General features: G+C 39.9%; 3 long non-coding RNA genes across 6 annotated transcripts; all 3 read right to left on the reverse strand.

The window, feature by feature from the left end:
• Positions 1 to 111,514: 111,514 nt before the first annotated feature.
• LOC114015158 (uncharacterized) lies at positions 111,515 to 158,336 on the reverse strand. Of its 2 annotated transcripts, XR_003558923.2 has the most exons (4): positions 158,277 to 158,336; positions 156,301 to 156,426; positions 132,125 to 132,223; positions 111,515 to 111,863 (listed from the first exon to the last, which is right to left on the reverse strand). It is a non-coding gene; the product is annotated as an uncharacterized LOC114015158 (long non-coding RNA). The 2 variants fall into 2 exon arrangements; XR_008732992.1 differs by lacking the exon at positions 132,125 to 132,223.
• A 1,764-nt stretch (positions 158,337 to 160,100) lies between these two features.
• On the reverse strand, positions 160,101 to 234,064 carry LOC114015150 (uncharacterized). Of its 3 annotated transcripts, XR_008732966.1 has the most exons (6): positions 233,796 to 234,064; positions 222,675 to 222,777; positions 220,818 to 220,868; positions 219,326 to 219,410; positions 213,799 to 214,372; positions 160,101 to 160,183 (listed from the first exon to the last, which is right to left on the reverse strand). It is a non-coding gene; the product is annotated as an uncharacterized LOC114015150 (long non-coding RNA). The 3 variants fall into 3 exon arrangements; XR_003558915.2 differs by lacking the exon at positions 160,101 to 160,183 and having other exon boundaries at positions 208,353 to 214,372; XR_008732967.1 differs by lacking the exon at positions 160,101 to 160,183 and having other exon boundaries at positions 208,353 to 214,372; positions 220,814 to 220,868.
• A 33,919-nt stretch (positions 234,065 to 267,983) lies between these two features.
• Positions 267,984 to 277,140, reverse strand: LOC129736377 (uncharacterized). Its single transcript, XR_008732877.1, has 3 exons — positions 276,985 to 277,140; positions 270,953 to 271,131; positions 267,984 to 269,489 (listed from the first exon to the last, which is right to left on the reverse strand). It is a non-coding gene; the product is annotated as an uncharacterized LOC129736377 (long non-coding RNA).
• Positions 277,141 to 288,358: the final 11,218 nt, after the last annotated feature.

Below are 288,358 nucleotides of genomic sequence, written 5' to 3' on the forward strand. Positions count from 1 at the left end.
AGCCCAAAGCCTATTTTTCAGACTGTAGTCACAAATCCCATCTTACAGCTGAAACAACGGATCTAGGTATAGAAACAACATGCCAAAGAGCAACAGTTTTCAATGCAACATGAGACAAATGTGACTATGCAGCCTATATGCCCATCTTTAATGTTGGATTTTCTTGATTGATTACAAGTTCAGAGAAGATGAATAGCACAATTCATTAAACTGCATGTTAAAAAAAAATATATCTAGCCATGCATAATACTGCTATTTGGCAGAATATATTCATTATAAAACACAAGCCTGCCTGTGGTTTCCTTATTTTCAGGTGTTCTGTTTTTCCTCCTTGCTGACCATTTTGACATTTCTCTCAGCTTTCTCCAGATTAAACATCACATGTAATCTCACAAGCAGTGTTTGATATCCTCTAAGTAAACTATCTTTTTTTTCATAGATACATCACTGACTAAAACAATTTGTTGTAAAAGTAGTTTCTTTCCTCTCTTCCTTTGCACTATTGTATTCAGTACAATCCATTTCCTAATCACTGTTGTCATTTATCTCTTCGTTTTACCTTGTCACCTACTTAATTCCACTAGAGGCATTTCTAACATCTCTGTCTAATAATCTCCACTAACAATGCAGAACACTATTAGCATAATAAGCATTTCCCATCTGCACAAATGAGACTCCTTCTCATCAGTCTGAAAACTAACTACTGTACATAAAAATAGCCAGGAATCATTAGAATTAAAGAGAGAACACATTCCCCTGCAAACAAGCTTCTTCCCTCTCTCCTCCTGGTGGTAACAACTTCAACTGTCCTTGTAATAGTGAAGTATGCAAGTCCAGGATTGAGCACAAGGTCCCAGGCATCCATACTGTTTAATGCTATTATGATCTCTCACACAGTTTTGAACTAGGACAAACTGCCAACATTGTCCAAAATCCTTTTAGGAGTTTAGCACAAACCACAGGCTCATCTTAGTGAGGAGTGTAAAAGACCACGCCGTTCTATGGGTGAACACAGTCTGGCCCCTGAATACAACCCAAACCCTACAGAGCTGAAAGGAGATTTGCCAGAGAACATACTTGGACTTTGGACCTAGCCTCCCTTATGCATGGATACCTGCAAAGATGAGTGATGTTTGAATAAAATGAAATGGCATATTTCTGTGCTTATCATCTTTAGAAGGTTCTCTATCAAGTGCAGAGGCATAGGTGTTGGCAGACCCTTATATTTGTGTCCTCTAAATTAATTCCTTCCTTCCAGTGTCAGACTCAGGTGACAGCCATCAACCATCATTGGTCCCATCTTGCCCCATATTTACCCACGCGTTTAATTGGGCTAAGTTCTTGATCTGCATAGTTATTTCTTCAGTCAGTATTGCAATGGATCGCTTTACTTGCATTGTTTGGGGAAGGCACAGCTTGTTCAAGGAGATGCCTGGCAACCTCAAAACATGGCCAAGGAAACCTACTCTGTTTGACCATAGGCCTCTACAGTTTCAACAGCATCACACAGAAATCAAGAGAAAGTTCTGGTGACTAAGTAACTAGAAACACGAACTGGCCCCTTATTAATGCCAATGAAGTCATGCCTGTGCAAAAGGGATGCTTGTGTAATACAGTCTCCATTTTTTCAATGCAAGACAGCTTTTGCTCCTGAAAACTTTTGCTCAGATTAAGCATAAAAACAGGTTTCTAGCCATAGCCAATAACTGAAGAAAATTTCAGAATGTCATTGGATTTGGTCAAACCATAGCTTTATCCTTGCCTGCATGACATATTCTACCACATTTGGAGGCCTACCACTTCACTCTAAGTCTCAAAGTATTCTGAGTCTTTCTTTGCTATCAGGTCTTTGGTGAGAAAGATGAAAGGATGGTGCATTTTTGAGTGTAACTGACATAACATCCAGTAAAAAAAAAATAAATAAATAGGTTAGGGGAAGGCTATTTTTCATCCTCTAGTTCCTTGATCTGTTTCACTGCATTTCTGCACAAACAGTTTTGCAATGCCTCATTGGAGATGGTGGGAGAGGAAGGTCAGGAATGAGGAGTCAGATTGAGGGGACAAACAGGGCTACTTCAGGCAACTTCCACTTTAGAAAGCTTTCAAAAACTAAATTTCTGGCCTTTAAGGTAGCTCCCAGTTCTAGTTTCTAGACCTTCTTCTAGTCTGGAGTTGTTATATAATCTTTCAAGTGTTTGCTATGAGGTGACGTGTATCAATTCTAATTATTTCATTTTACCTCTTGCCCATTACATTTTGCCAGAAAGCACCCACCAAACAAAAACCAGAATTAATCTTTACGGAATAGTGTTATTTTCAGCACATACTCTCTAGCATCCAGTTGCAGAAAGTAGAAAGGATTATTTTTTTTTTTTTTGCTCATCTTTGGTGATTGTGGTGATGCTCTCCATAAAGAAATAAGTTACTCTGAAGGAAAAGAAACTTTTGCCTCATACTACATCCTGTTTCACCCACACATACAGTTGTCCCTTACGTTTTTCCAGAAGACCTAATGGTTTTGCTAGCTTTGCCCAGCCTAAGAAGGAATTAGGAACACAGAAGGATTTCAGAAGTTCTGAAAAGGAAATGCAAAAAAATATATAGAATAATAGAAAGTCACTGAGTAAGCCATGAGCATTTAATTGTGTGTCATTACAGTCTGTCCTTTGTGGCTGCATGCTTGCCTCCCTTTAAGCGCATAGATAGGAGAAAACAGTTTCTTTAAAATTTTGCAGCTGTATTGGTAATTAAAAACATCACATATGTCTTCTGTTGAGGCTGAGGACCTTGCAGAGGAAATGAGACTGTGGCTTGTAGACTGTTGGAAAGGAATGGCAAGAACTCTTCAGCTTCACTGTCCCTGCAAAGGATCCCTCTGTACAGCTACCTCTTTGCACTGGCTCCTTTCAGACCACCACTGGCCAGACACTAGTGAGTTCTGTGGCACCCTTCAGTGAGAGGTGGAACAAGTGAGATCATTTTGAAGACCTTTAGAATATCTTGCTTGGCCATTTTGAAATGATTGTTTCTGATGGAGATTTTATTTTCTAATTTCAGTTGTATACAAAAGCAGGAAACTTCAGGAAATAAGTAACGTTGTTAGAAAAAGGCTTTGCCTACAGTGCTAGACTAGGACTGTATAATGCAGACAAGCCCTGATGTGTTCATCTGTACTGTTTTTGTCTACTCCCTGGCAAGGACCAGACATATCTGAGGCAAGAGTTTATGCAAAGGTCTACTGGCAGTCAGGGTGAGACCACCCTGCTATGAGGTAGACACCTCAGCCATAGGGATACCATGCCAGTTGACCACAGGACCAAAGAAGAGGCCCTGACCTGTTTTATTTGCTAGCGTTGATGTAGCTAAAAGCCTGCAGATCCCTGACCACATCTGAATTTGTGTCTGAGGCATGCTCTTAGTGCTTCTGGTGCCTGAGGTGCAGGTAACAGAGATAAACTTGGCTCTGCCAACCCTCTGGCCTGCTTTGCCCACAAGAATCAAATGTCACTCAGCTCAGGAGACATTGCAATTCATGTCATCATGAGAAGCGTCACTACATAAAATATTATGTATGCATATGTATGCAAGTTATGAAGACACTAGAAACCATGATTGTTGATAAATTAGAGGTGTGTCTTATGCCATATATTTTCATACTGAAAGAACAAATTTAAACTAGAAAGACTCTTTAAACATCAGGTGGAAAACACCAAGATTTAAATCAAGAATTGGATAATGCTAAGCAGCTTTCATCTGCTTTAATTAGAGATATTTTTTTCTTAATCATAAAATTGAATTTATGGAAATCAATTTAAAAGTGTGAATATTTTTTTTAATACTTAGAAAAAGGTAATTTTATTGAGAACATTTCTAGGCTATAAAACCTGAAAGAAAATGTATTCATTAGGATGTTCTGACCCACATGTCAGGTTGGAAATACCTGATTAATCTTAATCCTAACCAAAAAAAATGGGGTTAATTAACAAGGATTCATCATTTATTTATTAGTATCAAAATTTTCCAATTTCTAGATCTGTCACCATCAGATTTAAATATAAACACAAAATCTGTGTTAGATGTTCCACATCTAGTTACCTACAACATATGATGAAAAATATTTTTCTGGAAGATATAAAATAAAGACTACCACACAGCTTGTTGAAATTGTTCTTCAAATCCCATGTCCTTATCAGCTTGTTAATAGACAGATATAAGTGTTTCTTTATTTGAATTTATCTGAAGTCTAAGATACTGAAGAAAATGTTTTGGTTTCTACAGGAACAGTATGTAGAAATATTTCCAGCTTTTAGACACATTATCCTTATAGTGTGTCTGTTGTGTTTGTGCTCATGTACACAAACACACCAAGAGTATATCTGTTAGTCTTATATATGAGACTAGTGAGAGTCCTTGCTATGATAAAGAAACATATTGTGTGTCTGTGTGTGTATGCACGTTTCTGTTGAATTCAGACAATTGTTTTCTTTTTCACTTGTTTTGCTTTTCAAGTACTGAGTTATTTGGATGCTGGGTCAAAGCCCTGCTTGATGTAATAACATTTACTAGTACACAGGCTGGCTGGAAGAGAGACAACTGCTTGGGCAAGTAAAACCAACAGGATACTTTCAAATATTTTAAAGCATTTGTAAAAAACTCTTAATATGCTTTTTCTTTTGTGCCACCCTGATAGAGAGACATGATGAAATTATAAAAATATTCTGAGACTCAGTGGTATAATTCTTCTAAACATATTCTTATTAAATGGCTACTGATAGTGAATATTGTCCCCACCTCTTTCCCCTCTCAGATCCTGTACTGCCTGCCTAACAGAACAACACTGAACGTGGCTAATGTAAAAACACTGAATTTTACTAGAGTAGAATATGAAGCTTTGTGTCTTTCACATATAGTAACATATCTTACAGACATGTATCTATAGCTTACATATATAAAAATTGTTTGCATATAGGTATGTATAACTTTAGGTCATCTATTACCATATCATATGGCACGGAGTTAACTTTTCTTTTTTTTTTTTCACTTTGAAAGATCACCAGTCCCAGGATTCTGAATAGCTAGATACACACAACAAATAAATGTCCAAGGACTTCTAAAAAAGCTCTATAAACTAAACTGGGTGATGTGACAAATTTTCTGGATAAATGCAGGATTTAACATGTTGAGTGGTGCCTCACATTTCAACATTATCTCTATAGGTTGCTAATACTTGTTTACATATCAGGGATTTTTTTTTAGTTACATGTGCCTGAAAAGGGAGAATATTTTTATGGCTTTGCACAGTAGACCTCCACCCCCTCATTTACAATCACTGAGATGGAATGTGGAGATACTGACTTCAGTGATACTTGGATCAGGCCCTCAGACTGTAATTGGACACACTGAGATCTCTGCTAAAAAAAGTTCCTTAAGGCAAATGATGCACTTTAAAGGACATGACCTACATACGGCTTATAGGGCTTTTAGGAAAGCAGAATTTTGGATAAGAGAGCTTCTAAGACACATGCCTTTCTTCTTCCTGAACAATGTGAACATTTAATTTTGCCTACACATCTCCTCCTCTTCTACCGCCTGTCAGATAAAAAAAGGCTCACAGATGGTTTTGTGGGGGAGATAAAAGACCCTCTTTTAACCTCTACCCCACCCCCCAAATAACTGCATATCCAATGTGAATTTATCAGAAGACTTATGTGAGTTTCAAAACTTTTGCCAAGTCCACATTTTGTCTTTTACCAAAAATCTAATTTCAGATTTCATTCTTTTAATTAACAGATCACAGATACCACTTTAATTAATTATGCTCTGCCAAATTAAATCAGCTAGATGTGGGTGCTTGCTTTTCTGCTGAGCTCAGTTGGAATTACACTATCAGCACAAATGTTCACTGATGGAGAGGACCTGTCTGCTCTTATGACGAATGCGATCATTCTTTAGAGCATTGTGTTGGGTTTAGCTGATCAGATCTCTTCTAGGCTTACACAAGGGCAAGAAAACTTCCTTAATGAATTCTACAGCTAAGTGCCTAACCCAGCTCTAACTCAAACAACTTTTACCACTGATTTCAACCAAAAGTTAAAACTGATTTCAAGCTCCCCCAAAACCGTATTTCCCATCTACTGTGTGTATGTTGTCCTTCAAGCAAACAGAACAGATGTCAAGTACAAAATTCTGAAGGTGTTCCCTCAGATTTCAGCAATATACATTACAGTGTCTCACTACACAAGGTACAGAGCTCATCCTTCTCTCAGGACTTTCATCGGTGCATTTTTCTCATATTACCCCAGAGCCAGGCTGATGTGTTTAATTTAATACACAGTAAGTCAGAAGTGCCTTTTTTCATGACCTAATGAAAACATTAATATTTATTTTTGTTCTGTGCTCATTTATCTCACTCCCAACTGTGTGTCTTAGAGTAAGGCTCAAAAATCAGAGACAAAGGGAATCCCACTCTAAGCAAGAATGTCAACAGCTGAAGTAATTCTTGGCTCAGAACAAATTAATTTCAGTTCAGACGGAAATTCTGCAGTTGAGAACAAGAACAGAACCATAGTATAATAAAAGCAGTTCAGGTTAGAAGCGACCTCTTTAGGTCATCTAGTTCAACCTACTGCTCACAGCAGGACCAGCCAGACCAAAGTGACCAGGGCCTTGTCTAGTTCAGTTTTGAATCTGCAAGGAAAGAAATTTGACAGCCCTTGCATAGAAAGTGGGCTTTCTAGGACCATATGGCTTTTCATGGAACCACAGTGGAAGAATCTAGGACACTGGTGATACCCTTGATTCCACCTTCTCCTTTTCATATGGCTCATCACAGTCTTCTATGTCATTTGGTATTTTATCCTAAAGGTTACCAGTTTTGTGGCATGCAGAGTGCACCAGATAGATGCTTTATGAAGTCATCTAGACTGTATATCTATTGACTGCACTTACGGCAACTAGACCTGATGACCCAGATGGTCTCCTGCAGGTCTCTGTTCCTAGCTGGATCTGTAAATATTAACTGCACAAGTAAACCACTACTTGCATAACTGACAGCTTGTTTTTCATAGTCTACAACAGCATATTTTTGCATGTGAAATTACCTGGTTGTGACAGCATAGGCATGTTTTGCATGCATATTTTATGAGAGTTGCCTTTGAAAGATGGTCTTTGGATAACCTATACAGTCCTCCTGGAAATCCATATAAATGACTTCTGTTCCAAGGGTAAATATATGCAAATTAAATAAAGAGGTCCCACCCTTCCCAGAAAATTTCAGATTCACACATGTCTATCCAAAAGATGCATTTTGCATATCTTCTTATTAGAGGAACAACACAAAAAATGGAAGGAATGGTACACACCTCCTGTCAGCCTGTTCTTTCCGTAGGCATGCAAGAGAGAGAACAGAAAAGAATGTCCAGTCCTTCACCAGCAATTAAGAGTTGAGAGGATTAGGCCACACCTAATTTGCAGATTTGTTTCCATCCACAGTTCCATTCTCTACTATAAATTATTTAGGCTGCTAAAGAACTGAGAAACAGCGTAAAAGAGGAATGTGCAAGAAATTAGGAAAGATAAATTAAGGGGAAATTACAGAGTAAGCACAGTATTTAGCAAGACATATGCCCTGGGCTGCTTAACCTGCTCCCCAGGCCCCCATTTCTACATGACTTTGCAAGCACTGCTGACTGTTTTGTTTTATTGTGGACCATGTAGACAGGAAATGGGAATGGATGGGACACACTACCAGGTAATGGAGGAACTCAGTAGCAAGAGGAAAGCAATAAAAGACAACATACTGTTTCTTACATACCTTCAGCCCCACACTAAGATTCTTCGTAGTTTCTGAATTTTGTATAAAATATCATGTCAGATTTTCAAAGAACTCTTTCAGAATTTACTTGCAAGTGAATAAAGGAAATATGACATGACCAGGAACATCCATAAAGACTATTGCATTGCAGACATTCGCTATCTGACAAGGGTCATAGCGCTTCAGCAATACACAAAAAAAGTTGGCTTTGACTCCTTCATGAACAAGTAGGTAGCCAGGAACAAGTCACTCAGGCCTTCCACTCCTCAGTTCTGCACCTGCAAGATAAGAGTACCTCACTGAGAGCTGGGGGGGGGGGGGGGGGGGGGGGGAGTTGACTATAATGAAAGTTCTCTTTTACTTTTTTACAGGGAAAAAAAACAACATATGGTAGAAAAATGTCCTTGACCCTACATAAAAATTGAAAGAACAGGAAAACACCGTCCACATTAAAGATAAAAACTGTGAATAACATTTCTCCCCATCTTTCTACTGCCACACTGAGCATACCTTTCATACCTTTAACAGCCTTGTGGTGACAGGCAAGCCTTACCTTTGCCTGTCCAGGGGGTGGATTCTTGGGCCACTTCCTCAGTGACCTCCATAGGGGCCCTGCTATTCACTGCCTCTCTCAGTGGAAGTGAAAGGGAAAATGAAGTGCAAGGGTAAGACTCCGATAAACCTTTACTTTGGTGTTCAAATAAATTCCCTAGCATGCCTCAGCTGCAGGAAAGTGCTTTCTACAACCAGATACAGGAAAGGAAGGAGAAAGAAAGCACTCTCTTCACACAGATAGCAACCTGCACTTGCACAAGCAGATGAGTTGTGAGTACTCCCACTGAGACAGTGCAGATGACTGAGGTTTCCAAAAACCTCCTACCCTGTTTGCATGATGTGGAATCCAATACTGTTATGCTAACCATACTGTTTATGAGCATCCTTCTAATGGTCGTACTCCAGAAGCCTCGACTTGGCCTCCTTCATGGCCCAATCCAACACCCACCAAAGTAAATGAAATAAATATCTTTAGACGGGAATGCTAACAGCACGGAAGGTGCAGAGGAGACAAAAAGAGGCTGACTCCCACAACTCTGTGACACTTCTGTGACAATACTATATTTAGCATGCTTTGCTATTTCTGTAGTTCCAGGTACTAAGTGCAGTTCCATTTCTATAATTCAAGCTATTAAGTACAATCATAATTTCATGAGCTCTGACCAAGTGGCACTTGTTCAGATACTTTACAAATGTTCATGGTATACCTCAACAACAATGAGATGAAGCATAGGTTCACATTCAACATAGGAAATATTGCATATAGCACATAACTGTTTAAACATGATTGTGCTCTGCTACAGCTCCTTTAAATGCAGTTTTAACCTCAGATGAATACATGAGTACAGCAAAGCAACAGGGGAATCCTGCACTGACATTGTAATTCTGAAGATTTATAAGGAAAACCGTGGGGCAAAACTGTGTAGTTTGGAAGGAAAGCATTATTTAATGGGAAGGAAAAAAAAAACAGTGGTATCAAGCCCTGCATCACTGCAACAGTTTTCCTAACTATATGAATGCCCAGAAAGATATTTAGCATTCTCTCCTTGTTATAACAGGTTAGGCTAGTCTGTTGATTCATAATCTCTGAAATACCTGTTTCTCATTACTTTCTGATCCCTAGTCATTATTAAACTATGAAATCAAGCTGAATCATGAAAAGATGTAGAGACATAAAAATAATCAGTATTCTTTAACGAGGGCTGAAATATTTTTCTCCAATTGTGTCCAAAATGAACAAGAAACCTCTAAAAAAGCTATCCTGATTTCTATTTTAAAAAATAAGAAAAAGAAGGGATGTAAAAGACCTCATTTAGTCCAAGCTCTTTCTTCAAGGATTTTTGATAGATTTATTATTCCAAGAATAGAAATGCCAGTAGGATTTTCAGAAATCTTTTGTTTCTGACAGAGTTGCAGTATCTTTTATTGATATGTCTCCTGTCTTAAACTATCATCTGCAACTTAAAACACCCAGGATTTAGTTTGTAACATTATGATATTTTCTGAAGGAATTGTGCAATGTGAATTGTTTTATTCTGGGCCCTCAGTACAATGGAGACATGGACACACTTGTGAAATCCAGTGAAGGACAATGAAATGATGAAGGGACTAGACTGTCTGACTGTGCTGTTCAGCCTGGAGAAGAAAACACTCAAGGGAATCTTATCAATATGTGTAAGTACCTGATGGGTGGGGAGTAAGGAAGACAAAGGACTCGCATTGGTGCCCAGTGAAAGGTCAAGAGGGAACAGGCACAAACTGAAAGGCAAGAAATTCCATTTAAACTTAAGCAAAAAAAATAATTTATCTACAGTGACGCTCTTCAAGCACTGGAATAGGCTGACTAGCAAGACTGTGGAGTCTCCATCCTTGGAGATATTGAAAACTCAGCTGGGCGAAGCCCTGAGCAACCTGTCCTAGCTGACCTTGTGTTGAGCAGAGGTGTTATACTTGGCACTCTCCAGAGATCACTTCTAACCCTCTGTGAAAATCTAGAGTCTGTAGACTGAAAGGTCTGAAGATATTTCAGTCACATTTTTTACTTCCATAAGGCTGACGAGACAGAAATTTGACTACTGTGGAAATCACAAAATGGTTGAGGTTAGAAGAGGCCTCTGGAGGTCATCTGGTCCAACACCCTTTTTCAAGCAGGGCCACCTAGAGCTGCTTGCCCAGAACCATGTCCAGATGACTTGAATATCTCTAAGGAGGAAGACTCTACAACCTCTGTGGACAACCTGCACTAGTGCTCAGTCACCCTTACAGTAATTCCAATGTTCAGAAGGCACCTCCTGGTAGTTTCACTTTGTGACTGTTGCCTCTGGTCCTATCACTGAGCACCACTGAAAAGATCCTGGCTCCATCCTCTTTGCACCCTCCCTTCAGATATTTTCATGCATTGATGAGATCTCCCTGAGATCCTCTAGTCCCTTCATCATCTTTGTGGCACTTCATCAGACTCTCTCCAGCATGTCCATGTTTCCCTTGTACTGAGGAGCCCAGATCTGGATGTGGTGCTCCAGGTGTGGCCTCACCAGAACTGAATAAAGGGGATCACTCACCTCCCTCAACCTGCTGGCAACACTCCTCCTAAGGCAACATGCAGGCATGAAACTGCAAAAACCGTGTTCGATTCTGGTTCATGTTCAACTTGGTGCCCACCATAACTCCCAGGTCATTTTCTGCTATGCTGCTTTCCAGCAGGTTGGCCCCCAGCACATACAAGTACATGGGGTTACCTCTCCCCAGCTGCAGGACTTTACACTTCTTGCTGAACTTCATGAGGTTCCTGCTAGCCCTTTACTCCATGTGGTATTTTCTGCTGGAGGTACCTCCAAAAACAACTAAAAGAGATTGTGATTCATTATGATTAAGATTAATCAAACCCTTCATTTATATACAAAAGTTTTGTTTGGGAAATACAAACTTCTATAGAAAAAGTATATGTGAACAGGTAAATGGAGGGAAGAGATCCAATTTTTCTTTTTCAGACATAGACAAATAAAATTAGGAAACATTTATTGAACCTAAAATGCATCAGTTTCTTAATGACATCCCAGATGTCACTAAATAAATTTACATTAATATAAAGCAGAAATTATAAATAAATATTAAAGGCCACATCAGATAAGAATTCATATCCAGCCTCCAACACAACCATGGACAAGATAGTCCCAAAAGCAGTTATCCACAATTTATGAAGTCTGACTTCTGGTGTTCCTCTCCCGTATAGATTATCTACTTGTATTAGATAAGCTTTTTAGCTCTTCTTTCTTTGTCCTTTTTCAGATTGCCTATTTTCATGAGCCGTGCAAGAATATAATGTCCTTGAAACCACTATTTCTCAGTCAAACATGATGTAAAAGTGATAATACGTTCAAATGTTAATGTACAATATATAGACACAATTAAAACACATTAAGAACCACAGGGCAACAGTGTGTATAATACTTTCCCAGAAAGTACTACAGAGGTAAATAAAATACTCTTGCTTTCTAATTCAAGCTGACACTGCAAAAACTAGTTCTGTCTGTAATCTGTTGCAGCAATGATGTAAGCCAAGCGACACTAAACATGCTTTAGCTGTAAGTAGTTGTATTTCATACTACTACAGCTAACTTAGGGAAATCCACCACATTGATTTAATCATGCTAATAAAGCATCTGGGCGATGCTGACATAAATACAGTCCTTGTTCATGGTGAAGGTTTACTTAGAATGGTTGAAAATATAGCTTTCGCTGATTGCTGATTTTTAGAAAAAGCAAAAATATCTGTGGCAATGACTAATGTTCATTCCCCTTCTGCTTGGTCAGAATACAAATGAGCTGACCTACCAGGCAAGAAAGATATGCATGTTTATCCTGACTTCTGCCTGTAAAGTTATTAGATGAAAGACGTCCCATATTTAAACAATCACACACTGCAGGACTTCCAAATTATGACATTTGTTAGTAGCAATTAATACTGGGATCATCTGCTTCCTGACAATCTCTGGCAGTTTGTTAGGGATTTTTGGTATTAATATATATTTTAAAGGTTGAAAAGTCATGCAATAGATGCACATTTGATAGATGTGTGGATATATATCTTAAAAATGAGTGAAAAATCCTAGCAAAGTGAGAATGTACAAAAAAAGCAGAACAAAGGAAACAGCATCTCTTACTGTGTTCTCTACTTTTTCCATCTTTATTCATTCCTACTTGGTTTTCCAGATCTAGTTCATAATTCGCCAGAAAGAGATTGTATCACTAGTTTGTGTGCTTATAGAGGCTTAGAAAGGGTGAAGATTTAGACTGCAGGAAGACAAATCACAGACAATTATTCAGAAGGAACTATGACATGGTTGTAATGATATGTCTAAAACATAACCAGCTAGTAAAAATAGAATTCTTATTTAATTAAAAAGCATTTCTATGCTTAAATGTCTTAATCCATTTGTGTATGTTATTTGATTATTCTTAGTATCTGTTTCTTTAAATGTGGACAAAAATTGTGTGCCATTTCTAGTAATAAATTTTAAAAGAATAATTATTTAGTCAAAGGAAAACAGACTTCTTATGATATGCCTTCTTGTGATGCAGCTTTGGTAGAAAAAAAATCAGACCAAGTGTGAAGAAACAAGACAGCAAACTGGCCTAAGATTTCTCTTCATCTGTGTGTGGTTGAGGGAATTTATAAGGCAGGTAAGACTCTGCTTTGGTTTTATAGTGATCAGATTTGCAAGTTGCAAGGCTGTTTAATAGAGAAAGCTAAAAGCACCCCTGTATGGATTTAAATGGAAGTCTCATCTGTTCTACAGAAATACACCTTTCTTACTACTGTGAATTTGATCACCTGCTGTTCTCCAATTAAACTATGAACAAGTAAAAGGAATACAACATATTTGCATGTGAAATGCAGCATAGTAACAACCAGAGCTTTTTTAAGAAAAGACCAGTTTGGGAAGAGCAATGTGTGTCTGTATTGTACAGCAAAGATTCCTTTATTCTTCTGAATTTAGAAAACAAAGTGCTGGGAGCTCTATTTTCTTAATGAAATAATTCTAGGATGATTTGCCACCCACCTGGGACTCTGAGGGGCACAGCAAATGGAAGGTGGAGAAATACTACATGTGATAGAAGCAGCTTAAAAAACTGTTGATGAAAATGACTAGTCCAGAAGTCAGAAAATACGGGTTATATTTTTGGCTTTATTGCCTACTTAGTGTGGAACGAGAAATGGTATTCCATGTCTGTGTCTCAGTTTTATCAGTTAAATAAGGATTTTCTTTGTTTTGCAAGCTACTTCGGTCTACAAGTGCAGGAAGGTCTTAGTTACTGATCTGTTCCAGTGGTTTACAGAGGAGTTGCACTGTTCTTAATACACACCTGCTTTGTTTCACAAGTTTAACATTTTACATCCACAGAAAGGTAGAAAGAGCAGCATGGAAATAATATTCTTGTTGTTACAGGAGAGGGAACTAAGCTGCAAGGAAGTGAGGTGCCTGCCAGTAGCCATCTCATATAGCAGCTGGGCAGTCAAAAATGGCAGCTCGGATCCCCTGGTATCCAATAAATGCCCCGATCCATTAGATCATATCTCTGTCATGTAAAAATAACATAGCTCTAACACAGATTAATGCACAAAGGAGGATTCAGTCTCGTATCAGTCCTGTTTTCTGTTGGATAACAGCATTATCTGGGCTTTCAGTGCTGCAGTTCACAAAAAAAAAAAAAACCAACTTTAAAAAGCCAGGATATTTGCAACAGGAGTTTAAAGCAGCACAGGAAAGCAGCACATCATTTAAGGTTTTCAAAAAACTGTGGGACGAAGGGAAGCTGTCCGGGCAGCACGGCGGCTGGGGGCTCCCCACGGGGGTCTGTCAGAGCAGGGCCCGGCAGCCAGGGACCACCCACCACCCCAGCCAGGAGCAGGGCAGCCGGGGGGCACCGGGGCCACCCCAGCCATCAGGCACCACCCTGGGGATGGGGACAGGCCAAGGCTGGACGAGGCTGTGGGCCCGGCTCAGTGGGGCCCATGGCGCAGCAGGGCAGGGCTGTAGGGATCTGGACACTGGCCCTGCATGCCTGGGGCAGGGGCTGGGGGTTGACACGGCCAGGCGCTGTGGGCAGCAGGGGGACACTCAGGGGGACTGGTCAGGGGCAGTGGGGCTGGCACCTTTGGGCCCGGGCAGAAACACGGGTGCTGCTGTGAGCCCTGCCCCGGCAGCAAGCTGTGCTGAAATGCACAGGTAAGTTTTTCCGTATCAGCCCTGTTTATTAGATGCAACCCATTAGTCTCATTTGTATTTTAAACCACTCAGCTCTAGCATTCCGAGTGCAAAGTGCTGTTACACTTGTTCAGGAATGAGATAACACAAATCTGTGCTACCTTTTCCCATAGGCTTATGAGATTTTAGTATAACCTTATACTTGCCTCTCTAAAGATTAGAATAAGGAGATAAAAATGTGTAGTCCTTTCAAGCATCCCTTGAAATAATACAGCCTACAAAATCACAAATTTTTCAGGGTCAAGGCATTTTGTTTCCCAACTGGTCTGCACAACCAGCGCTGGATTCAGAAGTTTTATGCCAGCACTGTTGCAATGACTGCCGCTGAAAGAGAGGTAAAGCTGGAAAATTTCAGCCTTGAGAAACAATCCAGTAATGACCACTGATGTCTTGGGGCAGGGAGAAAAGAAGGAATCCCACGTGAATCACAGTACTTACTGGTTTTATGTCCATATGTCCTAGCACACAGGGTGTAGTACAGTTTTCCCTTACTGATGTAGACATAAGGTCTGATGGTCAGTGGCAGAGGCAGGAGCTGAAACTGTTTTCCCCAGCCAAGTCACACAACACAGCCACCACAGTTCATCTGACAAAGGCCAACCTCCAACAAGTGCTTTTAAACGGGTGTCCCGAATTTGGTGTATATAGCCCATAACTCAAAGACAAGCAGCAACCCTGTGCAGTAACAAGAGCAGAATCAACATTCAATTTGGGAATGAGAGACAGGCTGATGGATGTCTGATCCTATGGTCCCTCTACCCTTATTGCCTTCTTCCAGCAGATCTGGAAGATGTGGGTTTTTGTTTAAATACTACCTTAACTGGGGGAGTGGGGGTGGAAGAAACATGTGTAACTGCTGACCACATTCAAGCAGCACATCTTTTATAAGGAGACACTCGAACACTCAAGAACTAAGAAAATGTAGCTTTTTAACTATTCCAGTGATTTACATCCTCACCCACTAAAGTCAATGAGATTTTTTGCCATTGATTTCAAAAGAGTTTTATTAGGTACAAGTGCTTTTGGAGAGTACAGTAATATCATTGTATTTCTAATCACAGGGACAACATACTGCCCTGAAGTATTAGCTTCAGTTACATCTGGTTAAAAATCCTCCAAAAGTCTATTGCTCATCAACAAATTACAGATTTTTCATAAGTCACAGTTCAATGTGACATGCCAATTCTGACAAATACAATTCTGAAAGCAAAATTAGCATTTTTAATAGGATAATTCAATTTTTACTTCCAAATTATTTTTTAAGTGATTTGGCCAACTGTGAATGACAATTTGGCTTTTCTTTTCCAGATAAATTTCAAAGACTAATTCTGTCTAATTTTTCTTTATTTTCAGAACAGAAAAAATATTACAGATCCAAAGAATTTTGTAGCCTTACATAAGAAAGCCACATTTCAGGCAATTCAAACTATACTACCTTGTGCTTGTGCTGATATAGTACCTATGCTGGATTCTCTCTTGGTGCTTATTTACTACCTTCATAATATAGCTGGATTCCCAGAGTAGTCAGGATTGTGACATTTACAGTGAAATGCGGTTTAAACTGCATACCAGAGATGAAAAACTGACATCCACCATAAATATATTGCAAACCATCCCTGTCTGAATCTGCATTTCTGGGCTTGTTCTGTTGAAAAATGCATGATGTTTGCAGCATTTACCTGACAACTGCATCTATTTTGCTCAGGTGAAGTTAGTTGTGTTTCAAGATCCAAAACCTAGTTAAATATTTTTCCACTCATTATTATATTTGGAACATTTCACTTTTCAGTCAGCTAATAGGATCCTATTGCATAAAAACATAGAATAAAATGGTTTTAGCTTGTTACATTTTCAGGCCAAGAGGTCTTTCTTCTTTTTCAAGGTTTAAATTAATTCTTTGAGGAAAACAGTTACATATTTCTTCAAAGACAAAAAATTAGTTCATAGAACATATCTATCTGTAGGAAACATCCAGGACTGTTACTGTTGCTACTCTGTGGACATACGGAGTATATTCATAGATAAGAGATTAAGCAGTGAGTGAAGATCCTTCCAGGAATTATAGCTATCCTATTCAAAGATATAAGTAAAATAAATAAATAATTAGCAAACAGTATACTAAATATTAACCTAAATGTTGTCTGTATACTGATGCATAATTAAGCCCTCTGTAAAAACACATATTAGTAGGCAGCTTAGCAATTCCACCTTTAAGAGGCCTTCATCAGTCAAGTCATTCCATACAAACTGTAGCCTTGTTATTTGCAAGCATAACTCAGAGCCATAACCTGAATTATATATAGTTTCATCTTTGGAGAAGGGCTACATAGTATGTCCTCTCTCTGTGGAAAAAAAAAACAAACGGTTGTTCAGCTGCACACCCAAGCCATAAAGACTTCCAGAAGCAATCAAGAACTTCCCGTATGAGTGGCTATGCCACATACAGACCTTTCTGTTGCCATTGCAGAGTCCAGCTACTACAGTCCTTATCCTACAGTGCATCTTAAAATAAGAGGACTTTTTTTTTTTTCATCTTTGCCATTGACACCAGTCTCTGTGATATTGATCTGGTTTGTGCAATGTCAAGAGGTCTCTTAGCACCAGGCTAAGAGCCATTTTGTTTGGGGAAATACTATCTTCTCTTCTCTTCAGTCTTCTCATCCCTGCTCCACAGTCCCAGTGTTTCAGGCCCTCTCAGACTGAGCTGTGGGTTTAAATTCCTAGAGTTAGCCAGAGTTAGCAACATTAGACCCTTGCTCCACACCTGGGCCTGGGCCTCTGGTAAAAACTGGGCAGTACCACACCACTTTGCTGAGTGAAGCTGTTTGTATAACACAGAGGAATGTTGCCCCAAACTCTTCATTCTCTATGTCCTTTGATAGTTTTTCTAACTTTAAATAAGCTTTTCCTGCCAGAGAAACAATTCTATGTTTTCAAAAGCAAACGGAGAGGGTACACTTCTAATTATAAGACTGCTTGCTTGGTATGCATTTCACTTTTCCTTAAAAATAAATAAATAAATAGACAAACAACTAGCATAATGGCTCATCTGTTAAAGCAGTTCTTTGGCTGGCAGAGTTTTTGGGAAGTTTATCTGTAGGTGTCCACATCAAACAGCATCAAACAGCACCTGTTTTCTCTTTACTCTTTATTCAGACATCCATCCACTCTCTGTAACCTACCTCTTTCCATGCACACAAGCACTTTGCATGCAGAACGCTTTTATGAACATGAATGAACCATGTTCTGCCTGACACCTGCATGTTGCCAAGACTTTTTTTTTTATTTTTTTTTTAACTTGGGCTTTAAAAGTTTAAGTGGTGGAGGGAAATAAAGGAGGCAGGGGGGAAGCAGCTCTATTTTCATTCAATTTTCCAGCTATCTTTTGGACTACATTGCAGATTTGAAGAAGGATTTTTAGCTTTCAGTTATTTCATTCCTGTCCATGTTTTTTTCTGGATGTGACATCATTATTGTACACTGCTTCAACATAAATACACCACAAAAATTACTAGCAAACACCAAGATACGCTAACATAAGAAGATGTAAGAATGGCCATTTCAGTTCAGACTGCAGGTCCATCTAGCACAATGATTTGTCACCATCTGCAGCCAATGGAGCCTGGGAAAGAACTGAAGAGGGTAAATGTGGGCTGGTGTATTCTCAGCTTTGTTTTATACCTTCCAGTGGCAAGGCATTCAAAGACTTGAAGTAGGAGCTGACATCTTTGTGTTTAAACTGTTCTGATGAGCATTTCTCCCATGAATTTATCTAACTGCTATTTGAACCCAGGCACTTCATATTTACTTCAATTTATTATATATTTCAAAGGTATTCAGTGTAACAGAATTAATGCAACTTTTTAGCAAGTCTAGGAACTTTTCAGTTGACAAATTTTAGGCATGTGCATGCTGACAGAAGACCACTCATGAGAACTCAGTTCCCTGCTCTGGATCACATGCCCATATCATGGCTTAACTCCTGTTTCTGCATCATTCCTTATCCACAGCACTGTCTCACAGACAGTCATAAAGAAACAGGTCTCCCAAATCCCAGTCAAGCCCCCCCCCCCACACACTTTAGCACACATACGTCTCTAGCTCGTTGTAATTTCATGCTGGATCAAATCCCTGTGAAATATCATGAGCTGGGCTTGGATCATAGTCTTTCACCACCACAATACATAAAGATATTGCTTGTGCCACTGGATGAAACACAGCAGTAAGAATACAAGGAAACCTAAACAATATTAATACACACAAGTCAGGTATCTGCATACCCTAAGGAGAGCATTAATATACGGGTGCAGCGTTTATATGTGGCAGACCAGAAAAACAAACTACGATTCATATAAGCAATATTTATATTGGCTGACATAATTAGGATTTGCCTTTTTCAGAAAAATTAGTTTTCCTCTGAGCATCGCAAACATGCTGGATTTCCCTGATTTTCTTTTCCTTGAAATCCTAAATATGCCAAACCTGAAATATTTTGACTAGAAAAGGTCTCACGTCAGTATTGACACTTGCAAAATATTTGCCCCCTTTATCTCTTAGAATAAGCTTTGTTTGTTTTTGTGGATCCCAGTTTTTGTTTTGGTTTTTTTTTTGTTTGTTTTGTTTTTCTTTTTTTGGTTTTTTTTTTGGGGGGGTTGGTTTTTTTTTTCTTGTGTGTGTGTCATTTCCAATGACTTTCTGCTTATTGCTGAGGCATAACGTTTTCACACTTTTCAGGAAAATAGGAACTGAAGAGCTCTCACAAGCAGCCAGTTGCATTTATTCAGAGGGGTGGCAGGGCACAGGAAGTAGGAGGAAAGTGTGATTCCCAAAATATATTACAGAGAAGATAAAACTATCCTAAATTTTTATAAAAAAATAGGTATTGTGTATTTTTAGGGCATCCAATAATTTTACATCACTCAGCACTATGCACAATGACCTCAACAATACTGTTGGTTGTTACTGAATAACAATACAGTGCTTTTAAGAAAGATAATGGACATATGATAATTACCAACACAATTACACTCACAGCATGGCCAGCGTTCTCCTCCTTCTTTAACAAGCAGATCCTCATCTTCCTTTCAAACAGTACAACTCTTTACTGTAGGCTGCTAGACATGAGGGGCCATACACAAAGGATTTATGGAGAAGCTTTCCAAAGTATTGTAATGGGAGGTAGAAGCCTAATTGCCTCACAGGTGAATGCCTCCAGTATGGATCTAAGCTGCAACATCTTTAAAAGAACTCAATCACTTGTTTTGATGCCATTATGTTTCAAATTTTAAGTGCAGACACTTAAGGAAAAGAATTCCCCAGTTCAGGTCTATATAGTAGCTCTTTATGTTTGAATGACTGACACCTGTTAACTTAATTAGGTAATTAGTTTACTTTGAATTATTAAGGGAAGGATCTGCAATGATAAAAGCTATAACAGAGCTGGAGGGCTTTATTATTTTTTCTCTTTTTTTTCTGGTTTAGCTGAAAAGATAAAGAGCAAATGCACAGAAACATATGGTTCTAACCTTCTTGAAGGTAAGCCTATGGGGGATTTTTCCAGGTTTGTGAAGTCAGCTCCAGAGTGCTGTTATCCATTTTCAAACATTGTCTTTCCCTGCTTAGCATTTTGAGTTTTCACAGACTCCTTATTCTCCCTGGTTCTGATAAGAATCAGTCACTGATTTACTGAAGTATTTCAAGAAAAGATCATTCTATTCGTATTTTCTGTTTGGCCAAAACTGGGACAATAGTGCAGTCCTCATAAGGAGAAGACCTATTCTCATGAGATTTCCTAGCTGATTTTCATAACAAAGAAGTTACTGAAAAAATTTTGTGTTGCCTGAATCAAACCTTTTGAGATTCATCCTCTAGTAGAACCGTTTTGCTTTTAACAAGTTCCCACTGATATGTATGGTGAAGACAGTCTCTGTGCATTAAGAGCAGCTTGCAATACAATGGGTTTTGAGAGACAGTAGCTTCCCAAGCTTTGAAGCACCTGGCATAATAATGGCTGTGCTGATGGATGACCTGATGTGTTACACAGACAAGAGTATAGCCTATCAGCATTATACTGATGGATTCTTTCCAGTACCTAAAGGAGAAGGTTTTGAAAGGAAGACCTATTTCAACTTCAAGAGAAAAACAACAGGGCTGCAGAGCTGTGGGAGAGTGATGTATTGCCACGCTATAGCTTCTGCTTCTAGGTATAGCTGTCAGAGCCTGAATGCTTCCTCTGCTCAAGTAAGCATTTTCAAAGGTTAATGAGATGGAAGGCAAGACAACTGGTATTATTACTAGAAGCATGATTATGTTGAGCAGAATAATAAGTTTGGTGAGTTGCTCTGTTGCAGCTCATCAATGTTATATGTAAAGATGAAGGAATCATATGCTATAGGGGATACATCAACATCACTTTCACTTTGGAGAATCAAGAATACAAACCACAAAATTCCTTATGAAATATGACCAGCAGTAGCATACTGTAGATGGCAGAGAATTGATGCTATTTCAGTTATGTTTCTCAGTAAGCTACAATTATGATGTAAATTGGACAAAACTTCAGACAACATTTCTGAGGATACTGATACCAGTTCCTACTGGGCATCTTGAGAAAAAGCAAGTACAGAAACCTTTGCAGGTGGAGGATGTGATATCCACTAGCTGCAGCATAAACTCCAGGTATCACAGGGCATTTTTCTACACCATCACGTTCAGATGAGCTTACTCTGGCCAGAGCCCAGCTGACGACATTTCTGATCTTGTAATCACACAAAAATCTTAGCACTGCCTTGTGCCCAGGTGGTAAGCATTGGTAAAGGCACGTTATACTAGTTTGGACATTAACTATATGGGCAGAGTGTGTCTGTCTGCGTCCATCAATATAAACACATAAATGTCTGTGTTTTTTCTTTGCTGACTTTTTGTTGCACTATCTTAAATTAACCAAATTGCAAAGTGCTTTTATTTCTCTAACTGTAAAAAGGGAAATAATTGTATTTTTACATCTCACAGATACACTGAGAACCTTGATCAGTGCTAAGCTCATGCATGGGGTAATTCAAAAGGTGTAATGTGTTGTTTATTCTCAGAATGAGGCAGCACTGAAATTGTTCCATATCAGCTTTTACACAAAGCTTAAATGATTATGAAAATTTTGACCCTGTAAATACTAGTAAGGGAGAGAAGGTACAGACAACACAAGCTTTTTTGGAAGGGACACAGGAAGGTTTGGGAGATCCCTAAACACAGAATTTTTCAGAGGATCATGCAGTAGGTAGATAATTACGTTCCTGGGAACCACCTCACTCCTTCTGCTTTCTCAAGTAATTCACTGTTCTAATTAGAACCAACCACAGAGCACCGATAACAAAGAGAAGCCCATATGATGTATGACAGTTATTTAACTTGTCTTGAATCAGACAGGCAGCATTAAGTCTCTGGCTGCAGGTGACTGATACAAGAAAACCATGACTAGAGATTGCTGTGTAAGAAAAGTCTGTGTGTGGCAAGGGAAAGGATATGGTAGTACTGTTGTCACAGACCCAGGTGACACCTCTGTGTGTGGCAAGGGAAGGGATATTGTACTACTGTTGTCACAGACCCAGGTGACACCAAGTGCATCAATGTCTTAAAAATTCATTGTAAATTATATACACATCCCTCTAATTTGCACTTCAGAGACTTACTGAGGACAAAAGAAGCTGTGAGCATGACTTGCTGTGTGAAGTACTACATTTTCATATGGTAAGTTTGAAGGGGAAGGATGATCTTTTCTGCTTAGGCTCAAAATAGTACTCACCATGTATTTAACCTAGGAACCTGATAAAAACCAAAACGAGTGATCTGCCTTTTAAAGTCAATAAATAACAACACAGAGAGTGCTTTATTTGCACAGCTTGTAGTTCTATATGGACACATGGGATCATATACAACCAGCTTTCAGTGCAGCATTTTCCTACCGCACAGATTACTGGGATTGTGGGCCTAGTAGATTGCCCATCTGCCCTTTTACAGAGGTAGACTCTGGTACTGTTTAAGTGAAGGTCAGAAAGTGGCAAGTAAAGAAGCAGATGCAGTGTTAAAGCCTGGTGTACTAACAAGGGTACAGGCTTGCTTTCATTTATGCCAGATGCGTAATAGCCAGAGAACTGAAAATGTATCCAGAGGCTGACATGACAGAAGGACAACATGAACTGGACATACCAGCTATAACCTTGGAGGCAAGAGGCAGAACGGTATATAGGCATTATGCTGGCAATAGAATTTCTCACAAGGGATCCTCCATTAGATGGTATAGTGGCTTTACGCTCAGATTGCATTGCCAGTGTTAGATACTGCACTAACAGCAGGTGAAGAGCCTGAAACCTTTGTTGAGGGCAAAAGGAGATGTGAAAAAAAAAAAACCCAAAAAACAAACTTACCACATAAAATGGGATGTTTTTTCCATAGAATGTTTGAAGTCTGTTTCAGTATTTAGCACCATCACATTTCATACAGCATGTAAGAGCATGGCACACAGTCATGTTCAAGAGATAAATGTTTATCAGCCATGGTTAACTGCAGCATGTGAATCAGCATGAGGTTTTGTCTTGCTTGCTCGCAGTGCATAAGCTCTCCCATAGCTCCACTGAAATGAATAGGAGAATTTTGACAGTGAGTTACCACCCAGAACGGGTAAGCAAATCAGAATCTAGCTTTTAATAATCTAAAAACATAGATTTTGTGTTCTCTAGCAAATCAACAGATCAGCAGGTTTTACACTGGTTTCCTGCCCCATATGTTCTCAGTGAAAATTTTTCCCAACTCTTTCATTCCTTTTTGTTCTCTTTTATTTGGTAGATGTTTCTAAAACTGCAGCTGTCAAACCAGTTCATCAGAACTGGGCACGAAACAATAAAAAGCTTCACATCCCAGGGAGCTTAGTGACAAACAGTGCTTTGGTGAATGCCTTCCTCTTTTCCACAGCCTTCATGGCCAGAAAGTCTTTTGACCTCAGAAGCACTCTCAAAAGGAACATTTATCCAGAGAATGAATGCAGGGGAAAGTTGCTCTGAGCCACTCATCAAGTGATCCATCACCTGGGACCATTTCACTCACATTTGTCTGGAATTCACTGCAGACTTCCAGGAGAACTTTTCAGTAAAAGCCGTATGCTACCATTGATCAGAATCAATCATTTCATTAATGAATATTTGGATTTTAGGGGATGTTTTCTTTTTACACTCACCCAAGTATTTAATTTCTTTTGCTTTAAGCTTCACTTTGGGAAATTAAGGGATAGTTCTGAAAAGCAGCACAGAACTTGTCAAACCAAGAGCTGCAGGGAAGCTCTACTTGCATTCAAACACCAAAACAAGTGGTGACAATTTCAAAAAGTCTCCAACACAGCGGGCTTCATTTCCATGTCTAACATTTGCCACATTCTGCTTTTGAGTTCTTTTCTTGTCTGTTCTTGTTGGATATATCTATACTGGCACTGCAAAGTAAATGTGTACCAAGGACTGTTTTCTGGCCCTGAGGCCAAAGTGCACACACAGGTTGTCATTTTATATCACATCATGTTTAGTTCAAAGATTTATTGGGACTTCAGGTGTTTTAGGACAGAGTTGCTGTGTGTTGTACATTCCTCAGTTTAAGGGTCTGAAACAAAGTGAGGACCATGTTATAACCCATCACAGTGAGATGGTTTCATGGCATAAAATGAAGGAAATGTTACATCCCAAGACACATTGGAATAAATTTGAAAACGCACACACCCAGACTGCATAGGTATTGATGGAGGGATGTATAGAATAGAGGGAGACAAAACCAGTCCTTTCCATACTGCCTTTGGGACATAGTTCACAGTACATGCTATCCACCAAACTTAGGAGAACACTAAACCACTGCCCTGCCTACAAACATGCTAGCAAATACCCAGTATGGACAAGCAGTAGTCCAGTGCTTAAGTTCATGCTCTGCTCCTGCTTCATTTAGCAGCAGAGATATAGTCTGTTTTTCATGTGATGTTTACTGCATGTGATATGGTGTTTTCTGTCTTTATGCTTCCAATCACAGTATTGCAGTCTGTGCTACTTTCCTGTCCTTTAAAACATAAATATTTCCACAAGCATTCCAGCTATGCTGTTCACACCATTCAGTGCCTGTGCTATTTGAACAGCCTTGGGCCTTTTAGCTCTGGAGGCATAATCTGTGAGGCACAGCTTGACAATCATAGGTGTCTTACAGAATTAAAATGTTATATAAAATAAAGCATTGTGTCATGAAAAAGGTTGGTCAATACTAACACAGCATCTTTGGATCCCTGTCTCTTAACTTGCATTACATACACTAAGAAAAAGAAATATTAGGTTTTGGCCATTAGAATAGTCCCATCTTCTAACTTTGCATCTTACTGAATTCAAAGAAATAACACAAGCTGAATATTTGGTTAGTAGGTGTGTAGATATAGACCGAAACAGAAACACATGTACATAAAAAGAAACAACAGATTACATTGCTAGTGCCTGTGATACCAGTTTCAGGAACAAAGCTAGTGTATGTTTTACTGATATCAAAGATTACATTTTCTTTAGCTGGCTATTAGCGTATTGCTTAAAATATTCCCTTGGAAAGTTCATTTTCGAGGTTTTTTAGCCAAATGAATGTCAAGCGCCATTGGAGAAACATATTGCCTGACACTAATAGGGTTTTAAAAAGAAGCAGACAGTGTTACTAATATCCCTATTCTGGTCCCATAGATAAGGAACCTTTTTAATGCTTTGCTTTGTAGTAAGTGAAATTTCTCATCCTTATTTCAGATAAAATGTCAGTGGTTACTGAAAGCACATCTGAGCTTTCAGTTTAACAATTTTTTAATGGAGTGGGGTGCACTACACACTTGCCAGGATCCAATTTATTTTTAGTAAATCTTAGCCAGCAGCTATGATACCTGTTGTGCTCCTTGCTGACTCAATAGTCTATATACCAGATATGTTGCTTCACTGTAAAGCTGGAAACAAGTACTGAAATGCTACAGAACTTACTTCTTGCCACCACCAGTCTCTGCTTAAGGTAATTAAGGTCACAGTTCTCAGAACTAAAAACTTGAGTCTGACTTTACGAGTACATTCATTGTACCACATTGTGACATAACCTTGTCTGTTTTATCTGCCGTATCAGCTTTTGTCTGAAACAGTAAAAAAGGAAGAACACACAACACATGATCCAAGAAACAAGATCTGAGAGATCCAACAATGTCATCCTTTATGGTTCAATACCAATATTGATCATCAGAGGCTTTTTTGGTATTTTGGGCTTTTTTTGACATCGTGCTGTCCTCCAGACTTTCACTAATGAATTGATGAACTCTACTCATTTAGTTTGTAAATCGAGCCCTGACAGGACTCCTATTGACATGCAGAAATCTCTGTCTGTGTGGCATTGATTAGAAAACACAAGCTAAGACAGTACTGAACAAATTCCAAAGTCCTCTAATACTTTGACACAGCATGTAAGACCATTCCCCAGGAGACACCCCAAATTTTCCTTTATTGTCCACCTACAAATAGACTCACTATAGCCCTGCAATGCTAAAATAGATGGCCCATTCCCAGACTCCATACCTGCAGTATTCTTAAGCTGTTCTTTTCCAACATAGTCATGTTAGACAACATCCAGGACAACATTCAGGAACAAACACTGCTGGCAAAGCTACAGTGACTCTTGTGAAAAAAAACCATCAAAAAATCTGTAGAGCCAAGAGCAGATAACCGAAAAATTTGAAAGTTTTTCAGATCACACCTACTTGTCCAGTAATGCCACCAGTCTAACTATGAGAAGCTGGATAAAATATTCCTCAGCACACAAAACAAAGACTTGCTCATTGGAGAGCTCTGGAGGGAACAGCTTCAATGCCTTTTTGATTGTAATGAAAACTCTTTTTTGTCATTGAAAACACTGAAAAAAAATCTTAAGAGAGGATTCAGGAGGACAGATGGAATTCTGAGTTATCATGGCCATGGTCACCCTGAAAACCCACAGTAGTGAATCTATGGCCGTGGTCATCAATAACACTCCAATAAATTGTCCTTACACGAGTCCTTGCTTTAACTCTTCAAAACTTCTTGTAACAGTTTTTTGCTGCTTGGCTGCAGATTATTAAATGTAAATTGTGAACAGCCTTTGAATATTAACAGGCAGAAATATATTCATTCACTGAAGGATGAAGGCTTATTACTCAAGATTATTTTTTGGAAGGAAAGTGCTGAAATGTCACAGTTTCAGTTTAAATTCTGAAAACAGTTTAGTTCGATCACTGAGACTGTTTTTTGCTTCTTGTTTAGGCACTTTTGAAAAAAATGGAAATCAATAAGAGTTCTAAGAACTGACAGTTTTATTATGTTCAATGTCACTGTTGTAACACGTATTCCTTCCATTGCCTTCCATCAGATACTAGGAAGTTCTGTTCTCTAAAGTGGTTGATTTATGAAAAGTGTTTACTTATGAAATGACTTCTTAGTATGTACAATTCTGTACTTAGATAGGGATGATAAGTCAACAAGATGCCATGTAACTTTACGTTGAAAGACTTGAATTTTTATATAAAACAGATATGTTCTCTTCTGTACCTGCACAAGAAGAACTTGCTGAAAGCTGCTAATAAATGCCATATATATTATAATGGCTCATAGGTAATGAAATGTGAGAAAAATTACACAGGTATCAAAACAGTAGAAAGAAGTTTACAAAAAAATATTGTGCAGCATTTCACTGGCTAGCATTTCCCAGAATTAATCTGAGTACAATTTTATGTTGTATTTCAGATTCAGCTACTCCTAAATATATGCATCAATCCGTATTGCTGACACTGTGCTTCTTTTGGCCTGCCAGCAGATTACATCCTCACCATGGTTTCACCACTGGCAAGAAGCCTAGGAGAGACGTTTGCAGATGGAAAGGGATGGAGAAATTCCCAAATAATCTGTTCCATTCTGGTCAGGCTCTTATACCATGCCCACCACCATTGCATCAGGGACCTTGCTGAGCTGATACATTGAGGCCCTGCTTGCAAAGCACAAGCTCTCAGGTCTGAAATAATGATGGATGAACATTATGTTTTGGTTCAGTTACAGGTCTGGGAAAAATTAAGAACAGCTCTCATTTTATCAGAATGAATTCACCCATCCCTAATATAGAGCTGGCGAGGTATTTTTTGCAGCATTAGAATACTGTTGCATAAGCATAGTGACTAAATGATAAATGTCTCTAATGGGGATGGAGTAATGGGCTTGAACTACTGTAGACAACTCCACTGGAACTGCTGTTCATCACTCACAGAACTGCTAAATTCAACTTTGTAGTATACTAGCAAGATAGACAGTTTTCTCCACTCCACCTCTCCACTCCATGCTTGCTGAAGTGTTGTTAAAGGGAGTGTTGTCATTAAACAGGGAATCACAGGGACTGGGTCTATATATTAAAGCGCTGCATTAGACCGTACCCCATCACCCTGAACTCTCCGTGCTGACCTAGGCATCTCTTTCTTCAGAGTTTATTGATGTTCTACACTAAAAGTACTTGGGGGAAAAAAACCGCCTTGATTATTGATGATGCAAATATATTTCTTCATTATTAAGTGTATTACAATTAACATGGGTTTTAACATCTATTCATAATGATAGTTGAAGGCAACTTGCAGCAGAAAAAGTTTTGTAAACTTTCCACTTACCAATTAATTCTTCTATCAAATGTTAAGGAAAAAAAAAAGTGCCTGCCAGCTGTGGCTTTATTGTGTTCTCCCAGAACTAATAATGGGAAAGCTGTGAAAGTTTTTCTTTTTTCACTTTGTGGGGGTTTTTTTTCTTTTTTTTTTTTTGTGTTAGCCAACAGCAATAACAATAAAACCCACAATCTTTTCTTTCCTACAGATTTTTTTTTTCAGAAGGTGATCTAAGCAGAAAAGTAGTGTTAGTACTACTAAAACTAGGAGCTTCAGTTTTAAGCTGAAACTTCCTTCCTGCTAAGCACTTCTGAGATGTCATGAGCAGTTATTTCCCTGACATGTAGATGCAAAGATAAGGTGAACTGATTTGGACAAGTGACAGTACAGTCCAGAACAAACACATTTACTCACCTACAGATGCTGTTTTCTGCATCAAACATTGCACACTGAGTCTCACTGTACTCCAGCTATTTGTTGAATTAACCACAGACAAGTTTAAATGAAAGAAAAGCTTCCCCTTGCTTCTTCAGTGCCCAGCTGTGTGCTGAAAGAGGCATGTCAATGCCAACAATTTGTTTCTGACTGAGATATCAAAACCTTATTTGAAATCCTTCAGACATGAATCAAACTACATAAAACTCTAATAGTTTTACTCTACTTAGTGCTCGCTAAAGGTCACTATTAAATGGACTCAAACACTGGGCTCTCAGTCCTCTTTTTTTTAGCAACTTATGACTAAACAAAGATTTTTTACCAATTTCAGTTACATCATTTTCTTCACAGGGTGAATATTATTAAGCCTCTTAATCCTGAATTTTATTTCACCAAAACCTTGAAATGAATTTAGCTGGGGTCCTCCTGGTACAACAAACTGAAAAGGACTACTTTCTTCTCTAGGTAAGCACTTAGGCAAAGAAATAATTAAATTACTTTTTCAGCTTCTTTCACAACTGACAAAATTTCCTCAGTGAAAGCATAATTAGACTGTGCAACTCACTGAGGTGGGATGCCAGCTAGGCCAATTCAAATAAGGATTTATAGAATAACAATGTTCAAGGTTATAATGACTACCGCTAAGAAAAAATAAATGTAGTAACTAGAAAACTTTGTGCTTCACAGTTTGAAATGTACTTTATATCAGGGGATTGGAATGAAACCTTCTTGAGGAAATTATTATCATTCCATGGGGTTTCTAATATACTTTACTGAATTATCTGACACAGGCCACTCTGAGGACCAGGATAATAGGACAGATTTCTAGTCATTAGATGGAAATCTGGCCAAGTATACTAATTCTATGGAAGCAAGTTGTATCACATATGATGTAGATATTTTAGTGACCTATTGTGATGGGGTGGAATGGCAGGTGGTAGCCCATAGACCACGTTATTTTAATTTATTTTATTATATTTAATTTCTCAGTGTCATATTAAAAATATTAATGCTGAATTATTTTTTTTTATTTTTATTCAAAGCTGTTGAGGTTGTAAAGTTCTTTTTGATTAATATAGAAGAATATTGAGATGTGTCTTGCTTGTTGGCAACCCTGATACTTGAAAGACTCCTGAAGATTACCTATTAGTTACCTGCACCCTGTTTTTGAACTTCAAATAAAGGTCATTCCAGCTGATTGTGTTCCTGGTATCCCTTGAGAACTCAGCAGTCACAGATTTCACACTTTTTTGAGTATATTGAACACCACTCTCTAAGTTTTGCATTCATTTCACAGAACTTACGTGTGCTTTATAGTGCAGTGTTGAATAGCATGGGGTTGTCCCTAGAGAAATTAGTCAACAAACAAACCGGAGTCTGACCTCTCTGAATGCAAACTTTTAATGTACAAGTACCATAGAAATGTATTGATAGGTCAGGAGACAGTATTCAATTTGTAACTTTAGACATCAAAAAAAGGCATTTAGTTGGAATAATGTCTAATTATTCTAGACCACGTAGTAATTATCTTGGTTTCATGACAGTACAATTTCTTCAGCTACTCCCTTGAGAAGTTTGTTGTGCAATTTGCAGCTAAAGTGGCTCTGGTCTGGTCTGGTCTAATGAAGTAAGCTGCAGGGGTCATGAGTCTTTATGGTCATCAGTTTGGTTTTCAACAAGGTTTTTTTTGCCATTGTTTTCCATACAGATCTGGCTCAGAAATGGGACAAGGTTTTGATCAAGTCAATAACACACACACAAGACTGATGATATTTTTATAAGGCTCTTATTCCACAACATTTGCTTTAGGAAACACCACAGCCTCACTGCTGCAGGGATGGATTAGAGTTTCCAAACAAAAACGTACTTCTTATTTCCACCCTGTGACAGCTTGTGCAGCCAGGGAGCTGGTGCAGAGCTGGGCAGCTCACCTGGCCACAAGGCTACAGGCAGCCCCATAGCTGGGGCAGCCTGTACAGCCAAATAACCTGCCCACCAGAGAGGCATATGGCCAGAAGTGGTCTCCCAGGGAAGCCTCCCCTTGCTGTTGAGGCAACTGTGTGAATTGCACTTAATATTCTGTGTCCGAATCTACAAGACTTAAGCTAGAGTTAAGCTCTTATGATGCCCCAGAGAATTCCTGTTAAATATATGAAGCTGCTCACTTCAGTCAAGCTCCAATGTTTTCTTCACATGCTCAGAACAGATAGAATGTATTACAGGAATAATTTAAATTATAAACAAAACTATTATTCCTGTATAAAGCCCATGGTAAATTGTTTCTAAAGGATTTTGGTTATTCATTTGGTTGGGTATTTCTAAAACATGTTCTAGCATTTAACTTGAAAGAAACTTGCAGTGGTTTCTGTAGTGGAGTTCATCTTTCCTGTCCAGACAGGAGGAAATGGAGGGATATTTACAAAGAGAACATTCAACAGATGTCTATCCTCAAAAAGGCTTTTACAAAATTTTGTAGAGTGAGGTGAGATGGTGCAAGTTCTTCCCAGGGAATAATCAGTGGGGAATAAAATACAGTAAAAGGAAAAATTCAAGCAAAAAAAGAAAATAATTAAGGAAGAGACTCCCAGTTGATTTACTGTACCTAGAGAGAAACAAGGGGTATGAATGCAGTGATTTGATGTTAAAAATAAAAATTAAAAAAAAAAAAACCAAAATTAGCCTGCATTAGAATTGCTATCAAAGAGAATTTATTAAATAACGAGATAAAAGCTATTATAAAATGCCCTCAAAATGCCTTTCAAGCTGTCTTTTCCTACTCACTTCCCCAAAGGTTAAAAAGTGCCTAATGTTTTCTTTCTGGCCAAACACCTGTCTAATTCCTATTTTAGTTAGTTTTTAATTAGGAGCAGGAACTAATACCCTACTAATTAATTGAGCACACCTTCCTTTTCCAATTCTTCTGCTGTCTCTTCTTCTACAAAGATAACCCACCAAATAGAATTGCTATAGAGCCATGAAATTCCCTAAAATAAGACTATGAAGATAATAAACAGTTGAACACTCAAAAACCTAATATATTCAAATTTATTCACATACTCTTAATTAATCATTAAAATTTTGTTGGAACTGGATATCTTGGAAAAAATTCATTTAAACAGCACATTTTCATGTGTCTGATAACACAGTTGTTATCTATATCTGCAGATTGCGTATGAATTGCTCGAATGAAAGCAGAAATCGATCTCCTTGTCTTTTAATGTGAACTGTCTTTTGTTCATCTTAGATTGCTCTGTTGATATAAGGGTATGATTTCCATGTGCTTTGCTCTCAAACTATTTGTCTGCAACTCAGCAGACTATATGTTTTCTATCAACTTAATTCCAGTGACCACAAAAATTGTATGGTTCATTTCAGTTAGGGAACTACCCTGACCTATTCTCTGAAGCTTTTCTCCAGCAATCCAATCTCCTGCATCACATTTCTTGATCAGTATTAAATGAAAGGCTTGCTGCAAAGAGAGGTGAAAGAGAGCTACAGAAAAAGTATGCTTCATAAACTCTTCAAGAAACAGCTGATCCATGTTTACCATGAAAGTGGTCAGAGGCTGCAGAAGGGAAGAAATGCACTTGTTTTATCTAAACTAGCTTTCCCCTCCCAACGAGCCTCTTATTAGGAAAAAAAGGATGCACTTTCTTCTCGAAGCACTTAGGATCAAACCTGAAATAGTATTTCTGTATATTACAAACCAGATGTTCTGTAGCACCATCCCTGAAACACCTCCAAAGCACAATCAACTGTGTTATGTTGCCATGCCCTCAAAATGAATGTTCCAGTGCCATCATATCTCACAATACTGCTTTGAAGAAATAATATCATTTCTGGGAGTTGATGAACACCCAAATAAAATACTCCTGGATTCTGTCACCTTTTGTCATCATCTAGAAACTTTGTCATGCTGTCACAGATAAAATGAATGCACAAAAAATAGTATATGAGATGTTTGATAAAAATGGAGTATCTGTTATGCCTTTATTGGAATTTACAATTTATTTTTAAACTGAATGACAGAAGTTATCTGTCATTAACCTGTGATTACTCTGTTTTTACAACAGCTTTGGTTTTTATCAGCTACTTTATCCTACTTATTCACTCAGCTTCAACTGTAAATTGGTGAGAACCTGCAGAGGCTTCCAATGCCTTTCTCTGTTCTTCATTATTTGAGAAAATAAAGGAATGAGAGCCTTATGTAGCCACACTGATATCTTTTACTAAATGCTAGCTTTGGCATTAAGCTAATGTACATGGTAATGAGATCCTACATCTAAAAATAGTTTTCTCTTCTGACAGTCACCAAGGCACTGATAGGACTGAGAAATTTCTTCACCATTGATTTTGGATTTGGTCCTTTAATTGGCAGGTCTTCAAGATGAAGATCGGGCATCTACCAGAGCAGCAAATGGAAGAAGAGGATGACTTACCATGTGGGAAGGCTGAAGGCAAAAGAATTAAGACAGTGGTTAATATCCTGCTCTTCAATTCTAAACCAAGATCTGTCATGGGCCAGAGCTGGAGACAGGACATTGAGCCCAATCCAGATGCAGAACTGACCCAATTTAAAGTAGCCAAACTTATGCCATGCTCTTTGGTCTAGATAAGGATATGTTATCATACAGTACTTAATCAACACTTAATTTATTTTAGCCTGAGGGAAAATCTACATGATGGCCATTCATATTTAAATAAAGATAGCACTTTTTCTCCAGCTTTCAATGCAGCAAATGTTAGAATTTTATTAATATGCTGAGAAATGTATTTGCATTATATTCCATAAAGTGATCTCAATCTCTGCTAGTGTGAAAGCAATTTAAAAGCTACTGCTTTATAAAATAGTTTTACAGACTTATTAAAGTAATTAAGTATCTCCATAAGAGAGACAGAATTACTCTTACACTAAACTCTGAAGCACTTTATAGCTGTATTTCTTAACCAGAATAGTGCTTTAAATCAATTATATCCTGTTATAATGATCTTTTTGCTAAAATACACGATTTGTGGCATTTCTGTAAAAGCAATTAATAGTAGCTTTTTAAAACAGACTCCATACATTCTACATACTATATATGTGAATGTGTGAAACATGCCACACCTTTATGAAGCATTTTAAAATGGTTTAATTGCTGCCATAAATCATTTAAATGAATTTTGCTCTGTGTAATTACTTTTGATTGGTTCAGTGTGCTGTTTTACTTAATACATCGTGTTTTTCTAATTGGGCAAGGTTTTAATAACAAATTACAGGAGGATGGGTAGTGCAACTAGCAGTTTTAATATATGTGGTGTCCTGAACTCAGTTAATTAATCCAAATAGCAGCGTTTGAAATGGCATCTGGTGGATGCAACTGGAAGTGCTTTTATAATCCTAAAATGCTCTTTAACAAATCTGCTAAGCCTTCTTAAATATGTATTTTTAATTACTGTTATTATTTGAAATAAAACATATTTGGTTAAAGAATTCTATGGTGACTGATATCTTCAGGGTATATTCTCCTTACACTTTTTTTTTTTTATTTATTTAATTTGGAATTCCCCCTCCTTAAAGAATTTTGGGAAATACTGTGACTTAACTTTCTGTCTTGAGGGAAAAAGCAAGCTTGTGGCTACAGTGTCCTTAGAGCAGATCAGGGAACTTGCTGTGACACTGACAGCTGGGCTGGTCAGGGATGCTGTTCTACTAGAATTATGCCAGTTCTATTCCTTTTTCATATAGTCTGTTCTCAAATATTTTCTTCCACAATAATTACTCTCTGCTGAAAGTAGAGAATCAACCGGTGTATACAGAAGAGAAACCAACGGGGACTGTGATCCTGGAAATCAGTATATTTTAACCATTCTGGTTTAGCTGTTCCAGGTGGACACTTTTCTATGGAATGTCTTCTACTTTGTGGAAAGTGAATTTATCTCAGCACGAAAGATGGGACTTCCAGAATTGTGAAAGCTGACGATGTTAATACCATTTCCACTCAGGATCCTGAACTAAGACCACTCTGCAAGAAATAGACACCAATCCCATTAATTTTGGCTCCTTGATAAAATGGACCCCTGCACACTGGAGAATTAAGAACAGGTCTTTGACCTCCATAAAAGCACAGCTGATGGATAAAACAAGGGATTTATGTCCCCTGCAAGTTCCATTTGCATCTCTTTTAGATATGGTCAGATCTGCTTACTGTGGCAAGAGGATGACAACAACACCTTTTTGAAGATTACTCCCAGAGATCAAATGTCACTGCCCCATGGAGCAGGCTTTCTTGCTAGTCCTGGAGATTGTATTTTTCTCAGGAATTAGGATGGTGGGAAGACCTTGGCTTTTGTTGCTTCCTGAGTATTGAACAGGATCATCTGAAATAGGTAACATTTGTGGCTCTAAGACCTATATTCTCATTCTATGTTATTTCTGTTAAATACAGGTAAAACATTGCCTGTAGTTGAAACAAACTCAGTAAAGCTCTAAGCTGCATGTCTCGGGTCCTGCTGGCTGTCCAGCTGGAGCAGGACAGAGCTCAGCTCATATTGGCAAAGCTGTCCAAGAAACAGACACCATACTCAGGATGCAAGAATTAGCCCCAGCATAGCTATGCCCTTATGTGGTACAACATGGCTGGCAAAGTTCTTCAAATAATTTGTTTTTAAATCCTGCTTTTTTTTTTTCAAAAAAGGAAATAAAATTAATAAGAACAGTGTTCAAACTGCAGAAAATTAATTAAAAATAAAATTTAAGAGGTAAAATTGAAATTTGAAGCTCACAGTCCTCTTCCCTGGTCCCAGCTTTAAAATAAGTATGTAGTGCTATTTCAGTTTCAAATGAATTTATTTGAAAACTTGGTAAAACTCCACAGAATATTTCAGACAAAAATCTCTAATTTCAGCAAAAAGATTGCCCCTTTTCAACAGGGAGAAGTGTTGGCCAGAAATCAAGGCAAAAGTCTTTGTCTTATAGCTTTAGCCTTGTTTTCTGATTACTATTTTCTACCCAAGAGTAGACTTTAGATAAATCACTTAGGATTTTAGTAGTATATAAGATGCTGAGTGGAACTTCAAAAAGCATCTGGGGAAGCATGAATAGGTAGGTACTAAAATAGTTTTAAAATTAGTCCCTATTTTCCCATTGTCTTCAATTATACTTCAGCAGAGTGCTCTAAGGGTAGATGAAATCAAGATCATCACATGTTCACTCACTATCCCAGTGGGTATCACCATCACCATACAGGTGACGTGGTAGTAGGTACCATAAGCACCACGTGTGGTGAGGGATCTTGTTCTTAGGCAGACCTCTTCACACCTTGTGGGATTACAGGGTGCTCCTTTAATGCAGGAAGACAGACCCAGTTCCTGAAATTCCAGCTGTTTCTTCACATGCAGCAGCTGCTATCCCTACTTCTGCATAGCCTTAGGGCACAGAGTGAGAAGCCCTGGGTGGAGCTATATCCTTCCAGTCCGTGTCATGATGTTTATTTTTAGATACTAACGATTACCAGAGAGTTTCAGAGTAAGGACGTCTCACTCCACCCGCAACTCTCCCAGGGCCTGGCTATTTGTAACGTTCTCAGAAAAGGCTGTGATCTCATATAACAGGGCTATCCAGAACAGGGACTTCAGTCCAAGTGGAAGTCTTGGCTCAGGATTTTCTGTTTTTCTTAGTTTACAATCAGCTGCTTAGTGTTACTCAACAAAGTTTGTGTGTGTGAGTTGTTAAGACACTTGCTCCTATTTTGTTGCTCTGTATTGTACTTTGTTGTAATAATTACAGGCTAATGTTGTAATTATAGACTTCTTAATTTCTATTTTCATTGCAACAGCTCTGGTGAGTTTTTTTATTTAAAAAGTAGATACAAATTATAATGAAAATAATGTGTAATTCAGGGAAATCTGCAAACAGATCAGTAAAACATCAAGTTAATGGCACAGATGAAAAAGCAACTAGATACTCAATAACTTCTCCAGGAAAGCAGGTAAAAAAATTCATCTCTTCCCACCAAAGATTTCAATATTTGGACAGCAGCAGATCTCTGCATGTGTACAAACAGGCAACTCAGCACCCTCAGCTTTCACAAAACCGAAACACTGGGCAGCACCAGGTGGGATCGGGCCCGCAATCCCTTTTTCTCATCCTTCCAGGATCCCCTTCTTTGAGGAAATGCAACTCAGTGATGAACGCAGGAGTAGTGAGAAACAAATGAAAGAGCTTCCCTGAATATAAAAGAGATAACATGGGAAACCCAAAGAAAAGATTAACAGCCCCTGCATGTATGTTGCAACCTCCTTTCAGAAAGTATGTGTGTAAGTACTTGGGTTTCTATACTTTGCCACAAGTGCTTGCTCAGTCCACAAGACCTGACTTTATATCTGTCGTAGGCTGCCTGCAGCCATCTGTTTCTATTGATTGTATAGGGAGACAAAACGCATCAGTCCTGAATAGTGGGCCAAACCACTCACACGCCTGAACACAGATGGACTGTATGGGACAAAGTCACTGTGGCAGCCAACCACAGATACACCACCCCCATGCGCCAACCACCAGCCTTTGAGGAATGTGTCCGCACAAGGTGGATCACTAAGTCAACTTTAACTGTGAGTAACTACCTTCTGTGCAAGGCCATACCAAACAAACTGCTTTTTCAAATCCTATGAGACACGCATTTGAGAATGTATTTGAGAGTATACACTCGATTCAATAGGCTAACTTGAGTGCATTTCTAGTATGTTAAAAGTCTGGAACCTCCAAGCAGGATTTCACCTTCCATATTTGATTAATGTTCATTATTTTATTCTCTGTGCGTTCTTGTCTGATTGTCTTTACCACTACTGAGAATCTTCCATTAAGATTGTAAGTGATGAGACTAACATCTTCTGTATTTGATGGGCTCCTGTTCTATCTGTAGAATGGTTTTCTGTACAGATCACTTAAAGCACGCTATGTCAGTAATCTTCTGCCCTCTCCCATCTTCCATGTTCTGCCTCTTCACGCTCATAAAAAAATGAATACACAAATAGTTTCTCAGCTGAACAGGTCTTCCAATATTCTGTGGGTGTTGACATTCAATACACACTACATCATTTGATTAAAAAAGTATCAACTAAAATAAACAATGTAAATGGTACATTCAAACTATCCATCTGAAAAAGTATTTTCTTAGTAGAAATACTTTGTATGAAACTGATCCTTGCAAGACATGAAAGACTTAAATTACATTCTAAGATGATCTTGCATTAAATCATAAGACTGCAAGCACTTTGCAGACTTAACATATTATTAATGTTATATACAAATATCAGTTCTTCTACCTCAAATATGCAAACAAATCTAGGGTGCCAGAGGCAGCTGTCTCCCAACACGTGATAATACTACATATAGGTTTAGGGAAGAAATTAAAAATAACTGAATTGAAACAGCCCAGGGAATTTAGGTAGGCAGAACGTAATTACCCAAGCTGGAATTTGGCCAAGACGCTGGGGCTAACACTCTTTCTCTTTTGAAAAGTGCCAGGAGATCTTTAATGAGAACAAGTACCCAGGGATCTTTAATGAGAACAAGGTCAGGACCTTCATTTGATATCTCAGCTGAAACACAGCAATCTCAGCAGCATCACGCTACCTAACACAAGGCTGGGGTGTAAGTTCAGATCTGACTTAGAAAGAAGAGTGACACCAACAGCATCACTACCACCTTCTTCTTTTGTACCTTGCTCTCCATGGCTTTCTACCACTCCACAGTTTAGCAAAGCACTCTTTGTCAGGTAGAGCAAAATGTAGGAAGACTGGTATTTCTTTTAAAATGTATTTGGCTCAGCCATCATTGTTCTCATTTGGTATTTTCTGCTTGGTAAATCTGTCAATGGGTACTGGCTGACTATGAATGGTAAGCTAACCAAGGACAGTAAAGTGGAGTCTACTCTTGACATGAGAGAACATAATTATGACCAGAAACACAAAAGCAGAAAGTGTACCATTCCAGTAATTTTAATCACTTGCCTTTATCAGTAAAAAAACTTACAACAGTTTTGCAATGACAGTTTTATATTGTCAGAAGAGTCTTTTCTATTTAGTGAAACATTTAAACATGCATTTTGTCAGTCCAAACACCGTCTTTCTGACCTCTCCAGTTCCTTGGGGAGAATTTGGCTATTACTGTTGCCATTTCCATGGTTCAGGTATGATATATTATAGTCTGTTTGCATATTGTGATGTAATCATTTTTAAAAGAGCCACAAAAAAAAATCAAAGGAAAGGAAAAAAGCAAGCATAATTTTCAAATGCTGCTGAATTTAAACCCCACATGTTAATAAATAGTCCTGTTTTCAGAGGCACTAAGCATACTCAGACTCTGTTTATTTCAATTTATTCCTACTGATGGCACATGATCACATGCAAAAAATGTGTTTGGCAGGATTAGGCCCCAAGCCGAAACAAACTAATTTAAAGACACTTCAATAATATTCGCAAGGGCAGCAGATATAATCACAGGCAGTTGCTCTCTTCTTTTTCTTCCATTTATTCCTACTAGGTCAACAACGAGCACAGCTGGTCCCAGATGGTCCATGGCTTGCATAGCCAGAGAACACTGTCCTGGTTTGATTGATCGAGATACAAAAAATTCCAGTGTTACAGGTGGCAAAGCGTGTCCCTACCCTCCAAACACTACAGGTACCACCATTAAGAAAGGCTTAACAAATCTTATTAAACTATCCTTTTTCCTACTCTTTTCTGCTCACGATCTACAAGCCTGTGAGCTGGTCCTCAAAATAATACCAAAGAAATGTACCCCTAATGCTTCTGCACCAACAGAAAGTCAGTTTTTCCCAGCTGGACAAGCCACAGTGTCCATACATTCTGTGGAGCTCACAACTGCATTATTCTGTTGATGGACTTCATACATTGTAGTATAGTAGCATAACAGGTTGCTTCGGCTCGAACTTCTCTCCGTGCCTAGGCAGATCCTAAAGATCCTATTTCTGCCTTATTTAAATTACATGTCATCTTCCTTCAGACTGCTGTTTGTCTGTAAGATCTTGCCTTGTCAAAAAACTACAAAGAAATGAAGAGTTAGGAAATGCAAGTCAGCCACAGCTTGCTTGGCATAACAGGATGACTCTGAGTAACACGCAGCAGGAACACAATTCATGCAGTGTGTACGGTACTCATGCTATACACTTGGTTTGACAGAGGAATCTGGGAGACAATAATTTGTCTCATAGGTCTCATCTGCTATGATATTTGCAATTATTGCCTTTCATCTAACATCTTGATAACAATGACATACCTTCTCCTACCTGGTAAAGAGGAATTAAAAATTGTTTTGAAAATTCAGCACTTCAAAGGCTTCAGCATGGAGGGACTCAAGGGGGATCCACCAGACACAGAAAGTGCTTAGTATGGCAAGGAACCAGAACCTGACATGGGAACAATTGGTCATGGGAGACACCACACCGCCACATTGCCACCTCCTCTTCACCTGACTACAAAAGATGCCACCATATCATGCAAATAGTTGGAGTGGGAAGGAGTTCAGCCTCCCTTACCCATCTTTCGCCTTGTAAATCTGCCCCAGCATGAGCAAGGTCCTTTGTCCAAAGTCCAGGAGGTGGTTCACTGAACTAAGGTACCTGTCTTGAAATCTATGTGGCTTTATTTGTCTTACCTGGATTTTGAGTCATTAAACTGTGTTCTCTTTTCATCCACACTATATATACACGTGCATATTCCACTTTAACAGGGAGGATGTAAATGAACGTCTAAATACCTAGATGTTTCAATGTCTGTATATTCACATTATTCAACCTCTTTTTCATGCTGAGTGTGTACCTGAACAGACACTATGTATATTATATGCAGCTCATAACAGCATGAAGCTCTTGGCCAGGACAGCACCCAACTTTAACTGAGAACCTGTCAGTGACTGGACAAGTGCTCGCATACCTGAACTATTACAGCTGACTTCATTAATGTGTCAGACATTCTTATTTGCAAGACAACATCTCTCAGACAGGCATTTATATTCTCAGCTTGCCCCTGAGTAGGTTAGATAGGCAGATAACAGATTACATATATATCTGTACTTTACAAACACATGTGAAAGTTAAACCTGAAAATTTATTAAGAGTTCTAGTTTGAATAAGCAATGAAAAGCCCAAGGGAGTCAAGAGTAATAGCCAAAATGCCCACTGGAGTAAGGAGATGAAGAAATCTAAAGAGATTATCCTATACCTGTGCAAAAGAGGAAGAAAAAGCATAGTGTTACCTACATGAATCCATCCCTCTCCCCTGAGCTGAGTTACAGCAATTACAGGTAATTGCCTGACCAAGAATATTCAGAACACAGTAAGGCCCTGGGCTACACCAGACCCATGTCCTGCTCAGCAGGACAACGCCTCATCACTGACCAATCCCCCACCTGCTCTTTCAGCAGGGTGATCAGGACAGATCCTGCCTTTCATCTCACTGAGCTGCAATGGTCAAGTGTTTGCCACGATTCCTTTGCTTGTGCCTAGCATCTGTCTCACCTAGGTTTTGGATAGGATCAAGACAACTTAGTTTCCAAGACTAGAGATGGTAACCCAGCATGGTCAAGATCTCAGAAGGTACCAAAGATGTTTAGCCAAAACTAATAAAACTCTAACTTCAGCCTCACTTGCCTCTCTTGGCCACTAACCAGAAAAGCAACAAGAAACTTTCAATCTTCAGCAAACTGGGATGCTGTACAGACAGCAGCACATAGTGCATCCAGCCCTGGCCTTAGTTCAGAGAAGGGATTTACCTGAGTTCACATTCACCTCAATATTGACTTCACCTCATAGGAAGGTCTTATACAACTTTTGTACAAGCTGACTGACCACAGATAAGAATGAAATGTGTATGGTTTTACCTGCCCTTATATACACAAGATTAGTGATCAACAAACCCCAGAAGTGCTGAGTCTGTTTCAGATAACCCCTAACACATTGGCATAAGTATCTGAAGTTTGCTAATACCTTCTTGCTATAATTTATTGTACCTGCAAAATTAGGCTTGAAGTCCTGTAAGAACAAGGTGCAATAGCCTATTGCTGCGAAAAGATGAGGACAAAGCTAACATTTCAGAACCTTCTAAAAGGTTTAGTTGTGGCAATTGACAAAGGGTTAAAGGAAAAGAGAATTTGTATTTTATGAGCATTGCCTCACCCATCCTTTGTTAAAGATACTGACTAAGCCTCAGTATGATAGAAAAGAAACTGAAGAGGTCTTTGCTTGGCAGTGGGTCGAGAACAGCTGTGAAAATAAATGATGACTAGAGAGAGAGAGAAAATATATGAGGTACCAGTATGCCTTACTGTACTTTTAAATTTATGCTGCAGATGGTGGAGTGTTTTTGAATCTCAGCACTCTGAAATAACTAACCTGGCAGGTGCACACCTGGTGGACTTCTAAGGGGAGAGATCCAACCATTATTATCATAGACGATCCAGTTGTTAAAGCTGAAGAACTGCATGGCTATGCAGGTTTTGGGGTTTGTTTTGTTGGGTTTTTTTCAGCTGCATGCCAAATCTACATATCAAACCACAGGCAGAGATTAAGGTCTGTATAAGAATTCATACACACATATAGACATACTTCTGTCCATGTTCACATACACACTTCATGCAAATATATGTTTGTAAGTATCTGGAGTTAATGGGACATTAGAGCATTCCAAGCATTTTTAATTTTTTTTTTTAATTTTTATTTCAATTTTTTTGGTGTCATTATCAGAAGTACTGATAAGAGGAAGGAGGCTCTACCTCCAGTTACAAAAAAAAAAAAAAAATAAAAATATCCCTCAACCCATGTGATTCTTTTCAACATCTGCCTCTTCTTTTCTTTCATAGAAAGCATGCATGAATAATCAGACCATAGTGCTGCTGTTAATTGTAAAAATCATTAGTAAACTTCCAGGTGCTGTTTACTATATAACCATTGTAATTTTCTATCCTAAAATCAGCATCTCACCAACATCATTGTCTGCCCTGGGGCATGGGGATTGTGCAGCTTTTACATTGTCAAAGGCAGTTGCAACCCCATTTGCTAGCAATGAAAGAAATGGATCCACACCTGCAGCGTTTGAGGCAATAATTCCTAATATTAGGCAGACCTCATGAGGAGAGGGCTTTTTTGCCAATCCTTTATGATTCAACACTTTACAATCCATTTGAAATCATTTAAATATTCTTTTATTTTGTTACTTCTACCCCATGTTTATTCTTCCCCTCATTTCTCCTTCCTCCTGAAACAGACCTATGAATAAGAGAGAGGCACTATATCATACCATACCTATGCAGCTAAAGAAATCAAAGAATTTAAAACCACTTCGTGTTTCAGAGTGTGAATTATTAGACCTATCCAAGAAAAGAGCAGACAGATATTCTACAATACAGTATGACTAAGTACAGATGAAATCCAAATCCCTCTTGGAAATAACACCTGGTTTCTACCCAAAAAAAAGTTATTTCAAAATCAGAATTTAATCTCAGGGCCAGAACAAACTGTATCTCATAAGCCAAACTACAGATAGCAAGACCTCAGCTGGTTCAAATCAGAATATTTTCCTGGAGTTCTAGAGGGCTGCACCTGTTTACACCTACTTGGGTTCTGCCCTTCCATAGCATGCCAGCCTTCCACAAGTCTCTGACCCTCTCAGAACTTCAGAATTGATAGATTTATCTGTGTCTCTAAAATGCCTCCTGAATTATCATCTTCAGTTTCCCCAAGAGACCCTGCTCAGAACAATTCATTCAAAGAGAATTCAAACCATCTCAACCATAATGTGGTTTCTGAGAAACAAATGATGCTGGCTGCCAATTCAGAATTTGCTGGAGATTTAAGAGTGAATTTCATCTTCAGCACTATGTACATAGCACTACTAGGCTAAAATTAATACTAAAACAACAATCACGGTTATTTTTGACATAGCATACTCCTAGCAGGATCAGCTTTGAGTAGCTGTTCCTAAATACAAATTTATGACTTGTAGCATAGACAAAAGGAGAAGAGCAACCTGAACACTTTTAATTAGGTGCAGCATAAAAATAATGTGATTTAGAAAAGCCCTACTTGTGTGAACTGGCTTGGAAGCCAATGAAACTGCTGGGAAGGAATCAAGGTCACAGCACTGTAGCCCAAGGAAAACAGTGGCGACCATGACTTTTATAATGCTGAGTTCCCCCAAAACCTTTTGGGGCACCTGGGAACTGGTGAATGCAGCCAATCCGAAAGGAAGAGAGACAGAGAAAAGAAAACCAGAGGAGTTTTTCAGCAACAACAAGAGGGAGGAAGGCCAGTAAGAAAAAGATGTACTGTTGGGGCTTCATTCAGCATATTGTGCTTTAAAAACAGCACTGTTCAGCAAAGGATTTAAGTATTTATTTAACGACTAATGTTTCATTAAGATCAAGTCACTGGCACATAAATCATGGAATCATTGAATCATTTAGGTTGGAAACGACCTTTGAGATCATGAAGTCCAACCATTAACCCAGGACTGGCAAGGCCATCACTAAACCATGTCCCTAAGCACCACATGTACCTGTTTTTAAACACCTCCAGGGATGGTGACTCAACCACCTCCCTGGGCAGCCTGTTCCAATGTTTGACCACCCTTTCAGTGAAGAATTTTTTTCCCAATAGCCAATCTAAACCTCTCCTGGCATAACTTGAGGCTGTTTCCTCTTGTCTTTCCACTTGTTACCTCGGAGAAGAGACGGACACCCACCAGGTAGAAAGCAATAAGGTCCACCCTGACACACTCTGAAGTTCTTCACTGAACTGGAGCCTAAGCAATACTGACTCAACTAGGAAGTAATTTTAAAAACTCTAAAATATGTAAGTGTCTTTGTAACAGATTGTATTGTCTTCCATAATGAAGAAGGTTCTGCATTTTCATGAAACGAACTATGAATTGTCTGGCAACATTTTCATCACATGTAGACATTTTCTAAGACATTTGGTCTTGACTTTCAAGATTTCATCTACATAAACTTTCTTCTGATAACAAGAATTGATCATATAAGTATGTTCTTTGAAAGTACCTTTTGATTTCTTAGAAAGATTTTTTTATAATATAATATCTAAAGGATACTACTAAAATGCACAAGAGCTAGTGCTGGGGAACAGTCATCCACATCACTAAGAAAAGTATTTCCACACTTGTCAGTGTTAACCTATTTCTACTTTACAAATTTTACTTGTGACCTGAAACCTTCACAGGACACATCAGAAATTCTAACATAAAGTCAGAGGCAATTCAGTGTTTTTAAACAGATTTACATTCTGAATCATGTTAAGGCAAAGGCCAAGTATTTGTAAGTATTTTTTCCCTACTTTTATCTTTCACTTAATGGTAAAATGCCTTGAAACATAGGCTGAACACATTAGGGAAGCCCTAAGACCCCTGTGCCTCTGTGAAGGCTTTAACCTGACTTCTTAAACTGTTAGGCTGATTACAAGCACTTTGAAGTAAATGTAAAAAACTTTAATAAACATCAGTAGGTTTGATTCGTAAATGTAAAAAACTTTAATAAACATCAGTAGGTTTGATTCAGACCCATTGGGTCTTCAGAGAACTTTTTTTTTTGGAACAGACTGGCTATTGTGCTCTTCACCTTTTAATATTGACTGTCGTTTGCATCACTAGAAATGTATTTAAAATGTGCTTCGTAAATAATGTTATTTACAATAAGTAACATACAGTATCATTTCCCTCCTTGGCTTCCACATAGCATTGTTCCAGATACTCAACTGGAAGTTTTTAGCAGGTTTAATTTTCATAACTCTATGAAGTTTGTTCCAAGATTTCCAGGTGTGTCTGATCACTGAGTTATTTGTCTTTAAATCTTTCAGGGTGAATTCTTGGTAGGTGCCAACCTTGCATGTGTCTGTTAATTGATGCTCTGTTTTCACCCATGGCAATTGCACTTCATCAGCCTGCCAGACTCTGAAAGCTTGAGCCAAATTAAAAGCCCACTGCTAGAGCTTTACATTTGGTAATTTTAAACCTCTGAATTTAAGGTTGGCAAAATGTTTTCTACTTACCATCTTCAGCCTATATTTTGGAGCAAGAAAATAGATATGGCCTTAGTCACTTGCATATGAGCCATGCAAAAGCAATCTTGGAAATGTACAACTAATTTGTGGAGCTGAGGTGATCTGAAATGTGAACTTGAACAGATCCTGGTGTCAGACATCTTCTTTTATATTCTGATGTATGTTTACAAGTCTTATGGCTTTAAAAGTTTCTTTCCAAAAGTATGTTCCTATCTTTCATTAAAAGGAGCTGAAGGAGTGATATACTACACTTGAAAGAGTTTTGATTTCAGACTACTTCATGAGGTAGCTTGCTATCTGGGTGAAATCAAATACCACTTTCAGATAGCCCAAATATAAGCAAGTTTATGGCCACATCTGCACCACCCAGCAAAGCTAGCTGCCTTCCTGAGATCCTCTTTTGCTTTAGACCACTTTTGCTATTGCTATATTGTATTCTGTAGATTTCTGTAGAATTATGAAGTTGCCGTATCTGAAAGACAGCAATTAGTTTACCTTAATATGCATACGAAACCATCTCGATCCAAGCCAACACTAGTTGATTTTATTCCTGTGTGGATAAAAGCTCAGGGGAAATGCATACATTTGGTTGTGTCTTCTAGGCTTCATCATTCAGATATTACTTCCCCCGCTAATCTTGGGAAAGGTCATTGTCTGATAGTCTGTGAGGGTGGTACAGGGATATAAATATTACTACTAATAATAAGTTTATGACACGTCTTCATCACACATAATTTAAGCAATCATCCAATAAAATCTGTCAGGGCCCTGAGGACACCACCAGCACTGTCCCTGCCCAGCCACTCTGGGACCTTACCCCATCCCGCCCATGGTTCAGGACCCCATTGCAGCCCCCCTTGAGGCCATCAGTCCCTACCTCAGTGATGGCACAGCAGTGCTGGTCTCTAGCCCCATCCCTGTCCCCATCTCCTTTTGCTCCTGGCTGGAGCCCCTGGCTGTGCCCTGGCCCCAGTTCACCACTTGCTATGTTAGGGGTCTCTCACTGGACCCCATTACCAGCCCCATGGGACTGTGCCCTGTGGGTGAGGGCATGGCCAGTGCAGGGTCACCCTCACGTCTGACTCCACAGCCCCAAGGGAGCCTCCAGCCCATGCTGCTCCCTGAAATAGCTGTACAATATACAATGGAGATTTAATTTGTGCATTTCATTAGCTGATCCTACAAATACAAAAACACACCTAACTTGCCAAGCAGCTCCACCAAGGATTACACCATTCTGTGGAGAAGAGTTTCTTTGGAAATTAGGCTCTGGTCTCTACATCATTATTTTTTTTCAAGTTATATTTTCAATTCACTGAGAAACTGGTAATGACACACCCTGCAGGCTGAACATGTTTGAAAATGGTTTTGTATCAGTTCTAAGACTAAACTGTGTAAGGGACAGAAGAATATTCATTTGTGCACCTTAGAAAAACAGCAATGACCTGATTCATCCCACTTAATGAGACCTGAAGAACATCATTAGGTGTGTGGCAGCATTAGACTCCCCCACAGTTGTTTAAGATAGCTCAAAAAAATTTAATCTCTTTTCAAAGGGACTGGCTTTTGCAGGAGGAAGGCTATATCCCTCCATACCATAACCACTACTGTAACTTCAGCTCACTGCAAAAAGTAGGTGGTGACTCCCAAAGGGCTCTGTTTTGTGGTGATTCCTCCACACTCTGATATTTTTCTCTGAGCACTGCTGTTGTGGTTTAACCCCAGCCAGCAACCAAGCACCACGCAGCCGCTTGCTCACTCCCCCCCCACCCAGAAGGATGGGAAGGAGGATCAGAAAGGAATGTAAAACTCAAGGGTTGAGATAAGAACAATTTAATAGGTAAAGCAAGAGCCGAGCATGCAAGCAAAGCAAAACAAGGAATTCATTCACCACTCCCCACGGGCAGGCAGGTGTTCGGCCATCCCCAGGAAAGCCGGGCTCCATCACACGTAACGGTTACTCAGGAAGACAAACGCCATAATGCCAGATGTCCCCCCCCTTCCTTATTCTTCCCCCAGTTTATATACTCAGCATGACGTCATATGGTACGGAACATCCCTTTGGCTAGCTTGGGTCACCTGTCCTGGCTGTGTCCCCTCCCGACTCCCATTGCCCCTCCAGCCCTCTGGCTGGCAGAGACCAAGAAACTGAGAAGTCCTTGATTTAGTATAAACATCACCCAGCAACAACTAAAAAAATCAGTGTGCTATCGACATTGTTCTCACATCAGAGCCAAAGTACAGCACTGTACTAACTACTAAGAAGAAAATTAACTCTATCCCAGCTGAAACCAGGACAACTGCTTAGATGAACTTTCAGCAGAGGCACAGAGAGAGCAGAGAGTTGCCAACTTTCACTCCCTCTTTGGAGATGTGAACCAGAGACTGTCAAATAAGGTAGGAGGAGAGCACTTCAGAAAAAATAGCGGCCAGCAGTATGTGGCTGACCTGTGCAATACCTCTCAGCATGCATGTGTTCTGTTGTAGGCTATAGATTGCAGCTGTAGACTGTCAGGGGTAACCAAATGCAGTGGCTTTGGCACCCATGGGGATCTCTCCTGTCTCGCATAGGTGCAAGGCTGCTGCAGTGCCATGTCCCCAGGTCCAGCCAGTGGCGAGGCAGCTGGGCACGTATTCCCAGCAGACGCACAGTCGTATGGCCAGCCGCGTGGATCAGCACAGAGAACAGTGCCTTTAACAACACCCACGCAAGCATACCCTCTACTCAACATGGACAGCACAGAGGCTCAGTCCTATTCCTCCTCTCCAGCTATAAGGATTGAAATCCATTGGTGGAGCATCTACACACACAGTCTGGATCTCCCAGTAGCTGTTCTTAGACACTCACTGGCACTGGGACCTGTAAGCCCTTTAGGTCAACAGACTCTCGCTCCAGTGGCTGGCACTGAGACCTCTCCTACCCACCAACTACTCCAACTCAAAGATTGCTAGCTGTCGCATTCACAACCTCAGAATACAGTGTGCACCCACACAGAGCGTAGATATAAACAGGATTTAGTAAGGTTATAAGATAGATTGTAGAGAGCAGGGAACTCAGACAAGTATATTGACCAGACATCCTTTTACCCTTAACCAGCCTCTTTTATCCCTTTTATCTTCTATTTTCCCATGCTTGTTGGTCTCAAACCAACCTTGATCTTTCTCTTTCCCCATTTTTGGTTGTTCTTCTAACAATCCATAATAAGCCTTGTATTCCACTTGAAACATCCTGTTATGTTTTGAACATACGTTTTGAACATATCAAATTCTTTTCCCTCTACAACCCATAATAAGTCTATGCTCCTTTAAGTAATGACCCTCTTTAGTTTGCACTGGCTCAGCTCAGCATTTTCTGGTGGGTTTCACATCAGGGACACTGGTCTCACCATTCTCCTTGAATGGTCTCAGGAACAGCTGTCTACATACAGTCAGAGGAGGAATGGCCAAACTAATGGAGGATAAATGTTGGAGATAAGCAAGCCGCTGAGCTGCAAGTGATCGAAGGCCAGGAGAATATTAAAAGGAAGTATCATATATACTTGTTTTGTTCTTAAACTCTTCCTTCAACAGCTGCTTTTGGTTACTGTCCTAAACAAGGCACTGAGGAGATGAATCTTCAATCTTCTCTAGGATGGCTGTTCTTACAAGGCACTAGTCCAGCCTTAAGAGCAATGCAGATCTGTCCCCTTCCGACACAAAGGAAAGACTTGGCTGCCATTGTAATGAGCATTCATCTCTGTCATGTCTTTCTCTGCTTTAGTCCTGTTTCATGAGAAAATATCTCAAACGTCTAGCCCAAATAAAATTACGGAATGGCAGGAAGGAGAAAGGTCTCATTTATCACATGAAGATACTGGCAGAAGCAAGGAGGAACAGTGAGTCAGGGGCCAGGTAAGAGGCATAAACTGATGTGGGGAACACTTCCCACGTTGCAGATTTAAGATCAACCAGTACAAGCTATTCTTTTTTTGTGAGCTAAAATGTAAGATTGGACCTCTAGCACATTATTTGTCATATTTTTTGCAAAGCTTATTTTAGCCTTCTTTTATCTGAGGACAGATCAAGACAATATACAAAACAAGGTAGAGCAGAACAGGGAAGGTGAGTTACTCTGCAGCCCCCAGATCTGTTATCACAAGCTGTTTCTTTATTTAACATCTCCACTGTGCCTTTCTCTGTAAAGCACTATGGTTTTGCTCTGAATTAAAGCTGAACTATTTGCTGTTTAATGCGAGGGGGGTTTTAACAGATTATTTAAGGCACAATTTCTGTTTATGGTCCCAGGGTATATTCTAATCACCTTTGTTTACCTCATATTCCTTTCCTAATTAACTGACAACCTATTAGCATACATTTTTTTTATCCCAGGAGTATTAATTATACATAATTTATATCATAAGCATTTATTCCTTATCAGTCAGCTGAATAAAACATTTACCTGTTTATAGCTACTTGAGGTTAACACTTCTATACAAAAAACTCACCTGAGACTTCCAATCAAATTATCAAATTTTTAATTTTCTGTTACATAATGATACTGTATTAGTCATTGTAGTATTTTATTCCACTCTAGGCTAAACAATCATTTAGTGGAGCACAGTGTTGGCAGCATTAATTAACCAATGATACATGCTCAGTTGAACAATAAGCTGCAAATAATAAAAACACAAGATGAGATAATGTATAGACCTTCTGTGTTAATTGTATGCTGGAAAGCAGCACTAAACCCCGCCCTCAACTGTACACATGCAGCTCAGGGTGAGCTATGCATCTGAGGGCTCTGGCTGACAAGGAAGGACTGAACATTGTCACTCTCAGGCTGCAAAATTCATGGTGCGGATTTTATCTCTGCCCACTATCACTCAGCCATTTCTGAATGCAAACTGTAGAGGAACCAGGTGGAAAAGCGGGCTATTCTATCACCTCAGGAAAATAAGTTGATAAAGACACCATAGTAAGAAGGTTTGCATAAATGCCAAAAAAAAAAAAAAAAAAAAGAAAAAAAGAAAAAAAAAAAAGAAGAGAGAGAGAGAGAGAAAGACAGAAGAAAAAAGAAAATGCAGACAGTCCACAGGTGAAGTAAGCTCGATAGCCTTAACTTCAAAATTGTGTTCTTACAGGACTGGAGTCAATCAGTTTATCCATGCCTTGGTTGTCCTGTTTGCCTTTTTTTTTTTTTTTTTTTTTTTCCTCTCACCTTTCATCCTGTTATTTTCTTTGAACTGTTTGGGTTGAGGTTTTTTTAAACCTTCTGTGGCTTACTGAACTACTTCCATGTTATTCACCTTCCAGTGTTATTTTCATAAAGTATCTTTTTTTCCATTTGATGTTTTTTTCCATTTCCAGTCCCTCTCCTACTACTGTGGTACTGTGACTTTTCACTTTCAGTCTCCAATATCTTTCTCACTGCATCTCCTAATTCTTTCTCCCCTTCTCTTTGTTTCTGGTCTTCTCTCGTATTGCTGTCCATATACTCCCTTTTCCCTCACCGTAGTTCTCTATTTACTTAGCTCTTACTTCATTTACTATTCATTATTCCCCTGTTCTTTGTACAATCGTTGTGATTTAGAGCTCTAGCCATGGAGCAAGCTCTATTGTACCAGGCACTACAGAAACACAAAGCAAATCATGTGTCTCTGACCCAAGCAGCCAGATACAGGAGAAGAAACTAGAGGAGATGATTGCTAGATCAAAAGAAAACCTTCTCCTTTCACCCCTGCATATAGATGGTTTCATTTACTTTAGAAGGGGGAGAGAGAATAAGGACAGTGTTGTTAGACAAAAGTAGTCAGGGTTGGAAGCACATGAGCATTTGGGGTGAAAAAAAGTAAGAGAACAACACAGAAGAAAAGCTAAAAAAGAAAAGCTGAAAACTGTGGGCCAGAAATTTTCATGGTGGGAGATCTCTAAGGACAAGAAACACACAGGAGGACATTGAAAAGACCATACAACATGCGTGACACAGTTAAAATGGCAATTACAGCGACTCATAACAACCAGTTCTGTCTTGGGGTCAGGATTCATCTGACCAACTTCAACATCTAAAATCTGAGTCAACCAACAAAGGGAGTTTCTGGACAGCAAATTCTTCACTAAAGTAAATGTCTGAAATAGCCAAGGTTGACTGCATCTTAAAAATGTGTTCACCTTTCCCTTCTGACTGAAAATGAGCCTGACTACCTAAATATTGACACTGCATAAGCTTAAAGCTAGGCAAAAGGGACTCTGCAGGCATGTCTCCATCCTTGATAATAGACTGGCCTGAGTCCTAATTTTGTCCTTTGTGCTCCTGTGATCCCAGCAGCAGAAAACCTAGGCATTGCTGGGCCACAGTGCTGGAGGCCTGTGGGAGCCCTCTGACCATGTACATAATCAGGTTTCACAGAAACTCAAGTCTCTGTCATGATTTCCTCCCCTTCTGTCAGACAGGATGATGACTTTGGGCATCCAGAAGCCAGGACAGGTCAAGAGGACCATTCATCTTTCTCATCTTGTCTCTAATCTTTTTGTTGTCTTTTGCAACATGCATTTGTTAATTTGGAGTCTTCTATTCTGCTGTGGCTGGCCTCTAGATCAAGAATAGTTATTTCTAATTTGAATGAGAATTCACACAGTGCTCCAAATGTAACCCCTACAAACCCCTTGATTTGTCAGAAGCAGAGCTATCCTGATATTACGAGACATTGTCTGGCTTTTGTTAACAAGATCTCATATCATCAGTGCATGACACTTCTATGTGATGCCCTTAGCTGTTACAAGAAGGTGAAGACCTTGGAATGTCCTTTTCCTTACCACTTCTAATAAACTTATTTTGCTTCTTAACATCCGTTTGTTTCTTCCTCTTTTAGCACCAGTATTCTAAAGATAAAATTAAGCACTTGGGCTATCTCCCGGCCATTAGTGACTGGTAGTGGGAAACTCAAAGTGTTTGAAGCAAGAGAGTTTCTTTACTTCCACAGACTGGTTGAAGACTGATCTCCACAATGCCAAAGGTATCTGAGAGTAACCGAAGTGCTCTTTGTGGAAGGTATTTGGTTTATTGTTACAAGCAGTCTGGACTGAACTATAGGTTTTCCACTCCCAGTTCCTTGGAGAAGAGAAAGTAATTACTCTGATTGGAGATGCTGTCCATGCATAGGATTTGTTCAGACAATCTCCATTGTTGCCACCCCTCCCTTCAGGATGGTCTTCCTATTCCCTTTGATCATTTACTTTTTTTTTTTTTTTTTTTTTTTTTTTTTTACATTTGAAAAGGAGCCTTAAATTTTGCAGAGGTTAAAAAATTTGTCTGAATCAAATTCTCCTGTCTGTATTCAGTACCAAGACAGCATGTGAATGAGATATGAAAAGGGAGAGGGAAATGTGCCTTAATAAATGGATGCAAACAGCACTGTAATGACCTGCTTTGCTACTTGCTATATGTTACTGTGTGCTGCTGAAACGGACTGCTGAGGCCACCAGAAGATGAGAAGAATGTCTCTTGCCTCTCACAGCCTGTTAGAACAACAGCCTGGACGCAGATGCCTGCTCTACAAATTCCTCTCCCTCTTCCCCCATCAGACAATGGGTTCATTTCTGACCCTGTAGCTTCCAAGCTGCACTCAGTGTACCACCAGCAGGCCATGCAGTTGTGGTAATGATCAGCAGAAGTCTGGTGAAGTGTAACAGCCAGCCATACCACATTGCCTTTGAGTTCAGTAAAACCATAGACCAATAGGATACACGGTGACCCACAGGAATGCCCAATGGTTGGCAAAAATGTATCGTGATTCACCAGAAATGTTGAGGGTTGAACGGCAGCTTTGTGGTCCAAAAAGTAAGAAATACTGTTTCAAGCTGTACAGCTGTTTTAAATTGCAGCAGATATCACATAAAATCCTAATTTATCACTTAGCAGTTTTGCTGCCTGCATCTTTTTAGAATTTTTCATTTGTTGGTGACAATAAGGCTTCCAGGGCTTTTTCACTCCTCTTAGTTCTTCTGATGATGCAGCTGGGGTTTTATTTCTCCTGCTGTAGCAACGTAGCAACTATGCCTTTGAAGGTGCCACTTGACCTGCCCAGGCAAACCTACTGAAAACACTGAAGCTGTACCATTGCTACTGAGGACACAATGTGGTATTTGAATACCTTTGATCCAGCTGAAGAAGTCACAGGTGTCCTCGATCCCAGAGAGAGTTCACAATACGATAGTTACAAAAGTATGTTCTACTTGTGAATCCAGTACATTTAATGCGTAAAATTATTTCAAGACTACCAATGTGCAATGTTAGCAACTTATGCCCATATGCTTAATATTGCACTGTCACTCTTAAGAAAGCTTTTGAACCATGTTTTTACAAGTCTGATTCAACTGTCTTGCAGTAGTGAATGAAGAGAGTACTTCAACACACAGAGCACAACGTCTTCCTTTCAAAGGGAAGTCACAAGATCAACTTTTCCAATTTCTGCTGATCAAAATTAAGCATCTTGCTCTACAGAGAGGCATTTAGGTGACTTCACTTTTACTGAGGCGTATCACTTAAAGCAGCCAAGATTTTTTTAAAAAAATAAATCTTGGCTCAAGTCCTGAGGAGTGATAAAGCCTTGAGCAGTTTTATGTGGGATATGTAGTTATCAAGGCCATCAGCTACCCGAGTGCCAATCAAAAGATGAAGTTTTGTGCCCTCTGTGAGGACTGAGCCCACTATTTGGGATCCCCTCTGCCCTTTTGCGGGTGCAAAGCCTCCCTCTGAGAAGCGGAGTGATGCTGTCCCGGGTGTCCCCTGAGCACCATCGTTGCCCTGGGGCCAGGCGGGCTGGCAGGTGGCCTGGGGCTGAAAGGAGGGCCCGGGGATGGCAGGCAGGCATTGGACTGTCAGGAGAGCCCAGGGGCTGGCAGGGGGCCCCGGACTGGCAGGAGGGCCCCCAGGCTATCAGGAGGGCCCCGGGCCCGGGGCTGGCAGGCTGGCCCCGGGATGTCAGGAGGGCCCCGGGGTGTCAGGAGGGCCCCGGGGTGTCAGGTGGGCCCCGGGGTGTCAGGAGGGCCCCGGGATGTCAGGAGGGCCCCGGGGTGTCAGGCGGGCCCCGGGGTGTCAGGAGGGCCCCGGGATGTCAGGAGGGCCCCGGGGTGTCAGGAGGACCCCAGGGCGTCAGGCAGGCCCCGGGGTGTCAGGCGGGCCCCAGGGTGTCAGGAGGGCCCCGGGGTGTCAGGAGGACCCCAGGGTGTCAGGCGGGCCCCGGGGTGTCAGGCGGGCCCCAGGGTGTCAGGAGGGCCCCGGGCGCCTGGCCGCTCCCCCGCGCTGCCCGCCGCCTGCCCGGCCCGGCTGGCGAGGGAGGCCGCCCGCTGTGCAGCCGCGCTGGGCCCCGGCTCCGCGCCCCCCCGCCCCTCAGCTTCCCGCTCTGCCGCCCCTCGCTGTCGCCCTGAGACCGAGCCTGGGTGTCTCCTTTGGCAGGCTGCCTGTCTCCTTTCCTGCTGCACACCTCCTGCAGGAAAATCCACCCTTCACGTTCATCGCCACGATTATGAGCTCTGTTAGTGTTTTCTCCAGCTCAGTTAATGAATTAGCCAGAGGAAAACTGTCCTTTTGGGAAAATACACTATTTTCAGGACCTTTCGGACACAGAATATCTCAGAAGAAGTAACAGGCCGAGGCTGGGGCACGTACCTCCCTGGTACCCAGCTCTGTTCAAACACTCTTAGTGATTGTACTTCCTAGCAGACACCTCTTAAAAAAAAAAAAAAGGCAAAATAACATAAACCCTAAACTTTCACCCTTCAGAGCCCAGAAACGGAGGAATGCTAAAAGGTCATTTTTATCATTACCACCAGTTCTGCGGCAGCTTACAGCACTGGTGTCAGTTTGTGCTCAGCTGAGCTTAGACACGTTGCGGTGTCTTTTGCTGGAAGAGCCAGAAGTTCAACTTGTTTCAGGAAAATCTGAGCAAATAAGGATCTCCTGAAGGAAGAAAATTGACACCTTAAATAACAGGGCTTACTCCTTGAGAAGGCAATGCCTCTGGCCCGATTCATAGTCCATCAGAAACCTGCATTGGTGCAAATTAACTTGACCCCATTCAGAGAATACAGACTGAGATATAGGGATGATTTGCTTCCCGTTTTGACTGCTCCCTAATGTTCTGTGTAGTAAAGCAAATATTTATGCTCCAGAATCAAAGCCAAATTTCAAAAAACATCCTGCAAATTAAACAGTCTTTCAGAATTACAGCAAGATATTAATTAACTAAGACTGTATTTAATGCTGGGATATGCCATTATATGGAGTATTGAAATTGTATTATTATATTGGAGTTCTGATTGTATTTTATGACTGAAGTAAGTCTATAATTTTTAATATTAAAATTAGCTTCATTTAAAATGCCTGAAGGAAGCATGTAACTCCTTTTGACTTAAGAAACCAAACTGCCAAATCAGTATTTAGGGAACGAAGTATAGAGGGGAAACCTGTCTTACGTGACCAAGAAATAAAACCAGCAGTTGTCACAGGAAATGATCAGTTAATAAGGGGCTGTCCACAAAAAAGAGGCAGCAATATGAGACGTCTTCAAAAGTCAAGAGAGTTGTGCAATTCATGAATTTACTATGAATACTGAAATATTTGTCATTTCTCTTGAAAACTAATTCCCAAATTAGCACTGCTTAAGTGGAAATCTCAACTTCCAACATAAAACCAACAGATTTCTAGCCCTCAAAGCTGCGGCAAACAGGTTGAATCATACCACACAAACAGAAATCAGAAAATAATTTTTTCAAAAAAAGCATCTCACAGTTTTAAAGTTTCATGATTTATAAGGAGTTAAGGTTGATAATAGTACATAATCTCAGTCTCTCGTAACATTATTTCCCTGGAAAGTACTGTGGATGGTACACAAAAGCATTTTAAAAAATGTATCAGAGAGCCCAGTCTCTTTTTAAATAGCCTGTTGGGCACATTTATGAAAGAAGGATCACAGACGCAATGGACACAACACAGAGGAAGGTGATGCCGATCCATAGCACACTGATTTTTCAGTAGAAAACTTCCACTATGCTATATAGGCTACAGAGAAAATGAAGCCATTTGAGTACTTTGCCTCAGTTTATTCTTCATCTGTTCAATGCACTATGAAATCTGTATACTTCAGTAATGCCTGGAGATTTAAGGTACTGCATTCTCAGAACATCCAGTTCTGGCAAACTGTTTTCAATGAAATGTGGTAGCAGGAAATGTGGAGCCTTCCTCTACGTACACCTTAGGACCTAGAGGTCCTGTTCACCCACCTTTTATTATTTATCCTTAAATTTTTTGTCCATTCCTCCTTCCTCCCCCAGATTTTGTCCTCTTCTTCCTCTCTTGGTCTTTGCTTTCCATTCTTATGTTCACATAACTAGCAATTCTCAAGTCATTCGGTGAATTGCTTTAAAATTCCCCACCCCAACAGCAGTTCTCTTTCTGCTAGCTGCCTTTCGGAGCTGGCAAGCAAAGCAACCTACATGAAACAATTGCTTTCAGATAGGCCCTTTTGGATTCTGTTCATGCAGGAAGGGAATCCCAATGGCCACTCTGGAAACTCTGTGGACCTTTTCAATTCCCAGTGAAGAGACTCCAAAGCCTAATCCATTAGAAATTCATGTTAGCAGCTGCTGGACCACAAATGTTTGGCTGATCTACGGACCACATATGGTAGCTGATGCTTCAATAATGAGTGAGAGATCTCTTGTCCACATCAGCTGTACAAAGCTGAATTACATTTCACCTTGCCCATTTCCCAGAAATAGGTCAGCTACATGGAAAATAAACTAATATTTCTAGGCAAAGGATGATGAAAGAGCATTTAGTGATTGCATATATTACTAGAAACGAGAAAAAATCAGTTTCTAACCAACAGCTTTTTCTAATATTATCTCCTCTGTTCAGTAATGAGAGACAAAAGTGTATCTTTCCACCACTTTTTTCCCCCCAGCATTCTCTTGGTAATACATATTTTTGTGTTGTTCAAACAGAAAACATATTTTCCTGTTTCTTGAAAAGTCACACAATTTACACAAGGAATTTCTGCCTATCCTGATCTCTGTTCCAGAACCACTCAAATTAAGAGTGCTGAGTACATTCCTTTGTATGAATCTATGTGAAGCTAAACTGGGATATTATGAAAAACAGTTCACAAAGCCAGTGGAAAGCTATATATAAAATGATATTCTCATTTCAGATGAAGCCTGAGACAAAAGGGATATAGGTAAACACAGCTGCAACATTTTTAGGCATATAATCAAAGGCACAAAAAAATATTGGAAAACTATGTTAATTATTGTAATTAAATTGTGAACAGTATTGATAGAAAAATATCTTTAAAGCATATAAAATCAAAACAAATCTTTTAACATATGGGAATTTATTCTAGAGGAAAGGTCTGCCAGAACAAAAGTACCAGTTACTTACTTGCTGCTTACTGCTAGTAAAAGTTGAAACTTAAGAGAGAAGCAAAAAATGGAAGAAGTTCTTCAGCTCTGGTTCACTGAGTCCCCTAGTTTATGAAGAAATAGGAAACTAGCATCAAAGCGATAACGGTGGGGTTTTTAAAATGTTCTGTGTTAAGACACTTCACTCTCCATCTGCAGCTCCATTGGCATTCCCTTCTCATACCGTGTTTCCATACCTTTTTCTTCCTTATCAGTCTTTTGATTCTGATCTTTTCCTTATTCTTTGTAGATATTTTCTCTTTTTCTCACTGTGATTATCACAGAAAGTGAGTGAGAAATGCTCAGCTTTCAGCTGGACTGGCTTCCACTGGGCTTAAGCATGAATGTAAAATTGTACTTGTCAGTGGAAGACCATGAAGCTCCCTATGCAGTCTGTGGAGACAGGCAAGCTTTCCCCAGATGGATTCACATTCAGAATAAAAGCCAAACTAGACAGTTTGGTCTTCCAAAAGATGCCATGACTGTGCAGGCAGCCTGAGGCAACCACGCACCTGAAGGAGGTCTCCATCAGTTCTTGGTCATTCCATGGAAGGCAGCCGACGCCCCACAGCAGAACTTCCCACTGCTTTGTCTTTCTCAGGTTCATGCAAGTTTTTTTTTAGTAGGTGTTACCAACAGTTTGCTCTCCAGATGCCTTCTATTCAACATGGTCCTTTAAGTTATAACGAAGGAGGAATAATTTTGAATCCTAGTGTGTTAGGCAGCAAATACCCATCTAAAGACAATAGGGTAGTCTAAGCCTACGTTCTACTCTAATGTCTGCCGCTTGTCATGGCTCCAGCCATCCAGGAATAAAACAGCAACAGGCCTGATAAATCCCCTTTCAAAGTGGGGAGTGGATGCAGTGGCCTTGACTCCACTATTAGTGGCTGGATGCCATGGTGCAGAGCGTGCGCTGCTCTTCAGCACAGCACTGCTCCTGCTCCTCGCTGCTCAGAGGGAGCCGCTGTGCCTCTTACAGAGTGCCTTTCACTCCGTACAGGCTGTGAAGCCTCAGTAGTCCTGAGTGCAGCATGAGGAGTGGAGCAAGGTACGTGCTTTAGAAAGTCAATCAAGCCTTAAACAGGATGTGAGAAGGCACTGACAGCTCCACAGATCTGAACAGCTACCCTGGTACTTGTTTGGAGAGATGGACTTTTTCTGTTTTTCCATTCAGAAACTATTTTTCTCAATTTGTCTTTTGGAGGGAGAGCTGACATCTTCCATCCACAGAGAAACATTTAATTTTAAGATAATTTGCACATAATACTTTGCTTTTGCATTGCTTCAGACAGAACAATTTCCCATTAAGGTAAAGCAAGGATGAGCAGACTGTGACCACTGAACAGAGTCTGCTGTGCGCTGGCAGAGCAGAGCAGCAGTCTAATGACGTTAAGTCTTAGATTTTAAAAACATTCAAAAAATAAATCAAATTACAGAAGAAAAAAACAGTCCAAAATTATTTGAGCAGCACAGAGTCACTTGGAGGTCCTTCACAAATGTGGAACTATTGGCTTCACCTAGAGCCCTTAACTGCTACAGCTGGTCATTACCTGACCACTAAAGCCCTTTGGATGAGTCAGTAATGTTTAAATAATCCACATCCAGACACTGTCTTACACCTTCCTTAGTGGACTGCAGTGCAAATGCATGGTACAATTAATTAACACTGGGACCAAAACCAGAGTCTCCAGCTTCCAAAACAAATGCTCAGCCATGTAGCCAAAAGCACAGCTCCAATGGCATAAGCCAATTTACTGCCTGTTTTATTAAACTTCCACAGTGTTTAGAATTGCTAAATCACAGTGGGTTTGGCACTTCATGTGATGAACCTTGGTGAGCATTTCCTTACCCACCCAAACAAAATTGAAAGCCTGTATTGCTAATTCCTCTATCTGAGATGTTTCTGTTTTACTGCAAATTGTATGTAACGACGTGAAATTTGGCAACATGCATAGCTGCATGAATGCAATTAAGACACATGTCTGCCTCTGTATATGCATGTGTCTGCTTTTCTTCTACAAGTCTGAAATTTTTCTTTTTGGTCTATGTGTTTCTCATGGCACTGCCTGAGAGCACTCTTAATGTACAGGCCTCCAGCTGCAGACAGCTATAGTCAGCTTAGCTTTGCAGCCATGATTCACCCTCATTTACTGGCAGTCATCTGAAAGTTAAGTTTCAAACGTGAGCTGATGGTCTGGTTTTCCTGTATACTGAACAGGCTGATGCAGGCACCTCTAGTCCTGCCCTAAGCTTAACCATCAAAGAGGCTCATTTGGTCTGAGGTGGCCCGTCATCTCTCTCTGCTGGGCATTGCTGTAGTATTGACACCACCTTACAAATAAAAAGTTTTTTCAGATAGCATGAACCACCTGAGAGGCATCCCATTCTATGGGAAGCCATGCTATTTGCCTTCCAAATAATATCTCAGTTTTGTAATTTCATACTATTTCCCTTCTATACTACATTTCCCTTCTATAAATAGGGGGAGATCGAAGAAACTAAGGAAAGTACATTTCAGGGTATAATTTCAATTACGTTCAAACACTGTATACAATTTAAGGAGAACAACCACGGGTAAATTCTAGAGCTAGGCAAAAATTTACTTTTTTTAGTTTTCTGTTGATGTTCTTTACAGAAATAAATGTTATTGAAATACTGCTTGGATTCCATATATTACCAGAGGTAAGACCTGCTTGTTGACTTTTCTTAGCTCTTCTTGTTCTCTCAGGGGGAGGGGAAAATAACCATTCTGTTGAGATTTTTGTTCTGTGTTCTTCTACCTTCTTGTAAGAAACAATAGTAAAGAACATTTTTTTTTTAAGGAACTAAGGGCCATACAGGTATACATTGATAAAGAGAGTGTTTGTAGAAAGGTGAGAACTGAACATTATGACCAGAATTAATGAGATTTCAAGACCAGTATAGTCACCCTGAGCTCCCTTTGTATCCCTTTGAAGAGACAGAAATGGGCACTTTTATAGTGTTGATTGATCTGATGTCCTTTAGACTAGATGAAACCTTGGCCTTTGGAGAGGCCAGTTTCTCTTTCTTGATGACAAAAGAAGCTTATGATGGCTAAATCAGTTATAGAGTAACTTAACCATAAACAATGTTTCATTCAATAAGTCTGGGATTCATGGAGAAGGATCAATGTATTTTATATTTAACCACTTCCTAAATGGATTAAAGAAAATTAAAATAATAGTAGTGACACAAAGGGTTTTCTCAAACAGCACTATGATTTAAAGTTGCTGCTGTTCCTAAATAGCAATTCAGCTCACCAGACATGACTATCTGCTTCAGGGTGAGCTGAATTTTTTTTGCACTTCATTGACTAAATTGCTATTTAGGCTGCATTGCCCTTATAGTTCAGATCGCACGCACCCCATCCCCCATGGGAGCTCAGACACCTGCCTCACATGTGGCCAGTGCATTGAGGGGAACGGATCTGAAGCCAACCATGTATTATTGTTAAATGTTCAAATTCTGCAGCACGTAATCATGATCTCAACATGCCTAAAAGACCAAATCCTACCTGTTATCTGGGATTACCTAATAGCATTTCATATCAGTTCATCTATATCAAGAACATTGCAAGATGCAGTTTTCCGTTTATAATACACAGCTTAATACGAGAGTAGTTTTTTCACCCAGCACGAGCCGGGTTTCTGATCATTTTAAAATCATCCTACCCTCCTAAAGCACTACCCCTTTAAAGAACCCTTTCTAGAGTTGTAAAGTAAAAATGTGACCCTTAGTTCCCACATATTTAGAATTTTACAGGTTATTGAAATAGCATAAGCTGGAAATAATTGCGGTCAGCTGGCAGAGTGCAATAATTCTGGTTTAGTTCATATCTAGTCTATACTTGTTTTTAAAGCATCTTGTTGTTTTAACATCTGTCACTTTCTAGATATAATTATCTCTTCAGATCCTCTATTTTGTTTCAAAATAATCTTGAGCAAACAGAGGTTATTTGCTTGTCCTCCTTTTCCATTCATAGCTGCAAGCAATTGATAGTAAACCAAATGCTCTCTTATCTGTCCTCACCTAAGCCATATCCTGTGGTTGACCCATTCTGACAGAACAGCAAGGTCTGAGTCTTTGCTTCTGCTGTAAAACTTGCCAGGTGCACTGTCCTGACTTATTTAGAAGACTTGGCTTTCTCTTTTAAGTAGTTCTACCATACCATCATTGACGGTATTTACATGCGGTGTTTAATGTTTCTTCATAATGTTAACAGTCACAAGAAAGGATATTAAAATGTTCCTAGTAGAAGACATCATTGCTAATAGAGGTTGCCTGTTGCTCTACACTGGCAAACTTGTTTTATGGAAATAAAATCACTTTTCGTAGGAAATGTTTCAAAGTTTCACTGGCATCTATAATGCATATTTGATGCAAATGCTCCCTTCATTAAAACTGCTTTGATGGTATTAATGAAAGTTGTGTTAGGGTACCTGCAGAAAGCAAGGGAGAGAGGAGGAGGACAGAGGGAGAGAGCTGTCTGGATTTCTAGCCAGCACCTACCCTAGAGCCCTAAAACCATGTACTAGTGTCCAGATTTCTTGAGAACATGAGACATTCTTGGAGCGAGTAGAGGCCATTTGGCTCATCATGTCTCATTCCCTTTTCCATCTACACCATGATGTCTTCTAATTGTTTCTTTAATGACCTCCGTGTTTTTGCCTTAACTATCTTGCCTAGTAAGCCATTCCACACATTTATGATTCGCTGCTTGAAAAAAACGCTTCCTGACATCTGTTCTGAATTTGTTTTTCTTTAATTTTCATTTATGCCCTCTCGTTCTATCATCTGTGTTGGGCTGAAAATAGGAACCCATGTTGACATTTTCTGAACCGTTTAAATTTTATGTTCTTTAATTAAAAACTCCCTCTCAACTAGACGGAAGTCTAACCTGGTGGTAGGGAATATAGTACTGTATTTTAAACCAAATACTACTTTTTTAAACATAAAAATTCATTGATACGTATATTTAATATTCCATAGGTCAGCTTATTAATGTCTCCTAAAGAAATAATTCCAACATTTTCTAAAGTTCACTCATGAAAAGGGCAGGAAATGCACTAAGAAACACTAAAAAGTGCCAGGACCTAAGGTTTTTTCTGCTTTTGTATATGACATCCTTTTATTTTATGGTTTTATTCTTCTTTCAATGTCTTAATGTTATGAACACCATTGGAACTACATTTTCCCCTTATCAGAATTTCACATTAAAAATCCAGTTTTCAAAAAATACTACATCTTTTACCATTTCAGAATTAGATTTTTAAAAAGGTATCCCAGTTTGGACTCCCAGTCCCTTTTAAAAGAAGGAAATAATTAAATTTTACATATTTTGAGAGCTAACAGTAACTTTAATCACCAGTGCTTTGTTGACTTTAGTGGGCCATTCCAAGCTCAAGACCTTTACACTGTATGCTTCTCTAATTGGTGAATGTTGTGAATTTATTTGGGATATATTGTTCAGTGTGTGTTTACTTCCTTCTGTTAATCTCTCCTCTACTTTTTCACTCATTACTTTTTCTCCTTCTCTTTTGCAAAAAAATGCCCAAAGTGTCAAGATGGCCCTAATGCTCTAAAGTTTCACTCACCACAGCCAAAAAGTGATTTTAGTTTCAACCACTTGATGTAAATAAAACAAATTTCTTGTTAGTTCTTCTACTTGGTATTCTCAGGCAAATGTTTTATGCCAAAGGCCTTGAGGAGCATTGCCTATTCTAGCCTGGTGTGCAAGTAGCCTCCTTGGGAAAGACCAAAACAACAACGCAAGCTATAGTTGCAAAAAAGTGTAGATGATCATGGTGAAAGTCCTCTCCTGGGACTCAGTGACATGCTGATACCTCTGAATGCTATTAAGAGGCAACACACTACTAGATAGATTCTATAGAAAAAAATCTCACCTGTTAAAGGCACAGCTATTCTTATGTGTACATTGAATACAGAAAGAAGAAAAAAAAGTGAAGATTGTAAAGCTTCCAAAAACTTGAATGAGAAATTTGACCATTCTGAGTAATTCTTTCCTGTTGCAGATCACCCAAATGCCAATTTTAGATCCCATGCATGTAAATAATATTTCTAGACATTTCTGAGAAGGTCATTGATTTGTGAGAGAGGAACTAGGTCCTGACATTTCCCTGAGCCTGTATGCAGTGTGGAAAAGGATCCCTTGTTCTTTCTATGCAGATTAGAAGTAGCCCAAAAGGCAAAGGACTAAGCATGTGCCATTTGCTTTGACCTGAGGGCCGTAGGTGAGAAAAAGAGCAAACACTTACCCCTCCCAACCCATTTAAGTAGTAAACCTTTTTCTTATTCACTTTAGCACCTTTCTGCTCAGATCTTAGCATCCTTCTGCCAAATTCTTATTGCCTTCCTTTTTTATCTTCTTACCAATACTCTCTGATCTTTTCTGCCTATGTTCTAAATGTGTGTTCTGATGAGGTCATGTATTATTACCCAAGCAGATAATAGGACTCAGGAGTTTCAGTGTGCCATGTTTAAGTGCCATATATCCTCCGGAATTTTGCAGTTTCTGCTGCTTTTGGGGCCAAGTGCCTCGACTGAGCCTGTATCAGTGGAATTTAGAGCAGTTTCAGAAACTTACACAGAAACAAAGGAATGCAGAATCAGTTTAACAGAATGAGAAGCGATAGCCATCTCAACAATTTTCCAGGGTAATTTGGCTTGGTGCTTATGCCTAAAATTCATTTTGTTAGAGTGACTGATCTTCAGTAGAACTGGGTAATGAATGGACAGCTAGGTTAATGTCAATGTGCTGTTAGAGGCAGAAGCCAAAAATTCTCTTTAATGTCATCTCATTAGGAAGCCCCCGTGTAAGCATCTTTCCCGGAATACTGTGAGAATCTGTGCGCCAGAGCTGGTGGGAGGGATCCTCCACCAGCTGCCAAACATGACATTTCTGGACAGGCTGCTGAACCCTCAGCAGGTGACATCTGTGAAGCAGCCTTTCATCTTCCTGTCTCTCAATGGCTGGATACCTGCATGGGGCAGGGATCCCAGAGAGGCTCTATGAATGCAGCCTGTCTCTTTCTCCCAGCTGGGCTTCCACAGCCACAGGCTGAGGATCCCAGAATTTGAGCTTCCAGTGTCAACATCTGCTCTCAGAGCCTCTTTTGTCCATTTCTGTCTTTATGTGCTGACAGCTAAAGCCCAGTCCAGCCAATATAAACCGTCTGTAATCAACAGAACACAATCTACTGACTGTTTACAGCTTACAAGCAATAGGTATATTTTTTCACTTCTGCGGTGTATTTAACTGAATAGGAAAGTGATGAAGCAGCAGAAAGGATTGAGCAGTTTAGAAATTTTTCAATTGCTGTAAAAGAAGGGAAAGCTTCAAAGCATGACCTGAGTGAAAATTTACTTATATATGATAATAACATCAGAAGCATTTAAAATTTTATAGCATTGACGCACAACTTGTGGTTTTCTTGCATAGACTGGTGTTAAATGAACTATTTTCTGAGATGGGAAGAATAAAACAAAATGGAAAAAAATAGAAAAGTGGTTTATTTTTTTCCTTTTCACAAAGCCACCAAAAAGGCAAACATTCTTTTCAGAAAATTCCAAGTGATGCTAAATGTAATTTATTCATCACAATTAATGTTATCGCAATGAATACCAAATGAATTGCTAATCATTGGCCACCCTGTTTTAAAGTGTTACCTATCCATCTGTCTGTTTTGCTAAAGGTACTTTTCATAACATATGTTTCTTTTGGCTCTTTGAGTGCCACTAGCAAAGGCATAGTCACCCATCAGAAGGACATTCAAATAAATAATAAGCAGAAAATTGCTTAAGAGCTTTTCTATGTCTTTGCTAGATACTTATGGTTTATTTTTCTTTATGAAGGAAGCAAGGTTTTACCTCAGTGCTGGATAGGTGGGAAGATTATTTTTTGTGGCCAAGGGATAAGGATAGGAAACATGAGGTCTGGATACTTCTGCCACAGGCAACCTGGCCCACGTGATCTTGAGCCTTTCAGAACAGAAAGAGAACATAAGTAGAGTATTTAGGAGTTGACATGTTACTCAATTTCAAATTGAATTGGGGTCCTAAATCATCTTTTAATACACCTACTACAGCCTTTGGGCTTTTCTTGTTTGGTATTTGTAAAATGAACGTCCTAGCAACCCTTTAACTGTGATAACTAATTTATGGCTATTCATAATATACATTGGGAGCCTCAGCCTAAAGGAGCTCAGTAACGGAGGTATAAGCATCTTCATGAAGTTCATCCTCCTGACACTGGTGAAACAATTCGATGACATTTTCTGCTACCACTTCTTTTCAGCTGATCTGTGCCAGTATTTGCTAAAATACTTATAGTAGTTGATATTGGTTGTTATAGTTGATATAGTAGTTGATATAGTAGGATGTGGCAGTGCTTGATAGGGAGCATTGTCCTATGCACCAAATATCATCTGTGCATAGCTAAACACCTTGCCTGGCCTGACTCTTTAGCAGGGGCAATATACCTACACCTCATCACCTACAGCCTGTCTCAACAGCCGCTGAGAGCAGCAGTAATAGATCTGACGCGTAACATGAAGAAAGGATAGAAGCCTGAAAAGACTGTACTTTAAAAGGCCAGCTGTGAGCAGTCTGGGTACCAAGAGGTATGTTCATTACAGAAAAATAAATATAGAGTTTCTACCTCAATATAGTTGAGAAAACAAGACTAAACAACCGGGTGATGTACATAATATGAATAGAAATGAGGTGCTGTGACCAGACTTGCAATTCTGACAAATAATTTAGTTTTATGTTATAACTGGAAAAATCAGAAAGATATTTACTGTAAAAATATATACAAATATGTGAATACAGGTATTTAGAAATTAATTTAAAATGTTGAAGACCTCTGAGTACCTGCTTGTGTGTTCAGACCATGAGCATTTCAGAGTAAGCACTGAGTCTTTGTGTGTACAATGCATGGGTTAATATTGGGTAGTGTGTTGTGAATACTACAGCATATAAATACAAATAATAAAATAATAGTGATACACTTAGCTGCTTAGTTGTAACTCCAAACCACTACAATTATGAAGTAATCTCCCAGCTAGAATTTAGATGCACTGTTAATGTTACTAGATCCTGAGAACTCTACAGAGCACTAAAAATGAAGAGAAGAACTGAAATAACTCTGATTTTCACCACTCTAAAAGTCTCACTCTGCTTTACTTTTACTTTACTGCTCACAGTAAAGCAAGACCTAATAACTCAGAAGGAAATACAACCACTGTCTGGGTCATCATTCTGCAGTTTCTCAGGTGTGTTTGGAGTCAATTTGTGAAAAAAAAAAAAAAAAAAAAACCCAACACAAAAAAACCACAGAGAAGAAGAGCAGCAGATGTTCCTAACTCCAATACTAGTGAAGAACACAGGCATTAAAGCATAAATGTATAACGCTGTCTTCTTTAGAAATTACATCATGTAGGTAGCTAACAAAAGTGTCATAAGCTTTGCTATTTGGGAATCAGTGAATACAAATAAATGAATTATCATCCTCCGAAATGTACACACCTCAGTCCTCTCTTGTATCTCTACTTACATTCAACCGCATATAATAAGTCTCACATCTCTGTTAAATTTCCAGTTCACAAAATCCACATCCTGATAAAGCACCTTCCAAATGAACAAATTCTCTGGAGAGCACTGACATTCTCTTGCTCAGTGTTCACCAGCATGAAGGCAGGGGAACCACCTGTTTATGCCTTTTCTCTTATGCCTCTGCTTTTTGAAAACTCTTGTCTTAAAATTACATCATCTCCAATTATTAGAGATTCTTAGAACGAAAATACTCTAATTTCTTGCAGATTTATTTGCCTAATGCCAGGTATGCAATTATTTTGTCACTTTGAAGTGCAGAATATCAGCGCAGTACTTAAAAAAAAAAAAAAAAAAAAAAAAGCAACTAACCTGGAAAGGAGAAAAAAAATTAAGAACAAAATTATCATGTCCAAGATATTAATAAACTCCTTGTTAAAAGTGCTGGTTAGTGAAGAATGTCCTCTGGCCAAAGACAGGAATACAAACTGGGATACATCAGCCTTGAACAAAACTTCTCTATGTCAGAATTTGTTGGCCAAATCAAGACCTTTTTTTTAAAAGATTTTTTTTTAAGTTATTGTAAAGGAATTAATTTGCATTATAATCTTTGTGGAAATAATGATACATTCCATCTGATTCTAATTTACTGTCAGAAAAAAAGCCAAGGAAGGGCAGAATCTTTTAACGTTTATTTCTGCTGTTTGAAAATGCTCTAAAAAAGGCACTGTGACTCTGGTGGGGGCTCTTTGATGGAAGTTTTTATGAAGTTAATGTTGCAGAGAGATGGTCGGAAGCCCCCAACAAGTGGACTGTGGCGTGTCGAATGGTCAAACGATTCCATCTGTAGTTAACTCTGCTACTGGAAGCATTTATCAACCTCCCAGTTGTTTAATTTGGGATCCTGCTGCTCCCACACTCTATCTGGATTTTGTCATTTACTGGAGCAGCACCCTTGCTAAGCTTGGAAAGAAAAGCAAAACGATACAAGTGTTTCATCTGCTTCAGATACTCTGTTCAGAAAGCAGAAATACTGAAAGCCCCAGTTTTGTTATAACTTTCCTCACATACCCGTATAATCTATTTATTAGTTAAGTGAGGGGGGTTTGAGTGAGGGATTCTTTGGAAACTTTACTGACAGTGTTAAGTAAACTTCACTAACTTCATTCTAAGCCAAATTTTTTACTAGAGGGACTCAAAGCCGAACTGCAAGTGGGAGCCATCCTCCCTTGAACTCATAAAAATATAAATCTCGATTTTATAGCTTCATCCTTCTTCTCCAAAAAGCTCAATCCAGCAGTCCAAGTCAGCATATTTAACACTTTGTCCTCCTCTCCCTCACCTTCATCTGCACCTTCCTTCCAGTTCCACTGCAGGCCTGTGACAGCTCTCCAAACAAGGGGACCCAAGAGTTTTTTCTCTCAGACCATTTGCTCCCTGTGCCTATCAGCTTACCACAAGACTGCAGCTGAGACACAAAACCTGTAGACCCGAAAAGAGTTAACAAATGTTTCTTGCTCACAAAGGAGTCTGGACCCCCAGAGAGCAGTCGAGGCTCCCCACCCCACCAAAGTAGTCACTGTCCTTTATGATATTGTGAACCTTAAGCACCTTAGCTGGAAGTTGTCTCTTTATCTCAACATCCTACCAGTGCACCCCAGCCATGCTGCATGACCCCTTCCAAGGGGAGAAAGGGTTTCATCACCATTTCTATTTCATTCTTCTTCTAACAGGAAAGGGGGCACCACACAGAGTTTTTAACTGGGAGGACGGTCAACACAAATTAGGGGTATCTAGAGGTGGAAGGATCCAAATCCTGCTAGTAGTCAGGTCAGCTGAGAACTGGAGTTAAACATTATGAAGTTACTGGAATCAGTACTTCCTCTGGCGGTGCTGGATTGGCAATGCTGTAGAAGAGCTGCAGGGACCAGCAACAAAAGAAGGGTGATTCAATGCACATTTAATAAAAATGACCTTGTCACCCCAAAAATGGCAGACGAATATGAAAGAGGGAAACACAGTGAGAGAGGAAGTAAGGTAGCAAAAAACATACAACACAAGCCCGTTTACCTGACTTTTGGGTGGCAACCATACTGAGTATGTAGATCTACCAGCTCTTTGGAACAGAGTTACATTTTTCATGTAGAAAATGGTGGCAGACCGGTTAGAATATCCCACTGCACAGTGTGATCTGGATGCCAGTATCTTTCTGTTGGAGGCATCTGTAATAGGACCAATTTCTTTTATTGTGGAATTGATAGAATCAAGCATTAACTTCCAGAACAGTAACTTGCCTTCATGTCAACTGTATTTGTTACACTTCTCCCATTGAAACTATCATAAAGGGACAGAAAACAAGATGAAAGAGGGTGGTGGGGTGGTAGGGAGGTGGGGAGTGAGGGGAAGGAAGGAAGAAGAGGAAACATTGATAATAAAATTCCTTGCTGTGGTGAATTCACCCCAGTTTAGCACCCAAGCACCCACCCAGATGCTCAGTCACTCTCTCCCACACCCCAAACCAGCTGGACAGGGGAGAAAAAAGAAGAATGAGAGTGAGACATTTCATGTGTCAAGGTAAAGGCAGGGAAAATCACTTGCCAAGTACTGTCATGGGCAAAACAAACTTGACCTGAGGTATTTAATTTATTGCCAATACATATAAGCATTTAATTACTGATTAGAGCATTGGCAAATAATAAAAGGCAAGCACTAAAACACTTAGAGAAAACCCATCTTTTTTCCACTTTCCCAGACTTGGTTGCACTTTAGGCTCCTCTCCTCCTCCCTTCCTTGTTTCCACTCTACTTGTTCACTTCAGACTCCTCTCCACCTTCATTATTGACAGGTTACACTCAGTCCCATTGGTGAGGCAACAAGCAGCACCAGAGGTGGGGGGTCCATGTATAGTGGTCTCTCTCTGTTTATCACTCTTTTCCTGTGCTCTGCTGTGGGCTTTCCTCAGGCCACCATCCCTTCCTACACTTGAGTACCTGTTCTGCCATGGAGCAGTCCCTCCTCTGTCTTTGGTGGTCCCTCTTGTTTCTCATCGTTTTGTTCCCTCCTCCTCTGCCTTTTTCTTCCCTTTTTAACACATATGTTCACAAAGGCACTGCCAGCTTAGCTGGTGGGCTCAGCTGTGTCCTGCAGTAGATCTGTTTTGGAGATACTGGTTGTATCTGACACAAGGCAGCCCCTGGTCTCTTCCCCTGGACACCACCCCTGCAGCCCTCCCCACTGCCAAAACTCTGCCATTTATACCAAATACACTAAGGAAGAAAAAGAACTTTTGTAAGTTGACCATAAGAAAGTTAGACCTGTACTTCCACTGATACATTTGATGGGAGTGTTAATCAGTGCCACAGGTGAGAGAAGACCCAAACCACTCTATATTTTATCTGTGTGTGCAAGAATGCAATGAAGGTGCAGAACCTTCTAGCCCCCAGACATCTCTTGTCAATGGGTAGTTCCTTTCCTTCCAAATCAGTCCCCTTCCCCTAAGGTGCAAGAATTGCTGTAGACTAATACAAGACATGGTGGCACCTTGCCTTATTTGCAGTTATTCAGAGATGCCCATGTGTGGAAAAGAACTGCCTTACAGAGCCTGGTATTTCAGTCTCATAAACCCTGTGAAGTTCCACATGAAATTAAACTGACTCAAGTAATCAGTGCTAGAAGAATACTTCTGCTTACTTCAGTCCCCTGATCCTGTTATTTTCCTAAAACAACTGCCATGAAGCAACCTCTGTATTAGATGTGTTCCCTTAGGTCACATTTTCCTCCATATCTCTACTGCATCCTCTTTCAGCTCCTAGCCCACGTATCTGATGTGCATACTATAGGAACTGATTTGACTCCCTTTAAATCCAGAAGGTCTGCCAGTCTCAATGTACTTCAGACTAGGCTGTGAATTTGCTTGCTTAATTTTCAAACATGAGAGTGATTAGAAAGTCAGTTATCAATGAAAATTGAAGTTATTTGAATTTTCTAACATTTTATTCATAATACCCTTATTTAGCTAATGCAGAGCCTAATACTATGAGCCTGGTTTATGGTGCAATATCATCCTTAGCTCAAATTCTGGTTAAGTAAAGGAGTGGAATTGAAGATCCATTCCCAGCTCCTTTTCAAAATTAAAACATTAGCACTGTTGCAAATAGAGATTATTGCAGCTTTGTAGCTGTGGGAAGAGCAATATAGTGTAAAAGCTAGATAGCCCATATATTAGGTGCCCCAAGACAGAACCAATAAGTGGTATAAATGCATTCTATATGGCCTTTTGTAATTAGTAATGAAATGCCTGAAATAAATCCAAAGCCTTGCAAGAAGTCAGCTTTCCCTAGAAAACCTGTTTTCAAATGGTATCATACTTCAGCATTCTTCAACTTTGTGAGTTCACAGCATCTGCTGCTTAAATATAACAGCACATATGGCAGCATCATTTTGGAAAGCAATGTAAAAAAAGACTGAAGAAACTATTATGAGGACTGCTGTCATGCTCTTGGGGCACAATTGCAATCTTGTGTTCCCATACGGCACCGCTGGAGAAAGGATGTGAAGTTTTAGTAGGGTAGATATGGTCAAATACTGTATAATAAACTGACTCAAATGTTCCCTTTTTGTACTTACATTTTATTAGTTCCAAATGAAATACACAATGTAATTTAGGTCGTGACTTTTTACTTGGGACTAAAGGAGGTGCTTCAAGATTAGCACGAGCATAAGCACTGTTTTCTAGCCTAAATCAGCATTCATGCAAATCCCAGCAAATGCTGACATTCTATCTCTGGCAATCCAAGTGTATAATTAATTTGCAGATCATCATATACCGCTTTTGTGAACTGGTATCAACATCTAACTATTCTGCCACTGGGTAAACATGTGGCTTTTATCAATGAATCTTTTTTTTTTTTTTTTTTTTTTTTTTTTCCCTGTCTGACTGTATTATAGTAGAGCAGAGTTGTGTCTCTCAAGGGTTAGCACATTCAGCTGCAGTTCTACTGATGTTTCATCACTGAGGGAGTTTTATAACATGAAAACAATGACAGTGCAATTATGCCATTAGGGCACAGCCTCCACCCAAAGGGAGAAGTATGGCCAAGAGGTTTATGAACATACAATTCTTTCATGAATTCCTGGAAATACTATTTCCCTTTAGCAATATTAAAGCATGGTATTATCCCCTCTTCAGGGTATACATATCTTTGGGAGAACGTGGAGGAAGGTCGCCTATATCTCTTCTGCAAATATGAATATCTATGGCCACTACAGAGGGAAAATGCTTCCTTTCTGCCACTAATCCCCCACAGTAATTTTCAGGGGTTTCGGGGTGTAGTTTTGAAGAGGACAGCAAGTAGAGGTTCAGGGTCCTAAATGAAGATGAGCACTGTGAACCTTTACTGGGACCAAGCCGCAAGAATTTGTCCCTTCTCTGGGTGCATGGAATACCATTTGATTTGTCCTGTGGTGGCTGATACCCCATGTGTCCTGCCACAGCAAATGAGTGCACAAGGAACATAATTAGTAGCAAGCAAACAGCACAAGGGAAGTTACTAAGAGATGAATGTAGTCATGTCCCTTCTCTGATGCTATTCATCCCTTAGATGCAAATTCAATAGTGGCCAGTTGAGCTCCTTGTCAACAGGCATTAGTGAGCTTAGCAAGCTTTTAAAAAAGAACTGAGAACCAATGAGGTTTAGTGGCAACTGTTTCTCCTGGTTTCTACTTCTTGTCTTGCAAGCAACTTAAAACCACACTTTCCCACTCATGATTAGGTTAGTTTTAAGTTATTATTAAGTAATCTTATGATAGAAAAAATCCCAGAGCAGCAGAACAGCACCTCATGTAATGACTGGCATGTTCTTCTTCAAACCATGCTGTATTTCCTTGTCTTTCTGCAACAGAATTGCGTTAGAAAAAAATGATCTCCCCACTGCTGCCTAAAAGAGTCCCAATTTTTACCACTACAAATGCCATGCTTGAAGTATGTTTTCTTTAGGAACTAGTTCTCATTTACTGGTCATCCTCAGATCAGTGTGTTTTGTCTCAAACTGGCATTTTCAGCTCCATCTATAACATGTGGGCTCATTTAGAAACCACAGCTTTATCCCATAGTATGAGATCTTGAACTAACCTGGTAGTCATTGTTAGCCTGTAAACTAAGATCATTCAAACAATCCACTCTGAAGATTCAGATTGCACTGTAATTGGTCCAAAATTTGGTCTGCTGTGCAGGAGACATACAAATTACAGTTTTGTTTAAAAGAGGTATGTACCTAATGATTTCTTTCTTTAGGTACTATACTTAGATGAGATGCTCTAGACCTCAAAGGCGTAAGTTATCATGATAACATTATGATACCAAAAAAGATTTGTTTGCATACCATCATCCCTGCAGCTCTTACTAACATATGGGTACAGAAGGATGCATTCAGCGTCCTTGTCCTGCTTTGCTATACAAATTAGTACCCACTTGAGAACTTCATAAGAGCACAGGGCCTAGGACTGTTTTTTTATAGAAAAACATACAGGAAAACTGGAACTTTTTCACTCATTTTTCTTCACAACGTAAGTTTAGAGCAGTTATTAGCACAGAAGTGAACATTTTTGTTTCAATAACAAAATGTTAGAGGAAATCGTATCATGTCTTAAAAGATCTCAGTATGTTTGAGAAATATCAAGAGATGAGAATATTTTAGACTGCTTTTCTCTTTTTCTTCTTTTTTACTACTTCACACCTCCTTCCTTTGATATATGGAGTTTGTTTTTTATGAATACAAAAACAGGAATTTCATGCTGTGACCCAGATTTCTATCCCATCATATACATTCCCCTGTGCATCAAGTTTAAAAGCTAAAAAGACACAGAATTTTGCATGAAATTTGCAACTTAGATATTTTTTTTTCCAACTTTTGGATTTCTTGAAAATGAGTCATTTTGCAGCAAAGGAAAAACTTTCTGGGGGAAAACTAATCTTTTTACAAGTAAGGCCTCTATAAAGAAATGTTAAGAGAAATTCTGTGTTATAGACAAGGAAAACCAGCTATCTACATACCGAAAGCTTTATCTTTTGGTCTAGTGTCAAGCTCCTTTATTTCTCTGGGCTTTATTGTGATTAGGTTAAAAGCCCATTACACTCCATTGCACTGTTCTGGAATAGATAGAGATTTTGAGACTGAGTTCAACAAGGTAAAGAGATTTAAAGCAACTTCAAGCTGCGATAGCAAAGGAGGCAATAATTTAACACAAAAGAACAATATTTATCCAGGAAGTGGTTGTACAGAATGTCTTTTTTGACTGTCCTGCACCTATCATTTTCCCCTAGCAATTTCCTTTCTTCTAAGCTCTTGTTTTTGTTTCTTTCTACTTCATGAATGGCTGTACTTGTCATATATATTCTGAAACATGGGTTTCAGAAGATGCTAACTCATCTTGTTGGTAATCAGTTTTTCATGACATTTTCTGTGAGTTAAACAACTTCCCTTCTAAAGGATGAACTCTGCAAAGACTCTCAACCAATTTTTCAGAAATAGGTACATGAAGTAATAGTCTCAACACCATACATGAAGCTCTATGTGGTCTTTTCCTAAAAGGCACCAAATGCCTAAACATTGAATCAAATGAATCAAATTTTATTTGAGGGGTCTCACTGTAACAGTTTTATGTTTATCTCGGTTCAACTTTAGCTCAGAATGTGAATGGTGATAAATGACTGAATTAAAAAAATCTCAGGCATTCCTTCAAGAGCTAGAGTCTGGCCTGTACCTTCAACCATGAAAGACATCAGATTTTGTTTTGATCAAACCATAACAATACATCTTCTCCTTATTTTTAGGGATTGGTATTATTCCATGTATCAAACAAAAATTTCCTTCTTTTTAACACTTCTCTTTGCTTTTCTTTTAGAAAACAAGCATCTTGGCAGCTTTCTTTACAAAGCAATCTTTTAGAAAATAAAAGGTTAGACTCTCATGATATACCAGTTTTCCTAATTTCCCTTGGACTATTTAATACTTTTCAAATTTGCAGAAAAGAAAGATGGTTTGAATCTGTGAGTCAAATGAGAGTCACGTTGCCTCCAAGACAACTGCTAAAGATGCTCTGCAGTTTAGGAAGAACGTTAGAACTGGAATAGAAACTGGTCCCAATCTATACCTTTACTAATTATATGATTTTAGCTCTCCACACAAGTGAGATTCTCACACACTCACACAGTTCTGGCTTTAAGCTTAATCTTTGTTTACCACAAATGTCCAATGTCAGTAACACTGCTTCTTCTGCTACACCTATATAATAAGCTGATGAACACATTGTAAGAATTTATACAAATAAATTTGCTTCTAAACTAGTTAGATTTTTTTTCCTTAGGCAAAATAATAAGTATAAAATAAATCATTGTTTTTCAGAACTGGAAACCATACATTGCCAGAGTCCTGAATGCTGCAAGGCTATTAGCGTGATAATGCCATAGCAGCATTCTGCTAGGAAAGAAATCTACATCCTGCTTGTTTGGGTAATAGTTCTTCCATTAGAGGCAATATTAGAATTTCAGCTTTTGATCTCTCCTTGTGGACCTCTTAAAATCCAAGCTGTGAAACAGCAGCTGATGCTTTACATACTATCACAACAGCTAGCAATATACGAAACCTGGAAACGGCATGCAAGGGAAATTAATGATGGGCTGTTAAGGGATATACAGTAACTCACGTTTGCATTACACAACATACAGCAAATTAAAGCTGCCTTTCCTTTGTTGTGCTGGTGATAGAGCAAATAAACATCAAGCAGCAATGCAGAATGGCAATACCTGAGATCACTTTTAATTGCTAGACGTCCCAGAAAAAATAGGGATATTTTTCATCAATAGCGCAGAACAAGCTCAGGAAGTTACACTGATCAGTAGACAGAAAATGAGCTCTGCGTCACCATTGCTAGCCCGAATAATAGCATATGGTACAGCAGATCCATAATAGCAAAAGCCAGAGCTAGATCCTAAAACACTCATTTGTCAAATTAACAATTGCTAAAAGAACAACAGTAACATTAATGCATTTGTTCCTTTTGTGTGTGTGATTTTATTGCATTTTTACATATGATTACAAATAAGAAGGCATCAATGACTTTTTATTTCACAGGGGTTCTCTCGCATGTATTTTGTCTTCATGCAAATGAATCCATGTAGCTAAAGGACCAGGACATCATAAGTACAATGCAGAAAGGTTAAATTTGGGGACTTAGTATTTATTATAGTTAATATACCATGGGTTACGCAAACAATGTTTGTGCTAAGTGTGGTATTTCAGCTTATCTCTGACAGTAAGCATCTAGTGATTTCTGCTTAATATTTTGTTGTTAAGTGCTTTCAGGCTGAATACAAATTAAGGAAATTTTCTGTGGATTGTCTATAAACCATGAGAGCACTTAAATTAGTTTGTCTGAGTGTACTGTCAATTTCTATCACATGATCATATCTTTCATTAAATCAAGTATCAGACACATAAGCTTATTTAACAAGAATATACAAAAAATCAGATGCTTCTTCACCTAAATCACAAAGCAATAGAATCTGTAACCATTCTTTAAAGTAAAATTAGTAAATTACTGTTTCCTGGGTGAGGTCTTTTGAAGCCTTCCACACTGACTTACCTTAGCTTCCTTTCACCTCAGCAGATGAATAATTAGACACAGGTGAAGGCTCTTTCACAGCAATCCCATCCTCAGTGAGGGAGGCATATGAATCAAGGAGCCTCAGAACGCAAACAGAAGGGTGTTATTGGTATTCTTATTATTACTATTATTGCTACTATTTTTACAACTGCTCTGTAAAAAGTTGTGGGGTTTTGTTGAAGAAAAAAAAAAAAAAAAAAAAGGAGCAATGATAAGCAGGTAAGAGCTAATACTATTTATAAAGGTCATGCTGCAACAGCCATAAGACAAAATGCTGGTTTTTTCTGAACAATGGCACAGCATGACCATGAATGAAAAGTGGGTTAAGTCTGCCAAATGAGGTTTAGAAAATGTTACCATGCCACACCAGCATTTCTGTAAATCATTTTGAAGTCTAAATCAAGAGGAAGAGGAAGAGGATGGGATGCAGTCTTGCATACATGTGTGTAAGCAAAAATTCTGCCGCTGTCTATCTGAACTCCTGTGTTGCCACTCCATCTTGCCGGACAACAGTGGTAAATGCTAACACCGCACCATACAGCCATGTAAGCCAGGCATGTAGGTTTGTAGCACCAGGTAAAGACCACTACATGGCAGTCAGTGCACAGCTGGCTTTGCATGGTGATACAAACCTACATGGGTGGGCTCTGAGCATTAGGAGAGGAGCCTGGCTCAGCTTGTGCTGTCCCCTGCACTCGTCCCCTAATTCCTCCATTTTGCCTTTCATCAGACACTGGACACTAAGAGCACTCACACTCCTCATCCTGGTGGAGTTCCTGACAGAGCTACCTAAGGCAGCTGTAAACTAACCCAAAATGACACTTCTTTCAGGTCCAAGTAGGCATCTTCTCACTTGCATGTCTATCTCCTGTCCCACTGCTCCACAGACACATGCTCAGGTTAGGGTTATTTAAGGCAGCAGGCACTATCAACATCAGTCTTTCTGCAGCAGAAATTAAAGCACCCAAGAAATTTTACTGGCTGAAGCAGTTTGTCTCAAAAGATGGACAACAGCTGAAACAAAGGGAAGGAAGAAGGCAGGGCTTGACAATAAAAGGTTTTACCTCTGTGCCTGAATTGGCAAATAAATACCTATGTCTTTCTGTGGCTTTATTCCTTCATGTGTGATCTCCCTGGTCCCTGTTCTTAACCTCTGTCATAGTTGTGCTGGAAAAACTGCTGTGAGAGCCTTTGGCTGTCATTTATTTTATGTTGCGTTTATAATCTACCTATCATAGGGCATTTTCATAACTTAGATTTCATAGAAAATTGAATATATATTTAAGCTTTATCTAAAGCTGTATGTTTAATGTACAACCATCAGTTCAATAAACCTGTCAGAGTGAACGCTTGACACTACTGCTGCATCAAAAAAATAAAACTACCCTACTCTAAATGATATTCAAACAGACTAAATGATCCTTTTCCTGTTTCAGAGCAGGAATTCAAACCTTATTTGTTCAGGATGTCAAATTGCTGGCAAAGAGTACTTGGCTTGGCACGCTTTAAATCCTGTACTTAAATTGAATGTGATACCTTTTGAGTGAAAACACTCTGCCAATTTTTAAGGCACACACAACTGGGGTAAGAGACACTAATGGTGCATTACTTAAAGATGTTGCTAGTCACAGAAGAAAAGAAAATCAGTCAAATGATTTTAAAGCACTATAGACAGGTCTGAGACATTAGGACATTAGGACTGGTTTGGACTTGAGGATCCCCGAGTGTGGCCACTGGGCAATATCCAGGCACCTATCATGTAGTATAAATGATGCAGAGCCATACTTTAATCTTCCTCTTCATGCAGTTCAGCCTTGTTCAATGCCAGTCTTCTCCAGGAGCAGCAATAAACTCCCTACTCTTGCTACCTCCCAATGTAGACATTAACATAAGCAAAAATTATCCAAACACCCTGTGCATGTGCACATACACATATTGCTGCATTTACAGTCATATCCTGAATTGCTCAAAAAGATGTCAGCTAAGATTTTTCTTAAGCAAAACATGGAAAAATTACTTAACTTTAAACTTCTGCACTGCCAATAGTCTGCATAAGAACTAGTCCTCTTAAAATCCATCAACTTGAGTTTCCTACATAGCCAATAGAAATAAAAAGACATTTTTCTGGTGCAGTTTATCCAGTCTGTTCTAGATGCCTGTTTTAGGATGAGATTAATTGCTTCATATTAATTTGCTTTGGTTACGAAGGAACTAGCGCACATGTAGATGGTGGTTGAGGTGATTCCCACTTAAAATTTCTTGTGTTGTAAATATGTATAACTGACAAAATGAATCCCAGCTTTTATGTCTCAGTCCTACATGCAAAGCTTTATGTCCCACATATGACAGAAGTAAGAACAGAGAACTTGGAGGAATGTTTTTTCCCACCTACATCTTTGCTTGTTTACTCTTCCAGGTGCTGCTCCTACCTCCATCTCCAGCCATGCCTCCTACTCCATGAACATGTACTTGTCCTAAAATTGGATTCCTACCTTTAATTACACCAAATGGCTCATATGTTTCCATCCCCAGCTCTCTCCCCCTTGAAGGGCCTCCTCCATCCTCTTTCACAAGGGCTTTCAGTCCTATACCACTCTTTGTTGGACTTTGCTCCTAAATCCTTGATCGTGGGCAGTTTTATAAAGAATTTTTTCTTTCCTTGTGAACATTAAACTATCTCAGCTACAATAACTTCTGCAGCTTCTCTTAATGTAGCATGAAGTAAATTCATGTAAAGAGAGCCACAGCCAGGTCTATGCATCACTTCAGATGCTGAATAGGCCTTGTGCTGGCTCTGCGAAGTGAAGTTCACCCTTTGGGAGGAATTTCTCTCAAGTCAGAAAAGAACAGAAGGGAACTCTGTTCTCTCTCTCCACCAAACTATATTCCCCTTATAAACAAACTTTGAATGTGAGACGCTCTGTATTGCCAAGGCTTCCAATTTTATCACAAGCCCAAACACAGTGGATTCCCCACCCCTCCACACACCCCCCCACACCCCCCATTAAATCCCAGCTCCTGGAGTCATGTGAATACCCAAGGAATTTCAGTTGTCTTATAAAAAGATTGCATTTCTGGCCCACACAGATGCAGAGGAAACCCTGCAAATGTGACCCCATTGCACCCTAAACACTCAAAACCAGAAGGCAAATAAAAAGAAGCCAAGTACATTCAGTTGCATGATTTTCAGGCCAATCTCATGATTATTTCAAGCCCGATTCAAGATTTTTGGATGGTTTGGGTTGGCAGCGCTGAAGACTTCATTATAGTTTCAAAGACTATAAAAAGAAAAAAAGTTTCCAAGCTGTATAATTATCAAAATGATGGAGAGTCTGAAATACAGCAGAAATGACAGGCACACTTGGGCCAGCATTTTCAAATGGGGCCTGATACAGCATGCTTCAGCTATTTCATTGCCACATCCAGACACAGTGGACCTGATTAGCCTAAATATAGCTCTCACTGGAAATCAATTGGCTTAGGCAGGAGTTCAGTGACACAGGTCTTGTTCTTGACAACTGCCAGGGGTGAATTTCACCCTGAGAAAGTCAAACAAGAGGAGGGAAGGATTGCTGACCTTACTCAAACTGTGTCTTGAGAAAGCAATTTGTAAAATACAGGACACAGATTTATTCAAAAACATGTGGAAGTGATTTATGGATTCTATTGAAGGTTTCTGGTATTAAAGCCTGGAAATATGTGCTACTCCTGTATTTTGGTTGTAAGAAGGGCTACGTTGCTGATGTTTCATCTTTAAACAGGCATACTAGCTTCCTAAATTTCATTTTCCTTTTCCTCTTCTTTTCTGTTTTCCTGCATTTCCTCAATTTTTCTTCCTATTAGTCTAAGCTTTGGTTAATAGGCAAGCTTCAGAGAGTATAGAAGTGCGTGCTCTGTATATTCTTATTTTGTGAGAATTTTCTGTCCTTCCTTATATTCAGCAGTATATTGTTCCCCAAGCAGTCCCACTGATGTTAACAGGTACCTCCTGATGCCAGCATGGGCATAATATGGAAGAATAGGAGGGTAAAACAGGCAAAGACAGCCAGGAAGTAATTTAAAGGATGTAATGAGACAAGCAAAAGCTTGTAATCTTTCCGTAAGTTCTTGCATGGTGACTTACTCCTCCTTTCATTTAAGTCAGTGGGAAAATTCCTATTGATTTCAGTGGCAATAGGCAGTGTTTCCTTCAGCCTATAACCATAATTATGATATTACATTGCTATATTGAAGTTTCCTATCTATAATAACATTATTTTGCCTTTAAATGTAACTCTTACTTCAGTAGGACAAATTCTACGCTAAAGACCAAATTCACCACAGTGTTCATGCACAGCCTAAACTCTGAGCACACAAGCAGGCCCACTGATTTACAGTGAGGAAGCTCACCAACAAATCAGCCTTGGCCATCACCAAATTGGAACCTCTTATTTATTCAAAATAAAGGTACATGCAGAAACTGCTCCCTCAGCCCCATCAGCTCTGTTGCAGTGCGACACCAGAAAGTACAACCCACAGCAAAATCATTCTTGGTGGCAGCACCAAGTGAGTGGTTTGCACATCACCGATGAGGGAAAAAAAAATGGAAAGATGCAGGAGTGCTTGACTTTCCAGGGCCAAAGATTTAACGTCAGTTGCTTAATACCACATACAGAGGAAAGTCTCTTCACTTATTTATTTTGGGAGAAGGAGGAGGGGGCAAGGGGCTCCTTCAGAAAACCTGCTGGCAAGAGGCCTCACATGGTGTGGGGAGAGTGGGTTATTTCACTTACAGGCGTCCTGGTAGCTGTCCTACCTCCTTGAAACATTTTCCTGACAATCTTCAAAAGCAAAGTCCCAATTTGCATTTTTAATACTGAAATGTAATACGCTGTTACCGGGAGACACCCCTGAGTGTTATTACTTATCACTGGGCCATTATAAACAATCATGAAAGATTACAGTTGATCTGCCTGGCCAGATGCATTCTTGAAAACCCAGAAAGAGGGTTAAATGAGAACCAACATATGTAAAAGATTCACAATGCTATATTTCAAATAAGAAACATGTCAGGAGTGGAAAAAAAAAAAAAGCCAAAGAGCATAGTGGTTAAAGAAAAACTGAAAGAAAAACACATAATTGCTTTTAGTCTGTCATTTCCCCCCACAGAGTAGTAAATAAGAGCTTTGATACATAAAAGCCGTTATCAAACAGTAACAAATTAGTTCTTCACCATCTGTGATCCACGCGAGGGGGGTGACAGTTATAGGCAAGATTTTAAAATATGAAATCAACTATTTATGAACTGGTTTCAGAGTCTTGCTGTCTACTTTGCCTCTTAAAATGTGGCCACAAGAAAGAGATGGGGTTTTCAAAGTTAACAGAAAACAGCAGTTGTGGTTCCACTCTTTAAATGACGCTAATTGCTGGCTGACATTTGTAAACAAGATGTTTCCTTTCCTACCACTGCCTACTATAGCTCAGCGTCACTTTCAAGAACAGTATCTCATTTGAAAAAAATACAATAAAATCATGACTCTGACCTTACCAAATCTTATTACTTTGAGCTCCTTTATGTTACACATGATTGGTCCATTATTTCATGCTGGACCCACTGCTTCAGAAATATTGCAACTTAGGTCAAATTTCTTTCCTTTCTTTCTTTCCTCCTTTCTTTCTCTCATGCAGGTACACTTTCTCACTTTCTTGCTTTTTCACTGCCTTCTTTTCTCTCTTTTTGTTTCTCTCCCTTTTTCTTGCCATCTTTCTTTCTCTTTTTTCTCTTTCTTTCATTCTCCTGGGTTTTTTCCCCCCCTCAAAAGCACCTCCTTTTGGAACTCTGTAGGTGAACAGATATTTCAGCTTCTGATTTTCTACTGAGTTCTTCATGATGTGCAAATTACTATATATTAACTGACAACTAACCCCAAGTTAATTTAAGAGAAGGAAAAAACAACTCAAACCCACTCATTCTTTACTGATTCATCTAGCATTTCTTCTTTTGCTTCATCCCTCTGTGCAGAAGGGGTGTTTTTCTGGAGTGAAAGCAATTAAATCTCAGAGAGATGGTGGTAATTTGTTTCTGCTTGGGAAGTGAGCACATTTGAAAAATGAGTTTGAATTGATCTAGGGGTTTTTCCATCTCCTCAGTGGAAGAAACAAAACAGAATTAAAAGCCTGAAATGTTAGGAGACTCTATTACTTAGAAACTGCTGAGAATGATTATTATGATTTTTTGAAAACAATGTTTTTTCTTGCAGTTTAGGTCATTATGAAAAGAAAAAAAAAATTTCGTTAACATGCTGTGGATTGCTGTATTTCATGGGACAATCCAATGCCTTTGCAATGTGTCATTTTTACTTTCAGCGAAATACAATGGACATTTCAGCAGGAATACAAAAGTGCAAAAGGATTGACCATTTATTCCCACAATCCCACATCCATTGACTACAGCGCGAAGAGCTCTTTCATTTAGGTTAAGAGGCTTTGACTGACAACAGTATATTTCTCTGCTGTCATCAGTTTCTTCCAAGACAATAAAATACGTTCATGTGGTAAATAAAAAAGACTATACAAAGAGACAAATGTAGATGCATCTGCTTAGGTCCTTGAACAGTGGAAGAAGTACACACAGTCTTGGGTGCCCTAGGATAATCTGATAATTGAATTATGTGAATTATATGAAGTAAGCTGAATTTCTCAGCAAGTTTTCAGCATCTGTAGTGGCATTATTTAGCCAAATGTAAACATCTATAACGCATAATACGCATAAGAACTGATTATCTAAACCCAGTGGAAGCAGGTATATCACATGATGCAACAGTTCAACGCATATGTATCACCGTACCTGTGACTGAGAGAGAGAAGTAGACAAACAGCAAGTCAGTGGAAAGAGAAAGGTGCTTCTGCCATTATTCACCTCAAACAAAAATAGGTATTAAACAGAGTGGGTAAATTGTCATGTGTTCTCCTTTAGTTAGAAGGGGAGTCTGGTGCCAGTCCTCAAATGTAAAATGGGTGTCCAGCTTTCGGTGAAATGAATCCTATCCCTACAGTCTTAAAGCAGAGTTAGGCAGAATCTAACTGACCTCAGTCTATAGCAGTAATGGATAAGAATTTTCACTTCCACCACCATTTTTAAAAGTAAAAATGGAGGAATTCCTTTCATTAACTGCACAATCACTCTACTGGGTCCTGAAAAATGTTCAGCCCACATTGCTATGCTTGAGGTCTTGGTAGCACCAGTAGTATGGCAACATCAGTATTAAAATCTAATCCTTTCATTTCCATTCTGATAAATTATTTTAGATGGCATCATTTTGCTATCATGACATAATTCATCTAAGAGATCAATATATTTCTGAGTTGATAGTATTTTGCCAGCAAGGTGTAATTTAAATTCACTGCATACCTTGTTAGGATACTCATGACTCACAAATGAAAAAGCTGGGTAGGCTGCAATCTCCACTGGAAGCACATTTGTACTGGTCATTTCAGTGCTCCCAATATTTATAATGATGCTTCTGAAAAGGATATATAGTGTTCCTTATTCTTGCCTCATTTCAATAATTCAGGTTTTCAATTTTTCCTCCACTTTCAAGAGCTATCTGAGATTTCTCTAGTAATTCAAGTACATCTCTCATTCTTCCTGTACCATTTGTTCTCCATTTCTACAATACATGACTGTGGCTCTACTGAGGCAGTAACGATTTTTGCTGGCTTCCAGCTGTTCTTGTTTGGTCTCAGGTGGCCTGGCTACCAGCCTGGACAGCAGTCTTCTACGTCTGTCATAACATTTCTGTTTCTTTTGCCTTTCAGCTGGATTTGGAAATTTGGTATTTGCTCGTTTGACTCTTATGAAAAGAACAGCCAATTAACATCTGTTCAGGAGTAGGCAGTCTTAGTTCATTTCTTATATTTAGCAACATAGAGGAGAAATTTTCACCTCTGCTTTCAGTTTCCTTGAATATATAACTGAGTAATAGCGTTCAGCAAGAAAAAGCCAGCAAAAAGCTGAAACTGGTGCCTAACTTCAGCACAAGAACATCTGCAGTAACTTTCATTATTCAAAAATAACACTTTCAGTTATTTTACTGCTTTAAAATCCGTTTGCTTTTAAAAAAAGCTAATACCTGTGGCTTCCCATGCAGAGCAGTTTTCCTTGTTTCATTTTGCTAATAACTAAAGCTTGTTTAGAGAAAGGTATAGCAGTAGTTAGGCACTTTGCTCAATACTACTGGCTCTGGTGTCTCAATAGTTTTGAAAGAATTTGAGCAGTAAAACCAGACCACAGTTAGTCCATTAGGTATTGTGGCCCATTTTCAATACATTGATCTGTATTGTATGTCCTGTATATTGTAATTTCATATAAATGGTTACCATTCTAAATCTTGTACTAGTTTTGAAATTGTACACAGAAATTTTCAGAAGTTTCTGAATGAAAAACCCTTTTCAAAAATATTGATTCTGTCACTACTTTTTTGGAGTGTTTTTTTTTGGGGGGTGGTTTTGGTTTTGATTTTGGTTTGTTTGGTTTTGTTTGTTTGTTTGCTTCAAAAAAAATTTACATCTATATTTGATAACTCAGTTTTCACCGGAACAAAGTCTTCAGAAGTCCTTCGTCCTTAGCAGACTGTAAATTAAGCCGCTTCAGGTATTGAAAGTATTCACCTTTGATTCTCCTTTGTGAGCATGGGATCCTTAGAAGAAAACAGAAATATCGATCATTTTGTTCATAATCATTTCCTTGGAAAGGACTTAGGACAAGCCACAGCCTCTTTCTTTCAACAGATAACGTGTAGCTGAATATCTGGAGGGCTCTGGAAGCCCCTTCACTTACATAGGCTGTTCTATACAGAGGGACAGTACATAAAACCACTTTTCAGGAGCACAAATGGACTTCATTAAGCGCTTTAAGATTTAATCAGAGTGCCAAGCTGAAGCAGGATCATCACTGATGAGAACATATTGAAACTCCTTAATTAATCTGTTATCTGAACCACATGCAGATTGTTATCTGTGAATACGTGATCTGATACAATAACTAAATATATCTTCTAAACAGCAAAGAATGTCCTAAGAAGTTTTGAAGTAAGCAATCGCAGTAAGTAATAAGTAATCCCAATAAGTAATCACAGTATTCATACGTCAGTGCTAGTGATGGTTTACCAGGTTATTGTTGATATAGCCCAGGCTGTATTTTGCTTTCATCACTGCAAGGGCACACAACTGAACTGGTTTAATCTGGTGTCCACAAAGACTCCCAGGTACTTTTTTGTACATCTGCTGAACAGTCAGTCTCCAGTTTGTACTGTTGCACAGGATTAGGTTTTTTCCCAAACGCAGGACTTCATGCTTACTTGTGCTGAACTTCATGAGGTTCCTGTTCTTCGAGCTTGTTCAGGTCCCACTATATGTCAGTCCTGCCCTCCAGTTTACTGGTCTTGCTCCCCTAGCCTGGTGTTTCCCTCAGACATAGTATCTGTATGAAGATGTTGCCAGCCCTGGTATCAAATGCAAAGTAACATTAGCCACCCCCTCAGCACACTTAGATGCATTCTGTGAGGTCCTGTGGACTTGTATATATATGTGCATAATCAGCTCACCCGAGTAGACACTAGGGTGATCCTCTTTGAAGCTTCACTGGGTTCCTCCCCTCCACAAATGTTGTTACTTGGCGTGCAGACCCAAGAGGCCTGATTAAAGACCTTCTCTGTAAAGGCTGTGAGTGCCTTAGCCATTTCCCTGCCCTTTGCATGAGGTTGCCTGCACTTTTCAGCAGCAGCTCTACATTTGCCCTGGTGTTTGCTTCACTGTAGAAGTCATTCGTATTGACTTTTTCCTTCACCGGTTTCCACTGGTTTTCACCAGTTTCCACTTAGCCAAGGTCTGACTTTCCTATCTCTCCCAGAGTGCTTGGGTGATGCTGTATTCCTCCTTGGGTGCCTGTCCCTGCTTGCACTTTTCATCCCTTCATTTCTGCTTTTCAATTCAGTTTAAGTTCCCCATTCAGTCAAGCTGATCTATTCTATGTCAGGGTGGATTATTCTTGTGTTTTGAGGAAGTTATAACCAGCAAGCGAGTTATGGTCAGCAAGCTTGATACCATTCCTTCACCCTTCAAGGCAGCCTCACATAGGATCCCACTGATCTTCAGAGAAGTTGTTTCATTTTATAACTTAATCTCTTCGATATGTGAGGTTTAGCAGTTCAGTAGCCAAAATTTCTTGAGCCAGTTAACTCACAGCCTGTTCTCAGATATCTGGCATGTTTTCAGGGTAAATAAATGAGCTACATAAACATCCCAAAAGGGAATCACTTTTTTCCTTAGTCTTCTCCATCATCTAGAGTAAGTTCTCAGTGTCTCATTATTGCTTTAAAATTCTGGCAATATTGAAGCTTTGCTATGTAAATTTCATATTTATAATGCTTACATTAACAAAGTAGAGAACTCTTTTCTATGCTGCCAGCAGAATCTGTATGTGTTTATTAATTCCTTACCATTTAGCATTTCATGTGACAATTGCAGATTTTCTGTTTCGGCATTAGAAGTTGGATTCCATGTGAAGGTAAAAGCAAAATATTTTAAACAAACTTCAGCTGCATTGTGATCTGTTTGGACACATGAGTTTTTCTCCCTCCATACATACAGACAGAAATTAACCATATACGGTCATCAGGGTCCTCTTTCCAGCCTTTAACAGTCTTTCCAGCTAGTTAAATGCCATCTTTCTCTAAATGTCTCTAAAATCCCTTCCAAAGTCCTGACCCACTGAGTTGATGAACTCTGGATTCAGGTCTTATTACACAACCACCAAATACTCCCTTTCTCCTTCAGACACGCTTTTTCTGTTAAGGGAACTATCTTGGTTCAAACAATAATATTTTTGTGTGTGTTTGCCAAAACACCTGTTTAGCCAAGTTATGTCTTATTTCAGCTACTCCCTGAAAGACAAACAATAACCTTTCAAATCAAAACCTAAAACTATAGTAAGAGTTAAAGTGATTTGTTTTGAATGGGATCTGGAGCTGCATAAAAATGCTGAGCCGTGCAGGTCATTTTCAGGTAAATATTTAAAGAAGGTACTGATATTTATTGCACTGTACTTTTTGCAATGCTTACCATTCTTTGCTTAGGAAATGGTGCAAATGCTGCAAGGAAGACAAATACCATAGTGTGACAAACAGCCAATGTTTATGATCAATCACTTTCTTTGAAAAAGTTGTTTGTTTCCTTCTTAGAAAATATATACAGTAATGATCTGAAACCATATAATCATATTATACCACAAATGTTGAATACTGAAGTGTGTTTTAAGGGCACAGTCTGTATATAGATGTTTGTGTATACATAAGACAACTCTTTTTCCAGTATTCGTATAAATATGCTCCTTACAAGGTTTCAGTATGCAGTCTATAGTTTCTGTAAGTCAATACAAGATATGCTTCATACAAGCAATGCTTAGAAATTACGTAATTGAGCTAGTCTAATTCAGCATTTATTATAATGGAGTTTTATTGATTATATGATACCAATACAGCATTGTCCCATAAATAGACCTCTTTATTGTCTGTAGGGGGGTAAATTTGAAAGTCTTCATGTTCAGATTCAGTTCAGAAGAGCACCAGTCAGACTGAATGCTTACCTGAATGCTCTTGTGTTTGAAAATTTAACTGGAAATCTTAAAAGAATCTAAATACTTCCTGCTCTAAATCAAGCCTGAAGTATCTTGAACACTGTCTTTGTTGTGGTATTTTGGTGCTTAGGTTTCTAGTCTCAGACAGAAACCAGAAGCGCAGAAGCTTGTAAAAGCTAGAATGGAAAAAAGGTTAACCAAACATTTCAGAGTACTCAAAAATGTATGACTGTTTGGAGGTCTGAGGTACATGGTTTAGGGTATTAGCCATTTATCTCTAAAAGAAATATTCAAAGCTATTCTATTTCAGTGACTTACCATCCTCTGTGCAGTGTATATTATATTGATATTTTTGTATAGCTAGGTCTGTATATAATTGTAAGTTTTATGTAAGACTGGAGTCCCTTATATATACATCATATTTATTTATACTATGTTTTCAACCAATGTTATATGTCCTACATGAACTCATGTAGGTCACCAAAAGACAGTTCACCGACAACATTCACTGTTACTGTTAGAAAGGAGGAAGACAGAAGAAACATGGTGAGAGAACAACCTACCTCCAGAAAAGTTTCTAGCAGCCCAGATTTGAACTTGTACAATGGCAAATTACTATCGATTTTGAAGTCTCTTCCTTGCCTGTACTTGGTGGACAACTAGTCTGAGTTCCTGGTTCTACCAGACTAGCCAGGCAGCACTTGTCATAGATGTGAAGAAAGTGTTAAGCAAATAGCTGAAGGAAATAGCAAGTGTAAGACTTACTGAAACATTGCTCTCTGTTCATAATGAGTTTAGAATGAGGTTTACCCAGAAGCACATTTGTTATGGAATGTCGTGGCTCTAGACAGAAAAATGTCCCTGGTTTCCCAGTCACATATACCCATACATACATAAACACATGCTTAGACATTAACATTTCTAATATTAGGAAGAAAAGCCCAAGTCAGAAATTTTAAGGTAAAAAAGTATAAGTATTATGGAGAACTTTTACTGCAGAACAAAGGGAGCAACAGATAAACTGTAATTAAAGTGTATGTTAACCAACATGGCAAGCCCAGTTTGTATCCTTTGACATTTCATAAAGATTGACTGCTCTTTCTGCAGTTATGTTGTCATTTATTATACCTTATCATTGTAAAAATAGGACTTTTGACATACTAACAGATTTAAGAGTTTCTTTTAGAACTGGTTTAGTTAAAGGAAATATTCAAAATATCTATATTGAAATTAAATAAATTGTGAGAAATTATAAGTCATTCATGCCTATATTGCCAAATAACCCTGGGTAAAAGTCCAATAGTAAAAGCCCAGCAGTGTCCACTTTTTCAGCTTCCCCAATTCTCATTTTAAAAAAGATTTGTATATGTCTAATGTTTATCAGCTATTAGTAACTTCAATACTTAGTTCCTTGCAAAGACTTTCTGAGATTTTGTGACATTAAGGTCCCCCTGGACCAAATTCAGTTCTTTGTTTTAATTGCTTATGTCTCTTGCCCCTAACTGGCCTAGGATTATAGAGGCTCAGCAGGAGCTGAAAAGTCCCTGGAGAACATGGCCAAGGGGGGAGACATGAAGAAGAATAACGATTTACTTTAACACTTCAAAACTGAATGATGGAAGCAAAGGAACGAATAATGCCCTATAGATAACATCAGGGAACGAGGAATGGGAAGAGAAAAAAGGAAGTGTTTTTCTTCAAAAGTGCTCTTTTTCTGAGAAGTTACTGGCCAGCCAAGGCCACATTGGTGCCTCGCAGCCTATCACTCAGTTGAGGGATGCAGGACCATAGGGAGAGCAGTGCATTAGCAGTGCCATGATGGCACTGCTGTCCCGTGTGCATTCACAGGGGCTCCATCTGTGCACTAACAGAAGTTCAGGCTCCACTGTGATGCATCAGGAAGAGCAAGACTCCCACCACAAATACAGACGTGGCTCCCCAGGCTGTATGGCAATGCTCACCAAGGCTTGCTTTGCAGCCCTACCTGCCTGTTCTGCATGTGGGGGCTTTGGTCAGAGCTCTCTTCCCTGTTTTTCAGGTACACGCTGGACCCAATGATAAGAGGAAACAGGCGCAAACTGAAACACAGGAGGTGCAGTGTGAACACAAGGAAACACTTGTTTTTTATTGTGAGGGTGACTGAGCACTGGAACAGGTTGTCCAGAAAGGTTGTGGAATCTCCATCCCTGGAGATATTCAAAAGCTATACAGCCATGATCCTGGGCAACATGGTGTATGACCAAATGACCTCCAGAAGTCCCTTCCAACCTCAGCCAGTCTGTGATTTTGTGTGTGACGTGATCCTTCCCTGGGGCTCCTTCCAACACAGAGTGAGGGTACGGGCTTGACATACACCAGACCCAAGAGTTAGGAAGTCCTGTGAAGTCATTTCCATCCAGACCATTATCCATCTTTTCCCTGAGACAGCTGAAGCCCGTTTCTGTCACCAAAACCCTACTGATTAGGATTTCAACCTCTACCTTCTTTGAAGCAAGGTCAAGTTTTAGGGCGGTTGGTGTCATGAGACTTAGATAATAATTAAGAAGGTGTTCTTTAGCCTAGCAAGGATAAACTTTGATGTTAATATTGCATTCAACTTAATATCATTGCACTTAAGATTTTACATATCATTCTTACCATAAAAGTTATAAGAACAATTTTGAAAAAACAAATTCATTGTCCTCCAGACAGCTTGCAATCCAAAATCCTGTCATTAAAAGAGTTTTTATATATAAAAGAAAGAATCTACATAATATTGATTCTCACTTGCTGTTGCAAGAATACTTTCTAAACCAGGAAATTGTCCCTGCGTTCAGCATTTCCACCTTTTTCTCTTCTACATTTGTATGACCTTCTGTGATGTATGACATCTCCCTCTTTTAAAAGATAAAACAAAAGATCTCATCTCTTCTCATTTTGAGTTCTTCTCCTTCTTGCACATCTGCCGGTTTTTGAAAGTACCCCAGAAAATATTAAGCATAACTGCCATCTCTTTCTTTAAGAGTCTAAGAGACATTCATAACTAATTCGTTTCTGGACAATGTCTAGAAACCATGAGGAGCTTATTGTGTTCAATCAGTAGAAAATGAATAACTGATAGAATTTCAAATGTAAAATTCTATTAAGAGTTCAAGTGTCAACGTTGCTGTAACATATGTCCCATATTACTGGCTTGTGTTTTACGTCTGTTGCAGGCTTTAGATATTTTTTTAATTGTTGCAATTTTGTACAAACATAGCGAAATCCATGGATTATGTAAATTTGGATGTTTTCTATTTAGTCACTGAGGAAAGTCAAAACTGAACTAGATAATTATGTCCAGACCTTTTCTTTATTTTCATGATCATTCTTCATGCAGCATATATACTACCTTTCTCAACTCAGAACCTTGAGTGAGCATACGTTAGATGGTAATTCATTTCTAAAGTGAATATAACTTTGAAATAATTGACATACTATTTCAACAAAGAATTTCCACCACATGTTTCATTCTCCCATCAGAATATATACAGTTAAAATAGTCAATTATGAGAAAGAAATGCAAAGTAAATGTGGCTCTTCTGGTACTATTATCAGTGAAACTAAAAATGCTGTGGGTTCATTTTAGCCTTCCAGTTACAAAAGTACATTTTCAGTCCCTACAGCAGCATCCACATGCATGTAAAAGTAAATCAAGGCCTACCTCATGATCTGAATTCTCATTGAATTCCAAGACTCTTTTTTTTTTTTTTTTTTTTTTTTAATAATGTAGTGGTAGAAACACTTTATCCCTTTTTAGTTCATAATAAACTAATATTTTCCTCATCTGAATTAAATTACAGTAGGTGGATTATTTAGTTACAGAGCAAGGATGCTGGACCAGGACCTTTTACCAGTGTAAATGCTACCATTGCAAAGGGAATCCTAAGGGAAAACTACACAGTAAAGTGTCAGGTTGATTGAAAAGTAATGAAGTTCAAATGTTTTTGATGGAAAGTGGGACTTTTCAGTGGAAATTATGACCCCAAAAAATCCTGTTTTTCAAGAACTATCAGCTGTTCTGCAGGATAGAGCTGATCCAGCAGTATGTGCAGCATACTATGGATACTAAATCTTGGCGGCAGAAATCTTTGTGACAGGATTTATTGTTCTTGAGCAATACATCCCATGATGCTCTTTGACACTGGAGTTTATTTAATAGGATCAGTCCCAGACTCATTCTTTCAGACTCTCCTATTTCATTGCTCACAGTGGGTTCTTAGAAGTTCATTTTCTTACATGTGACTTCTTCATAAATATGAGACAGAAAGGTCTTATTTTATTCACCATCTGTTTATACTCCTTCAGTGTTCCTTTCCTACATTAACTTCACATCTGGTCCATACTTTCTATAGCGGGCCAAAATTATGGCCACATCCACTATCTTCACAACCTCCTCTCCATTTCATGAATTTATCCACAGTAAAAATTGCCAGAGTAACAAAGTAATCTGAAGTCTTGTGGGAAGCTCATTCCTTTTGGGTGCTTTGACTTCCAAGTTTCTTTCCACTTTTGCCAGACTGAGCAAAAACCCAGAATATATGACAACTTCTAGAAGTCACCATGCTAAGATCGTCCCTGTGTCCCGCTTAGAGTATGGGATGGGTGCCAAGTGCCATGTGCTGTCCTTTGTGGTGGTAGGCTTAAAGACACAGGGATTTACCCACAGAAATCGGACTGAGATCTCTGACTCATGTAATTTCTGAGCATAAGGAATTCGTACACAGCTATGATTCTCTGCCCTTGTTAGCTCAGCCAGATTCGCAGTGGTGGCCTAGAAATAAGCGTGCCTACCATGCCATGACCATCAAGTTAGAAAGTCATGATTTCCCTCTCCAACTATTCATTATAATTGTTTTGCACTCTTTTGCCTTTGATCAAATGAGACCATTAACTGATATGCAATTTGACTGCTCACGGCTATTCTTTTCAAAGCTTTCCGTTTTCTCAGCTTTTTATTCTAACCCTCTTTTCCTAAAAGTGAAATGGTAGCTCCCTCCCACTAACCTGTGCCCTTGTGTGGCTCACCCCGACGTTTCTCATACCACCTGTGAAAAAAATATGTGGGTATGTAGTTGAGGTTAGAACATCTAAAGTCTTTGCTGGAGTAACTTGGCTGAAGGCTGTCAGCTGCATCAGCAGAAGACCTGAAACTCAGAGCATATTCCCTGTCCATTCAATTTGTGTCTCCTGAGTGCTCTCCAAACATTTGAGACCTGCAGACATATCACCTGAGCTCACTCTCTGAAGACAGATCATGGAGGTACCCATCTCATAACTGTGCAGTTCCACCACCAAAGGATTATTCCTGATGAAATGTTACTTACTATTTTCTGGTTTAGGCTTTTGATTTTAGTAATATCAAGCCACCCCTACTTCTATGGGATAATTTTAACTGCATTTTTTTTTTAAAGCCACCCTTTTTCTAGGAAGTTGCAAGGCAAGCAAGGTAACTTTTCATTCCTGCTCAAAATATCCAGTATATACTTTCTAGCAGTTTCTCAGTGTCAGATTTCTAAACTTCTCAGTTTCCTTTTTAATGCCAAAACAGTTTGCCAGACTTTTTGGCATTAGTTGCACCCTAAGTGCCAACCTTTTTGAAAAAAACTGTTCACAGATGTTGCAGTGAGTACTGCAACGTTCCATGCATACTTCAGAAAATGTGGCCCCTTATCAAGCACAGAAAGTTGACCTTGAGACCTGTTGGAAAATTTACCTTCACACATTGCAAAGTATATTTTCCCCTCCCTGAGAAGATGTTGAAAGATGTGGTTCAAAAAGTACAGCAGGTTTCTTACTTGTCTGAGTTTCTCTATCATAGGATAAGGAGGAGGGAAGATTCAAACGTTAGTGTTTTCAAAAGAAAAGCAAATTTAATGTGATTTCTAACATTAGGGAAGCAGGAAGGAAGTATGTTCACCTTCATTCACTCAAAGACAGAAGAGCTGGTTTTGATCCTGAGAGCTTTTCATTCTTGCCACTAGCAAAAACAATAGACAGAAGAAGAAGATGAGCATGAGTAGGCTGATATATTTATATCCACAGAGCACTTCTAGTCAAATACCACTGTTATCCCATTTTACCTGTGATGCTATTAACATCATCTGCAGTGCCTGGATAACACAGATGACTGAGTTAAAAGATCAGTTCCAAATACATTCCTCTTTCTTTTCCAGTGGGATCCAATATTTTTCTACCCTCGCCTGGCAGTGTTCTCAGTGATACTAAAATTGTCTTAGGGAATAAGTATTTCTCAGTATTTCACAACAATTTGAGATCTTTATCACAAGTAAGTTTTGTGGACTGAATTATATTCCTTCAGCTAGCTCTACACAATATCATGTCAATTAAATGTATGTATGTATCAATTAAAAAAAAAACAAACCCACAACATTTTTTAGCTATTCTCCTTTTACTTTCTGCAATTTTTTGAGTACATCCTTCACACACCCAAGTGTCATTTTCATGGAAATATTGTGATGATACGATAAATGAAAAAAACACGCTCAAGTATTTTCTGGGTATTATATATTTGCAAATTAGTCTCTTGTATCCTAATAGGAGAAATTTTCACCCTTTTTATACAGGAAAATATTACATCCAAGAGCCATAACATATGATCTGATTTAAATTTTCTCCTATATGAGGGATCAAACTAGCTTTGTTTTGTTGGTGTCTACAAACTAATGTGTTCGAAAGGAAAAGGCAAACCTGATACACAGGTCTTTTGTAGATATAATAATTTATGGCCTTCAACTTTGAAAACATCATCATTTTATTGGGGAAAAAATGTTTTGAAAAGTGGTACTTTTAAAGTGATGTTGAGACATTGTCAAAAATATTTAGCATTAGGTATGCTCTGCCCAATTAAAGTAAAAAGATGCATTAACACCATCTCCAGCATACGCTGAATTGAGCTAACAAGCCTCACTTTTCAAAATTTTATTCAGAGTATATGAGAAAAAAAAATATCTTTGCAAAAATACAAATATTGCCTGCCCTGCCAACTGTTCTGCAGACTGAGAATCAAGTCAAGGATTATTTCTGATTTTTGCCACATCACCGATACCAAAATACTTTGCAAGCCCTTTTTTAACTCATTAACTCTACACAGCTCCTTTGCACTGAAGAAGATTGCACAAGTCTCAGTGATGACAGAATTTAGCCCAGCAGCTAGAGCTTAGTTTCCCATTATGTTGATGATCTGAAAAACAGTAGACTAGAACACTCCTCCCCTTTAACAAAACTGTGTTTGTTCTCATTCAAGCAGATTATCTCCAAGTATACACAGAAGACATGATGTTTTCTGATAGAATTGTGATGGTATAAATTGGTCTATTATTTTTCTCTGTGAACTGAATTCTTAGCTCGCACACTGTGGAATGAAACAGGGACACTACTGTTTTGTGCTTATAAATATTTGCTCATCGCTTTAAGAGCAACAGTACTATACCATAACTCATCATTAAGCGTGTGTTATAAGTGCCATACTGTGCCGATCCACAGTAGATACAATGTGTTACCTCCCTCTCACCAGCAGTCTGAGTGATTAGCTCAAGTTATATATCACTATATATATATCACTAATACCTCCCTGTGACAAAGCCCCAGAGGTGAGCTGTGCAACTTCTCCACCGGACTCTATAGAGGTGGGCATCACATTAATATGCAGTTATCTTTGTACTGGGTTTGCATGGCAAGGTTTTGGTAGGCAGGCGGCTACAGGGCCATCTTCTGTAGAAAGCTGCCAGAAGTTTCCCCTGTGTCCAATACAGCCAATACCAGATGGCTTCAAGATGGACTCACCACTGGCCCAGACTGAGCCCACCAGCAACAGAGGTAGCACTTCTGGGATAGCACAGTTAAAAAGGGGGAAAAAAACACTACAGCAGAAGAGACGAGTGAGACTGTGTGAGAGCTGCGACTCTGCAGACACTCAGGTCAGTGCGGAAGGAGGGGCAGGAGATGGTCCAGGCATCAGAGCAGAGATTTGGTTGCAGCCCATGGTGAAGCCCATGGTGAGGCAGGCTGTGCCCTCAGTCCATGGAAGTCCATGCTGGAACAAATATCCACCTGCAACAGTGGAGGATCCCACGCTGGAGCCGGTGGGTGTCTGAAGGAGGCTGTGACCCATGGGAATCCCACCCTGGAGCAGCTCCTGGCAGGACCTGTGGACCCATGAAGAGAGGAGCCCAGGCTGGAGCAGATTTGCTGGCAGGGCTTGTGACCCCATAAGGGACCCACGCTGGAGCAGGCTGTGCCTAAGGGACTGCAGCCAATGGAAAGGACCCACGCTGGGGCAGTTTGTGAAGAACTGCACCCTGTCAGAAGGATTCATGTTGGAGAACTGCATGGAGAACTGCCTCCCATGGGAGAGAACCCACTCTGGCTCAGGAGAAGAGTGTAGGGAGCAATCCCCAATGAGAAGAGAGGAGCAGCAGAGACAGCGTGTGATGAGCTGCCTGCACACCTTGTGCTGTGGGGAGGGGAGGAGGTAGAGAAAATCAGGAGTGCAGTTAAGCCTGGGAAGAAGGGGGGGTGGGGTGGAGGGGGGGGGGGGCGGGTGGTCATTCGTTATTATGACATTTGTCTTCTGGAGCAACCACTACATGTACTGAAGCCCTGCTTCCTGGGAAGTGGCTGGACATCGCCTGCTGATGGGAAGTAGAGAATAAATCTTTTGTTTTCCTTTGCTTCCGTACGTGGCCTTTGCTTTCACTTTGTTAAAAAAGTTTTTTCCATCCTTTTTTCTCCCCCCACCTCCCCGCTGGCGCCATCCTGCTGAGGAGGGGAGCAGCTTGGTGGGCACCTGGCACCTAGCCAGGGTCAACCCACCAAAATGTAATGTTGTTTGGATGAGAGAGTTGCTACTCTTTTGGACTGGTTTATTTTGCAAAGAGAGATTAGAAGAAAATTCCACCATGCAGTTTTAAAGAAGCGGTAATGAAGTATTCTGTATAATTCTTCTTATCCCCAAACATCCTGACTCACATACAAACACACACACAAAAACTGCTGCACACATTACAGAAATTCAAGTACTTCAGAGTTGTTACGAGACAAAATTCTTGTTGTAGCAACCTCTTTTGACTATGTATTGGATCATGATCCAGTTTCTAAGCTTGTTTTAGTCCCTGCCTTGAGGTAAACAGCCGTATTCAGAAAAACATTAGTACACTTTCTAGTTTTGAAGTCCATGGGGTTTAAGCATACAAAATTAGAAGGAAAAAAAATATCAAGAAAAGTTTTTTTAAAGAATTTAGAGCACACTTCCTTGTGTTCAAAGAGATTATTCTGTCCTTGTGATGCAGCCTCCTCCTGTATCAGAGACAGGTACCCCCCTCAACTGAATCCCATGGAGCTGAAGTACAGCTCCAATACACCGATAAGGCCAGGTTGTATAAGTTCCAGGGATTTTCTTCCCCCTCCTCTCCCATTGTGTGTGCCAGAGGTCCCCTGCTTCCTGTCTCCAGCTGATAGTGGTGGGATGGCGGAGGGTCAGGGAGAAGGGGAGGGGGACGGTCCCTTGGCGGCTCGGGGGAGCGGGGGGTGGGGGCCTGGCGGTGTCTGACAGCTGAAACAGATGATGCCGCACACCACCTATGTAAACAGAAATAGGCACTGGGGCTGATGTAGCACAGAGATATGACCCTGCCCATAGAGCCGCTGAGTCTAGACTCCAGATGTGTTCTCACTGTTACCAGGCCAATTCAGATCCAACTGGTAAATATTTCTACCAGATGACAGTGGGCTCGGTTACAGAAATGAGGACAAAGGACAAAAATAGGCAGAAAATGAGTACTGGGCATTATTGCTGCTTAGAAAAATATTCTGCATAGTTTTAGAGATGTTAAGGGGCAATTATTTAAATAGATCATATACATTCTTTTATTTTCTTACCATGTTCAGCTGAAAAAGTTCCAAAGCAAACTGAAGGCTATTTAGGCAAATTAGTCACTTAAAATGAACTGAAACAGAGGTCTGTAAAGGATAAAATAAAATTTATACTAGGACTTTACCATATGGACGTAAAGAAATCAGGAAAAACCATAGTGTTGATAACCTCAGGCTGGTAAATACCAGTTTATTAGGAAGTGAGTGTTACTTGATTTATTTCCAGAAATGAGCGCTTATAGAACAAGGACACTCTACAGAAATAAAATTCAGGACAGAAAGCCCTGTCCACTGGTGTTTCATCTCCCCAGATGTAAGATTGTGACTCCTAGTCCATGTGGCATTCAGAATGTCATAAAGTATGTCAATTAAGCAGCAGCCAAGCACCACTGATGCAATCAAGGCTCTGACAAGTTTTAAGAGGTTACTGGTTTGTATCTGCCTCAGACAACTAGAATGAAGCAACAGAGACCTGCAGTGATCTGGGCTCTTTCCTTATGTCTTTTTCTTCATATATGGTGTCACGCCACATAACCACAGCCAAAAAAATTGTCTTTGCAGAGAGCTGCAATCCTAGACAGTGTATGCTAAGGGACAGTAAGCACAGGAGAATGTTACCTATATCCTTTATGAAGACATTTGTAATTTGCACAAGTATTCTATGATCCTCTGTTTGAGTCCCGTGTTTGCAAGATGACTGCCAGTAAGTGATGCCAGCAGCACATACATGAGCCAAAGATACATGGCTTTAAATGGTCATCTTTGATTATTGGGAAATGCAGTTGTCCTGCTTTTCACATTTTGTGTTGAACCTTCCTGAGATTAATTGTCTGGCTGATGAGTAGGACAAAAATCACAGTACATAAACTTAGGTAAGGTATGGAGTGCCAGCTATAAAAGGAAATTAATGAACAAATGTGATTTTTTTAATTTCCTTTCACATAACCTGAAGTTTGTATGAATGTTGTCACATTGTTTTGAAAACGATTTATTAGAATAAAAATGTTTCCTAGCATGTCTAATACTGAATGCATTGGTGCAAAATGTATAACCTCAGCCTTGCAACAGAGTGTTTTGGGGGTATTTTATCCTCACCCCAGTAACTGGTAGCCAAAAAGTTACTTTTATGACACACAGATACGGGTAAGCAAAAGAGCATCCAGATCAGTGGAAAGTGGAGCCGTACCATCTATAAAAGCAAAGTTAGAAATGGCTTAGCTATTAAAATAATCACATTAAACAAGGAATAGCTTGGTTCCTCACTTTGGCCTCATAAACCAGCAGCAGGAGCTTTGAACTGAAGAAGAAAGGCTACCCTACTCTAAACGTTCCTTGAGGTGACCTTTTAAATAGTTAACCTTCTAGTTACGCTATAACTGCAACTTCTGTGCACACCTGCGAAGCTATTACTTTGTGTTCAAAAGACAGAGTGGATTTACTTACTAATTGGCTCTCGTTGCACTATGTTCCTTTGCTTTTTCTCCTCCCTCTCATCTTCCCTTTGTGTTTGAGAAGCTCTAGCCAAATGTTAAATATTCCTGAGGAGAAGTTTGCAAGCACTGGTACAAAATGGTTTGGCTGACTACTCGGAGAATATCAGTATATACTCTCTGGTGAGCAGTAGTATACTGTGAAATTGCTGCATTTAATTGGGTTACAGCTGCTGATCATTTTGTGCAGCTATACTGGGGGTTTACTAACAGATTCTCTGACAACACAGTTTCTTTTCTCAGACCTTTTCACCCACACACAGAGGAAAAGAAGGTACAAGTCTGAGAATACATGAGCCTAGACAGGTGAGAGAGTGAAGTTCTGTCTTTGTACAAAACCACAGTGCTTCATTCTTCCAGAGGGAGTACACTTTTAGCATTTATTCGTAATGGGTTGACACCAAGCTTCCTGGTACCAAGAGAAACTGTTTTAAAAATGTAAATAATATAGACATGTAAGGCCTGAAGACACTGAAGACACAAAAGAAGTTTTTATTTTGGTGGAGAATAAAGAAGAGCACTGAGCAGACCCTATAAGAAAAAAAAAATAGAAAAAAAGAAAAAAAAAGATTAAAAAAAAAACCCACCAAAAACCAAAACACTTTTGGTTTCCTCACCAGAGGATCCCTTCTCTTCCATCACTGTCTGTTCACAACAGGATCGGCATCTCAGAACTGACCCCATTCTCTACTTCCTTCTCTCCTGAGAAGAGCTTTTTAAACATCAGATATCTCTTTGATCTGCTGGCTTCCTGTAGTTATTCACACCATGGTTATTCAGCAACTTCACCTCACCTACCAGGTCAGTGAACATACTTGAGGCAGTACCACACTGTACTTTCTACAGAATATTAAACTATAATAGATTCTCAACTCCAACAGCCCGCATCTCAGAAAATCTGTTGACTTCCCAGCCTTTATCCCCATGAATCATACAAGAATCACCTACTTTCAGCATACTGGGAGTAGGGGAAGGCCTTCATGTCCCAAGAGTATCCAACTTTAAGAATGGAATGCCACATCCCATGTTTTCTGTACTAAGGGAAATTCTAAATGTTTTCAGCCTCAAGCTTAGTTATCCCAAAGGTGTACACAAACCTTTTCTCTAGATAAAAACCCTGGAGATTAAAGGATGGGAGAAACAGAGATAGAGACCTGTGAGCTAGCTTAAAGCTAAGAGGAACAAATGGGAACCAACTGACATTTTTAGATACCATAAATAACAAGATACCAAGAACACCCAAACTGCCACAAAGACTACAAATATGGTTACATCAAAAAGTGGTTATAACACAAGCAAATACTCACAAACAAAATTTTTTTCAAGAAAATTTTGACCTAGAATCTGGAAGGAGTAGACTTTGTACCAAGCTACTATTGATAACCACGATGAATGAGTTATTTTTAAAAACAGCCTGAAATGCACTCTGAATTTTTCAGTTCTGCATGTAAATATTTGTTTGCCCATACAAATGCAATTTGTGTAGACATGCACACATACTTAGAAAAGATGCCATCTAGACTGTATAGAAGAACTATTGCTTCTTATAATCTCTCCCATCTTTTCACTTTACCTTTCCTTTTCTCTTTTCCTTTCCCTTTCCCTTTCCCTTTGCTTTTCCCTCTTCCTAGTCTCTTTCTTGTTCCCTTTCTCTTTACCTTTACCTTTAATTTTTCCTGGTTTACTTCTTTTTAAACAGTTCTTTATTTTTAAACATAGGTCTTTATTTGGACTTTCAGACTTCAGAACATCTTTAAACATCCAGTTCTGTGCCTGTGTACAACATTTAGTTGAATACTCCAAGCACATGTGTACTTCTTCATTTTTGTTCCAACTATTCTAAAAAAATTTCTTCCAATCTTTGGTAACTGACTGTCCATCAGAAAGGACATCAGAAAGTATTTCACAAAATAATAATGCATTTGAGTTTGAGGAAGGAAAATATATATATATATATATATGTTTCCATCCAGACAAATAAATTGAAGGGAATAAAAGCTATGAATGTTTGTTTATTTTAGCTTAATGTTTTTATTTGCAAATAAGAGCTGTTATGGTAGTACTGCATAAGGTGAACCATGTATATTTTTGAAAGGGTTAATACATCTTTTGATTCCTTTTAAAACAGTTTTTTATGGATTAAAAAAGGTTGAGAACCACTGCTCCAGAAAATCCGCACCAGGCTGATGGGTACAATAGAAGGTAATTAATGGCTATATTCATTAGATAGTTAGTATGCAAAGGAGAAAGCCTAAATCAGGAAGCCAGTTAATTTGCAAGAAAAAAACCCTCTGAGAGTGGAGAATTTTCAGAAGCAAAACAAAGAATCCATGGCACCAACAGGGACATATAAAATGGGCCCACACAGGAAGTTTCTGGGCAGAAGACAGGAAGAGATGGGAATTCAGTCATTCCTGGTGGGAGCCAGGAGGCAGTTTGAGCTCATTGAGGAACAAGCCAAATTCAAGAGAAGCTGTCCTGGTGGAGAGAGAAAAACCTCTGTGATTCTTGAGAAAACTCGTGTAGGGAAAAGATTCTGATCTACAAAAAAGCCTCCAAGAAGACTCCAGCACAAGCCTGAAGAATGATCCAGACCATGAAACTGTTGGTGTACAGCAGGGAAATGAGGATAGGGATTGCATTTTTTGCCTTAATTTTGGGGGATTTTTTACTGAATCAATACAATTTTATCTTCTATTTTTCTATTACATACAACAATGTTTAAAAAAACACAACATAGGCCTGTATGGCTAACTCTACACTTACAAATTATGCAGTGCCAGGAAATGTTCCCAAGGGTTGGCAACTGATCACTTACACTGTTAAATTGTCAAAATGGTCCCAGTACATTTCTAGCCTAGGCCAACAAGCCCCATCCCAGACAATTCCTGGACATGGTGCAGGAGCGAGCATTGGCCAAGGACCACTCCAGTAGGCAGTTGGGATGGAGCCATCCTGTTTGGAAGGTAGAAGAGTTGAACAGTGTGAACACCGATCATTCCATTCCAGTTTGCCTCAGTGCCAAAGAAACACACAATTAATTTGCTAGCATAGATACAGACTCTGTATGTGCATGTGCTGTGTTTATCATGGAGTCCTAAAAAGGCAAATTATGAACTGGCAATATCAGGCTATTCAGCAGCATTATGGAAACTATATATGGAAACTGCAAGAGGCATGGTATTTTGTTTCAAGGCTAAAACATCAATATCACAAGAAGGAAGAGATTCCATCCTTGACTGTTGGGATTCTCAATTAAAACAGACTTACAGAGTCACAGAATAGTTGAGGTTGGAAGACAACTTTGGAGATTGTCTAGTCCAAACCCCATGCTCAAAGTATAATCGAGTAGGCTGCCCAGGACTGTGTCCTGTTCGTTATAAATAACTTCAAGGATGAAGACTCTGGAACTTCTTTGGGTGACCTGTTCCACTGCTCAGCCACATTAACAGTAAAAAAGTTTTTCTTATATTTAAATTTCCTTTATTTCAGTTTGTACCCATTGCTTCTCATCCTTTAACTGGACATCACGGAGAAGTATCTGGCACCAGGCTAATAAGTTGCAGATCTCTCAGCCTCTCTTCATATATCAGATGTTCCAATCCCTTCATCCTGTTCATAGCCCTGCACTGGACTCTAGTATGCCCATGTGTCCCTTGTACTGGGGAGCTCAGCAACAGACCCAGAACTCCAGATGCGTCTCACAAGGGCTGAGCAGATGCAAAGGATCACCTCCCTCTACCTTCCAGCAAAACATCAAAAGAGGAAAAAAAAAGATTTCAGAAGACTTATGTAGTGATTTCTAGATCCTTCCACAGAACGATATAAAAGTGGAAAAATCATAGAATCATAGAATGGTTTGAGTTGGAAAGGACCTTAAAGATCACCTCCTTCCAACCCCCTGCCATGGGCAAGGACACTTTCCACTAGACCAGGTTGCTCAGAGCCCCATCCAGCCTGGCCTTGGACACTTCCAGGGATGGAGCATCCACAGCTTCTCTGGGCAACCTGTGCCAGCATCTCATCACCCTCACAGTAAAGAATTTCTTCCTAATCGCTGGTGTAAATCTATCCTCTTTCAGCTTAAAGCCATTCCCCCTTGTTTTATCACCACACACTCTTGTAAAAAGCCCCTCTCCAGCTCTCTTGCAGGCCCCTTTAGGCACTGACAGGCTGCTATAAGGTCTCCCCGGAGCCTTCTCTTCACCAGGCTGAATAACCCCAGCTCTCTCAGCCTGTCCTCACAGGAGAGGTGCCCCAGCCCTCTGATCATCTTCATGGCCCTCCTCTGAACTCTGCTCTGACAGGCCCATGTCCCCTCCTTGGGGGCCCCAAAGCTGAACACAGTACTCCAGGTGGGGTCTCATGAGAGTGGAGTAGAGGGGGAGAATCATCTCCCTCCATGTGGTGGCCACGCTTCTTTTGATGCAGCCCAGGGTACGGTTGGCTTTCTGGGCTGCAAGTGTAAGCTGCAGGGCCATGTTGAGCTTCTCATCCACCAACACGCCCAAGTCTTTCTCCTCAGCACTGCTTATAATCTATTCTATAATCTAAAAATTCTTTCTATTTAATCTATTAAAGAATAGATTAAAGCTTATATTTGTGCTTAGGATTGCCCCAAGGCACATGCAGGACCTTGCACTTGGCCTTGTTGAACTTCCTGAGCTTTGCACAAGCCCACCTCTCAAGCCTGTCAAGGTTATCCCTTCAATCCAGCTTGTTGATCATGCTACCAGCTTGGTGTTGTCAGCAAATTCTCTGAGGGTGCACTCAATCCCAGTGTCCACATTGCTGACAAAGATATTCATGCTGGTTCAAATAGTGACCCCCAAGGAACAGCACTCATCACCGGTCTCTACTTTTACATCAAGCTATTGACTGCAACTCTTTTGAGTGCAACTATCCTGCCAATTCCTTATGCACCAAGTGCTCCATCCATCAAATCCATGTTTCTCCAGTTTAGAGACAAGGGTGTCGTGCAGGACACCATGAAATGCTTTGCACAAGTTCAGGTAGATGACATTCATTGTTTTTCTCTCACCCAGCAAATCTGTAACTCCATTGTAGAAGGCCACCATATTTGTCAGGCACAATTTGCCCTTAGTGAAGCCTTGCTGGCTGTCACCAGCTACCTCCTTATTTTTCATGTATCTTAGCATAGATTCCAGGAGGTTCTGCTTCAAGATCTTAGTTCACAGTGTGCTTCTAAATCAACTTTATGGCCTCTTGTGATTTTTTGCAGTGGGAGTATTTCTGGTTTTGCACCGAAGATGCCTCATTAGATATCCTACCTTCTCACAATAAGAAAAAAAATATATTAAGAGAATTATACATAACAAGGAATACCTTGGCAGTATTGATTAAATTATGTTAGTAAAGTAGGAGGATGGAAAGTGATTAATATTAAGAGCAGTTCCAAGGGAGAATTCAAGTAACTTGAAACCACAGTCCCATTTTTCTGTCATAATAATCTACACAAACCATTGAAATCTAATGCACTACTCGTAACTGTCTGGAGCTATGTTAAGCTTAATTAGGGTTTGCATATTTAAAAATTGGTTAAAATTGAACAGAGTGCACATTTTTGGTTCATCTTTTCAGTTACTGTTGACAAAGGCACTGCAGGATGTTCAGTATTTTAAAAGTATAAATATTTTTAAGCAAGTACATAGATTGCCTCTAGCAATGTTCAGAATCATTTAGAAATAATCTGAAGGCTGAAAATTTGGTTCACTGACAACATCCGCTTCCTCTCAACTTTTAATTTGGCACATTTTATTAATAATGTCAGACTAACACATTACCACTGGCACATGGTAACTGGAGGATAATTATCTCTGGATGCCATGCTTGTAAGGCTCTGTCTTTACTACAGGGATCCCACAGTGTGCCCTGCAGCCCTCATATCATGATAGACCAGATTGTAAAATCTGCTTAGAGATCACCATGACTCCTTTCCATCAGATTTCATCTTTCCTAGAGCCCCAAGTGTGGATAGCAGGGGAATACGGTGTGCACACGGGTCTTGCCTGGTAGGAATTACAATGCAGAAGGAACACTGGGAACTACAAATGTAATTCAACATGTGTGACACAAGCAATACCAGATTGTTAAAACCTTGTGTCCATTTGTCTACAAATTCTTCTTCAGCAGTGCTAAAATACTCAGGGTTTCACTGGCAGAGATGTAACTCCTTCCTGAACCTACCATCGGTACTTTTCCATAGTAGACTTCCTGAAGTGAGGACAGGGAAGAAGGTAAGATGTCTAGGACTGAAAACACCACAAGGAGTGTCTCATGCTCCCACCCACATGGCACAGGAGCACACTCAGAGCAGGACAGTGCCTCAGACACTTTTCTACATCTCCAGCAGTAAATGAAATGGAGCCAAAGACATCATGCCTCATTTTAAAGTGCTGGCGCATCCCTGGAAAAGTTTTGATCCATGCCTAGCTGGCATCTCCTATAGACCATCCCCAGCCATGGTTTAGTGCCAGGGACCATTGTCAGGAGTCAGTCCCGCCAAGGCTGCAGCTTTCAGCAACACAAACAACATCCCTGGTCCTGCTTTATGCCCTAGTATAGACACAGAAAGTGTAGCAACATCCAGCCTTGTTCCATAATATTAGGTATTTAGATAAAAGAAAGTTTAAATGAAATAGCCCTCCCAAAAGCTACTGTTGGTAAGATAGAAAATGGTGGGGAAGAATTTAATAATTTAATAATTGCTATTAACCTTTTTTTCCTAAGTAAGTGCCCTGCTTTTCTCTGGGTTTGTACAGCATTTAGCACAACTGGGGCATGGTTCTAATTTGGGGATATTGTAGGCTACAGTAAAAGTAGTGCACATAGGTCAAGCCAAACTCTTTACTTGGTCCTCTGTTTTAATTGCAATGTATTTCAGATGGTTAAGAGTTTGCAGCTGAAGTTTTTTTCATTGTGACAGCCAAACTGACATACAGGTAACTATAGGCATTGTAGTACCTTACTGTTACTGATTTTTCTGAAGCAACGTTCCCTAATTTCTTGCAAATTAAGACAAGTATGAAGTTTTTTATTTATTTTGTGCTACTTTTTGATTAACTGACATCTCCTAGGGTAAAATAAGAAACCTTTACAGGTTTCACCCCTAAAGTCCTGCAGAATATAACAGCTATACTCTTTAGTAATAAGTCATACTGATAGATTTGTGTCTTTCAACTGAGCATTTGTTCACAGGACAGTTCTACAAAATAGCTGAAATCATTCCAGGTAATACTTTTCTTTCTCTCATTTCCCCATTAACTTTTCTTTTATATTGCTCAAAGTCTTCATGTCATATGCCCTCAGGAACAACCTCATTAAATTGCAACTGCAACTCCATATTAGCAGTAATCTTTGTACAAAGAAAAACAGAGTTCTTTTGCATAAGGAAGAATTCCACAAAAATAGAATTTTGCTTAAAGTTTAACAGAGAACGTGACATGGAAATCGCAAGCCTAGCCATTTGGTAACTGGGCAGCCAGAACAGGCTTGACATCCAATAGTAATCTGACTATAACCTGTGAATATTTTATGTCTCACAGAATGCTTCTCCTGCCTTTGGTAATTGTTGCCGTATTGTGATCAAGAAACTTTAACGGAAGCTGGACGATGTTGTTCTGGGTCCCCTGCTAAACAGATAAATAGATGCAGAAAGGAGAAGAAAAAAATTAGAGCAGCAGAAGTATCCATTCCAAAGGGATGTATTCCAAAGTGTGGTAGTTTGTCAAGCTGAGCAGAGGTCTCCTGATTGCCTTTTTTTACAACAGTGCTACATCCAGTGTAGAGCCTGCTTTCTGAATGCAATTTGAAAATGGTTTGTACAGATTTCAATGACATGAGGATGGCTCTAGCTCATTGTGTTATCACTTCATTATATTATTGTATTGCAGTAGTATGTGGAGGATTAAATTGCATACATAGGCACTGAAAAAAATGCAGATAATTTCGTGCCCCACAAGTTTACTGTTAGCAGTGAATAACTGATATGAATTATTTTACATTCAAAATCATAGTTAAAAGAAGTGGAACTTCCTTTTTTTGAAAAAAAAAAAAAAGAAAAAAGAAATGAACCACATGTTCAGGACTGTTTCAAAAAGAATGGGCTAATTTCCAACCAAACATGATTAAAAGCCCTAAAATGTTATATCTGTTTTATAAAGACAGGTTTGTTCAGTCACATAAAAATTTGGTGATAAAAGTAACTTCTGTTTCAGACTAATAAAAAATTGAATCTGCAAAAGAATTCCTCAGCATAAGAAGGAGAATTGACCTGTCACTCTTTTCCCATTAAACCATCCATAATAGAGGTCAGATAAACAAAGTGTAGTTTAATGGGTAGTGACGCTTTATCCTCTTTTACTGAAAATAACAGATTTTTTCAACAGAAGCACTAAAACATTATCTTCCACATGATGTGCATTCATTGGAATCAGTTTATACAGACTTATCTATTAAAAACACATGTAAACCCAGGTCACACCCAGTATGCTGTTGCATACAACCCACCAACAGACTTAAGATCTGCTTTTGCAACCTGCATTTTGGTCGAGTTGTGTCTGCATGTGTCTTTAGCAAATCCACAATATCAGTTTCCTGATCTGTGTACTGTTAAATGCTCCAGAAGATGTTTTGTTTTGAAACTTAGAATTGCAAAAACTATCATTTTCAGAAGCCCATAGGCAAAAACTCTGCTTCTCTATGGCTTTACAGACTGAACATTTCCTGTTACATTCAAGAAACACTGAGTCCAATAGGGTGTGGTACACAATTAGGCACACTGTTTTGTTAAAATAATTGTCTAATGTCCACCAAATAAAGAAGAAAACCTAAATCATTCCCTGAGACACGCTGGAACCAGTGGCTCTTATATTAATAAATATGTTTACCAAAAATACTCAGAAACTGACTTTCTGGGCTTTTTTTTCTTTCTTTCTTTTCTTTTTTTGTTTTTTTTTGTTTGGTTTGGGTCGGGGTTTTTGGCAATCCTTCCTTTTCCATTCTCTTGTAGAGAATGGAAGCATTGATTACTACATAATAGTATCTGTTAACAATCTGAGCTCTCAAAAAGCATAAGCAATCTCTAAATCCTTAAGGACTGTCTCAGGGCTTTCTTCAAGCCTTTCCTCCTTTTATTTCATTTAACTGAGGCTTGGAAAAGAACATCTTTGGAGTGGAGAACAAATTAATTCATGTAGGACTGTGTAGGACCTCCTACATTCCTGTGCTGACTACTAGCAGAGAGCAAAATCCATATGTATTACTTTTTTCTCCTGTAAGAAGAGTTGTCATAGCCTTGCAACCACAGTAAATCAACTCCAATACTTACATTGGCACCATGAGAAAATTCAGTTGCACCACTCAGGGCACCACTACACACACACACACTTTTCCCATAATGCAAAGTTATAACTAATCAAATGATACCATAAATTTTGAAGTCACAGGAATTAAAGAAAGGCCGGGTTAACCCCAGCTGGCAACTAAGCCCCACGCAGCCGCTAGCTCGCTCCCTCCCGGTGGAACAGGGGAGAGAATCGGAAGAGTAAAACTGGGAAAATTCCTGTGTTGAGATAAAGACAATTTAATAGGTAAAGAAAAAGTTGCACATGCAAGCAAAGCAAAACAAGGAATTCATTCACCACTTCCCATCAGCAGGCAGGTGTCCAGGCATCCCCAAGAAAACTGGACTCCATCATGCTTAATAGTTACTTGAGAAGACACACGTCATCACTTCAAACTTCCCCTGCCACCTTCTTCCCCCAGCTTTACATGCTGACCATGATGCCATATGGTATGGAATATTCCTTTGGTCAGTTGGGATCAGCTGTCCCAGCTGTGTCCTCTTCCAACTCCTTGTGTACCCCCAGCCTGCAAAGGCTTTGGCGCTGTGCAAGTGCTGCTCAGCAGTAACAAAAACATCCCTGTGTTATCAACACTGTTTTCAGCACAAATCTAAAACATAGTCCTGTATTAGCTACAATGAAAAGAATTAACTCTGCCCCAGCCAAAACCAGCACAATATCAAAGGCATCTGAAAGACAAAAAGTCAGCATCATGGTCTTTAGCCTCGTGTCAAAAAAGGGTCAGTAAGAGACATCAGTTGACGCTTTCTCTGAGCTATCAAGTTGTGTCTGGTACATTGCTTTTCATGATGCAGGTAGTTACTACAGTATAAATAGACATTGAAATACTATAAAAAACATGGTATTGCCACTGACATGAGCAGAGCTAGGATTTGACGCTGCCTACAGTAAATAGTCTTCCAGGTTATCTGGTCGGTGAAAGAGCACTGCAAGGCACCCCACTTCTACAGCACCATTTTAGCTGTGTTGGGAAGTGGTTCTCCTACATGAGTGACTGAATTTCTTTTATAGCTCATTAAATGCTATAATTTTCCTTGAAAGCCACTAAATGGTGGGCATGTGGGTGGTTTAGATCTATTACTCCTTTTATTAACTAAGGAGGATACTTGGACACTTACTAAGGAAACTGCCAATGTTTCAGGTACACAGATAGGTGCATTGGTCAAACCTTAAGCTAGTTTCCTCCTTATCGCCATTCCATTCACCATTGCATTTTCAGCATTAACTTTAATGGCATTTCATTAGAGTTCACAGGAGCCTTAATGTATTTTCCCTAAGTTTTCACTGTAATCTTCTGCAATAATAATATTTTTGTAATAAGATTAAAAGAAGGAGAGCCAGGACGCAATGCCAGTGCAAACCAAGAAATTATATTCCACTAGACCTTCAAAGGAACTGATAGGTCCTTGTTTTTCTGAGGCATGCTTTCAGTGCAATGGGAAGATGGACAATGGAAGGTAAATGGATAAAGGTAATTATTGCAGGAAAATAAAATATGAAAAGTAACTAAAAAAAGAAAGACATATGTCACCCTCCTTACAAAGCTGATGGAGAAAAACAGAAGAATAGAGAAAGAATTGTCAAATGGATGAAAATTTTTGTAGAAATATTTAATCCTCTATGTACATCTGTGTAAGCTTCTACATGATGTAATGTCAGTCTAAGGTCTAAACATTCTTGTCCCCTTCAGTGAATATACAGTACTCCAAGGAAAGCCATGAAACTTTTAGAACACCTTAAAGCAAAGCTCATCATATCCCTATTACTTTTATTAACCTTTTCTTCCTCATCATCTTCAAGTGGGGAATGCTTTAAAAACTATCCTCTGGATGGATGATGTCCCTGCAAGGCACCTTTGGACCTCTCCATGCAGTGAAGTTGTGATTCTTCAGCACTTTCTCAGCAGTCTACATCTTCCAAATGTGCCTGGAGCAGAGAAGGGAGAAAGAATATTTGATTGAACACTACTTGAAGAGAGAAAGCTAAAGGTCAAAGTAGAAAGATGAAAGTATTTTTCTGGGGAAAATACCCATTTTTTCCTTGAGGAACTAATTCCCAAATTAGTATGATTAGCAATGCCAACGATGTTGCTACAGATCCTACTAAGACAAATCATTACAAAAGGTCTCCAGCCCTAATATTTTTATTTTTTAACATTAGATGTGACAGTCACTGTATGACTAGGTTTTTATCCCAGGTGCACTTCTGTCTATAGCAAGAAAGCTGCAATTCAGCTTGTAATAAATATAACCCACTATAGGCAGTGAATTTTGAAATTTTTACTTCAGATGTGATTTATAAAGATTAGATGCTTTACATCATAGTTCATAGAAACAATATAGAAAGGGCAATTATTAGAGCTAATTAAAAATTCACACATCTGGGAGTATGGAAAAACACTTCAAGATAACTATTTATCTACCCAAATTGATATCAGACACAGTGAGATTACAAGAAAGACAGATGGATGGTATGTTTCTGGGACGTATATGCTGCTAGCTGGTAAAATGGTAGATGTGTTTTGCTCATCTCTCCGTTTCTAGTTGGGAAAAAACAGCCCTCAGTTTCCAATATAGAATGACACAAAATGCAACTTGTGTAAATGTAATATGTTGGTGCAATTGAGAAGACCTCACATATGTTGAATTGACTACAACATGTCATCAGCCACTCGGGGCATTTGGTTAATGCATTTAATTTAGCACAGTAATTGCTGTATCAGACCAAACAAATTGCCATGCTATTTCTTATTCTGTGTGTAAGAGTGGTTATTTTCCTTTCTTTTACCATGCACAATTTACTATTTTTATTTCCTTCTTTGCTCTCTTATCTCTTCTTTATTTTAAGGAAGTTGTCTGTGACTCTAGTAAAAAAGCAGACTCTGACACGTTCGGACATAGGAAAGCACTTATTTCTGAATGTAATGTTTCTTAGGCTGATGAGATTGACTATTGTGGTCTGAGTAATCTGGGGTTTTCCCGCATAATTTGCTTCTTCACTTAACTTGCTTATTTATTAGGATCAAATCAGCAGATACATTTTCCTACCATTTTAGTCAAGCCAAAAGAAATGCTCCAAAGTAACAACAATTTGCTTCATTAATATTTTTCCCATGAAAACGTGTCTGACATATTCATGAACAGCTGAAAGTACTGAGCAGTTCTGTAAGTGCTTCATAGGAAGGATGAACATGTCGAGTCACCTATTTGAGCTCCCTGGCTCATTTGTATATTATCCCTGGGAAGAACTATGAAAGTAAGCCATAGTATATTATGGGCTGAGCAAAGATGGAAAACAAGGAAGTTGCTATTCCAGAGCTGACAACTCAAGGGAAAAACAATACAAGTACCTGAATGGAAATAACAGAAAACAGCAGAATAAAATAGCATCGGAAGCTAATCCTAGGTATACTTAATGCGTTTCATATACATATGATATCTGCACAGGAACTATCTGCTTGCTTCTCTTTACCAGCAATGTAGGGAGATGCATGTAAACTTAAGCATGATATAAATCCATGACTCCTGTCTGACTTGACTACTGAGGGAGTCAGGACTAGTTCAGATGTACCTTCTATATAAGAAGCACTAACATTTGAGGAGGTGTATCCCACTCTAGCTGCCAAACTATTCCTATGTTTTCCATACAATTTTCAGCAGGGGAAAATTTTACAGAGAAGTTTTGGAGGAGGAGAAGGAAATAGTACTGTCGTTCATTATGGGTTTTTTCCTCCGTGTACCTTAGGAGAAAACACAAAAAAAATTGAACAAGGACATGACAGAAATTTACATCAAGTGTTAACTAATGCCGGAAATCAACATCTCACCAGCAAATACCAATGGAGTCAGGAGAACTTGTGAAGTGCTTTGAAGATCAAGAGAGTCATTGATTCAAAAGAAAAAGGGAAACCACTGAAATGATACATAGTCTCCTTGACACAGTCAAAGCAAGAATCTGTGGAAACTATCTTTACAGCATGAGAGGATAGATACAGAAGGGCAAATATGTACCTCTGAAGTGATTTATTATTAAGTGACATTAAAGATGCTGGAATTAATTTGGAATGAGGGTGTAATGAAATGTGTCTGGACAAAAGTTTTCACAGTGTGGAAGAATGAGAAAGAACACACCTTACATACCTTAAAGGAGCATCCACAAGCCCTAGCCATACCCCAGATGGCAGAACACAGAGAGAGGCCCAAGTGAAAAACAACACTGAATTATAGACTTTTTAGTAGGGCCTGTAGCAATAGGACAAGGGGGAATGGCTTTAAGCTGAAAGAGAATAGATTTACACCAGTGATTAGGAAGAAATTCTTTACTGTGAGGGGAGCAAGACACTGGCACAGGTTGCCCAGAGAAGCTGTGGGTGCCCCATCCCTGGACGTGTCCAAGGCCAGGCTGGATGGGGCTCTGAGCAACCCGGTCTAGTGGAAGGTCCCTGCCTGTGGCAGGATGGTTGGAAGGAGGTGATCTTTAAGGTCCCTTCCAACTCAAACCGTTCTGTGATTCTATGGTTCTGTGATATCAGTGACAAGCAGGACGATGTCACAGTGATGAAGAAAGAAAAAATGTGAATTGTTAAAGAGTTAGAACTTGGTTTCTACTCAGGCTGACCTTTAAATAGACTTGCTGGCATCCACAAAGATGTAGTGTAATAGTTGAGATTTTTCTGTTGGTAGAAAAGGAGAGAAATCTGAAGGAGGGCTCTGTCTGTGAGTCATCTGCAAAGAAACAGTAGTTGGTTTTGCATGTGTTAGTCAGAGATGCAATATATAAGGAATGGAGAATGAGAAAAAGATTTAGTTTTCTAGGGATAATCAATGAAAAGAAACTATCAAAGGAAAGACTACAGGAACTATCAGAAATGTCAGAGGAAAATCCAGCAAGTGTTGACACCTTGCAAGCCAGGGGATGATGGGAATTTAAGAAGAGCATAGTTAGTTGATCATGTCGAAGACATCTGACTAGGTTGAGAGAACAGAGTACTGAGTATGAGATTTGGCTAAGAAGGGTGCATTTGAAATTTGACAAGAGTAATTTTGACTGAATGAAATTGGTCCATGCTGGGCTTGGGCAAGAAAAATTGAATGACAGGACACAGCATACATAGGAGTGAAATGCAAAGTGGAGCAGTAACTGGGAAAGGAAATGGGGACAAGGCTGATTTGTTTTGAATAGGAGACATTAACACAAGGTTCACAGGAAGAATAACAGAGAAGCTATCATTACCTTTGTTTCTCAAAGAGAAGACAGAAGGTTCTGTCCCTCTACTCCCATCTGGTCCCTTACTATCAAATTTCTTTAGTAATAAACCTCATTTTTTTAGCCATGCTACTTTATCACACTAACAACATAACAAAGGGACATGCCACTATTCCACTGTCAGCTTTCCAGACCCCTCCTCCCGGAGATCTAGGCAGGGCAGTAGGGTACTGTTGCCCACAGATTGCCAGCTAGCATTCGCTGATAGTTAAATATGTCCCTCTTTTGGTGGTTATATGAATATAACCTGTCTGTCCCTCTCCTCCTCCAAGCCAGCAGTGCCTATCCCGGTCAGCAAGCTTCTGGCTCTCTAGCCACAGATGGTCTCTCTGGTAGCATAGTTACTGAGTCTGATTTTTATTGATCAGCAGCAGTCAAACCTCGCTGTGCACACAAGCTCAACAGCTGCTATTTCTTGAGCAGTTCATAATTCATGCTTTCTAACTTACTTTACCTATAGCACACTAACAGGTCTGCACTTAACTTCTGCTGAAGAGAGGGCAACGATATTGATGGCACTGGAAACCATGAAAGGCAGCCTTACATTGTGTGGGTGGAAAGGTGGAAGAGTCGTGCTGAGGTAAGACCAAGAGATGGTCAAAGCTGATTAATTCTGAAATAGCCTCTTGTATGTGATGAGAGGCCAGAAAGGAAACAACATGTGAAGACTGAGGTGAGAGCAGTGCTGAGGAGAAAGACTTGGGCGTGTTGGTGGATGAGAAGCTCAACATGGCCCTGCAGCTTACACTTGCAGCCCAGAAAGCCAACCGTACCCTGGGCTGCATCAAAAGAAGCGTGGCCACCACATGGAGGGAGATGATTCTCCCCCTCTACTCCACTCTCATGAGACCCCACCTGGAGTACTGTGTTCAGCTTTGGGGCCCCCAAGGAGGGGACATGGGCCTGTCAGAGCAGAGTTCAGAGGAGGGCCATGAAGATGATCAGAGGGCTGGGGCACCTCTCCTGTGAGGACAGGCTGAGAGAGCTGGGGTTATTCAGCCTGGAGAAGAGAAGGCTCCAGGGAGACCTTATAGCAGCCTGTCAGTGCCTAAAGGGGCCTGCAAGAGAGCTGGAGAGGGGCTTTTTACAAGAGTGTGTGGTGATAAAACAAGGGGGAATGGCTTTAAGCTGAAAGAGGATAGATTTACACCAGCGATTAGGAAGAAATTCTTTACTGTGAGGGTGATGAGATGCTGGCACAGGTTGCCCAGAGAAGCTGTGGATGCTCCATCCCTGGAAGTGTCCAAGGCCAGGCTGGATGGGGCTCTGAGCAACCTGGTCTAGTGGAAAGTGTCCTTGCCCATGGCAGGGGGTTGGAAGGAGGTGATCTTTATGGTCCCTTCCAACCCAAACCATTCTGTGATTCTGTGACTGAGTCACGTGAATGGCCCTTTGGCAAGATGCAGAGTTGTACCAAAGCTGAACGTTGAATGAAGAGCTGAATCAAGCAACACACAGCTAAGGCATGAGATGGGTCATCAGTATGAAAGTTAATGTTAGTGATGGTGCAGAGTAAAAGATTATGAAGGAAGGAAGAACAAGCTGTTCATGAAAATTAAGCAGGGATGTAGATGGGTATAACAAGGTAGAGAGCAAAAGACACCAAGTTACACAAGTGGAAACTAGGATCAGACATGGAGAAGGGTATAGGGGAGGAAACTTGGTGGCATAGATCTACTAATAATCTACATGCTTCAGCACTGCATTTGAGATTTGGGGTTTGGATCCTATAAGTGCTAAAAGATCGTACTTTATATGATGACATTTTTTCTATTTATATGATTTCTGTTCTCCCTCCAGGATATCAAGAATTAACATAGTTTATTGTTTTCTGCCCTTCCACCATACACCAGCATGACTGTAAACCCACTCCCTCTTTTTTGTTAGGCTCTTTGTCTAGCTTTTCTTTTTTTTCCCCACCCCCACCCCCCACCCCCACCCCTTTTTGCTTAAAGACAATATGTTTATTAAGTTTCTCTGTTGCTGTATTTGTTTCCATTTTATCTCTGAGATCATTCTCTGCCTAGGGTTAACCCTCAGTACCCTTAGTAGTGTCTGTTCTACCAAATTAAGTCTAAGTCTGTCGTAATTCAAGTGTGGCTGAAAATTGTTACCTTTCTGATGGCTGCTCAGACTCATTTTTGAAATGAACTGTAGTCCTGGTCCAACTCCTGGTGGATGGTTCACATCCCCCAAGCATGGTTACAGCTGGCACTAATTGGCACCCTCGTTCTCAATCTTAGTAGGCAGGTTAAGCACCAGATCGTGCAATGAATTATTTTCCCACTCCTGGGTGTGATCTACCTAGGTCAAAGTTGAAGCAGAATACAGAGGCAGGCAAGGAAAGCCCAAGTAATTGCTGCTTTTGCTGAACATTCTCTGTGACTCAGGTCACCAGGGCTTTTCAGATTTCATGATCTCCGAGGTTAATGTAAAACAAAGTCACTTATGAGATGTCCTTGAAAACTATTTCTAGGCCATTTTTATACCTCTGCAGTGACTGATAGTGATCTGAATGCTAACACAATAACAGTTTGGCAGAAACATTTTATTACCTTAATTGTGGATGAGAAGTAATTCTGCAAAAAGAAAGAGGGAACTTGTCATCCCACGCTTCAGTGGGATTCTCAAACATATTCAGATAGAAGCTGAGTGCTATGAATGTCAGATGGTGGGTCCCCCAGGCTCCCTGGCAACCTGCATGTGACTAAGAAAGAGGCAACAGCTTGCTTCAAGTATCCTTCATAGAGATGACATAGTTAGATAAACCCAACAGGGAGTATAGCACGTGGAGGGAGCAGTCTGGTAAGAGGAAACCATTCCCTGTGGGACTGGCTCCATATTGCCACATGAAATGTTCAAAACACTGCTAGCCAGGAAAGTTGAATTTATTGCTTAATGAGCAGAGGACCCGGAAAAGATCATTGACAACTGCAGTGTAAACACAGCCACTTAATAGGGTGTTACTAAATGCCAAGGGGAAATTAAAAAAATCTGTCCTACAAGCAGCACTTTCTACCATATAGAATATGACTGGAATAAATACAGAACACAGAAAGCAGCTGTAGAGAACAGATGAGATATTAGATATGGTGGAAAGAAGAGAAGAACCTAAATCCAGAGGGCATTTTTTTAAACTGCCCTGAGTATGAGAGTCGTGAAACAGAAGTGATGAAGGAAGGCAAGTTAGCGTAACAGCAGTAGAGTGACAGAGGTAACACAAAATGACACTGTGACATTATTAAGAAGCTTAGCAACACACTCAACCTCCATCACAATGTCATCAGGACAGATGGGAACAATTGGCAAAGACAAGGCACAGCATGTCTGGAAAGCAGTAAGATCTTATAGAAGAAAAAAATAATATGAGCAGCTATGGAAAACACAAGAGAGTACTACAGATTTTTCTAGAGGTAGAAAAATAATTTACCCTCCCACCCTAAGTGTGTTTGTCACAACTGCCTGATGGATATGACATCATTTCCCACTTTGTCAAAGCTCTGCAAAGAATCAGGGCTTTCACAGAACTCGTTGCTAGCATTTATTATTCTTGTTAGTACCTGTGAGACCTATTGTGAAGGACTGCATCATGCTAGGCACTTACCTAAATCAGAATTAAAAAATGGTCCCTGAAAAATGAGCTTACAATGAAAATGTAGCATGAAACAAAACACTTGTTTGCAGATACAAGGCAGCACAATGAAAGAGACTTGTCTTCTAGGAATGTCAGCAAAGGTCATAAAGAAATGACAAAAAGAGGAAGCTAAAGCTATAGAGAGTAAGGAGATATGGCTATTTATTCATGAAGATCTCACTTTTAAAATTAATGGACAAAAAGACAGGACCTGGACAGCCATGGCATGGGTGAAGGACGTGACTGTAAGAAATAATAAACCTCAGATAGGAAGTGGACTCTCTAGGAAAAAAATGCAAAATGTACAATTACATCTGTGGTATCTGATAGCACAATAGACAAGAGAAACATCTGAGACAGGGAAAGCACTAAGTAAAATAATTGTTGAGTAACAGAAAAAACACCAGTTCAACCAGAGCTGGTGTAAGCCAAGCAGGACACATGAATGCTGTTCTTCCTACACCAGCAGTGTCTGTCAGGAAATCACTGAGCAATATCAACAAAACCTGAACCCTTGCATGCTGAGCTCCCACTGGAGGAGAAAGTTAATGTCCTCTAACCAACTGAGTTTCTGGAAAAAACTTCATAAAAATCTTCAGTTAGTAGGGCAGTGGGTGCAATAGGGTTGAAGAAGGAAATCTTTCGCTAGCCAATAATTAGAATTACATGGACTTTGGGAAGCCACCTTGTGGTTGGGAAGGGCTATCCACATATTTTTTTTCTTAGAAATTCATATTGTTTATTTCTGCCTCCGTGTTTTCGCACAAAGACACATTTTGAACATGAGTTAAGGGATATTTACAGAAAGGTAGAGAGCGGCAATACATAAAAAAGCAATGTGAGAAGCCGTATGTGGCACCAGGCCCTGCTGTTCAATTCCACGTGTGTTGGGTATTTGCTTGACCCTTCCCAGCTGTTGTGTACTTCCTGATCCCCCAGATGATATGAGCCCCTTGCCTGATCAGCTTCCAGATGCTATACTGTTCCCAATTCCTCCTGATCATGTCTCAACGCCAACTCAGTTCCAGCTGCCATAACTCTCATCCTTCCTCACTGAAGAGCTCCCTACCCAACAGTTCCCCCAAATGTCATAACCTGCCTGACCCTCCCCAGCTGTTGCAATCCTCCTGATCCCATACTGCAAAACCTCTTTGATTTGTCCCCTTCCCAGCTGCTCTGCCCATTACCAGTGAAGGCTGTGGTCCAGATCCTATCTCCTTGAAGTGTCCTACAAGTGCAAAAATTTACAATTGTAGCTCACGGATTCCTTGGTGAAACAGTTTTCTTTACAGGACATAATGTTTCAGCCAGATTTCAGACAAACCTTCCTGCTGTAGTAGGTTTACAGTGGTAAAAATCTGACTTAATGTTGTTTTGTCGGGCGTCTGGGATATTAAATAATTATATGCTGTGATACATGCTATATTGTATAACACAATATCAATATTTTATTGTAACAATTGCATATTATATAACTAATATTGAAAGTTAGTATTAGACAATTATATAGAATAAATACATAAATAAACAAGATATAATAATAAAATGCACAATATAACACAATATCTTTAGGGTTTTCTTTTATATATGGCAAGTGGAAGGATGCTGTACAGGAAACTGAAGCTCCCTTAATTGAGAGTTGACCCCAAAATACTGGCTTAATTTAATTACCCTCAGGCTTCTTTATCCCATTCTAACAGCACATTCCAAATCCTTCTTACCTTGCGTCCACTTCACATTGTAAAACCAATGCAAAGAAGCACTGGCATAAAAAGAATCCAGCAGTCCACAGAATTTAACATTTAGGTTCCGATTATATTCTTTTTTTTTGCATACAAATTATTACAAGTCAAGAGAAAAACATCACTGATTTTTCAAACAAAATTACTAAATACATTAGTATTTAAAATCATTATTTACATGATTTAGGTATCTGCGGAACATACGTAAAAACTTCACAAATCACAGTTTGATACTTTTTCACTTGAATTGTTTTCTCCAGAATTGCTAAAAGGCTCATTGTACATCATTTGTTATAGTCTTCTCTTAAAATGTTCAGTTATCTATTTAGACGGAGATGGGGAAAAGCCAAAACAAGATTAAATGTATGGCTCACCACTCCTCTAACTCTAATAATTCTATACTGAGTATATGGAGAAAGTATCTGCTCTTCAATATTGATCTGTCAGCCATACCCAAAGTCAAAATGCACAGTCAAGATAATAAGGTCTTCAGGTTTTCAGTACTGGGACTACTCCATCTCCACCCACAATTTCCCTGTTACTGTTATACACTGTTAAATAGACTGTTAAAGGTGCTTCAATAGTTTTATTAGCTGTCCTACCATATATCCTCTCATTCCACATCCATCTTGACCACATGCATTGGCTAAGTAAGCCCTAGCACCACCTATGGCTGATCCCCAGCTGGGTATGTGACAATTCACTGGAATGTATGAGCCACAAGTAGCAGCTATAGGTATCAGGAACACCTGTTTAGACAAAGAAATAGTGAATCAGTCCAGTCTTACAAGACTGCCTATGCCATCATCTAGACTTTATATAGATCAGAGATTTGGCTACATGGAGTCAACTAAGAAACATGTCTGAAATCATCATCACTTTAGGCAGCTCTAGATATGAGGAACTTCTAGATCTGAAAAACTGATTTTCTGTGATACAGGGAAAATACAGCAACATATATTTTAGTGTTTTGAACAGATTTTTGTTTGTTTTATTTTTGAAAGGCACAGATAGCAATCCCTATAAGTGGCAAAGGACCATTATGTCTTCTTTTAAAGAAGACAATGTAATCCGGAAACCATGTAGTTCTTCCTGCCTAAATGCCCCTCTGTGCATCCTGGCAACAAATAATAAACTTACCTTGGAAGGACCCCCTTTTATTTCAAAAATTTCTCCTAATTTCACATATTAGCAAAACTGTGTTGTTAATCTCATAGAGGACATTTCTGAAGTTGTTCCATTTCTGTTCAGTCATCAGAACAATAAAGGTAAGAAAAGAAAACAAGAAACTGGAAAATAAAAAATGACAGCAAAACATTTTAAGTGAGACAGACTTAGGGTTTCTTACAAATTGAAAAATTACATTGTTGCCCTATACATCTGAATTTGCAGCAAACTACAAAATAACTTGATCAAGCTTTTTGTGTTTTTGGTTTTTTTACTAACATGCTCTAACATTGTTACTAACATATTACTAACATGAAATAAATTACATTCATGATCTAACAGAGTGAGAGAGATAATGAAGGCAGCAATGCCTCAGTGTCAATTCAGAGAGGCAACTGTGGGGAAATGTGGAAAACAGCTAATATTTCCCTTTCGTTCAAAACTACTCAGACACTTGTCATCTATGTCCAAATTCAAATACAATGTTTTCTACCTTGTTCCCCAATAAGAACAAGGGCTAGCCATTAAACTGTTTCATTTAGTCTGTAGGTAGGGTAGCCTTTGAGACCACTGCATAAAGATACAATTTCCAGTAGAAGTTCTTCTCAGAGGAAAAAGGCTGACAAGGACAATGAAGAGCAGGCAAAAAGGTGAGGGTGGAGATGCTATAGGTGCTCCTCACAGCTGGTAGGTTAAATGACTGATACCGACTTGGCAGATTCTATTAGCAGCCGTCCTGTGGATGGCATTTTTATAGATATGGGAATCTGAGAAGTCCAGTTCAAAAATTTAGAGTGTGTGTAGAAAAATTACACAGGAGTCAAAAATTAAGAAACCTCCCATTCTCCTTTAGCATTTCTGTCTGTATCTGTGTGTGTGCAAGAGAGAAAAAGAGAGATCTCAAGTAAATCATATCTCCATGACTCAGTTTCCCATTCATAAAAAAAAGAAACAATTGGGTAGTTTGTCTTCCTTTCACAACATGTATGATTCCTGATGTACAAATATTTGTCAATGCCCTCCTTAGTGCATTTGTTCTGCATAAAACTGAAAACAATTTTTCATTTCATTAACAGTGGTTTTTCTGTGGCATTAAGCACTCCATCAATTTTAATCTCAGTTCCTATGTTTGAGTTACTGCTGAATACTTCTTTTCTGGCAAAGCACAAGACCTTTCATTCCTGTCTTTTCCCATTCCCTACGTGTAGACAAGTTACATTAAGTCCCCTGGGATCAGAAGAGACCAGAAAGCCAGGCTGATTTGTCAGGCCCCAAGGCTTGGCCTCAGGCACAAGCATGTACAGTCTGAGAGCTTCATTCTCATCTTCAGCACATATGTAACCTCTGTTCTCGTTAATGGAAGTGATGCGCATACACCGAAAGACCAGATATTTTGTTGTTCCTTCATTAAAGAATACCATAAATATAGACCAAAATTATCCAACCAGACTAGAAAATCTCTGTCCAGTGCGTGTTTTGCAGAGGAGCAACCTGGGAGCTGACTTTTGAAATGAGAACTATGATGTGTCCTTTAACTGAAATATGCTAGATATACACTAGTAATGAAAACTTCTTCCGAATCCCTGAGCAGTGGACTATTCAAAGATAACCACAAGAGACAGGCATGGTAGGTGTAGCTGATGTTGACACAGTGAAGTTGTTCAGTGCAAGAGAGAGAAGGAAGTACAATTGTTTACATCTCAAGAGGAATCACTCTGAACTGGATTCAGCTCCCTTATGCTCGAGGATACATTGTCTGCAAAGGAGATGCGGTCTGCAATTTTGTACACCCAGGAGAGGCTACCTTAAGACAGCTAGTTTGCCATCAAAGGGGAAGAGTAAAACAAATTAATATAAGCTACCCAAAGTCACGTTCAAAACCTGATCCACAATCTTTAAAATCACTGCAATTCCTTTTAAATCAAATCCCTGATGTCTCATTGAACAACTACCTATATGCCATTTCTGTAAACTTTAATGAAAGGCCTAAATTTATGTTCAAAAAATATTCACAACCAGGACATCGGGAGTGTTACAGGCTCCATTCAACTCGTCCTTAACACTTTGTTTTGTTTCACATTCTTCTTTCCCCGTTTTAAAGCAGCCTAGCTCCATACTTCCTCGTTTAGTTGTGCAGACCAAGGTGAGGAAGACGGGCAGACCAGCAGAAACGACCCCCGTGCACAGGCTGTCAGTGAAATGAGACTGAGCTGGGCTGGAGAGTGCTATTCCACAGCGTAACTTAGGTTGTAGTAGTTCATCATGAACAAAACTGGCCGTTTCCAATTCACGAGCCTGCCTGATGGCTGTACCTGCCTGGGCTGCCATCCTAAGATGACTGGAACGGTGACTGGCTGTGCTGGTGAGTCATTAAAGATGGGATAAATGGGAGCTGATCAGGAAGGCAGCTCCACTGAAATGAGGACTGTTGGCTTGGATCACGCATTTACTGCTAGTGATGAAAGGGAGGGAGGGGTACAGAAGCCTGTGATTTGACTGAAAGATGAGATGAGATTTTCTAAAGAGTATAATTCCATTTGAAACAGGATTCCGTGGTTTTATAAGTTCTTGGATATCAAAATAAAAAAAAAAAATAATCGCCTTATTATTTAACTGACACCGTTTAAATAATTTAAAGCACATACAGAGACAATGAGGCAGACAGAAGTGCTATATTTATATACAGAAGACCCTAAACTCCATGAGAGTTTCATCAGTATCTAACAAAGTGTTGCAGAAGAAAAATCCAGCATTTTCTGGCAACCAGTCCATAGAGATAAGCTACAAAAGCTATTTCATTGCCCCTTCAAGGTTCAGGAAGAAAGTAGTATGCCAAAGGAAAGGGTAGTTATATATGGGTTTAGAAATATTATTGTTGTTGTTTTTGTTGTCGTCATCATTGTCACTGCTGTTGTTATTATAATTTAGATTTTTCCTGCATAGTGAACCCCCCACCACATTTGGATGATTAGACCACGTTTGGCCTGCACTCCACCGGTTAGAAAAGCCTTCCTCCTTTGTATATTCAGAACAAGTTTCATGAGAAGTATCTCAGAAACATCTGCCTTCATTATAATTATATTTCTATTTCAGCTGCACCAAGCTATTTACAGATGAGCCTGTTCATAAAGAGCTTTATAATTAAGCAAACAGAAATATCTTTTTATAGGATGCAGATCTAGGGGTGATAATCACACACAAAATACACAGACACAGTTGCAAATAGAGTGTTTAATGCTAGTTATATAGTTAGTGATGTGCTCAATAAAGCCTGACATGTCTTTGTTCCTAAATGTAAGAAAATATGGTCTTTCCTACACAATTGTGTAAACTGCCTTTTTCATATACAAAAGGCCATATATTTTGCGGGGGCTATTGCTTGAAAGCCATCATGAAAACAAGCCCTCATGTCTCCAGTGCAACATGATTTCCAAGCTCTTGGGTGAAAAATGGAGCTGACAGCACTATATATGAGTTTCGGAAGTGTAACATCTTCCTTATGTATGAGGTGTGACCTGACACTTCCACTGATGGACACCAAAAGACAGAGAATTGAAATGAGAAAGTATTGGCAGAAGGAAAAACAGACAATCTATTATTTAGTGAAATTACTGTCTAAGGTCTTTTCACAGTGTATGTGCTCCAGAAATCCAACCTTACCCCTTCTGAAGAACATCTTTGTCACTTACTTCTCTCCAGATTGCAAACTTGATCTTTTGCAGCACTTTCTTAGAATTTTTATAACCAATTGTAGCCCAAGTGGGTTTGTAAACTGAACTGCTGTGATACACTATATGAAGCCCAAGTGTGAGCAACATGCCAAAGAAAACCACACAAAGATTAAATTAAACTGTACATGACACCTCATTTTTCAAAAACAAGGTTTTGTTTGTAGGAATGTCTATGGTGGGTTGCTTTTTTTTTTCCTTCATATTTAAAGCAGCCAAAATAGATGTCTGAAAGAAGACAGCAGAGAGCAGGCCCCTAGATATAATGTTAAAAAAAAAAAAAAACAACCAAAAACTATGAACAGAAGTGACGTAGAGTAGTAACATCTTTGCTAAAATGTTTGCTAAAATCATGTGGAAACACTTTCATACATTACTTGTAAACTAAATAGGTCCAATTTGGTTTAGAAGTTTCTATTAATTTATGTTATTTTTATATCCTTGAACAGTTTATAAATATTCTGGTGAGATATTCCTGGAAGGATTTGAAAGGGAACTATGTGGAAGATTTCAGTATTTGTCAAGATCCTTTAATATGAGCTCTTACAAGGTTTATTCATGCTTTCTACTTCAGGTTGGTTTTACACATTCAACGTGGGTGCTTTGCCTCCCTGCAGGACCTTTCCTTTGTGCGTTGACTATACAGAGTGCCTCCGGAGGCAGAGCTACAAGTGGGCAATGTAAACACTCTCATTCAACTGCACCACCTCCAAAGCAGTTTCTTCATTGCTAAACCACTGATTTCAGAAAGTGTTAAGTAGTTCTTATGATCATGTTAGATAAACAGTCCTAAACTCAATTATGGGATTACAAACACGTTCTGATGCCTGATTTGTACTGCTGTTTAACTTGAAAAGGTCTTGCGGTAAACATCCAAAAATGACTTCATTCCATTCCTTGAAACCAAAGATTTGACAGCAGTTAAGCACTGGGTAAGGTGTGATCTTCCCTTCTTTTCCCCATCATGCCAGTCAGTATTTTATTCTCATTTCTCCAGGCTTCTCCATCTGTATCCACCCATTGCCTCTTGCCTTGTATTTCAATTGCAAGCTCTTGGGGACAGATATATCCCTATTCTCTCAGTGCAGTGAAGCATAATGGAGTCAAGAACTGTCAGTGTTAGGTGTCACAACAATACAAATAACAAACAGGGCAATATTTCTTCATCCACAGAACTGCACAGAGCAAGAGACTCAAATAGAGAAAAGTATTATGTAAAACAAGAATATTGTTTCTCTATTATGTTTTCATGCATTAAAAGCAAGCATGTCCTTTCAGTATCAAATCAAATAGTTTCTGGTTTAAATTAGGGGGGTGGGGGTGGGCAGGGGAAGTAAGTATGTCTCAATGAGGATACAAGACGTAGATTGTCTACAATGTGGACAGTAGAATCTCAGAGAAAATAATACTTGAATGGATCGGTGCTATTAAAAATGTGATAGAGACCATATCTCAGATAAGACCCGTCAAGAACCATACAATCTCCTGATGACCAACACGAACAATCCCCACAGCCTGGCTGAGTGTGTGACACTTAGTTAAGATGTGGGAATGCGTGAAATCTGGCAGCCCTGGAATCTCAAGTCTCACACACAGAAAACAAAAAGCATCACTGCTGTCTGTTCCAGGTTCATTCCAGTTGTAGCTTCCTAGCACCATTGTCCCTGCCAGACAGACCCCAAATGAACTGATACTTCTAAAATTAGAGCTGCATTTCATTAACTATTTAGTCTGCAGCTTGTGAGGCTAAGAACATGGTCCTATGTTTTGTGTGAAATTCCCAACTGGATAAAGTGTGAAAAAAGAAATGTTAAAGAAGAAATTAAAATTGAACTTATTGACGGTTTCCATCATCCCTCTCCCTCCCCCAGTATGAAGTTGGAAGCAATGTAAATGCAGAACATCTGATTCTTGAAGTCTTCACTCCCAGAGGTGCTGGTTCTGGGTTAAGCACTCACTTTCTGGCGCACTCCAAGCTTGCTATCAACTGACATTATTGCACTGTTCCAGACCAAAATCCAACTCCACAGAAGAATTTTAAATGCTAGAAATGGGGGAATTGTAACAGAGGAGCCTTCTATCTGTTCTTTTAGATTGTGGCTGACAGCTGAATTTACATAACTGCTGGTGAGCATCACTTAATGCTGACTACTGGATAGCCTTTCCAGCTGAACAAGTAATATACATAGCTGTGTCCACATCAGGTAGGCTAAAGATTTCAACATAACCACAAAGTTGCAAATGAAGACCTGTCGCTATTAACCCTGAAATGCTGGTAGAGTGTGTGGGAGACCCAAGTGTTGATATGCTAAGTCAGTCAGTGCTGTCCCAGGGCCAGCAACAGGGCAGAAGGTTTTACGTGTTGTCATATTCTCACGTGTCAAATCATCCACTCTATGTTGTCCTTATGATGTGGTCAGAGCCTTATTATAGAACTCTTTGATGCAGTTCAGTGCAGTCTGGATGAAAGAATAACTCGTAGTAGACAAATATAAAGCCTCTTAACTAGGGTTGTGATGTGTTCTGTGTGGGATATGTTTCATCAGCATATTCACAGCATGCGTCTCTAACAGATCCAAGTTTGATTCTCAAGGTGTGAAAGTGTCAAGCTATCATCAAGTCCAATTTTCCCATGCATCAAGTTTCTCATGCTTATCAGCAGAGGAGAACCATAAAGCTCCTCCGAATGGGTATCTCCAACTCTGACCGCAAAAACAAAAAGGATGAGAGTTGTAACTGCCTGTATGAGCCTTCTTCTCAGCCAAACAAAAGGTTTTTACTTCCTTCTTCATGCAAGAAGAACCTGGCAATGCAGCATCGCTCCTGATTTCTTGTCAGTATCAAAAGGAAAGGGATACAGTCTTCTCATCTCTCTTGAAATGAAGGAAATCCTTATGACAGAGAAAAAAGAATGGAAGGAATTAGCTTGGAAATGCACGCTGTTAACAGTCTGTCATCCACATTATTAGTGTGTCGCGTGTGGTCTCCAATATCTGGAGCTGTGGGACTAACAGCAATATTGCAAAAATAATAATGTTTATCATATCTAACCCATGGAATGTTGTGAAGACAGTTTTTAAACTATCCTCACCAGAGAAAAATGAGCTAATTAAGGCTTCAGCAGCAGACTTGGAGAAGGTGAGAAGTAGGGAGAGTCAGAATCTGAGAATGAAAGATAGCCAAGTCAAAATAACTCTTAAAACCAAATTTGGCTTATGAGCTGTCAAAACTGTGTTGCCATTGGCTAAGATAAAATATGAGTTATCAAAATACATTGCTCTCTATCGAAGGAAACTTAATTTAAAAGGCAGGAGAGAGGAAGGAAAAAAAGGGCAGAAAGATTGCCATCTTGAAAGTGAAGGGTGAACTCTGAAGGGAAGCCCGTCAGGATTCTGTACTACTTTTAAATCTAGGCCCTGCAAAGGTCCAGCATTCAGACCATGAGGTAAACAATGGTCTCTTGAGACACAGCTTAAGGTGAGGGAGATTAAACAAATAAGAACAGGTCTTATTATGCACGTATACTACAACTGAACTGACATTTTCTTTACTTTTTGTTAATGTCTTCCTAACTTTTACTGAAGAGCTTAACCCATTGCCTGGCTAGAATAAACTTATACTGCTTTCATTCTTAAGTGTGTTTGATTTAACAGGCCAGCCCACGTAAAACTGAAAAATAGGGTACATAATAATAAATGAATCACTGCAGGCGATATTCAGTTAAGCTGAGATGGCCACAGAATAGGTGAGTACAGCAGGAGGCAAGGGAGTGATGCTTTGTTGGTTAAAATGCCGCTTCCTCTCTGACATTTGGAGCTCCAGGTTTGGGGAGCGACTATGCAGGGATCAGACTGCAGGGAGGCAATACGCCTGCTCCTATACAGCCCAGCTCCCTCGCACCACCGCCCCAGCTCCCTTTCCTGGCAGCACCACAGCATGACCCCAGTCAGTCCCCCACAACATTTGCTCTATACCATGGTCAGAAATCTGGAGAGACAGTTCACTTCCCCCCATGGCCAGACAGACTCAGCCCCTAGTGAACCCCACACGTGCTCATGAGTCAGGGGCAGCCAGAACCCCAGTGACATCAAGACAGAGCAAGCTGTAAGCTTAGAGGACAAGGAAGAAATTGCTGCAAGCTGGACAAAAAAGCTTTCCTGGACTGCATTAGCCAGTATCCTTTGTGAAACAATTGATTAATAACAGCTGCATCTGTACTGTAGAAAATAAAATCCTATTTTATCTATATGTATTTGTTTTAAAAGAGCAGAAGGCTATTCAAAGCCGAGTCAATAGTGGCATTACTGGAACTCATTTGGAATGGACAATGTTTGGCCTATTGTGTTAAATTCCTGAGGGTTTGCCTATTTTTGTATCAGATTACAGCTTTATTAGGTACAACTGTTTTTACATTGCATTTTTGTGATTAATGATGCTAAAAGGATTTTGGCATTTCAAATGTTGTACACAAACCTAATGGGCAAAATCTTCTGTAAACTTCTTCTAAGCTTTTGGCAAACTTTCCTCAGGAGCAAATATTAACTCCAGATAGTGTTTATTAGCTTTTATAAAATAATCACTGTAATAGTGGCATGTAATTGCTGGAGGTAAGAGAACATCCAGGCCAAGAATTAATCAAGTTTGAGCTCCTTAATAGAAACAGGTCAGGAGCAATTTATTTCTTGCCCAGTTTGTGTTTAAAATAATATAATTTTCCTCTGATTTTGTGTCATATTCCAAGAGTGATTTCATATACAACATTCCCTGAATAAACTGTATTCTTAACTAGAGACAGGTCTGAACAGCAAAGTTCAGGACTCACTTTATACTCTGACAAAGTATGGAAGCGTTTGGACTTTAAGCTTTAATTTGCACATTACATGGGGTAGAACAAGCAAAACATTCAGATCTTAATGCAGCCCCACAGCCTTTTTAACCCACTGCCCAAAGTCTGAATGTTTCTGTAGATAGGTTTTTATTTGAGGGTGTCCTGTCAGCATCAGACAAATGGGAACCAAATACTGTTCTTCAAAGAGATCAGAGTCAGTAATGCCAGACTCATTAAGCTCTTTTAAATGGTACCTTTCATGTAATAGTCATAACAGCCTCTTGCAATTGCCCTCTAGAAAGTCAGTGGAGCCTTCCTATTGAACCTCTGTGTGCCAGGTAACTCCTTGAGCAGAAACAATGCAGAAACAGTCTTTTGACAAAAGACGTGAGGAATGGCTAAAGCACCAATATAAACTTATCTGTATGTCATGAATACAGACATATCTAAAAAAACACCAGATTAAAAAAAAATCTGGAAGTGACACCAAAAAGAGGACTTAACCCAAGTTAAGTCCAGTCTAAGGACCACTATATAGCCTCACAGCTTGGGATACTAAGTAAGGTAGATTTATCTCTTAGGGTTGATGTTACATCAGGCACCTTTGATTCCCACTCTGTGTACAGTGAAGCTGTTGGTCACACATTTTCTTTGAAGTTAAAGCCATAGTATAGGATGCACATCAGAGGAAGTGATCTTTCAGGCATATCAAGCTGCATCAAGGCATCCAAGTACAGTTTCAACACAGGAGGTGAGTTATACACATTAGCTCACCTGGTATCTCTGCAAAATCAAACATGCCCAGGACCTTTAGCACTGAGGACAGAAAACTTGGAATGGTCTGTGTCCATATTCAGCTCTTACCCTCCAAAGCAAGGTGGTTGCATCTAAAATGCTCTCTGGATAAAGTCAGCTCCCCATTCCTGTCTGGAAATTGTCTGGGAGAGTGCCAGTTAACTCCGGCAAATACCATGACTGTGACCAGCCTAAGAATTTGGCAGCATGGATAACTGAATTTTCTGGTACCTGGTTTTGTATTCTGAAACTGTTTAATTTTCTAGGAAACAGAGACTAAGAGGCTTCATGTACACTAGGTTACAGAAGCTTTCTTTGGTCAGTCTGTTTTGGGGAACAAAGACATCCTTAGTCACAGGCCAGTCCTAGAATCTGACACTTTTTGGTTTGGGAGAGAGACTTGCCATGGGACTTTTAAGGCAAGGGTCTGATCACCAACAGTTTGAAGTGGTCTGACCGGATAAGCAGGAATCAAAAGCACAATATCCACACTGCAGAAATCCATCCACTTTCTAGTGCTAGAATTCATATTTCTATGCAAAAAAGCTCGTCCACTCTCCTTTTATAATCTGTTGAACATCAGCCATCAATCATATTTAATGTATATAAACACCTCTGCACAAAATCTTAGGGGACTCTAATTCAAATAAAACCATTAACTATAAGCTTTGAAACTCCTTTATTTTTAATCATAAAATTTGTCTTTAGATTTGTCCTGATCAAATCAACGTTATTTCAATGTTATTGTTTTCCTAACCCTAACCTTCTAGCGTATACTGTGAAATCATAATACTGTACAGAGGAACACTGTAAATGGATAATGACTCACAGTTGTGATGCATTACATCATGGAAAGCAGCATTTCCCACTTCTCACTACTGGAGCTTCACTTAGAAAACCTGCCATTTCTGTGCCTCACGGGGCTCCCCAGCTCCATGGGTGTCAGAGCCTTCTATTTATCTAAATCACTTCTGCTATCAGCTGTGGAAAAGGTAGTATTAAAACTAAATATGTAAGCCTGTCCATACCTGGACCTCATCCAGCTCCATGCAGACCCATGCAGGTGTCTCTGAATGCTGATCTCCAGGGCTCCAAGGGAACACAGAGCAGAAAATCCCATGTTGACCCTGTCCAAAGCCAGCACAGGCTGCAGATTAGTTGATTTGCATGGGCTGTATATCTAATGATTGCCCTGCAAGATACACCTCACTGGATAAATTATAATGATAATTTTAATAATCTTTTAGATTGGATGGTCACTTTGGAGGACTAAACGTGGACACCTAACTGCTATTCAAAAGCATATTTGAGAACCTACTGCTTACATAGAAAAGGGAAAAGAGTGGAATAAGTCCCAGGAGATATTTTTCAGTCTGATTCATGACAATATACACCTCTGTCTTTTTAACTTGATTCAATATCCTAATATAAAACACAGTACAGTGTCCACAGATTGATTCAGAGTCTGTTGTTTCGTATTTACAGCTCAGTTTCCCCCCAGCCAGAAGAACTGTGGAGTTACCAAACCAAGCTGACTCCTGTGCTGGAAACAAAAAACCAATGGATATGAGATGAACCTAGTTTTGGTTGAGTGTTCTGGTGCAACCAATTTTTTTTTACAGAGACCCTAGAACTAGAATGAGGAAAGACAGCAAAACTCCCGAAGCTGTTGAGTGGCATTTACAAAAGTCCACAATAACTCAATTGTTTTCAGAGTTCCACAGAAAAATCTTTAACAGGCCTGTGAAGAAACAAAAGGAGTTTTCTTACTCCTCTTCACAAATTGGCTAACCACAGTTACAGCTTAAGTAAAGAATTTACCTTCAGGTAAGGATCTCTGCAAGAGAAATGAAAAATGCAAGAGAGAAAGGACCCTTCCCTCTGCAGCTGGCCATGTCGGGTACCAGGACCGCAGCAAATGGCAGAGATCCCGAGTCCTCGCTTTGCCACATATATCATCGTTCAAAGCAAAAAAATCATATTCATACCAAATTATGGTCCTAGCAAGAATGAATGCTGTAGATTTTCATTGCCATGCATTTTTATATTACGTATATAAAAATACAGTGCTCACTAAAGCTAAAATTTGTCTCTAGAAAATCCACGTAATCCTGTGTTTGACAGGATATAACAAATATCATTCACAAATAAAAAAGAGCTGAGACATGCATAGAAAGTGCAAAGGAGACAATGATAAAGTGAGGTATTAACTTGAACAGGCATTCATCGAAAATTACAGGTTTCATCCATTTCTGGTCACTTATTGTAGGCTTGTGAGAAAAAATACCTTTCAGAATGAAAATACATGTCTCAGAAGTAAACATGGCTTTCTGGCTGGGACAGGCTGCACAGAAGGCACAGAGAAGTAACTCAGAAATACACATAGGATAATACAAAGTTTGTTTCACATCTACAGGCATGATCCATGGGGAATGAGAAGGCATCCGTTCAACCTGGGACCATCCCTGAGACCATTTTTGGGGGATCCTAGAAAAGAGGATATACCTGCTGGCATATGTACCTCTGCACCTTCACCACGGGCAGTAAATTATGGGAAGAAAAAAAAATAATAATCTAATTTGATTTCCAGGACCTAAGGATTCTGATCTGGACCTGCAGAGGCACAGTAAGAGTCTTGAGTGTGATCTCCGTAGTATCACGCCGAGCAGGCTTGCACACCAAGGTACACGCACATCAAAGCCACACTTCTGGGATTGTGCCAGTTCATTTTTACCAGTCGGGCAGCACTTTCACGTGCTGCCTTTGCAGCGATGGTGTCAGATACATATGTTTCAGATGTACAGTGAAGCACGGGATGAAAGTCTGGCTATAATTTCATACCCACTCATCCAGAAGCATATCGTTATGCCAGTGTGACGCTTACTCCAGCAAACAAATGGTGTTTACAAAATCTTTCTCTAAATGTGTATTATCTACATGGCACTGAAAGTTTTACTGATGTCTAAGAATCAAAGTCCTTGCCACAAAAGGTTCATAATCTGAATGAAAAACATGGGCTCAAGATAGGTTACGTGATGTAAGAAGTAAGACAGTAAGCAAAAAAATTTAGCACACAGCCTTTCAGGCTTGGCACTTTTTAGAGAATGATAAAAATCAAGATTTCCTGAAGAAAAAGAGGCACAAATCCTACCTATTAAAGCCACAATAGGAAAGCAGTTTGAAATCTTCCCTGTTTCTCAGTTATGGTTTTTTGGGTCTATTTTCATCCACTTTTTGCAGAGCTTTCAGCCTGTGACTGAACTGAAACCAGCCAATCTCTCTTTCTGGTTCGTGTATATTAGCTCAGTGCTGTTAGGCTTGTTTCTCCAAAACAGCAGGGTGCTGGGATTTTTTAAAGGTTTCCACAGAAATTAAGAGGAGAGGGATATAATACCTTCAACTCAAATTTATTTCTTTTAATTCATTTTATATGCACTGGGGGCCTAAATAACTCAAGAGTAATTACTGAAAAGTAGCCTATTGTGTGACTTGCACCCCTTTGTGAGCAACTATTGCCTTAACTCCAGATGCAGAGTATTTTGTAACATGACTACGCTCCATATTCCCTTTGTGGGGCATACAGACAAGCAGTGGATCCATTTTTCACTTGCATGCCAGAATAGCTAACCATATGTGTACAGTTACCCATGTATATAAAGGCCAGCAATCAATTACTACTACTAGAAGTTAGTGCAAATCAGAGGACAGACATAACACCTCACAACTGTCTCTCTAAATAGCAGTGCCCCCTAAGCCTGCCTCTATAACAGATTAAAGTTACTGCTGATAAGACAATGTAGTCCTTAATATTTTGACTAGTAAGTGCCAACCTCTGGAAATGTGGTTTCGAGTAACAATAGCAATGACAAACAAGAAATTTTGAGCATTCATTCAAGTTGCTGGTCTCTGTCCAAATTGTTACCACTCATAGTGTGGCTTGAAAACTTTAATACGCACATTCGTTTGAACAGAGTTTGCTTTGTACAGGGCAAACAAGGCATCTCACACAAAAAAATTCTGTCAGCTGCACAATATACAGTCATATTGTTATTACAGGTCTCCAGGGCCTGTGTGAAATACAAATGAATGTGCAAGTGTTATCAGAATGAAAGGGCAGAAATGAGGAAAATCTGGAATAAACTAGCCACATTTCACTGAGCTAGATAACTACATCTTTCCTCTCCTCATTTTTCCTCTCCATTACAAGCATCTGGCAAAAAAATGAATAAGGTGTGTGGGGAGAGGAGTCATGTCTGAAACTTTTTTCTTTGCTTCAATAAGCTGGAAATCTTAGGATCACTAACAGCTGAGGTTTTTTCCTCCTCAGCCCAAAGAAAGGGGGCTGGGCTTTTTCCTCATTAGCATGAAGATTTTTATTTTTTTCATATAGAGACTGGCACTTCTTTCTCCTAGAAATTTCTTTGAACAGAAAACATTTGCAATGAAATTAGATTTTAGACAAAAGCATTAAACCAGTACTATTCCTGGGTTGGTTTATGTTTAGATTTTCCATGCACGCATTAGGAAAATGTAATTCTGAATCTACATTGCATTGTGAAATGTAGATGGACACACAGCTGGCTGAACACACTACACTGTAACATAGCTTTCAAATTATATTTTCTTAATGAATACATTCAACTATACACAAAAGACATCAGTATTACACAACCTATCACTCAAAAAATAGCAAACCACATAAAGTATTGTCCATGAAACCTTATCATCTTCCTTTGGGAATATACATCATGAGGTGGTACAAGACGGTATAACTGCACCACCTCCTATTTTTGCACAGCACCTTGACTCATTCTTCTCATTCTCTTTGACTTCTTCACTCACTATGTGATGGCACGAAGTCACGTGCTAAGTGTAGGATTATTTAATTTCCTTCTGGGCGTTTTGTCCAGCTAGTCACCACAATAACTGAGTTATTCCCAAACATGAGTGACTATATCTAGTCTGACACCTCTAGGGCATTAGATCTTGTTGTTGTTGGGTTTATTTTGTTGTTGTTGTTAATCCACAAGTTAGGAATAAATGAGATATTAAAGATAAAATTTTCTTTTTAGAAGAGTTTGCTAACTGAAGATCCTAGATTGAGACATTTAGAACCAGTTGTCTCAGAATAATTTATGTTTTAGAGATCTTTGTGCATTCAAACACAGCAACAATTAGTATTATTTGTGTCTGTTAGCAGTCGGCATTCTTGTAAACCTGTAACAGCATCATATATTAAGCTCCCTGTAAATTAGGAAGGCACAGTTAGTGGCCAAGAGTAAAACTGTAGCTTTAAATAATGTTTTCTTAGTCACAAAAGAACTCTGTGGGGAACTGTAGTCACAGAGTAAAATTGCATGACACTGCACCTCTTGAGCCAGAAAGGTGTTCGTCTTTCCTGCAGCTCCCATGCTCTTTGTCCATGCACACCTGTAGGACGAGGTTCTTCAGAGAATGTTCTTTAACACCCTTCAAGAAAGTTCATACCCTGTCTGGTGCACTAAATAAAACACTGATTCTGAAGCAAAAATGAAAGAAAAAAATTACATACTTGCTTAAATAAAGAGCAGAGGTGATGGTGTTTTTAAAATAAAAGATACAAATATTCTGTAATTAAACATGGTCTATCATACCTTTTCAATTTTGGGGAAAAAAATCCACTGGTATGGAGGCATGTTGCATCTGTAAACATTTCTTTTATAATATTCTGAAACTGTAATATTTTTGAAGACTAGAACCAAAATTTCTATTGGAAAATTTTAAGCTTTGTAAGAGACAGATCACTGGTTTCTAGTTAGCTGTGTTACAGGCTGTCATAATTTACAAATAGAAAGAGATTGAATTAAAGTTACGTAGAAAAAAACTTAAAAATGGTATTTTCTTCCTTTTTCAACCTTCTATTCATTATGCTAAAATTCTTCCTCTCTCTCCCATGCTCCACAGATAAAATTACAACCAATACTACTGTCATACAGAACTGAACTGGTTACCAGTGTGGTCTTTGGCGAATCCACAGTACCAACTTCATTCATTTAGGCCAAAGAGGCAACCGAGCATTACAGTTAAAAAAATATTTTCTATTTAAATGTTATACACATTGTACAAGGGCATTGCAGAGCAAAGAAATATGTATTTTCAGCAAAACTGAGCTAGGATCAAACTTTTGGAGGAAAATGTCTCATTTCTCTCATATAATCACAGAATCATTTAGGTCAGAAAAAACCTTAAAGTTCATAGAGTTCAACCATAAACCTAACACTGCCAAGTCCACCACTAAACCATGCTCCTAAGCACCATCACTCTTGTTCTGTCCAGCCACTGAACCCTGGGTCATTCTTGCAGTCTTCTTGTACCTGTGGTTCCTGCAACAGCACTGAGGTTTTTTTCTGGGGAAAAGAAAGGTAGCTGGACATGCCTGACATGTCCTATGTGCTGGATTTTATTTCCTTTTAGAGAAGGGACATATAGGTCTTGCTGATGTGTATAGTCCAGGTTCACTTGGAGCAAGTACGTCTACATTACATCATTCTGTTTAAGAACGGCTATTGGTGTCTCACTGTGATGCTGATGTTTCCCTTTTCTAAGCACTAATGTCTTAGGGCTTTATAGGTCATCTTCCTAGTGAATAAGAATTAAAAAGTCAGGGACAGTCTGGGAATATTCTAGTTTACATATTTACTTCCATACGTGCACAAACACTGAAAAAGTAAAGGCCGAATGGAATATAGGTACTGCATATCTCTTGCTTCAGAATTCTTTGTCCAATACAAAAGCCTGGCTGGCAGCAAGCAACTTTGTCCGAAACCTTTAGGGCATCAGAGCGGCATAAAGCAAATGCCTCTCTCCTGTAAGCCCCTCCAACAGAGTATCATGTGTTATGCATTTCTTCTCGAGACTGAACATTTGCTCGAACACAGAGAAAGACCTTGGCAGACCATATATAATAGCACCACCTAGTGATTTCCTGCAAGAACCACGTACTATTCCAGCCTCGGCATTTTAAAATTAAAATTATATGAGACAGAAGCATTTTAAAATACTGAGAAAGTGATGCTAATCTACATAATCTATTCTACACCTTAAATTATTTGCAAATTGTTTCAAAGAGAGTTATTCTTAGAATAATGTGTTCTTTCAATGATTCATGAGCAAGCTCACAGGAGATGAAGACTTTTTTGAAACAGGATTGAAAGTACTAGAAAGAAGGTTTTTGCATGACTAAGAAATTCACCAATACTTAACCTTTTAAAGGGAAGATATTTTTTAATTGCTTACTTGAAAACATACCATTATTGTTTAAATTAAAATCCCTTGCAGCAAAAAGACTCTGATTTAATTGAAAAAACATACATGTTTTAAGAGTAATTGGGCTTGCTTCTGATCAAAACGGTATTTTTAATGATGTGTATTCTTTGAATGTAAAAAACTGGTAGGATTGCACACAACACAAAGTCCCCACGTTGGCAAATATTGCCGGGAATAAATTCCCCCTCCAAAAAACCCACACATTTTTTTAATATGTCACAATCCCAAGCACTGAAATATCTTAGCTATTCCTTCAGTATTTTATTGCTGTCTGTACAAGAAGCTTTTGCTCAATACATGACTAAATTTGAATGTGGCGTTATGGACATAAATACTTCAGATGGACCAAAACTTGAGCGTATATAGAACACATAGAATTTAAATTTCAAAAGAAAGGTTAGCATCAATGAACACAAAGATTAGATAGGCTCTAAGTCCTTAACCTTTCCTGCTGAAGCCAATGGAAAACTTTCATTAACCAAACCAAGTTAAAAAAATGCACATATGTATGTGTGTGTGTGTATCCCTACATGTGCATATGTATTTTTATTTCCATGTGTATGTATATGTAAGTGTAGATTGACCTTAGAGTAAAATGGGTGCCCTAAGAATGCTGTGATGATGACTGTACAATGGGGTCCTTTGCTTCTCCAAAGTTATGCAGTTGTCACAATGTGCTAAAAAAGCATAAAAAATAATTACATTATCCTTTTTAAAAAACAGAAATGCCTAAACCCTGCTTCTCCTTACCAGCAGTTCTAACCCTCATCAGAGATAAATCAATCTGCAGCAGTGGCAGGAAGCTATTTAAGGCCAGCGGATGGGGCCAGAGCCATGGCAAGTGCAGGACTGTAGCTGTCACATCCTCAGTACTGCATTCCCATGCTCAGGGCTGAGTCGCGCACCCTATTTCTTGTGAGCAAGGCTGTCATCAGTTTGACTTTTTGTCTCTTTATTTCTGTCTGGCATCTTCCTGTACATAGATCTCAATTATTCCCCTGGCATTTGTCCATTTTTTTAAATGCTTGGGGTTTGTTTCTTTCAACTTAAAGTTTTGGATCCGAAGATTCACTGGAAATGTCTTGAGGTCGGTGGTAAGAGCCAGAACCTGAGCTGGATACATGGTGATCTGAAGTGCATATGATGGTGTTTCTTCCCTGGTTGGATAACCTCTCTTTAATAAGACCAAAGACATAGTTACACTATGCATCAAGGCAGGACAAAGTTGCCTGAACTAATACTGCTCTAAGATGAAATGTCCTTCAGTGCAGCACAGCACCATGAAGGGATCCGTGCTTCATGTGAAGGAAGCAAAACAGAATCAGTACCACACTGACTGGCATACCTGCTAATCCCAGACCAATTTATCACTGACTTTGCTGTACCACATGCAATCGTGAAGCTACCCCAGACCTTGCCGTTTCATGTGAAATCTTCTCCACTCAGGTATCACCCAGCTGTTTTCTTCGAGAAAATTAAAACTACCATCACCATTGCAATTTCCATCTCTTTCTGTGACAACTACAGGAGCAGATTCAGCCTGGCTGCTGGCCAGTGGTGGCTGTATGATGCCAGTGTTGCTCTTAACTCTACAGCTGAGCACCACAAGGACAGGATGCGGTCCCAGGGCGGCTACTGCTCATGTGGGCAGCAAGAGCAATAAAAGATCTACAGGTAGTTCATTTTCCTCTGCAGCCATGGGACTCAGCACTTGGACACTAAGACAATGTGTGAGCTGTACGGAAAGACATGTGGGCTCCTGCCATGTGTGGAACACAGGCTTTTTGATTGTTTTCCTTCAGGGTAACTCACCTCCCCTTACTTCCTTTGGGAACATTAATATACCTTAATCTATGGTATAGACTGTACCAATTGCATTTTAGTACTCTAGACTATATGGAAATCTTAAATGTGGATCTGCATTTTCCTACTATTTATCTGTGGCATCTCTCTCACTCACATTCTGTTGTCATATACGTTTTCTACGCTCTGTTTTCACAACTCATTTTCACCTTCCCACATGAAGGATATCTCTGGCAGAGGACATTTATATTGTAAGTAACCTAAACATTTTGTTTTGTGCTTACTATACTGAAACTGCAGTAGTCTTGGAGTGATGGGGAAATGCATGCCCCTGTGTGGCCTTGAAAACACAATGTATTGTACACAGGACCTATGGTCCCTTAAACTCCCCACGTACACACTCCTGCCATTCTCTCCATTCCTGTTTGCCCATAAAACCTAAACTTCTATTTTGTTCCTCAGAACAAACTTGAAATGCAAATGAAGGGCCAGAAGAGGGCTGAGGTCTGTCTGCACGTGATTCAATGTTGGCTTCAAGGAAAAGAACTGTCTTATTTTAAGATAGGAGAGAAGCAAAGAAGTATCTGAGTCTTGCCACCTGTTTTGATCAGGGAACCCACTTTAATACCACTGTGGCACCACTTTTCATGTTTCCCTTCAAATTTAAAAAAAAAAAAAAAAAAAAAGCAGCAAGTAGGGAAAGACTTAAAAGACTTGGGTTTGGCAGTAAGAAGGGCTGCAACTTACAGTGCATGCTTAATAAAACGTTTTCTTCTTAAGAAAAAGAGAATTAGCTGTACTCTGGTTGGGTACTTCCCCTAAGGACCTTGAAAGAAACCCTGGCAGATGAAGTGTGAACTCACATGGGAGACTCAGTAGATGGCACTCCTGCCCCTGAGTCAACACAGGGGCTCAGCTTTGGTTTGGAAGCTGTTCTAAGGGGGATGGGTTGAAATCTCTTCTATAAGACATAGGATTCAAAATGTATATACATACACACAAACTTATATATTCACGTTGTAAATAAGTATAAATCTTAAACAACCTAGAACCCAACTTGCCTGGAGACTACCTTTCTCCATATACCCCAGTGCAACCCATTTCCTCCTAACTCCAGCCATGGTGTTCGAGTGACATTTGCTGTGGGTCACAGCAACAGGTTATTGCAATATGAAATTGCCTTGGAGTATGAGAGGAGCCTGTTAAATCTTCTTTCACAGGATGAGACAAACACTGTTCTTTAGTTGCTCTGCTTGCATAACTTTTCTGTTTGAAAATATAAAATCATCCTCTTATTCTATCCAGGAGATGATTGCAATGTTTGGATAAATAATTTCTGTATTTGTACAGAATTTGTAAATTCTTTTATAATCTTTACAACCAAAAAAACACGATAAGTGGTTACTATTAAGGTATGCAGAAAAAAGAACACATTTAAATCTAGCTAAGTCAGTCCTCATGTCAATAATGTTAACTTGCACTCCAGTTCCTTCATCATGGAGTTTCCATATATTTCACTCTGCTGAACAACATTTTCTTAATACTTACTGAAGCACTTTCCGATCCAAAAACATAGTTCACATACCTCTATGCTATCTTCCAAATCAGAGTTTGGAAGAAAATTGTGAAGTGAAATGACAAATAATCTGAACAGGGAAAAATAAGAAGATCTAGAAAATAAAGAATTGTTGGAATAGATATTAGAATTTTCCATTGCAAATTATCACCACTAACCGGCTGTCTGGGAAACACTCCAACCTAATGTTGGGTTCTCTTTGATAACGTGGTGTTTCTAAGCAACATTTCTAGTCAGCCCATGTGTATGAGTGGTCAGCCACCACTCTGCAACTTCAAAACATGAATTTCTTTTGTTAGATGCAGATCCAATTTGCTGTTTGGTTTTCATATGAAAAATACAGCAGGCTTTTTAAGATACAGGTTTTTTTTAAAAAAAAAAAAAGAAAGCAGTGCTAAATATTGTAACACATAAATTTCAACACATATAGCAGCGCGTCTAATTTATTCAATACTACATTAATGAACCCCTTTTTTGTTCTTAAGCTAAGCAGATGGGTATTCAGGTAGCATGTGTTAAAGTTGTCAAGAATTTATGTTCTAATTCCTTTCACATAGGCAGCCAAAGGCACTTCTTACATAAGAATGACAGCGATAACAATTAGCTGGTCTTCTCACTCAATATGTTTCCACTATAATCCCAGACAAAATATTTTTCAGGATTTGGACCTGCTGAACTAGAATTTCTGAAGTTCGTTCCTCCCAAACCTTGTATGTAAAAGAGATGTGAATTCCAGTCCCTCTGAGGCCATGGACTACCCATCAAGCTTGCACCTATGCTTTGCACACTTTCAAGTGTGAGGCATATATAATGATTAGGTAATTCATAATTTAATTTGGAAACTGTTCCTATCTCACCCAAAAATAATTTTTGTTTGATATGTATTCATATCACTGATAAATAAAGAACAGGCATGTTCCTGTGAAGCAAGCGATAATCAGTTCTACCACAGACAGGATCCCTCATACTGATGGTAGGAGTGAACTGGACCTGTTCTTGGCTGATGGACGTTGAGCTAAAGAGTCCTGCAGACTGCTGGCAGGGATGGGGATATGGTGGAGCCACAGGAGAGCACTGTGTTCAGTGAAGTTAGGCACCATTTTCTGCGGCTGTGCTTACATCTCAAAGAGACTGACTTCATATCACTGGCAAGGACAGTTGCATTCCACACTCAGGCAGAAAATATTTTAGATTTCTATAAAATCATCCTATCAAAATGAATATATTTTATCAACTCGGATCTTGAATATATGCATCCTACAGGTGCTAATTATAACAAGACATATGGTGAAACAGCACTTCAGATTGAGACAGTTTGGGGAATTTCTCTACCTATGATTTCTTCTTGACACTGGAATCTTTCTTATGGACATCTGTCAAGATGCAAATTCCAGCAGGAATGTGGCACACTCAGCTCCTTCTTCCAATCCTTTGCTTCCATATTGACATAAAACCCACCGTAGGTGGTAGAAAAGTTGCTTGCACCTGGCTCATGGCTAAAAACAGTGAGCTATTAAATTTTGATGATCCCCCATTTAAATGGTGCACACTTGGATAAAAGACGGCAACTATTCAGAGAAAACGGTTATTTCAAGTCTGATTCCCAGGAAAGATAGCAATTGAACTACAGATTAGTTACTGAGAAACAGATCATCTGATACACCTTATTTAAAGACCATCTGAGGTATAGGAAAGGGACAAGGAAGTCGTTTCCTCTGAGATCACTTCAGAGGAAAGAAAAATGGAGCAGACAGGACAGAGCGAAACTCAGTGTTCAGACCAGGAACCGGAGAAACGCCACGGACAACCCAGAAAACTGACCCAAGGACAGAAACAATCCAAGGTAAAGAGAACACTGAAGCAGAAGTCTGAATGTGGAAATGTTTTGTCCACAGACGTGTACTTCTAACTCTAGCTGAAGTAGGACATGATGGTTTTTGCTACCTGTCTGTTCACCTCAGCTATCCTATATCTTTGAGAGGAGAAACTGCAAGTTTATGTTGACCATAACGTGGAGTTCTGGGAAAAGATATGTGTGGAGAAGTAGTGGAGGAGGTAATGGGCTGTAGGAGTCTTGCTTTTCTAAAACAATAGTAGATAAAAACCATCCCAAAGTCGTCTGCAGAAAGAGAAGCTAAATCTTACTGAGACATAAGAAAGCTTAAAACATTTAGATTTCTTGTAATATTACCCAAACACAGCAGCTTGGATTGTACAAAGAGAACGAGTTTTATCAAGGCTGTGGCACACACGGTCCTAGAAAAATTAATTCATCTAGCCTGCAGCTATGTGTTCCTTTTCTTAGCACACTGGCTCCTCTTGTTATAGTCACGAGAGTAATTCTGTCACACGCTCTCCCTTTCACAACAGTCAGTCTTCACACAGCCCTGAATTTTGGCTGCTTATGTCGATCATGCCAAGGTACAATATATGGAGGGGCCTTTTTAACCTTCTCTAAGCATCCCTTAGGGACTCACGCAGCCTGTGGACTCCCTGAGTGCAGCAGGAAAACCATCTAGTGCACCTTTTCACATTTCATGACCACGTGGAAGCATGACCAGATGGATGAGGGGTGCAGACAATGTCCCTCTCTCAGACTGGCTGCAGGCACTGGGGACTCTTCTCACCATAGCATCAGTGGAACAGCATTTTGTGCCTTTCTTCACCAGTGCTGGCTGAGGTATTTTCCCTCAGTATCCCTGGGGGTTCCCTGTATCTTTGTGGAGAAAGACAGTTCCCTCTGGAGACTTAATGAAATCACTGAAGATCTGCACCACGCAGTCAACATGTCTATCTTTCAGCATTCAGCATGAGCAGAACTTAGGTGACATAGCTTGTAACACAGAAACCTTACTTAAATTCCTGAAATAATAAAAAAGGGATGTCAGTTTAATCATATCCAGTGGGAAAGACTACAAACACAGCCCCTGGAAAGTACAGGAGAGGCTTAAGCAATAAAAGCCATAAGAGAAATTCATTTGTAGAAAATTCATCACAAAGACACAGAATGAGTTTACAGTTAAACACAGAGCTGAAGAAAGTATTCCAAGCACACAATTAATCTACATAAACTAATCTTTAACTTTTTTTTTTTTTAAGCTAGTGCTGAGTTTCTTGAGTGGTGAGGATCACCTACCAATATGTTGGTCACCAAATGCTGTGAAGAGATCTGTGTGACACTGAGATCCCATAACTGACCTTGAGAACAGCAGCACAAAGGTCAAACCAAAGGTCCGTCTAGCACAGTGAAAAGTAGATGGTTAAAGAAAGTGTAAGTGCTAGGAAAACAATGTGATATTTTGTCTACTGTATCATTCCAGCTTCTAGTGCAATGTAGATAAGTGACTTCATAAGCCAGATGTTGTAACTTTGTGGTTAGTACTGTTTGACTGATTTTCTGCTCATGATTTTCACTGGTCACTACATCTGTGGTTCAGACCATGGGCTCATTTCATTTCCTTCTCTCATGAGCATTTCCATGCTTTCTACCATGCAGACCACCACACTTGAAGTAACTTTTACTTATTACTTCATTTGATTCTCCCCATCTTAAAACTCAGCATTGCTCCAGAAAACCCCTGGGAAAGTGGTAATGAAAAGATTAATTAATGTATCTTTCAAATTGTGCATGTGCTCTAAAGCTTGATCCAAACCCCCATTGCTGACTAAGCAAAAACCAACTGATACTCACTAGCTCAAATGTGATTTTGTTTTGAGAGATGCCAGAAAGTCTCAGGGCACCTGAAAACTCAAAAGTCATATAAATTGGGATTGAACATTAGATCCTATATTACTGAGGTTTGTTCCCTGATTTAATTAAAATAATTGTATTTTCATTGCAAATCCAAATAGTTGTGAATTTGATGACATTTGGAATGGTTATTACACAATGTGCATCAAAATACTTTTGCTGTTAACATGCTCGGTGAATATTCACAGAAATCCAGTACGTAGTCAGAACAGTTTTGTATTATCATACTGATAAACATTACACTCCCTTTTGACAACCTACATCATCCTCACCAGTGCATGATTATGCCACTGAATATCGTGCAAAAAGTAGCAGAATCACTGAAGGCCCAAAAAGTCATTCAAACCTCTTTTGATGTTTGATAAACTCATCTCTTGTCATTGAGTCTGCAAATATGAAATCGAGAGATCGGCATTTCATACCATGGGTGACACCCAAACTTGAAATTCACCAGACAGATCAGTCTCTTTCTCTTCTTTGAAGGTGGGGTGGAAAGGACAAACAATCCATGTCACAACTGATCAGTCTGGCAGGTCTGCCATTTGTCGTACCCCTTCTTCATTTTCTCCAAAATGTCTTTATCAGATACCATAGGATAAAGCCATCCTTACTGGGAGCCTTTTCATTTTCTCTAACAGATGGCTATTGAAGTCTCAACACAAAGCCATTTCCTATGTCTACAACCTTTGCGCATATATGCTCCAGCATATTCTTCAATACAATATCCCAAGTACCAGCTCTTTCTGTTGGTTCCCATAGTTCTTTTCAAGCTTTCATATTTTAAGATGGACTGCACCCCTTGATTACCTTTGCCTGCTCACCTCAGTCTCCACCATGACATTTTCCCTCCTTTCTCCAGGACCAGTTAAGATGCAAGTTCTTTGGTGGCTCTTCATAGCCTGCTATGGGGAGCTTCTTGGGGAGGCTAATACACCAACTAGTCTATCTTCTGCTTTTCCATTCCTCCAGTGAGAAGCCTGCAGGCAAACCCTCCTCTTACTCTTCTGCCCCAAGCCTTTTCCTGCACTCAGCTGTTCAGTTCTGCTGTTCTCTCTAGTTCAGCTTTAGAAGGTTCATATCTCCTCCCCTCTTTCCCATCCTGCTCTCCCAGAAGATAAAATATCTTCTCTTGTCCCCATAGGGTCCCCTCACCCCTCACCAGTTAACTGACTTCTCCAAAGAACCTCTGCAAGCCTGTGACCCCTCCTGCCCCTCTTTTTCCAGTTATTAGATTCAAACCTTCCTAATCAGTTCCAGTTGAGGTGCAAATGCTCAACCACAGGAAATTACACTTTGGTTTATTTGGCGTCCCTCTGACAAACACTCCTCTACTTCACAGGATTGTACAGGGTGAGTCCTCCCAGGATCAGAACACTTTCCAAAGTCTTGGTTTGATTACCCAAAATATTTCAGGGTACAGAATCAAATTTTATTCCTAAAAGGTTCCTATTCTTTTAGAAGTCAGGACATACTTTATTTGAACCTTCCACCTCAGTGATCAAGAGATGTGTCCTAAACACCTTGTGGGAGATACTTGGAGATCCTTACTTGCATGGAGTCAATTAGAGCATGAGCAAGTAGGGCTCGGCACCTTCAGGCTCTTTTTGCAGTGATGAGATGGTACGTGCCCTGACAGCACCTTTGCAAACTGCATCGGTTCTCCTGCACGGCATTTTTTAAAAAAATCATTCCACTGCAAGCTTGGCCCCTCAATGTGCTTAGCGTTAAGCACATAAATAGTTTAACTGATGTGAAAGAAATCGCCTACATGCCTGCACACGTGATTAAATGCTTTGGTGGATCAGGCCAGAATGCCGAACACATTGTTGAATCAAGCAATGAGTGTGTATATAAACAAGATCTTTACAAACTGACACAAACATAGCACTTGCGTTTCTTTACGCATCTTGTAACTGAATTCAGCCCTGGCCTAAATGCATTGGCTTTAGTAGGAAAAGGCTAGCAATTAATTTAGCCTTACTTCTTTTTTTGATGTAAAGACAAACTGCTTAGGTAAGAGTCCATGGCTCTACTTTTATTAGTTACAGGCGCAATTTCACCAGTTGCTATACAATCTTACGTGATGATTTACAGTATTGACAATACGCACAAACTTTAAAAATATTTGGATTTCTATTTTTACCAAGTCCTGATTGCTTTTATGAAGGATGGTATTTGTGTTATTGGCCACTGGAGCCCAGCTAAGAACATTGGAACATTATCCTGCCCTGCCCCTGCAAGTAATGAACTCTTTTCCAGTCTGTAAAAAGTTGGTGTTTTGTGGTTTCCTGGAAGGGAGATAGCAACTCGCTGTGCCTGCTCCCACCGAAAATGATGTCAGGGTTCTCAGTTTGTATCAGAGATTGCACTGCCAGCCCTGCTGCAGGCATTAGCGCAGAATTAGGGCAGCAACCATTCTTTTACTTCACCATCATGACCGCACCACTGTAAGTAATCTCCAACTGGTATAGCTCCATTAATAGTCAGCCTGTTAGCCACCACTCCATGTACCAGGACAAGTAGCAGTGATGCTTTTACAACGTTGAAAGTAAACATGGATTTACACATACTATTTTGATCTTGATCCTGTTCCATTTTTTTTAGCAGTTTATTTTTAAGCGCTGCCATTAATTTTCTAAAAACTTACTGCACTTCTTTCTTTGCCCCTACTTCTGTATTGAAATGTATCACACACCATCTTAAATGGGGTTAAACTAGTCCTCCCAAAAGTCTCCTGGTAGAACTGACAAAGGTTGAATTTCCTGCTTTAATCAGTCACTTATTCTGCACTTTCGGAAGACAGAGCTTCCACCGACTGCAATAAATTCACATAACTGGGATTATTTGGGTAGGTAGGCTAAGAAAACTGATAAGAAAAGTGACTCTTTCTGTAGATGGCTTCAGAAATATTCAAATTTCTCTAGTGTTCACCTCCTATCAACAAGTGGAGGATCTGTGCACCTCAGACCTGCTAGTGTTAATGAAAATGATCCCTGCAAACGTCCTGCTTGTAGCTGGGAAAGGAAGAGGTTCCGATGCTCTTGCTTGTTAACGTTCTCTTTTGTTTCTGCCCTCTCTGATTCAAACACTTTCTAGCTGTTTTGCTGGCAGCTTTAGCAGCATTAATGCATTCCAAACTAGAAAAGTTTCTACTTTAATATCTTACAACTAGCTCAATATGTACTGACCTCAAACCCAGGATAGTAGTAATTTGATATTGCAGCTCATTATTGTTACTCCCAGCAAGTTTCCCCTTGAAAGTGCCTGATGCTTCCCCCTCCCTCTCACACACACCCTCCCACCCTCCATTCAGAATTTGTTTTTAATTGTTCAGGAGAGAAAATTCAGACTGTGAGCCAACAATATATTTCCAGGGGGTACAAGATATTAATAGAGCTACATCGTGGCCCCATATATTGTAATAAACTGTGCTGTAATTTGTTTACCCACCGTAGACAGTAACTAACATTCAGATAAATGGAGTTGGCGCCTGCGAGATTTATGATATACTTCTGTGCTTAGCAATGTTTAATCAGGGAGTTAAAATATTACAGTGTAAAATCCTTTACAAGCATGCACAAACAGAGAACTACCATTAGAGGCTTGGCAGACATACTCGGTGTCAAATAGTACCTCCAGACACTCTCAAAACACAAAGAGGAATATTCAAAGCAGCTACTAACTGACTAGCATTATTTGAGAACCACGTCAGAGCTCATTTTTTTAGGGGGACTTGCTTTTGAAGTGACAGAATGATAGGCAGGGACAAGTGGGCTTGTCTGCAGAGCCCATCAAGCTGAAAGAAGTTGGGGTGGGTGGAAAGCGTGGAGGTGGGGGGGGAAGGGAGGTGAATTTTGGTCAAAAAGGTGGTAGATGCCTGTCACAGAGCTTAGTGTGTTTGGATAAGACAGGCTAGCATGTGGGGGGATCAGCATGAAGCATCACACCTGGAGGAAAAGACAACTAGCTCCAGCCTCAGTGCCATAAGCCTGGCTCCACAAAGTCTAGCCAACATCTGGAATGGATATCAAGAGACACAGTGCAGCCCTGACTGGCGCACTACTCTACCTTTGTACTTTTCACTGCAAATTGAAAAGCAAAACAGACATCAAGGATATATTTATATAACTGTCTTCAAGCTGCATTTTCTACTCCCATCTGCTGCACATGATAAGTTTCAAGTGTTTTCTAATAAAAAAAGGATTTTTTTTTATTTTATTTTTTTTTACTCCTTGTTCAGTATACAGACTGACCTTTTTTTTATTCACAGTTTTAAAGGAACAGTAAATATTTTACAGCCAGAGGAAGTGTCAGCGCTGTAAGACTTTCTGCTATTGACATTATTTAACCACACTGGCTATCGAGCCAAATGTGACAGGGCGCGAGCCTGCACGCGTGCAGGCGCCTGCATTTGCCCCAGTGTGTAAATGAGCTCACTCGTGTGCATTTGTACGTGCACATGTGCTTTGGAGAGGAACATTCCTGGGAGTTTCTCGCTTTATTTTCACATCGTGTTGTTGTTAGTCACTCGGAGGGGGAGGGCAGCCCTGTATGTACAAACAGGGGACCCTGTGGTAAACCTCTCTCCAGGAGATATATGCCAAAGGAATGTAGCCATGGTATCAGAAAGGCTCTGGTGTTTCTCTCTGCTTTCCAGCTATGTAGCTGATGAGACAGGATCAGCCTTCCAGTCAAGTTGATTAATTATAAATTAAATAAGCAAAATGAGAAATGGTTACATTTGACTATGAAACTTCACCCTCGGACCATGTGGCACCAAAATGGGCCTGGCCATATGTGGGTGTCTGCAGAGATGTGGGGAGCATGGCCTGATGCACTTCTCAGCAAAAGCCAGCTAGACTCAGATGTTCCAAAACACACTCTGGACCCCACAGGAAAAGGCATGTACAAGCAGCCACTAGAAAGTACAGTTATCAGGGAGATGACTTCAACCCATAAGAGACAGTAGGAACCAGAGATACTCATCCAGCTCTAAGAAATCTCTTCAGTATAGAGTAATGAGCCTGTTCCCTACCTACCTCATTTATTGCTATAAATTAGGGATACCTGCATTTGTTAGAGTTCCACACAAAATGTTCAGAAAAATGCCCATTGAGCCCACAAGTGAAAAGTTTCAACAATACTAATAACAGGAATAACAAACCTATAGAAACTGGCTGGAACATCAAAACTGTTATTTGCCATTACCTGTTGCTCTCATAGGGAGAAAGGAGAATCTTACTGGAGAAAGCTCCGGTTTCTCCTCTTCATATCGCAAAGTATTATTTTTGGCTGGTTTAGTACTGTGAACAGGAGATGGGGATGTAAAATGTATGGTTCTGTTGTGACTGCACCAATTCACCTTACAAACCCAAAGAATTAGCAACATCTCTGTCTACTCCTTTGCCAAATATGTGTAATTCTCCCATTACAGGGAGAACATGAGGCTTAAATAGTGGTCCTTATTAAGATAATCCTGAATTTGGTGTTGGAAATTTATTGCTGTGCTATAGGCATTCAGTGAAGCAGAAATGTTTTTCATTTTCTCCATGGGCAATGGTATCTTTTTTTCCCCATAAGACAGCCTTCAAGGAAAAAGATGTCTTTAAATAAAGTTTTATTCTTGTAATAAAAATATTTTCACCAACATTTCTTATATGAACCCCCCCATTATTCCTAATTCACTCTACTTGTAATATGCTTCAGCTGTTTCAATGAAAAAGCCCAGTATAAGAGCAAATGCTATATTTATACCGTAGGAAGAAGTTGTACACCCTATATAGTGAGACCCCCTGAATTTCAAAAAAGCTAAGAGATGTTCTTAGCTGAACTCTTCTAAAGTAATATTAAAATGAGTGCAATCTGAAAAATGGATCACTTTATAATTTCTGTTGAAAAGCATTGTGTTAGCTAATGAAACATATTTGTCCTCTTCCATAATATGCAAGCAAATTCAAATATCTGTTTTTCATTTGCTGCTGTGTTATCAGCAGCAACTATTTTGTTAGGTAGTTTTGGGTGTTTTGTGGCTTTGTTGTTTGGGTTTTTTTTTCAGTTAAAAGCCTGTAACTTCATTGAACCTCCTAAGTTTTATTTGGAAAAAAAGGGTGACATAGGATCTATGAAGTGAAACTCACAGTGTTGGTAAAGCTAGTGAGAAATCACAAAAAGGAGAAGCTTTTTCTTTGGCTGAAACCAGTCACTCTGCATGAATCAGGCAAATTTCACAGGCAAAAAAAATAAATAAAAAAAATTGCTTGCTCTACTAATTCAGAAAATATGTTTTTCCTTTAAAATCTCACTGGCAAACTTCAGGCATCTTCCCAATGTAATTTTAGAGTTTACTACTTCTGCAGCTATGGTCCCAAGTGAAGTTATCACAGCAGAAGTAGCATATGACAAAAAATTTGCACATGCTTTTAATATGGAAACTCTGTGGAAAGAAACTCTAGGCCAGTGTTTGGACATAAAGAAGGAAGTGCTTTCTCCTTTCCATATCTAGACCGGTTCACAGCAGTTCTTAAGACGTGTTTTGCCATGCATATCCATTCAAAATAAAAGCTCCACGAGTGAGTTTGCTTTCTGGAGAGTAGTCATTTCTGCTTGCCTTTTAGCAGAAGGGATCATAGATCAAAGGAAAAGCAGCCAGGTGGGTCAGAGGGAAACACCAGCATTTCCTGAGCCCCCTTACTTGTTTACAGATAAACACAAGATAGCTGTAAAAGTAACAGTGTAATATGTTTGCACGAGTGAGAAGGAAATAAAATTGAACAAATCTGAAGACATAGCATATTTCTAAAATTACAGTTCTTGAGAATATTTAATAATAAAAGTTTCTACAGTTATTTAGAACATGTTCAATAGTACGTATCCATCATATATGTGTATTTGTATTGCCTCACTTGTTAAATTTGGATGGAAGGAGTTGTTCTCTGCAGAAGGTCTGAAGGAACCAGAAAGTCATCTGTATGTAGTTTGTAGTGAGGAGGGCGGTTTGCAACAGACCATGCTGCTAGGTCACCTCATGCTACATAGAAAGAATGAAATTGGCACTCTGTGAAGTTAGCCATTGCATGCTGAAAGGAACTGTTTGCAAATTCAGTATCAAGATTACATTAAAGCACTAAAATATGCTGAGTGAGGTTCAGTTTCTGAGCTTGTTCCTCCCTCACATTTCATGTGGTATATTTCTCAAACAGGGAACCTGCTCATTCGCACTGTTTACCAGTATCTGTCTGATAAAGTAGAACTGAAAACACTGCTGTACTGGAACGTGAAGAAGTTCGGAGTTCAAAACAATTGCTTGCTACAAAAATAAAGGAAGGCCTTTCCTATGAAATCTATGAACTCAAAACAGGGATACAGAACTAGTCATTGCCAATAACTTTAACTTCATTTATCTATATTTGGCAAAAATTGTGCTGCAGCTGGAGATGAAATGCTGAGCTAAATAACTGCAGCGACGTGAGCTCCAAAACAGCAATTACTAAGCTGTGCTGCCTTGTGTAAGATTTTACTTTTATTTATTGTATTTAAAGCAACTCTGTAGCTATGTACAGTACAACAAGAACTGCCTGATCAAATAATGCCTGATTGCAAGGCATCTCAGCTCCACTGTCAATATAGTTAAGTGTTTCGCAAGGCAAACATCTCTTTCACAAAGCCATATTAAAGTGGTGTGCGTGGTACTTTTACCGTTCTACATACCTTTTTATTGTCTCTGATTGCAAGGAATACCTCATTTTAAACTTAAACTTGGCTTATCACAAACACTGAATGCATTAAATTTATTTTTTCTTCTTATTAGGAAAGCTATTGATAGTTTTAAAAGGCTGAAGGAAAGGGGCACACAATCCTTATTCACTGCTGTAGTGAAAACCTCCATCTCTAATGACTTGGTTGTTTAACCTTTCTTCATGGTTACAAGGACAAAAACCACTTATTAATAAAGCTGTTGAAGGAACTGCTTGCCAACATGATTTCTATCATCTACCCATTTTTTTTTTTAGAAAAGAGGACAAGAAAGTTGGAGAGGTTTTTTCTGCAGTGCCATCTCTTCCTTCCTGGTGGATGTCTCTGTTCTTAAGTGTGAAGCCCAGGTAGCTGTAATTGTGGGTGTTTTCCAGTACTATCTAACTCCACACATGTACCTACTATCACAGCAGAGCTTCACAGTGGTTTCTGTCTCAAGCACAAAGAGATAGAAGAATACTGAACAAGTTTCATCATGCATAAACAACTTTATCTAGGGAAATGTTGACATTTCTGAGAAAGAAAAGGAGAAAACGAAGTGACATATTGAGTATTCTGCTAGTTATTCGAGAAAATGGATGCAGACACCATAAATCTAGCTCATTCCCAAAATGTAATGAGACTGAAATAATATCGCAGTGCCAGAAAAGCTGACTAATTGCCTGGATTCCAAAGGTGACATCATTTTTCCAAGATGACACAGTACTATTAGTAGTAGTATTCAGTCCCTCAACCAGTGGATTTCATCCTTGTTTGCCACATTTCTAACTCTCTTTAGCTTTACTTCCACAACCAGAAATTCTGATACAGAGACTTCCCTTCTTCCAATTTCCTCATCATTCATAAGCTTTTTAACCCAAATCATCACAAACTCTTAACTACCTCAGTCATTTTCTACATGCGGACAGCCTTTCAGCAGCTGCTTCCCAAACATTTAAAGTCAATGGATCATTGTTGTCACTCAAATTAATCAAAATTACTCTGCACTCTTCTAATCTAACTTCTACTTGAAGGTAACACTCAAAATAATTCTTAATATAGTTCCAAATTTCATCTGCAGACCACCACCCATGACTTCATTGATTGACCACTAGTCATTGGCGACTACAAAACTAGTGAATTATTTATTATTATACTGGTGATGTTTGCTCATCATCATCTACATCCTGGAAACAGCTATGCCAGAGGAAGCAGCCATGTAGCTAATAGCACGTCATATTGCTTTATTTTTCACTAACTTAATCTAAGGAGAAGCAACATTAGATTTTTCTGTGTTTAGGGAGCACCAAGCTGGCTGCTTATATGTCCTGGGATGCTTCTCCATTTATTTCAAGACATTGAAATTTCCTAGGAGAGGTAGAAGTGAGAAGGTGCCTTCTTGTCATCTTCTCTCAACTTCTGAGCCTGCCTCATTTAATGAAATAAATTTTAGTCCAGCAGTATGCATACAGGTACATCTTTCACTCATTTTTTTTTTTTTCTGTGATTTGTCTAGATCTTGTGATTCCACCCTCTGCTAAATTACTTGATTTCTTGGTGGGAAGAAAAGCAAATCAAAGTGAATTGTATGAATCTGCAGAATTCTTAATGGAACTTATCCACCTTTCATTACTGGATACAGTTTGTCAAAGCTTGGCTTTTCTCTTTATTTATCCATACCATGTGTCACTTTTGCAGTTTCACAGGCACAATGCAGAAATATTTCAACCTGTTAACCTACAGCTGCATCACCACCAAAATTTACAAGCTATAGCTGTTCTCATAGTACTTGCTACTATAGAAGACCTTTCTGAATGGAAATGATAAATTGCAAATCGTGTGCACCTAGCAGCTATTTACATCCCTAGACCAGCTCTGTTGTACTGACTGAGAAGCTAATGCCAGTGTCCCCCTAACCTTCTGATATTCCAGTCTGAGTAGATCAGTGATCAGCTGCTCTTCACAGCAAGATCCTTGCACCCTGAAGGACATGAAAACCATATCATGGTTTACTCTTCCTTTGCAGAGTCACTAAGAGATGGCAGAGCTAAACATTTCAACAGTCATCGCTTTAAACTCAGTAAACCAAATGAGCTGAAGCATTCCAACATCATTGCTAGTGCTTTTAAAGTACAATCCCTGTTTTCACATCAGAAAGGTCATGCTTACATCAACTTCCTGCTAAAAGAGAGAGACTGCACACATACTTCCAGAGTAATCTGGCTTGTACCAGAAGCTCCTAGAGATTAACTGACTAGGTGTTACTGATGTTGACACTGATATATGACTCTCCTACTTCAATATCTTATGGCCATTGCACATGTTGAATGTTGTTTGGGCTGTGGTGCTTCAGCATAACATGAAGCAGGAACTAGACAGCAACATATAATTTACAGTGGAGAGTCTATGTTTTACTTTCACATATAGAACAGATACAGAGTTCTTCCTTTTAAAGCAAAGTTTCCTTTTCCATTCATCACACACCACTAATCAACACTACTTAGGCATCTTAAAAAAATTATGTAGCATGTATCGGAAAAACTGATAGGGCAAACGACTGAAACTGAACACATCTGTACAAATTGTGAAAAAAATGCAGGATTGTTATACAAACAATAATAATGGCAGCCACATTTCTAAAAATAGAATAATTCTCTTGCCATTTACAACAGCTTAGAATTTAGACACCTCCACAAGTCTTCAAACCACTCTTCCTGAGTGATTCTGAGGACTAGATCATGTTTCTGTTGTTTTGGAAAGATCAACAACTATTCAGGCACATAACAAAATAACAGCCTGAACTAACTCCTCATATTCAGCAGGATAATAGCACTGAGGAATCTTCTCATTGCTAACCAGGTTATAGTCTATTTGAGGAAGATCTATGTGCACACAAATCTCTGCATTTACTCTTTCTATTGGGATCTGCTCTCCACTATCCAATTCATCACCTTCTTTACCATTCCATATTCCAATCTTAGCTATTAAATAGGAAAGACTATGGTGTTGAAATTTGTGTTAATGTACACGATGATTACCATGGTAATGGAAGAATTTGGTATCTTCTTCTTTTTCAAATTCCTGATACGTCTTGGCCGCTCTTTGTCTTCTGTACTGTTTTCCTCCTCTTGGCTACAATGTCACCTCTTCTGTTCCCAGTTCCTCTGCAGTAGACTGGACATAAATCTATGTCACATCCGCAACTGGTCAGATAAAGACATGAGAAAACACTAAGCACGCTAAGGCGAGGGGCAAGGCATTTCAGCTGTGAAAGCCGAGGGATAAGGTAAAGGCAACCTGTAGTTTGCCCCACTCCTGTCTCAAATAGACCCTGCTTTGCCGTCTTAAATTTGTGCAGCTTCCCATGGGGCTCTGCCATCCTATTTTCCTAGGGTACCTACAACACAGGTAAATTACTGTCACAGCAGTAAGGTAATTCCCATTTCCACATTCTTCTAATCTGCCTCAAGTTCATTTCAGCTCTTCATGCTGGTTTCAAGACAATTTCTTTCCTTTTTATGCCAGCTGAGGGCAAGAGTCCACCAGCTTCTGAGCTTATGGTTTATAATCTCTGTGAAGTTCATGTTCTTTTTCGTTTGTACCACAGAATTCACTTTCACCTGTTGAAAGAATGACTTGGCTCCATACCCAGGACCATCTTGCGTATTTCCACCAAGCACAGCACATTGCTGCCATCCTAAGATGACTCTACTGTAAATGACTACTCAGACACAACACAGTGAGAAACCTCGTATCGACATGCAAAAAAAGCTGAAGTGGGTCTGTGCCTATTACAAGGGTGCGCATTATCGATAGCTCATAATCTGCAATCATTTAAAAGGCCCAGCAAAATCATATTGGACATCGTGAGTTGTGGTTTCAGACAAGGAAATAACTAAGTAGCTCATATTCTTTGATGGCAAACATTTTTGGAAGGGAAACTATTGTCTTAACCTTTCTAAATAAGAAAAAACCCATGCAGAATAATTTATGAGGCTTATACTAGACTCATGGCCCTCAATTTTTATTTGTTTGGTTGGCCTGTTGGGACTTTTTGTTTGTTACGGAGATATTTTCTTTCTTTATAGAGAGTTCAATATTGTTAAAAACAAAGGATATACTGTTATTAGTAGATCTGGCCCGAATATCATTCAACTAACGTTAGTTATTAGGTCAGAAATAAAACTTACCCTGTTATTAAATCCATATTCTACCACAAATACTTTGCAAGTAAAAGAGCACATTTCTTCATATGGCAGACAGGAGCTGAGGCATGGCAATGGTAAGGGATAATAACAGTGGAACCTCATTTATCCTAAAACGTTGCATAAAACTTAGGTTGTAATTTTCCTCTGCCTTATTGAACTGTTTTCCTTTAAATTACCAAGAGCAGCCAGGTGAATCAGGAAAGCATGAGAATGAAGATTAAACAGATTCCCTTTCCTACACTTCCACTCAGGTGAGGGGGAAGGATTCCAAAAAAAGTTATTTTAACTGCATTTCTTGGAGAGAAAGAAGAACAATTTGGAGATGGTGCCTTTTCATTTACAGATTATTAGCCACATTTACTGTAGAGAACAGTGCGATTATAGGCCTGCCAAAATGGCTGATACTATTTGATAAAGATTCATTAGAGAAGGAGAAAAGTAGAAAGTAAAGGAATTAACATCTTGGATAATCCAGCATGTTCCACTGAAGCCAACAGAGCCAAGGATGCAGTTTCAGGTGCATAGTTTCCAATTTTGTTTCCTGTATTTTCACACATTGCCTATGCAATCAGTCATTTATTTCAAGTCAATAGGTGCTGTGGGCTGATTACATGACAAATAAAGATCAGGTGAAACAACATGCAGCATTTGCCAGAATGTATAATTTCAGTAATCCCAGAATTATTTCTGGATTTGCACCAAACAAGCGGACTAAGGGTTTAAGAGCTGGATACTGATAATGCTGTTATCTGTCACAGCACCCTCCAAACTATCAAGCTGTAACAAGGTCTTTTACCATCTCATACCAGCATAATCTTCATACAGTCCCTCTGCTGCCTTCTCCTCATCTCACCTCATCCAGGGCCCACTCTCTCTTCTCTTCCTTTTTCCTCCCTCTCCTTCTTCCTCTGCTGCCTTCTCCTCATCTCACCTCATCCAGGGCCCACTCTCTCTTCTCTTCCTTTTTCCTCCCTCTCCTTCTTCCTCTGCTGCCCTCCCTTCATTGGCTCTCAACCCCTTACCAGAACCAACCACAGCTGCACCTTACCTACATCAGCCAACCCACCGCCCCTGAAGCCAGCCCACGGTTGTACATTATCAATGCTAATTAACCCAGGTTCATTCCTCTACAGTTATCTATCACTCTGTTTTCATACTCTCTTCCAGGAATTAGAACTCTGCCCAGTTACATGAGCCTGGTTCAGTTTTGCCCTTCACTAAACACAATTCAAACGCAAACCACTTTTCTCTAAAGAGAATGCCCTAGACATTGAACTAGGCATTCAGAGTATTCAGCCACTCTTTACCACTATTTTAACATTCCTTGAGTTGACAAGAAAATAGCCCAGTAGCCTAATGGCTGCTGAGCCTGTAGGTGACCTTGGCTTCAGGGACCGTTCTGAATCAGTCATAACATGACCTGAATGTGGTTCTTGCATTTTTTAAGCACATGTCTTAACAACAGACTGTCAATCAACCTAAGCACTAGCTTCCTCAACCTGTTTCTGGTGGTCTTTCACAATAATTGGTTATTCGTCAGTCCAGTGAGTAAATTACAGTTTAGCCCACTGGTTAGGGCATCGCTCTAAGAAACATGACACGTGGCTTCTCAACCTCCTCCACTGATTAAGTCACTTATGCAACTGAAACAGAAATGGCTTAAGAGCAGTCTTACCAGGGTATCTTAACCAGATGGCTCACATTTTCTACTATGAGTAAGACATCAGGATTCAGTCTTCATTAGGAGAAAAGGGGGACTGTCTCCCACACTGAATAAATGTTCCAATACTGAAGACAGACAAAGCATAGGAGGAGGAAGAGGGGTAAAAAGGAGGTAATGATGGAAAGTGACCCTGTCTCAGATCAAATAGACCATAGTGTTAAAAGTGCAACTAAAATTCAACCTCCTGGCAGCCAGGACACAGCCTCAGTTACTAGATGGCCTTGCCTGCCCTCACTTCATTTGTGGCTAGTTTTCCTAACTAGTCAGGACGTGTTCAAGTCAGTCCATGTACGCTGGCTTTAGGGTCCAAACATGTGTTGACAAAGTGTACCCAAGCTCCATTTCTGGGCAGTGGAGACCTTTCTTCCTCTCAGTCTGGGACAGGTTTTGAAATGGCTGAGGTGAAACATCCGCCCAGATTGCATGGTGTCTGACTATAAGAGGGCCCTAGGGTGAGAAGACTGGGATGACTACATTTCTGATGCCTGAACTATACAAGAGGAACCTCTATGATTCACCCGCCCTGTCTGAGCGCTACACCTGTTTGCCCTACAGAGACATCATGATAGTTACTGCACATCCCACAGTCCTCAGAAAGAGGTATTACATACAAATTATTTTCATCAGCTCTGCAGACACATTCAAATTAACTTACAGGCTGCTAGTACTCTTCAGTTATTAAGAAACCCATCCTATATTTTCACAGAAGTTTGAGTTAACGACAGAGCTAAGCTCCCACAACATAGTAACCATCCCTAACAGCTGGCTTTTTTAATGGCATCCAAGACAAAGAATAGGAAATATTTCAGTGATGCTGACCAAAAAGATGTGCCATCTCTTCATGAATAAGAGAAAGGGAAAAGCACTCCACAACTGAGCATACTCACCAGCTGGAAGAGGAGGAGAGGCAGCAGGCAGGTGCAAAATAGCCATTTTGGGGCTCTAGCTGGTTTTCTCTGTATTCCAAAGAACCGACATCAGAACAGCTTTCTGTGAAAAGAGACAAATCTAGATTTAGTCCAGAAGTGACTAGTCAATGAAAAGGGACAGTATCCAAACTCCCACATTTTTAAGGATTAGGCCCCTCACACACACACTGTTTTTTCAATATTGTTCTCTGGAATAAAAACTGAGATTGTTTTCTGAACAGGACGCCAGCTGCTTCCTGTTCATGCTGCTAATACATAACACTGCCATTGTATCAAATCAAGGGATCCTCACTCTGATCATCAGCCAGCAGAACAAATGCACTATATTAAGAAAATCCTCATAAAAGGCTACAGCTTCGACTGGTGTAATTCAGCCCACACTGACTTCAGCAACATTTTACTCCTGCTTAGGACCTAACCTGCACTGAAATGTATCTTTCGTGTCATTAACTAATACATTGTGCACTTATATGTAGGAAATACAGCTCCACAGGTTATGCACATAACATGGGCCCCGTAGTTAGTCGTGCTTACCAGTTACAACCTTTCAGGCACACTTGTAATGAAAACATTCACAAACGGTACAAAGTTCCCTGTAGCATGAGCAGAGCATTGCTCTCCTTTGCCACAAAGAAGCAGTCTCCAACCTTCTGCAGCTCTTGCTGTGAGCATCCCCTTCCCTCCCAAGAGGCGATCTTCCCCAAGAAGCCACTGCCTCATTCCACAAAACTCGAATCTGCTGTTACCATGGTTAATATTTCTGACTTGATTGGCACCACTAGTAATTGAACTGCAGTCTCTTGAGTGCAGCAAGCTCTATTCATTAGCCCCTATTGTGTTAGGACACTGCATCAACCCACACTATTTTTCTGTGTTAAGGGGGAAAAAATCAGCCATGAATACAAAGTCATGTTGCCATACAAGATCATGCAGTTTTGCTTTTGGATTAATTTTACAAAATTAAATAAAATATCGCAGATAAATTTTATTTATAACAAGAGACGCGCAATATGGGATGAGGCACCTTCATTTTGACTGCACAATGTTATGTATATCTAAACCCTGAAATAGCTCAGTGTAAGCTTTGCAAGAGGAGTTTCAGTTTCATCATCATATTAGCAAAATATTTGCAGTGTTCTTTCTCCTTTTTTCTACTTTATACAGTTATACTTCTTACAAGGTTGCTCATTTGAGTCTGTATGGGACAGAATGCTATATAGGCAATTAAAAGAATCATGTACCAGAAGGTTTCCTGTATAAGAAACAGGGCAGATAAGCTTCATACTGCAGCTTCCAACTGCCTATTTAGAACAAGATTTTATATATAATATACCTTTTAGTAGATTTTATAGATGACCCTATGGTATATGTAAGTGAATTAGACCAATTAGAAATCACTTCATAAACCCTGGTAAGTTTGAGCTGACAGGCTTAATAGAAGTAGCCAAAATATGAAAAATTTTCTCTATCCCAATTCCATACAATCTTCCACAAATGAATAACCTCTGACATCAAGGAGATGGCCATACTAGCAAGGTATGAACCACAGTGATCCTTTCGTCCATTCTATCACATTTTTACTGTAATAAAGGCCCTCCTGGTTTCATCTTTGCAAAAGTTTTCACGCTTTGTCTGGTTTATTCCTTTTTCCTTTCCCCTTTTGAAAGGCCCATTAGAGAGGCCTGATAAATATTTGCTGCAAAGAGTCCTTCCCATGGGGAAAAGGAAAAAGAAAGAGAAAAAAAAAAAAAAAAAGGAAAGAGAAAGAAAAAGAAAGGAAGATATAAGAAAAAAAGGTGCCAAAAGATAAAGTTCTGCTTTACTCCATCAGCCTGCCTTGACATTGTGAGGTGGATCTTGGAAGATGAGGAGTTTGCAGGGCTTCAGGAATGTGAGTTTCGGAAAGGTGAATGGAGGGAGAGCAAGAGACACTTCAAGATACTGACAGCAGACAAACTGCTTTTCATAATAGCTTGCTATTGAGTAAGCTGTTCTTCACGCTCTCAGTGCCAAGACTCTCACCTTTCCACAATTTTCACTCTGTGTTGAAAATGCAATAATATATTCCCTATTTCTTCAGTTTCTAGCCACAGCTGAGGCTGCATTATGTAGAGTCAGGTAGATTTACAAGGAGTGAGGCAAGTCACACCAAAGAGCATGTGGTTCTAGCAGAGATACAACACAGCAGTGCAAAAGCGCAGCACTGCAAGATGTGTATCCCTGAATCCACAGGATGGATGGTCCTGTCAGTGGTTCTAACTTGTCTCAGCTCTGTCTGAGAACAACCCCTGCTTGGCACATCAGAAAAATCTAGCTGTGTCCCATTTTACACAAATGTCCATTGAAGCACCCAAAACTGGTGGCACTGTTTTTTAGATACTCTTTTTTTAGATACTCTTCCATAGCATGCAGATAATAACATTTATCCTCCCCTTTACAGCTGTAAAGCTTACTTTGTGTTTGCAAGGTACTCAGCTGATAGAGTAGCAGTTGCCAGAAGAAAGTCCATGGCACTGTGAAAATTCCTTATCTGGGTATGCCTGCTGCTGGGACTGCATATGAGGAGTGCTATGAGTGACAAACCCAAACAGACTGTGAAATGCAGTATTAACTGAACCTGATTCACTCTGAGTGATTCTCTGATGTCTAATATGCTGAGGTTCTGAGGACACGCATTATCCCCCCTTCCCCATGTCAAGTTTAGATTAGGTTGTCCAATAGACTTAAAGTCATTGGAGAGAGGACTGGCCAGCAGAAAACAACAGAAGACTCAGTTCTTAGGAAAACAAGGCTAAAACTAAGTATTTATCATGTCTCATCCAGAAATCTCTGTCTATGCCTTTTGATAAACAAGGTAGGCATCTCATGGAAAACCATTACATGTGATCAAGTAATAGTTCTCACAGTACAGGTACCGGTGGGTATGTATGCCTGTAGGCATCAGATAAGGCATGTGGCTGTTGCAATACCAATGCATTCCCACTTCTGATTACCTCATTTCACAACCGTAATTTGTTTTAAATTTAGTCTTCCCTTAATTTAACTTTGGGTGTGCATATTCCAAACAGCTACATGTCTTTTTATACTTATGCTACACTTTTAGGTTAAACTGGCAACTTGATGCACCAAGGTACACTCAGTGTCAACAGCCCTATGTCCCCAGAGCACAGACACACACACACTCCTGTAGCATCCTGAGCTCTTTCTGTCCTTTCACAGCCTCACCACCATGTGGGATTTGTAGCGTTAAGTAGGCCCACAAATGGTCATCTCTGGCATGCGTTAACTATGCATTTGTTTCACAATTTACACAGTCTTCTTCAAGCTCCTGCTGGGACCACTGTAAGCAAGACTCATGTACGAGCAGACTGGTTATTTTCATGCCCGTCAGCTTTCATTCTTTTTGTTGGCCAACATGCCTGCTACATAAATAATCATGGTTTAAGAATAGAGCTAAATTCTATTCCTCTGTTTGACATACTGAACTGACTGCAAATATTCTCAGCTCAGCTTTTTAGAGCAGTTTGTAAACAGCACAAAACCCAGGTGTGACTCAGAAAGCACACTCTCATGTAAATATAAAAAGGCATAATTCAAAGTACAATGTTAAGTCTCAGTAATTCACGCCCATTTGAAATTTATGCTTTGATGGTAACAAACTCAACCTGAAAAATACTTCTTTGGTAAATTTGTATAAATTTGAGTACATTACAACATCTTAAAATCAGAGTCACATTATAATAATAGCAGTGGACTTTTCCCTTGAGCCCAGTACATACACACAGATTTTCTAAAGCGCCTAAGGAATGTAGGTGCATAAGCACTACTGAAGGTCAGTGGGATTTCCATGGCTAAATCCCTAAGGCATGTTGGAATCAGTCCCTTACAATTACTAATTCAGGTACAAAATACAGTTATTCATTTCTATATTTTAATGTTCACCTTAGATAGAACAACAGGCCACATTTGGACTGATCCTGAGTCACACCTGCCTGCATACTTTTCCAGTGAGGCAATGCATGTTGGTTCAGTCATCTCTAATGGCAGAGAGAGCATCTGAGTCTGGCTGTGGCTTTTTATTTTTATTATCTTGGGTTCTATTCTCTTGCTTTCCTCTCTTTATGTTCAGCATCTCCCATTCTCAAGCTAATTTTCTTCATGTGTGTTTTGATATACACAATATTTTTCTTCTTGGACACACACTCTCTCCTCTCTGCATCACCAGACTGAATTCAGAACGGATTAGTGACTTAGCTGCCTCACTCTCCAAGCTGTATTTATGATGATGACAGCACTTGGGTTAACTCCTTCTTGTTTTCTGACAGAAGCAAAATGAAAAGCCTTTGTTGGCCAGACAGCTACACTAGGAAATTTTTTAGAGTTAGAGGTATGTCTGTGGTAGCAGAACACTGTCAAGGGTAAAAAAGACACAGCCACACAACCCTACATCTCCTATAACCCTCCCCCACTATCCATCCAGACTTAACTTTCCCTCCTATTCCCAAGCGCAGAAGTGGAATGCTTCCCTGGACCATCTTGGTGAACCTACTGATGAGCAGTGTCTGCTATAATTGAACAGCTCTATACATTACAGCGCGATATCCATCAGGGAAGGAGCAAATAGTTCATTTGTCACCCACGGCAATACTGTGCCTGCATTACTACAAAAGAATGCTCCTGGGGCAAACATCAAGTGCTGGGGGAGAAACCCCAGCAGGAAACTGCACATGAGGTCTTTTCCATGTGAGCCCCCTAAGAGACAGCAGACACGGATACAGCACGGTCTGCAGATGGGCTCCACAGAGAGATAGGTGCTGGTCAGCAGCTGCTTGGACACACTGCTCAGTCGTAAGCTTCATATCCCAGAGGAAGAAAATGGTCACTGTTTCACTCCACAAATGTGATGAACAAATGCAGCAGAGTCCAGGTTTATGAGCGTTGTTCACTGCACTGACACTGAACAGGCTTTGATATTATTTTGTTTTAGTATTCAAACAAAAAAAAAATCAAAAGCCATTTTTGTAAAATATTATCCTAATATTTGGACCCAGATCCCCAAAGATATCAGACATGTGAGGATCAAAGCCTCTGTGTGTATTCAAGCTCCTTCACCACTGAAAAGCAGTGAGATTTAATTATTTTATGGCTGGAAGATATATACCAGTCCCTATAGGAAACTGCTAGTATTGCAAAAGATTAGCCTTATTTGGTTTTGTTTTCTTTTACACAGAGTAACATAGCTGCTGAATCATTATTAATAATTGTTTATGTTAGAGTAATGCCTTAAGCAACCCTCCAGGACAAATACTAAAAAGGATAAACCCTGAGCAACAGCTCCAGAAGAGCAAGGGGGATTTTGTTTTCCCTGGACTCTGAGCCCCTTGCACCTGCAGCTGGGCTGCACCCATTTTGCAGGTCCTGAATTGTGTTGCCGCATGGGGTGCTGCTAAGCAAGTGGTGCTACCATCCTCTAGTCTGCTTCTGAAACCAAATCACCCCTCAGCTCTGTAACTCCCCAAGAGATCTGACAAGGAAAATAAAACAAGCCTGGCATGCACTCAGCTATGTTAGTCAATCTGAATAATTCCCTAGCTTTGGTATCAGGCACCATGCGGCTCCCACTCACCTCAGTAGGAGGGAACTGGCCCTATGCATTGCCCAATTTATCAACATGATACATGAAGTCTGTCTGGAAGATAAACAAGGGGACATATTGCGGTGACATACGAACTCTTTTCAAGTTGTGCATCCTAGGAGATAGATTACATGATGAACATGTGCAGTATGCCTTTTCCAGCTCATGCTTCTAGGCTGAACTGTGATGTCCTTCCTAAGGACAAGCTGCATTTTGTCCCAGGTATAAAGCTGGCTTCCCTTTCTAGGGGGGGGGGGCACTCATAATTCAGTTGCTCAGGGTATGTCTTGGTTAAACAACGGCAAGGTACTTGGCAAGTGCCTAATGAAAAGAAATTTATAACCCTTTGCCTGATGAGATTTTGTGTTGTCTTTCTGTTTGGGGAGAGGTGAAGCACACTTCTATTCAGAGAAATGCAAAGGAAAAGGAGCAAGCCCTAAAACTGTCCCTGTCCCCGCCTACCTCCTACCAGAGCTGATTGCAAAGGTTGTTTGAATCCACCTCCTTCCATGCTTCCCTTCTAATGCACCATCACTTGAGGGATAAGCAAGAGCAGCCAACACACAGGAATTTTTAAAAGGCATTAGGAGTAATATTGTGACAAACAAGTCAGCAGCAATTCAACATCTCCAAACACAGAATGACAGAAGTGTGCCCATCAAAGCACAGCTACAGAACAATTTCTGGACTTGCCATCCCCAGTGTATGAAGGTGGGAAATCCCAGAAGGTGGGAAATCTCCAGGAGCCTAAAAGACACATAAAGACAGCCTCCCCTCTCCCAGCTAAGCTGTGGGGACCTTTGCACTCCTGCCTTAAACCCCCTCTTCTAATGTAGCTGATGTTAGAGTTATTATTAAATCTGCATATACCTGGACTGCAGCATTGCTGGAAACAGTTAATCTGATGATAGTAACCTTTTAATAATATCTTTTCAATTTATCTGTTCTGTTGTCACTGATATGTTGTCAGATGCTCAAAATTCTTTACGAATATTGATGTCCAGCTTGAGTCACCTGGCTGGAGAAAACAGGCTGTTATGGGAGTTTTTTAAGACATACATTCACAAAAAATGGCCCTTTTAATAAATATATTAGTGTATATATATCAATATATATAAACCAGATAGCTATACTAATAAAGGGGCTGGCATTCGCTATACACTTAGACTATGTCAAAGTATGAATTAAGTAGAATTAAAATGCTAGGTGCCATAATCCATAATTTCCTTCACATCACTTAATCCAAGGATACACTAAGCTTGTACCTGACCTGGTCAGTCCCAGAAACAGGCAGAAGCCCATGTCCTGAGACCCTAAACTCACACCAGGCTGCCTACAGCTCCCTTGCACCCTGGTGCTCCTCGACATTGGGGCCTCTCTAGGCAGAACATTTGGGCTGGTGGCTCAGCATTGCTCAGGCAATGGGTAGATGGATGCAATCATCAGGCAGAGGATCCAAGCCTGTCCAGGTGGAATACCCTTGTGCCCCAAAAGCATACAGTTGAGCTCCTTGACAGTTTAGCTCCTCAATGGTGGTAGCCACTGAGTTAGCCCAGGGCTACCAAGCTGATACTTGAGTTTGGACCTACAGGGCTTCAAGGAAAAAATAAGATGGATAGTGGTGACGTATCTCTGCTCCAGCCTCATGGCTGCTGTACCGCTGCATCTGTATCATGCTACAACTATACAAACATGAGCAGACTAGAGATCTTTTTTAGGCTTTGAAGTCAAGTGGCATGGCTTAGCCGGCATTCATACTCACTGAAGACCCCCCAGAACAGGATGGCCATATCCCAACTGCTTTTTGGGGATAGTTCCCATCCATCCACAGCTGCGATAACGTGCTGGTTAAATCCATTACAGGGACTCCGCTAGCAGTTTAAGTGTGGACAACCACATACCACTGCTTCTGCAAAAAATCCCAACCAGGTTAGCTTACCAGCACAGGTGCAGCTCCTGTGTCCACAATGGCCCAGGGAGAGCCAAACTCCAGATATCCGCTGTTGTCCTGGGCTGCCAACACCAGGTCTCACCTGGGCTTGCTGCACCCAGCATCCCAAGAGCAAGAATTTGGGTCCAACTTGTGGCCCTAAACATACCCCGACATGGTGTTTGGGCAAGCCTGGTTGGCATATAGCCATGCAGCTGGTGAGACAAGATTTGGAATGTGGTTTTGACTGGGACTGACTGTCGTATTTTAAAGTTTGTAACAAAAAGCCCCCAAAGAAGCAAAAATAACGTGCTCTCCGCACAATCGCAATTAACATCAGAGCGGCCTAAAGGATAAATTGAACAGAAGATGCAGTTTTATTACTTTGATTCTCGCTCAGCTTTCCATGCAGTCTTCTAAACCAGCCTCCTCAAAATCCAAACACACTCCCTTTTGCACAGATCCACAACACACACAAAAAGGAACACACCATGAAATTTGGAGAGACAATATTAGGTTGGAGAATTCTGGACTATTTCTCTTACAGGCACAGTCCATGCCAGTTTTGTATATCTTTCTACCTGCATGAACAAAATAATTACCAGACTACAGCATTCTGCAGCAATGATCATTAACTGCAGTAGCAATATTGCAGGCTCTAGGGCCTTATTGTAATCTTCCTCATTTCAGTGTTAAACTACTCTAACTTCATTAGCTTCACTGGAGATACTCCACTTTACACCTACCTAATTGAGAGCAGAATCAAGCCTACACTGCTGTGGAAAATACTGTGTAGTGCAGCACTTTTCAAATAAAATGTAATTAACATGAAATTCTAGATCCATATTGCAATTTGCAGAATGATCACTGTGGGTGCAACATGACTTCCAACTCCCTCTCTCGTCTTAATTTAGTTAGAAATAGGTCTGCCTGTGTAATATTTTCTCCATACAGCAAACAGAGGCATATTTCTTTTGCTTTTCCTATTGTTATTTTTTTCTCTTTATAAATCTTTGTCAACAAAGGATTACTGGCTCACCTGAGAGAGGCAGTTAAAGTTAGATACTCGCCCATAATTAGGGAAACTTGGAATCCTTGACAGTGAACACCTGGCTTCTCATTACTACCTGAATTTTATACTTCCAAGTGTTAATCTCTCCTCAGGGTTTGCCTTGGAGTTTCATTCTGGTATTCAATGAAACCGTCAGGTTTTCCAGGCACTGACACCTTTGAAATGTTTTCCACATGGGAACCAATATGAAACATGTGTGATTATTACCGATTTCTCTGTGTTGATTTCTATTATGGTAGCGCCCTGGAAAAATAGTACAGACAGCAGTAATAAAATCTTTCATTCAATGACTTTATGCAGCAGGAAGAGTTGTGTTTAAAGGGGCTGGTTTGGCGAGGGGCGGGGTGTGTGTGTGTTGTGCTGCTATGATGAATGGTGTTATCATGATTACAGCTTGGTTTAAAAGGATTCGAAGAACTCTTGTACATTTTTGAGCCTTCAGCCTACCAGCATTTTTTTTTCTTTTTAAAAGCCAGCACTGCTGCCATTCCTCATAGCTCTAGGTGAACTATGTGGGCTAGCTGGGAGCTGGGAGCTGAGCGTGAACTCCCAACTAACACTACAGGGCTACAGTTCAGGCAGATTATTATCATTTCCTTTACTGAGTGCAGAGTTTTCTTGACTTCCCAACCTTTTCCAGCCTTATGAGCAGGATAATTTTCTTATTCTTACAAGATCAAATGTGCTGAGAACTTTGTACTTTTACTCCAGACACCAGAAACTCGAGCAAAAGGATATCTTTGGGGTTTGTGTTCTGTAAACCAGAAGGACTTACTATCCTGTGCCTGAATAAAGTTTGTTTAAAGCCCTCCAGGCCCAATGCTCTTACTGACTACTGCAAGGCAACGGGGGTAATAAGAAATCAAAATAACTTGAAAGAAGACCAGCAAAGCTAAGATTTCCCACGGAGCTGAAACTCACTCAGAGGCATGAAAGCAAGTGGCTTTTAAACAATAGTTCATTTGGTTTCTGAAAGCACCAGGTGCCATTGAGGAGGAAACCAACCAGGTTAGCTTACCTCTATCAAGTCCAAGACCTGATGCACTTGACAATTTTTAAAAATTTTCAGTGAATTCAGGAAGAGCAGGCTATTACATTTACTTAAGGAGTAGGTAACATACTCAGTGAAAGAAAATATGTAAGTCTTGTTTGGGATCTGAAGGGAAAAGAAAAAGGAAGCAAAACAGAGATCTTGTGACTGATCTAAGCCCAAGTATCCGAATTAGCAGTGTTTTGCTCATAAAAGAGTAATTGTGATTGAATCCCAGAAGAAAAACACAGAAGAAAACTGAGAAACCCCAGATTAACCTATAGTTAGCTTTATATGTGAAACAATTAAATGAACAAAGATGCAAAATTTAATTAAAATCAAAGGTGTTGATCAAAGTGAACTTTGTCTTGCATTTCAGTGATAAATAGTGGAAAACTCAGTTGCCTTCTGCATTTCCCTGACATGGTTCAACTCAGACTCCGATGTCTAATGTGTCATAGATGCTAAAAAACCTGAGCATCAATATGTTCCAGCAGAAGAAGAGTTTATACTTCCTAGATGGATACAGGAAGTTTCATGTCCCCATTTACCAGAACTCAGTTTCATTTAAAACCAACCACAGTCCAGTTCTCACCACTGCCAATTTTTCCCTGGAGAATAAGATTTTCTTTCTTTAGTTGCATGATTATGATTTGAGCTGTGGGCAGAGCTCTGGAAGAGACTGATTGGAGAAGATATACTTTGAAGGAGGCTACATAATCTTGCTATCAGAACTGGAATGCAAGCACGTTTCCCCAGACCCTTAGTGAGGTCCTAGATGCATGACATTTCCCAAATTCCTTGGGGATATCCAGTAATCCTTACCAGTCTCCTGGTCACTTGGGGAGCAGTTGCAGAGCACTGCCTCCTACTCAGCAAAGCACAGGGGGGGAAAACCATATCTTAAAAAATATATGCTTCAGATTATTCATAATATTAAAAAAAAAAAAACTCACCCACAAAAAAACCTGTGCCATAGCGACAGTGCACATCATGTACATATATATGTAAGTCGTGCAAGGGAAATTTAACCTAGATGCTTCTCCCCTCAGCAGTTTTTCAGCCTCCATTGACTGTTTCAGTTCCTGCATTTAGACCCTTCCACTCGGTTCCCCACAGTCTGTTTTCTCTCCCTGTTTTAACACGCTTCCTGCCTCTGCCTCTGATTTCCTACAAATGTGGGTTATGTAGGGTGATGATTATGGAACTGAGAGTGATACAACAGCCCTGCACTACAGCACTGGACTTAAAGCCCAGTGGATCACTACCTACTCTGCTGGGAGCATTTCTGGGCACTTAGCTGTACCTTCTGCAATTCTTGTGTTCTTTCCTTTAGATCCTACTGTTTCTTTTCCACGTGTGACTGTCCAGAATGAACCGCCTCATAAGGCCATAGGACAGACTCATGCGATGGTCCAGCTCCCTGGGACCAGTGACTCGCATCACAGATCAGTGCCCTGTCTCAGGAACGACGTGATGCCAGCTTCCCAGCATGCAATATTCATATATTTAGTTGTATCTGCATATAGTTCATTGCATCTATCATCTGATACTTCTGCAGGTCCCCATTTCTTCCGACATCAGCTTGTCTCCTGATAGGCACTGTAGTTCTCAGTCTTCCATGAAGAAAAACTTGCACAGAGGAAGTGACCAGCAATGTTGCAGTGGTGCCTCCTGTGATGAGCTGGTGAACCTGCCCCAGTACACCTGACAAATTCTGGTCACTGATGGAGTTACAAGGAAAAGTGTTGGGCTGTGAAATGTTTCTGTGAATTCACCTCAGCTGTTCTTTCAAGATGAGGAACCCTGAGGAACTGCTAATCTTAACTACTATGATTTGACCAACTTTGGCTCAAGCAATTGACTGATGAACCTTGCCTGCCTGCCAAGAGGAATGAGGAATAGAAAAATCCCGAGGATTTGAGAGACACACACAAAAGCCGTGAGGGAGAAGGGTCACGAGAGACAGGACAACGAACCCTGTACTTTCATGCAGTGGGGAGGATCTGACTTAGCTCATGGATCAGCTCAAGATGTGGAAACACTGCCTTATTCACAAAGCAGCAAGAGAAATATCTTAAAGGATGCCAGAGGACCTGCTTCCAGCCTAAATGATGTACCAGAGGAATAAGGAAAAGGCAAAGAAATGTATATAGGATTTATCATGATTTTCTTGTGCTAGTAAGCAAGGAGCAAAAGAGTTCCAAAAACCTGAACAGAGCTCTCTGAGAAGGTATTAATAAATATATCCATGCCCTCCTGAATACTTACAACATAAAACAGCATGTTCACATACTTGCCAATAGTGATTTCTAGGAAAACATGTTTAAATTTGGGAAGTCTAAAGAGTTGGTGTTTTGTTTAGTGGAGGGAATGAAAACAAATGTTGTTTTGGATGAGTACAAATGTTTCATTTTGTCTTTTTTTTTTCAGTTCTGTCAACAGCAAAAAATACTTCATTGCTAGTTTTACTTGTGAGCCAGGCGTATACATAGGAAAACAATAAACATAGATTTATGTTGTCCTGTGTTGCACTGGAGAAACCCAAGGGGAAACTACGTTTGACAGGCAAAAAAAAAAAAAAAGAAAACAGTGAGGAAAGAATTCTTATTTTAAAACCTCTAATAGGATTAAAGTGACAGGGAACAAATGAGCACAAACCTCAGAAGCTGAGGACTTCCATGCTTAGGTGTGCTGGCACTTCTATTATGAGCCCCCACTTCAAATATAGCTACAGAGAAGAAATTGATTTTCTGTTTTTATGACTTCTTAAAGGCACATTAATGTCCTACATAACTGAGTATTCGCACCATTCTTTATTATGTGAAATACCATTAATTTCAATGGGAGTTTGTGTAGTATGGTAACGATGTCATTAAGCAAGGCTGTTAAACTCATTGGGCTATATACCATCCTGAATTCCGCCTGTACACTACACTCCCCCTGATCCGCCTGCCCTCTCCCGCACCCCTGTACCTAAGCCATCCAGCACGCACTGCCTCCCCTGGCTAGCAGGGGCCAAAGGCCAAAGCTCTGCACCTGGTGACCAACAGGTGACTAACAGTTTTGAGGCACAGCCCATGTTATATCCATCTGCACAAGAACAAGATTTGTCTGAAAGACACTCACAGACCTTTACGTTACTTGTGGCTGTGCCATGGGCCGGAATGGATTCATTTATCATTTTATCTTTGTCACAGGTCCATTCTCACACAACACCTTTGTGAAGAAGAAAAAGAGCTATTTAATTCCCTGGAGTGGAACTGATGCGCGCACAGAAGATAAGATCTGAACACAGCAAATTCCTCCAGTGGCCTGAGACCTGAGCAGCATCCCAGATAGAGGTTGCTTTCCCGACCCATTACAGCTGCAACCAATAGAAGCGTTCAGTATATGACATGCTTTATAGGTGATTATTTCCATTTTAGTCCATGGATAATAACTTGCATACTCAAGGTCTTGCAAGACTTTGTCCCTTTAATGTTCAGGGATTCAACTGCATTTTCAGGAAAAGCTTGAGATAATGGGTGGTGAGTAAGCTGCACCATCCCTGAAGTAGCTTCAGGAAGTATTGTGCTCAGCATCGCTCCTCTGAAGTATTGTCAAGCCTCTTTCCTGTGTGTGCCAAACCAAGGGAAGAAGGCACATTTTCCTTCCCTACCCTACCCGTGCTGGTTGCCTTAAAGAGAAGAGAGAAATCGACGTACATATAGATTGGGGAACAGGAGACTGGAGTGCAGCCCTGCAGAGGGGATTGGAGGGTTTTTGTTGATGATAAACTAATTCTGAGTCAACAATGTCAGCCAAAAGGGCCAGCTGTACATTTGGGGTGCATTAAGCGCCGTATAGCTAGCTGGCTGAAAGAAGTGATTGTCCCACTATACTCGGCATTGGTGCAGCCTCACCTCGAGTACTGTGTGCAGTTCTGGCTCCACGATATAAGAAGGATATAAACATTTTAGAATGTGCCCAAAGGAGGGCAACAAAGATGGTGAAAGGACAATAGGGCACGACTTGTAAGAGGTGGCTGAGGATACTCAGCTTAGAGAAGACCAGAGGAGTGACCTCTACACTGTCTACAACCTCCTCAAGAGTGGGAGCAGAGAGGGAGGTGCTGATCTCTTCTGCCTGATGTCCCGTGCTAGGACACAAGGGAATGGCTTAAAGCAGCCTCAGGGGAAGTTCAGATTGGATTTTAGGAAAAAGTTTTTCCCTGAAAGGGTGATCAAACACTGAAACAAGCTCCCCAGGGAACTGGTCATGGCTCCAAACCTGTTGGATGTTCAAGCAGCATTTGGACAATAATCTTACAAACCTGATCTAACTTCTAGGTTGCCCTGTGTGGCGTCAAGACTTGGACTCAACAATCCTTCTGGGTCCCTTCCAATTCAGGTTATTTTATAATTCTATGAAAATACAGCCCCATCCTAAGCTTTCCACTTGACCTGGCAGAATGGACCAGGAACCAGCAAGGGCCTAGTATGAAGAAAGCTCTCACTTTTCATCTTCACATCATGGCTTGCAGCCCAAATAACCTCTTTGACTTTAACCTCTGTTCTTTGCTCTCTTTTCCAATAATGGGCTTTTTTCTAGGATGGTTTCTTCCTGTCCCGTTGAGTCAATGGGAGTTTTGTTAATGACTTTAGCAGAAGCAAGATCAAGCTCTTTAGGGTTTTTCCCTTTTTTTTTTTTTTTTTTTTTTGTTGGTATCTAATTTGGATTGCAATTGTACTGATTGACAACTCCACTACAACTACATTGAATTGCTGCCCAAATCAGTAATCTACGTTGGTGTCTTAATTAACTGTAGTCAAATTTGAATTGAATTGCTTTTCTTGGAGATCTTTTAGGGTAGCTGTCAATCCAAAGGTAAAGACTTTTATAAAATTGCTGCTCCTTTTAATTTTGTACAATTGCTTCAGATAAAGATATTTTTCATCTCTTACCTCTCAGTACTTACATTTTTCTTATTTCATATTCCCTTCTATTTCCTTTTTTTTCATTTTTAATATATTCTTTTCTCCCTCTTATTTTTTAATTAGCCTTCTATTTGAATTTAATTATTTTCTTCTCTTTCAGCTAACTCCTGTCTTACACAGCACACTATCTCACCACCCCCTTCAATAAAGCTCTGTCTCTCAGCTTCACCTGCCTCTTTTAAGTCTCAACTCTTTAATTTATTTTTTGCATTTCTAATCCCCCCCCCAACAATAATTCTTTTTTAACTCATGAGTTTCCCTTCCAGCCACAGAGCCTAGGTTTCTCTCCTTTTGCTTCCTTTACGTCAATACAGTGCTGCAGGTCCAAATGAGCAGCACCAGGTCTGTACCCTTCTCATGTAGGGAAGAATTAGACCCAGAAAGAAACCCAGTAAAGAAAACGGGGATGTTTTCCTGGGCAAAACTGGGATGTTTCCTTTTGAACAGACTGGGAAACAACTGTTCAAAGTATGACAAATAATGGAAAAAAATTTCACATTCCTGATCCTAGGAGGGCGGAAGAGCATTGCCATAAGCTGCTAATAAATATTCCTGGTCTTCGTCTATTCCCTACCAATGTTTCTCTTCCCACTCCCCTTCTTCCTACAAAATTCACATATGCTTTCCCTCTTGGGCACAGACTCTGATCTTGTTTTTACTGCTTTTATACTGGCTTCACTGCACTAATTTCTGTTTCATTTCTCTTGAGTTATCCAAGCTTAAGCAAGAGCAGACTCGGGCTCTCTGTTGGGCTAGGATTTTCTAGTGAGGTTTTTTTATTATTTTACTTTTTTAATTTGATGTCCCAGCTGATCTTAAACAGCTGGCTTTTTTCATTTCAGGAGTAGCTTAAGTCTGCACTCTCCAACAGCAAACAGCAGTTATCAGTTAATGAGATGACTTGTACCCTTGTCCACACTTGCATCACTACAGCTGCTTAAATGAGCTGATGTGCTGCAACTGAGGATTAAACAGTCTCTTTCAATCCTGCATGCACTGCAGCACAAGCTACTCACTCCAGCAACCACAGAAGTGATTGCAGTCCTGGGAAAGTCAAGATGAGCAGAAACCCTTGTGCATTAAAGGTAAAGCAACTTCAGCAGTGGAAAAATGGAGAGAGGAACACATCATCTGCCTCCTATTCAGATGCTGCAAAATCCCCTACCTGTTTTTTTTCCAAATATACGTTGTTTTCTGTATTTTCACATCCTTTTTTAATCCACCCACCCAGGCTTCATTTTTGCCATGTGCACTGTGAACACACCAGGGTTAAAAAGGACACTCCAACATTCATGCCTGTAGACCAGCATTCCAAAGCCATGCACATACACTATAAGAAACATGTTCTAGAAAAACAAGAAAACTCCTGGTGTTAGAATGTGATCTTTGGGGCTTCATACTTGCAGGTGAGGTAACAAATTTGGTACCCTGAAGTTTGAAAAAGAGTTATTTTTATTATCATGCTATGTTTGCTCACTCCACAAGGAAATCACAAATGTTGGGATATGGTTCCAGAGGATTTAATCCAAGTGTTGGTCCCATGTTGAAAGATATTCAGCAATAAATGACTACCTGGTCATTTAAACTGGCGAGCTGGAGATAATTACATACATCTTTTGGTTGTTATTGATTACAGAAACACCACAACCTAACTGTTTCAGCCCTAGGGCTAATGGGGTTCAGATGTACCCTCTTCTTTCGACACAGACCTCAAGAACAAAGATGCCTTAAGGAAAGGTTGGAAACTGGGGTCTGTTTATCAGTGTAAAGGTATACTTTGTTCAGAGAACCTATATCAGTTGTTCCATTTCCATGTTACAGAGACAAAATTAGTAACATTTTTTTCATATGTGGAGGCAGTATTTGCACTGAGGTGATTATAGTTGCCAAAACAAACAAAAGCCTCAGTTGCTGAATATTTTTGCTGTCATCCGCTATTACTCCCTTGTCTGAAAAAAATTCTGGTTTAGGCTTCTTTGACGTACTACAGTAGACAGCTAAGACACTACTCTTATAAACAGCTTTATGTAGTACCAAGACTTCGCAAGATCCCAACACAGCTCTAGGCACTGTACAGACACCTATCAATAGACAAATCCACACATCCATTCGACCCTGAAAGATATTTATACCAATGCAAAATGAATGTATTATTCTGCCACTCTGGTTTGATGGCAACTGAGGTCCATCAGTTAATCAATTGTGTGCAGCGCCAAAATAGTACCAAAGGGACACAACAGTCCCTGCCCTGGCAACCTCATGTACTACTTTCCAATCCTTTCCATGTCATACTTGTGTGAACTCTACACACAGGCAGAAAGTCTTCAGGCTTAGAAAGGATTCAGAATAAAACCTACAGCAAAACAAAAACCCCATTGTGTACTTTCTGATTAATTTTTGAGTGCACCTGAAACAATTACAGGAGTAGTAATGATATTCTTCATAGAGCCTATCCCTTAATGTGCGCCATAATTAGAGGAAACTTGGATCCCAACAGACATGATCTCTAAAGACTCAAGGGGGGTGGCGGGTGGGGGTATGTGAAAAGGAAGGGGGTGAGGCATAGCCAAGGCACCTCTGCCTGTCCCTCTCAGCACAGACCAATGCAAATATGTGGTCTGAAAATTAACACAGCTAGGAAGAAACATCCCACAGGGAGAATCAATACCCAGCAAAGGATAATGGGAACCCTGTGCAAGCAGCTGTGATCTGCCCTCTGAACATTAGCACCTGTCCATGAGAGCAATCAATGCTGGTCAATGGGCAGCTCTCCTTACAGCTCAATTCACACAATGATCGTTAGCTGGAACCAACGCAGTGGCACCCCATGCTGCCAAATGGTGTCCCTTTCTTCCTAAATGCAGAGAAACAATGACTTCCCCAAATAACTGGCACTGCTCTTTTTAATCTTTCCTCCCTCCCTTCTGCTTTGGCCTTTCTGCAGTATACAAGGGGGATCCATAGAATCCACAGCTAGAAATTAAGTTATCCAGCTTAATTTCAGAATGTGTTCTGCCACAGAGTCAGGGCATGACAGGCACTTCAATTCAGCCATAGCAAGGAATTTGGACTTAACTATTTCCATTGATACCATGTTTATCTTGTACTTCACGATTATTATTAAAGAACTTCATTTACTACCCTTTCAAGGACAGCAACAAAGCAAAACTGGGGATCCTCAGAGCAGGTTGGAATTTGAATTATTCTCCACAGGACAGAGAAATTCTGCAAGCAGTGACCTTTATGCCTGTCTATAGCTAAGTTGCATCACTGAAGACCATTCTTGTCACAGCCTTCGTGCATGTCTCCATACAGTCACCCTGTAACACAGTAAAAAGAGAAAAAAAATAGATATAAGCAAAGAGTCATGATGCTATCATGGAGTCCACTGGGCAGAACAAGGATTTAGTCTGATGTAGTCAGTAGAGGGTCCTGGGAATGTTTCAGAAGGACCTTCTTGTTTCTGGTGCAAGTAGTAGCAAACAATATCAAAGTCTGCAGATTTGGTTTTGAAATTTGAAGCATGTCATTTTTGACTGTATGACTCCTCCCAATAGTCTCTAAACTGCTGTGCTTCAGTATCCTGAGATACTGTGAAATACATGCAGGAAGCTGAATTCTAAAGAGTTCAAAGCCTCAGTCCTCTAAATGCCATGTGACTGCTCACATGCTCAAAATTAAAAATGTGCTTCATTAGACTGGGGTCTGTGAAGTTGCTCTAAACGCTAAAAGGAAGAAGAATGGCTCCAGAAGTTTGCAGGAAATCACAGTAGCCACCAAAAAGTGACACGAGATCTTGCAGTTCCCAGTCCCCTGCTCTCAACGTAACACTACCCACTTTCCCACTAGAGAACCTAGTAGCATTAGCAAACACAGAAATGCAGATTGAGCTTACAGAGATGCCAGCTAGGGCTCTGAAAGGTAGACAGCTGAGCAGCGTACTGGAAAATGACCAGATATATTTAAACTGGCACGATCCAGTTCACTACATTCTGAACCGATGCCAAAAGTTCAGGGGCATTGTGAGCACAACTTATGTAAGGGACACACGTTTCTGCCATCTACCCCTGGTACTGAGCACAGCTGAGCGGAGAGCAGGGAGCAGAGGGCAGAGGATATCCTAGAGCGTTCTTTCAAACTTGACACAGATTTCCATTTTGTCACGTTCTTAGCATGTGTGTTTATTTTCCTTGAATATTCAAGCATTTGGAGCTTTACAGTTGCCAGAGCTTATGAAAAGTGCATATTTAGCTCAAAGAGTTCCCAGATGTGAATTTCAAAATGACACTGTGTTGATTAGCTATAGAAGGCAGCCAGTCAAAGAGCAGAAACAACATGTGACTTGGCATTCCCCAGCCAGCCAGAAAATAGTCACCCATTTAATTTTTCATGAATTTTCCAAAATCTGAGAATACAATAAAAGTTAAAGGCATGAACAAATGTTTCTGTTTCCTAGTCCACACCTAATCATCTGTACCATACCATCACTGCCGTTTCACCTCCTGTTGGGAAAGGTCTTGAGAAGACCTGTGGGGTCATTAGGAAGCAGTGGCCAGGACTTCAGGGTTCCTCCATCACTGAAGTTATCCTGCCATGGAGACACCTGGGGCTCTGCCCCATCTCTTGGGGGGGGGGGGGGGGGGGGGATGAAATTACAGTGAAATGAGTTTATTTTCTCTTAATGTTATGCATTGTTTGCCGCTGAACATTCATAATCACAGCTCACCCCTATGAATGATTCATGAGGGGACAGCTGTTCCCAGGGCCTAGGCTCCTGAGCTGCACATACCACAGAAGGCATCCCCAGGCTGGTTATGTGAGAAGCTGAGCACCTGAGAAGTGCTGAGGCCTCTTTAGCTTAAAGAACGTCACTTTTTTTCAAATGAAGGCAAGGCTACAATACACCCTAACAGTGCAAAGGGGGAAGTAGGTAAGTAGGTTACATGCCAAAATAAAAGGTGCTTCAACGTATACAATAAGCCAGGCTTTAAGGAGGGGTAGTATTAGTCTGATCAGCTGGAAACATTGGGATTCAATATCATATACAGTATTCTTCTAGCTTCCACAAAATGCATGCGTAAAACACAGAAAACTTCATTAAATGTTGACAAGTTTTGCAGATATTATTTGGTTTGTGTCCTATTTTTCAAGAAGAGGTCTATACTGAAGGCACTACAAAGGACACACTAAAGCCAGTTTTCATATCCATTTCTGATTCACTTCAGAGTCCTCTCCTTGCATAAGAAGCTCTATGTCTCATACTTTTGTGCACAGCATGTGTAGCAGTTTCCACTGCAGACAGGACTAAACTTCTTCTAATGAGGCTTCCCAAACTTAAATTAACAGTAATGTAAAATTAATATCCTCCCTCTTTCTTTACTATTACCTCAATTGAAGGAGAAAGACATTAGAAAGAATGTAAAAATCTACTCAAAAACCACAGCTGGTAATATTACAGTAATTACTATTACAAATCAGCTATTTCTTAAAATACAATGACAATTTTGCCTTAAGAAAATAGGAAACTGGCAGTAGAAATGAAGTGGCAAACAATTTCTGCACTGTACATTGAAGCTGCACAAATCAGGAACATATCTTATGCCTTTTTCTTCTCTCTTGTGTGCTTGTCCCTTTAAAAAAAAATAAATTACTTCCAGGGTGATATTCTACTAGCAGTTTTAGGAAATCCCTAGACTCCAGCAATTGTGCTGACGGAAGAGTGGTTCTATTCTTCCAAGCTCCACACATAAAATAAGATTGAATTGCCAAAATCTGATGCCATTCCTAATAAACAGCACAGATGTTTAGAATACAAGAGAAAATGCTCCTTAGAATTTGGGTTTCAAACTCTTTAAAACCATTTGGGTTGGAAAAAAGCATCACAGTCTGACGTTTCAAAAAATAGTTCTTAACTGGAAAGTCTCTAAAGCTACAGCCCAGGTTTGGGATTCACATACTGCTCCCTTCTTTAAGGAAGAGTAGTTTACACCAATGCAGAATGGGATTTATTTTTTTTTTTTAACCATACAGCTTTTGTGTTATATGTTCTTTACCCTATTTGGAAAGTGCTTTCTCTCAGCCTCATTCTGACCTTTCACTCATCCCACCACAGACTCAGTCTACAAAGTATTCAAGGTTATTTATACCACAATCATTGTTTATACAGAAGTGGGCAAGGGAAACTCAGTTGTTTGTAAATGCAGGCAATTTAAAATAGAATGAATTTCAGCTGCAGTGCTGGAATTCTTTACCGTGTCTCCATAAGAGATGTACAAACCACTACTCTGCAGAGAACAAGGTTACAAGTCACACATCACACATACACTGGAATTACATGGTTTGTGGTAGACCTCTCTGGTGCCAGAGCCAAACCCTGTTCTCAATCTCCAGAGACAATGGGCTTGTGTTGATATAAGGTTGCAGAATTCAACTTTAAATCAGTAAGCAGGCACACCAAACAAAAAACAACAGGCCTCTGCAGACATATGTCCTTGAACAGATATTACTTGCACATGGAAATCATTTTTAGTTACAGAAGAAAGCCTTTTGTTGTCTCCAGAAAGACCAACATCTAGGCAGCCAAACGTTAAGTAGGTCCCTGGAAGCAGCAGCAGTCACCTTCGCTGTAATGGAAGGGAACCACGCAAGGATCTCCCAGGGAGAGAGGCAATGTGTCTAGCCACCTTTTCTCCCATTAACAGTTAGTGCAGTTCAACCTCCTTATCATGTAGACAAGAGGCACCAACACCATCATACCTGCATGCAGCCCAGAGAATTAAATACAGATCCCTGCTTCAGGGAGTTGGAGTTGATGATCCTTATGGGTCCCTTCCAACTCAAGATATTCTCTGAGTCTATACATTTCAGCTTGCTCCAGATAACATTTTCCAATAACAAAAGCCCAAAAGGATGAACAACCAAACCATTATTCATTTGATAAACAAGCTGCTATAGGATTCTTTCCTTTGATATAAAAACGTCTATTAATTCTCAGGCTCATATTTATTTAATGAAGATCACTTTCAATGACATGGTGAAAGAAGACCAAATTTGTACAGAACAGTAGGATCCTTGAAAGTGAAACAAGGGCAATTCCTTCAACTACAGTGTGGCTATAATATAATGCCTCTCCTCAGTACCCTTCAGATTCCAGCTGTGCACAGAACACGATACTATTATCTGTAGGAAGGAAAACAAAGACAGAAAGAGTGGCTGGTTGTCTGGAACAAATTACTACTGTTAAAGGTGAGGCATAACAGAGCTCAGAAACCATTAACAGTAGGTATGTTTTGTATGCCGGTGCTGGTCAGTTCTTCTCTAGCAGTTGTTTCAGTCCTATGTCCTGTATCCTTAATACTGACTATCTGATTCAAGTTTGATTGAAATTCAAAATCAAACCAGATTGAAAAATACTAAATTTTAAGTACTTTGACTCATAATTAAAACTTTGCATTACTTATTATTATTTACTGTTGCAAGGCCTCTTAATGATGAAGATAAAATTTTACTCTTGGATAACATTTATCTGCAGATTTGCATGCACTCTATCCAAGAGATAGAACTGAGCATCAAAGAAGCAAAGACCATAGATGAGATCCTCAGCAGAGCTAAGGTTAGATCCCTCAGTTCACTACCTTGTCCCTGGAACACTTTGCCAGTAGAAGTCAAAATTATAGAATTCACAGAATCATGGAATCATTTAGGTTGGAAAAGGTCTTTAAGATCGTTGAGCCCAACCATAAACCTAACACTTCCAAGTCCACCACAAAACTATGTCCCTAAGCACCACATCTACACATCTTTTAAATACCTCCAGGGATGGTGACTCAACTGCTTCCCTGGGCAGCCTCTTCCAATGCTTGACAAGGCTGACAGGCCTGTAGATCCCCAGATCCTCCTTCCAGCTCTTCTTCGTAGACTGGCGTTACATTTGTCTCCTGTCAACATGGACCTCCCTGGTTAGCCAGGATTGACGATAAATGACTAAACATGTCTTGGTGAGCACTTCTTCCAGCTTCCTCAGCAGTGTATGTCTAAGTGGTGTAACAGGTCACTAACCATTTCTCCTTAGATTAAGGGGGATTCATTCCACTACCCATCTCTATCTTCCAGCTCAGAGAGCCAGTTACCCTGAGAACAATTGGTCTTACTATTGAAGACTGAGGCAAAAAAGGCATTAAGTACTTCACCTTTTTCCTCAACCTTTGCCACTATGTTTCCCCCCACATTCTATAAAGAATGGAGATTCTCTTTAACCCTCCTTTATTGCTAATGTATTTACAGGAGCCTTTTTTGTCATCTTTTATGGCAGTAGCCAGATTAATTTGTATTTGGGCTCTGGCCGTTCTAATTTTCTCCCTGTATAAGGTCATGACATCCTTGTAGTCCTCCAGAGTTGCCTGCCCCTTCTTCCAGGGGACATAAACTCCCTTTTTTTTTTCCTGACCTCTCTTTTCAGCCAGGCTGGTCTTCTTCCTCACCACTCATCTTTCAGCACATGGGTCGGCTTGTTCCTGCACCTTTAAAATTTCCTTCTTGAAGAATGTCCAGCTTTCCTGAACTCCTTGGCCCTTCAAGACTGCTTCCCAAGGGACTCTGTCAACCAGGATCCTAAACAGGCCAAAGTCTGCACTCTGGATGTCCAAGGTAGCATTTCTGCTAACCCCTCTCCTGATTTCTACAAGAATCAAGAACTTTATCGTTTCATGATTGCTATGCCCAAGACGGCCTCCAACCATCACATCACCCACAAGTCCTTCTCTGTTTGCAAACAGAGCTGGCACACTCACCAGCTGTGTCAGGAAATTTAAGCAACCAGCCTGGTTGCAGACCTCTGTGCCCAGGATTGACTTTTTTCCAGCGTTCTCAGGTGATCTAAGAGAGATCCTACAGCTGGTGCTGAAAACTGAAAACTGATGGAGAAGAAGAAAGAAAAAAAAAATGCTGTGCATGTCATGGACACAAATGGAAATTCTATGAACCAATTAGCACAGCAGTGTGTTCATATTGACATATGAAATATCTGTGGACTTACACTGTTTTTCTGTGATGCTTAATAAACCTTATATCTATGACAAACTGAAAAACTGAAAGGGCAATTTTTCTTACAGTAACGTTCACTCCCATTTTTTCTTCATAATGCTTAATATTTCTGTTCCCACAGCAAAGGATACTTTCTCACCCTTATTGAACACAGTAAATATTTGAGACAGGACTGAAATAATTCTTTCAGACAGATGTATATCTCAGAAGAAAATCCAGCTGCATGGAAGCAGGTTAGAAAGGGAATTATTTTGTAGTCTCTGTCATTCACTCCCTAAAATACCACTTATCTTTGTGAAGAACTTGTCCTAGAATAATTCCAGAATCTTTTTCCATATTATGGGTAGGCTTCTGTGCATACGTTTATACCAAAACTGTCCTCTGGATGTTCAGTCATCTGCGGAGATGCGTGCATGCTGTGGCTCTTTTAAAGACCACTAATTCCTGCAAGAGCACTAACCCACTGCCCACTAACCTGATGTCAAGCATCACTATGGGAAGCAAAACCTTACCACTGCAAACAATCCACTCTACCATTGTGAACGTGCTTGCTATAAAGTAAGCGGCAAAAAACATTGCAAAGTAGAGTTTGAACTAAATCACTTCCTAAGGTCACATCAAACCTGAATTTTTCTATGAACCTGTGACAGGTGGCAATGGGGTACATGAGAAAAACTGCTTCTACTACATAAACCTGAGGATTTACTATTATTACCAAGCTGTTGTTACAGTTCTTCCATCTGATATGAGGTACTGCATGATCTAACATCCTGATTGTGTGAATTGCCTCCCTCTAATATGCCTTTCCACATAAAATATGAATATATTTTTTATTTATAATTTATATATCTATACATTATTATGAATATAAGTCATTATATAGGCCCGCACCACAAAATCTAGTGAAGACAGTGTAAGCTAAAATAAAACCCAAGAAACTCTGACAATTTAGCAATGTCTGTGCTGTGTGCTACATCCTTTAAGCAGAAGCCCACACATGAAGATAGAGCGTGAAGTGCCTTTCCTGGGGCTTTATGGCATCCAGGGCTGTACTGCCAGGAACAGCACTGCGCTCAGCCATGTTCAACAGTTGTGCAACACTGATTTGGAGTAATATCAGCATGGGACCCCCCTCTATGACAAAAATAGGGCTGACAAAGTTGAGGAAGGAGCCAACACTTTACAACACGTGGTGAAAGAGAATGCTGCTTGGAGTGTAACATAAGATAAGATTACACTTATACAGCATTGCTCTTTGCAGGAAGAAAGATGTTACCCCCCTCCCCCCCCCCCAACACAGGCAACACAGGCACACTCACACACTGTAATGAATCACAGATAAACTATTACATTATAACTGCAAATTCAAAAGGCTGTTGTACAGTAAAGGGCTGTGGGTGTGGTTGCCCTACTGCTAACAGCATCAAAGAGTTGCCTCATTTCACCTGAGAGGAGGAATTCCAACATTAAACTAACAGAAGTGCTTGAAAAGGCCCTTTTCCCACCTATGCTGTGCTTACCATCATGAACACAATCCTCAGATTCTAGCTATTTCAGTTTATTTCAAAAACCAGTCCATTACCTGGTGCCAGTGGCTGGGCACTGAAAATCCAAAAAGTGATTCAAAGCATGCACACTTCAATGGAAAGACATGCTTTGCCTCCCATCCTGACTCACATGGGCTGAGGGTCAGGCTCTTAGAGTCCACACATGGCTGGTAATTTTTAAATGATTACAATGAAAGGAAAGACTGCCTTTTTAATGCCCAAGCACAACAGCTGCAATGTCATTGGGGTTGTGTTCTGAGATGCTCCTAGACTGCAGCCCAAATAAGCGTCTTAATGATACTTTGAAAATATGTAAAGCACTTCTTTTATATGCAATGACAATTCTGTCTGGGCACATCGTCTGTTTGTCCAGCCAGAACAGAATTAGAATTAATGAACCTGATTCTACTCCGATTTGCACAACGTGCAGCTACAGTCAAGGCCATGAGGATACACCATGTGTAAATAAGGGGAGACTTGGACTAAGTTATTTATTTATGACCACGAGCTTACAATTAAATAGCAACTTCCAACTCCAGTGGATCTCCAGGTTGTCTGACAAGTGGCACACTACACAAGGCTCTGCTTTATTATCTACTGTTTAATAATTCTTAACCAACAGCCTCAGAAAGCTATACAACAATAAGAGCTGTTATCAAAGCTACAAGAGTTTGGGGAAGCAGAATACAATTACTTGCACAGGAATTTGGACAGTATGCAGGCACTTCACCTCTACTTCTGTTAAGAAATGCTTTTGAAGGCTTTAATGATCATACTTGATGATGGCCTTGTCTTGTTACCATATAGACAAGACAGCTTCTCTGGCATAGTGTCCCAAGACTCAGCGGTGACACCTAATGATGGTCCAAAGGTGTATTGCTGATTCAAAGAATTATCATATCTTAGCTGCAGTAACTGTTACATATGGTAACTACATTGCTAATTATGTTTATATATAGCAATTGTTATATGTGGTAATTTATAAGGTATAAAATATATAGCTGGTGCTAAACAAGTAAGAAAATGTTCTTGTCCTTAAAAAAGGAGTAAAAAAAATGAGGTCATTGGGGTGCACAGCATGGTCCACAGAAGGAAACGGCTGAGGTCCCACAACTTACTGCTGTTGACATCTCAAAGGAAGCAAGTGATGACCTAAATGCAACATGAATGAAAACAGTGATGGTTATCTGTATCGGTGGGAGGTGAATTAAAAACGGGCGAATGAAGCGTTAATAGTTCCAGCAATTCTTTTGTATTCCTACTGCCCTTATTCTAGACCAGTGTAAGAGCAGCAGCATCCCAGACAACATCTGACGTATCTTGAGTTTATAATTGCTGTCCCTGCCAGACATTTGGCTTTTGTGGGTTCTTGAAGAATAGGCAAGGTGCTATGCAGGAAGATACAAGCCTATCCAGATCTCTTCCAGTCTGAAAGAGAACCCACCACTAATTTATAAATCCATGAGGGGAAAAAAAGAAAATGCTTTATTCTAAAACTCTAAGCTTTTTGTAGGCAATGTCTTGCTATATAAAGCAAGACAACCTAAGGAATGATACCTGCTTGACAGCACTCTGCGCACTGAGAGGTAGGCCTAATAAGCTCATTAAAATCTGGAGGCCAGAGAAGTTTGTAACTCTTCCCCATTCTGGCATTTCACTTGGTTTTACCTAGAAAAGTCAATTGTCCCTTTTCTTCTTTCTTTCAGAGACAGTTCCTGTAGTTAAGGTTTGGGGAACAGGGTGCAGGATAGAGGGGAAGGAGGTTAACATGAAAGTCCTGAGAAACTTTAAGAGGCCTCGGCTGCTCATTAGGCAACATCTACATAGCCACCAGTATGCAGGTGAATAAGGGAGCTACACCTTCTGGACAAGCAACAAATCAAGTATGACACTCGAGCTTATCGGATGGAGAAGAGGCCCCTGGGAACCAGCAGCATAGACCTTGAGAGCAAAGTGACTTCAGTGAAAACGTATGGAAGGTAGCATATGGTTATGCCATCTGACTCATTATTATACTTCAAAGGACAGAGGTCTGGTAATAGCATGGGGTTATAATGCTACGACAGCCCGCATGTACTTCTCTCCCAGTAAAAACTTCTGTCTCCTTCACACACCTATCAGGCTGTGTCTGTCTGATTGACTATAGCAAGTGACTTCGGCAGGGCAACATACAGCCCTGAGGAGGAAGGGCTATAACATATTAATATAAGAATGTAGTTGATTACAATATAAGCCGCTGAAAGTGAGCTGACTATAGAACAAGACTGGAAGAATGCAGCTGTCTGCAGGGTCCCGCCAGGAGAATGCATCTATCTATACCTACCAGTGTGCGGCTGACTGCGGGCAGCTGTCATGCAACCAGAGTGCTCTGCTGGCTTGTCACCTATCAAACAATCGCACCCATAATTACTGTGGGTTTGGACATGCTCCCCGTCTACCTCCCGGCAGCTAACCAGTGTTTGTCCTCAGCAGGCGAGGAGGAGGAAAGGGTCTCACTGGGTTTGTTTAGAAGTTTCTGAATCTCCACTTTGACAAAGTTTTGTCCTTCAACTGGCAAATGCCATTCGGCTCTTGTACTCAAGGGAATGATTCCATTATTAAGAATCTGATTTATTTTTAATAACCCTTCTGCTGTATATATAGGAACACCCTGGATATTATAATCTAAAAAAATCCCTAAGGGTAATTTGTTTTGGAACAAATATACTGTCTGGGATTTTTTGAATAGTGGACAGTGATCAAATGAGGTGCATTTTCTGTATCTCATGGGTTGTAAGAACACACTGAAGCATATGGGGGGTTTTGTTTTCTTCTTCCAATATGCACAAGAAACATTTAAATAATAAAGCATTCACAAAAAAAATAGATCTAAATAAATCCTTAGTAAAGGATAACCAGTCCTGCAATCAGACACGTCAGGCCCATCCCGCCTGAAAGCCAGAGTCCACCTGCTCTGAGCTGACTGCTATATTTATATGTATATCAGACTGGGATTTGCCACTTACTCTCTGCCTTTAGTTACTGGAGCTCAGCCCTGCACGGTCTCAGGGAGGATGCTTAGGATAACTCTGCACGGGCTGCAGCCGTCCTCTCCAGCTGGTGCAGCATGCCTTCCCGTGCCCAGCTCCCCTTCAGAGCGATGCATCCTTCCAGGCACCTGTCTTCTTGCCGGTGGAACAGCCCACTGCCTTTCAGCTCTCAGCTTCCCTTTCCAGATTTCCTGCCCTGAAGGCTTCACATGCAAGCGTTAGCTGGCCTCCCCTCTCTTTCTTCGGTACTGGTACACGGGAGTCCATTTAAACACCCCAGGCTGGGGCTTTCGATATCACTCTCCATTTACATGGATCAAGTAGGCTGAGTTTTTTCCTATTCTGTTGTATGAGCTATTAGTATCTGAATGTTTTGTCCCTTTCTTCCCCTAAAAAAAAAAGCTTAAAATGTTATTTGCTTTGGATTCTGAGAAGTACAAACTCTACCACATGGCGGACACATGTGAATCCATATGCTAGCATGTCTGTAAAGCCGAAAGAGATTAAAGCCTGAAGTTTCTATTAAATGCTCTCCTTTTTTTCTTGCATGCAACATTTTTAGATCGAGCTCTAAATGTTCACCGACTCATGAATATTTTTGAGCCAGCTCTGTTCACTGTGATAAATCATGCTGCTTGTGTGTTGGTTTAGTAGTCGATAGTTACCTGAAAACTTCTAATGTAAAATGGTTTATGGCCATCTGAGGAGGAAAAAATCTGTGATCTTTGCCTGACTGCTGGAACAGTATGACAAGAGGAAACATACTGTATTCAAGCCCCACAGCATGCCAACTTTCTTTCTTTCTTCTAGAAATGGACAGAACTGAAAGGAAAATGACTGCTGGCATATTGTGAAAGGACTTCCAAGTTTGTACAAGCTCCAGTGATAGATGCAAACACAGACAAAACCCTTCATAGGAAACTAAAAGTTTTGCAAAGAAAGCTGAAAAATATACTATGAAGGAAACAGAACTATCATCGTTAGCCCTTCCAACAAAAAGAAACAGATGCTCTCTAGGCTTATGTTCCAGAGTCAGATTTATTGTAGTTGCTAAACCAAATATAGATATTAAAGAATGTTATTCACACTGTAAAAAGCACATATCATATTTAAAGCAATGCAAAGAAACCTTTTCTTCTTTTAGAGATATCATATACAAAGATTACCTTGTCTCCTTGAAAGTTAGCTACCTTGATTCACTTTACATTACCATGGTGCACGAGCATATAAACAGGGAGTTGGGTGACAAGTTACCCTGCATGAACTGTTCTGTGATAGCAGCTTGAACGTTCACTTCGACACAACTGTAAATGTCTGATTTAGCTGATCTGTAATGGCCATCAAAATCAACCCTTGAATTAGAGATCCCTCTGGGATGGGGGAAAATTGTCTTCCATTCAGTTGAAGAATGAGAAGGAAACTGCCCACAGTGAGCAGAGAGCTGCTATCCCTCCCCATGGTGTTGACTGAGCAGCAGCAACCTTTACCGGAGTCATAATCAGGCATCTTGTATCATGTACCACACCAGCCCCGGGCTAATGAAAAGGAAGAGAGAGGGATTTTAGTTCTTCCCCTGCCGATCCTTTCATCTTACATCAGTCCTTAGAATGGATGAGTTCTTCATAGAATAGGGGTTCTCCCAGTTCTGCAGATATATGAAATTTCATTCCTTTGGAAGGGAAATAGAAGAGGTAATGCAAACAATTTCCTCCCACTGCTGGGTGGAAGTGCGTTAGCATAATACAGGACTCTGTAGTTAGGCTAATAAATTGTGTTTTCATAATTGGAAGTAAATCACATCATAGTTATGCTATCATCATTAGTATGACATCACTGTTCTTTGAATATTTCAGTGCTGGGCTCTGAGTAAGACCTGACAAAATTTCTTGCAGGGTGGAAATAAATTCCACCATCTATTGTATGATCAAAGTCATCAAATCGAGACTTTTTTTCCCAAAGGGATCCAAGGGAATAAACCACCAATATCCTACTGATTTTCGGTAAGATCTGGACATTAACTCCCTGTAGATGCTTTTGAAAATATTAGCCTGAAGTGCTCAGCCAAGAGTGAAATTTTGCTCAGTAAATCTGGAGAACACCACTAACATCAGTTGCATTGAGTGGGAAGGATGAAGCGTAATTATAGTCCCAGCTGCCAAATTCACCTCGGTTGCAAGTAATTGTGATTTGCACTGGAATTAGGAGGTAGGGGGACACAAACACTCTGAAAATCAAGCCACTTTTATTAAATAGTAAACACGGATATAAGCACTTTATCTGTGTCTGAAAATCTTCACCTCAATGACTAGGGAAGGTCACTGAGTAAATCTGTGCAGAGATGCTAATGACATCAAGATCATCTTGTTCCCCAACAAGCACACCATGCCTCCTCTTCGATTAAAAATATCAGAGTCCCTTGTTCTCTACCCAGATTAGTACTTTTGCATCTTTTATAATTAGATAATGCTAACAGTGAACTCTCCACAACTACCATAATTTTACTGATACAGACTGTTTACATAAAGTTACACGTGTTTGTAGGAAAAGTACTGTCGTTTATTCAACTATTGCTATACTATTACACCATTGTTCTTTATTAAACTATCCATTTGCTATTCTTTTATATGTATCTGATAAACTAGTGTATTAAGCCAGCCCCTCCATTAGAAAGTGGTTATTTACAGTGTGAGAGCAGACTAGCACAGTAATGTACCATCATCTGAAGTTCCTTGCAGGGAACCTCTGCAAGGATAAACGAAGGGACAGGTCGCTGCAGCTGCAGCACTTCACTCCTGACTCTCAGCCCTCTGTAATTCCCAGTCCTTTCCATGAAGGCACCCTCTGGAAGCACTGCTGCTCAGCACTCCAAGCAAGTTCTCAAGCCAGCTCTACAGTAGCTGCCGCATACACGTGCTGTTCTAATTTGGAGGAAACTCCATCCTGGAGTGTTCATTATGGGACATAAGGAGACAAGATACTTAAGGCAAAAAATAGAGCTCCATTAAGTCACCTACCATTCTTAGCATCAAAAGCCTGCTGGGGCCATTTTCATATTATGCCACTAAACATGACAATCAAATCAGATATGGCAAGTGGAATCAAAGAGAGTTCATAGGAAGAAAAAAAAACCAAATTTCATGATTTGCAAAGCTTTTGGCTCAGTGGCCCATTGACAATACCCAACATTTCTCTCACACCATTCTACACATTTATCAGAAAATCTTCAAGGGACAACTGTTACTTGCAGGGGCCTGAGGCCAGCCATGAAGCAGGCACATTGGCCTTACAAAGCAACCACTGTCTTATAGACAAATACTGAGAAAACTTCACTCCAGAGCATCTTATTTCTTTTGTTCTCATAACTGTGATATCTGACCACCTTTAAGAGTAGATTATTTGGAAAAAGTAAAGATGAATAAAATAAGGAACTAAGTAAACACAGATGGACTTTCACTGCAGCAGACACTGGTGATCAGTGCTCTGGATCTGATCTCTTGCCTTCAGTGAAGTGTACATTCAGCAGTGACTTGGATCTCAATCCAGATTTGAAAGTTAGATGTTTAATAGGCCAAACTAAGTCCATCACCTGCAGACATTTGGAATTCAAGCAAGAATATGACTCGGAAAGCCAACACTATTTCTTTTTTAAATTTGCCTCCTCTTTCTAATTTTCTCAGCTTGCCAGCTTTAACCTGCCTCAAAACCAATCACTATAGAGAGCAACACACTTACCTGTCACTGACAGTCTTTGCTTTGTATTCTTGCCGCTCCCTCTTGCTAGTCACAACACATCAATGTAAAAAGAAAAAAAGAGAGGAGAGGGAGAGGGAGAGGGAGAGGGAGAGGGAGAGGGAGAGGGAGAGGGAGAGGGAGAGGGAGGACGGGACAGGTACCAAGCTAAATTGCTTTTCCCTGAATCATCTAATTAAATTACCTCCCTGCAGTAGCTGAGATAATTGCTTTTATCCTGCATTTCTCTATTCCCATTTCACCTTTGCTGGCTATTTTCTAAACACATTTCCTATCAGTTTCCCAGAAGAAACACTCCACCACTTAAAGCCATATTCTCTTTCCTTGAAGGAGAGGAAATGTACCTTAAAGCTCCTCCAGGGTGAGTTTTAAGCACCTGAAATGCAAAGTTCAATGGCACTATTCCTTATTCTCATGTTTCCATACAGTCAATGGACCCCAGTGGAAACCATCCTACTCTTGTCCCCCTTCAGTAGCCAGGTGAATAATTCTGAAGAGTAGTTAGAAGACTCTAGTTTTGGACCAGCTGGGAGAGATCTCATTACGGCCACCCCTCAGCCTTCTCTGTCCATAGGAATTTATCTAATATCCCAACTCAGCCACAACTCTTAGATTTGAAGTAGGAACTAGTTAAGGTAAACTCAAGCTCAAGAGTCAGGAAAGGAGGGGAAATATACCAAAGGTCAAATTGGATTATGACAGCCCATTGTGGGTTTAAAATATATAAATACAGATCTGTTCTCCTGCAGTAGTCTTTACACAGTGCTGTCACACATTTCCTAACCACAGAGACTACCAGCATTCCTCAGCTGCCCCACAATTTTTGTTACCACATGGAAAATATCCAAGAAAAAAAAATCTTCTTTGTTAGCCGATCTGGAAAATTTTCCTCAAGTGCAATATTAAGCATGCTATGATAGGAAACGTCCTTCAGACAGGTTTCCACAACCCCACACACAGTCACAGTGAAATCAATACATGTGACATAGGGATATGTGCGGACCTTACAGTGTACCAGTCTTACTGCTCCTCTTTCAGAAAATGTTCCCCCCTCACCCAGCCAGGACAAAGCCTTTCATGAAGTACAAAGGACAGGTGTGCATGTGAGCTACATCGTCTCCATTGTTTTATAACAAGCCCTCTCGGTTTTTTGCACTTCAGCCCTGTGTCCATTAAATGCAATTTAGTGGGATCATCAGAGCTTGAAAGGGCAGATCAAACAGTACGGAGAATCCCAGCTGCGCAGACCCCAGTTCAGAGTGAACATTAACCTTGGCATTCAGCAATAATTTATTCTACTTCAGACAGGAAGATGCTTTATTTCTGCCTTGCATTTTGGTCCCATTGGTTTTTTTCCTGAAGCAGTCACACATGTATAGATATGTGATGAACTACAGCAATTTATATATGTGTTTGTGTGTATACACATACATATGTGGCACAGAGAATTTTCTATCTGTCTCACAATTAATTTTAGATGTGCTGAGGGCTGAACTAATATCTCAGAAGTCCTTCCACAGGAGCAGATTATTTCTATAATTATTATTATTTTACAGCAGATGATTTGAAAGAAGAGAAACCTCAGTAAATACAATGACTCTACAAGCTCGTATTCACATCTTCGTGGCACTGTGGCTGAAACCTGATGGCTGAGGCCAAGGATTATGCTGAAGGCACTTATTTTAGGCAGAAGATAGTGATCAATGATTGTACATTAAAGGTAAACAGTGAAACAGTGTTGTGTTGGGTTTTTTCTTTTCTTTTCAGTCCACTGTTAGCTAAAAGCTCTCAAGAAGTGCTTTTCCTAGCACCTGAAGATGAGAAATGTGCACAGAATGATCTGCCTTCCAGTCCGATAGCTGCACCTCAGCTGATATAACTGTATGCATGATATATCTCTCCATTTCACAGTATATTTCTTCCTGACATTTTTTTAACTGTATGAGATGTACAGTGGTACAAACCTCCAAAGCTGGTCAAGAACCAAAACCTGCAACTGTCCTTAAGGTAAAAGCAGGCAACTGTAAGGTGTTAGTGTCCACGATGCCCATTATGCAATTTGTTAAATTATGTACTAGAGACACAATTACTATTTTGACTACTAGTGACATGGCTAGTATTTAAAAAGTAGCATTACTTTTGCTACACCCAGCAATGGAGCCATCCAGGGAAAGGTCAGCTCCAAAAGATGAGTCATAGAAGAATTGCAATTAGTGCCCAAAGTACAGGAATAACCTGTTGAGGTTTCCTCTTTCTCTTTCTCTTTTCCTTTTCTTTGCTTCTGTACCAGATTGTGCTACATAAAACATTTTTCTTGTTTTGATTTTTCCTAAGCACTGAAGTTTATTTTGGATCAGTGAGGTGAGAAACCTTTGAAAGGCTCATGAGACTCCCTAAGCCTGAGAGTCCAGCGTTTGCACCTGTCAGGATCACGGTTTTCTTCAACAGATTGCTACATTGGAAATTTAGTAGACATATTTCTGCATTTATTTCCTTCTCTGCCTTAAGGAGAAAAAAAGCAGTATTGTGTAGGTAACATGTAATCAAAGGTTTCACTTGTCAGATTAAGTGGATTGTGATTTTTTAAAAAGTGAAAAAAAAGCTGCAGCAAATGCAGGCTGCGTTGTGCAATCCCCCAGATACACAGACAGTAGTTAGCTTGTCTTGGAGAATGTTAGAAGGATTAAAAGACTGTGTAAAAAAAGAATAAATAAATGGGGTTACTCTGATTAAGGAAAGCAATGGTTGCCTGTGCGTTTGTTTAAATATTCACAGTCACATTAAGGGCTTAATTACTTTTTAGTTAAGGATTCAGGTTCTACTAAGGAAGAGAACTATAAAGAGGCAAAACTAATTAATGTAAAATATTCAGAGTCAGAGAGCACAAAAAAATTCTTCAATACCCATTTCCCTTAGACACGTTTAAGTTAGTGAAAGGTACATCCAATAATATCAGACAGACTTCTTCTGCTGAAGTATTGCAATATTGCTTCTTTCCTCTATTCTTCCTTCCCTTTAGATCTAGTATTTCAATTCCTTCTATATATAACTATTCATAAAACAGAAAGTGAACAGATCCTGGGATCTGGACAGATCGCAGCTACAGAAAGATGCAAACAGACTTCAGTCTGGACATCAACAGTTTCAGAAGCTCCTAAGCTCGTTAGCAGTCTAAATCCCACAGATAAGCCCCACTTTGAAAAGCAAACAAGTAAGAATTCAAGGTTCACCAGAAAGGGAGAATTAAGCTCCTGTGTGTCTTCCAGAAATCAGTCATTCCATCATAGAAGTCTATTAGGTTGGTCAGGCATGATTTCCCCTTGGGGGATCCACGTTGACTACTCCTGATAACCTTCTTTTCCTCCACATGCTTGGAGATGATCTCCAGGATGAGATGTTCCATCACCTTTCCAGGGATGGAGGAAAGGCTGACTGGCCTGTTGTCTCCTGCATTGTCCTTCTTGCCCTTTTTGATGACTGGAGTGCCATTGACTTTCCTCCAGTCCTCAGGCACCTCTCCTGTCCTCCGTGACATTTCAGAGATGATGGACGGTGCCTCAGCAATAACATCTGCAGCTCCCTCAGTACTTGGGGGTGCATCCCACTGGGGCCCATGGATTTGTGGGTGTCAGGTTTGCATAAATGGTCTCTAACGTGATTCTCCTCAATCAAGAAAAGTCTTCCTTTTACTGGACTTTCTCTTTTGCCTTCAGGGTCTGAGATTCCTGAAGGGTGGCATTAGCAGTAAAGACTGAAGCAAAGAAGGCATTAACTAACTCCACCTCTGAAATTGGTGCTGCTTTGTGAAAGGGCCATTTGCTTTCCATTATGTCAGAAATGCTCAAAAGCTTTTCCAGTTAATGCTTAGCTGTAACACACTATGAGCCAAAATCACGATCAAGAGCCAACATGAATGAGCATGACTGAGACACTATGATCCCTTTCCCATTGCCTTCTCCCTTCAACCATGCACCCTTTTAATGCTATCCTAACACCGCTAACGAAGAGAAATATAGGTGCCCCACAGCAGCTCATCTTCCCAGAATTACATTTTTGCTGAGCCAGACCCTCCAGCTTTCACGTTAGTTTATGCTGACAGCGCAGAGAAAAGCAGCTGCACAGTAATGGACACTCCTGCCCTACATTTCTATTTCTATCTAGCCCAAAGGAATCATAAGAGGATGACCACATCAATCATAAACCATCCAAATGTATTTTGATGCATACTATGAAGTTGGATGAATGTTGCATTAAAGAAGGTTGTGCCTCTTTGTTCAAATAGAAACCATGAATGAATTTATTTTGAGCTTTGTGAATATTCAGTAGTTAGGTTATGCTGTTAAAACATTCAAAGGAAGTACGTGTGCTTTAAAACATTTACACGTGCATTTGTGCTAATGTTGATGGAGGTAACATTCTCACTGCCATCTTGACATCTCTTCGTCAAGATTCCATTTACCCAAATCAGGGGACACAGACAATGGTATGTGCCCTATTTAATCTAATACAATATGTAACACCTGTAGTAAAAAACATTACAAAAGCTAAAGAGATTGCATATATTGTTAAACAAAGGAAAGTAGTGAGGGGATTACCAATATCCAATACAATACATAGGAAATTCATAGGTGAAAGATTAAATATTCCCTGAAGCTAGTTGATACTTCCCCAACTCATCACAGTATTATAGAGGACACAAGGACCTTGGCAAATTATATTTATGTTTTATATTTACACTGGATACCAAAAGCAGTAACACATAGCAAGGGACAGTCTGAATCTCAAGGAGCCTTTTGTCCAAAATGAGCAAATGAGGTAAATAACAGGATGGTGCCAATGTAGATAAAGCCTGTAGATGCTCACACTAAATTATGTCTCAGAGACATGTCCCCAACACCGTGGAGATGCGCTGTAGAGGATGGCTCTCCCCTGCTCCGCACAGCACAGTAAGTGCTCCAGGGCTGGGATACAAGCCAGGAAGCAGAAAGACTTGTCGCACCCTGCACAGTGTGCTATGGGTAATTGTCAATCAGGGGCAGAGAGGACAGAAAACTCCTCTAACCTCTTTTCCCCTGCTAAATCCACACCTAGGTAAGTCACAGAGAAGTGAAACTATTTGTCCCAGTAGTCCAATGACACAGCTAGGAAACTCCAGTCTTCCCACCTCTCAACACAATGTGCTTTCCATTAAAGCATATTTCTTCAAGTGCTCTTTTAAGTTAATGCCACACTACGACCTGGCTCACAGCTTGTCATCTATTAACAGGTCACCCAGTTCTAGTAAGATCTTCCCAGCCCATACATCTTTCCATCCAGGAAAAAAATACCTTTTTAAAAAAAAATGTATTCCTCTGTACCTGGTGCCTTGAATACATCATCTCTAACAACTGTGATGATAGGAAAGCTCAGTGTGAAGGCTGCAGAACTCAGCAACAGGCTTGCATGTAGTGTGAGCCACACATTCATCACTGCTGGCCTGTGTTTCATCACTGATGTGATGTACAGAGCTGTACGTAAACTATACTCACTCCTGAGGAACTTGTCCAATTGGAATTGGAATCAGCAAGAAGTTTTGGAGGATTGGGCATGGGCAAGTCTTCTGAGAAGGTGTTTTTGCCTAAGAAAGAAAATTAACATGGCCAGCTGGCATCCAAGTAAAATATGAACCATGTAGCATTTTATTTTCTAAAAGTTGCACATTTCATGCTGCCTACCAGCTTTTAAAGGTCAAACATGTAAACTTAAGAAGTGTGTGTGAGTGTATACTAGTTGCAAAGCTCTTTTTTGTCAGTTCTATGAAGCAATAACCCATGAAATATAGTTGATATCTCATGGGCACAGTTCTCCATGCCTGCAAACATTTAAAATTGCACTTGTGGTACATAAAAGATTTATAATGATCTCACCCACAAATATAAATTTTATCCCACATAGGAGAAAAAGACCTAGAAGCAGAAGCAGTGAACAGCTGAATATGAGCACAGTGTCATAAATTCATAACACTTACAGCTTTTTAACAACCAGTCATAAATGTGACTGATTTCAATTTAATTTATGAGACTTTGTGATAGAACCAGGATTACCTCCTCAAAACTGAGTTTTAAACATAGCGGGTACAATTATGGCCTTACTAGGATGTCAGTTGGGGCAAATGGGATTGAGGTGGCCATCTGGAAGGTCCCTGAGTCATGCTGCATGTGCAGGGGCAGACAACTGGAGCTGAATGAGCTCCACCAAAATGTAGCGGAGATCCTACTATGGCTCCATGCCAAGCAGCACATCCCTTCGCAGCACAACCTGCCACTAAGGGACACGTTAATAGGGGCTGTGCAGCTTGCCATCACCAAACCCTGCATTCTTTGCGCTGATACAGCTGGGCAATAGATGGCCAAGGCATACATCACGGTACTGCTGTGATTGTTTATCATGCAGGTAAGTATCAGATTCACCTCATCTCCATCACTCCATCACCTCCCCCATACATTCAATGACTCAGTTCTTGTAATATTTTACACATATTTTGTCTGGACTGGAATTTTTAGTGGCAGTTATTTGAAAGGAAAGGAGAGCTGGGAAGGGACCGGAAGACCAGAAAAAGCACCAGCCAAGAGAAGCTGCTGAAATAAGAAGTCAGATACGCTTGCTCAAGCATGCTTCCTCGGGCATCGCTGGAACAGCTCATGTCAATCAGCTGCCATAACTTAAAAACCTTTGCTTTCCAAAATGCAAAGTCATGTTTCTCGCACAACTGTATTGTTTAAGTCCAGTATCTATGGTAAAAAAAAATAAATCTGAATTTCAGCTATGTGTATCTCACAAAAACTCCAAGACAAGCCCTGATATCTGGCAGTTCAACAGAACTGTTTATTTTCTTGGACATAGAGACTGAATTTTATTTTGGGTCTGGCAAGAGGAAAAATTTTTAAATACCCTGGGGAGTCAGAGTTTACCTCAGAGCTCTCTCTTTCTGCACCTGTCAGAAGTTTGACTTATTTATTTTTTCTCTACTGTACATATTGGCAGCTTGGAAACCTAACAAACAAACAACTTGTGTATTTTTCCTGTAACCTCATCAGGAAAAACCAGGAGGAATAAAATATGTTTTACTACCTAAGCTTTTTGCTTCCATTTTTATCTTACATTGTACTTGTTCTTACACATGGAAGATAACAAACATTTCCTTGTGTTGCCTACGTGTATGTATTTGAAGGCAAAATATTATGTCACAGTGTGAAGTTGTAATATTGTGCCTATTAAAACATCAAAACTAGCTCAATATAGAGGTGAGGTCAAGCTGCAGATGTATCCTCAAAGGTATTAACTAAGGAGAACATTTTAGTCCCAATTATTTTTAAATGTGTGTTGACAACTAAAATGTAATTCTTCTGGTTTTGAGGAATAATGTGCTTGCTAATAGTTGATGGCTACATCATCTGAAGAGGCAAAAGTTTTTATGGTTTATTCACATTTTTTTTAACTTTAAAGTGTTTACATTTTCTTAACAAGAAGATCACTGACCAATTAAGGAGAGAAAATGTCTAATGACTGACAGTTTCATGATATTCGTTACTGTTTGATACCTTAGTCAAACTAATTGCAAACTATTAGAAAGCAGCATGGTGGTCTACGTGAAATGTAACAGTGAAATGAGCTTCTTGCGCAAAATTGTAGACATAGCTGTAGTCAGCCCTGGGTCAAGAAATAATGCTGAATTAACACAGTGCGCATAGTAACTCTCAAAGCATGTTAGAAAACTACATAATTACTACATGTTCTATAATAAAGAATAAGAAAGTGATTACAGACACCAAAAAAAAGTTAGTGGTGTCAGCACTGGGGTCTCAGAAGGTGGTCTGTGCTTTTCAGAGATGCATAGAGGGGAGGAAAAATGGTAAAACCAGTTAGCAGGACAGCTTGCAGAACCCTTGACCTCAGAATAAAGTGGTTTATATCAAGAGCTCTTCAGTGTCTGAGGGGAGACCTCTCCATACCACACTGAAATCACTACAGTACCCAAATAATCTGGATGCATCCTGGACTCTGGGGCAAAGTTGCAGAAGCCAAAAGCTCCAGCCGTGGCCTAAGACACCACTGGTCTGGTTTGTTGCTGAAAGGCCGTGTCTTAGACAAGTCAGTTCTCCTAATAAGAGATACATACCTTTCTTCTAAATACCTATCTCAGTTTATATTCTCCAGACCATCATGGTTACCAGGAGTGTTGTTTCAGGTTCAGAGAACAAGAACATTTCTGTCTCTGAAAGAAGCAGGAGAATCAATATGCATTCAAGAGCTTCACTAGGACGCAAAGCTTTTAAGAGTACAGAATAGGATTTTTTACTTAAAAAAGAAATAACAGCATCACCAAAATGTTCCAGAAAGGTGAAGTGGGCTCAAGGTGCTGAAGAAACCCCAATGAAAACCTCACCTGTCACCTTCAGTGGGATCCTGCACACAAACAAAATCTGGGCTAGAATGATACTCTATTTATCTGGCCAAGGTATGCACATGGATTTGGAAGCTCTTCTGATTTTCTGCAAGTATTTTATGACTGCTATTTTGTCTCCAGCTAAGATGAAAAGAAGAGGCTGAAACAAGAAGAAATAGAGTTGTTTGTGTAGTCAGCACATGTCAGTAAGCCATGTCATGCTCTGAGTGAGGCTTCTGTGCCAACAGCAGAGGTGCAATTCTTTCCTTTTCGGTTCCTCATAAAACTCATAGAAAAGTAGCATTTGTTGAAATCATGACTGTAAGATTTTTCTACACCTGCATTTAGTCTTGCAGTCACGACACCTTGGATGTTAAATTTACTATTGCCTCTCCTAAAATAGAATGACCTGCAGGAGGGAGAAAAGGACAGGTATTTATATCCTAATAGATGCAGAAACACAACTTGCATTTGCCCGGATGCTTCAGCTATTAACTAAAAATTAATATGAATTTCTCAGAGGGCAAGGAAAAGGAAGAAAGATAATATTTTCTTCTTAAATCAGTGGTCTGGAGAAATGACTAGAGAAAACAGAATAAGAGGTTACTATGCTTTCAGTTCTTCATGACAAAATATAGTTAGTCATAGTTGTAGGGTCTTTTCCAAAAAGTCTTTCAAGTATGGCAGCCCCAAACACACAGTTCAGATGTAGGCTCATTTCCACTTCTATCAGGAGGCAACATGACCATATTCAGGTAGCTTGTATCATAGTAAATTCAAATGTCACAGCATCTAGAGCATCTAACTTTAAAGGTGTCAGGGAGGCTTCGTTACTTACTGCTGTCATATTCCGAGTCTCAGCTGACTCGAAGGGAAACAGCAGCTACGTGGCCAAACTGGCCAGCAGCTGTAGACACGCTGAGGAGCGTCTCTTATGCCTGCAGTCAAGATTTATTCAAGAAGTTTTGTATGTGCCAGTGTAAAAATAACAGATCCCAGAAAGGCTCTGAAACTGTAAATATTAGGGTTATCAGAGCTAAACAGTTAGCAACTGAGTCACACCAAAAAAGCAGTTACTCATGTGCACAGTACATTTTCAGTGGCAGGTCCTAAATTTGCCCTGCTATAGTGACTAAAACGTTCTCTCTGCTTTTTCAGAATATTATACAGTTGTCATCAACATTTATCAACCCAGATAAAAACAAGTATTCAACTTAGCGCTCTGATTACTGGTAGTAAAACAGCTATGGAGTTGCAGGAAGCAAACAGCCAAACATGCTTTTGCAATGCTGAAGTAGCATTGCAAGTAGCGTGAAGTTACTCTTTGCTCCTTTTTCTTCTCAGATTCAATATTCCTGTTCATGTGATACAAAGTTTAAGCTGAACTAGCCACCACTTTGGCATCAGAAGAACAATGTATGATTTTAAATGATTGCTGCTTGACAGCCTAGGTACAAAACTTGCCAGATAAGGACTGAGGAAATTTTTTAATATCCATTTAACTGTTCCACAGCTCTGCACATTTCAGACAGAAAATCATACAAGCCCCGGGTTCTGTCAGGCATTGTCTATTTACAGGAGAAGTCACAAGAGAAGAGGGAGATTTAAATAAATAAATAAATAAAATCTATTTGGTAATTCATTCTCACTGTTTCCTGTACTATTCCAGCACCTATATGCCTTTTACATGCATATTTATTGTGGGATCTTTGCATTTAGGTGTACCCCAAACACTAAGCACATCTGTTGATGATCAGTAAACCATATTCTGAACTTGCTTGATCTCCCTGAGCTTTCTCCAGCCTTTTTCCATTGTATCTGGAAATAAATTGGGTGTTTACATGATGGCGCACAAAACTATGTTTTTTCCATGAGACATGAGACACCAGATAACTGGAAGCACTAAAGGCTTCAGGGTGGCAGACCCCTGTTGATCTAAAACATGACCTAAAACATATCTAAAAAATAAGTGTGGACCAGCACCACAGCCAACAACTGGGAAGCAATGAGAAACACTGGAGGTGGTAGTGATGAAATTCATGGGATATTGGTTCTGGTCCTGGCCCTGCTACTGGTTTTCCTTGCCTTCAAAAAAACTGAAAAAGGAAGCTAAAAGTACTGCAAAGTACAAGTTGGTCTGTGAGCAAGAAGTAAACAGATACTAGATCATTATTTCAGCACAATAACTGCATAGCCACTAGGGCATGTTGAGTCACACGCTCTTTCACGTATCACTTGAACAGCTATCAAATTCACATAGTAGCTATCCCCCAGAGAAACAGCCTTAGTCATCACATTGCTCCTGGACACCACAGGGGTTTGCACAAGACAATTGGTGCATGGTGGGTCACCAGCCTCCTCACAGCCTGACCAAAGACAAGGGGCACACGTGACTCTGAAGGTGTACATATGTAACACTGCTCTTGACCACACTACCATTTTTTCTGCTTCTGATATTTTTCATTCTCCAGAAACTTCAGTCCTTCCTTCCTTCCTTCCTTTTTAACCTGTCACAGTATGAAAAGGTCTCGAACTGCCAGGAGAACACTGTCAGGGTGGGAATAAACCATGGCTGAAAAAGTTTTCCATTTTTCTTGTCTAATCATACAATCACAAATAGGAAAGAAAGGGTGTTAGACATACCTGAGAATTTGCTTTTACACAAATGCTTTTCTTCACCTCCACACACACACAGAAGGCAGACATCCAACTACGCTTTCCTCATCTACCTTTCAGCTCATGAGGAACAGTAAACCAGTCTTTCTGTTCTGCAAATGAATGGGTAGACCCACTAGCATTAGTCAGACCTTAGCTAATGTAGACAAGGAGATGATAAAAGTCCATGCAATTTACTGCTGGTTTAATGAAACATATTCACACTGAAGAAGCGCTACTTCTTTTCTTTTACCAGCTTCACTCACTTTATTATACAATCCTTCGTGCCCGTGCCATTAAATCCACCAACTTTCTGGACCATAGCCTCTACAGACATCTTCCACTCAGCTAATGAATATCGCCCAGACAACATTCGTTTTATCGGCATCCATAAAAGTCCTAGCTTATTTGCCTTGCAAAAGTTAGATCTTTATTGGCTGTGTATGCTTCATTTAGTTAATTAAGAAGTAACCAGCAACAGCCTTGGCTTACCCTGATTTTGAGAACTTAGTCTCATTAGTCCATTTCCAGTGCTTTAACATGTCAGTTTTGCATGATTTTTTTTTCCTGTACATTTTCACGTAGCCTAAAACAATGACTAATAATCATTTACTATAATTTGTTTCTATTCTAGTCATGTCTGAAGATTCATACTTGATTGTGTATCTGGTATGTGTTCCAAAACCACAACAAGAGAAAGTCCATGCTTCCCAGAAGCTCACAATACAAACAAGAAACAAAAACCAAAAATACAAACAAAAAAAAGTGGAAGCAAAAATTATATTATTAATGAAATATTGACTGATAAGATGACCTACCTATGGTAACATTTGAAGCCTGTGAAAAAGCCATGAAAGTCGGTAGTTATTTAATTATTTTTTCCCCTGGCTTCTTTGTAAAAAGATATCAAATGCAGTTAAACTGATTTTAAATTCTGTGAAGAAATTCCATAGTGCTGTATCTGAAAACCAATGAGCATGTTTTAGGCATTCATTCGCTTGGTGGGCTTTTTTTTCCTTCCATACAGGGTTTATTCATACCTCTGGGCATTCATATATTGGTGGTCAAACAAGCCTAGTAACGAAGTTCAGCCTTACTGAGCCTTCACAGTGTTCATTCAGTCATCAAGAGAAATCAAAGAGCCATTTTGAACCAAAGAGCCATTCCGGCTTGTGATTAGTATGCTATGTCGTTGCAGGATCTGACCTGCACGAAATTCACTCCTCTCTTTCAGGTGCAGCATGAGGTGCTTTGGCAGGGCTGTGATTTGTTCAGCACACCGGGGCTAACGCCAGAGGCTGCAGGCAGAGTACCTGCTTGCAGCAGGGATGCTTGCTAGCAAACCTGTTGTGAGACACAGCCGAGACCCATGCAAGATGAGGGTTGATCTACCTCTTCATCAGGTGTTTCCACAGGGCACTGGTGAACAGGAAAATATTTGAGATTGAAAAATGTTTCCTGAGAGTGTAGGAGAAAATACTTTGTGGACACCTCTGTATATTTTTTAGCGGCTTTTCCTTTTTGTAACTCATTTATGTGCAATGAAGGGCCATTTTCTATATATTATTAGGACATTTGCCTGTTAGGTAGATGACTGTTTTGCAGATACTTCTGAAACAAGGGCAATATATGCTATATAAAGTGCTTTCTACTTTTCACAGGCTGACCATTTCATGGGCACAGATTTTGTGCCAAGGCCCATGTGGTAGAAGCAGAGGACATGGGGCACATTCAAAGCTCTCCCCTAAAACACACAGTCCGCAGCCTGCTGTGCTGTCCCTACAGCACTCCTTGCCAGCTGGTTTTAACCTGATGAGTTTTGTAATGTAAAAAGAATCCAGACTTTCAATACATTGATCTTTTTATTATTACCTCCTTACATGAAAAAACACATACACTGACTACAGTCAAGGATCTCCATTCCTCAATTTTTCCTTGACTTGCTTTTGGAAGGAAGGAACAAAACCCAGCAATAGCTTTTCTTGCCCGCTTTACATTCATTTAGAATATTTTGTTGAAATACTGCACTGAACAGGAAGCCTCTCCCCATCCCCGAGGGTATTTCTAATGCATTGATACACATGCTAAAGAAAGATTTGTGTTCCGCATGGACCATGGCTTCAAAAATAGTAGCAGCTCTGCAGTACAAAAGGTGCATTGCTCTGAGGGAATGTTCCGCAGTCAATCTGATGACTTCTGTGACCTTTTCCAATGAAATGAGGACGATCATAAGACCTACGCATTGCCCCCTCAGTCCCCAGCCTCAGAGCTGTCGATGCCTTGGTGAAAGCTGTAGCTGTACATACTGCCCTTGCAGCAATTGCCATCCGACACAAAAGATGGCTTTGAGGACAGAGCCAGGCTAGCCACACAGTGCCAAACCAGAACAGTGCTGGATACAAGTTTTAGACTGATAGCCACGTTCTGATAATTGCACTCTATTATAATATTTCCTGAATTTATCATTAGAAAAAATAAGTCTAAAAATAGGGATTCCTGCATGCAGTGGTCCATAATTTTGAAGGGTAACATAAAAAATCCCAGCAATCAATGATTGTGCATTGGGAGTGAAAGCTGTTTAATGTCTAAGTCTGGGGAAGAACAGCTAAGACATCTGGGTTGTTTTCTAAGCTCTGACACAGATTTCTTTTATCTCCTGGGGCTTAAACAATAGGAAACTGTTCAGTACCTGCAGCCTGCAGCATGCTTTGGAGCCCTGGACCTTCAGTCACACAGAATGGGATCAGGTTGAACACACTAGGGCTCTCTTCTGGCCTTCAGGGGAAGAGGGGGTTTCATCCACCAGTATAGCTTGGAGTGAAAGCAAAGAAATCCTCCAGAACCTGGGAAAAGCATGTCTTCACTTCCCCAGTACTGACCTTCTTTAAGAATAAAAGGATAGAGGGGAGGGAAGTGGGGAAGGCAATATAAGAAAAGATGACAGAAAGCAGGAAAACTGGGAAACCTCCAGCCTTAGTAGGTCCTAAAGTATTGAAAGTCTTCAGGTTAACACTGTAACAGTGAGAAGAGTTATTGTCTCTGTAAACACAACGTGCTGCTGTGCCTTTGTAAGCTATGCCAAAGGAAGACTGCATTAGCTGAAACAGGTCAGGAACCGACATTGGATAAACAGCAGCTTGCATACTTTGGGGAGCTGAAAAATATAATAAGCAATAAGCGTACTCCCTCAGAAATTCTCCTTCATTCATTTTCTTGCTTGAACTGTGCCCCCAAAATCTGTACAGAGGTCTGGGTAACGTGTCTTACATTCTGACATTTCCAGGCTTTAACTGACAGAGAGCAGAAATGTCATTGAAAAAAGGAGCATCAACAGTAGAGAATATGGGCAATTAGGCCTTTACCCTGACACATTTGCCCAGGCAAGCAGGCTCCATGAAGTCAGAAACGTTGCTTGAGCGTGGTCTAAGACTGCAGTGCGGAAAGCATTTAAACACATGCTTTTGATTTGAACAAGACTTGACCAGCTACTTAAAGTTAAGTGCAGTTTGATGAACTGAGGTTTGATGAATGGTTGCAAGATCAGACCTTTACACCATTCAACTCAAAGCTGCTTTTAAAGTCTCTTCACTTCCATGTTTATAATGCTGCCTTCTAGAAACATCACTATTCAATATAAACCTTGCTTATTTTCCTTCACAGTGGCATTAAATCCTGAAATTAAATTAATGAGTTGCTAATTTTCACTCTGTAAAAATGTGTTGACACGAGGAGTATAATAAACAATGGTTGGGTCAGACACATAGTGAAGCATTTACCTGACCTCAAGCCATTATTATAATTAGCTCTCTCTGACACATTACAGTTTGTTCTTCAATCTACCACTCACTGATCTTCCAAAAGGACATCCACACAACAGCATCAGTGCATGGTCCCAGGCATACTGGGGAGAAGTGCTTTCTGTCCTATAAACAGCATAGCAGAATGCAGTGTTAAGCCTTTCCGAGGCTTTAAGCACTGTGGGAATGGTTGTGATTTCAAGTTTTTTTCCTGTTTGGTCAATGTTTTTAAACCATCATTTTACAGGAGACTTGGACATTTGGTGTTCTGTCACAGCAAACAACAAACTTCAGCATCTCAGGAGCAATAACAGCAAGAAATACCCCAGACCTGTACAGACGCACACCCACAGTGGAATCCTACAAGCCCACTGTGTACTGTTCTTGTTGCCCCTTGTCATGAATTTCCTCTTATTTGAATATCTGGCAGTATTCTGGATGAAAAAAAAAAAAAAAAAAGATTTAATTTAAAGAAGATTATCAGCTGTTCTGAGTTTTTTCGTTAAATGCCAGATCTTTCCAGTTTTCACTATAAAATACAAATAGGTTATTTTTATAATATGAAGAATTCCGCGGGGTTTTTTTTTTCTTCTTTTTTTTTTAAACAAAGGAACATATGATGTCATGGACAAACAAATATTGTGTTAGTTTGTTTCTAATAACGGACACATTTTTTAAAGTTAGGATAACAGGAAAAAAACAAGATAAAAGGAAAAAAAGATGAAGTTAGTGTTGAATGAATTAATAGCAGGCAGGTGGCTGGGTGGGTGTCATGGCAGATAAACACTGAGATGAAGCCAAGGTAATTATAATTATAATCTGGCTAGTAATGCTTTCAGCTGAGGGTGTATAAAAACCTCCGTAAGTTAATACTGAGATGTTCAGATCAAACTCCTTCTTGCCTGCTCCCCAAAACACAATCTCATATATTCAGACTCATGCTTTATGCATTTTTTATTTTCTGAGCGTTTCAATCAGTATTTTTTAAGAGGGCTATTGTGTTGTAACTAGAGTTCAACCAACTTTCCACTCTCCTCATGCAATACTGGAAAACATGAGTATGCAATCAGCCGAGTCTCTCCTGACCCCCATGTTTTGCTGGACAGAATTCACCTCTTTCTATCATTCTCTTTCGCAGGCTTTTTCTCCCCACTGTGCTATTCATGGGGGTATAAAATGCTCAGGCAAACAGAAGTCAATGGCAGATGTGTCGGCAGCACTTCTTTCTGTAATTTTACTAAATGGATGTAGCTCATAAAAGCAGCCTTAATTAATGGAAACATTTTAAAGGCACTTATAATAAGCGAGGAAAACAACAGTTGCCAAAAGCAAACTTTATTAACGAAGTATGTTTAAAAATTATTTTCCTGAAGGTGACAAAAAGTTTTATGTATGCAGTAATTCAAAGAGGTATTTCTTTATTCAAACACCCTAAAAATCTTAAAGGACTCAGATTTGGGACATATTTTCTGGAGGATGAAATGGAGACAGGACAGTTTTCTTATTCCTGTGTGACAGAGGGGAAATGCTTTTGCTGTGCCTCAAGAGTCTTCTATTATTTAGGTGTCTGAACCTGAAAGGTGCCGAGTGCTCTCAGCTCTCATTGACTTCAATGTCACCTAGTCCTTCAGCCAGCTTCAACAGGATCTGAGGTAACATCACATCCCGCAGCAGATGTTTCCCCCATAGAGCATCTTCTGTAGTGCACCCCACATTCAGGAACACCAGGGCATCGATTCAGGTTCAGCAGAGCCCTTCAGTGCATGCTTAAGTCTATCCCTAACAAAAGACCACTTCAGCAGGATTTAGACACATGTCTAAAAAATCAGTGTGTGTTTAAATACTTTACCCTCCTGAAAGGAAACAGCATACTACTTTATTTTCTGGGCTAGATGTGACACTATGTCATTGTGTTTAAATATTAAATCACCATTTTGGAAAAAAAAATTAAATAAATATCATAGGTTAATATATTCGCAGCAAGTGAACAGCCTGGACAAATCCCCTTGCCATTTTCTAAAGCCATCACAATTCATTTTTGCCTGTGTACACTTTGCATTGTCTTCCTATGGCAGAGATGCGCACGGAGAAACTGAATAAACCCCACGTTCTTGTTTCATCAAAGGAAAAGGCCTTCTTTGGGAAAATGCCCCCTCACACACCATCTGACACTGGCTTTCCAATCAAATATAAAAAGTAAAAGCAAACTGTCCCCACCATCTGTGACAAAGTCCCTTTAAATCTTCAAACACTTCTCTGTAAAATGTAGCTATTAGTAACAGCCATACATTTTGCTGCATTTGTACATTAGAGTTATTTCCTTTCATTCCTGATTGAGACAGAATCATTGTATTATTAACCCAGAGAAGTTCTCTGTCCTTTTTAATTCCAGAATAATGAAACTCATTGGAACTTGGCGGCATTCGGTCCTGCTGACTAATCATTGGCATTGGCTAATGGCAATTTTTAATCAAATCTTATTATTAAATCAGAATATAAAAGATTTAGAAAATGCAAGGTTGCAGCTAGAGGTCATTAGTCATGAACACGAGAAGTAATCAATACAATTATGGTTGCTCAAATTGTGTTGGATGGCCCAGGTGGCACAGTGTGATAATGCGTTACCCTTTCACCTCTGGTGTCCTGCCTGCATCGCAGATAACAGCAAGTATGCTGGTTTCCATCTAATCTCTGGTGGATGCTTGAACATGCAGAACCCATTAACAGGAATTCAACCAAATGAGCTAAATGCAATTCTTAGTCACATGGGTGTAAATTTTCAGTGGAGTTATTCCAGATTTACACTTGCCCTGTTGCAAGATTTTTAGCTGTCTATTTTAAAGCTAAGATATTGCATTGGATAATAGGAGATGAGCTGGAAATGCTCACTTTACAAAGCCATCAACAGCCTAACCTACTGTTTTTCACCATAGTGCAAATATGAAGTAATTAGAACAAAGGCATTGTAGATTTATACTGATGCTAACGAGTGCAGAGATCAATTGTTGGGTAATTCCTTTTCAAGATGAGAGCGTTTTACTGAGGTTGCTTCATTTTGTTTGTCTTAGGATCATATTTAAGAAAGGATCATGAGGAAGAAAAAAAGGGAAAGACTAAAAAAAATGAGAGTGTGGGTAGCAGGTGGAGCTACAAACAATCTGTGGAAAAAGCTGTACTTCATCCTAATAAATGAATTTTCCATCTCAAACTGGTGTTAACTCAATGGCACTAGAAAAGTTTACACCAGCTGTGAATCTGGCCCTACTGGCAAGTGTTCAAGCAAAAATATTACCATCCACACGCATTTACTTTCCAAAAGACATGCTTTTATTTATCTCCTTTTAACAAAATTATTGACTCAACTCCAATGTTAGGCAATCTTTTTAAGGATTTCACACTTGCATCTACCTGGACAAGGGGAGCTGGTCTCCCACCCCTTTAAGCAGGAACATTGAAAAATGTCTGGTTACCAGCAGAGGTTGATATCTGGGGCATATACCTATCAGGAGGAGTATTACCTTCACTAAGAATTAAAAAAAAACCCTTAAATACTTATTTTGGACATAGTTTTCTCTTACAAAAATGCATTGGTTTCACTTTGTGTCACTGTATTCCATGCACTGATCTACACATCCACTCTCTAAAACAAACAATGGAAATTCCAACACCACAAAAATACTGTGTTCACATGAAGGTGAGATCTCCTTATGAAAGCCTGACCAAAAAAAGTGGACCATCCTGAATTATTTTTTTCTTTTTTGCGCACAGTGAAAATACCTCCTTTTTTGTAATGTTTCATCCTGTGTACCTTCATGTATGCATCAGAAAGAAACAAAAATTCACACGGCAAGCTAACCACCAACCATAGAGCCATAATTGCTTTTGGAAATATTGTGCTTTAAGACATTTTCATGTCAGCTGTATGTGTTCGGGTATCATCATAACATGGTGTTTACACCAGATTAATACCATATGCTGTGTGGGAATTATGTCAGGTTATAAATGGAAATACAGTAGAATATCTGAAATTCAGAAGTGCATTAGAGTATGATTTCTTTTAAAGTGCTGCTAATCAAGAAGAACATAAGTTTGAATAACATTACTTTTGATTTCCACCAGTATAGTGCGGATAGAACCGAATTCCAGCTACCATTAAGATGCATTAAACAAGTGTTAATATTATCACCAATTAAAACTGTTTGTACACAGCATTAGTGGACTCGTGACTTCATTAAGGCAGCCAGGAGCGCTGCCACAAAACCATGGTGAGTCCACAGATCTGATGAGAATCATGTTTCCAGCTTTTTTTCTCCCAAAATGATGCCACTTCTCCACGTCTCCTTTAGGTCTCTTGTGAGTTCTGTCAACACATTTCAGTTCAAAGCTGAAAGCATTTCTTTAGTCTGCATTTGACTCACTGCCTAAGTAATTTAAGTTGTTGAGCAGGTCAGGAATAGAAATAAAAGTACACATAAGTGGGGGAAGGTGAGGGACATGGCCAAAGTGGGTCTAAACAGAAAACAGAGTCAAAACCAGACAAGTCCGAGTACCAAAGCTCGTAAAATCCAAGGGAGCTTTCCACCGATTTTAGTCAGAACCCCTGGGAATGATGGTGGGGAGAATAATGACAGGTGTCGAGAGAGATGGCATCATTACAGCAACGGAGTTCAGCAAAAGGAGAGCGGCCACTGACAGAACATGCAGGTTTACCAAGGGAGTGTCTTCCCACACTGCCCAAGAAGATGCCGTGGGCTCCTTCATGGGCTAAGCCAACTGGCTCCAGGAGCCAGATGGCCACATTAAGTCAGCATTGTGTTCCAGGTCTTGATCCCGCTCTCTGTGGTGGTCATTAGCTGCAGCACCTGGGCAGCACTCAGGCTCCCACGTGGAGCAGCTTCCCACTGAGCCGGGGCAGAGCGGGAGCAGAGCCGAGCCCGCTCTCCCCGACGTCTCCGCAGACCTGACCCACATCTCTTTCATATTCAGGCTGTCAAAAATTAGGCAAACACCTGACCCCTTGTCTAGCTCCTTAAATTCATGCTCAGGTTCTTCTGAACAGACCGCATTACTCAGGTTAGCAGATTGGAAAAAAGAAAAAGCACCAGAAAATGCTCACACACAAAGTTAAAGCTCCAAGTTCAAATAAAAACATCACATTATTAAATGCACAACACTGTATGGGAAGTGTTCAGAAAATGACAGTATGTGAGGAGATCTCAGAAGTAAAGTAATCCCTCAGAAAATAGTATTCAGGTCTCAAGATGATTTTTGTTTTAGAGTGGATACACATGCTGTAGGATCACAGTTTCTCATGTAAAGTATCTGCAAGACACTCTGTGGAGTGTTTTCCTGTGCTGCAGTAAGGTCTCCCATTTTCCATTAAAACATGGTATGGATTCATGTTATTCACTGAAACATTACCTAACTCTCTTAGGGATGACAGATTGCCATTTTGATTAAAAATTTAAGGGTATGCTGTTGATTTGACCCTGATTCATATACTGAGTAGGACGTGATATCTTTTGTGCTAATCCAGTTCCAAGCAGATTAATATATATATACACATATATATATATACACATACACACATATATAAATATATGTATATATAAAAAGCTCTGTTGGAGGATTGAATGTAGGAGGAGAGCATTAACTCTCTCTTTACACAGTACCTATTAATATGAAAATTACTGTAATATGATTAACTGCTCCTCTTAACACCAAAGAGAGCGAGTCTTGAGAGATTATTTTGCAAGATGATAACGTTTCCCTATCCAGTTTGTAACCCTAGGGAAAACTGAAAAAATATGGATTTTGATATGAACAATAATGAAATGGTAAGTGATATAGCTTTGCTGTCTTATAATGACTGTATTAATTTGCAAGCTGTAGTGCTAAACCAGAATAGAGGTGCTCAAGGAGATATGCCTGCTATCTAGGCAACAGTTAATATGATGAAAATGCTATTTAGAAGCAGCTCCGTGTTTTTATCATAAATATAACTTTAATTCCTTGAGAATCTCCATAAAGTCCTGGTAGAATGTAATAAATGCAACATAATCTAAAAGAGAAGACTGTAATTTATAAGCATTCCCAATATTAGTTATGGATCTTTTAAAGTTTAAAAGCACTTTCTGTAAGAGAATCTATCCTATATCTTCCATCCTATATTACTTCCTCAGTTTAGAAAAATGACTTAACTGTGATAAAGAGATTCAATTTTTACCTTTTGCTTGCTTTTGAGTTAGCATGGCAGACCTTATCTATTAATTTGCCAGGGAGAATTTCTCTTCAACGCTGCTCTTTTCCCCAAAAGTGAAAAAGACTTTTCAATTTTAATTTTAGTGTAGGAAAGAAGTACTCCACAAGCAAATGACAAAATGGAACTATATACAGATTGACGCTTTATCACCAGACTGAAAGTGCAAAGCTTCTGCAAATGCAATGCTCTTACAATTGTCAGAATTTTGTATTACTGACATTTCTACATGACTAGGCTGAAGAAGCCTTTTTATTCACTGGTGGGGCTATACTCTACAGATTTCATGTCACATTCACTGAAGCTAAACTTAATTTGGCAAGACCATAAACCACAGCCAATATTTCTATAATAATTGCCTAACTTCAGCCTTTGGAAAACAGTATTTTTAATATTTCTTGGAGGTGGCCTGAGAAATGTAGGACTGAACCAGGCAACAAACACAGGATCGTACCAAGTTAACCACCACATACAGCACAGACCTCAGTCAGAGTCTCCATGGCGCTCATGTTTTGTCTTGTCTTACCTTGTGTCACAGTGCAAGTATGCTGGCATGCTCTACACACACCTTTCTTCGGACAGAAGATACCACAATAAGGCAGGATGAGGAGGAGTAGTGGCCCCTAAGTGCTGCAATACATCACCAAGCTTGGCAGGGTGCTGCAAAGAGTGTTCCTCATTCACAAGCCACTGCTCCCAATGTTTCATTCCTGAGGATCCATTTCACAGTAGCACCTAACATAAGCTAACAGGCTGATGTTCATGAAGGGAGAGTATTTAAGGTTGGTCTTGCCTGGCTGCATGAAATAGATATAAAGTTATTTTTTTCTCAATTTTCTTACGGAGTGCTGAATGAGCACGGTCCAGGCATTGTGGGCAGAACGGTTCAGCAGCTGGGTGTATCTCACGAGGCAGATGTTGTTTGTGACAGGCTGAAGCATGTGATGTTCACACAAGCTTTGTAGGCAAATTTGATGTTACTGAACACATAGTGGTGCGATAGAGGTGAGGATTTCCTAATGGATGGCGAACGCTTACATCCTTCTGGGTAAGGACAAAGAGAAACCTTGCTTCTCAAGGAGGGTTTGGCTTTTCTAGTCCTGCTTAAAGTACGGAGAGAGAAAGAGAGAAAAGGGGTGTAGTGGTAAGCTTCAGAGCACATCTTCTGATGTTTATATGTGCAGTACATTATCATAATTTTTTCTCCCTGTGACAGTGGCACCAAAATGTGCCGCGACACGTTGAAACAGACTTCCAGCTCCAAAGAAGAAAAAACAAGGGGAAAAAGGTATGGGATATTAAAATGTATGTATTCTGTTTACTTTTTTTTTAAGCAAATATAAAGCACCTCCAACTGTTCATCAGCCAGATCAGCAGCTGGCTTATAATCACTGAGAATGGGAATACGATGAGAGGAGATTCTCTCTGCTGACTGTCCACAGAAGCAGCTACTCTAATAAGAAGCTGTCTCCCTTGCTATATATTCTACATGTTTTGTATTCTTCAAGTCTTTGCCACCTTCTCCTGTGTTAGAACTGACAGAAAATAACTGGGAATCTGAAGGATATTCTCCCCACACTGGTATTTTCCTTTAAACAGTCTCTTGGGTTAGGGGAGCAGGAAGGAAGTTTTTTGTTCAGCTTCGGTGTGCACAAAGTCTTCATTTCTGTGCAGATTGCAGGATGTTATGGAGTTGGCTATGTCAATATTGTCTGAGTGCATTCTTAAACCCTGTAGCTCTGAGCAGGTAGAATTCTGTCTGTAGCTAAATGATAAGGCTCTATCTGCTATAAATATAATAACATCATCCACACACATGTACAGATGGCTACAAAAGAGTGATGAGACATCTTGTTTTGCCAAATATAGAACTTAATGAAAGAAACCACAGACTACATTTTAGCTCTTGAGACTTTTAGTCTTTGAACTTTTGAGTTCATGCTCTTGGTTATGAGAATATTCAGGGGTTTACTACATCATTTAGTTCTTCCTTCCCCCACTAAAATCCTAGGGCATGAATTAATTACAAATAAGAATCTTGGCACAGGTTTCAATTTAAAGAGAAACATTTTTTTTCCTGCTAACTTTATGCCTTTTCTTCAGGAGATCCAGTGAAGGGACGATTTTAGATTACAACGGGGAACACAATCATCCCAGAAAGGTTTGGGAAAAAAACACGTTTTCTTCTAAAGGTTAAAACACTTTTCAAAAATTTGTGTTTTTGGAAAAAAAAATTTTCGAAAAAAGAAGGATCTTTCAACACTGCTATTAAAATATATGTGACAATTTTCATTTAGGTTTATGCAAAAAGAATCCATTGTCTGACAAGTCTACTGCCAAATTCTCAGCTGGTATAAACCACCATTATTCCAGGTTGGTGGAGTAACAGTGCTGTACATCCAGCTCAGGATTTGGCTCCTGTTTTCTATTAACTCTGATGCAGGTAGCTGGATAAAACTCTGTGGCCTGCGTTTTACAGGTAGTTAGACTAGATGCTCTAATGGTCCCTCTTCTGCCTTTAAAATCTATGAATCTAATGAAAATTATGTGTGTGTGCCAAGGGGAAAATATACCTGTTTACTGCACAAAATTTTTGTGCCTCATTTCACAAAAGACATAGAAACCTGGCTATTTCTTAAGCCAGGATTTCTTTTCACAGTATTGATAATTATATTACAAACAGTATTTAGCACATGAAATTAATAAATCTTTTGCTTCCTCGTTTACACCAGTTTCCCATATTGTATTAGTAACCACACATTAGCTAATCAGCAGGTTGAGGGGAAAGCTGCCAAAAGCCTATCTGATAATTGGCAGCAGTCAAACAATCATAGCAGGAAACTTTACACTTCCTGCAGACAAGGCTACTGATGAAGACAATGCTGAGATAAAACTTTAGGGAAAAAATTTAGGATGTTTAGTTCTTTCATGTTTAATGATGTCTTGGAAAACTGGATTCACATCTCACAGGGAGACAACAGGCGTTTTGCACAGAAACAATATAGATAAGCACCCAACACCACTTAAGGGAAACTCGGTAATCTAGTGATCATCTAGAAACACTTGTGAAAGTTGTTTTCTGCCAAATTTTACAAGCCATTTAAAACACCTTTTCTATCTGTCTAAGTCCATATATGGTACAGTTATTACTGTAATAAGTGAGCACTTGACACATATCTCTGCCCAAAATTCCCCTGAGATAAATATCAACACATCCATCCCACAGGAAGGAATTTTAAACACACATCAGCTGAGTTTTAGACTCACCCAACACTTTTGGTCTTCAGATAGGATTTAAACCAAAATTCAATATTCTAAACTTCTGCCCATCTATTGCTTAGCCTTGGCATCATCTGAAGTCCTTCAAGTGTTTATATTTTCCCAGATCCTCTCAGGGATTCTCCTTCTAGGCATACATAGAAACACCAATTTTTACAGTATGAAGAAGCTAGGAATCCAAAGTAGCTTTGACTTCCAGCATTATCCACAGCTTGGCATCCTTCGTTTACCTCGTTCTTGGAGGCATTCTTGCTAATGTTTTACATCAAACATCCCTCAAATTAAATATAGTAACAGTGGCTCAGAAAAGCAGGGCTGAAGTTCTCCCACTTCTGCTCACACTTTGGTGACTCAGTCTCCCTGGGCCATCACAGCTGCAGGCCTCTTTCACAAGGAGGAACCATTTCAGCAAGAAATTATGAGATGTCCTTACTGCAAGATATCTTATATCTGAACAGGCAGGACAATTTTAAAGACGTGGTGGAGAAATAAACATGTCCTAAGAATTGTGCTACAGGGCTTTGAAAGAAAGAACTGCTGCTCTGTTCATTCTATAAAGCAAAGGGGTATGAGAAGGTACGAGATTTTGAATCCTGAGAAGAATTAGTTCCTATATCTTAATATATAGCACCTACATTCCTACAAGGAAGGTATTTTGGAAACACCCTTGGCACAAGCAGTTTTTACCACTTCTCCCTACTACAGATGGCTGATCAGTGCCTTTCCTCAAGCTCCTCTCATGCCTAGTTGTTAAATTAGAGAATAAATCCTAATAAATTTCTAATTATGTAGGAAACAACTCTCTTTAGGCAGCTTTTCTCTTCCCAAAGAAACAAACACCTACTTTCACGAAACAAACAGGGAACAGCCAGGCCACAGATTAGGTACAAGTCCTGAACTTGAAATTGTAGCAAAACACAGAATCAAAGAATTTCAATTGGCAAAGGGAGAAAAGTACTATGTCACCTATCTTGTCTTCCCCAGCCCACCTGGCCTATTCACTGTTTCTACTGTCTTTTATACTGCCTTTGGGCTGTCCTTCCATTCCCTGCATGTTTGCGGCCCCACATACAGGGTCTTTATTCACACCACAGACTTAAGGCAGGGTAAACAAACAAACACAAAACAAATATAAAAGTAACAACAGGAAAACTAACAGCTGAAGAACAATCAGTGCACTGCAGTCATTTCCAAGCGCCTTATGCTGGTAAAGCTTCAAATACAGTATTAGTTCAGTAAAATGTACAAAAAGTGAGGTGGGGAGTAGTAGACAGCGGACTAAAGTCCAGCCTGATCTTTGAAACCAGGCTGCCTTTGCAGCCATTGAAGGCATGTACACTCCTTGGGAACTGTGTGTTTTGGGGAGAGATTTGTCGTGCCTATGCTATCTTAGAATAGGATCACCATCTGCTCGTGTTTATTGAATTTTGCCTCTATGATCTCCTTTATGGATCTGAGATTAAGTTCTTTGGCCAGCATAGGAATCAGATTCTGGGACTGCACATCGTGCCTTTGTCTGGGGTACCTCCAAATATACAGAAAGTGAGGCCACACATTTGCACATTTCCCTTCTACTATGTGCTGAATCCTTTGAACTATCAAGAATAGCAGGACCTCAAAGGATATTCTCATTACCACCAAGTATCAAAAGCAGAAGGAAAATGCAGGGCAAAACGCCATCCTTGAGGTAATCCCTAATCTCACAAAAAATCTCTGGGAGTTTTGTTTTTACTTTCAATGCAAGCAGATCAGGACCTTCTAGTAAGCCATGTGTTTTGTGGATTAAATGTTCATTTTTCCAAGGTCGCACAGCAAAATGGAATGATAGTCTTCCCCTACAAATTTCAGATTTACCATTTAATTAATTGACTTCGGCAGTTGGCACACAACCTTTTAAAAAAAACATTCTGAAATGTCAGCCTTGAAGGGGGGAAAAAAATCATTTGATGAATTTAATCTAAGTGCCAACCAAAGCACAAATGTTCCCTGTGGACCCGTTACAACACTGGAGTTCACAACTGATTGCTTGGGAATGAGCAAACTAATGCAGCAAAATATTTACTAGCTAAGTAGATGTAGTTTAATATACACAACTCTACTCGCCAGATATTTATACCTGTATCCTGGAAAATGCCGAAATCTTCAGAGTTGTTAAATTAATTAATTTAATTAAGGTAAATAAATAGAAATACAGGTTGTTGTTTTCCCAAAAAAGAAGTTTCACAGACCAAGCGTGTTCATTTATGATTTCTTTTTTTGTTGTTTTGTTTTTTTACAAGTGTGAGAAACCACAAAAAAGTTTTTCTCCTGCTTCCTGTACATACATGTCGTGCAAATTATAAATAGTTTACTGGATAGTCTTCAGCAGTGAACTTCAGGTACCATCTGTACATATTTCTGGCACTATTTATTTGCAATTAACCAGGGCCTTATGTTTTATCCCCTGCAACTTAAAGATTTAAATTCTGGAGGAGGTAAGTTTAGCAGAAGGGAATATTCAGTTCAGCATCAGGCTTTCTAATGAACAAAACCTATACCACTACTCCATTTAAACCTTTGTGACTGAGAAAGATTTCTCTTCCTAGGTAAAAAGAAGCTCTTGGTAAAAAAAAAAATAAATAAATGTTTTAATAGCACCTGCAAGTGCAGATTAAATTATTTGTAACGATTCATTAAACTTGATGGCTCAGATACTACACCAGTGAACTCAAGCTCCACTGATTTCACCAGAACACAAGGACTTAACTAATAACTGAGAGACTGTAGTAATTTACCCCAGGTGACTCAAGGTGTCCAGTCATATAATAACCCTTTCAGCCTGCATAGCTTCTCTTGAGGTCAGTGTTTAAAAAGCAGAACCTGTAAGAGAACAGATAGTGATGTGAGGAGCCAGAAATTTTATTGACACTGGAGACCGTTTCTTCTTCTCTTCTTTCACCACACCACACTCATCCCACCCCACCCACAGAAACTGCACATCTTGAAACTTGCAGATGCACTCGTCTATCTTCAGAGACACCTAGCTTAGGGAGAGCACTTGAGCAAAATGCAGCAGGTTCAGAAAAATCCCTCTATTCATAAAATCACTCGAACCATCTACGTGCAGCTTCCTGTATGAGAAGTAGTAGTCAAAGATACGGCAATGAGGCAGAACTATGAGCCACACTGACATTTTCAAGAAAGACACACACAACTGCATCACCTGTTAGCTAAATCCCTCCTCTGCTTCTGAAAATGGAGCTAAACTGGGAGGGCAGCAATTAGTTTGTGACAACATAGTGCACCCCAGCTCTTCATAGCACTACTTTCACTAACGCTATTTCAGTGTCCTAAGTGCTGAGTGATAGGTGCTTTAGCACCCTTCCCAGAAACACCCACCTGTGATGGTAAGATTGGTGGAAATGACTCGTGATGCTGAAAATATAAACATTTTATCCCAGACATTGGTCACATTCTCCTCAGCTGAGTGAAATTCTCTGAAACCTGCTAGTATACAAGTACATCTGTGTGTGAGCATGTATAGAAGTGAGGGAGGGAGTGGGTGGGGAAAGTATGTATGGTACAGAACAAATAAAACAGAAAACCCCAACCTTATCTCTTTCCATGCACAAGGAAAGTCTATTTGTGCCAGTGCAAGTACTTCTGAAGCAAACAAACAAGACAAGAGGGAGTAAATGACCGTGTTTCCCTCCAATTTTTTTATACCATCCCTGAGCATTGGTATCAACACACTAAGGAGAGGGAACTGGTCAGTGGTACAATCAGGAGAACGTGAATAAACATAAAACAGTGAGTTGAAAAGTGATGGGGATTATTGAAATTTGACTGCCTGGTTAAATTAAATAAGGGCACACACATAAAAAAAGCCAAGCCACAAAACACTAGCATCACCATTTCACAGAAATAAGTTTTGCCATTTCTTAGCATAATTTTACTGGAATTGAGTAAAAGACACAGAAACTCTGAATTCCCCTCCCTCTTCTCAGGTTCATTAGCACCAAAGGACGCAATGAGGAAGTTGTGACTGGGAAGCAAGTGGCCCTGCTCTGAACATCCCACTGTGGTCACAGCAACTGCCACCAGCTACCACACACATTCACACGTACACTTCACATATCATATCAATTACAAAACAGAATATCTGAAAGTACCCTTCAACACGGGAACAGTTTTGCTGCATGAGACCAAAGGTCCTTACAGCCTTTTGTCTCATTTCCAGCAATGGAGCTAAGGAAGAGTAAAAGAACAGGGCAAATACATACTCACAGTTTCTCAGTTCGCTCACTCATCCCTTCATGATGTGTTGCCAGGGACTCTCTGGTAAGAAGATATTTTAATAGCTCTTAATAGATTTTTATTCCATGAAGTTGTTTTAATAACTTTCTGTGCAGGTCTAAGCTTTTTCTTGCGCTCGTGAATTCACAGTCTTAACTACACACTGCGTATTTGTTCCAAACCACCATCCAGTAGCTTACATTTGATGCCTTCTAGTTCCAGTGTTGTGAGAAATGTTAAAGAATCATTCTTTATTCACCTTCCCCTCCCCTATCACCATCTCAGGGATTTCCATCACCTCCTCCTTTCACACCGAAATCCCCTTGCCTGTTTCATCTCTCTGTCTGCAGAAGCTGTTCCACACATTTGACCACCTTTCTTGCCCTCATCTGTGTTGAGTCCTGGGCTGATGTTTTCAGAGAACTCTAAGATTTCTTTTGAGTGCTGAGAGCCACAGCCATTACCATGTATCTAATGCTAGCACCACTTTACACCTATTACCACTGAATTGTATCTGACGTTTTGTCACTGTCAGTCAGTACCATCATATTCCTCTGCAAATTTCTCCTAATAGCTTTGTATTATTTGTAAGCTACTTTACTTCAATATTTCATTTGCCAGGTCTTCTACTAACAGGCATATATCTTTGAGGGACTATATACTAACATATAATATATACTAACAGCATATATCTTTGAGGGACTTCACTGATGAGTTTCTACTGGAAAAGCTGACCATTTATTCGTAGGCTTTTAGTTAGTCCTTACAGAGAAGCAGAGAACCAGGAAAAAGGGATTAAATAAATACTAGAAATCAGTCTGTTATGATGACATACTGGCAGTTCTGCACAGTTTGATTATTGGTACTTCTTGTGGTACCTGTGACATATGGTTCACAAAATAAAGGGTCTTCCTCAAATATCCTGCACCACAAAACTAAGGAACAGCATGTTAGGGTATGAAGTTTAAAAAAAATCTTTTGGCTGAAAACACTTCATTAAACTTTACTTCTCATTAATAGCTCTGGAAAGGTTTTTGTATGGGGCTACTGTCAGCTTTCCACAAAGGCATCTGCTTCTTCTGAAAATACAATATTCTTAACACCTCCAAACCCAAAGTGCTTACACTTGGAAATGATGCCATGGTGGTGACTAATAGCAGTTGTATGTATTTGTCTTATTTCCTTCCCTATGAGCAGGGCTCTCTGGCTAGATACCATTTCTCAGTATGCACCATGGCCCCAGATTTCAATGATGGAGCTTCCAAATTCAGACCCTACCTTCCCCTTCAAAAATAGCTGCAAAACATAGGCAGAAAACCTCAGTTCTCCTGCCACTACTTTCAATTGTTGTGCTCTTTTTTTCTGAGTTGAGTAACTTTGGAGTTCAGAAGAAAGCTAATATCTGGGGTCCAAATGCTACTAAGAGTAGTTTAACAGATAATTTAGATGTACATTTTTAGAAATGTTGAAGTTCTTCCTTCATTTCCTATTCTGCCTCTATAGGAAGTGTTTGTATACCTGTTTGAAGGGAATGGACATTCTCCAGCCCATTTCAACTGCTGACTGCTGGTCACTATTGATTTTTGCAAATGGTCAGATTCCTTTTGGGGCATTGTATGGTCAGTAAGCTGCACTGGCAAGTCATACAGTAATACCATCATATAGATTCACTTTAAATAAGCATTTGAAAAATGCAGAGGATGCACATATCTTACCAGATAATTGCTTTGTGTTTTCCAGTATCATGATTCTGTTTCTCACAAGAATAACTTGCTTCATTTACAACAAAGTTAATGATCTGGTTATGCTCTGTAGATCATTGCTTATAAAGGTCCTTGATCCACCCACCTGCCAGGATCATATTCTGCAAAACTGGTGGTGCTTTTTCTCTTCACATCTTAAGTCTTTGAGATGAGCCTAGGTGGTATGGAAGTTGCTGACCAGAAGTTACCTGGAATGAGGTGAGTTGAAAACATGAAAGGAACAGATCTGTAACTGCTGCCTTCTCTGTACCTTACTTTTAATTTTGTAGTGAAACATTGAGTTTGCATTGGTGGGTGGTTTTATTTTTCTTCAAGAAACTTTTTTTTTTTATATATTGCTGACTTCCCAAGACTCTCTTCTTTTGAGTGGGATATTTTCTCCCTCCCACATTTGCATGTCTTGTGCCAGAAACCAAAAAGAGGAAAGGAAACTTTGTCTTTGGGGGAGGGGGAGATTTTTCCTTTCCTAATTCAAAACACATACCAGCAGCCTGGTAGAATTTGTATTTTCTCAGGTTATTGGATTAGATTCCATCAGAAGTGGTCAAAACGCAAACTCAGAAGGCCTGGTATGAGGTTATTCATCCCGGCATCCATTTTTGAAATAAACTGGTAGATATTCGTGATAGTCGGTGAAGTGACAGTATGGCAATCCTCCCATTTCCCCCTTTGTCCATTACCCAGTAGTCTTCTACTGAATCATCAAGGTACAGTGACAACCCCTAGGAGCAAGGAAGTCCAGAAGCCATGCCTGACAGTGCCCAAAACTGAGGGCAAAATAAATCCAGACTGCAAGTCACGTCTAGAACATATGATTTCCTTCCACCGCTTTTCTACCACAACTAGCTCCTTCACATTTGCCCTGCTTTCACAAATTCATGGAAAATATAGTAAGAAAGCACAACATGGCGCTGGAATGTTTCTGGATGACATAGGTGACTATCAGTTCCTCCTTCAAGTCTGGCATGCATGAGATTTATTCATGAATAAGGGTTAATTGGTTGGACTCTGCATTGCCATCACAGCACCTACACGTGACTTCAAGATGCTTCTGCCAGACACGTAGGGTCAAGGGGTAGGAAGAAAGGCTGTGGGTAGGTGTTGGGCCCCATGGCCAAAGCAATCCCTTTCTGAAAGGATATTCTTCTACAGCAGACATGTATACTTTCCTTCTGCACACAAAATGGACAGAACAGACTCTAAATAGTTTAGAGGACCTTTCATACATTTTATTTGTGCTGGCCTGGTATTGGTTACTCAAGTAGTCCCTTTTATAAAGCACTCTTTTAACAGCAAGGGCTGTGCTTGGCATAGCAAGCACTTAGCCCCTGCTGCTCTGTGGACGTTACCACCATATCATAATGCCATTGATCCATAACATAAAGGCAAACTTTGAAAATAAGCAGGACCACATCTTCCTCACAGTTACTTTCAATGAAACATACTTTTCATGCAGTGATTTAATTTCAGTAGGACTAGCCCAATAAGTAAGGTCAAGCCCTTGTAAGAACTACAGAGGATAATCTTGCTGATCTTGACAAATTAAGTAGTGTCACAGCACTACTCTTTGCATTAGTGTAGGAGGCCAACAAAATCATTGCAAGAGATAGAGTATTAGGACATAATACTAAAAACGGCGTTCCTATAGTTACATAGTTCATACAATGTTTTGGATTGGAGACTTGAACCTGCAATTTGGAAATCCGAAGGTACCAAGCTCCGTTCCTTTCTCTCCTAGCAATGTTTTGTGTGGTCTTGAGGACCATCTGACTTTATAATACTATCTTACCTGTTCCACAGAGGTACTGTGAGCATTAGTTAATGACTGCTAAGTGCTTTGAACACATAAAACCCCATGCCTCACAAATCCATGTATTATGAAATATAATTATGTAGTTATTGGAAAAGTCCCTGATTGTCTCTTAGAAACAACTGTCATGCAGCACTTACTATACATAGGGAGTGATACATAATGATGAAGCAGTTAAAACTGAAAATGATACTCTTGCTTCTAGACAGAGCATTTGCATTTTTTGAGAAAATTCTTGTTTCTTTTTAGGGATTGGCATAAAAAGCTTTCAGAAAAGCTAAAAATACTTTTTTATATTAACTAGCTTTCCTTTTCTTTGGGCTAAGCACACAGAGGTACAGAACAGTTTTGATGAACTTCTGAATATTGACATTAAGGCTAGAAAACTTCAAATGATAGTATGTTATATGGGCCCATTTTATGTAGCAGTAAGGAGTATTCATTATGAAAGAATTAATTTATTCTGAAATTATGATTGTATAGGTTGCCCTTGGGGACAAGACATACCATAGCATTTCACCCAGGCACTTCTGCACCAACCCTATAATTTCTGGCCAAGGTAGAAGAGCTTTCAGTAAAGATATGTTTTAAAATCTTAAATATTGAGAGTCCACCAGCACCCTAAAAAAACTGCTGTAGCTGCTACAGTCTCATACTTGCTATATCCTGTGTGAACTTGTCCAGCTTAAGCATTCAATCACTGGATCTTGCTATGGCTTTGTCTGCTAAATTGGAGATTCCCTGTGTATTGGAAAACTGTTTCTCAACTTGGGACTTTAAGACCATGATCAAGTCACCTCTTAACCTTCTCTCAGATAATCTAAGTACACTGAGCTTCTTTAATCTTTCAATGTCAGGCAGGATTTTCAGACTTTCAATTGTTCTTGCTGTTCTTTTCTGCAACCTTTCGAGTACGCCTTAATCCTTCAGAAGTAAGGACATTCAGCAAAAGGATTACAGGATTCTGGGATAGAAATCCATGGGAAACAGCCGTAGCTCTGGAGCACTAATCATGGGAATGGTATTAAAAGCAGTGGCCATCAGCTTTTTGCATGGTCCCAACTAAGCCAGGCTGGGAGGTTGCTCTCAGGACAGAAATTGAGGAATTTTCTCTATCCAGTGGCTGGAGGTGAGAACAAGGCAAAGACCTTCAGAGCCAGAGTCTCTAGAACTTAGTCTTTAACAGGTTAATTTAAATTTTACTATGTTAGTATGTTTTGGGTTTTTTCCAAGCTGAATTAGAATCAAACAATTTTGTTAAAGAGCTCAGAATTCTCTAGGAAAAAAATTGAATCAGCTTTCCTCACATGATTTTATTAATGATATTAGAATTTTTTCATTCTTTATTGACTGCATCCCATAACAGCATTTACAAGATCTGTGACTGGGAAAATATCTCTTTAACCATTAAAGACTGTTTTGCTAAATCAAGTAGAAAATAATATTTCTATTACAATCAAATGCTAGCAGACCAGACTACAATGATAGAACAATTAATGGTTGAGAATGCTTATACACATTAAAAATTATACAGCATGGTTGTGAAGCATTCTGAGTATTTGAAATTCACCAATTAACCCAAAACCACCTTGGTGAGCTAGACAATATAGTAGTATTACAGTCTATAGATGTGTGGTCTAGCCAAGACTGTACAGTTGCCTCAAATTAACATCACTACTATGTACATAGAGAAAGAAAACAGGGCCAAGTTTTGTTGGGAGAAGTTTGTGTGCCAGTGCTCAAGGGTCCCCTTCCTGGTAATTCTGACTTCCCAACAGATAAAATAAGCAAATAGTCATTAACAAGTTAAAAAAGGAATTAATAACTGCAATGATTAATAACGTTATTATCCTCATTCTCTCCTGTCGTAATCTGTAAACTGTTGTCTAGGCTAATTCATCATTGCCCTAACGCTTGTTTACTTGTTACTGGAATGTGCATATTAAATGCTCCTAAAGGAGAATTATGCGTTGGTGTAAATCGGGTCACGTGATGCTCAACAACAGCAAACCGGAGCTTGGATTTCTATCCTTTCTCTCTTCTCCTTCTTGCTTCTCTTGGCAGAGCCCACCCGTGTATGTCCAACTGACCTGTAAAGGGATTTGGCAGCAACTGTGCCTGAACCATGCTAATGCTATGCCTTCCACTGTGAGTGAAGTGTCAGGCAAGATACTGAAGGCAGCCATTAGGTACCAGTCTTTCTGCCCACATCCTCCTCTCCTTAACCACTTATCCTGCTCTTGTCCCTGAGAACCAATGCAGAAAACCTGGGCCCTGGCCCAAATCTTATACAGCAGTATGTGGTCTGCCCAGTTTAACCATGTTCTCTGTAAGCACAAACAGTCCAGTAAGCAATAATGCAATTAGTCAGTGTGGGCAGCCATTTCTTTAAGGGAGGAAATGTAAACAATAATAACAATGCAGATGTATAGCTCTCCTGTAGAAAAGTAGGAAGCCTTGCTATGCCCACTGCACTGGTGGATGCACTGGGCAGTATGGAATGGGCTACGCCTGGGGCAACAAATGCTGGCTTCAAAATACAGCTGCGCACCGTGCATCTGAAATACTCATTATTAAAACTACACATCTAAACATGGCTCTGGGAGAGCATCTTCAAGGTGCCACCTCAGGAAAAGCTGGCGCAGGGTCTCAGCCAAGGTCAGCCTGCACTCAAGAGAGCAAAGCCCGAGAGGCACCTTGGCCTGGGGGAGCAAAACCCAGCTTAAAAAAAGCAACTCTGCTTTCCGACCAAAGCTCTTAACACCCATTCTGCTTCTTGTATGTCAGAGACCAAGATAAAGGACAGGAAGAGAAAACTTCTGTTCCCTTTGTTTTTAATGCATTTCTGGTTATCGCTTCATCGTATCGTTTTGCGAGGCAGCTTCAAAGCTTTGTAGGCAGGCTGAATATTAACCATCCACTGCGATCCACTCAGTCACTCCTGGCACAGGTTAATCCCTGTATCATAGGCTGCCACCAGTTTGCTAAGCAGCTTAAAAGGACATGTTATAACTTTGACAATGACCTGCTAATGGTTTTACATTTCTCAGAAGTATTATGAGCTATCTTTGTCATTTTTATCTTCTAATGAGATCAATAAATTTAGGAAGCAGACATAGATGGTGCAAACTGCAATGCCACAGCCAAGGACATGGCATGTATAACTGCTAAACTATAAATAATAATGCAGGAACTATAATCAAACCTTGACTTTTACAGAGGGAAATCGAGTTGCAGTGCCTCAGCATCAAAAAAATCTTCTTATTTGTTAGGAAAACAGTGCAAACTCTGATTTCTTCTTTCATATCACACCACACCAATCTCTTAATGAAAAGCTTCACACTGAGAAGTATGTTTCACTCACTGTTGTTTTTTCCTTTTCCAGTGGGAAATAACAGTTTTTGATGTTTTAACCCTCCCTCGCAGTCTTTGGTGCCTCTACATGAAATAAGCATGTCAGGTTAAAATTTTTGCTTACCAGCACACCACATCTTACTGTTTCTTAAACACCTATCATTAGCTCTGCCTTCACCCTTCCACACAACTATAAAAAGTCCTAGACTTTAAAAAGGCAAAGAGATCCCAGGTTGCTTCCAGTGCAGTGGGCCACAGCCTTGGGGTAACATGGTAGGGAACGTGTCAGTTCACGTGTCCCACACATACCTGCTATGCCACACTGTGCCCAGTTTGGGGCTGGGATGCTGGGCCATCATTAAGCGGTGTGAATGCTAGAGAGGCTCCTTTGCCTGCCGATCCCTCTGGGAAGTGCACAGTCCAAATGGTCTCCAGAGATATCAAACCGTTCTTGATGTGTTTGCAAATGGGGTAGATGCACACAACACCTGAATGGTCTGGGAGCAAGGCACATTTATCCTCCTCTGAGTTTTACACCTGCTGTTCTCCTCTCCAGCACATACAATGGCCCCAACAAACCATTCAGTGGGCCTAAGACCCACATTGTATTTTACTGTGCCTGCAATTTCTGTTCTGTATAATGAATCACAAGCTTAAAGTCAAGCAGCTGTACCAATAGTTGTTTCTCCAGCTCAGTAACTGAGTGCAGAGGAAGGTACTAACTGGGTGGTGAAAAAGAAGACATGTCTCTGGACATGTACGCCTTCAGGCAGAGAAACACCAAAAAGTATAAGGTAGCTAAATATTTAAATGGTCCTCATTTCTGTGGTGTGCAAGCATTTGTCATGCAGTGGTTGTATAAAAGATGGGAAAAGGAATGCACCGTTTTAGAATACACTAGCTGGCTACAGCTTCATATATGAGGAGCACAGAGTACTCTTTTCAGAGCGCAGGTTTGCTTAGCCTATTATAGTTGTCAATCTTACCAAATTCAACCTAAAAAATATATTGCGACAAATCATTCCACATCCCGCTGCCTACTGTGTACAGAAGAATCATCCTCTTTAGTAGGGTTTGGATCTGTGTGCCCATTGGATTCAAAACTCTTTGACTATAAAACTTGATGGATTTTTGCCTTGTACAATAAAGGTATCTTTAAAGAGATTATCCTTGACAATATTCAGGAGATATTCTAGTAGAGCACAGGTACTCTTCCCCATTCTTAAACACAAAGCAAACTGTACTGCCAGATTACAGAGCTGTCCTTTGGAATACTATTTAAGCAGCAATAGTGTTAAATGCAGAGAGAGATTCATACCAGCTGTATGTGTGTCTATAAACAAAGAGAGGGCTAGCTACTAATCCAAGTACCCCAGGAACATATGGCTTGACTTGGAAAAGATTTTCCTACTGCAGAATAGAATGGTTTGGACTTATTTCTTCTTTTTTTTTTAAGCAAATGATCACAGACGATGAAAATTAAGGCAATTGAGCACCTTTGAAATGCCAGCAGCTCCCACCTCAGTGCATTGCATTGTTGCGATGTCAGGAATGAGCCCCAGGAAGGCTTTCAGTGGCACTGCAGCCGTGCTGCTCTAAGTGCTTACTGCTGACATTGGTGCAGATGAGCCCAAGCTACATGTGAGCAGAAAATCAATTACAGAAACTAGAGAATGGGGAAGGGAGAAAAACAAGTCTCCGGTTATCAAATACCTTTCAAACTATTGTACACTCACAAACCAAGAACATATTTTTCTGCCAGCTTTAAAAAATATCGTTTCTGATTTGGAAGACAAAACTGGATGATGTTTTCTCATTAGGTGTGCATGGTATCCAAAGAAGACATGAGAGTCGCATTGCTGGTTTGTGCCCAAGAAAAAACACAGAGTTCAACACACACATTATCCCTGAAGCATATGTGAGCAGGACTAATGCAAAGATACATGTGCACTATTTAATCTAGGCTTTATTTCACCAGCAACATCTGCATTCTGCTCTTCACCTGCTCTGAAATGAGGTTAATAAGGGCTCCAAAATGGAAAAGCTGGGCCCAGCTCTGTCCCCTCCCTCACCAGATGCAGTAGCAAAATCTCTTTGATGTCAATAGAAACAGAATAAACTGCACTGTTTGTTGGGAAATTCATGTTGCTGTGTTCCAGATACCGTGAAAATCCACCTGGCCTTTTGTCGAGGGTTTCTCTCCTTTTTTATCTACCAGCACAAAACAGCTCTTTCAGACCCTCCGATCACAGTGAGATGTTGTGCAATGGATGAAAACCATGCAGTGTGTCTCCAGCATGATCAGGACGCAGATCACCTCACCTGTTTCTGACTATCTATAAAGTGCGTGTCTGTGCCTGACTTAGCAGACTAGACTTCCATCTGCTAGTCAACAGAGAGGAAGAGAAGCTTCACTAACATGAACTCAGATGTCAAACTTAGGGTGACACAGATCATGCCCTAGCAGTGCTTATTTCTCTTTGATGTCTGCTAAACGTGTCTAGAAAATGAGCGTAGACTTTGAGCAGTTACAGTGCACTGATTTATGTTCTTCCACATCCTCTACCTACTTGTTTTTCTCCCATTTTCATGGCCATGGTTGCAGAGGTCCCTGTTCTTCCTGTATCTTTGCTATTTTTAGCCACAGTTATTAAAACTTTTGTCATTATCTATACAGCCAGCTTCCATTTTCCCTGGAACTGCCCACTGCTGTAGACATGTCCCTCTACATGAGATTAGTGATTAATCTCACATGACATCTTGGAATGTAACATAATTTGAGCCATGCACCATGTCTCAAGATCTTGAAATACCAATGCAAATCAGTTACTTTCTACATGCAGATGAGTAGGCCAGTGGAATAAAAGCACTAAAACCTGTTTTGATCTCCTTCTGTCTCCATATTGCATCCAGTTTGGCTCTAACATTTGCTACAGGTTTTTAAATCCTGAGGTAAGAATCACCAAGCTGATACTATAGGACTTCCAAAAGCTGAGCTACTTTTAATATAATAGGCTGGAGGAATAGGAGGAGCTGGGAGAGACAGAGCCTCTGGATATAGCTATACCAAAAGAGATCCAGGAAAATGATAACACAGAGACAGAAAGGATCAAAAGATTTTACAGCTATTGCCGTCAGCTGGATTTCACCTTGTTTCCAGTATTTCATCTCAAAATATTCATCTCATTTCTAAGAAGAATGCTGACCTTGTTAAATATATGCATTTTAATCAATTATTGGCTGATACGGCTATGGTATGATATACACCAGAAAGCATAGCAGGCAAGCAATGAATTTGTACTGTTGGAGCATCCTTGGTATGTGGAGCTTCATGATATCTGAACATTTCATATTTCAACACAAAGATAATGATTTATGTTTTACAATTGCTTAAACCCTTACACATGTGCTTCATGGCTTTACTAACAACAAGCAAAATACAAAGGCCCAATATTATTATTATGGATGAAAACTTTGTATCTATTGAAGCCATTGACCTAAATACATACATAGAGCCACCTAAACGTATTAAGGAAGGTCTACCTTTGAAAATGATACTGCAATGCCAGACCACCTATTTGAGAATATAAAACATACTCACACACACACAGAGTATCAGTGACACTGATGAATGAGTATTAGCATTTCAATGATGAAATGAGGAGACATGAGTGAACACCACCTGATACTGTAAATAAGCACGCTTCAGAGAGAGGAGGCATAATTTTCTATCTACAATCTAACCATGACCTCAGTCCTGACCTGAAAAGACCACTTTCCCTAGTGATTAGATCAGAGATAATCCCGTTGTGGCATGCACCCAGGTGTGTTGAACTGAGCTGAAGAGGTTTTGTGACAAATACTGAATTTTTAATATTCAAAAGCAGGACCGGGAATATCTTGCAAACTGAACTCAATTTGTGCACAGTGAAAATCCATTATTTTTTACTCTGTTAACCAACCACACCCAAACTTCAGACAGCATATTTTAATACTTTATTGTGCTCCAATTTATTGGCTTTTTTATAAGTATTATTCATTACTAGAACTACTCTGTGATGTTTAAAATTCTGGTCTGTGAAGAAGATTTACATGACGTTTATGCATCCAGAGAATCAGCACACTATTGGGCTGGCTGGTACATGGCATTTTACCGATACAAGTACTCCAATGGTAACTCAAAGTCCCAACTTCAGTACTCAGAAGACCAAATACCATGCTCACAATGGAACTATTGCCTAAACTTGCCGGATATAAAAGTACATTTCATCTCTTGATGCAGATACCCATCCCTGCCAACTCATCTACACAAATTTCAACTCCCTGCCTTCAGACGTTTTTTAACTTCACACACATCAATAACCTCTGATCCCCAGCAGTAATACACTTCAGCACCTGAAATGTTTATCCTTAAAGCATTGAATAGAAAAGAATTATGACCCATGTGTTGCAAGTGAGTAGACAGAATGACCTCTTGCACTCACTCAGGAGGACTGTGTTCTCAACCGAGAAGAAAAACGCATCTTTTAAGTCTCAGATCTCAGCCAGATAAGATATGACCATGAATCTGCAGTAATACATACAAGATTCAGCAGTCAGTGTGCCCGTGCTCTAAAATCAAGGGTGAGCACAACTGTAGCAACTTACCACAATACCTCGATCACACAGCTGAGCTCACAGACTAGCAAGCGGATCAGTAGATGCCGCTTCCTTCCCTTCCCTGCACTGATCTGCAGGGCCACAGACCTCCCTTCTGCTACCTGCAGAGCCTGTGAGCCTGGTGCCGGCTGCAGGTCTGAGATTCACATTCCCTGATCTTTGGTGTTTATTGGCATTTATTTGTTGAGCTGTTTCCATGTGTAAATATCTAGTTATTGCAATGGGATTTTGCACACCCCTATTCTACCAAAACATTTTAAAGTGGCAAGTGCTTTTGCAAGAGTTTCACCTGTGCAGCAGCAGGTAGTTTCAGACTGCTGAGCAGTTTCACCTGATGCAGCACCATGAATATGAAGGTCTGACGAGAACAGTTTCCAATAAGAAGTCACCTAAGTGTTTTTATTTTAAATGTCACTGTCTCAGCTGCACGAGACAAATCAATTGTTGTGAAGCATCTCCCATCTATCTGTTCTTAGGGTCGGTTTTCAGAGACACCGCCTCATCTGAGATGAATAAATACATATCTTTTTTAAGTACAGCAATTTCCCCTTACGTTGCACTAACCATCAATTTGGTTTCAGTATTACACTTTGTCACTGGATCCAGTAATGGGTCCACTCTCAGGAAAGAACTGAAGCAAGTGAACTGACTCGCGGTGTACTTCTGCACACCAATGAAATATGAGCAATGACAAGCGTAAATTTTAGGTACCTAAAAGAATATATAAAAGTACCATCACAGTCACGCATTCTTCTCATTGTTGTTCAGGCTTGTCAGACACAGTATTTCTTACCACAAATATCAGCACTCTCACATCAATATGGAAAGAGAGCTAGGTCCAGAAATACATTGACGACGTCTGGGGAGGAAGCACTCCTCATTCTGTACCTCAGTGCTGCTACTGACCTTCCCTCTGGCTCTGCATCCTTTGAACCACTCTGAATTGTTTATCAAAATCAGAAACGAGGCACAAGTCAATTACCCTCTTAGAGCATAGAGCTCGGAGTCTTGATTACATGTGCAAGAGGAATATTTACTTTTTAATCAGGGTTGACTGTGGGGTGTGGAGGTAAGGCTATTTTGAAGATTAATTAGTTAGTATTTGTACATTGCTTTGAAGATGTGAGATACTAAGTATTTTTATGGTACACAGCTAATGGCCTTAACTCTTTCAGCCATACTGATGTTAAGGCCCTGAAAGGTGGTGCTGAGCTATTACAGAAAAACAAACCATTACATAAACCTTTGGTAGGCTGTATTGACAAAATGCAAAGATGGAATTTACTGTTTCACTCTTCCCTCTCTGCCAAACCCTGCAAGAAAATGGTACATTTTTAAAACATCAGTAGAAGAGGCAGGTAGCTGCATAGCATACACTCTTACCTCCTTTTGATTCACTGTTTGGCTTGGCAAGGATGAGCAGTTTGTATGTTACAAACGCGGTGCATCTGTTCTCATGATATCCTGCTGAAGAAAACCATGAGCTTCTATGTCCATTTTGCAGATAAGGAGCTTTGAAAGATTTAGGATTTTTTTGAAAATTTGAACCTTTCTCCTATCCAGGTGGCTAAATCCCACAATGGGATTTAGGCACGTAAGTATATTCTGGATCTCAGCCTGTGTGATGCGCCCAAGGTCAAGCACAAAATATATCCATCCTGTAAAGGGAGAAAAAAGTTCCAGGTTACTGCTCTAACCACTGCCTTATCCCTCCTTTCCTAAAACAGACAGCTGAGCTCCCATGTTCTGCATCAGGACAGCCATTTCTAAATAAGAGTTCAGGAGTTTAGCTTTTTTTAGTCTCATGAACAGTCAAATCCATACAGAGGATCTGGGGTCATAAGGAGACATAAACACAACCCCTTTCTTAGGCAAGCACAGACTAGGAAATCACAGAGGACGTTCAAACTTCGGGATGTACCAACTGCATCCCTTCTGTATACCCCACAGCAGCTGGCCAGAGCGCAGTATCAAACCCCATGAGGAAAGTGGCTATTCTGTCAGCCACAGTGCTGGTGTGCATCTGCCACTGTGAGAAGGGGAGATTATGAAAACAGGAAAAACAATAAGGGTGGCACACTGGTGCCCGTCTGATATTCCAAGATCCATCCTCAGGAAAGTTAAGAGGCCTCTTGGCATATGGCTTCAGCTGAGACTATGGGCAAGATAAAGCCCTAAGGTCTCCAGCTGAAAATACAGATGACAAATAAAGAGAAATTTCTGGAGGAGAGAGAATGGAGTGAGCCACCATGCATGTAACTGGCATTTCAAATCAGATAACAAATGGGAATCTTGTTATCATCAATTACAACAAAGCATAATGTCACATAAAAGCTCTAAAACGTAAAAGAGGCAAGGTCCTTTGACTGAATATGCTCTAGCTCCATCCAGCACAAATTACAAAGGCTGGAAAACTAAGCAGTTTCTTACAGGATCAGGTATTATGCGAAGTGTTCAGGATTTGGGTTAATGAATACAGCGTTCTCCCAGATGTTCCATCATTGTTCCAGAGTGGGAGGAAAGCTGGCTGCAGACCAAATCAATTTTTTATATTCCTCTTAGATAGTGCCAGACACTAAGATTTCATCAGTGTAACATCTGAGGCACAGAGACAACGCATCATGGTTGGATAACCCTATATTCAATCCATTTTGCTGAAGACAGGACAAATAAACTAAGAATCAGAACATTCAATGAGTCATATCAAAGGTATAAATTGAAAGTCAACACTTGTACTGCATATAATCTAGCTGAAAAAGAATTTATAGTCTGGAATTTCCCATTTAAACATTGCTGCTGCTTCTTGCAGATATACTCCAAATGCTAACTTTAAACACTGCCAGTCCTTTCAAGTTGGGTTTTCTGCTTACTTTATAATATCTTCAGGATGCACATCCTTCTCCAGGGTAATGGAGAGTTTGAGAAAATAAATTAATTGCTAAAAATGCTTAGTTTGCTTAGAAAAAGCACACCATTTAGTTTTTACTAAGGAACCAAAAATCAGTTTAATTTTTTTTTTTTTTTTTAACATATCATCCTTCCTTGTAAGCAGAATTAAACAAGGAAGTTTCTGGGATGTGCAGAAACAGAGATCACTAGAGACAGAAAAAGGCAGTCAGCATAACACTCTAGAAATGCCTAAGAGGTGATGACAGGAATAAAGAGAATCAACATCTATGCTGGCCAACAGAAACCCACCACAAGAAATAAACCAAACTTTTCAAAAAATACACAGAAATTAATAATCATTTGCAAGTTCACATTGAGTGCATGGCTGATCCTCATGCTGAGCAAGAGGCAAGCTGATGTCAGGGAAGAGGGTGTACTTGGGGAATGAGTTTCAAGTCTGAGACTTAAAAGCAGACTGGATGAGGACTGCGATTAAAAAGCTAAGATCCAGTTCAGTTACACTAATCTGATTTGGTCTGCATTTCTGCTTAAACTGGTCACTTAGCCTTAAGGACTGTGCACGTGTGTGTGTGCGCGCGTGCTTGCTGGTGCGCACACATCCATGAGACCTAAACACCTGCACAGATTCTTTTAGACCCTCTAAAAGGAGGTCAGCAGTGAGCACTCACTGGGCATGAAACAACATTAAACTATAAAATGCTCCCTGCCTGGTGTTGGCAAGGATTTCGGTTTGGGGGGACAATCAAATATCTGGGAGTACTGTAGATACATTCCCCACAAGTATTTGACACAGTGCTTCATAAGTACCCTTTCTCAACAGACACATCTGGGGTCACATAAAAGGAGAGAAAACAAGAAGGAGAGGAGATGCCACGAGGCTGCTGCCCACGAGTGTGTCCTGCCTGTGATCCTCTTTAAACCCAAGGATCAAACCAGGAGTGCAGCAAAATGCCTCTGCAGCTTCAGGGACTCAACAGAGCCCAGAATGAGCGAGCTACTGCATCATGGTGAACTCGTGGTACATGGAAGACAGGAGGTGGGGGGCAGCCGACTGAGCACCACGCTTGGAGCACAAGCCCAGCATTTAGCTTGTGCTAAACTTAAGGCTGCACCTTCTCCAGAGTCAGCAATGCCACAAATCAGGACAGTAAAAATTAAAATACACAGCATTGCAAATTCAGGGAAATGTACCTTGTTTGAGTATACCAGATGAAATTCAGCCAGAACACAGAGCTTACAGGATCTTTCTTTTTTTTTTTTTTTTTTTTTTTTTGAGGGGGGAGGGTGCAGGACCACCAAAAAAAAAACCCCAACCCTTTAAACTTTAAGGGGACCAAGAAATACTAACCTTCATCTATGTCCCATACAAAATCTTCCACTCCATCAGTTGCAGAAACATGACATGTAAGTGAAAGAGTATTGACTTGTTCTTAAAGGAACAAATAATTTGCATAATATAAAATATTAGTTTTGTGAAGTCTGTTTCTGTGTGTGTGACAAGGTGACAAGTTGATAAAGAGTGAAATGTATTCTTGGAAATTCAGACTTCAGATCTTGTTGATAATAGGTGAAAAACTTGAACTGAATATATTAACCTGGGGAATATCCTGTCTTTTTAGCCGAAACCATGTTCTTGTCTACCTGCTTTTGCTTAAATAGATCTTGAATTTCCATTCAGCCCTGGCTTGTTTGGTTTTTTTTCTTTTTAAGTAATTATTTACAAATTAGATTTCTTGAGAGTAAACTATCAGAGGAGGCACACTCCCCTCTCTTCAAATGTATGCAATAGATCTAATTATTTTTCTGTAAAACTACAAACAACCTTCTAAATAATGACAATCATTAGAAAACATTAGGGTCTGTCACTTTTAATCTCTGCCAACTGCTGATAACATTTTATTACTGCTTAGAAAGGTTGATTAAAGCTTGTAATAGATTTAGTGAGGGTGAAAGATTAACAAAAAGGTATTTATGATAGAGACACTAAAACATAATATGTTCTCAGCAAACACTCAAAAAAACCCAGCCCTGTGACATTTATAGATGTTGCTCAAGACGCAGTTTTTCATCTGAACAATGAAACCGATAAGAAGTTTCTACATGCTGGGGGGGGGGGGCGGGGGAACTAAAAAAAAAAAACAACCGAGAGAGAAAGGGAGAAGAGCACATTACCTTTATAAGTCTCATGTCAAGGCAAGCGAGAAAGTGCTTTCCAAAAATAAAACAGTTAAAACCCCTGAGTAAGTTCCTGGGACTGTTCCTGTTTGACCATTTGGACAATCTCCTTTGAAACTAAGGCAATGGAAAATAAAGGAACAGTTTATATCAGAAGGTGGTGACTAATGGGCATCTATTTATGCCTGGCCTTGGAGGAGGCTGTTACTCACATCCCTCAGTCCACCCACCCCATACCGCTACTTGAGGGGACAGAAACCACGTGGGGCTGCGCACTGTAGAGGACAGCAACTGAATGCACCACAGCTGGCACTCTGTGATGGGCTGGCAAGGTGGGCATCAGAGCTTTCCTTCTGCTCACCTTTCACTGGGGGCAGGTGCAGCCAACAACAAGCTAGCAGCTCTGAAAAGCATGTTTCAGTATGGAGTTGTTACAAAGGATGAAGAGAACTGCAAGAAAGAGCATGTGGAAGCACCCATATCCCTCCCCAGCAGCAAGGTCCACCAGCCTCTGGAGCTGCCAACCTTGCAAAGCATTGGTGCCTCAGGCAAAAACATGCGTTCCTGTGGCGCAGTACAGTCTCCCTGAAACATTTGATCATCTGTCCACTCATAGGGGCCACTTGCAAGCATTAATTTAATGGACTGCAGGCTCAGCTTGCTTCTCGCTTCAGAGCAGCCTCTGCTGAGGTCAGCCATGAAAGACCCGGTGCAGCTGAGAAGCAGGTGCCCAAACTCAGCCGTTACAAGCTCAAGCCAAGGATGTGAATGCATATGCCATGGAAGGAAGCTTCAGCTGTCCTCGCTCAGTTCTGACCTTCAGCTGACTGCTCTGCCTGTCTCCACCCACCTAGTCAAGAAAATAGAGTAGGAGGTTCATCTGGCTTCCACAAGCCTGTGGCTTGCCTTAGTAAAATAAACTCAGGTCTGTTCTCATAAACTGTGGTGAGTCAGAGGATGCTGAGCATCCCCACACAGACAGGGAGCAGGACAAGTCTCCAGGAGTGAGCTGGAGCAGACAGCAGGGGGGCTAACTGGTTTGGACTGCCTACCTTAAGCCAACACAGAAAGACTAGATGACCTCCCAAGGTCTTTTCCGACCTGACTCTGTAACACCCTCCATGAATTATCTTCTCTCTCATTTTTTCGAAAACTATGGGCCAATATTTAACAGCACTCACCACTGACCAGCCAATACCACAGAAATCATTTACCAGGAATAAGCGATCGGCCAAATCACAGCCAAAACCAAACACATTTGAAAATAAAAACAATTCCTGCACTGTGCAAATCTATAGCCAGATATACATGTAAACACATTAATGTGTGGCTCATCAGAGAGGTCAAACTGTGGTGAAGCAGAATGAGCTTGTGGTTAATTTGAGCAGAGAGCCACCGTCTGCAGCCTGTGAAAATGTTTGTAAGTTAAAGTACTGCAAAGTGGGTGACAGATTACAGAACCTGTGAACGCAAGTCAGCCTGTCCCGAACCGTTCCTCAAATGCACTGCACGGGTGACACTCACTTGGAGGATGACTCACAGCTTTCATGTTGAAAAGTGGAAATTTCTTTTTAATGTCAAATGATGGTCAAAACTAAGGTAGTTAGTTATCTCGGAAGACGTAAACCCAGATCTGTCCCAGGTTTAACCATAGTCCATTGTATCACAGCCAACACATGAACCCAAACACATCTTCCGAGATTAAGTTATACAGTGATTTTTTTCTCACTCATTCTTTCATACCTGGGAGATAAACGTAGCCTTGGAAGAAATATTTCCAGGCTATATAAAGATACACAAAAAGCAATAAATACAAACAAAAAATCTCATATTTATGTGTTGATGTAGTGAGTCAGAATAAATATGACAACTTTACCTGAGAAGTTAGAGTCTTGAAAACAAACCCCGCATGTTTGGCAACAGGCACAGACAATTTTTAAAAGAAATACCAAAAATAAGCTTAGCAACATACTTTGCAACTCCCACAGGTAAGCCTCATTCACCCAGACAGACTCACCAAAGTCAAGAAAAAAGAAGAATCCTGTAACATTGGGTGCTGAGCATCCCTCATGCCCTGTATTCCACATGCTGCCTGTATCCCACTAAGCTGCCCGCTGAAACCTGCTCCTACAAGGCTAACCTGCTCAGGCAGCAATATTTCTCCTGGAAACAATAACAAATTAGAAGTTCAGCAAAGGCTGGCATAGTGAGCTAAAGCCACAGAGCACACAAAGGAAAGACTGGGACAGGCACACTTTACTTCCAGCATTTATACGCTGGCTGCCAGCACAGCCAGGATGTGACCTATTGTACTATGGCAAGAACCTGCACCGCATCAGGGAGTGATGGTGTGAAGCTGACAGGCTCCTCTACCTCCCTAGTGATGCTGTTGCTGAACCCTGTGGCACCTGAATAACTTGAATACAATCCAGAAAGATGATCTTTCTACCAGGGCAACAAGAATGACAAGTGGATTGCAAAAGACACTGCTAACACTTGATTGAAGCTATGGAAAATTAATTCTACATAGTCTGAACCATCTTGTAGCAGACAACGGACAGAGTACTTCCACCTGGCTGAACTTCTGGTTTGACTATGACAAACTTAGTCATAGAAGAAATTGAGTAAAATTCTGAAAGCTGAAGAGTATGTCCAACACACATTTAATTAAAAGATAAAGAGAAGATCAGAAGAACCATGAAAGCCATGAAAATTTCCATACTGTCAGTGGGTGAACAAAGCTAAATATCCTAACTTCTAGTTCATCACATGTGAAAGCAGAAGATTAGCAAAGAAATCAGGATAGGCTGGACTTAGGGGTTTTGACCCCCAACCTCAGATAGAGGCAATATTTCAATTTTTGCCCCCCAGTTAGAAGATACCACAGCACAAATTCACATAAAAACATTGTTATTTTGTCTATATCTCATTGATTCAATGAAAAAATTTTGGTGATAGGTATTCTTGCTTTTTTTGGATTTAAAACCAAATGTTAGCAAGTCAGAGGTTAAACCATGACTTTTTATCAAACCTCTTTGCTCTTTCATGCCAGAGAATTCTTCTTTCTTCTAGCTTGGGAAAGAGCTTCATAGGCAGAGCTATGGCTAGTACTAAACACATTCAGAGAAATGGCATCCTTTCCTTTTTTTTTTTTTTATTTGATAGTATAGACATTTTAGGAAAAGATGCTGACTTTCACAAATGAAACAATATATTCAAGAAGCAACAGAATAATCACACTTATCAGGACTATGACCTCAAATTTTTGCCTCTTCTTCTAGTGTAGCAGCATTTCCCACATCTCAGGTATCACACATTCCCTAATGGCGTGTCTCAAGCTGGGAAGCAGTAGGTAACATGGCTTTCTGTATGTCATACCTGGTGGAGTTTATAAGAAAATAAATGGAACCTTCATTCTCCAGATTCTACTGGTAAATGACCAGGGTTTTATTTTATCTTTCCCTGAGCTCAATTCGGCATCCCTTGAAGTCAGTGAGAATTTTTTCACTGGGTGTTGAAATAAAACATAACGAATCAAAAATTATCCACACTTGCTTGATAGCTGGGAGTTCTGTTATGTTTCACAGGTATCAGGAGATCTTTCTGTTATGTTAATCAGTTTTATTTTTTTCTACTGCTCTGCATCCACTCTGTGCATGCAGCCAAATTTCCAGCATAATTTTTCTGTTACAGGCAAGGGATCATTCTTCTAGAGAGGTTTCCTTTCTCTTGGTGGCATCTTAGCTTTTGACAAAGTCAATGCCCTTTGAGGAGTTAGGACCTAGGACCTGCAGGGCAGGAATAAATTTCCTAGAATAAATCACTGCTAGGGTTGGTGGGACAGGCCCTGGATGGTAAAGCTCCTTCGTTCTCAGCCCAGGGAGCCCCCTGCCTCTCCTGGCCCCCAGACACTACAGTGCCCTGGCAGCATCTTCTCTTGAAATAACTCACATTAATCTTCTGCTTGAAATGGTAAAAAGCTCCAAAAATCTGATGGTCCTATTATCCTTCCTGAGGAAAAATAATTTAATTTGAAATATTTCTTTATGATTACTTTCTTCTCTAAGTTACTCCAATTTCATGAGTTAACAGTATGTAACTTAGCTCCCGACCTTGAAGTAAATCTGATTCATCAGCAGCAATCTTATCTATCTCCCTCCTGCAAACAGAGTCCAGAAGCAAATTGGTCAGAAAAGCATAGAAGAATTCATATGTGCATCAAATATGTTCACTCCTGCAGGAACTACCGAACACCTTTCAATATAAAAGATGCAGAGCTCTCAAAGGAAAGCTAAAGCATGTTACCTGCTTTTTATGTGCTCCCCAAGAGCCTGCACTGTGAACTGGCCTAACTCCTTCAAATGCAAATGTCCCTTAATAGGCCAGGTGCAGACATTCCTTATCCTCTACTGATCTATCAGTAAATCATTAATCCACAGAGGAGCAAAACACTCCTGCTTACCAAGACAAATCTCAGTGTGAAGTTTTTCCAGGCTCCAAATTTCCTATTTCAAATCAATGTATCCGTTGACAACCACAGCTGATGCAAATGTTTACGTGTGATCTGTGCTTTTGGGGTGACTGATGGACCCCAGCTTCTCCCAGAGGGTTACCATGAGCCTGATGTTACATGGCCACCGGGACTGGAGCAAGAGCAGAAAGGGTCCCTGTTGTCAGGTGTAAGAGGATCAAGCCTTTGATGGCTCTTCATAGTTTTAGACCACTGGAATCTGCATCATCCTCAACAAAGGGTCTGAACAGGTGTATGCTTCCACCAGATTCTGCCAGATATTTATTAATACAACATAACAAAAGGGAAAAATCCACAACAGAATCTAAGCCTAAGGATGTCTTAAACTTCAGCATCTCCAGGTCACCTTCTAAAAAACGCCAGGGACAGCCAAATGGGCTGCTGACTTGGACAGCCTGAGAATGCAGCTCCTGCATGAAGCTGAATGAAGGGCAGGTGTGGCGAGTATCAAAAAGAAAACTCGGCTCTGCTGTGTCTGCAACCAGCGCCTCAGCCTGCACACCACCCTGCCCCAGTCCCGCCACCAGTCATCTCTAACCAGATCCTGCACCGAAGTGTGCTGAACGAGGAACTGCTGGCGCTGAGTCACTCTGTTTGGGACTGGCCCCACATATAAAAACATTTTGGTTATTGATCTAAAGATTCATGACTCACAGGCTCAATATAGCACCGGGTTTAAAAGACTGCTTTGTTCTTGGAAGTGACACATAAGGCCTCCTCGGGGCACCAGCCCTCCTCTGTGACACCTACTCCCTCAGAAGAAACTTCACAAGGAGTTGAAGAGATGCCCAAAAATGAATCAACAAGGGAAGTCCACCCTTTTCCAGCTCACAAGGCTTGGATGAGGCAATGTCATCCACGTTGTGGTGTCACAGAGGATTATCATGATGTCTCTTCTCACTTTATAGCAGACGAATCTGAGGTCCCCAGGGACCATTCACTACATGAAGCTCTGTCTAATCAAACACTTTAGACCAGAAGATCTCAAGTCAGATTCTTTACACATAAAAATGCGACCTTGACCTGAACAAGTACTTACTTCCTAGAGCCACAGAAATATGTAGGGGGCAAACTTCAAGGATCTCATCAAATTTGTACATGGAAGCGGTAACAGCTGCAAGTGACCTTTCATGGTGTTCAGTCATTTACAGAAAATACAAGAGCATACTCTTCCAGTGTACTCTAGCATACTTTCCTTGCCTGGGGAAATTCATTTTGGAAGTGTGATATCTCTTTGAATTAACTGGCACCAGTTTTGTAATCAAGCACTGTTGAGCCAACAGGAAGACAAGGACTTACGGTATTTTAGTGTGGAATGCACACAAAACCCAAAAAATTGGCCCACTGTGCTATAAAAGACCAGAATACATGCACTCATTCATACAAAAATTAAGTATATAATCACACGATGAGCAAAGGACTTCATATGATGGTATACAAATTTAAAACACATACAACCCTATTTAAATAAACTGCACACTGTGCTAGATTCCAAAAAAGATGAAGTTACAATAATTGTCACTTTCAGTTTTATATAATTTCCCAAATAAAAATGTGAGAGTTGCCATTAACTAGCACTGACAATGCACATACAGTACACACATTTGTCAATTTCATTAACCTTCCAAATTAGGTATTCACAGGGAGCTAATGGCAGCATAACACATCATTACAATATTCAATGCAATTTCATGGATATTATGTATAGGGAGAAATTTTAGGCTCTCTTGTCCTTACAGCTGTTAGAAAATATTATACTTTGCAAATATCCCATTAGGGATAGGCAAATGCTAAGTAGCAGAATCTGAATAGCATGAATTATGTCCCACTCTCCCGCCTCTCCTCGTCAGGAACAGGGTCCCTCTATTTGTGTCATATTTGGCCATAAGTAAGGCATACAAATCATCTGCCTGGACTTTCCACCCTCCATACCATTGCTATTACAGCTCTCGCAGCTGAATTGGGATCCACAAGGTTTGGGCTTAATTTACCCATTAACTTTCTTTCTGACCTTGGGCAAATCACTTAATTCCTTGCATCTACAACAATTCCTTGCTTCACAGTGCAGATAAAATCTATCATGGATCATGAGGGACTGAAATACCAGCAGAAGGGTTACCATCCTCCTCATAACTCATAAGGGGGGAAAAAAGGTTTTATTAGAATGAGAAGAGGGGGTCTTCCAGCTGGGAATGAGAGTGGGAAGGCACTGGCTATGAGAAGAAAAGTCAAATGTGGGCAGGTGTGGGAAGGAGAAGAAAACAAGTTACTTTGAATTATCTAAAGTAAGAGTATTTTGGTGATGAGATGGGAGAAGACACTCAGAAGAGAAGCAAAATGGAAGGAACTTAAGTGAAAGGAAGATTTTCAGGAAATCAGAACGTGGGCAGAAGTAACTTTGTAACACACAAAACAGATAGATGTCATAGCACTGTACACCTCAGAAAATAACATGTTCTTACCAACAGCAAAAGGATATGAAAGGAAAAGATAGTCTTGCATGACCAGAAGAGGAAGCGAATGACAGAAATAATTTTTTTCAGCTTTGATGTATTTTGAAGGGGTTTTGTCTCTGAGCTACTTTGAATTCCACAAACCAGTCACCTGTGAGTCAAATGAGCAGGACTGGACCTCAAGGAGATTGCTTTAGCATCAGCAGAGAATCCTTAACTCTGAGGTTACCAAAAATACTTGCCTCTCTTGAATTAGAAGGACTTTACTAAATGTATGCGGTATAATAAATTACCAAACTTTTTCCTTTTGACGAGCAATAAAGTGTTTAAAACATAGCCACACATCCATGTGTAATCGAGAAGGACAACAAATTCCCATGCAAGCCACCCCCTACAGTAATGGTGGAGGTTTCCTGAAGCAATTTTAACTAAGCTTTGCCTTTACACTTGATGCCATTTTCCCTGCAGGTCCTAAGCAGAGCTCAGTACAGGTTCTGTTCACCTTGTCAAACAGGACTAGAGATAAGTGGCCCTGTAGCTCACCAAAGAAAAACTGTGTTTTCTGTAGGTGGCGGCACAGCAAGCAGTGTTAGCAGCAGCCCTTCCTCATTGTTTCTAACCCAGTTGGCTATGTTGCACCCTACAATATCTGAAGTTCTCTATTCATAGGAAATGCTTTGGACTGTCCGGCTTTGCAACAGCCAGCTTGTGTTAATTTGAATCACTTTGGTTTGCTTTTCTCACTGTTGCTCTCACTGCCAAGGGCTGTCAAAACACATTGTCCTGCTTTCAGAAAAAAGCCACATACTGTGTCATGGAGAGATACAAAACACAGCTGATAAAACTACACGGAAGAGTTCAGCTGTCTTCCTAATCTATTAATTTAAATAGCATTCTCCTATAGAAATGAAGCAGTTTTATGTTAAGTTAATTTATCTTTTTTCCCTTCCATACGGAGGCCCTGTTTCACTTTGCCACTTCCTTTTGTGTTTAGTTTTTTGTTTTAGCTCAGTTTCCCATTTTGGAGATTTGACGTCATCCAGAGTACCAGTAAAGCAAGATGTTAGCCATCTTCCTTTCATCAGAGTTGAGTTATCCAGCCAGCCAGTGCTGGTGGTTTACAAAGTTAGCTATACGGGTAGCCTTCCATTGCTCTTGTCTTGACTTTCTGTTATAACATACAGATAAAATGCAGAACAAACGGGTGACTCTGCATCTCCAACAATATGGAGAAAAAAAAATGAAGTAAGTTCCAGCCTGTTTAAATTCTGGCCAGCACAAAAATGTCTGATAATTAGGGGGGGAAAAACAGTAAAATAAATATATTTTTATTCTTATAGTTGCGGATTTACCACAGACAAAAAAAGAATAAGTTGTGACACAGGAGAGTGGAAATATTTTTAATAAGATGCTGTGCCAATTTGGCTTGTTATTCCTATACATAAAGTATCCTGGTGTCCTTTAAATTAAAAAAAAAAAAGTTCAAGCTGGACAGAAGTGCCAGCAAATGTTATAAACCAGTGGATAGTGGGTGGGTGGTGTGAAAACGTTTCATAACTGCTAACAGCAACCCTGTTGTGAACCAAACAGCTGTGCGCAGAACACAGGTGTGCTAGCACAACAAGGGCTATTCATGCCTTCCCACAGGGTGCTGGCCAGGTTTGCAGAGCCACAGCTGACCACATAAAGCATCAGGGATGGAAAAGACTGAGTGAAATGTCCACTAAAAGTGTAAACACCGGATGCCACACAGGCACGCGCACACACGCACACACACACATATGTTTTTAGTCCGTTCCGTTTGGTACTGAAATGAAAAGGGGCAAGGAAAGCCTATTCTGCTGTGGGAAGCAGAGAATATAATGACGTAGGAAGTTAATAGGAATGTTATGTGTATGGAAAGATAGGCAGGTAATAAAGTACTGGGATATGGCACAAGCCAAAATATTCATAATTTAATTGGCTCTGTCGTGCCAATAAATCTTTCCAACATTGTATTCAAGACATTTGTAATTAAAGAAAATTTAGAAAAGATCCCAAACAATGCTATCAGAAGGGTTACAGATCCTCTTTTCTTGTACAGAACCTCCAAGAGAGAAGATCAATTTCAGGAAAGTAAAATATTATGCTTAAAAATTAAAATCATTTACCTTTCACTCTGCATAAAGTGTTTTTGCAGCTTTTCTTCCACAAATATCAGTGCAGTAAAAGGTTGGGGGGGGAGGGTTGAGTTTTGTTTCCTTTTTTTTTTAAGCAGGATTCTTATAAGATGGTTTAAAAAACAATTGATGTGGAAAGGAATGGTAATTAGGAATCCCTGAGTTCTAATTCTCGATACAGAAATTCTGCTTTGGGCATTTCAATTGAACACACAAGGAAATATTACAATTTAGTTACAAAAGGTAGAAATCCTTTGCAGAAAAGCAAAGGATTACCTGCCTGAGTAGATCTTCTCTATCTATTGCACCTATTAAGAAAATGAAATTATTTGTTAAAAACACCATCTCTAGATACAATATTTGTGTCCAGATAGTACACATCAGGAACGAATGCTTTCCTGTTCTAAGTATATAAAAGCCACCTTTCATTAAAAAAACATGGCAATGAAAGTTCAACATAGTATAACATATGATGCTGACTAATATCTCCACATTTGAAATTCTCACCAGCCAGTCCAAGGTGAAATCCCACATGACGCCAGCTTTGACATGGCAAAGCCCTGCCTGATTCCTACCAGTGCTGGTATTCCTGGATTCATTTCTGCTTTCAAACCAAAGTACAAGCTACCAAGACTGAACAGGGTTGCTGTGCCAGCTAATAAAGCTAATGATGAAGTGATCCTATGAACCTAGAAAATCTTCAATTCTCCAAGTACCCTTTTGCACGAACAAAGTGAAGAACACTAGTTTCTCTCTCGTATGAAAGACCAGTTTCAAAGGTATTTAAATATCGAACAAAAAATCTTGCTCCTAGCAGATGCAGGGCCTCGGTACAACAGTTAGAAATGCGTAACAGCAGTGACAAAGATACGTTCCCCACGTGGCTGCAGCCGCACACTTTTGGCTCCCGATGACAGTGACCTAGATGTGTATCTGCCCAACGTTCGGAGTGTGGCTGTTCCACTGCTATTAGCAGCAGCTAGTGGTCAGCCTCCCTGAACCACGCTTCAGAAAACAGCATGTACAAGCCGTGCTGTTTACACGTTATGGCTACTATCTGGGGTAAACTGAACATCCTCTCTCACCAACTAAAAAGGTCTAGAGAAATGCTTTTATCGCATTGTTATCGCTGCTTTCTTCTAAGATGGCCCCAGCTGTCACAGGAAAAATAGGTCCCGAGATCGACCAAGATCAGCAGTTTGTATGTGCATTTTCAACATCGCTTGAAAATCTGATAAAAATCCAGTGTTTATCACCATTAAAACACTTGCAACAGAAAAGTGGCCTCCAGGTCTTCACTCATCCAGCAGACACAGGCAGACGTACTCCAGCAGGACATGCATTTCTCATTAGTCACAACTTTGCCCACAACCCTCACGAGAAGGAACTATCTCAAGGAACCAGGGCACAGTTCAACCTCTACCTCCGCTCAGTCCCTGGGCTCTCTGGTGAAAAGTGCCTGGAGTGGCTGATCACCCAGATTTTGGCTGAAGTCCCCAATTTATCACCTCTAATCCAAGAAATAATTATCATATTCAACCAAAGGAGTTAGTTTGGCTTCTTCTCACTGTTATTCCCACATGAGTCTACTGATAGTGCAGGTATTAGTCACACACTTCTTTCATCACGGCTTACTTAAAGTGATTTACACTTACCTCAAAATGTTGAGCAAACCTGAAGCACATGCTCACAAAATTCTCAAGTTCTTTTTTTTCTGTGTAACTGTCAAACCCAGCTTCTTTCCAAAAGCACCAGAATTTGATGTCTTCCAACAGGATGGTATCTATCTGCCTCGCAGCGCTGCTGTTAGCCAGCATTCTGTATCGAAGGAGTCAGCCAGGGAATTACTGGGCCATTGGGTCTGTCATCTTTCAGTAAGTGCATGCTAGCACTACACTGGAACTAAAACTTTTCCTTATATAAGATGTAAATTGTTTCAACTCCAACAACCTTGAGAAAGGTTTAAAAAATTAGAAGCACTGAGGAATCTGGCCAATCATATTTGTAAAAAAAAAATGTTTACACCATGGTGCTGATTCTCCATTTATTCAGCTGCTATGGGTTCACACTAGCTACACTCGTACAAAAGCAGGACCGATTTCAGCCTAAGCAAATGTAACACCTTTAAAGGGAAAACTTAACACTGACATTCTCATCTTAAACCTTCCAATCAGTCTTACAGAAACCCTATTTTTGTGCTTTTTCATGTGGAAATGAATGACTTGCTGTTCTTTTGTGTGATAATTTAGCTAAGCAACAATTATTACTTCATGTCCTCAGCTGTGGAAAGGACAGAGTTGAGTTACTTCAGTTCATTCCCGTTTCTCTCTCTTTGCATTTATAAATTATATATTTTTGTCTTTATAAGCAGCTTGCAACAGGAAATAAATTGAATTCATCTGAGTATTAACGTCACCTAACTACTACTATAGAAATGTAATTTCTAATCTCAAGCACGGATAAAACTTTGCACTCATATTGTTTCCTCAATAATTTTATTTGTTTTTCAAATCCAGACCAAATTCTGCCCTTCAGCTTCTTAGAGGGATCTATATACAAGGATCAAGAGCAAAAAATGGACAGAACTACTGCTGTGGAAAGGAGAAATACAATGTGTGAAAAAGAAAATCTTCAGTCCTTGCTCATAAGATCCTTTTATTCCAGACCTGTGATTTTATAAAGTTTTTAGAGAAAGCCTCTAGACAAATTAAGTCATGGATTAATATAAATGACACAAAGTTATCTTTATAACAATAGATTAGTATACTAGTAAGTCACATATATTATTTTCTCACTATTTATGGTAGTGGTGATCCCAGTAGCACTAGCATAGCTAATGCCACTGCAAAAAACCAAAGCCAGTGAAGCCTTCCATGTACAAATTGCACTAATCACTTCTTAGAACCAGATTACCTTCAAATGAGAAAATGTGAAGAAATAACACCAACTGCAGCAAACAAAAAACCCACTAGTTATTTAAAGAAAATTGCACACAGCAATGCTGCCAAGATGCCACAGTGTCTCCATCACAGCCGGAGGTGGATGGCTTCTGCAGGCTTGGGCAATTCACATTTCAGATTCTTTTCCCACTGCCCACATGTTCAATTTTACTCAACAGCAAGCCCTATTTCTCCCTTATTTACCTTCTAAAGCAAAGCCCACATTGGTGGGAATGAACACCAAAGTGACACTTAGAAAAAGCAACATCATTTGAACAGCTGTAGACAGTCTGTTATTTATCAGAAATTTTAACAAAGGCCAAAGGAAAAAAGCAGCAGTTCAGCAGAGAGCGAGTCCTGCCCTAGCACAGCTGTTACACAAGATGCGAAAATTTCAAAATGAGAAAGTAAACACCACTCTATATTCTAGCAAAGAGGGAAGAGATTTTTCTTCCCAATCCTTGGAAATGGCAAACTTAACAGTAATGAAATGCAAACATCCCCCCCATTCCCCAAATATAAAACCTGGGATCCAGTTGTGATTCTTGCCTTGTGGTATTACTTTGCCCACGCTACCTACAGGGCAAAAAGCTATAGATGCTGGACGGGGCCCTCAGCAGCAGTAAACCAGCACTGTGTTGTTGATGTTCATGATCACTGCTCTGACAGTTTTGCTGGACAAGCTCAGAGTTCACAGCCAGCCCCTGCCAGCAGCTCACAGTTTGGGGAAACACCCACAGGGGTAAAATCTTTCCCCAATAAACAGATTTGTTAAAGGCAGTGCAGACAGATCTTTTCCAGGGTCCTTTCAACAGGTTTCTTGCTGAAGGCAGGAACTGGTGCTCCTGTGGTAGCAGCATTAGGAATGCAAAACTCCCCATTCCGCATCTGGAGACAAACAGATGGATGGAAGCTCTAGCATGAACCAGTTTGATTTGGCTGTTCTGTCATTTAGAGGCTCACATTCCTCAGTGCTGTTATTTACGACTCAGATGACAAATACACAGAAGAAAAAAACCCCAGGACCTCCAATTGAATCAAGGAGGTACTTAAAAAACTCCCTGCCAACAACACAAGGCAAGTCAAGTGCAGCACAGCCGTGCACCAATAGTGCAGGTAATACATGGACCTGCACTATTGGAGCCAGACACATTAAAAAAGCCTTACATGGAGCAGTGTCATCACCCACTCAGACACAGAGCTGTAACTGATGTGTGCAGACTTTCCTGGGGGTGAGCAATGCACGGATGAAGGCAGAAGCAGAAGGTCTCTGTCACTATCTTTCCCTGGTAGCTGGTTCCTAAAAATTAGAACAGACTAGTTTTCCCAAGGCAAAAGCACCCAGGAAGCTGTTCAGAATTATGTACCCTGATTTACTGAAAGCAACACCTCACCATATCTCCATTCAAGAGGGTGATGTGTAGGTCCAAATTTGCCTTATTGCAGATCTCAGACAAGCAACAGCCTCAAGGCACAAAGATGGCCAAGCTCTATGTCAGGCACACTCACAACTAAGTGACCTTCCAGCAAGAGCTGTGCTGGCCACCCACACATGCCCAGGGTCCACAGGCCTCCAAAGGTATCACAAAGGCAAACTGTCCCATAACAACAGAGATAATGGGAGAGACATTACAAGGGTGGGGGGTGTGTGTGTGTCTTTGTTTAACAGGACTGTTGGCAGTTCTCTTCCTATTGTTATGTCTGGGACAATATGGCAAACAAGATATGGATATCTGGTTATCTGCAGAAGCAGCTGTGTTGTGCAGAGGCTTGTGCCCCACAGGGCTGTGACGGCAGAAACCAGGCACTAAGCAATACCAGCTCTGGATGATGTCTGAGCACCACTGATATCCTTTGAGTATTTTTCTTACAAAAGAAAAGAAAAAGGCAGCACACCACAGGAACAACTGTAACCCAGCAGTTTGAGGACATCCAGGAGACATTAGATGCAGGCTTGGATATTAAACCTTAATCTCTATCATTCTTTGAATGTCTGAGTCACTGGTTCAGGGGTATTCTGGACTAAGCTCTATCCATCTCCTTTGTTGGAATAACTTAATTTCATGTAAACAATCATATATTAACAGCAAAGGGAATCTCAGTGATCATCTTCCACCTACCATGGAGTTATTCACTGCACAAAGTCCATCTTTTTCTCCTTAATTCAAGGGATGTGCAAACAAGAACAACCTTTATTTGGGAAATTGAGAGGCCTACAACAAAAAGGCTCAGGCATACCTTTGGAAAACTACACTTCTTGCCCACCTTTAAGCACTGGGTTGTTGGTTAGTCTAGGGTACAGGCTGGGGTAGGTGACCAGAAACTCTTTATGAGTGTTATCACAGCTAATGCATCCCAGGGTTACAGCAATCTGACATTAGCCGAAGAAAACCCGTTTAGTCAGAATTTTTTCTGACCATTGTTCCCCTTGACTCCATTCTACAGCTATTTCCCCTGGTTATTCAGTAAGCAGCAATCTGCTGCAGTGCACTGAATGCTCTGTGCTTTATACCATACCCCAAGGGTCCAAAGCAATACGCCAAAGAAATAACACTCTAGCTGTGTTTCTGAATTTTAGCTTAGTTATAACACCGTGGGCAATAAAAAACTGAAGGTTCCAGTTACTGATAGAAATTTTAATAACTTCTGAAAGCAGAATTTTTAATCATTCGCTTGCAATATTTTCCTTTTTAAAACAAATATTCACGTTTCTAGGAATTGCTGACTACTGTGCTTATAAAATGGAGCCTATTTTTGCTGTGTCTAGGGAAGGATAAGGAAAACATGATGCACAAACCAGGAAAATTGTAGAAAAAATATTGGCTAGAAAGTCTGTGCTCCTGAAGACAACCAAGGATAACATTTAACCAGAAACTGGTTTTGACATTCAGCTGTCAGTAGTTCCCTTAAGCACTGGAGCCTCTCAGTCTGCAAATAAAATCCTGATTCATACAAATGCATATACTAAACAGGTGTATGAATCCACCCAGTTTTTTCAGAAAATTTAAAAAGAAATAACCTTTGAAAAACTGATTTCCAAAGCTCTGAAGTCGGTTTTTATATGCAGGCAAATTGATGTATATGTTTATTATATATGAAACGCACAACTTTATATATTTTGCTTCACTTTCAGTGTAAAATCTATTTCTTATTAGTAGAGAAGGTTTAGCATATAGACGTTAGCCAGGTGGTTAGAGAACTTGCCTGTATGAAACACGATAGGTTAAATCCCATTAACACTAATTACATCCACAGCAGCGTTTCCACATACAACCTCACATGTGTTTCAGCTTTGACACTTAAAGCACATTCACTCAAAGTTATCTTAGGACATCAATGTCTTTATCTGGAATAAGCTAAAGCATTTTTGTTTTATTTTTCCTTACACATCAGCTGCTCACTAAGGATTCAATATGTATTTTCATGTTCACAAATTATGCCAGTTGAAATATACAAGCTGCAAAATAGAAGAGAAGAAAACAAAGACAGCAAAACTCCCACCACTGGTCAATTTGCATATAAAATCACATATCAATATAATTTATAAGAAATTACCTAACAACCCCCATAAAATTTAACAATCTTCAGTAACACTTCTTATATTCTTGACTTCTGAACAAATTTTGGTTAACAGAAAATGTTGCCTATTTCTCTGCTAAAATAACTTCTAGGTTTTCTTTTCAAAGGATTCTCCTATCACTAGTAGGTAATTCTGCCATATATATAGTAGTTCATATATATAGTACTTTCTATAGCAGAAAAGCTATGTATATTTTCGCCATCATACAAAATACTGACAAAGTTCTAGGATCTGTTACTACTATTATTTTATAGGTTTCAGAACAGAAGACAAAAAAAGACGTCTCCTTTCTGAAACCTAAAAGCTAAATTTTAGCTAAGGTATAACTAGAGACAATCAACAAAAGAAATGAGGCAAAAAAAAAAAAGTGAGGTTAATAGCAACAGCTTTGCAACTCAGCCAGTTTAGGAAAAGGAAAAAGAAAAAAAAAAAAGAAAAAAAAAAAACATTGTCATACTTACTTTAAAATGGTAAATAATAGAGGGCATAGAGGTTCTGAGCCAAATCCTGCCTAAGGCAGTGGAAAGATACGCAATGGCTACCGTGGCATTTTGGATCAGAACTAATATTTTTATCTAATTTAAGCTAAGGTCATAAAGCATTTTAGCTCACACTTCTAAACCCAGTGAACCTTACATTTTGCAAATGCCTGCTGAACATCTTTGAATAAGCTACGGTATGCATAAGGTGAGTTTCAGGAAGACATTTAAATGGAGAGCAATACCTCTTGCTTGAAGAGCACTTTATTGATGTGAAATCCTTGAGCTGTACATTGCTGGGGGCTGGGATTGTACACTGCGTGAGCACCCTGCTCCTGTACCACCCACCAGCATCTCCTGTTGGCCTCCGTCACAAACAGGACACCAGGCTGGGGGGCCTTTGGCTAAAATGGCCTTTTAATGTTCTTATGTACTATACAGAAAATCAGACAGGCATCTTTGTGAAACTTCTTCCCTCTCCCCTCCTCCTCCCCACTCCCTCACAGCTACAGCATTCACAGACATATTCCACAGATTTTATTTTCAAATTTTTTTTCATTTTAAATCACTGTCAAATTAAAATCAGACTCACAGGACTGGCTGTATCTGAGTGCAACAAGCAAGTGGCTTAAGCTTATTTCTTCTGTTAACAGGGTACTGTACTGCTCTTCCTGCCTAGCATTTTACCAGAGCATCTTTCAGAAGCATTAGAAGAAGATTACACAGTCCTCCTTGATTATCTCAGACCTTAAATTTATTATACCCCTATCACACACAGCTATTATAGTCAACTGCAGGTTTGTAATTGCTCTCAGTGGGAGAAAGTTCAAGCCCTTTATTTCTTCCTCAGAAGGATATTGGGCCTGATCCAATTCAGGCCAGGCTCATACTGTTTTCTTCTCTAAAAATCTATTTCCTTATTTCTAGATTAATACAAGCTACATGATACCATCTTTCTCTCTGGCCCTTGACCTTCCAGATAACCCTTCTTTATGCAAGAAAATAAATGTGTAGGAGAACATAATATTAATTAAAAGGCAACATAACTTTGATTTAAGCATCAAATAAAATTATGATATCACTGAAGCAAAGAATCTTGAATACAGTTCATCATACAGACATTGAGCAAAATCAAAGTGTAGCTGTGAGCCAGTACTAACAACATAAGCATACTCCCCTCTGATGCAGACGCAGTCACTCAGCTCCATTATCACTCCAACTTAGGGGTAGGATCCTTGACCACAGGCAGCTCTCATTTACTCACCCCACTGCCCCCCTTCGGTGCTGCCAACCAAAGAGCCACTCATTCATGGGGACCTCTCGGGGGGGGCCCTTGACTTGCAAGTTATACGAATAACACGAGACACTCACCCCTACACACACACATACATCACCTGTAATTGTACTCTGGTGAGTTTGCATCTGAGTATTTTCTTAAAGACAGACCCATTTGTCTTTCCAGTTAGTTGTCCTCTGTGAAAACACAAACTTTGATGCTTATTTTTTCAAGGCACATAAGAAATATAATTCATTATGAATTAATCTGCATAAGAAAAAAATGCAGCTCAAAAATTTTGTAGGAGGACACCAACATAAAGAATAGTGTTTGCAGGGAGAGGTGGAAATCATGTGTTTGCTGGTACTTTTATTCCGGCTTGATGGGCTTTCCAGGAATTCAGGGTTTAATGGTAGCTCAACAAGGTAAATGGTCAACATCTAAGATTGGCTTTAACATATTACAAGTCTACAAAAGCTACCTCTCCCAAAAGATGCGCTCGCTACTCAAACTCCTCCCATTGAGAATCCCCCAATACTTGCTTCCGAACAGGAAAATTGATAGAATCCTTCACTGGACAGAGATGCTATAATCAGGTTCAGGAGGTGATTAACATGGAAAAGCTGGCTGATGTAGGTATCGACGTTAAGTGACAAGTCCCCTAGCATTTCATTTTGTTCACAATCTCCACTGCAAAGGCTACTGCTCTTCCCGCTTCCTCACTATTGAGTTAAAACAAGCAAAGGACTAAAACCAGTTTACAATATTTGCCAACTCCAGCTGCTGGTCTTGTCTTCCGTTTAAATGCTATTCATTTCTGCTTTACTACAGTCTCAGTAGAAAACAATGAACTCTATAAAACTTAGATTGGAGACTAATTCTAAATTTAGAAATCTTTCAAAGCTGAGGGCTTTTGGATAAGGCATTCTCATTTAATGCTATCAGAAGGATTAGAAAGTAACAAAATGTTCATGTCTTTATTTTTTATAAAGCAACTAACCAAGCTAAACTGGAAGATGAATATTAAAATGACTAATTTTCATTGATGAACTAAAATGATTAAGTCAAAAGCCCATTGCATGATATATAGCACTACTGAGCAAAGTTAATATTCTTTGGATGGATGTCATAATTGTGTATTTTCATAACCTAAAATGTTTTTATTTCATAGATGTGCCATTTTAGCAGTACATTTCTTGTCTTACATACTTGTTGTAGGGTTAATTTCAATACATGTATAATGTATGCTATGCTTACATTACTAGAACATACTGTCATTTTTAGCTAAAATTTAACACTCTTTTCTACTTCAGAGTACAAATCAGTTGTTGCTTTCTCTCAGTCTCTCCAGTCAGCTGCATCATAAAATACCCTTTAGACCCCAAATATTCATGTTTTATAAATCCTCATAATGTAAGTGCTGTAATGTTTTGGTTTATATCTATTGAGACACACTTGAGTTTTGATATTTAAGGACTTGTGCATTAGTGATGCACTGAAATTTGGACAATTTATGTGCTGAACTGCCAGAGAGGCTCTGGGAAGACAAAAGCTCAGCAACGATGCTGTGGCATGACACAAAGATCCAAACTGAGGATGTTTGTGAAAGGGCTTTCATTGAGCCAAGGAGGTTTTATGAGACTTCAGCACAGTATAGCATTATAATGTCAGAACTATTAGGGCAGCTCACTGTTTACTCAGCACAGATATAGCTCTGGGGTATGCAAAAGTGTGGAAATAAAAACTATTTAGGTTACAAATACAAAATCTATAATCCCCGGCAATTTAGGAAATTTTCACTGTTTCCTATAACAACCTTATCACACTTTTTAAGAACTGTCATAATAACGAAACAGTTACAGCACTGATTTACTTAAAACTTTGCTACTGAGAACAGTCCATTTTACAAATTGCCAATTAGTCATGTTCAAGTGGTTACTACTACAAATTTGCTGGAATAAATAAATAAAAAACCAACTGCTTTGATTTTTTTCATTTTTAATCTTCTGGAACTTGATCTTTGGGAAATTGAGATTTTAAAAGTGCTCTACATGCTGATTTAAAATATGGAACCTGGAATTTGCCCAAAAAGATGATATCCTCATAAAAAGGCAGGCTGGTCAAATTTGTTAGTATGAAGCATAGACATCCAGGCTTTAAAGACCCATGTGCTGAGAGAGTCTCACATTGACATGGCTTTAAAGGTCACATGCATGCTCTGCCTCAATTGAACCCCAAGGGATGCTGTGGCTAAGCACACAAGATGTTCAGATACTACAATTAGGTTTAAATGGGCATATGGCAGAAGAAATCTGTTCCCATAGGAGGAGGAAAAGGAGAAGTAATATCACAAGCGAAATTAAGAAAAATCAGGATGACAGCATATTACTAAACTAATAGAAGGGGTGATACAAAAGGGAGGAGGCTGAGTTGCAGGGAGACACTTGAAATTAAGAAGCCAATTCTGGGAGCATGGCAATGCGTTCAGTATTCATGCTGACCTTCAGCTGGAGAAAAATGTCATTCCTTTTGATTCATTTGGATTTTGGTATATTTCAAATTTATCTAATGTTTTCAGTACAAGGCAACTAATCTCAAAAAAAGCTTGGTTTGAAAGCTTTACAAATGTGGTAGTTCACACAGGACAAAGAAGTAAATGAGTGAGTAAAGAACGAGAATTTTCCCTCCTGTTCAAAGACAAGCTGTATTCATACACCAGTCTCTAGACCTCATAATCTCTCAGACGCTGCTGCCTCTATCCGCCAGGCCTAGCTTACAGAGCAGAGGTGAAGTTTGCTAATTAGTTTGGACCCAAATCTGTCTAAGATACTTTCTTCTTGGGTTGTTCTTTCCTTGGGCTAGTAAGACAGAAATCAGCCTCAGAAAGAATGAACGTTTTTTGCAACATTTTCCTTCTGCCATGTCTAAGCTCAGCTCTAAAAGCGAAGCTGCAAATGCAGAAAGATTCATTTGCCTTCCCAAATACATTTTGGGATAGCTCTTAGCTCTGCAGTATCAACAAAAGTGCAAGCAGCATGTCTGTGACCTCCTCTTTGCTATCTGCACAGGAGTGTGACACATCTTACTCATTTTTCCCTTAAGAAATAATTTAGAGGAACACAGGTATTTTTAAGAAATTTTTTTCATATCTTTATCATCACATATATTTTTTAAAATCCAAAAAGCATGAAAAATTTACAAGAACTCCCATTTAAAAACTCCTCAGGTCTATAGAGTGTTTTCTCCACCTGCCTGGAATAACATCATTTTGGGGAGGATTTTTCCACACGGATATATGACAAATGATGCAAAAATCCTCTTCTGACACTCCTCTATTGTATCCAAACAAGGCAGGGAGTATTTGGTAGCCCCCACCAGGCTGGGAGCTGGCTGCTGCTGAAGCTGAATACAGCATGGGAGGAAAAGAGTCCAAAAGAGGCTCCAACAGGAGGCTGAAGGAGAGGAGCAAAACCCCCCCAGACCTGCCCCCCACCTCAAGCTCTTACTCGGATGTAGCCTTGCTCCAATGCACAGTGCAGATTGCAAGCGCCTTTGCAGTGACTGGGAAGGATTGGATCGTGTCCTTCTCTCCAAGTGTCAAATTTTTGTGGTTCATTTGTTTGCTTTGTTTTCCTTTAACAGTACATTCTAACAATATTATTTTAATTAAAGTCATATCTATATACAACTTTGACTGCATCTTAATGAAGGCTTTTTTGTTGTTGGTTTGGGGTTGGTTTGTCTTGGGGTTTTTTTTGGTCTGGTGTTTTTAATTTATAGTTAAAATATCTAATTACCAAAGAAAATATAATGAAATCCACTAAATGTGAAACAACAAACAGCAATTCCAATTAGCAGGGGGGACTGATAAAAGAATTTACATTTCCAAAGCTGCAGACAGATACTTTTTCTTATTATGTTACCTACTATTCATTTCATGCTATCAAAGTTCTTTTGCACAACAGAGAAGCATTTATAAATTCCAGCCATGATTCTTCTCCCAGATAAGCAGCACTGAGAGGGAAGGAAGAAGTGGGCAGCAACGAAAAAAGAAACCTAGGAAGTTTCAATGAGAGCTCATGGGCAGAATACTAGGAGATTTTTGCCCCTTTCCATTTTTCCTACCTATCTAAATCCCATATACAGGCTTAGTCCACAGGAGTGCACTCAAATCCATTGGACACTGTTGTAAATGTTGACTGTAGAGCTCCTATGACTCCTGTAAAACACTTCACCTGCACATAGGAAAAATTATGCCAGAAGACATCTGACTACTGCTGCTTTCATTGATTTTACTCCCAAGAAGACTAATCATCTACCACAATGTCACTCTGCATCACTCTGGCGAGAAGCTGCACTCAGCTTTTGTTTACAGACTTTTTTTAATTATCTAACGTGTCTCCTGCAAGTGAAGGAACTATTACGCACAAAGTAGCAGCACTGTCACCATCGCAGCATTCAGGCAGACTCTGGAAATGATTAGCCCAACACGATTTCTTACAAGAGTGAATTGCAAGCTATCCATTGAAAAAAGAACAAACCTCTTTTCAACATGAAATGGCAATTTAACAGAATTTAGGTGAGAAACAACAGTTGTAATGAAGATACTTTAGTGCTTATTACATAAAACCTATCTCAAAATTCAGTTCTGTGGCAAGTTTTAGCTTTGTCAGACAAAATTTTCAGCTGACATAAAATCAGACAAATCAGATAGAGCAAAGGATTTTTTCATGTTTCAATTTTCAATCCTAAGAGCCTGAGGGGGAAAAAAAAAAGTATTAATTTCTAAACTTCTACAGGAAATCCAAAACACTTTGTTTAAAGAAATAAAAAATAGGATTGTGGAGGACTGTTGATTTTTGTTGAACTGCTTTTGTGAGAAACTCTCTTCTTTTTCTCCCGCCATCCTTTTTTTGGTCCCCTCTCCTCTGCCTGCTCCGGGGGGGCTCTGGCCAGAGCAGTGGCAGCCAGGAGAGCACTCCCACTAAGGGCGGCAGTGAGGTTTAACTCTGGCTCCAGTTCCACAAGTCAACCCTGTTGCTTGAGGCTGGGGGTGGTTGGGAGCAGGGTAGGTGCCACAGGAGCCAAACTCACCCGATTCAGGCAAACCCAAGCATTTCCTGAAATAATCGTATCTGGCTGGGGTATGGGTACCCCAGCACCTTTCTAGTGGGGTCCTCTCTGTGGAAACTTGGGCACACAGGAGGAAAGGCTGTAGCAAGAAATGGCCTGTAAGCCAGAAACACAGAGCAGTACTGTTTGCTGCCCGGATACCCTTGCCCAAGTCCTGGGAACCCTCCTGACAAATATTGCGAAGGTCAGCTATAGCTATCAATAACAATATGCACCACCAGCTCTGATGACACCATCAAAGAAAAACACAGAGCTGATTTTATCCTTTTCCTGAGTCCTCTAAATCTTAATTTTGATCTGCTTCATCTTTTCTTATTTTGTTATTTCACCTCCTTTGTATTTTCTGCTTGCCATCCCAAAATGCTGGGTACTGCTGCTGTGCACTGGTAGAAAGACGTTCTGCTCCCCAGAGCTCCCTGTAATTCAGTGGTGTGGGAACAGATTCATGTAGCCACATGTAATTTGTATAGCACTTTGGGACCCTTCTGGAAGAAAGACACTATAGAACAGTCAGATCATTTGCATTATAAAGGTTATGGTGGCTGTTTCTTGGATTAGACACTTTAGGTTTGTATTATGTTTCTATGTCAGAAGAAATAGGAGCCAAAATGGAGAAAAAAGTCTTCCCCGCAGTCAGATATGCATTCCATATATTAAGTACTGTATATTCATTAGGATTCTGATTTTCCTTTCCACTTCCAACACACACTTATTTTCCAGATTCTGTTTCATTGTTTAAAATCAAACCTTTTGAACATTCAAATTAAGGTGTTGCTTTTTTAGCTTTACATAAACATTGCTCTTTCACAGCAGTAAAGCCAACCTCAGAGGCAATCACAAGCATCCAGCTTCCCAGATCATTAGATGAAATAACACAGTCGCTCTCTCGATGGGAGAGTCCTCCTGTCACAGGGGGAAGCATTCATCAGTGCCTTCTACAAACCAGTATCCTGGAAGGGTCAGTGAGGTTGTTCTGAGGCAAGATGTCAGATCACTTCTTCCTGGGGAAAAAGCACTTGTGGAAAAAGGAGACTGAGGTAAACATGGAGAATCTTAAGTTTTGAATGAAGGAAACATCATAAGCAAAGAAGGGGTTAATATGAAGAGAAGTATAAGGAAGATGATTTCTGAATCCTCTAGCCCAGATGTACAACTGATAAAAATAAGATTAGCTTCATTGACTTCAAGCCCCAGTTTATGCCAGATAAGGATCTGGCTGACTTAATTTTAGCCCTTACCTTTTAAAATGATGAAATGACACTATCTGTGGCCCTGTCTTCAGCAACAGGTGAGCAGAAAATATTCTGTACCAATAATAAGAATCCATCCTTTTTAAAATAGCTTTTAGCTTCTCTCAATAGTTCAAAAATGCCCCACAGCGTTTTCTTACCCATATTGCAGTACCAGCTTCTTCCACGTACAATAGGCTTATTCCAGAGTTTGTTGGAATTACTCCAGATACTTTCAACAGCAAATGACAGTATCCCTCTGACCAAACTTATATATACATACCATACGCTCCTCTGCCAGCACAACAGTAAACTGTCACATTTTCATGCCATTTCATATAAACAGACCCTTTTCCTTCTTTTAACTATTTCTTTATAATGTAGAAGCTGTTCAAAGTGATAGTTGGGGGGGGGGGGCGGCCAGGGATGGGACAGTCAGAGATTATATGTACAAAAAGAACATCCTCTTTTAAGATATTCTGAATAAGTCCTTAAGTTTATATACTTGCAGTGTTAGAACTGACTTGATCTGCTTCCTTATTGCCTGATGGCCTAATTATACTGCACTTTCTCCCACTTGGAGACAGACCAAAAGTCCACCGCAGCTACTGCAAATCTAGCGTTGGGTCAGGACCCGATTTCATAAGAAAAGGAGTCTGTCTGCAGCAGGACTTACTGCTGGTGCAAGCAGCTATTCAGTGTGGGTATGGATGTCACAATCTGGTCCTGAGTATTTTTAAATGCATTCTTCCATAACTAATCATGCATGTTCTAAAAAGTTTGAGCAAAGTCTTTAAAAAAGATGACACTACAGCAAGCTACCCTAAAGCATACCACAGTAGAGAGTGTGACTGTTATCAAATAAAACAAAATAGACATCTGTTATTTAAGTTATTACAAAGCATTTGGTGTCATACTCAATAAATAATACTCCAGGAAGTTTAAATGTAATCCTGATGGACACTTAGCAAAAAATAATTTTAAAATTAATAGCATATGTGAAGAGTATCTAATGGTTTTTCACTCTGAAAAATGAAAGAGAGCTATTTGTGGCAGAAATTGACATTCTTCCAGTTATTGCCATGCTAGGGTAGCTGTGCTCCAATACAGTATACCATGTGCATAAAATATTCTCACAGTTTAATGTGGGCCAGAAATGTAGGAGAGGGGGAAAGGGAAAGGAAAAAAAAAAAAAAAAAAAAAAGAGGAAGAAAAAAACCCACCACTGATGTAGTTAGGAATTCCAGGCTGCTGGTTATTAAAGTGCCCTTCGTTCACCTGCTACATCCAAATCACAGTGCAGTGATTGGCGTTTGCTCTCGTAAGCGGGTATTGTGTAAGCAGTGGGCAGCTGGAACCCTCCGAGAATCTTCACTTGTCAGAGATGAATCAATCACCTCAAAAGATGTCAGCATCTGCCCAAACCATTTTATATTAGAATAAATGGCAGATGGTGGTGTTTTTATATTTAATCAGTTCCACCAAATGCAGTTTCATCTCTTATAAAACTAAACCATCTGCAGTGTGTAGGTGTACAAATCTAGCTAAATGCCCACTGCAGAGCCTTTCCTCTTAAAGGTAAACTGTACACATTTAACATTTGTGGATGCTAAGTTCAATACATTTCAAAAGCTCTAACAAAACTGCTCTGTTTTTATAAAACCTCTTATTTTTCTAATTTAAAATATTTGGTATCACTGGTCCATGCCTAACTGTCAGATTTGAATCTTATTATGTAAACTGCTCATACTTGAAAGTATTAAAATACTTTCTATGAAAGATTGTTTCTCCCTTCTTTCTATATAACTGTAAACCTCAGGTCCAGCCTCATAAAACATGGCACAGAAAGAGACTTTGCAACTTGTCCTGGACAAAAGACCTCAACAGCAGTATGACACAGAAAAGGTCCAACCTGGCAGGATTAGACCTGAAGATCTTGACTTTGATAAGGATTTATCTTTATTTTAGCATGGCTTTCAATACTATCTCATAGAACAGCCTCATAGACAAACCGATGAACTACAGACTAGATAAATGGACAGTGAGGTGGACTGAAAACTGGCTGAACTGTTGGGCTCAAAGGGTTGTGATCAGCAGCATGAAGGCCAGATGGAGCTCAGTCATTAGTGGAGTACTATGGGAGCTGATACTGGGGCCAGTACTGTTTAACCTCTTCATTAAGGGCCCAGATGATGGGGACAGAGTGCACCCTCAGCAAGCTTGCAGATAATACAAAGCTGGGAGGAGTGGTTGATGTACCAGATGATTGAGCCGCCATCCAGAAGGACCTCAACAGGCTGGAGAACTGGCCCAACAGGAAACTCATGAAGTTCAACAAAGGGCAATGCTGAGTCCTGCAGCTGGGGAGGAACAACCCCATGCACCAGTATATGCTGGGGGCTGACCAAATGGAAAGCAGGTTTGCAGAAAGACATCTTAGAGGTCCCTGGAGGACAGTAAGTTGAAGACACACCAGCAATCTGCCCTTGCAGCAAAGAAGGTGAGCAGCCTCTTGGGTTGTGTTAGGAAGAGCTTTGCCAGCAGGTCAAGGCAGATGATCCTTCCTCTGGTCAGCACTGATGAGAAACATCTGGTGTGCTGGGTCTAGTCATGGGCTCCCCAGTTCAAGAGACATGGACATACTGATGCATGTCCAACAAAAAGCCACAAAGATGGCGAAGGAACTGGAGTCCAGTTCTGCAGAAATTAGTGTTAAGTTTTCTTTGATTTTGTCCCAGTTTCTCTCTTTGTGGCAGGTCGGTGCTTTCAGTTGCATGGAGACACCCAGAATTTTAAAATAATTTCTCCAATGGCACCTGGGTGAAGTTTGGCCAACAGCAGCCTGGACAGCTGATTTCCAATACAGACAGATGGGATTTGACTGGGACAAGAGGGGCAGCAATAAAGCAGCCAGACAGCTTAGCACTGACTTCAGTCTTTGCACTTTTTCTATTTTATTCAGTCAGCACTGATGCCAGTGTGCAACAACCAGCACAAATCAGAACTACTGACATATATTGGACTCTGCTCAGACTAAAATTAATCATTAAATCACTTGGAAGGTCTAAAAGTTCCACAAGTTTCATGAAGAAATATAGCACATTCTCTATCAGAAAGAATTAGAATCCAACAATGGAAAATATTAAATATAGACCTAGCTATCTAATATTTCTACAGCTTTGGAAAGTCATCTAAAAATAAAAAATCACCTTAAGTTTAGAAAAAAGATCCTTTGCTGTGTCATAAACTTGCAGTGCTAAATACAACATTTTCCTTAGCACAGTGGCAATAAACGTGGTGTGAGGCTTTTGTGTATTGTTAAGCAACCATCACTTTTCAACCCAACAGTGGCTATACTTTGAGGAGTAACTATAGACTACAAGAAACCGGGGGGGGGCGGCGAGGGGGGGGCAATGCACTTTGCACCTTTTCTATTTTTCTATAAAAAATGAAGATTTTAAAAAATAAATGAGACTGAAATGCCCTTGAAAAGGTACTACCCAGGCAGCCCCTGGAAATATAGGCACAGAAGATATAATTGAGGGCTGCAAGCATGGAAACATGCTGCCTGAAGAGGCTGGACACCCCAATAGCATCAGCAGGACAGAGACAAAACTGTGCCAAGAGCAGGTGGCAGCGGGAAGAGAAGACACTGCTCAGAAGGGTTTATACCTCCACCGTCTTCCACACTGCAGGGGAGAAGAGTGAAGAGTGGTTTGCGCTTGAAGAATCGTTCCTTCCTGGCACTGTATCTGGGGTAGAGCCCTTTGCTCCAGGTCATCTCTTATGGCTTCATGCCAGTCCCTAGGGAGCAAGCAGGAGGAGGGACCTCAGCTGGGAAGTAGGGCACCCATCTAGGTTAGCGCAGTGGTTTCCGTTTATAGCGATTCATAGAAAGCTTTTCTTCAGTTTCAGCCCAAGTGCATTCACAAACACTCCACTCAGGTTTCAGTCTGAGTTTGCCTGTCAAATACGGCTCATTTGAAATGGAGTTACTCCTGAAACTCCTGTTTACTGCCTGAAAGTGAAAACTGTCCCTATGCTGCATTGTTTAAGAGGGGGGTTTTTGGTAACCTGAGAGTTCAACACCTTTTTCTGAGTTACTGGTTTAGTCTGGGGCCTTGAATTCCCCTGAGGTCAGTCTTTTTTCCAAAACATTTTAGGACTCATCCAGGACATGTCTACGCACCTTACAAAATCCTCATTTCAGTGTAGGAATCACTTGTGGGTTTATGTCCGGCTGTCTTCACCATACCCTGGTTCAATAGATTTTGTATTAATAAGCAGGGAAGCAGGGCCAAAACAATCTACCTTTGAAAAAGTCTCTTGTAAGGGCTGTTGTCTGGGTACCAGAGCAGGGCAATGAGAAGGCTAACATCTAGGAAAAGGCAGATTGTATGTACTGGCTGCTGGAGCTAGAGCCTGGGAATTTTCCTAAAGGCAGAAGAATGAAATGAAGCATTGATACAATGCTACAGAAGTGCATACTTTTCCTCGATAAAATCTCACAGATTAAGAAGCTGGAGAGGGCAAGCTGAGCAAGAAAGAAATCGAGACAAAGAGATGGAGAAGGCAGCGGGCCAAGTAAGGAAGTAGGAACCAAATGACACTGAGCCCGTGATTCAGAGGCAGAGCTGTGCACCAGATGAGGACCAGGGACTGCCTGGAAGGCTCTGACATAGACAATGCCTGGGAGCGGTAGGGAAACAGAAGAAAAACAAGGCAATGAGTGTATGCATTCTTTCTTCTTTTTAGAAAGATACACATACACATTTTTGCACATAAATACACATTTTGAGTTCATAAATATGTACGCATACATATCTGTGCACGCACGCATATGTGTGTGTATGTGTTATTCCTTGTGCTCTTTCAGTAGAAAAGTGACTGGTGCGCAAAAAGTGTCTGTCCACTTGCTATCAGCTGTCACACTCACAAAGAATAAATTGTAAACTCACTTTTCCAGTAGGACTGACAGTCTCGGCAAAGATGAACTGACGTTAGTCAGGCGCTTGGTGGGGAGGCCAAAAGGGCTAATACAGCTGTGAAAGCATAACAGGCTGACACACTGTTTATTGGAAAACTGCCAGAGAAGGCAAAAGAAGAGACCATGTTCCAAACCACCCAGTCAAAGTGGAGCTTGGGAGTTCACCACAAACTTGAAAGCTGAGTTTAGCACAAGCTCAGAGTTCCCTACCAGTTCTGTGACGTATTTTAAATAACAGTTTGGTATTTGTATAAAATTCTTACTTGATTTGTTCTAAGCTGCTGACGAATCATCATTCCAAAGGGACAGTCTCTGCAGTATTAATTTCATCAAAACCATTATTCAGAATTTCCAAAAGAATATTTTTTCTCCCAGAATCACACAAGTGCGTGAAAACTTCATCTACATGTTTAGCTGCAAGGGTTTGCTGTAATTACTTTAGCCACAGATCGTGCCATGAAGTGCTGGTCTTAGCCACTGTCCTCAAACCATTGAAATTAAGATATATACAGAGGTTTTTATTATGGTCTATAGGGATCCTGTACACGCAGCTTTCAGAAATGCAACACCACAAGAATAGTACTGATCTTAGCCCACCCAACTTGTATAAATATACAGCATCCATGACAAACCAAAACAAGCTGTTTCATTACTTGAAAGTTTAATGATGCTAGATGGAGAAGGCAAGAAATGGATGGTATGTGGGCAAAGGGTTACTGACATACAGAAGCAGGTCAGTTTTCTGGGGAAGAATAGTGCCAGGGATAGAAAATATTTGTCAGAAGGCACAAAGTTGTAGGCAGGGCACAGATATGAAGCTGGTAAACTAGCACAGGAAGGTGACATGGCAGTGAAGGCAACATCTGTAAGGCCCTGAAGATGAGGTTGGGAGATTCCATGTGATGCAGCTAAACGGGAAGCCAATGAGTGGCATCGAGGGAAAGCAAAACTACTACTGGATCACTTCATCTACTGTCACGTCAAGTCTCTGTGCAATTCACAGCTTACAGATCTACCAGCTAACACATTCCTCACTGCAAATTTCCAACTGAGCCAACTGTGCAGAAAGTTTTCAATTTGGCTCCACCGAGAATGCCTTTTTGTTCACAGCACGGAGAAATGCAGGAGGAGAGGGCTCCCATTTTCTGTCATTGCCATTGTACGACATTCGGCACACTGATGGTGGCATCCTTACTGGAATGCACCGTGCTTTGTGCAACCCTGTGAGGGACCCAGACGTAGAAACAACCCCAAAGTAATGCTCTCTGGATAACAGAGACCAGGTGCGCTGTGGTCATGAACAACTTTGCCACTGGGGAGAGGAAAGAGGACTGTACCAACTGCTTTGCTCTAAAGATATTGCTTCCCAGTCTATTTATAGTGTGGTTTTAACAGCCATGGAGGACACATTACTTGGCTGCCCAACCTGGGGAACACAACTAGCAACAAAGGAGGGGGAGGAACAGCAGAGGTAATGGAAATCGTAACACATAGACTACAAGATCATGAGAAGTCTCTTTTGTAACTCAGTGCAGCAAACAGGGGTAGAGGTGGTGAAGTTTGGGGTTCAGAGTATAATCTGGAGTTAGTCTCACCCAACTAAATGCAAATAAACTCTTCCAGGAGAAGTGAAGCTGTTCTGCATTTATACCAAAAATAAATAGGAGCAGAGTCTCATCCAACATGATAACTACTTCTGCTGATTTCTTTTGGCTTGTTTCTTTCTCACTCCACAAAATGCTGCGTAACGGGCAAATGAACATGGAGTTCTCTTGCAATAAATTGGATGAGTGAACAGAGGGAAATCAATTTCTTTATGATGGCTCCTACTATGAACAAAACCAGAATGCCTAACGAGTGCTGGAATGATAGATGGAGTTCGAGGACAAAGTCTATTATTACATTATGTTAAACTAAAACAGCTTTGTTGACTTCAATACATTTATTCCAAATTTTGCACAGATAGAGACTGTGACTGGAATATACACAGTCTACAAAGTTGTAGAGCAGGTTCTGGAAATTAGAGGGGTTTCTGCTTCTTCTGACACTTAGAACTAAATTGGATCAATCACCAATTACACAACACATAAAAGGGGGGGAAAATATAACATTTCTAACAATGGCTATACCAGATGAATTAATAGGAAATTTCTCTAATTTATGAGGTTTAAAAAAGAATTTCTTACCTGGGTTGGAACTACAGAGAGAGAAATGAAACTTTTCAAGTACATTAAATATATCATTGAAAAATAGCAAAACATGCTCTTTCACATAATATGCAGATGACCAGAAACAGTCATGTGTGTAAGATATCCTCTACTTAGAGTTTAATTGGAAATTAAAATTAATGTCATATACAATAATTAGGACTGATGTTCTCAAACTTTTTTAAACATTTCCCTTTGAAGCTATAGTTTGCTTACCCTGTTTTATACTCTTCATACCTATTAAACTAAAAATGTGTATACATAATTATGAACAAATCCAGAATCTGCTCCAAAACCCTACTTCCAGTGATTTATAAGGTTTGAGTTGGGCTGTCCAGCAGGATCCTCCATCCCTTTCATATCCCCCACCAGTCTGCCTGCCTTAAACCTCATCACTGGAGTATGATAATAATTTGTCAGAGGTACATTAAAGGCAGAAATTAGCACCTGTATTAATACCTAATTAGGGCTTTTAAAGAATCTTCCCATTGCCATACGGTGTCATCCCCTGGCAAATCTGAAGATAGGCACCAGACCAGAAAGTGCTCTTACCTGGAGCAGTAACTCCTACCATGCTGTGAAAGAGCACTGTTCAACTAATGAACTTATTTTGCAAGATAACATGTCAATACTAAAAAAAATACAAATGCTTAAAAATTCAGAAGACATCCACAGACATTAGGATGGAGAATCTGACTCACATCAGGAAGTTACCATTTCTGGGACACTCCTCACAGTGCACATTTTTCAGAACAGATAGGGATGATTAGGTTCTTCAGTTTGCCGTGGCTGGAGATAGTGATGTTTCTGGCCTACAGACAGCAGGGGAGGAAGCGAGATACTGCTGCTGCCAATGGCATGTTGAAGCCAAAAAGGTTCCATGTTCAGTCTGCAAACATCTTTGTGGAGCAGACTTTGCAGAGCTCCACTAGCAGCGCAGCTGAAGATGGCATTTCTGACACACATTAGGGTCTAGTAACAGGGCATCCTCCAAAGCACTGATTCTTACGTCTGTATTCCTGACAAGGAATAAAGAGAAAGCCTTTCCTGATCCCTTTACTCTGATTCCTCATGTCTTTATTGTATCCTACAGGGCAGTATCAGAGGAATGGTGGAACATATTAAAACACATATGTGTATTTATTTATTCATTTAATTTACATTTGTACAAACCCAGGATCCGGGAAAAATGACTTATAAAGGGAATGTCTGTCTGCAGGCATATGGACCCCAAGCGTTACAGATGACTGCAAACTTTCTCTGAATTACAAATTTGTTGCTTAATTTTGAAACTGAAACATCAATCTTTGAAAAAAAAATATTTTCTTAATATCCAAATGTTAAAAAAACTACTTCTGCTTATTTTCTACCTACTCACATGTTTAGCTGTTATTTTAAAAGGGGTTCTAACATCTCCTGATAACTGTTTACCAGTAGTCGTGGTTTCCAGTGACGACACCTGTGCCAGTCCTCTCCTGATTAAAAAGGGAGAAATCTCACACTATGAAGCAAACGTTCATGACTAATTTTCCCATCCAGAGGCTCAAAGTCAAAACCCAGTTTTGCAAAGTATATAAACCCACATTCATTTTAAGCTCTGTTCCCAGAGCATGTTTTTAAAGTAAAAATTTTGCTGAATGGAGATTGCCATACGCACATCTTCAGTGCTCTGATGAATCAAGTCTCAGATGCTGATGAAGTTGGAAAGCTAATTCTTATCTTGAATACAATCTTAGAAGACATCTACTTTTTAAGATTGGATTCTGAGCTCTTGATATACACTGTATATCTGTAACATCTAGGAAAATGTGTAAACACGTCTGACAAATGGGGATGAACATCTGTTGGCCACTCCTGGTTACTAAACAGGCTATCAGATTTGCATCACACACATACGTGCGTTTCCTAGCTCCCCTCAGTACATGACCTACTTGAGCTTCCTATGTGGAAGGTTATGGTTTAATCAGCAAAGTTCATGAATCGTCCTCTTTATATACTCTGCATGCTCATGTATGTAAGCTCCTACGGAACGTTTCATGCTTGCAGCCATTGCAGTAAATATTTTGAAATGGTCTGCGCATGCCAACTCCTACCTGAAAGTAAAACCACGCCATTAGAATAAATTCAGGACATTCCCTTTGTCAGCTACAGAATATAAAAAATTCTCCTGTGATTTTTACACAGGTGCGATACCCATTGGCTTAATGAGATTATACAGCAAGCAAATCACAGCAAGGTTGGATTCAAGATTTGCAGGGAGGCATTCAGTGTATCAGGCCTGCAATAGGAAAAAATATTCATCAGCTTTGCAGGAGACCTTTGTACATAGCACAATGCCTCCCAGATCACTGAACAAGTCTGTCTTATCACCTACTGCATATATGTAAAATACACACCGCCTCCTGTCCTCTGAGCACAATCTGAGGAGCAAAATCACCTCTCCTTCTGTCGACCCTGACTGGGCAATGAAACCCATTATTACCTCACTCCTCACTCGGCCTCCTCGGAGAGCAGTGTTCAGGTTTCTTTTCTCTGTGGTACTACATCAGTCACTATTACCAGACTTCAGCCTTTGCTAGATCTATTACACGTCATTCTGTAAATACGTTCACAAAAATCACTTTCCATCCCAGGTCAGGATTCAATGTGTATCAAGAAGACCTATAAAAGGAATAGAGCCATCAGACGTCACGTCATTCTGAAACAACCCCAAAAAAACAACTCGGCTTTTTGGAGGAGACAATAGGCTTTGAACTTGGTAATCACCAGTTATTCCTGATGGCTGTACGTAGGAAAAGCCACAGCCTCTACTGTTCATGGAGGCTGCAGATGTAAACCCTTCATTATTGTTTCTGCTATATAAACATTCTTTTGCTTTTCCGTGTATTTAACCTTTATGATGGCAAAGAAATTCAATGTTTAAATCAGCTTTAACTATGTTGCAACAAGGTCCCTCGAGTGACATCTTTATTTGTGTAAAAGGCAGAAGAGTTTGCAAAAATGGGGTTTAAAACACTGCTTCTAGTCCACAAAAGTATTTCTCTCACAGGGCACAACAGACAAGGAAAGAAGACAGCGTGTTCACCTAGGAAAAATACCTAAGATGGAAAGAGTTTTCAGGAATCCAGTTAAAACACAAAGTGTTATAGAGATTACAGATGTCACTGCAACCTGAGAGGACTACACAACTTGGGCAGACCCCTTTCAAGGCTATCTATCTAAATTGACTCTAGCGTCCAAGACAACATCAGAGTTGTATGGCACAAAGCCATCTCTACTCCTCTCCCACATAATGCATTTTTTGTGATGCATTGGATTTCTACATGTAAAATGACGGCATTTTTAAAGACACTTAAGCACCCTAATCTTTGAAAAACAGAAGCCCAAATAGTTTTACAAGTCTGGCCCATTATCAGCTGGAAACCTGGTCAGATTCAAGAAATCAGTAAAAGTACTTTCAGACACTTCTTTCTTTTCTCTGTTCATCATCAATATATCTTTTTCATATATTGGTCTAATCTAGACTGCAAGCTCTACTGAGGAGGGAATATGTTTTAACATTTATAGACTGCCCATATATTTATGCACTGGATGTGTTTTTATAACAATAAGTAAGAAAAAAAATCAATTATTTCAGTGAAGTGATACTTTCCTCAAACTAGCAACTGATATTAATGCCTCCAGCAATAGCTGATGCTGGCTATATCAATATCAGAGCCTTGGAAAGATCCTGGAAATTGTGCTTATGTGTTTCTCTAGTGTTTGCATTTTGGACTCTTGGAAAGTAATAAAGCATTGCAATACAAGATGTCTCTTGGCTCCTTGCTGACATAAAGGCACTCTGCTTATCAGTGAATTAAAGGCAACTTCTTACATTCACATGGCTAAACTATTACTGACATAAGACCACTACACCAAATGCCCAGAATACGTGCAAATGCACCGTACTCAAGCTTTTGTTTCATTATAAATTTCTTTGAACACTGATATAACGGCTGTATCTCCCTTTATGTAGGCTTTTTGTCCTTTCAGCTTTTAAAGTGCTTCTCTGGCCCACGTTGCAGGACACAGTTTCAGGCATATAGTTTGCTCTAGTGGTATGCATGCAAAATGAATGCAAAATATGCAGCCAAGATAAGCCCTGGCAGGTCTGGAAAGCAGAGCAGAAGACATAATTTTGCTCGTTACTTTTAGAATCTCTTCTATTTGATAATTATACAACCAATAGAGGGAGAAAAGCACTTTTCTTTGCCAGATACACGTATTTTCTTGTAATCAGGCAGAACTTTCCAGGATGCCCACTCTGTATTTGAATACATAGGAATTCATTGTTTTATCCACCCATTTCCACAGGACAAGGCCACTAAATAATGAGACCCATAAACCTTTATCATCAAGGAAAAATACAGATAACATAGAAACAGGCAGAGCCTTTGGTGGCATAAAAGGACACCTCTAGCTAGTTAACAGGAATAACCAATGCATTCCTGATCCTAAGTGCAATGATTTTAACAGCTAGTCTTACAAAATAGATCCCATAATTAATACATTTGAAACAAACTTGAGTTGCTAGATTAGGGCACTCTGTAGAAGCAGTGGGAGCATTCATTAAATTGCGCATCAGATATCCATTGTCTGAACATGGCACTGATAGTCTTATTGTAAAGCTGATTCTCTAATATTCTTGGGATGCAATGTACTGCATTTTTTTCATCATTTCCTCTACATGTAAACTGATCTCCTGCGTTGAAGCAGTACTATTTAAAACAAAAGGGTTTGATTTATAGCCAGTCCCCAGCCTCATAAATCACACCTGCAGTGTGGTGCTCTGAGCTCCCTGTGTTCTGCCAGCATTTACGTTTTATAAATGATTTGGGTTTACCTCCCATTGTGATGGAGCCTAATACAATTGCATTCTTCTCTCCCAGCATTCACTCTTGCTGTTGCTCATTATTCCCACTGGGAATTCAGACCTAGTTTTTGCAAGCTTGTAAGGGGGAGGGGATTGGTGTTGGTGTGGTTTTTTTTTAAATTAAGGAATGTTGAATTAAAAATTTATGTTCGCATTCTGTAGCTTTTTCTATCACTAGGCATACTATGCAGCAGATTTTTTTCCTCCCCATTGACTATGCTTATATTTAAGCTCCCATTTGCTAAGCTAATGATTTGGAACTTAAGCAGGACAGCAGCTTGAAATGTCCAATATACACAGTATTTGACCTTCAGAGTAACCCAGGTATGCACATCAGCCATCCTGTGAACTGCATAAGGAGCTTAAATTCTCATTTAAAAAAAAAAAAAAAAAAAATCACTTGAGCCCCCCAAAAGACTAAGTGTAAGGATTTTATTCTCAGAATCCACTGAAGTGTCCAGAAGATTCTTATATAATATTTTGCAATTGTGTCTCAAGTTCTCAACCATATAACAGTTCTAGTTGGTTAAGCACAGTTCAGACACTTGAAGATAACAAGACCTGCTCCTTTAGAGCTGACAGCCTTAAGTCCTGATTCAGAGAATTATTCCTAAAGTCATGGCACCATTTAACTGAGATTGATGGGATTTGTGTACATGACTTGATTTCCCCTGTTCCAAAACAATCAGTGATTTAGTTTGTTCAGTTAATGACTATCATCACTGTCATTTTTAATGTTAAATAATACTGCTACTAGCATACCTACAGCCAACAAAGAATTAATTGTAGTTTGAGACTGGTAAAAGCAAAAAATTAAGTCACATTTCTGTCACAAATACTCAGTACAGTTTAAATTCAGTTTTGGAGTCTAGTCTTCCAAGCATTTAAAACTGAGTCTACTATTTGATGAGATAGTTGCAAAATTTAGACTTGAGATTTGGAAGGCTGCAATGCATGTCAATGGAGATCAGGCTCAGACCTAAGCAGTTGGAAAAATATTTCTGAAATCAATAGTAGTTATTCAGAAAAGCTACTCCCTTTCCAACATAACTCACAGGTGGACTGGAATAAGTGGACCTGTTCCAGTTCAATGAAGGATTAAGCTAAACACTTCTATTTTCAAAGTAGATTAACTGAAACAAGAAGACATTTTGATTCCCATATTAGAGCTGTCCACACATGCATTTATACAGGAAGAGCTTTTGCACTTTAAATGCAAACCTTATTTTAATCCAAATTAACTTTCAAATGAAGGCAGCAAGCCTTGAATTATTGTGTCCATTCTCTGAAAATCCATATAAAAGTATTTGTATGAAGAGCAGGCTTCTGAAGTTCATAGTGTGGGCATAATCAGTTGTAACATTTTTTGTTAGGTAACGTCTAGCCTAATTTTTAGAACCTATTTTGGAATTATAATGACTGTGTAAAAACTAGTTATTCCAATAAGTGCTTCCAAAAAAGAATTCAGTGAATTCAAATGTTCTGAACAACGGTTTCAATTCTTCACTAGTTCAAAACTAGAATTTATTCTGAGAAAATAAATTTTAAAAATTACTGATAATTACTGAGAAGCAAACACCAAAATTTTTATGCCAACATTTGTTAGCTCAAGTTTAAATTTCTTGGATTTGTAACCCAAATGTGATAGAGCCATGAGGAGAAATGGTAACTCTGCAAATATTGTCCATCTGATATTTTATCTTGCTGCACGACAAGGTAGCAAAATCACTGCATGAACATCCTCCTTCATTGCAGTTATTGGTTGATCCAAAGGTCAGTTTTACCATTGGATTTAACTGCGTAGAGTGCAATTATGCAAATCCTGGTACACATACAAAAGGTTAAATTACATCTTGCTGTGTAGCCTTGCGCTCCCCCAAAAGCAACCATGTAAGGCAGGGGTCCTCAAAGTTTTTAACCAGGGGGCCGGTGCGCGGATGAAGTGGCAGGCAGTCATCTGCGGCTGCTTGGTTTCCCCCCCAGCCCCCGGCGGGGGGGCCTGTAAATACCGGGGGCCAGATTGAGGACCCTGGGGGGCTGTACCCAGCCCACAGGCCATAGTTTGAGGACCCCTGATGTAAAGCATGTAACTCCGAGCAGTTACAAGTCCTCTATTACAATTTGGTTTATAAAGTATCTTCATAAATGCAGCCTCTCATGAAGAGAAGTCCAGGATCATGAGCTTCATTCTGAAGTAGCTTCACATGCACCCACGACCATGAAATAGAGAGTTTTATTGTGGGCTTGGTCCAGCAGTATTTCAAATCCTTTTAATCCAGCTGCATGGGAGGCAGCATAGTCATGGTATATAACTTATCCTTATACATTCATTTGAAACAACCCTAAAATTCCAATGTTTTTTCCTAAAGGCAATGTCTTTACACAAGATCTTATAAAAAATAAACCTGTAACAGAAAATGTTTATGTAAAAAAAGAGATTTTTAGTTGAATGCATAAAGTCTGCTCCTCTCTCGAAGTAGTCATTTGGGTTAACTTTGAAGCTTGATTTAAATATTTGCAAATGCGCAAGATTTACTGTTGTCATTACACAAAGCAAAAAGGTATTAAATGTGCCCCAATGTCTTCAATGAATGAAACTCATTTCACTAAATGTAGACATGCTTCAGTTAATGGCTTTGTTTATAATGTGAAGCAGCAATTACAAGCTGTATCTGGAACACTGATAAACTCATCCAATCACCTCTCAGATACTGGCACGACCAGTTTAAAGGGGACTACTAAACTTCTGCCTGCTGACTTTCCGTTTGCACACACAACTGTGGTAGCTGGAAATGTGCAGTTTGATTTGCATACACAGCTTTGACTTCTTCAGACAGGGCTGAAGACAGGTATCTAGAGTTCTAGTGGAAATTTGCCCCCCTGTGATTCCTTAACACGCTAGTATTCTTGACATGATCCATCCAGCTGTTTTCCTGAGTTCACATTCATATAATAAAAAGTCTTGCAATCTGTCGTTATTGGAATCCAAATGGCTGCCCCAAATGCTCCTGTAATAGATCTGATACTTTGAAAATACATTTAAATATCTAGACCTAGCAGAAGAGGACTGCCTATGTCCACTTCTGCCGTTCGTTTACCCCTGGGAGAAATCAATACAGAAAATCAAGAAACTTGCCAAATAAATACCTGATAGATCCATTAATATGAAATAATAATCAATAAGAAGGCTTTCTTGGCAGTAAATGACTAGCTGGAGGACCTATTAACTGTGAGAAATTTCCGATGCAGCGTGGAATCTGATCCTGAAAACACTTATACACATTATCAGTTCTTACTCTTGCAAAATAATCCTGATTTGTGAGCCAGATTTGCTCATTAAAGTAAATCCTACATAGGTACCATAACATACCTATTGTTTCTTAGCTACATTAATAAAGTACCATTTTTAGACCATTTGTTAAAAAGTTCTGCAAATGTCACTTATAAAATTACTTTAAAAGAAAAAAAAAAGCAGGAAAAAAATGGCAAGCGGCTGCTTTCTTAAGAGCTTTACTTTTTAAAATTGATTTCTATGGATACACTGCTTTGGTCCTATAATGGTCTTGCTTCAGTACAGTAAGCAGGAGGGAAACGGAACTTACCTTCAACGTTTCAGCAGGCTTAGCACCTTCATTAGCTAAGCGTTCCTCCAGTGGTGCCCAATGGGATACATTATTATTTTTTTTCCTTCTGAGAAAAAAATAATTCTTGTTCTTGTCCCAGCAGCTGATCTCAGCACAATAATAAGCAACTGTGTCATTTCTCCCCAATATACCCCAGGCAGCTTTCTCTGGCTGAGTCACACAATGTCAGCTGGTTACAAACTACTTAGCATCCCAGATCATTCATACAGAAGTATCATCACTGACTTCTCCCCTCCCCCAGAATTGAAGTTTTTAGTTTATACACAGAACCCTGTTTTCTAGAAGAATACTTAGAATGACGGAATGATTATCAATGCAAATAACGAATGCCTCTGCTCCAAAATAAATGAGTTATTAAATGTTGCATCAATCCCACCTTATCCAATTGTACATGAGGAATAATTCTCTGATGCTACAGGTTGTTCTGCCTTCTTGTTCTTTGATGAAGATGATCATTATGATCCCCAGGATAGGTCTCAAAGACATTTTTAAGGAAAGCGTTTGACAAAGACAGAGCAATCTTGGAAGAAAAAGAGCCTATACAGAAAAATCATTTTCTTTAGATGCAAAGGAGGCAGAGAAGGGTAACATATTTCTTAAAGGGTCAGTAATGGTAGACACAGCTTTTCACCTCTATATCACTAGTTCAGATGTAGCTGAGGTTGTCAGTGATAAAAAGTTGGGTGTCTACAAATGCTGATAGGATGTTTTGCAGCCAAGAGGCCGAGGGATTATTTACAGCAGCATCGAAGACAGAAAGGAGGCAAAATAGGGTTAAATGAATGTTAGCTTTCAAAATAACATGAAGACATATTTCTAGACAGAATACAGTTAAAAGAAATCCTATCTCCAGGGTGAGGTGGACTAGTGACCCAACAGCTGTTTTCTACAAGATGTTTTCAGATATAATAGGATCACTGCTACACTTAGGTCAAATGAAAATTTTCCCTAGACTAACTTCTAAGATTGCTACTGGTCTTTCAATCATTCATCAAAATTCCTCTGTCATCCAGTCCATAAAAAAAAAAATAATCATCTCTGTTTACTAGGTTCAGAATGGCCAGAAAAGTTCATTAGAAAGTTCTTTTTAATTAAAATATTGTCAAGTTTGGTATTTTAAAAAATCATCACTACATTCACTATTTTCAAGGTGTTTCAAGTGATGACAAATCTCAATGACTGTAAAGCTAGCCTGTGCATTCTGTATCACGATCAACACCACTGTTTTTTCTTTTTACTGTTGTCTTTCAAGTTTCATGTAGCCTTTTCAGCCTTGGGGCTATGTCACCCTATCTACTAACTAGTACATTGGATTCTGATACTGCCTGGGTTTTCAGGACACTGCTGCAGAACAAATCACCATCATGATCAATATCTGGGGAGCTGTGACATTGCTAGATGTGAGCTTGGCTCAATGACTCCATTAGCACCATCAATACACATCCAATGGCCATGTGAACAGCTATGTGATGTAGTAGCAGTCTCTTCAGAAGAATCATTGACTGACTTAGTGCACAGACACAGAACTGACAATTAAATGAACTAACAGCTTCAATTTACTTGCCACGATCAATTCAAGCTACAGTGCAGTCATGCGGGGAAAAGTTAGGAGCAGCATGACCAAGCCTGAACCACAGCTCCCATTTTGTGACACATTGTCTCCCAATAAAGAGTTTTTCTGTCAAGGGCAAATAAAGACATCTTAAAAATCATTCTTCATGGTAAATCTTAAAGGTGCTCTTTCAGACACAAGGAAAAGATTTTGGCCAAGAAAACTAGGGAACAATTAAGTGGAGCAGCTGCTGAGTGGGCAGCAGGTCTTGTTTGCAGTGAGCAGGGAAACCTCCTGCATCTAGAATGGAGTCTACTGAGTATTTGCATATAACCCATACCTGGGTCTGATTCTTTGCTGTCTTGCATAATAGGTATTTATATCTGTGCAAAGACTGTGAAACATGGTCACTCTGAGCACTTTCACAGTCACTTTGCAGCTCACAGAACAGGACAGTGGAGGGATGGTCCCCAAAGCCAGTACTGCCATTACATGCAGTAAAACCTCCGTTTACATATTTCTCCATGCACCTCCTCATCCACTTATTTCCTTCATCCTGGATACAGGAATAGTTTATTTACTTTTCATATCCCTATTCTGTCTGAAAAAGGTAAAGCACTCTTTAAAACTGATAAAACACTAAGTCACACTGAAGTGGTTTTGTGAAATTCATCCAAGTTCTTCAGTACGATTGACACTGTTTCCTTTTAACGTATGTGGCAGAGTTGAATAGACTCCCTGGAGACTCCACAGTTACTGTCAGTAGAGACAAGAGCCCATCCCAAACATAACTTTCAATCTGTTCATCCCTCCTTGAATACTAAGTAGAGCCTTTTCCTCTTGCAATGTACTGAAACCACCTCTGGATAACAAGAACACCTCCAGCAGTCCAATACCACCTGACTTACTTTCTAAGGTATGTGTCCTAATGCCACAATTGCTCCCATTGTTAGATGTAACTCAGGCCAAAAGGATTGTGCACTGCCTTTTATCCAACCCTACCAGCATGGAAAGTTCCACTGGGAGATACCCATTTGTGTCAGGGGCAGCATAAAGCATCTTGAAATATAAAAGAACCACTAATGAAGAGAGGATGCACCCAGAGGACAACAGAGATTTAAAGCAAGCCACAAAGTGTTCAGAGTCCTAAACCCACCCACCCCACCCCCAAAAAAAAAAAAAAACCCAACCCAAACAATTAACTTTTTAAATGAAGTACCAATATAGTAGTAGTTCCATGTAACAGCATCAGTCAAAAGTAACAATTTACTTTTTTTTTTTTTTTTTTTTTTTGGCCTATGGGCAAGTAAATAAGAGAACTCCCCACCACTGGTTCTTTAACCCATTTGTATAGATACAGGATCTCTGAAAATGCAATGTAAATTCAATTTTGGCAAAGCTTTGGTTATTACAGAAGCAGTAACTTTAATTTCCCCAGTAACTGTCTGCACGTACCATCACTGAAGTCTTACACTACAATACAAAGTTTGGAGACTGTTTTCACCATGTTCCTATTATTTTTTCCTGGACTGCAAGATTACTTTAAAGAAAAGAAAACAATTGCGATACATTGTTTGATTGTGATCACTCATTCAACAAATGTATCATTTACAGAACACATTCGCATTTCACATGCTCCAAGTTTACACAACAGTGTGCCCCTCTTTCCAACAATTTGCATGTAAAATCTGGGGGAAAAAATCTCCTATTAGGTAAAAAATCCTACCCACATACATGCTAGACGCCTTTAAATGTCTTTTCAAAAGGAGATGGGTCTCGGGATAAAATGCAAGACATGAAAGGCCTGCAGACTGCATACAATTGTCTTGTGAAACAAGAGACATGATGCTCCGACAGCGCAGCCAGTCTTTAAGCATTACTATACGTCTGCAATCCAGCCTGCCTTCAGTCCTGCAGCACAGCTGCAGTCCCAGGGGGTGGTTTCCCCGAAGCCCATAACACCAGGCTGGTTACTGGCTCTGACACCCCTGGCAGCAGCCCTTTCACGATTCCACATGTCTCAGCCCCTCTTCCAGGTGCACGCACCCGAGTGCCGGTGCTGGGGGCTCTGGGGGCTCATCAGCCGTGGTACCCTGCACAGATACACCGCAAAAACAGTGCATACCTAGAGTGTAAAAGGGGATCTGAAGAATAACTTAGCCTGACAGATAAAAGAGCCAATTAAAAACAGTGACATGATTCAGATACACAGAAATCTATGATGAAGAAAGAAGTACAGTGCTATCCTGCTACCCCTGCTCAGAAGAGAAATGCTACTGGCTTTGCTGGATATTGTACCAGTCAAAAAGTAGCAAAGACATAGTATTTTGTTAAGAGATTTTTTACTTGCATGACACATGCATTCAAAAGATAACTTCAGTCTCCTATTACTATGAATGCATTAAACTATGTTTAATGACATAGCACAGCATCATAAACATTCCTGAAACCACTCTGTTTATCTTCTGGTAGTGAATTTGATATGACTAGAAACACTTCAAAATTTGTTAAAATAATTTGTAAGCCAAATATTGTCATCATGGAAGCTCATGCCCAGGTACTGGAAAAATATGAGTATCACATTATATTTGGCATGATTATTGGCTTGTAGTAAAACACTGTAGAACAGGTTATAAGAAAAATTTAGAGTGGTATGAATAGCTGTATTATTGAATTCTATCATATTGCTTAAGACAGCAAGTACATGATCTCTTTCGACTTTTTAAATTGTTATTTGTATGGACTTAGCTGTCCTCTGTTGAATAATGTCATACAACCACTGACCCAAAAAGCCAATTGATCAGCTGAACAACATAGAAAGATTTAGTATCTGTACACAACACAGCAGTCTTTTTGCACTTTGTGTACCTGAGATGAAGTACTATGTAACACCACAATGTGCCATTCAGAAAAATGTTGTCTCCAAAGCAAATTAATTAGAATGTCTTTAGCTGCCCAGTTCTAGGATTGCAGACTAATGCCAGATTTTGCCAGGAAACCAGTCCTGATCTCTTCCTACTCCTATTGTTCACTGGAGGCAGACAGGAGGTGCAGGAGGTGGACCACTTTATTTTGCATACGTTACTGACTTCTCAGTTCACAGTTTACTATCAGTTTGACTTCAATGGGAGTAGTGACCAAAAAGAAGACAACACTTTGTGTATGACTGGCTCAAAAGACTGTTCATTCTCTCACTACTAAACATTTGGTAGGATATTAACAACAAATTTTTGCAAAACCCAACTGGTTATAGGCTTTGTTGCAAACTGCTGAAAGTTTCACATTACCAGCATTTACACTATCAGCCATTTACTCGTGTTCACCCTCCCTCCTATAGCCTTCACACGTCCCCCTTGGAGAGGCGGTCTCAATGCAGCAGTCCCTCCCGCACACTCAAAACCTACATTACCAACAATCAAAACAGTCCTCCCTCCTATTCTGTACTGAAGGAACTATGCTTTATTTTTAATGTGCCACACAACCCACTGCTGACACCAAAAGCAACATTCCCAAGAACAAGACTACGTAACAGATTTTGTTCAACGCCTTTAAGCCTTTAAATGACAGGATGTCTCAGCAGCCCTAATCAACCAGTCATAGAATCGCAGAGCCATGGAATGGTTGAGGCTGGAAGGGACCTCTGGAGGTCATCTGATCCAACCACCCTGCTCAAGCATGGCTACCTGAAACAGGTGGCCCAGGACCATGTCCAGACGGCTTTTTAACATCTCCAAGGATAGAGACTTCACAGCCTCTCTGGGCAACCTGTGCCAGTGTTTAACCACTCTCATCATGAGAAAGTGCTTCCCGATGGCACCTCCTGTGTTCCAGTTTGTGCCTATTTGAGTGCACAGCCTGACAGAAAGATGACAAGGAACAACCAGCTAGGGTACCAGGCAGAGTGGTAAGACAAGCAGGCATTGGTATATGAGAAGACAGAACCTACTCTAAATCTTTCTATGCACAATAGAGTAGGCTCCATACACAGAGGGACCAGTTTTTCACTCCGTTAGAGGTCCTGCCATGAGGTTTGTGATACAGCTTCTGTGACAAGCTCAACTTGCACCCTCCATGCTCTCCTATCCCTATCAGAAGATCAGCCTCAACCTCTGTAGTGACGGGGACACTTAAATAAATTACAGTGAGATTTCTGCAAACTGTCATCTGGAAAGGGCCAAAAAGCTTAATTTTCTTCATTACAGAAGCTTCAGGGCAGGAGTTTGAATCTTTGTTCTGCTTTATTTTCTCTGGTAAAATATCAATTTAATGTTTTTGGAAAGATTTTGCCTTTTTTTTTTTTGTGGGCATATCATCAAAGCCTATTAGTGCAATACTCGCTATCGTTCATTTACTGGAGAAAACTCGTTAAACACATGTCACTTCAAAACTGTGTGACATAACATGAAATTGAAATGACCTTTATTTTGGCACACTACTGCACTGCGCTAGAGTATTGCTAAATCCCAAGCGTTGTCTGTTTACAAATGCCAGTCAGGCTACTACTATGGCTCTAATGTGCTCAGAGATTGTGCAGCCTATGAGCAACTGTAACTAACTGCAAATAGTAAAGGAGCTTTTGGGGAAGATCCACAGCTTAACAGAGAGCAAAGCCACTACTTTGAGACAATAGATTAATTTATGCTGGAAATTTGACCGAATAGAAGTGGGAACTTTGACTGATTACTCACTTTTGTCAGATGCTGTTTCAGTGTTTGGCCTCCTGTCTTGCAATTCGTGAACTTGCATCTTGGGTCTAAGTTACTTCTTCCCATCCATATGGTTCTCACACCAAGTCTGTTAAGAGTGACAGCTGAATGAGTCACAGTCATGCTTAACTTCAAGCACAAAGGTGTCTAATTCTTAGTCTTAAAAATGCACATGACTGCATCATAAAAAGCCACAGGCTACACCACAGATCTTCAAAGCACTGCCACAGAGTGCACAGATGCAAACGTCAACCCTCCAGCGCCCACCTTCCCGCTTTCAGGACTCAGGACAGTCAAACAAGAGTCAGATTTCCACTCATTTCCTGAGGTTGCTCAACAGCTTTGGACAGCATCAAATGGATGCTGTGGATCACTAAGTTTCTGTCCCCTAGACCTTTTAACACACATTCGGTCGTCCCTCTCTCTCATCAGGGGACTCCTCCTGAAGAGGTGCCGAGCTCTAAGACAAAGACGTGACTGATTCTTATATCTGTTCCAACAAGGGCCTTCATGGCTATAGCAAATGCAGCATTTCACTGTGTCCAGCTGAGGTCCTTCTCCTGAGGCCTAACAACACAAAAGACATTTTGTAATAGCTCCCTTTGAAATCAAATTAGTAATGTTTCAAGGCGTGACCCGTAAAGGGCTGCTGTCCAGAATCTACATGTGTTTGACAGACACATCTTCCACCTAACAGGCCACTTCAAGAGTACAGATGGAATCAAGATGTGTGAACAGAGCTCCAAAAAGAGAGCCATGGGATATCAGGATACACAGCAAAGCACTATATCTCAACAGATAAAAAGGAAAGAATATCAGATACACTGTGAAATAGCTCACTTCAGCTGGTAGGACAGATTCTGACACCATTATATAGGTGAGATTATTGCAGAGGAAGATGCTATTCCATATGTACAAAAGCCAGCAAAATACAGCCCAAAGTAAACCATATAATCTTGTGCCAACTCCTTATAAAGGTCATACAAAGTCACAATCTCCTTTTCACATGTGACCCTACACTGCAAAATACTCAAAGTTACTGTGGGCTGTAGCTCTGTATACCCAGGTATCCTGGAGGGCTGGAGACTAGTCTTTAGAATGCAGCTTATTTTACCTAGCTAGCTAGCCATTTGTTAGCTGAAGGACTATGCTTGGTAACTTACACACAATGTGTATTTCGTTTCAAAGAGCTAATAAGTATCAGGGGAGAACAGTTCAGAGATAAACTTTAGTGTACCTTATGCAACAGGAACTGTGGGTCTTCAGAGTAAACCAAAATGAATGGAAAAGTTAGAAAAAAATATAAGTTTTCAGGTTTTCCATGATGTATTTGCTTACCTGTCAGAAAACTAACAACCCCAGTGTCCTGCAGGGTGAATCTCTCTGGAGCAGGAGTACGAAGATGGGAACCTCTTCCCATGGTGTATGAAAGTGGGAAAGCATTTGGTGGCTGGCCTTTCCAAATATCCAAAGGTCCCATTTGACTGTAGAGAGAATCAAAGAAAGTCAATGCCCTAATGCAGGCCAGACCTCAGCTCCATAATTCATTTTCACATGAATTCACAGACAAGGGGTGGGGGTGGGGGTGGGGGGGAATCACACTAGTATATCAAAAACCCCTATAGCAGCCAAATAAAATGAAACACCTGCTGGCAGGAACTCCACCAGCTACTTAGTGTTGCCAGTGTCTCCCATCTGAAAAGGGGACATACGCAGAGATGAACGTGTATTTTACAAGATGAAACGGAGTCCAAGGCAAGACCATAAAAAAGGTAGGCTGTGCAATGTACACTGTGTGTCAGGACCAGCCACTTCTGAAAAGAAACCAGGTACTGTAGGCTGGGACTAGGAGCTGAGGCTAAGCCACCAGGCTAAGACACAGGCTTACCTGTGACAGCAAACGGCAGAGTTCACCGATGGTATAACTGAACTTGTATCAGACTCCCAGTGGCTCATTTTTTCAGCAGCCTTCAAGTTCTGCCTCTGCTAACAACAGGAACAGCAACCACGGAACAAATTTCTGCCTTCTCACAAAAAGGACAAAGGAGCATGCAGTACTCTTAAACAAATTTGAGATAAAGTTATAGCCAAGATTTGGCCAGAGTTTTCACATATCAGTATTTTCAGCCATAAATCACTAACACTCATGATTTTCACACTATTTTTCCAGAAAGCTACTTTAGTAGGGAACTAAAGTCACAGGGAACAGGGAACTGTCACAGTTATTACAAAACTACATACAAGTGCCATCCTGATGAACCTACGATCCCCGTGAGACATGCACAATACGAGATTCAAATCCTGATGTGAAGGACCAACCCAAACAAGGTGGGAATTCAGCTCACTCTCCATGTTCAAGCAGATCTCCCTGCTTGAACTGTGAAGGTCATCAGTTGTCACATTGACTTTCACCTTTAACAGCTGTCCCTCAGGACACGAGCAAGAAAACCAAAACACTACCACCAGAATTTGATAATGAATGGCTTTGCGCATGAATTGTAGTGTGGCTGCAGCACTCTCTCTTGGATTATAAACCTAGTTAAACTTTTGATTACGCAGTAAGTAAATGAACGGTTTCTCATCAGGTATTTGTGTCAGCAGAGTGAGACCATCCCATTGTATCTGAAGCGGTAACTGGTGTTCTCCACGTGACATGTAAATAAGCTTGGCCCTGGAAACTGTGCTGTTGGAGTACTGGGTAAGAGGAAGCTTTAAAACAAACAAACAGACAAAAGAAAAAAGCAAACATTAAAACTAGGACTAAAGACCAAAGGCAATGATCAGTCTGTCTCACAGACTGTCACTCAAGTTTGGGAATGTGAGTCGATGCTTATGCACTGAGATCCCCCATAGAGTGGTACCTCTTTCTTTTCAGCCTATCATGACATATTTACAGCTTTGTCTCTCAGCAGTCCCTACTGAGACTCCAGGGATCCACACTGGCCTGTCATGAATGATATTTTTCTTGTGCTACTACTATTTAGAGCCAACAGAAGATATGCAGCAAGGAATTAAGAGTCTGTGTTAATGTGATTTCCCCATATATCCTGGATTGGGTTAAACACATTCTTTCTCTCTTTCCCTTTTTCAGCACTGCTTCCAAATGTATATGGTATACAAGTAAGCTTACATTAACTACATCTGTACTAGAAAACTGAACACGTTCTTCAGGATTACAGCTACTGGTTGCAGATAGTTCCTATTCATAGTATTTAACCCTCTTGGGCTCCAAAACAAGATGGTCAGTTACCTGTTCAGAATGGGTCCCTGGTTGGAGTTAATCCCTGAACAGTGCCTGTAAATTATTTGGGAGAATCCTAGTTGGTCCAGGTCTAAAGCCGGCCAGGGACTCTTCTAATACTTTCGGTGCAGACAGTGCAGTGCTTGGGAACGTTTCCTCAAAGTATTTTTTATAGACATTGCTGTACAGAACAGAAGAAGAAACTCGAAGTCATACAGAATCCAATATCTAGTGCTTTGGGTTTACAGTGGCCTTCTTTTGTTTGCATTTAAAATCCTCGTCAAAACCATCTTAAAACCCACCAATACCATATCTTACCGGTTTACAAAACTATTCAATGGCTCCTATGAGCACCTTGATTAGCTGTAAGTGTATTATCAAACCTAACTCATCATATTTGGCACAGGAAACACTATGGGTATGTAAATCATACAATCACACCCGTAAATGATACAACCCCTTCTGGTCTGAAGGGGTCTAACTGTTTTTCAGACCTCCATGAAGAAAGAGAAGAGACCTGAGTCTTTCCTAAAGGGGTACCCAAACAGTATCATTCAGATCTGAAAATGAACCCCGAGTCACATTACAGAGCAAGCCAGTGTTTACAGGTCTTTACTCTAGGATGGAGTTGCCCATCTCTTGTTCGAGTTTGACAGATGCCACGCTAAGGCCACTGGTTATTGGGTTATTCCAGCATTCACTGCCGATGTAGAGTCGACCTGTTTCTGCTCAGTTATGCAGCCAGGCCACATCACCCCTCAGTTTCACTGTTCTTTCTCAAAACGATACACAGACACAAGGACAGTAGTTTCAAACCTTACAGAGTGGAAAAATGTTCTCTGCTCAGAGGCAAAAACCCCTATCTCCCTGGTATCATTACTTAGTAGCAATAACTCCAAGGTGTTGAGACCACATTTAGCTTTACGGAATAAAACATAACAAGCTGTCAAAATGTGCATAAATAAATTAGAGTCATTATTCCAGCTTAAGGTTCTGGGGACATAAAAAATCCTCTTGAAGTTCGTTGTGACATATTTTGCAGCGGGAGCCAAGCATTAAAATTACGTCCTGTATACAGAGAGCTGTAAATGCATTCTGTCTTAGGGCCTGGCACTGCGGTGCAGAAATCAACAGGCCTGCCTTGGAATAGAAAATAAAGCAGTCGAGGGCCAATTCCCTGCTCCTGAGCACAAGTTTCATGGCACAGCCCATGTCCATATGGCTAAATTCTGTCCTTCTGCTCACTCCCCAAAGAGGAGTCTTCATCCATATCTGCCTGCTCGGAACAGTGCCTGGCTCACGCTCCTGCCCTAACCCCTATCCAGACACGGTTGCAGAGTGCTGGCTGGCACAGGCAAAGCCACGCAATGGAGTGTGCTAACAGCTAAACACCACAGGTCACCACATGCCACTGCCCCTGGCCCTGCCCAGGTTACTAACACAGACACAGGCTGGGACTTCTGCTAGGATATTACCCTAAGTCATGCTTACCTTTCCATAAGCGACTTCCAGTTGCATAGTAAGAAAGGCAGCAAGTGAGACCCAAAAAAGGCATGAGGAATGAAGACACACATATGTTTCATGTGCACATAAAGGGACATAAAGGAGCTGTACCAGGTGAGACCACAGACCGGTCACACCTCCAATGGCACAGACTCAAGAAAAAGTATGAGACCAGAGTAAGTGTGCAGCGGTGCCTCCCCAGTACAGTCTCCTGCAGCACTTTGTGACGCAGGGAATTCCTGAGCTGAAAGTGGTATCTTGGTATTGAATAGCCCTCTGAGGATTCTTCTTGAAAGAAAACGAACGTCTATTTAAATGCTACATAATTAA

Source organism: Falco cherrug, chromosome 6, assembly GCF_023634085.1.
Source record: "Falco cherrug isolate bFalChe1 chromosome 6, bFalChe1.pri, whole genome shotgun sequence".
In the NCBI taxonomy this organism is placed as follows: Eukaryota; Metazoa; Chordata; class Aves; order Falconiformes; family Falconidae; genus Falco; species Falco cherrug.